This window comes from Mustela erminea, chromosome 7 (genome assembly GCF_009829155.1).
Source record: "Mustela erminea isolate mMusErm1 chromosome 7, mMusErm1.Pri, whole genome shotgun sequence".
In the NCBI taxonomy this organism is placed as follows: domain Eukaryota; kingdom Metazoa; phylum Chordata; class Mammalia; order Carnivora; family Mustelidae; genus Mustela; species Mustela erminea.
The window spans coordinates 7,831,277-8,119,634 of record NC_045620.1 but is presented as its reverse complement, the minus strand read 5'-3'; the positions used below and the strand labels follow the sequence as shown (position 1 = coordinate 8,119,634).

Below are 288,358 nucleotides of genomic sequence, written 5' to 3'. Positions count from 1 at the left end.
GTAACCTACAAATAGGATCCTGAGGCAGATTTTAAAATGTTTCCTAGGGACGCCTGGTTGGTTCAGACGGTTAAGTGTCTACTTTTGGCTCAGGTCATGATCGCAGGGTCCTGGGATGGAGCCCTGTGTCACCCCCTCTCTGTTCAGCCGGGAGCCTGGTTCTCCCTCTCCCTCTGCTGCTCCCCCTGCTTGTGCTCTCTCTTGCTCTCTCTCTGCCAAATAAATAAAATCTTAAAAACAAAAAAAAAGTTTCCTATAAGGGAGATGAGCTAGACAATAGGCAACGTTTGAATAAGACTATTGAATTAAAGAAGAGTCCTGTATCAATGCTTATCTCATGATTTGGTGATTATCTGCGATTATGTAAGAGAATGTTATTTTTAAACAAACAAACAAAAACATACACCTAACAAGGGGCCAAACAAAACAAAACAAACAAAAACCTGGGAATGTGGGAAGACAGCTAACTTTTGCTTGTCACCACATTTCCAGGAATTGTCCACAACTGGGAGCTCCTGTGATTTCACACAGATAATAATTTTAGAAGAGAAAGTGAACTCTTCGATTGTTGGGCTGACCCGCTCTGCTGGGCTGACCCGCTCTGCTGCTGGGCAAATTAATGAAGCACTTGCTTTGCACCTCCATTCCCTCGGCTACAACACTGGTTTAATCATAGCTCATCCCACCCCTGACCTTTGAACACCAGTGTGTGGATGCTGACGCCCCACACAGCCAAAAGTCCAAGAATACTTTTTTTTTTTTTTTTTTTGAGCTCCACACTGCCTAGTGTGGGGCTCGAACTCACAACCCTGAGATCTGTCACATGCTTTACCTACTGAGCCAGTCAGGCTCCCCATGAATAACTTTTGACTTCCACACAGTTTAACTACTAATAGGCTACTGTTGACCAGAAGCCTAATTGGTAACATCTGTTTTGTATGTTATATGGATTATGAACTGTATTTTTACTGTAAAGTAAGCTGGAGAAAAAATGTTAAGAAAATCATAAGGAAGAAAAAATACATTTATAGCACTGTGCTATATATATATATATATATTTATTTATTTATGTACATATATATGTATATATATATTTTTCTTTCTTTCCATGTATAAGTGGACCTGCACAGTTCAAACCTGTGTTACTGAAGGGTCAGCTGTGGTTGTCACAAGGATTCAAGGAGAAATGCACACAGAGCGTTCCACTAGCACCCGGCTCAAGGCAGTTATCAGAAGTGGTCTGATAGATGGTCATGATTTTAACGTTATTTCTAGAGCTTCCATTTTGATGAGTTGGCTTTTGTGTGTTTGGTAATAACCTAAAATAGCATGGCTTGCCTGCAAATCCATGGACCCGGAAGATGTTCGTGCGCTGTAGAAAACACAGTGTTGGGAAGTGGACTTAATTCTTACCAAGATAAACACCTTTATAATTACATGGAGGTTACGTTCTTTCCTGGTGGGAAAAGAATATATGAAAAGCATAATCAACTTGGGCTTGGGGGAATAAAGCTATATTGGTAATAGTGAGTAGCTATTGGTTTATGTGTGTAAGGGGAAGAGGGAGGGGGCACCTGGCTGGCTCAGTTGGTAGAGCCTAGGACTCTTGATCTTGGGCTGGTGAGTTCAAGCCCCACTGTGGGTGCAGAGCTTACTTACCCAGAAAAAAAGGGTGGGGGGAGGAAGATGTCCACAAACAGACACTTAATAGTAATGCACTAACAGCAGCCCTGGTGAATATAGCAGAGCCCAGCTTCCAGAACCTTCCACTGAAATGCTTCTTTTTTTTTTTTTTTTTTTTAAAGATTTTATTTATTTAACAGAGAGGGAGCGAGCACAGGCAGACAGAATGGCAGGCAGAGGCAGAGGGAGAAGCAGGCTCCCTGCCGAGCAAGGAGCCCGATGTGGGACTCGATCCTAGGACGCTGGGATCATGACCTGAGCCGAAGGCAGCCACTTAACCAACTGAGCCACCCAGGTGTCCCTTCCACTGAAATGCTTCCTGACGGGTGAGTCCTGCAGGTCCTGTAAGTTTCACAGCTTCAGCTAATTTTTCACAGTCTAGATTCTGGGGGTTGCTGCGAAAGGGAAAAGAGCATTACAAATGTAATTTCAGCCGTTACTCCTTGCCCTCTTTCTTTCAACCAGAAAGGCGGTAGCTGTTCAGAGGAGAAAACCAGGAAGGCTCTGTGGCCACCAGCATGAAGTAGAACAGGGACAGGCCTCCACAGCCCTCTGCCCAGAAGTGTCAACGTTTTCAGCCCTCTGCCCAGAAGTGTCAACGTTTTCGGCGGCTGGTAAGCAGTGAACACGTTTCCTGAACATCTACTTATCTACTTGCTAATGCACGCTGGTGTCATTTGAGGACAGGAGTATCACCATGTCCCTTTCTGCGCGGTGCACATCACTGCGGGAGCTGTCAACTATCCTTGAAGCAATTGGAGTATCAGATGATATGGAAAGGCACGCTCTGAGAGCGACAGATCAGGCCTCGGAGGGGCCGTGCAACAGGCCGGGGCTGATTGCAAAAGACTGAAAAGGTCAAAAGTGTCGGGAGAACTAACCAATGATATTATCAGCAGTGTCACTGCTGATCTGAACTTCAGATCCACCCGCCCTGCGTTAAAAGTCCCGGTGACCATCATTTGACAGGCCCTGCCACCTTGAGCGGGCTCTTTAGGGTTGGGAAGCCTTTGTTTTCTGATCTGCAAAATGGGGTGATAATGCATGTGCCGAAGAAGTGACAGAAGGATTAAAAGAGAAAATAAAGGACAACACCCTCGAGAAAGGACCGCCGCTTTTTCTATGATTACGGGTTATTTAGCAGTTTTGGAGAGAAGGCAGCATGTCACCATTCTCAGCAGAATTGAAGGCTGCCAGTGGGGACCCAGGAGGCCTTAAAGCATTTGCAAACCTGTGTTTGCTTTGCTGAGTTTTTAAACGTTTTTGGAATGAGGTAGGTTCACGTACACATTCAGACATTCCCTACATTCCCTAGAAAAACAGGAACAGCGGGCAACTTTGGGTTCCTATCCTCCCACACGGCCACCTCTGCTAAGTAACGAGGACTTGACTTGGGTCGGCAGGAACTTTGGTAGGATCCATTACCCCTCAGGATCTTCCCTGATTCTTTTGGCATTTGAGTTTCACTCTTTTTTTTTTTTTAAGATTTTATTTATTTGACAGAGAGAAAGAAATCACAAGTAGGCAGAGAGGCAGACAGAGAGAGAGAGAGAGGGGAGGAAGCAGGCTCTCTGTGGAGCGGAGAGCCAGATGTGGGGCTTGATCCCAGGACCCTGGGATCATGACCTAAGCCGAAGGCAGAGGCTTTAACCCACTGAGCCACCCAGGCGCCCCGTGAGTTTCAGACTCTTGAGTTAACTTCTTCCTATGCTACCTGCATTGAAGGGGATGGATGTTCACAGATGAAACTGGATGATTCGGCCATAAAGAAGAATGAAACCTGGTCCCTTGCAACGACATGTTAGGAGCTAGAGAGTATCACGTTAAGCGAAACAGTTAGCCAGAGAAAGACAAATGCCCCATGATCGCACCCCTATGCGGTATTTAGGAAACCAAACAAGCGAGCGAAGGGGGGAAAAAAGGGAGGCAAGCCAAGAAACAGACGTTTAACTTTAGGGAACACACTGATGGTCATCAGAGGAGAGGTGGGGGCGATGGGGGAAACGGGGAATGAGGACCAAGGGGGACACTTATCATGACCACAGGATGACGTAGGAAAGTGCTGAAACATTATATTGTACACCTGAAATGAGCTTAACAGTGTATGTTAACTAACTGGAATTAAAAAAAAAAACCAAAACCTTAAAAAAAACAACCCACAGAGGGTATCCACGGTAGAATCTGTGGCATCACTAGGATGGCGTTTTAGGGGGTGTTGCGGATTCTTCTGCAGCGTCCTGTGGGACACGGAACGGAGTTTTTCAAACTCCAGTTATGTATCAGAATCCCCTGGAGGCCTCATTAAAGTGCAGGTCGCTGGACCACCCCCAGAGTTTCAGATTCAGTAAGTCTGGGGTGGGGCTGAGATTCTGCATTTTTCTCAGGTTCTGGGGTGATGCCCATAGGGCCTAGGGCCGGACTGGGATCCACACTTGGACATCCACAGACTTATAAAATGGATATCTTTACTTTGCTTTCTTTGCAACAATGGTACTTGCTTGCTTTAAAATAAAATGCAGGGGCGCCTGGGTGGCTCAGTGGGTTAAAGCCTCTGACTTCAGCTCAGGTCATGATCCCAGGGTCCTGGGATCAAGGCCTGTGTCAGGCTCTCTGCTTGGTGGGGAGCCTGCTTCCCCCCTCTCTCTCTGCCTGCCTCTCTGCCCACTTGTGATCTCTGTCTGTCAAATAAATAAATAAAATCTTTAAATATAAAATAAAATAAAATAAAATACATACATTGCGGGAAGGATAGAGTAGAAAGTGACCATCTGTAGTTTTCCTACTAGGAAACTGCAGTCAGTAATTAATTTCTACCCTTCCAGAAGAATTAAGGAAAGAAGTTAATTTTTTAAAAAAAAGTCGCTGTTTGTTTCTTTACAAACCCATGTGTTGAAGCCATACCATATAGTTTAAGAGCAGTGAAGTTTTCTTTTTTTTTTCCCTCTCTCTCTCTCTCTCTTTTTTTTTTTTAGATTTTATTTGTTTGTTTGTCAGAGAAAGACAGAGCACAAGCAGGGGAAGCAGCAGGCAGAGGGAGAAGCAGACTCCATGCTGAGCAAGGAGACTGACATGGGACTTGATCCCAGGACCCTAAGATCCTGACCTGAGCCGAAGGCAGGGGCTTAAGCAACTGAGCCCCTTTATTTTATTTTATTTTAGCCCAGGCGCCCCTTTATTTTTCTTTTCTAGACTGGCCTGAGGCTATGACAAATGAAGCAGAAGCAGCACCTGATGGCCTGAGGAAGGTAAAATGAACACTGGGGTAGATGCAGGCCCATGGCGTTCCCCCGCTGTGCTCAGCGATGACCTAACTGCCGCAGCAGCTCAGCGTGCGAGCCTTTAGCAAGGCACGTGACTCGTGTAAGGTCACACCTTTAGTGCAGTGGAGTTGGGATTCGAACAGAGCAACCTTTGTGATCAACCACTACCCGTTCCTCTGCCTACCTTTCCTAGTTGACATTGACTGATTGTTCATTAGATGCCGGACGCTTGCTGAGCGTTGGGGACTTGAAGATCTCCGGGATGTAAACCTCAGTGGGGTCCCAGCTCCCTGTTCTTGTGGTCACAGATTGTCCCCATGGACTGTTTCCCCAGGGAAAGGCGTGCACAGACACACACACACACACACACACACACCATTTGGGGCACGATTTCCGGGGTTTCACAGTCATACCCCATACTTACACTTACTTATGAGTCTGTCTCCTTACCTCCCAATGAGGGACCTTCGATCTTGTGAAATAATGCCCGAGTTTTGCCCCCATGGTGGTGTGACTGTGCGTGAGACTGAGCTGAGGCATGGTTTAGTGTCTTATAAACTATTTGAATGAACATTCCGGCTCAGCCCTCCATCTCTAGTATACGGAGTTATTAGACACGGGGCTGGCGTGTGTGCTGGCGTGTGGGGGGCAGGTGCCTGGGCCCTTGCCCTCAGAAGGCTCCACATTTGATGCTCTGCTGTTGCTGTCTTTTGAGATTCCTCATAATTTCTGAACACCGGTCCCTGTAAATGATGGAGTTGGTCCTTCTTAGATGCCGTGGCAACCACAGGAGACCCTTGCAAATACGTAATTACTGGGCCGATTCGTGTCCATCTCACTGTTAAAGTGACCCAGGAGTGATGGGTTCTAGCTTGACCCCCACTTCACAGGTAAAGGAAACATTCTGCACACGCACTCAGGCCTTCAAACGGCTGGCTTTTAGCCATTAGTGGGCCTCCTTGGTGAGTGATGAATCTAGAATTTTGCCTATTTGTATAAATTCCCCATCTATTTTAAACACACAAAAAGTTGAGTCTCTGGGGACCTGGCCCAGCTGTACCGATATTTTCTTTCTGAAAACACCGAGCTGTTGTCTCACGTATTCTGGTATTCTCGCGCGGAGGCATTTTGATCTTGGTTGAGCTCCCAGGTCACGGGCAGAGTCCAGCTCCTAATGATCATGGGTCTGATGGGATCCCCCCAGATGGGGCTGCGTCCGCGGGGAGCTCCCCAGCTTCCTCAGGATGGCGGTGGTGTGGCTGGGGGTGCGGGGAGGAGGGCGCGGCCTGTGGTTTCTCACAGCTGGAAGCAGGTGGCCTGTGGGTGAGGCCACGGTCGCTGCGTTCTGGGCTCCGGAGTGCTTCTCCTTCACGGCCAGCCCTGTGAGGAAGCTGGCCCTGCAGGCCACAAGTCAGAAACTCCGATTCCACCTTCAAAGCTCTTTGACCCAAGCCACTTCACTGCCCGGGGATCTGCGCGCTGCCGAATGGCAAGGATTTAAGAACAAAATGGATTGCTAACTCAAAAGAGAACTGAAAGTTTTCTATTTATGTACTTAAAAAAAAAAAATCTGGTACCGTTAAATGCTAAAATACTACATTTTCCAATTAGTCTTCTCTAATAAAATACTTCTCACCTTTCTCTGTGCCAAATGGCCTCCTGTTCCCATAACTATTTGATTTAGGAGGAAAGGAGTTTTTTGAAACTATATTATTGTATTATTAGAATTAAAATTAAATTTGTTGTTTCTTGCTATATTGCCTATGGCGCTTTTGACCTTTCTCATTTTACCGGTTGGTGTGGTTTTTTTTCCTTTCCGTGGGAAAACCCTGTGGCCTGCCTTGCTTCTTCCTTCTTTCCTCCCTCTCTCCCTCCCTCTTTCTCTTTTATTCATTTTTAAAAGATTTTACTTATTTATTTGACAGACAGAGATCACAAGTAGGCAGAGAGGCAGGCAGAGAGTGGGGGGGGGGAAGCAGGCTCCCTGCTGAGCAGAGAGTCGGATGCGGGACTCGATCCCAGGACGCTGGGATCATGACCTGAGCCAAAGGCAGAAGCTTTAACCCACTGAGCCACCCAGGCGCCCCTCTCTTTCCCTTTTAAAATAAATCCAACTAGCTTCTCATTTTTGTGTGTTATGAGTTGCTCCATAATTTCAGGCATGAGCTGGCTTCCTCCCACGAGTAACTCATTAATAATAATAATAATAATAATAATAAACTGTACTTAAAAATACATCTCTTAGGGGCGCCTGGCTGGCTCAGGCCGTTAGACCATGTGACTCTTGATCTCAGGGGTCGTGAGTTTAAGCTTCATGTTGGGCACAGAGCTTACCTGCTTCCCTCTCTCTCTCTGCCTGCCTCTCTGACTACTTGTGATTTCTCTCTGTCAAATAAATAAATAAAATCTTAAAAAAAAAGTATATATATATTATATACATAACATATATATAGTAATTGAGTTTGATTGCATTAAATATAACTTGCCAACTGGAAGTTGAAAGAAATTCCCAAGTATGTTTTTAAACACCCAAGTACTAGATTCTGTGACTGGCACTGCGATCATTGAGCCAATGAAAACACAGGCTGAAAAACGATTCTCTCATTCTGAACATGTATTGAGGTCCTGTGCTAAGAACTTTATTATTTAAAAATATATATATACATATTTATATATATAAATATATATATTTATATATTATATAAATAATATAATAATATATAAATTATATAAATTATTAATAATATAAAATTATATATTATATATTTATATATATATTATATATATGTGTGTGTGTGTGTATGTATATGTGTATGTATATATATATATATATATATATATATATATATATATATGCCTGATATGGGGCTTCACATCACAACCCGGAGATCAAGAGTCAAATGCTATAGGGACTGGGGCGCCTGGGTGGCTCAGTGGGTTAAAGCCGCTGCCTTCGGCTCAGGTCATGATCCCAGGGTCCTGGGATCAAGCCCACGTCTGGCTCTCAGCTCATCAGGGAGCCTGCTTCCCTTCCTCTCTCTCTGCCTGCCTCTCTGCCTACTTGTGATCTCTGTCTGTAAATAAATAAATAAAATCTTAAAAAAAAAAATGCTGTAGGGGTTGAGCCAGCCAGGCGCCCCCTATGCTAAGAACTTTAAATGGATTATTTTTTAATCCTCATAATCATCTAAGGAGATGATATTATCATCCTTATATTATCCGTGAGAAAAACCCAGAGAGGTTATATACCTTGTCCAAGGTCACACAGCTATGAAATGGTGGTGTTGGATACAAAGGCAGATCAGTCTGACTGGTGGCTCCCTTATTAACTCATGTGCTCTGCTTGATGATTAAAATTCTTTTTAAAAGTGCACCTGGGTGGCTCAGTGGGTTAAAGCCGCTGCGTTTGGCTCAGGTCATGATCCTAGGGTTCTGGGATCAAGTCTCATATTGGGCACTCTGCTCAGCAGGGAGCCTGCTTCCCTCTCTCTCTCTGCCTGCCTCTCGGCCTACTTGTGATCTCTCTCTCTGTCAAGTAAATAAATAAAATCCTAAAAAAAAAATTCTTTTAAAAAGTTGACACATTTAATAATTAGAAAATCAATTTAATTTTTATGTTTTAAAAGACTTAATTTTTAAAAAAGATTTATTTGTTTGACAGATGGAGATCACAAGTAGGCAGAGAGGCAGAAAGAGAGGGGGAAGCAGGCTCCCCGTCAAGCAGAGAGCCCGATGCGGGGCTCAATCCCAGGACCCTGAGACCATGACCTGAGCCAAAGGCAGAAGCTTAACACACGGAGCCACCCAGGCACCCAAGACTTAATTTTTTTAGGGCAGTTTTATGTTCACAGCAGAATTGAGTGGAAGGTTCAGAGATCTCCCATATACCTCGGACCGTGCACCGTCTTGCCCACCACCAACATCCCACACCAGCTTGGTACATTTGTTACAACTGACAAACCTATGTGGGTACATCATTGTTACCCAGTGTCCATCTCACACTGGGGCTCGCTTTTGGTGCTGTATGTGCTATGGGTTTGGACAGATCTGTAATAATGTGTGACTACCATTACAGTATCACGCAGGGTATTTTCACTGCCCTACAAATCCTCTGTGCTCTGCCTCCCCGCCCTCCTACCGCATATGTTTTTTTTAATAAAATATATATATATTTTAAGTCCTAGATTTCTGGCTTCTAAAATTTTATACTTGTTGAAATTGAATAAAGAAATGAACTTTTAAGAAGTACTTGAAGATGAAATTCAGAATGAAGAGATTAAGGAAGAAAAAAGTGGAGAAGGAAAGTCCTGGAAGTGAGCTTGTGTAGATGTCTTTAGTTAACCGCAGGTCATTTCTGAAATTAAGTAGCTTCTAAACAGGGTACAAAAGGTCTTCAATAAAAACAAGGTTTGGGAAGTAGGAATTCACTGAAGGTTTTTAAACATAGATGTAGCATGATTCAGTTGGTATTTTAGGGAGAATCACTTAGGGATTTACTGTTGACTGTTTACATACTTATTATGTGCCAACCACATAGTAAAATAATTTGGGGAAATAATGATGAGTCAAAACAGGCATGATGTCTTTGGTAGGCAGCCTCTAAGATGGCCCCAGTGACCCCCAACTCCTGGTATTTGCACCCTTGGGTAAGGGCGGAACCCAGTGACTCAATTTTAATGACAGAATATGACAAAGGTGAGGGGATGTCATTCCAAAGATCAGTCACACAAAGACTGTGTCTTCCATCTTGCTCACCCTCTGTTGCTCTTTCTTGTGTTCCTGTTTGCTCTGAGGGAATTCAGACGCCATACTGTGCACTATGGAGAGGCCCACTTGGCAGGAACTGACAAGGTTTCCAACCAACAGCCAGAGAAGAACTGTGTCCCTCAGTCCAACAGCCTGTGGGGAATGAATCCTGTGAACACCCATAGCAATGGTCTGGAAAAGGGTCCTTCCCCAGTTGAGCCTTCGCAAGAGGCGGCATCCCCAGCCAACACTTTGCGTCTCGAACTAGATGCATCCGCGTAAGCTACATCTCGATTCCTGACTCACTGCAGTAACAACCATTTTTGATGCTACTATGTTTGGGGATGATTTGTTATTCAACAATGGGTTAGGAATACAGCCACTGTCCTCAGGGAACTTACAGCCTAGTGGGGGCAAAAGATGTCCATTAAATATGATACCAATTGGTGTGGTCTTGCAGCTGTGCCTGCTGCGGTGGGAGAGAGAGCTGCATGGACTTACAAGGCTGCACCATGGAGCAGCCTGACCTTGTGTCCGAGGGGCCAGTGATGGCTCTGCTGGGAAATGAGGGTGAAGCTGGGAATTGCAGCCACTTGGCGCTCTGGGATGGGAAGAGCAGTTTTGGCAGCAGGACGAAGCGCACGCAAATGTCTCATGAAAGGGGGAAGCCTGAAGGATACAGAGGGCTGGAAAGATACTTGAGGCTACATTCCCGGAAGCAGCTGGAAGAGGCGGCAGGGGCTAGATCCCACAGCATCTCATAGGTCAAGTTAAGGAGTCTGGTCTTTATTCTCCGCCCAAGAAGAAGGGTTCTAGCAAGGAAGCAGCATGCTCAGATTTTCAATTTTCAAAGTTCACTCATGCAGTGGAGTAGGGAGAGGGGATTGTACAAGGACCAGAGTGGGACCAGGAGCCCTGTTGGAGGCTCCTGCGATTATCCAGTTTTAGAAACTAGGTCGGATGCGTGCCAGTGAGGAGATGAAGACGGATGGACAGTCCTGAGACGTTCCTAGGTGGCAAGATTGGTAGGACTTGATGGTTCGGACAAGGAAGGGTGAGGAGGAAGAGATTGTCGAGGAGGAAGAAGTTGTCCAGGCTGACTCATAATGTTTTCAACACAGGACAGGTGGAAAGAAGGGAAGATATTCAATTATCTAGGTAAGAGGTTACAAAGATGCCAAGGCATTGACAGTAGGATGGGCACAAAGACCTCCAGGGGATCATAGAAAGAAAAAATCAATAGGCTTGAGTAACTGATTGGCTAGAGGGTGAAGGCCTTGTGGGAAAAGAAAGACTCTAGAAGGACAACAGCCCCAAGTGTTTTTGCTGCCTCTCTCTTGAATACGCAGAGTGTGATTATGAATACACACCACATGAAGCACCCCCAAGTCTGTCCATTTATGCAGAAGGGAGCAGGTCTGTGAATGGTTAGAGGAAACAGCATTAAAAGAGAATAATAAAGGTTTTCAGCATGACAAAGAATGATTATTAACGCCAAAGGAAAAAAAAATACTGTTTTAAAGGATCCATTAGACATGCTTTGGGACTTAAGTGCTGTCGTAGAAGCTGACCTGGATGCTTTGAGTGGTAGGAGACCCTGTTCCTATATGAACAGGGTTGCACTGATTCCTTTTTTTTTTTTTTCAAAGATTTTATTTATTTATTTGACAGAGAGAGATCACAAGTAGGCAGAGAGGCAGGCAGAGAGAGAGAGGGAAGCAGGCTCCCAGCTGAGCAGAGAGCCCGATGCAGGGCTTGATCCCAGGACCTTGAGATCATGACCTGAGCGAAGGCAGAGGCTTAAGCCACTGAGCCACCCAGGCGCCCCCGTTGCACTGATTCTTAAGTATAGAACCCTTAGTCCCAATGTATGTGAATGGAACTGAATGATTTTGATTTGGGGGGACTCATCTGAAGCAATGCAAACTGGATACAGGTCTATGTAGAGAGGATCAAAGAACATACAAACATACGTACACACACAGACACACATATTTAGTATATGATACACCAAATTTAATATAACATGTTATTACTATAATAGACAATATTATATATAAAGGACAGATATCTGTAATATTTTAAATGAATTATATTAATTTATAATTTAGCTCATTATTTAAAATGTATTTAAAATAAGAAGTAAAAATGTATTCAATTTTAATTTATGTATTGATATATTTATAAATGAAAGGTATAATATATGATATATGTAACATGTGTAATACATATGTGTATATGGATATAATATAGCCTCCCTTAATTCATAGCATTCAAATCTTTAGTAATTGTTCAAGCCATTTGACCTCTGCGAGCAGGTGAGTGACATACGCTGTGTCCTGGTGTCGGGTATCACGCCGTAGGACACTGTAGCTGATGAATAATGACATCCACTCACAAAAGCATTCGATCTGGTCAAGATAAAGAACTTACATTCATGCACAGATAAACTTAGGCATAAAGCCCTTCTGCATTTCAACCCCCCCCCCCCCTACATTGTTGTTCAAGCTGATTAGGCTCGTAAATAGTTGGGCGACTTTGACAGCAAATAAAGACCCTTCACCCTGTCCTTGGGACGAGAAAGACAACACAGAACGGGGCAGCAACTGCAATCATCTTCCAACTGTCCCCTTTGCTTCACTCTTGCTCCCACAGGCCATTCTCCACAAGGCGGTCAGGGTGCGTTTTTCAGAAAGTCAGTCACATCCTGAACTCTGTCTTCAAACTTTCTACAGTTGCTTCCCATCTGACTTGAAACAAAATCCTTACAACAGCCTTGGAACCTAGGTGAACAGGCCCCTGACTGCCTCTCTCTTTCCATCTCTTGCCTCGCTCATCCCTTGCTTATGACCAAACCACACCAGCTTTATTTCTATACCTGTACCATGTCAAATCTGGCCCTACCACAGGGCCTTTGCAATTGCTGTTCCCTCTTCTGGGAACACACTTTCCCTGGAGTGTCTCGTGGCTGGCTCCTCCTCCTCATTTGAGACTAGATCCAAACGGAACCTCAGCTGAAGGCTCTCCCCTCCTCCTCCAGCACTATCTACCATGATGCTGGATTATCATAGGAGCACTTTCATTATCACTTTCTGAAATTGTCTTATGTATTATATATCTTAATTATTGGTTATATTGTGTATGTATTCACTGGTTTTTGGCTTTCAGTTGGGTGCACCTCCATGAGACCAGTGTCCTTTTCAGTGTCCTTCAGTGCCATATCTCTGCATTCTTTTTTTTTTTTTTAAGATTTTATTTATTTATTTACAGACAGAGATCACAAGTAGGCAGAGAGGCAGGTGGGGGCGGGGAGCAGGCTCCCCGCTGAGCAGAGAACCTGACACGGGGCTCTATCCCAGGACCCTGAGATTATGACCTGAGCTGAAGGCAGAGGTCCAACCCACTGAAGCACACAGGCTCCCCCCAATCTTTTTTTTTTTGAAATGGATTCATTGAGTGGATTGGACTACGTCATTCTGAGTGCTTCAAGCCTAGTTTTGGGTGCACTGTGGGGACCATTCTCCTAGGTTTGAACATCTTCAAAGGAAGATGTTGGAACATCTTCAAATTCACTGCTACAGGCAGAATCCGCATCACACAAGCAGAGCTCCACGGTGACCGCCAACCTAGCTCATGAGTCAGTGGGCTTGGAGGGCCGGCAATTAGTTGCACACTCTAGTGAGCTGTAGTGTTGGTCATCCAACCCCTCCCAAGGCGTACGTCAGCTATTTTAAAAATAGTTCTATTGAGATATAATTCATGTCCTGTACAACTCACCTATTTAAAATACATATACAGTTTAATGGCTTTGAGTACATTCACAGAATTGTGCAACCGTCGCTGCTGTCTAGTTCCAGAACATTTCCATCATCCCCCAAAGAAACCTCTTATTCATTTTAGCATTCGCTTCCCATTTCCCCCAATCCCACCTCCTCTAATCCTAGGGACTCCCTAATCTACTTTTTGTTTCTACGGACTTGCCTTTTCTGCACATTTCATACAGACAAAGTTATACCATATGCGATGCTCTGTGACTGGCTTCTTTTTCCTAACATCGTATTCTCAAGGTCCATCCATTTCGTAGCATGTATTCACGCTCGATCCTTTTTTATTGCCAAATATTCTCTTTTGTTTGTCCATTCATTCATCTGCTGATGGACGTGAGGCTTATTTCCATTTTCTGACTTCATGCTTTCAGTTCTCTTGGGTATACACCCGGGAATGGAATTGCCAGGTCATATAGTAAACCCGATGCTTATCCTTTTGAGGAGTGGCCAGACCGTTTTCCAAAGTGACCGCACTGTTTCCTAATGGTGCCTGAGCTCTGGAGGGCCAGCGCACTCCGCCGGCAGCACAGTGCTTCCCGGAGCCAGACATCAGGCCTCTGCAGAATGCTGCCCAGGGCCCGTGAAGGAAGTGGGGATCCCCGCCAGACAAAAACCTGATTGTGGTCATGTGAATGGAGATTTGATGATATAACAAAGTGTTTCCCTGTTTGTGGTCTGGGAGAGGACTTTAGTGGTGCAGGGACAAGGCTTTAATCACACAGAGTCCCAAAGTGAGAACATAATACCCTTTTCATTGTCTGGTCCCTCCTTATGATTACTCAAAGAAGAAAGTCTCAGTGTGACGCTAATATGTCTTTAACACCTCTCTAACACTTGCAAATCTCCCTTTGGAAATGAGCGCAGGTCACTGGCTCATCAGAGCCTTTAGCAGGCAATGCCATATGGCTAGAATTTAGCCTATATATGCATGGGCCATATATGTATGTGTGTGTGTGTATATATAATACATTTGATTACCCTCTATTTATGGAACATGATACTGATTTTTGATTGACAGCAGTGATGCAGAGTTTCTTTTTAAAAGTTTATTTATTTATTTATTTATTTATTTATTTTTAAAAGATTTTATTTATTTATTTGTCAGAGAGAGAGCAAGAGCGAGCACAGGCAGAGTGGAAGGCAGAGTCAGAGGAAGAAGCAGGCTCCCCGCGGAGCAAGGAGCCCGATGTGGGACTCGATCCCAGGACGCCGGGATCATGACCCCAGCCGAAGGCAGCTGCTTAACCAACTAAGCCACCCAGGCGTCCCTTAAAAGTTTATTTAAAGTGGAAAAGTGTCTCTAAAAAATAAGCAATGGTAATAATTTTAGGTGGTCCATAAAGGAATTTATTTATTTTTTAAAAGTTATTTATTTATTTGACAGAGAGAAAGAGATCACAAGTAGGCAGAGAGGCAGGCAGAGAGAAAGGGGGAGCAGAGAGCCTGCTGTGGGGCTTGATCCCAGGACCCCAAGATCACAAACCGAGCTGAAGGCAGAGTCTTTAACACACTGAGCCACCCAGGCGCCCAGGAATTTAAAAAACAGTAAAAGCTCAGGGCACTTTGGTGGCTCAGCCAGTTAAGTGTTTACCTTTGGTTCAGGTCATGATCCCAGGGTCCTGGGTTCTCCCTCTGCCTTTGCTGATTTCCCTTTCTCAAATAAATAAATAAAATCTTCAAAAAAAAAAAAAAAAGTGGGGGGCGCCTGGGTGGCTCAGTGGGTTAAGCCTCTGCCTTGGCTCGGGTCATGATCCCAGAGTCCTGGGATCAAGCTCCACTTCAGGCTCTCTGCTCAGTGGGGAGCCTGCTTCCTCCTCTCTCTGCCTGCCTCTCTGCCTACTTGTGATCTCTCTCTGTCAAATAAATAAATAAAATCTTAGAAAATAATAATAATAAAATAAAAATTTAAAAAAAAGTAAAGGCTCTTAGCAGAATAATAACCAAGTTCTTTTCCCCCCTAACCTCTTTACTGTACGACAATCACAGTTTTAAGTTTTTTTTTAACACCGATGATTTTCGTTCACTATTGAGGAGATGGTGCACAGGTACGCTAAGCAACTTGCTCAGGGTCATACAGCCAGGAAGGGGCAGGGCTGTGATGGGTACTCAGGCAGTCAGGACTAAGGATGAATGCGGCTTGCGAATGACGGAAGTTTGCAAAGCCCAAGGTTAGGGATGCGTTTCGGAATGCCACCAGCTCACAGTGACCCTCAAACTGTCCTCTCCGCACCTCCTTGCACGGAGTGGGTCCCAGCCACGTGCTTGGACCCGGGGACCACGCTCCTCCAGCTACTGTCCACGGAGCAGGGGCAAGACTCGACTCAGACAGGGCTAGTCCAACTCTCCCCTGAGACTCTGGACCTAAGATCCCAAGGGATCTGGTCTCCACAGTGGCACTGAAATATGTCAGCCGGGGAGCCGGGGACACCTGTATTTTCTGCAGACCGTGGCCAGTCTAGGAAGAGAGAAGTGAAAGCACGCAGGGAGGCAGACAGGAGAGGTGGGGTCTCTGTCCCTATGCTGCCTCAGGTTGCACCCATGCCTTTCGTTATGGACTGATCGCCTGTTTTCTGTGATAAATGTCCCTTTTAACCTAAGCTAGCTAGCATGGGGTTCTGCCTTTTTTTTTTTAAAGAAAACAATTTTTATTTCATTTACTTTTTTATTAACTTTTAGGTAGGCTCCACACCCAGCACGGAGCCCAACGTGGGGCTCGAACTCTCCACCCTGAGATCGAGACATGAACGGAGAACAAACGTCCCAGGAGCTAGCCTTGTGCTCCTGAAAACAGGTTTTAACAAGAAATGCAGAGGCGCCTGGGCCGCTCAGTCCGTCAAGCATCTGCCCTAGATTGGGTTCGTGATCCAGGAGTCCCAGGATCCTGCATCAGGATCCCCGCACAGGGGGCCGTCTGCTCCTCCCTCTGCCCCTCCCCCTCACATGCTCTCTCCCTCTCACTCTCTTTCTCTCAAATAAATAAAATATTTGTTTATTTTTATTTTTATTTTTTAAATATTTTATTTATTTGACAGAGAGAGAATGAGAGGGCACAAGCAGGGGGAGCAGCAGAGGGACAGGGAGAAGCAGGCTCCCCACCGAGTAGGGAGCCCATTTTCGGCCTCTGTCCCAGGACCCCGGGATCATGACCCCAGCGGAAGGCAGACGCTTAACCCACTGAGCCACTCAGGTGCCCCAAATAAAAATCTTAAAAAAAATAAAAAAAGAAATAAAAAGAAATGCAAAGTAGGGGGGGCCAAAAGGAGGAGGGGGACCTCAAGATCTGCAGGAAGAGCTCTTCAGGACTGGGGTGAGTGTCCCTGGGAGTAGATAATTCATTCTTTTGTTGGTCCGTCCCAGTTAGAATATGGAGAGAGCAGCGTGATATGCCTGGAACTCAGCAACGCAGGGGCGAGTGTGAGAGCGAGGCCTCCAATCAGTAGCTTGTCGCCGGGTCGGTGAGACAGACCCTTGAAGATCACGCAGGCCCAGGCTTGGGCATCAGGAGCTTCCCCCCACCCAACCCCTGAAATGATCAAATCCCACCCTTTCTGCCCATGCGCCCTTCCCCTCCCATTTCTGTTTCTATTTTATCAATTTTTAGTTTGACTTCATCCTTTCCTGTCTTTCATTCTTTTTGAAATTATTTCGTTACTCTTTCCAAATTTTTTTTAAAAAGATTTAATTTATTTATTTGACAGACAGAGATCACAAGTAGGCAGAGAGGCAGGCAGAGAGAGAGAGAGAGGAGGAGGAGGAAGCAGGCTCCCTGCCCAGCAGAGAGCCCGATTCGGGACTCGATCCCAGGATCCTGAGATCATGACCTGAGCCGAAGGCAGAGGCTTAACCCACTGAGTCACCCAGGCGCCCTCTTTCCAAAATTTTTGAATTAAGATATTTATTACCAATCTTTTAAAATTTTACTTTATTTCCTACTAAAGGCGTCTTAAAGCTGTGCCTTTCCCTCCCCATGCTGCTTTGTCCTCATCCCACGGGTTTGCCTGTAGACCGCTCTGTTCCATTGTTCAGTTGCAGCTGGACCGTAATTTCTATTTTGACTTTTTCTTTAAGGGGAGAGTTCACCTGAAATACGGGTAGTCCTTGTATCTGCCTCGTAGAGGTGCTGCAGGGTCAACTGAAATGGTAGAAGTAAAATTTTTAGTACACCGCCCGGCAGGTAACAGGCACCCCGCGGCCCCTGACTAGCCGCACCCTCGCATCATGGGTGCGAATCTCCCTACCCTGCTGCCTTCTCCCTCATTTCCTGTGAACGTCTCGGCCAGAGGCAGTCTTCTGAACTGGAGGCCTAATCAAATACCTTTCAAAAAGAATAAAAGACAGGAATGGGTAAAGTCAAATGTAAAAATTGATAAAATAGAAACAAAAACTCGTTGTGGGGGGGGGGGATGGGACAGGAAGGGTGCGGTGGGACCATTTGACAGATGAGAAGTTGAAGGTCAAAAAAAGGTTAAATACGGGGCCCCTGGGTGGCTCAGTCGGTTAAGCCTCGGGCCCTTGATTTCGGTTGGGGCCACGATCTCAGGGTCCTGGAATGGAGCCTCACCTAGGGCTTCCCACTCGGTGGGGAGTGCGCTTGTCGGCCTCTGCCCCTCCCCCGCTCGTGCATGCTCGCTCTCTCTCTCTCTCTCTCTCTCTAAAATAAAGAATTAAACAACAACATAAAAAGGCTAAATAATGTGTCCAAACCTGACAGTTCTCAAGGGGCAGAAGAACTGACCCTGGGATCTGGATCTCGCTCGATTCCAGAGCCTGGTTTTCTTCCCTTCCGGCCCTTCTCCTCTGCTTCCCCCTTCCCTTCCTCTTCAGTTTCTTAAGATTTTTACTTTTTTTTTTTTTTTAAAGATTTTATTTATTCATTTGACACAGAGAGATCACAAGTAGGCAGAGAGGCAGGCAGAGAGAGAGAGGAGGAAGCAGGCTCCCCGCGGAGCAGAGAACCCGATGCGGGACTCGATCCCAGGACCCTGAGATCATGACCTGAGCTGAAGGCAGAAGCTTTAACCCACTGAGCCACCCAGGCGCCCATTAAGATTTTTACTTTTTAAATAACCTCTATACCAATGTGGGTCTCGAACCCACAATCCCAAGCTTGAAGTATAAGCGCTCTCAGATGCTGACCATTCCTCTTTGTCTGACAGAAAATGCCCACGATTTGGCCCTAGGTGGCCCCTTCCACCAGCCCTACTATGTGACATGAATGCTGAGGTCGGGGTCCTGGAGTGGGACTTTGTTCTGTTCAGCCGGCCTCACTGGGGGACACACTCAGAGGACACCCCAAAGGGCCACTGATGTTTCTGCACATAAAGGAGCAACCCTGGACAGTCAGTCACATCCTGAACTCAGAGGGTGACCATCTGGTTCCAACGCGTCCAGGACTTTCCCAGTTTTGGCATTAAAATTTTCCCGTCCTGGAAAACCCCTCAGTCCTGAGTGAGCTGGGATGGTTGGTCACCTTAACAGGTTGCCCCCAGTGCTTGGGAATTCCAGAACATTCTGACGGTAGTGTCCCGAGAGTCTGGCCGGTGGTCTTCAAGGGCAGACTAAGCACGAACATCTGCATACCCAAGGCACCTACTGCAAATCGTGCCTGTCCTGCCACCCCCCAACCCCAGCTGGCTAACGGAGCGTTTACTGGGATGTGGCCCAAGACTCTGCATTTCCCCCGGGGGGAGTTTTTATACACACTTAAGTTTGGAGGACCAAGGGGCTCCTGGGTGGCTCAGTGGGTTAAAGCCTCTGCCTTCAGCTTGGGTCATGATCTCAGGGTCCTGGGATCAAGCCCCTCACTGGGCTCTCTGCTCAGCGGGGAACCTGCTTTCTCCTCTCTCTCTGCCTGTCTCTCTGCCTACTTGTGATCTGTCAAATAAATAAATAAAATCTTAAAAAAAAAAAAAAAGTTTGGAGGACCAAGCTTCTTAAATTATAGAATTCCAGGCCTATTATGAAGACTATGATAGCAGCCACTGGGGTCACGGATGTGGGTGAGAAGGAGGGTGTAGCGAGAAACCGGGCTTCCAATGCAAAGAAGCACCTGACTTCCCACTTGACTCTGTGCAATAAAGCGAGCGCCCCATGCCTCAGTTTTCTTATGTATAAAATGGGAATAATTAAAGGATATAGTGCATGCAACTCCCCAGTAGCTGCGTGATAAATTTTCCTTCCCTCTTTTCCGACTGTGATTGAGAATCCCCATAAGAAATGCGCAGAAATGCGTATCTGCACCCATAGAAACGGCTTTTCAGACGATGTGCCCATTATGACCCCAACTTTAAAAATCTCCCAGAAAGTATCTTTCAGAACTTAGGGTCTGAAAAATAAAGTCTCTTCCTGACCTTCCACTGCCTTACTCCCGTTCTTGAATGTGTTCCGTTTCCTTCCAGATTTTTCCTCTTTATGGCTCCATTCCTAGAAATCTCAAATGCTGAAGATGTATTCATTTAAATGCAATCCTGGTGGGGGGGGGTCCTGGATGGCTTAGTTGGTTAACTGTCTGCCTTTGGTTTAGTTCATGATCCTGGGGTCCTGGGATCAAGCCTTGCATTGAACTCTCTGCCCGGTGGGGAGCCTGCTTCTCCCTCTCTCTGGCATTTCCTACCCCCACTTGTGCTCTCTGGCTATCTCTGCCTGTGATATAAAGAAATAAAATCTTTAAAATGAATAAATGAATGAATGAATAAATAAATAAATAAATGCAACCTTTGGCATGCCTAGATGACTCAGTCCATAGAGTGTGTAACTCTTGATCTTGGGGTCGTGAGTTCAAGACCCTTGTCTGGTGTAGAGCTTACTTTAAAAAAAGGTTTTTCTTTCTTTCTTTCTTTCTTTTTTTTAAAAGAAAATCTTAAACAAAAAAAAAAAAGCAACTCTAAGTCTTCTCCCATCCAAGTACTAACCAGGCCTGACCCTGCTTAGCTTCCGAGATCAGACGAGATCGGGCGCGTTCAGGGTGGTATGGCCGTAGACGCAACTCTAAGTCTTCTAGTCCTCTTTTTTTTTTTTTTTTTTTTTTAAAGATTTTACTTATTTATATGACAGAGAGAGACACAGCGAGAGAGGGAACACAAACAGGGGAAGTGGGAGACAGAGAAGCAGGCTTCCTGCAGAGCAGGGAGCCTAATGCCAGGCTCCATCCCTGGACCCTGGGATCATGACCTGAGCCGAAGGCAGATGCTTCAGTGACTGAGCCACCCAGGCGCCCCTTCTGTCCTCCTTCTAAGGGACTCAATATCTATTGAATTGTTCTTATTACATGCATATTATTGATTTTTCAAAACTTTTTATTTTGAAGTCATTATAGTATCATGGGAAGTTGCAAAGATAGCGGAGTCAGCTCCCACAGACCCTTCCTCCCTTTTCCCTTTGGTGACATCTTCCTTAACTAGAGGACTGTATCACAACCCGGCAATTGAGAGAGGCTCCGTAAGTGTGTGCGGAGGTCTGTGCCTACTCTGCTACGTGTATGACCACCACCACGGTTGAGGCTGGCACTGTTCCATCCCCAGGAAGATCTCATGCTTTCCTACCTTCATGCTGTCAGTTAGACTCACTCATCACCACGCTAACCCCCAGCAACCACTGACCGCTTCTCTGTCTTTATAATCTTGTCATTTTGAGAAGGTCACATACATGGGAACACACACAGGGGAGTGTGACCTTGTCAGGTTGGCTTTTTTTTTTTTTTGACTCAAGAGAATGTTCTTGAGATTGACCCCAGTTGTTGCGTGTATCAACAGTTCATTCCTTTTTCAGGGCGGAGTCATTTTCCATATATTCTTATATATAATATATCATATTATCAACATCCCACTATATTCATAGCAGTGTATTATGTAAGTCACCACAGAATCATTCTGAGCTAAAAGCAAAGCTATGATTAGGATATTTTACCAAAAAGCTAGTCTTGACTGTGTGCCAGGCAATGTCCCCGGACTGACTCATTGGACCTTCCAAACAGCTCTGGGAGCTGGTGGCCATTGCTTATCTCCTTTTGATAGAGAAGGAAAGGGAGGCCCAGAGAGGTTAAGACACTTGTTTGAGATCACAAAGTCAGGCAGTCTGGCCCAGAGACCAGGCTCTTGACCATGACCCCTACCTGCCTCACTGCTGTGCACTTGCGGCCTCGTCAACATGTTCCCCATCCTCCTACCTCCCCCCACTGCACGCCCAGTGGGACCTGCTTTCCTGGGAGTTCCCTGGGGCCGTGGCTTGCAAAGCAGATGTGAGTCAACATGTTCAATCCAAGTTGTAGGAGTCAGATTCCTTGGGCTTGCTTTCTTTTCTTTTCTTTCTTTCTTTCTTTAAGTAAGCAATCTCTGTACCCACTACCCTGAGATCAAGAGTCATATACCCTTCTGACTGAGCCACCCAGGCGCCTGTGGGCTTGCTTTCTTGACTAAAGAGCATGTCTGTGGATAGGGGACCAGACAGTAAATATCCAGATTTTAGTAGAAGTTTGAGATTCACAGAACCCTCGGTGAGTGGAAGCACCAAGCAGTGTGTCAATCTTACGGGCATCACCTGTGTTTTTACACAGAATTGTAGCAGATTCGATTTTTTTATAGTGTCTTTTTAAGAAAATGGATTTTATTATGATAAAATATACCTAACATGAGGTTAGTCACTCTAACCATTTTTTAAAAAAGATTTTATTTATTTATTTTTGAGAGAGAGGAGCACATGAGTTAGAGAACACAAGGAGAGGGCACAGAGGGCGAGGGAGAAGCAGACTCCCCACCGAGCAGGGAGCTCGCCACGGGGATCCATCCTAGAACCCCGGGGTCATGACCTGAGTTGAAGACAGACGCTTAACCAATTGAGCCTCCCAGGCGCCCCTCTTTAACCATTTCTGAGTGTACAATTCAGTTACATTAATTACATTAACAATGTTGTGCAACCATCACCCCTATTTCCAGAATTTTTCATTACCCTCAAGAGAAACTGTCCCCATTAAGCAATAATTCCCCATTCGTGCAGCTACTTTCTGTTTCTATGAATTTGACTACTCTGGCTACATTCCAGTAAGTGGAATCATACCATATTTGTCTGGTTTCTTTTACTTAGCTTAATGTTGATCCGTGTTGTAGCTCATGGGAGAACCTCATTCCTTTATTTATTTATTTTTAAAAGATTTTATTTATTTATTTGACAGACAGAGATCACAAGTAGGCAGAGAGGCAGGCAGAGAGAGGAGGAAGCAGGCTCCCCGCTGAGCAGGGAGCATGATGGGGGGCACGACCCCAGGACCTTAGGATCATGATCTGAGCCGAAGGCAGAGCCTTTAACCCACTGAGCCACCCAGGCGCCCCAAACCTCATTCCTTTTTAAGGCTGACTAGTATTCCATTGTATGCACACACTGCATTTTGTCTGTATATTCCTCTGTGGATGGAAACTTAGGTCTTTTTACCTCCCCACTGCCCCCTCCTTCTCTCTCCCCTCCTCCCTCTTTTTCAAATAAGCTCCACACCCGGCATGGAGCCCAGTGCAGGGCTTGCTTGAACTCCCGACTCTGAGATCAAGACCTGAGCTGAGAGCAGGAGTCAGACAATTAACCAACTGAACCACCCAGGCGCATTTACTTTCTTTCTTCTTCATTTTTTCTTTTTCTAAAATGCATTTTATTTTAATTTTTAAAATTTAATTTTATTTTTTCCGTGTTCCAGGTCCCATTTACTTTCTGATATTGTGAGTAATGCTCTAACACACAAGGGTGTACGAGTTTCTGTGTGAGTGCTTGCTTTCAGTTCTTTTGGGTTCCAGCTAGGAATAGAATTGCTGGTCATATGGTAATTCTATGTTTAACTTTTTGAGGAACCCCCCTGATTAAATTTTAAACAGAATATTTCCAAAAAGGAGGAGAAGTAGTAGACAAAGGAATAAAAAAAAAAAACCAACAAAAAAAAGCCAAACCACACCTAAACCTCAGAGCCCGGCTCAGGGGAGGTGTTTTGCACTGATTATGTTTTTCCCCTTCCTATCAAGCATTCCATCTCTAATTCTGCTGGTTCACATTCAGAAAGAGAGACTTAGAAAAATATAGCTTGGGGTTTTCTTTTAAGGCAAGCCTTTTCTTCAGAAGTCCTGATAAAATACAGTTTCTCTAGAACTTGAAACTGTGTTTGAAAACCATGCTCGATCCTCAAGCCAAAATAAGCTCTCGTTCTGAACATACCTTGGTTTTACTATGTGAGGACACACATGAGTGACCACACACAATTACATGCTAGACTAGTATGAGGCAAACTGTATTAATGCATTTCTTCTTCTCAAAGGTGTGTTCCCTTGAATTTTCAAACTTCCTGGCCAGATCACAGTGAGTAAGTCAACTTCCCCCATGCGACATCACTTTGTAAGTAGGCAAGGTGCTAATTATCTTAAATCTGCAACATTTGATTTCGCTGCCCGTATGTGACTTTTCTAAGACTGAAACTCAGTCACCAAGGTATAATCAATTGAGGATAAAATTCTTTAGGCAAGTTGAAATATTTCAGGAATCTTAAATATTCTATGTGCCGATAGGACGAAATACGCTTTCAAATCCATGGGTCCAGAGCATGTGGTAAACACAATTCCCCTGAAGAAGAAGAAGAAGAAAATCCAGCCTGTCTCTACATTGGGCACACTGCTGTATGTATGGTCTTCCATCGAAAGCTCCCCTAGATGAGTTCTGAGAAGCAATTTCTTATTTTTCTCTAAACCTTTCAGTTCCAGCCAGACTTTCCTACTGGTTGAATCAGTCTGCAGCAAGAATGCGCTTGCGTGATATTTAATCCCTTCCTCGGACCTCAGATAGGATTTCTTGCCAGAGCTAGAAGTTGCCTCTTTTACAAATTCCCCTTCCCAAGCAAGCTTTGATAACCCACATGTGGGGCCACTAAAGGCCCCGTCAGTGTATTTTTAAACCACGGAGAAGGGCTCCGCCTTCTATCATAAATTACAGTAACATCATTTCTAACCACAGAGGTGCAGTTCCTGTGAGCAGAAGCAAGTCTATTTCAGTGTCTTGGGGATAGCAGAAACTTTCTAATACAATTTAGAGCTATCAGCCCAGTGGCAGACTGGTAGAGGGCTCAGTGGGTCCGGGGGCGGGGTGGGGGGGCTCGTTTGCGTTTCCGAGTTGGAATGCACCCACCATGCACTCCTCCTCTCTCTGCCTGCCTCTCTGCCCCCTTGTGATCTCTCTATCAAATAAATAAATAAAATCCTTAAAAAAAATTATGATCTCTGTCAAATAAATAAATAAAAACTTTGTTTTAATTTATTTATTTGACAGATACATCACAAAGAGCCAGAGAGGCAGACAGAGAGAGAGAAGGGAGGAAGCAGGCTCCCTGCTGAGCAGAGAGCCCGATGTGGAGCTCCATCCAAGGACCCCGAGACCATGACCTGAGCCGAAGGCAGAGGCTTTGACCCACTGAGCCACCCAGGCACCCCAATAAATAAAATCTTTAAAACAAAACAAAACAAAACTGGGGTTTCACTATATCCTTTTTTCTTTTTTTTTAAGTTTTATTTATTTATTTTGACAGAGGGAGATCACAAGTAGGCAGAGAAGCAGACAGAGAGAGAGGAGGAAGCAGGCTCCCTGCTGAGCAGAAAGCCTGATGCGGGGCTCGATCCCAGGACCCTGGGATCATGACCTGAGCCGAAGGCAGAGGCTTTAACCCACTGAGCCACCCAGGCACCCCAATAAATAAAATCTTAAAAAAACAAAGCAAAACAAAACTGGGGTTTCACTATATCCTTATTCTGTCTCCGTACAAAATCCCAGAGGCTCTGTTAATCCTTTCCGAGGAACAGAATTTACTTAGATTGTTCCAAAGTTAATATTAAACCTCAACCACTGTTCTGATCCAGAGGATAAGCATTCTGAGAAATCAAATATTTTTTTGTATTAAAAAAAAAATGCCTCTCATTAGTGCCTCCCTTTTGTGGAGCTAATGCCATTTAAAAATAATTGTCCCATGTGCTTTAGGCCTTAGAGTTATTTTAACAAAATGTTCTTGTCATGTTGATGTCATTCTAATGACATGTTATTGGTGTTTTGGTTCTGGAAATGTGGATGTTTCCCAGGAAACTGACCAGTGGGAAGGAAGGTGGGTGGAAAGTGAAAGTATGTCAGAAATCGCCAGCTAAGGTTCTGGTTAATTCTCCTAACTTACGTTCCAGGATGACTCTATTTTCTAGGGAGGAAAAGCTTCCTAATTTCTGAGGACAAAAAAAGAAAAAAAAATCCCTTCTCTAAGATCTTCTGAGCTCCCTTAGCATCCTGTGCGAATCGCTGTGTGACATTTCTGTCGTGGTTTCCATGCAGATTTGGTGCTATTGATTTCTCTCCGTCTTCTGTTAGATCAGGCTCTGCATCCAAGAACTGGTTCTTTGTCTCCTTAACCCTCCCCAGCGCCCAGAAAAGCACCCGGCTTTGTTTGTGGAGTGAGGGACATGGATGATTTTTCTAAGTTAGTGATACCACTGGGCTTTCAAGATTGGGATGGACGCCTCTTTTTCAAGAATCCATCCTACACAACGGGGTCCACTTTAAACCCACTGCCATTATGGCTTGGCTTAGCGATGGTGCTGTTGAACTTTGCATAGAAGTGAAGGTTTTAGCAAGCACAGGGCTCTGTGCTGTGGGTTAAGGTGGGAGGCTGGTAGTGTGGGCAGAGAGCAAGGAGTGTGGGGCTGAATCACAGCCTAGTCACTCACCACTGAGAGAGGCACTTGATGGGTCTGAGCAATGGTTTGTTCATCTGGAAACTGGGATCCTATTTAATGTGATGGATTCGCGAATTAATCTAATTAATTAATTAATACAGATCAATGAATTAATCTGTAAAGATTAGATGAGATAATGTATGTAAAAGACTTCACAGCTGACTGGTCCAAAGTAAGCTTCACTTCCTAAATGTTCCTAGCTCCTCCTCCTCCTCCTCTTTTTGTTTCCAGCTAATTTTAAAAATTGTGGCAACATGTACATAACCTAAACCTTCCTATTTTAGCCATAGTAAGTGTATCGTTCAGTGACATTAAATACATTCCCTTTGTGCAACCATCAGGACCAGCTGTCTCCAAAGCTTTGTCATCCGTCCGCATTAAGCATGACTCCCCGCTCTCCCCAACCCCTGACGCCCGTCCCTCCATCCCTTGGCAATCACCATTCTGTTCTCGGTCTCTAAGAATTTGACTAGTCTAGGTACCTTGTGTAAGTGGGATCATATACGATCTGTTTATCCTTTTATGTCTGGCTTATTCTGGCTTATTTCCTTTAACATAATGTCTTTAAGGTCCATCCATACTATAGCCTGTGTCTGAATTTCATTCCTTTTTTTGGGGCTGCATAGTATTCCATCGCAGGTTTCCACCCCATTTTGTTATACGCTTATCTGTTGATGGACCTCTAGGGGGTTCGCACCGTTAGCTGGCACGAGGAGTGCTGCTGTGAACATGGGTGTGGCTGCATCTGTTCGAACCACTTCCCCCTTCGAAAGTGGGCTCTATTCTCACCCCAATATTGTTGGTATAGGTTCTGGGACAACGTCAAACCTCCTCCTTCCTCCTAGAGGTCTTCCCTGGTGCCCCCTCTTTAAAAGAGCCCGCCACTCCTGCTGCCACTCTTTCCAGCCCACTCCTTGTTTTTCTATTTCTCATAGGAGTTCTCACCAGCTGATATCTTAGATATCGATTTGTTGATTAACTGTCTCCAGGGACTGCTATGTAAATTTCAGGACAGCCCGGATGGGCCTTGGCTCTATTCCAGCTCTTAGAAGAGTGTCTGGCCTACAGTAGGTGCTCAATAAAAACATGTTGAATGACTTAGTGACAAATGTCTGCCTTAACCTCTGCCTGTCTAATACCACTGCACCTGGACCACAGCTGGAGCCCCAACCTAGTTTAAGAAACATACCTGTAAGACAGTTACAAAAGCCAGCAGCCTTATCCCCGAGTCTCCTGGACAAACACCAGTGTAGGTACATCTGTAGCCAGAGGCCTGAGCCAAGCTTTTGAGTTGCTGGACATTTTGAACAACCCAGGTGGAGAATCACTGAATCACCTCGCCCTTCCTAGGACTCGATCTGACACATGGCCTTGATGCCCCAGGTCTGGAGCAAGTTCTGACTCACACCTGCTAACAAAGGTGAGTCAGGCTTCAGTGAGGACAGCACAGGACACACGACAGTCTCCTTTCAAAACAAACCCACCTCCTCTGTTTGCTTCAAGTTGTTTTATGCAAAAACATTGTCTCGTGGTGCCCACTGGCTCAGCGGACTGCTGCAGCCCGCCAGATGGGTTCGTTGGGAGAACTTTTCTTTCTCCCTCTTTCTCTCTTTTCTTTCCTCTTCTTGTGGTTTCTCAAAGATCCCCACTTATGTCTAGACCCGCTATGGTGGCAGAGAGACAGCCCTGCCTCCTTCAGCATTTAGCAAAGCAGAAAGCCCCAGGGAGCAGGCTGGAAATGGGAAGTGCCCCCCGACCCTTCCCCTTGGGCACTACACTCAGCCTCTCACTTTTTTTTTTTTTAAGATCTTATTTATTTATTTGACAAAGAGAAACACAGCAAGAGAGGGAACACAAGCAGGGGGAGTGGGAGAGGGAGACGCAGGCTTTCCACAGAGCAGAGAGCCTGATGTGGGGCTGGATCCCAGGACCTTAGGACCATGACCTGAGTCGAAGGCAGACACTTAGCAACTGAGCCACCAAGTGCCCCCAACTTCTTACTTTGTCTGAGGTCGAAGGGGACAAAAATGAATGCCCTTTTCCAACTCACAGACCTATTATTTGGTTTCCTACTAGTTTGTGTATGTTAGAAATTAGCTATCCACTTGCTCCCCAACTAGCTGTGTAAACTTGGACAAGTTCCTAAACTCCTCTGGGCCTTAAGCGTCCTCATTTCTAGAATCAAGCAATCGGAGTGACAACAAATCACAGCAAAAACGAGTGGCATGAACAAGGGGAGGACACTGATGAGCTGGAAATCCACAGAACTCATTCTGGAAGGCTCTTTGCAGGAAATGGGTGGAGTCCCAGCTCCACTCTGACGTTTTCGGCTCCCAGATCCATCTGCAGAAATCCTGGAAACTGGGGTCCTAGCGGTGGGAAATAAGACAGTTTATCTCAAAGCAGGGGTTTCTCTCGGGGCATTTTGCCCTCGGGGCACGTGGAGGTGTCTGGAGATAGTCTGGTTGTCCTAGCTCAAGGGAGGGCTGCTAATGGCCTCTAGTGGGTAAAAGACAGGGACAGTGCTGACCCTCCCACGGTGCACAAGGCAGCTCCACAACGAAGGACAGCCCAGCCTCGAATGTCAGTAGGGCTGAGACTGAGAAGCGGTGCCCACTGGTGGGTCTGGCCCGAGTCGTCTGTAAATGCTCCTTTACTCTGGCGCGCCCACCCCTTCATTTCAACTTAGGGACTGGATTCCAGGCCAGGACTTCTGCCGTGACTCTTGTCCCAGCAGAGGTTCCCCGAAGCCCCTTCCACCGGGTGATTGTTGGTTAACCCACACGGATCCCTGGGCTTCGGCTGTGATTTCTGGATTTCATTCATTCATTCACTCAACAAGATTTCCTGAGCACCCCTCTGCCCCGATCCTGCTGTAGGTGAACAGGATAGGCAATGATGCCCTCGGCTCCCACGCCTTCCCCACATGGTGGTTTGAAGGACAGCAGAGGGGTCCCGCCAGCCGGCTCAGGGGTGTGGGCGAGCGAGCAAGGACTCGAACGCGGCACCACCACCGGGGACTCCCTCCGAACCACATCCCTGCGAGTTTGCGCCGGTGCTCCCAGGGCGGCCGCTGTGTGCGAGTGACCGAGCTCCGGAAAGCCCAGGGTTCCCGCTCAGACGGGAGACCCTGCCCTCGCGGCTGCTGGTGACGGAATGGGGGCTGGCAAGACCTGTGGGCTCCGAAGGCAACTTCTCAGGAGCAGGGGCAGGAGGTTCACGAGGCAAATCCTTGCAGTCTTGAACACGCCTTAGGCCTTCTGGTTGGCTCAGACACTGCTACTCCTGCTTCTTCCTCCTCGCTCTCTAATCCCACGTTGCCAAGGTCACCCTTGCTCACTTGACTTTCCCTTCCCTCCTCCTCGCGCCCCTCCCAACACCCGGTCTCTGTCCCCTGAGCAGAGATAAGCTTCCTTGAGCGGCATGTGGAGGTTCATTTCCTCAGAGGCCACTTGGAGCCATTGGTACCCCTCCCTCGCCAGACCTCTCCTCCCCCATCAAATGCACTTCCCGTTGGTTCCCGCCTCCCCGTGCCCCTCATCCCATCCGAGCCTGGCAAAAACTTCCTTGGCCAAACTTGCCCCCCACCCGCCTGAGGCTGTCATGGAACTCTCCAGAAGCCTAGCTGCTCATCACAAGGCAGCCTGGTAGGTTACTGGTAGGGGCTCTCCATTGTTTCAAAGCTTTGGACCTGCTACCCGATCTCCCTGAGCTTCGGTTTCCTCCTCTCTAAAATGTGCGAAATGATTGTCCCTGCCTCTCAGGGGCTTCACTTCTCTCCTGCGCTGGCTGCCCCGTGGGCTGTGGAGTCTGTCCCCAGATCTCTCTGCTCTCCGTGCTCACGTGAGCCACTTTATGGGACAGAGCAGTGTGCAAAATGGCCCCTGCACAGAGCTCCAGCATTTTCTTAGAACCAGAACCGCCTTCTGTGTGGTCCGTAGACAGGGCCGGTCTGCTGAATTTGATGAATTGGCTGTATGTCTTTGGAATCCAAGAAAAATGTTGGACGAGCGCTTTGTATGTCTCTGCTTTTTTGTTTCCCTTTTCTAGTATTCCGTGCCTGTAAATGATTGGAAAATAAAAAGAAAAGGGTCCTGATGCTTAGCTAGACCCGTTGGGTCTCGCCCTGTGTCACACTCCTCTCTGGCTTACCCCCCTCGGCCACCTTCTTCACGTCTAACCACAGGGAAACAGAGGTTTATATCCAATAAACAAAAAAGCAAGCAGACAAGACAAAATCTTTTGTAGATGGAGCCTCTGCTAGATTCTGTGACCTCAAGTGAGTTTCAAAGCTTGCGTTGGGTTGTGTTATTCCCACTTAATGGGGAAACTGAACCTGAGAGAGAAAGTAACTTGCCGTATTTCCACATTGTACTCTTGTGAGTAGACAACGAAGTAGGAGCCAGAAGCCCTTGTTTCAACACAAGTGCTCATGAACTGTGAGTTGGATGTAACACGTTCCCTCTCTGGGAACGTGTTTTGGTTTTCACACAAATGACAGGATTCTGGAGGGGGAGAAGAAAGCAGCGGAATACAGAGGTTGAAGTAAAAGAATCTGGATCTGGCCTGCTTCAGGCTAAACTCAGTGTTGCCGCTAAGTGGTTGTGACTTTGGACAAGCAGCTTAGCTTCTGGAATCCTCAGTATTATTATTTCTATTTCTTCTTCTTCTCCTCCTCCTCCTCCTCCTTCTTTTTTAGTATATATTTTAAAAGATTTTATTTATTCATTTTATTTTATTTTTAAAAAGACTTCATTTATTTATTTGACACGAGAGAGAGAGGCAGAGCGAGCGCACAAGCAGGGGGGAGTGGCAGGCAGAGAGAGAGAGAGAGAAGGAGAAGCAGGCTCGGTGCTGAATAGGGAGTCCAATACAGGGCTTGAGTCCAGGGATCATGACCTGAGCCTAAGGCAGACGCTTAACCGACTGAGCCACCCAGGCGCCCCTCTTTATTCATTGCAGAGAGAGAAAGAGAGAGCAGGGGAGCAGAAGGAGAGGTAGAGGAAGATTATCTCCAGCAGATTCTGCACTGAGCCCAGAGCCCGATGCAGAGCTCCATCCCAGGACCCTGAAACCATGACCTGAGCTGAAACCAAGAGTCAGTTGCTCAACGGACAGAGCCACCCAGGCGCCTCATGTAAGCCTCAGTACTTTCATCCATAATATGGAGTTAACGTAATCTCTGGCCACATGGGGCTGTTGGGGTGTTCCAATAATGCTTAGCATAGTGCTTTGCAAGTAGAAGGCACTCCATAAAATTTAGCTGCTGTCATCAGAAATCCTGCTCGGAACATCCAGGCGGGCGCTCCGCCAGAAGATGCTCTCGGTTCTGCTTGGTCTTGTGCCCAGACACCACGGAGCATCCCAGCCGCATCCAGACCCAGGCAGGTCCGACTCTTCCCATTGGCTGAGAATGGAGCCAATCATGAAACCAGAGCGCTCGACTGTCGCTGATTGGAGGAGACGAAGGAGCCACGAGGACCGGCGCTGGGCCTCTGGGTAGGATCGTGGGACAGAAGGAGGACAGTGGTAGCAAAGCCGGTGAAATCAGAGCAAAGTCTCTAGTTTAAGGACAAGTATTGCATCGTATCAGTGTCAGATTTCTTCATTTTCATAAATGAACTGTGGTTCTGTAACATGTGAATAATGGAGGAACTCGGCTAAAGGTGACACAGAAACTCTTGGGACCATGTATTCAGCTCTTTTGGAAATCTCAAATTATTTCTATATAAAAATATCCTGGGGAGGAGGTGGTCGGGGAGGGGAGAAAACAGTACAGTTTAGACTGTCTCCCATTCTCCTCCAAGATACGTTAACATTATAGTCGTGCACTTTATTTTGGGGGGTGTTATTTAAACCTTTAAGTACCCTACTTAATATATATATATGTATGTATCGATGAACTTGGTACCATGGCAAGTAGATATATATATATGTATGTATGTATACATATATATATATCTACTTGCCATGGTACCAAGTTCATCAGATGGAAAAAGTTGTTGAATCTCTTTCCATCCCTTGTCTCAAGTGACCCAGTTTCCTTCCCTGGAGAAAAGTTATCTTACAAGTTTCTCATGTATCTTTCCAGAATATGCAAGCAATCTGCGATGTGTGCTGTGCATGTTTGGTTTTGTTTTTATTCCACAGTGTACTTTGGGGATTGCTTCATACCCGTGAAGAACTTCCTCATTCTTTCTTTATTGCTACATAGTATTCCATTTAATTAATTTATGTAGCTGGTCTCCCCTGGATGAACACTTAGATAATCTTCTACTCCTCTGCTCTTACAAACAGTGCTGCAATAAATCAGCCCGTACATTATTTCACGTGCGTGGGAGGCCATCTGAAGAATAAATTCCTAGGGCTGTGCATATATCTCCGAGAACAGGAAAAGCAAAGCTCCGCCAAATTTTTCCCATTCAGGACTTGAGAGGTGAGAAAACATATTCCCGAGCGCCAGCATTTTGTTTTGGAAATGCCACGTTCAAGGCAAGGCTTATTTCTCCAGCACAACAGAGGCAAGAGGGCATGCTTCAAATAGCTAATCTGCCGATAATAACCTCCTGAAAGCAGAGAGGCAGACAATAGCACCAATAGTTTGCACACTTGAGAAATGACTTGAAGATAATTGGGGCTGGTAGCCATCTGCCTGGGTCTTTCTTTCAAGAGCCAACACATTTATTCCACCCGGGCACGAGGAGAGCCCCACATTGGCATCAGCAACGATCAGCACGCTCTGTGGTCATTCTACGGGGTCATTCTAGGAGGTGGTGGGTTTCCCTTACTGCCCTCTGAGCTGGCCTGGAAGAAAGCGTCTTCCTGACCCTTTTCCTCTGCCTGCCAATGGGAGAAGAAGGCTCGTTTTGCTTGCTAGTTAAAAAAAAAAAAAACAAACCTTAAAATCTTTTCTGTGGCTTGTGAAATCGAATTTTTCATTCCACTTGGAAAGAAAGACTTTATTTCATCAGCTCATGAGTGTTTTTTTTTTAATCAGTCCCAGCTGGGGGCAATTGTCTCTGCTGTTCACAAGTCCATCCTACAAAACCGAGAGTGGGGACTCTGCCGCCAAAAGATTTATTGATAATTAAGAAGTATAATGCGATTATAATACCTACTGTGTTTGGAGAATTTATTGCTTTACGTGTATTGCCACCCTTAATTCTACAACAACCTTGTGAGATAAAGCTGTTATTATGGACCTGTTCTAGAAAGAAAAAACTGAGGTCTGCAGAGATTAAATTACGTCCAAGTTTTTGCAGCAGGGAAGTAGCAGAGAATCTGGACCTCTGTGCAAAACAAATGCTCTGGAACATAGCATCGCTGTGATTTTCAACCAGGGGTGATTTTGCCTCCCAGGGGACACTTGACAATGTCTGGAGACATATTTGGTTGTCACAACAGAGTGGGGAGTGCTGTTAGCATCTAGCGAGGAGAGGCCAAGGGGTGCTGCTGCATATCCTACAGTGTGCAGGACAGATCCCCAGAGTAAAGAATTTTCCAGACCCAGATGTCAAAAATGCCACATTTGAGAAATCTTGTGATATACGGACAAGTAGTCCCATCCAAGGCATTTCAGATGTATGTTTATATCCTGTATTTTTTCTGGGATCCATATAGTCAAATTAAATGCAGTATGATTAACGTTGTGAGAATTTGAACTCTACATCATGTTTTTCTTTGAAAAATTAAAAATAAGCATTTAAAATAATGTTATATAAGATATTAAAAATGTCTGACCTCAAAATTTGATGTATTGTGAGTTTCCTCTCAAATTGGTCAAGAAACACAATTTTGGAGCTAACAAGTTGAGTGGACTATAAAGTGTTTATGGTATGGCCCCACGACAATGCTGGTAAACAATGAAGAGAAACGTTTTGAATTATGAGATTTATTCAGTTGCAAATCCCTGGCAAAAAATACACAGGCCCTGCGTGGATAACTGAATGGAAGTGGCAGGCAGATTTTTATGTGGCTATAGGCACATAAATATTTTTGATTTATATCAATCTATATGGATTTGCTATAAACTATCCTTTAACCAATACCCTAGGCTCGTGCATAATTCTTCACAAATTATTCCTCAGATAATTTGCACTTATCAAACTTGTAATTATCTCAACAAATACGAAGTTGTCTTTGAATGAGGCTATTTCCATAGCATACAAAGCTGGATAATTTTAGATTGTTCCTGTGTGTGAGTCTCCCGGAACGTCTGTGGGCATCTGGAGGCGAAAAGTATGTTTATTCTTTAGTGAAATGATTGCCTTTGTCGTGAGAGATGCTGGAAGACAGGATGGAATGGCCCAGACCTTGCAGCAGATGTCAGTGGAAATGCCTCTTCAATCTCAGATGTTCCTTGAATGCTCTTTGTTAATGGGAGCTTCAGCAGGGACGGTGAGGCGACACTGCCATCATGACCGCGGACCGCTTCGTGGCTCCCCTCGTATATCTGGGCCTATTCTCATCTCAGCCAATGAGTCACAGCGAGGAACAATGCGTTTTTCCAAAGATAGAGACGAAAACAGGGATCGGCAAACTTTTTCTGGAAAGGGCAAGATATTAACTTAACTATTTTAGGCTCGGAGGGGCAGATGGCCTCTGTTGGAATTACTAAGCCCTGTCTTTGTTGTGTGAAAGCAGCCATAGACAGATCCATGAATGAGCGTGGCTGTTTTCCAATAAAGCTTTATTTACAAAGGCAAGCCGCGGGCCTTGTTCATCACACCGTGGAGTAAAGCGTAAATATATAAAGATATAGATAGGAAGAGATAGAAACGGATACTTGGATTGTGGCAGAGAATGTTAATGGCCTCTTTACCATCAATTTCCCCTTCTTCTTTAAGGACAGAGCCTCCGTGCTGTGGAGGCCAGTAATGCCTCCAGAGATGCGTCTCTATGTCCTCATCGCTCTTTCCACTTAAAGGCGACTCTTGAAGTGAAAGCAGAAAACACAGATGAGCTGTCTGGGAAGGCTCTGTCAAGAGACCTCATCTAGCCAGTAGGTGATATTTTGCCTTCCATTTTTCTCTTTTTTCCTGCTTGGAACATGGGAATGATCACTGGAACTCAAGTGGCCATTTTGTGACTTAGAGGCCAAGTCCATGAACAGGTCAGAAACCTCATCTATCTACCTACCTACCTACCTACCCTCCTCTCACCTTCTTCCTTCCTTCCTTCCTCTCTCCCAGTAATCTCTACACCCGGTATGGGGCTCGAACTTACGGCCCTGAGATGAAAAGCCACATGCTCTACGTACTGAGCCAGCCAGGAAACCCGGAAAACTCATCCCTTTACATCCTTGAGCCAAATAAGCTCATGGTAACTGACCCCTGGACTTCTTGTTATATAGAGGAAACAACCCTTATAAGCTTAAGCCACCGGTTAAGTCAGATCTCTTCTTGTTGCATAACCAAACTTCGGCTACATGTAGATAAGGATAACCGGCGTAGGGGGTCCGGGTGGCTCAGTCGTTAAGCCTCTGCCTTCAGCTCAGGTCATGATCCCAGGGTCCTGGGATCAAGTCCCACATCAGGCTCCCTCTGCTGCTCCCCCTGCTTGTGTGCTCTTTCTCTTCTCTCTGTCAAATAATTAAATAAAATATTTTAAAAAATGAAAAAAATGAAAAATAAAAAAATTTTTTTAAGACAGGGATAACAGACATACAAGTCAGCTTACAAATACTAGAAGTAACAGTAAGTTAAAGCTATTAACTATAAAGGGTCAGGATTTATTTATTTGTTTATTTGTTTCTAATGTCCTCCAAGAAATAGACATTTATAAAACATTTTCCTTTACCAATAACAGAGTAGAATTTAAAAAAATCCCATCTTATGTTCTTGTCTCACACAAAGAAAAAAGTAACTATGTGAGGTGATGATTATGTTAATTAATTTGTGATAATCATCTCACCGTGTACACATTTAGGAAATCCAGTTGCACATCTTAAATACATACAAGTTTTATTTGTCTATACCTCAATAAAGCTGAAAAAAATCCTGATTATGTGTCACCAAATATTCTAGCTTTTTTTTTTTAAGTACTATCACTATTTTTATTATTTTTTAAATTAACATGTTACATACTGTTTGTCTCAGGGGTGCAGGTCTGTGATTCATCGGTCTTACACAATTCACAGCGCTCACCACCGCACACCCCCCCCCAGTGTCCATCACCAGCCGCCCCGTCCCTCCCACCAGCCCTCGGCTCCAGCAGCCCTCAGTTTGTTTCCTGAGATTAAGAGTCTCTTAAGGTTTGTCTCCCTCCCTGGTTTCGTTTTGTTTCATTTTTTCCTCTCTTCCCCTATGATCCTCTGCCTTGTTTCTCAGATTCCGCATGTCAGTGAGATCATACGATCATTGTCTTTCTCTGGTTGACTTACTTTGCTTTGCATGATACCGAAGAGGCAGGCTTTTTGACTGAAGACTGAGTCTATCAGATCTGGTGGCCAATCCTGCCTCCGGTATTGACCTTGGATAATTACCCTCTTAATGCCTCTGTTTCCTTTTCTGCAAAACAGGAATAATATGACATGGTGTACAGTATGATTGGAAGACCACAGATAAATGCATACATATGTACGTACATAGTGCCCCCTCAAAGAGTCTAATATCATTGTTTCGGTTACCATTAATTGTTGGTCTGGTGAGTGGCCATTCATTTCTGTGAAAGAAGGATGTAGTTGAGACCAGTGATGACATTTCTTCTCCACCACTGACTTCTTGGGCCTCCCCGCCATTACCAGAACAATACATGGAAATCCACCCACAGTCTCCGGGTTTTTAGAAGTTATTATATGTCTGACAGAGTGCTAGGTTCTGGGAGTTCCAAGATGAATAAGACGGTTCCTATCTTCAGTGAGCAACAACCACCTGCAAAACAATTAAACACACACAAAAAAGAAAGTGTTGGGTGGATGTTGGAAATGCGATGGGGTGTGGTGGGGAGACGCAGGGGGTTTGGTTCTCCTCTGTTGGCTGCAAAGGCTCTGCGGATGTAGAGGAACTGGGATCTAAGACAGGAATAACAGAGAGGGTGGTTTTTAAAATATTATCTGTTATTCATAGCCAAAAATAAAAAGAGGAAGAATCTGAAAATCAGTGGTATATTAAATATTGCTCCTTTTCCCCTTCGATCTACTCTTCCATCTTGTCCTTCCTGCTCTATGGTGGCCCTTTCTGGACTCTACTGACAGATTCCCCTGCTCCGGTTTCCACTTGGGTTTGGCCGGTGGAAGGCCCTTGCAGGAGACTGGGGTGGGGGGGCAGTGAAGTTAGGGGGGCAGCGAGGTCCGGTGGTGGTGGGGCGGGTTGTTTCCCCAGCTCCCTGCCTGCCCCCTGTCGTCTGCTTCCCAAACGGAAGGTCACAGCTGTGATTCGGGGGCTTTCTCCCTCGATGACTTTCTTCAGATTCTGGCAACCACACCCGACTTCGCGTCTCCTACCCTGGGGGACAGCTACAGTTGCCAGGATTTTGCTAGCCTCCGAGCGTTTTCCACTCCGGATTTCTTTCTCTGAACGATCCTCGCCCTTGAAGTCCTCCCTTAGACACCTGTCCTATTTCCGGAGGGTCTCTGGTTTTTGCTCCGATCCTGACCCGAGCACCCGGTTGCCAACAAGAGCAAGATCTGAATGGAGAGCGAGCAAGCCCAGGGCGAGAGAGAAGAGCGGGGCCTGTGGCGCTCAGGAGGGCGCCTGGAGTGGCGGGTGCTTCTTGGCTCTGGTGCCTCAGGCCACTGAGATGGCCTTCGGGTTGCCAGAACTTCTGACCCGTGGGTGAAGCTAAAAATACACATTTTAAAAGAAGGAATTGCCCCCCTTTATAAAACCCTCTGGGCCAAAGAAAATATTTGAAAATGACCTGTGGCTGCCGCCACCGCCCTAAGCGCGACAGCCCCCACGGTCAGGGGCACGTGTCCCACCGAGAGTGTGTGAATGATGGCTGCCTCTCGCAGGCTTGCGGGAGTTCTACTTGCAGTAGCTCCTTCGATGCGAGGTTCCCCGAGGCTCTGCTCTTCTCCTTACAGAGATGAGGACGCTGTGCCGACTTTCCGAGAAGTGAAATGAGTCCACGGAGGGCGCACCCAGCTAAGAAGCCGTGAGGAGGTTTTGGAGCCCGAGTGCCTCACCTGAGGCTCACCCGTTTCTTCTCCTTCTTCGTCTTCCCCTCCTCCTCGCCCTCCTTCGATCGATTTATTTATTAATAGATTATTTCTAAAAAATTTTAAGTAATCTCTATGCCCAATGTGAGGCTTGAACTCATGACCCCAAGATCAAGCCTGGCACTTCGGTCCCATCTTCTTCTTGATTATCTGTATCTGGGTCACCTTGAGGGAGGCACTGGGCCTCAGCCTTTCTTATATCTTTCTATCTGTGTCTGAATTAACCAGTTTTTTAAAGATTTATTTATGGGGGCACCTGGGTGGCTCAGTGGGTTAAAGTCTCTGCCTTCGGCTCCGGTCATGGTTTCAGGGTCCTGGGATCGAGCCCCGCATCGGGTTCTCTCTTGGCCTCTCTGCCTACTTGTGATCTCTGTCTGTCAAATAAATAAATAAATAAAATAAATAAATAAAATCTTAAAAAAAAAATATTTATTTATTATTTATTTGAAGGAGAGAGTGCGTGCGAGTTGGGGGGAGGGGCAGGAGGCGAGAATGTCGAACGGGGCTCGATCTCATGACCCTGAGATCATGACCCAAGCTGAAGTCAAGAGTTGGCCTCTTCACCAACTGAGCCACCCAGGTTTATTTGTGTGTGTGTGTGTGTGTGTGTCTGTGCTGTGCTATAGCATCTGTAGGAAACTAATGGAAAAGCTATTGTAGAATTTTGGTCTTTGTCCCAAGAGCAACTGGGGGGCATGGCAAGAATTTAAGCAAGATGGCGAAGGCACTGGTCACGTCTCTCTGGCCACAGTAGGAAGGATGGGGGCGGCAGGAAAGGAGGCAAGAGTGCCTGCCCGGAGACTAGTTAGGTGCCTGAAGGCTGCTCGTTAAGAGGTGGCAGTGAGGCTAGTTAGGTGGCTCAGAGGGATCGGAGGCTGCAGGGAAACTAGTTAGGAGCCTGATGTGGTTTCCCAGGGGAGAAATGACAGTAGCTTGGCTTAGGGTTTGAGGGTTAAAGATAAAGCCACATGAATGGAGTTCGAATCACTTCTGATGAGTGAGGGAGGCATACCAACAGTGGCTCTGAGAGCTCTGGTTTGCTCACCTGGGTGGACGGTAGTGCCAGTGACCAGGCAGGCGAACCCCGAGGAGGGATCCCACTCAACCCAGGGTCTGAACAGTCACCAGGCTGAGACTCAACATAGTCCAACAAACACACACACAACAAAGCCCTTGTTATTTATATCAACAGGATTGAAATAAGCACATCTGTCATGTTTTTGCCTTCTACAAAATATTATTTCTGGGGGGTCAAGTACAAATCAGCAAAGGGAGACTGACCTTTTTCTTATGAACGACTGCTTGGTAACCCATTGAATGGATGTAGCTGAATTTATTAAACCAATCTCCTATTGATGTATTTGTTTCCAGGTTTTTTTTTTGTTTTTAAGGAGGTTAAAGACTTATTTTTATTTTTATTCATTTATTTGTTTGACACACACACACACAGAAAACACAAGCAGGCAGAGCAGTAGGCACAGGGACAGGGAGAGGGAGAAGCAGGCTCGCTATGAGCAGGGAGCCCATTGCAGGCCTTGATCCCAGGACCCTGGGATCATGACCTCCGCTGAAGAGATGCTTAACTGACTGAGCCACTTAGGAGCCCCTGTTTCCAGGTTTTATTTATTTATTTATTTATTTGATAGAGAGAGAGAGAGATCACAAGTAGGCAGAGAGGCAGGCAGAGAGAGGAGGAAGCAGGCTCCCCGCTGAGCAGAGAGTCCGATGCGGGGCTCGATCCCAGGACCCTGGGATCATGACTTGAGCTGAAGGCAGAGGCTTTAAGCCCCGGAGCCACCCAGGTGCCACCTGTTTCCAGGTTTTCAATGATTTGATTGCAGGTTTTTCACATTTTTCTTAAACTTGACCCACTAAGAGAATTATGTGCATTTTTACATTGGAATCTGCTATACAAACACACACACACACACACATACACACTTACACACCAAAAAGTTTGACCAATGTTTACCCTTCCTGCGTGTTACACATCCTATCTTACCTTATCCTATCCTATCCAGAAAGTGTTATCTGGGATTCATAAATTGCTCTCACCAGCTGCTGATAGGTCACAACCTGCAGTTTGAAAAATAGATACTTTCAATGCCTGTTTATAAATAAATGGGCAATTTATTTATTAACTCTTAATAATACTTTATTAATACTTTATTTATTAAGAAAATACTTATACGGGGTGTCTGGGTGGTTCAGTGGGTTAAAGCCTCTGCCTTCAGCTCATGTCATGATCCCAGGGTCCTGAGATCGAGCCCCGCGTTGGGCTCTCTGCTCAACGGGAAGCCTGTTTCCCCCTCTCCCTCTGCCTGCCTCTCTGCCTACTTGTGATCTCTGCCTGTCAAATAAATAAATAAAACCTTTTAAAAAAAAGAAAAATAAAATACTTTTATTCTGTATTGTTTGAACATTTGATGAAGAATAAGTTATTAGGTCTTTACGAAGTCCCGATGGGATAGGAGTATTTATTCTGCCCATTTTCCAGATATGAAAACTGAGGCATGGAGAGGTTAAACCAGTGCCGAGGGCTACAAGCTTGTATGGCAGAGAGTTTCAAACCTAGGAGATCTGACTGCGTTTATTCTCTTACCCATCAGTTCACATAGTCTTAGGAATTGATGTGAGACCAACCAGTTATTTAGAAATGTCTGTTTCTAAATAGCCTTATTCAGGGTATATTCCTCTACAAGATGTTTAAATAGGACATGACAAGTGGATGCTGTTATTCAATTCTTTGCTGACTATAGAAGCCAGACAAAGACTCCCCAAATTTACCAGTCTCCTCCAGAAACTCAGCATCAGTCACACACACACACACACACCCCTCAAACCCCCAAGCACTCAACCCCAAATGTAATAACAAAACAGAGGTACTTCTTCTTCTTATTCAGAGGCAGTAGGGAGTGTTGCCATTATTTATTGATTTCCCCCCAAAGTTATCAAGTTCTAAAGCCTAATTATTGGTGTAATAGTTAGCCGAGATGTTTGGAGAATTGTAAGCCCCTTTAGCTAATGCATGGCATATGTCGGAGGGATTCAGCTAATTCACATATCTGTCTGCACTATTAATAGAGAAGGTTACATGCCAATTATCCAGGCTTCAATCAGCCTGTTTGGATACAATAGAGGCAGTGTTCACACACTTGATGTGCCACATTCCTTCTAGACATCAGAAGCAGCTGGTCCAGATAAAGACCACTGGGGTTTCGATATTTAGGAACCACGTCCACGGAAGAGCTGGAATTGAGACTTGATCGCCTCATCTTGACCGAAGGTTATCTTTAAGTTGGATTCTTTTGAAAAATGCCAAGTGGGTTTGCAGTTCACTGGTCTTTGAACGTTTCCTGCTCAGACTTGTTGGGTGGGTGGGTGGGTGTGGATGCTGAGGACGAAGAGAGAGACAAAGGCACGTTGAGCTGAAACGAGAAAGGAGAGAATCGTAAGAACGGGGAATGGATTCCAGCAAAATAAGGAACCTGCCCATATTCTTGAGTCCAGTTTTAGAATCAAACAGGCTAAGGTATTTTTCCCTCTAGGATTTTGACCTTGTGTGTTGAAAAAACACACGTGTCTCTGTGTGTGTATATGTACATTTCACCTCTATTTTTCTTCCCCTCTTTCGTTTATTGTTATTATTTTTTTCCTCTGCTCCAGAAACTGGATTGGAAGTGCTGCATTCGCATCAGAAAATGCCGCTTCCGGTGGTATTTTTAACCAGGAACAGAAGCAGAAGTGTCTGGAATCACCCGAGAAAGTCCCAGCTCTCCAGAGAGCTGTTCTCGAATTTTGCTGGCACAGAGCATTGGATCAGTGATCAGGGAGTTAAAATGGCAGCTGTTGGGGGCTCGAGGGGGGAGGGAAGGCAGATACCTGAGACTCACCAGCCATTTTTCCGATCCCTCCGCTTCTCTCGGCATCTCAGATCGCAGTATGAAATCAGAGCTGCTGCCCACTTGCCTCAGGTCACACAGCCCCACACTGGCACAAACGTAAACAAACAGTCCACAGCAGCCAGCCCCAGGTCTGCCTCCCAGGCTCTAGGGTCGCCCTTCCTGACATGACCCAAATACAGCAGCAGACCGCCATACCTTAAAAAAAAAAAAAAATTACCAACAGCATAGACAACAGGCAGATACGAAACGCCAGCCTTGTTGTGTGAGCGATTGCGCTTCAGTGTGTATTTTTTCCCACCCTCTCAGATGAAAATACAGTAATTAACTCCGTGCAGAAGGGGGAGGGGGAGGGAGGGAGGAAGCTCTTTTTTTTTTTTTTTTTTTTATTTCCCCAGACTTGAAAAGAAATTCTGGCAGATAATTTGGCTGAACATGAAAAGACAGAGGCTGCTTAGAGCCGCCCAAAGAAAGTGCTAGGTTGGTGAGGCTCTGCGGGCTGAGTTGGTTATGTCACGGCGTGAAAAGCAGACATTTATCTGTTCCCATGGAGATGCGTTTTCTACTAGTCAATCAGACACTGAGGAGGTCAGACAATAGCCCGCGGATCCTTTTTGAATCCTGAGAGACCGTCAACTCTCCCTTTAACATTCCGCCTAAATTGAAAGGAGTCTGAAGGATGCCTCACCTAAACGAGTGACCTAAATGATGACACCTGAATGACGACACCTGCAGACGCAACCGCTGTCATTTCAAGGGATCCAAAATAAGAAGAAACTCCATCTGTCAGTGAGGAAGACAGGGGAAGGACAGATCGCCCCCTCCCCCCCTTCCAACTTCAAATCAGAGATTGTCCGGTCACCATCCTCATTGGCAAAAACTGGGCTTCCAAACATAACCCCTCCCTCCTCAATAAAATAATTCTCAAGATCATCAACCAAATGCTGAGAATTAACAAATAACCGTTGGAGAGGGAGCAGGGGCACTTCCAACAGAACTTCGGGGAAGCAAGAAAATGCTGCCCCAGAGACAGAACTCCCCTGAAATGCTGGAAGATTACATTGTAAACTTCGCTCCTGGCATTCCCTTTGCCAGAAAAGTGCCCTTGCAGAAATGATTCAGGCTGCTGTTTGACTGTATGTGTTTGTTATCAATCCCGGAAGACAGATCATGCTCCCTTGCAAAATATGTTTATTTCAGGTGGTAAATTGCAGGGTAAATGCCTGGAAACTGGGACTCCCATAAAGACTTTCTCAACAATTTTCTTTCCAGTGTGTCTCTTCCTACATCATTTTTGCTCATGCCTAAGGCAGAAGAAAATGTTAACAGAGGTCTTCCTAGAGCTAATTGAGGAGGGAGAGGGTATTTCCAGGGGCTCACACTGGAGACAGCCTATCTAATATGACTTACACAGAAGCCTGTTGGCAGGATGGCAGCATAACTGCAAACAGCAGACAGCCAAAGTCAGGATTTTTGTCATCAAGGAACTTCATTCTTGTTAATGAAGTCATTCAAGTGCAGCTCAACTGCGCAAGGCAGGAGAGTAAATAGAAGTATGAGACCTGCGTCTACTGAGTCAGGCCTCTTGCTCGACTCTGCACTGCCATGTCCCAGAAGGCAGAGACTCCTGCTTCTCCAGGCACACTGGCTGGAACAAAGACGCCAACAGCATACCTCGGAAAGCAATTTGGAGCAGTCTTAGCAAATAGCGTTTAGGGGGAAGAGAAAAACCTCCTGCGTATCTAATAATGTATAATATCCTATTTGTGTGTGTGTGTGTGTGTGTGTGTGTGTTTAAAGATTTTATTTATTTATTTGACAGATGGAGATCACACAGAAGCAGGCAGAGAGAGAGAGGAGGAAGCAGGCTCCCTGCTAAGCAGAGAGCCCGATGCAGGGCTCGATCCCAGGACCCTGGGATCATGACCTGAGCTGAAGGCAGAGGCTTTAACCCACTGAGCCACCCAGGTGCCCCTAATATCCTATTTGTTAAGGAGGCAAAAGGCAGAAATTTACCTTGAACATTCTTGGGCGTTTCATTTCCCTGAAAAGACATGGCCCACGTTTCTCATGCAGGTGGGTCAATATTTGACCATTTTCTTCTCTTATTTTCCCATTTTAGCTTTTTTCTTTTCCTTCTTCTTCTTCTTCTTCTTCTTTTTTTAAAGGAAGCTCTATGCCCAATATGGGACTTGGACTCACGACCCTGAGATCAAGAGTTGAATGTTCCATTGACGGAGCCAGCCAGGGGACCCTCATCATAGTTTTCAAAATTTTTAATAGAAACCACACATAATCCCTCTAAAAGGCTCAAACAAAACCAGGTAGAAGGGTCCAAAGTTCCTCCTTCTCTTTATTCACCTCCACTAGCTCATGAGCTTACTAGAGACAGCCAATAAGTACTTTTAATAGTGTGACACATATCCTTGCTGACATTAATATGGAAGTGTGCATATATATATGTATATATATATATATAGAGAGAGAGAATGTGTGTGTATGTATACATAAACTCTTCGCTTTAAATATACCACCAGAATCATATTTGTAGACACTTGTACAACTTTCTTTTTTCACTTAAAGTAACTCTCGTGGGCAATTTTCTATAATGACATGCAGTTTAAAAAAATGAGCTACACATTTTGGGGAGAATGTCATACACGCTTCTGGTTAGGGGGAGATTCAAATCAGAGGGTTTGTGGGGCAGGGCATATCTCCCCCCTCCCCCACAGACAATTAGTAGTAAGTTTTCAGTGTATCATTCCAGAAACAGTCTACGCATAGATCAGCATGTCTGTATATCGAACACACCTTTCTTTGTCTTTACCTTGCATTTTTCACTCAGATCATTTGGAGAGCATTTCGAGTTAGAAATAATGGGCTTTTAAATGGCGGCATAGTATTTCTTCGAAGGATGTTCCTTGCTGTATTTTATTTGTCCCCTCAATGGACTTGGTGTGGATTTCAGCCTTTGCTTCTGCAAACAGGGATGTAATAAACACCCAGTCTAATGCACACCCTGTGATTCTTTGCTTAAACACACTCACCGCTCCCTGAAAGCAGGAGCTTGACTCCACACCTGTCCTTAAATTGCCTTAATCAGAAGGAGAATTGATAGAATTAAGTTTTTTTTAAATGAGGGTTTAAAACAGAGAATTAATAACCCATTAAAAATCTACTATGAACACGTGCCCTTTCCTGTAGTTTTTAATCTCCCCTGCAGCTTGAGAGAGAGAGGCTCCTGAGAAAGGAAAAAAAAAAGTCCGATTTCCCGTTCACACCCCCCTTCCAACCCCACCCAAGGGGCCAGCTTTGCCAAGGTCATTGCGGTAGCGTGGCATGCCTGTGTTAGAAACGCCTGCTGTATATTGTGTAACTCTGTCCCATCTACTCTTTTCGCCGTGGGTTCGGAGAAGGATCGCAGCTCACTTTTATAATTTAGGTGCAGCTTCCTGTTCTTTTTTGTGTGCAAGAGTGAAGCCTTGGGGATTTAGAACAAAGTGTGTCCTTGGAAAGAAGTGGGTGGGATTTTGTGAGCCCAGTAGGTTGGGGAGGGAACGCCCCTCCCAGGGGAGGAGTCTGATTTCATTATACAGTTGGAAACCTGGTGAAATCCTGTATACAACCGAATCTTTTTGCTCAGGCCGTGAGGTCTTTCTGTTCTTTGTCTTGCAGTGTGTACAGCAAATTTCTGTTACGCCTGGGAAGAAGGAAATTTGAGTTAAAGAGGAAGGCAGCTCCCTGCGCCTTGTAACAAGCAAGCTAATTGAAACATTTAATTCAGGAAGAGATGCGACAAGGCCAAAATGAAAGAGGAACCAGGCCTGCCAAGGTTCGGAGCAGGAAAACCAAAGAAGTTACCATCCCCACGTTAAAAATTACATGGGGCCCGGGAAATAGAGCGCCTGCTGTATTTGTCATTGAGATTCACAATCTTGTTTGCTGTTTATCGGGAGGCTCACGGAGCTCTCCTGCTGGTTAGAAAAAAGGAGGCGAGGTCCAGGAAGAAATGCTAGTAATAAGAAAGGGAGGGATTAGAAGCCCCAGAGAGAAAGGGAGGTGTAAATAATATGTGGGCATTTGACAATCAGCACAAAAGAAACGAGAGACAAAGCCAAATGCCTGATGCCAGAGATCCTAAAAACTCAAGTGGGTAACAGTGCAGGGAACATGTCCCAAAGCAAAAAGGAAAACAAAATCCCAGAAGATCTTTTTCCTTTGTGATGATGTAGTCGAATGGAGTAAATAAATGTTGGGTTTGCCATGGTGCTCCCGCAAGCTAGGCTGTGCGCGAGGAAACTAGCTTCAGAGGCACTTCCCAGGACAGCCTGAGCCTTAGGACAAGGTGGGGTGAAGTCAGAGACCAGAGTCTTCCACCAGAAAGGAGATGAGCCTGGGACAGAAGGAGGACTTGGTAGGGGTAGAATTCTCGTTCTCCCCATGAGCCCAATCTGTCTGGGTCACCTACGTCCTTCTGCTCCTCTTTCCCCCGCCCAGGACTCTCCCTTGAGTGGATTTGCAAGGCATTTTTAACCAAAAGCTAAGGAGGGTGAAGTTAAACTCCCCAGACAGCGGCCTCCTCTTCCTGAGGCTGCCTGGTGGGGTTGAGTGTGACCCTTCCTAACTGCATGACTTCTTTACCGTAAGAGGAGAGAATAATACTACTAATGAGAAGTAAGATTTGTAGAATTCTTAGAGGGAATAAGTTACACACTGATCCCTGTTATCCTCATGAGGTAGCCTAGTTACGATGTCCATTTTGCAAATGAATGGAGAATGGGCCAACCCCCCAACTAGGAAATGGTAGAGGCAGAATATAATTCTTTATGGACCCTTGGCAATTACAGTCTGATGACTGAACCCAGTTCAATGCCTGTTTTTGTAAATAAAGTTTTATTGGGACACAGTCATGCTCATTTGGTTTATTATCATCTGTGACTGTTCTTGAGCAACAATGGCAAAGACACTATGCCCTGCAAAGCCTGAAACATTTACTACCAATTCCTTTACATGAAAAATGTGGAGATCCCTGCTCTAGATTACCCAAGCCAGTGCACTTAACCCCATGTTTCCTTCTGCTCCCAAAGTGCCTTTTTATTTTTTCATTTTATTTTTTTAAAGATTTTTATTTATTTATTTGAGAGAGAAAGCACAGAGGGAGAGGGACAAGCAGACTCCCACCTGAGCAGGGAACCTGCTGCAAGGGCTCCATCCCAGGACTCTAGATCAAGACCAGAGCGGAAGGAAGACGCTTAACCTACTGAGCCACCCAGGTACCCGTTTTTATTTATTTTTTTAATGTGATGGCAAACAGGAAAGAGAACCAAAAATATCGGAAGCAGTAACAGTCACTGGAGAACGGAATCTGCTGTTAAGGGCCCCAGAATATTAAAAACAAACTTTTCTTCCTTTATCCCTTCTTTTGTCTCCAAATTTGAAATTTTTAAATTCTAAATTTAAAATGGTCCAAAAAGCCTTCCTTGCCTTATCAGCTTTAACAAAACTTCCTATAAATAAACTTATCTAAAGGGGCGCCTGGGTGGCTCAGTGGGTTAAAGCCTCTGCCTTCGGCTCAGGTCATGATCCCAGGGTCCTGGGATCAAGCCCCGCATCGGGCTCTCTGCTCAGCAGGGAGCCTGCTTCCTCCTCTCTCTCTCTCTGCCTGTCTCTCTGCCTACTTGTCATCTCTGTCAAATAAATAAATAAAAAATCTTAAAAAAAAAAAAAAAGACCTAAATTTCTGGGTGCCTGGGTGGCTCAGTGGGTTAAAGCCTCTGCCTTCGGCTCAGGTCATGATCTCAGGGTCCTGGTATCGAGCCCTGCATCGGGCTCTCTGCTAAGCAGGGAGCCTGCTTCCTCCTCTCTCTGCCTGCCTCTCTGCCTACTTGTGATCTGTCTCTGTCAAATAAATAAATAAAATTAAAAAAAAAAAACCTAAATTTCTAGGGTAATTTCCAAAATAATGAAGAAATGGAATACAGCCTTTTAGGAGACATACATCCCCCCCACCCCCCGGCATTGTTATTTCCAAAGCTGCAAGTTGAGTAAGAAGTGAATGTAAGAGGCTATCATTTTGATAGTAATATCCATACTCTGGGGGCACCTGGGTGGCTCAGTGGGTTAAAGCCTCTGCCTTCAGCTCAGGTGATGATCTCAGGGTCCTGGGATCGAGCCCCACATCGGGCTCTCTGCTCAGCGGGGAGCCTGCTTCCTCCTCTCTCTGCCTGCCGCTCTGCCTACTTGTGATCTCTGTCTGTCAAATAATTAAATAAAAAATCTTAAAAAAAAAAATCCATACTCTGGCCATGCGGAGCTTTGGATATAAATGTAGAGATTCTGTAACCAAAGGAGAATGATCACTCAAGCATTGGTGGTTATTTTCTCTTCTTTCCTACTAACAAAAGTTGGAGATCTTGGAAATTGACTCATGTTGCCATATGAGCTAAGATTTTAGGTGACTCGGTTTCTCAAAGGTTTCTTCAGTGCCCACATGACAGGCACTGTGGACTGAAGAGTTCTGACTACAAGACCAAGATAACTCTACAAGGAAGGCATTATTATTTTATTTTCTCCGTAAGAACCAAGAGATCCTGGGGCATCAGGTGTCCCAGCTGATATGTGATGGAATGACCTCAAAGTCCTGACCCCAAAATTCCACACTCTTTCCCCTCTAAGAGGAGGAGGTCTGGTCACTGGTTATCCATCCTTGCTTTCAATGAATTCTTTTTTAAAATTTTATTTTATTTTATTATTTATTTGAGAGAGAGAGAGAGAGAGAGAGCACAAGCAGGGGGAGCAGCAGAGGGAGAGAGAGAAGCAGACTCCCCACTGGGCAGGAAGCTCAGTGACCCGGGGCTCTCTCCCAGGACCCTAGGATCTTGACCTGAGCCAAAGGCAGACACTTAACTGACTGAGCCACCCAGGTGCCCCAAGAGAGGCTAAATCTTTGGTGACACTCTTAGTCATTCTGTGCAGTGTTCTAACTCCTGACCTCCAGATTTCATGTTTGGGAGACCATAGTTTGTCTCTTTTTGCAGGCTATTGCATTACTTGGTACTGGATTGATCCCATGTGATACAAACCTTATATCTGAAACTAGTGTCCTTATTTTCCATTAAGAACTTCCCCAAAGTTCAGGGAAATAAAAGGATTTGTCTAAGGTGTGTGCATCAAACCAAGTTTGCCAGTGACGTCCCTTGTTCCACTACCCTCCACGCTAACATATAAACTCTTGGCGTTTGGGGCTCAGTTTATCTATGTTAAAATTCTGTAACCGAAGGAGAACGGACCCTAAGGGCAAATGGGTTATTTCTTCTTCTCTCCTACCAGAACCTGTGTTTAGTTTGGGCAGCAATGCACCCAGCTCTAACGGATGAAGGATATTTGGTTTAAGCGAATCATAAATCTTCTCCTTTGTGGGAAGTTTAACCCCCTCCATCATTCGATTCCAAGCTGGGTCTGGGTGGTGCGTGAGAGTCTGCATTTCTATCAAGCTCTCGGGTGAAGCCGATGCTTTTATTCCATAGAACACACTTGGACTAACATTATTCTATACCAGAGGTTGAAAAACACGTTCTTTTCTTATTTTTTTTTTAAGATTTTTATTTATTTATTTGACAGACAGAGATCACAGGGAGCATGATGGGAGGCTCGATCCCAGGACCTTAGGATCATGACCTGAGCCGAAGGCAGAGCCTTTAACCCACTGAGCCACCTGGCGCCCCTGAAAAACACTTTCTATAAAGGGCCAGATAACAAATAATTTAGCTTTTGTGGGCCATGCAGTTCCTGTGGCAATCAATTACTCAAGTTGCTATTTCAGTGGCATGGAAGAAGCCACAGAAAACACATAGATAAGTGGGCGGGACGGTACTCTCATAAAACTTTATTTACAAAACCAGGTGGAGGGCCAGATTTAACCTGTGGGCCATAGTCTGCTGATGCCTGCTGTAGGCTAATCATGGTTCATCTCCTGGTCCTGGACCTATCTTCTCTGGATGAACTACTGACTAAAAGCTGAACCAGTAGGGATTCTGGTAGGCAGGCAGGCCCGGGTAGGGGATGGGGGACCAGGCAAACTGTTGTAATCTAAGCCAGGTCGACATGGAACCATTCTTAGGTTATTTATGGCAGATGTAGGCACTCCCCCAAAGCCTAGCTATAACTTATCATAAAATCTAATCTGCCCAAATTTCTGCTCTTATAGGCAAACATTCATTAGCAAAGCAGGCACAAAACAGCTTATAAAGCCTATTCTGGAAGCTTGATATTCTTTCTGGGGCTCTGGTCACACCCTGAGTGAAAGGTTCACTCACAGCAGGTGTAACAATATTTCCAAAAGCGGGATTCCATGCTTTCTGGTCGGCATGACGTGGTCAGAAATCCTAACAAGTGGCTGGACATGGGACCAGTCAGAGAAGGAGTGGCGAGGGGTGTAGGTCCAGGACGGATTGCTGTATCCTATAATGCAGTCTAGTCAACTCCCATGTCTTGAATACCTTTAATTTTACCAAGGCAAACCCGTTTCTAAGGTCGTCAGGCTAGTTATCATCCACCACCAGTCTCACTAGTAAAACCCCCATTTCTGAATTGCAAGAAGCATGTGTCATAGCTGTTGCCGGAGTGTGGTCCTTCCTGCGGTGTGTTGGTTGGCTAGCTATCCCCCAACAGTGCATTCTCCATCACCCGTTAGCTAACCACCTCCTGCTGAGTTTCCACTAACTGAACTGCGCGCGGATGGCTTCTCGCACTGATCATATTGAAGTATTTTCAAGGACAGACTCTGTAATGAGAGGTAATCACCTGTGTCTGCTCCAGGGTGTTTGCACGAAGCGAGATGATATATTTAAAATTGTTTCGTTCAGTGAGCTGTCAGCCCTCTGACTTCCTGTGCTTAGGTAAGTTTCTAACTCCATGCGACAGAGGCACAGGCCGGAAAATGCGCACTGATGGAGGAGAAAACGTATCCTAGGCCCTGCTCTCAGCGAACCTGGGTGTTGTCTCCTAGCTGTGTGAACCTGGGTAAGTACTAATGCTCTCCAGCTACGCCGCCCCTGGGGAGACTAGGGCGCTCCTGGTTTTGCTCTCTGGAGGCAAAAAAACCTCGAGGCATCTGCAAAATGGGCACAATGGAGCTCATGGCAAGTAAGGAGGCCAGGCAGGTGAAACAGCCCAGCATCCATGCATCGTGAGATCTCAGTAAATTATCTGCTGTGACGCGCATTCTGATTTTCAGGCAAGATCCGGAGCTGACGTCCTTTTTCCTAAAAGACCGAGGGGGAGCCCGGGAGAGCAGTATCCCCGGGCAGCACGGCCCGCACTGATGGTAATATTCCCGGCTCTGGGTGAATCTTTTTTTTTTTTTTTTAAGATTTTATTTATTTATTTGACAGAGATCACAAGTAGGCAGAGAGGCAGGCAGAGAGAGAGAGGGAAGCAGGCTCCCTGCTGAGCAGAGAGCCCGATGCGGGACTCGATTCCAGGACCCTGAGATCATGACCTGAGCCGAAGGCAGCGGCTTAACCCACTGAGCCACCCAGGTGCCCCTGGGTGAATCTTTTTTTTTTTTTTTTTTTTTTTTTTAAGATTTTATTTATTTATCTGACAGAGAGAGATCACAAGTAGGCAGAGAGGCAGGCAGAGAGAGAGGAGGAAGCTGGCTCCCTGCTGAGCCACCCAGGTGTCCCAAATCTTTGATCTTAGGCTTCTCTAGGAAGTTAAGAACACCCATCAGAGGTTCAATTTTTACACTTAGATGAGAACATTGGAAAACTATGTAACTGTGGTCTTTGGACAGTGGAGACTGACTTAAATTGACTTGCTCTTCTGTGTCCAGCAGAGAAAGTTCTGAGATGAGGTGTCCTTACTAGGTATAGCATGTCTATCCCTAGTCATGTCATCCACCACCTGAACTACTTCCTAAATCTGGAGAGTAACTCTCCTTGGAGAGCCCGCCTTTCACCGCAGAAATGGAAAATGGAGAAAATTGATTTTCAGTGCCCCTTGCAGCGAAGGTGTGGACCTTGGCCGGACTAGCCAATCAGAGGCAACTGCCCCAGACTCTGGCTTGGAACCTACTCATGCACGAGCAGGAGGGACTCTGTGGGGTCCACTCTAGCGACATGCGATGCTAGCATCCTGTGACCACTGGTGGCCCTGACTGTGGTTCTAATAGCAGAACCCCACATCCAGAACCAGTGTTGGTATTAGGTCCGGTGTGGACAGCAGGGTTCCCACCAGGCAGACTTTTTCTGTCAAGGGCCAGATTGCTTTGTTAGGCTTTGCTAGGCAAGAGGCAGCTACCAAGGTGATTACACAGATACTTACACAAGCATTTAAGAAGGTAAAACCATGATACCTGGGTGGCTCAATGGGTTGAGCCTCTGCCTTTAGCTCAGGTCATGATCTCAGGGTTCTGTGATCGAGCCCCGAATTGGGCTCTCTGCTCAGTGGGGAGCCTGCTTCTCTGCCTACTTGTGATCTCTTTCTCTGTGTCAAATAAATAAATGAAATCTTTAAATAAATAAATAAATAAATAAAAAGGTAAAAACTATCTGTAGCTCACGGGCCCTTAGAATAACATGGCAGTGTGGTTCAGCCCATGCCGGTAGTTTGCTGGTCCCTGGTCTGGAACCCTGGGGTGACACTGGTGCTGTTTTTCACAAGACCATCTTAGTGTGACTCTGGATGTCATTCTGGGCTGCATCGTTTCTCCCTCAGAATCTGCGGGAGGAGCCAACCTTGTATTAAGCCTGGCCAAGAGACAAAACACTCTTTCCCGTCTTACCCACCCCCCCATTCTTGCACCTGTTAAGGTGTGTTTTCCAGGGACTGTATGATGTGTGAAATTCAATGACCCCGAGAGACACTTTGTAGAAAGCTGAACACTAAAGGCATTTGTAAGAACGTAAAACCAAAAGCCCAAACCGAAGTGATCTACTCACTAACTCACTCAACTTGGCGGGGGTGGGGTGGGGGGGTGGGTGAGTGGGTTATTTTTCATATTTTTAAATGGATTAAAAAAACGAACATTTCAAAAATTTCTCAGACGTAATTTTGAGTAGGTAAATATAGACAGGTCTAACTTTGATAAATAAAAGCTCTTTGGGGTCATCAGTAATTTAAAAAAAAAATTTTTTTTAACTTCTTTTTTTTAAAGTAGGCTCCACGCCCAATGTGGGGCTGGAACTCAGGACCCTGAGATCAAGAATCACACACTCCACTGACTGAGCCGACCAGGCACTTCTCATCAGTAATTTTGAAGGGTGTTCAGGGGTCCTGAGACCAAAACATTTGAGAACTGTTGGCTTTGGGCAACATCATGCCTCTTTTCCTGGAGATTTCACTGGAGGGAGACTATTTCCTCTTATTTCTCACAAAGCAAGAAAAAAAAATTATGGTTAAGAGTGCAGGCTTGGGATTCTGAAAGGTTGAGTATAAAACTTGACTCCAGAATATGCAAAATAGGAGATTTGAGATCAGGGATTTAAACTCCTGGAGGCTCAGTTTCCTTATCTGTGAAATGGGGATCATGAGACCCACCTTTTAGGGGAGTTATAAAGATTAAAGCAATCCTCACTGACTGGGAACTCTGTTCTATGGAAGGAAGCGGTAGACCAGACCAGCACCTCGGAGACTTGAAGGTACACACGGATTGCCTGCAGATCTTGCTAAATGCACATTGTATTTCCTTTTATTATCTATCCCAATCAGATTGGACATTTATTAGTTGATGAGTTGGTTGTCTCCTGCCCTCCAATGCAAGCACTGTGAAGAGTTAGTCATGTCTGTCTTGATCAGGGCTCATAAACTACAGTGTGTGGGTTGAATTTGGCCTCTTGTTCCTTTTTGTAAATAAAGTTTTATTGGAACACAAACATGTTCATTCTTTCATGTATTGTCCACGGCTGCTTCTGGTCTACTGCAGCAGAGTTCCGTTGTGATAGAGATCAAATAGTCCACAAAATGAAGATATTGACCCTTTTTAGTAAGCACGTGCTGACCTTGCTGGGGTTATCGCTCAGCTGCCCTGGTGCAGAGTCGAGCCACAGTGGGTGCCCAGCAGATACTTCCTGAGCATTTCTCAGGTACATTTTTATAGGTGTTGTCCCATTTAATCCTCCTTACCACTCCCTAAAGGAGATGCATTCAGGATCCACGAACCGGGAATTCCAAAAGACATCCTTTTAAAAAATACTTTGGCAGCAAAATGATCTGATAAGATTTGAATGATGTGAGGGTCTTAATTGTCTGTCTTTATCTCATGAATCCAACTGTCCTGTGTTTCTCTGCAGGCACACAGATGAGGCCGATTCCGGGGTGCTGTCCCGGGGCCCCGCTGAAGATCCTGTGCAACACAGCAGAAGCACCAGATCACGTTTTTTAAAAATCTGAGCATTCTGAATTCCTAACCTTATCCGGTTCTAAGGATTTGGGTAAGAGATTTGCACATGTATTTTTCCTTCCTTTGCAGCTGTGGAATATGGAAACATGGAGACTAAGTCGGATGACCAGTGCCCGGCAGAGCCCGGCTTTGAATCCAGGAATCTGATCCCTGGGGAGGCTCTTTTAAAAGAGGGGCTGGTGCTTGTTGCGTGGATGAATGAAGGAGTAAATGAAGCTGAGTGGGCCTGGTTCCATCCCCTGGGCTGGTTTACTTGCTGCCCGGTGAGATCCCTGCCTCTCCTGGGCAGAACATCTTTGCTGCTGCTGGAAATGTGCATGCAAAACACACGTGCACGCACACACGCACACACGCACAGACACACGCAACTCAGAGAGGAGCTGTATGCTATTATATTTCCTGGAGCCTTATGGCTGCCCGTTGTTTTCAGCAATCTCATCTTTATGAATCAGGTGACAAAACCCACTAGTAACCAGGCAGGGGAAAGAAAACAGATGCTTTTCCAGGCAGGCGGGGTGGAGCTCAGCAGTTTGTCATTGTGGTTAAACCTCTGGCTCGATCAGGGCACAGCACCTTGTAAAAATTATTACTGTTTTCTGGCTCAGGGGGCTGCGCTAAGTCCCAAGAACGCGAAGCCACGGCTAACAGGAAAAGTATAATTTGTCTGTTGGGTACTCAGACTGGAACAGGTCAGCGGAGTATAGTAAGGCTCTTTCCAAAGCGTGAAAGCATTATTTCCTCCAGGCAAGAGAGGAAGTGAGCCTTCTCTCGTGGGCTTGAAAGCTTCCTTGACAAGATGTTAAGAGGCCTCGAGAAGGCAGTGGAAAATTAACGTGGTTCTAAGCGAGCAAGAGTGTCTTCAGAAAGGCTTGGAGGCGTGAGATGGGCTCCGCAGGTTCACAAAGGCTGATGTTTAAAACACAGTTGTAGACAGGTGACGACTCTATGGTTTCCTAAAAAAAAAAAAAGAAAGAAAAGAAAAGGCATGAATCTGCATGTGTGTGTGTGTGTGTAAAATATAGACATTTGTATTTGTGTAAAAATATAGAAAAAAAGTAAGGAGGATACGTTCACCATTAACACAGGAAGTAGAGGAGAAACACGCGGGGCTGGGGCAGGAGCACATGACACACAGAGAGAGCTGGGCCACTTTCCATTTTCAGTCACAGAGGCGGCAGCATTCTGCCTATGCTTGTATCATCGAAACAAGGCAAAACCCAAATAAAATTAACTTGCAGAAGCAAACCCCCGCCCCCCGCAAGGAATCAGCTTTATAATAAACAGAAAGCTCCTTTCCTTCTAAGGATACCACGGGCACAAAGGACTTCCTGGCTTGGGCATTCCTTAGTTAAATCACGTTTGGAACCCTGACAGAACTTCACCTTGTCCCCAAACGGTGGATTTCTGTCAACGGTTATTGAAACTTCGCTGTTGAACAAAAGGGAAATGAATGCCGCCCTCTTCTTCTCTCTCATACTCTGCTTAAAGTTATTAAGCTGCTTCTTCTTCTTCTTTTTTTTTTTTTTTGAGAAATAGGAAGCATCCCAAATGGTGGTTTTTTAAATTTATCTTTCAAAATACACATCCCACTAGCTTAAGGTATCAAATGAAACCCTTGACTATTAAAAAGAAAATCACATCTCCTTCTTTCGAGACGAAGACAGGGAGGCGACAGATCTGGGAGAGTCCTTTAGGTCGGGCACAAAATAGTCGATCTTTTGTTTTTGTTTTTTCAAAATATTTTATTTATTTGAGAGAGAGAGAGAGACGGAGAGCACAAGCAGGGAGAAGCAGGCTCCCCGCCAAGCAGAGAGCCTGACACGGGGACCTGATCCCACGATCGGATCCCTGGACCCGATTCCAGGACCCTGGGGATCATGGCCTGAGCCAAAGGCAGACAGATACACAACTGAGTGAGCCACTCAGGCACCCCAGGCCCTTTGTCAATCTAGTGTAAAGCAACCTGATTGCTTTCTTACTTTCAGATTATCTTTTAGTAGACGTTTCATTGGATTGTTACTTTTGTTGAATTTATTCCTTATCAGTCTGTTAGATAGGAGGTGGGAGGTGTGTCCGGAGCCTGGGAATGGAGAGGATGGAGGTGTGGAGGAATACTGCCATCTGTGTTTGCACAGACACCAGGAATTCAACAAAACGTGGCTGCTGGCGAGCTTTTCCAGCTACAAGTCCGAGAGCAGGAGAGACGCAGGCTTAATTACTGGACATTTCATCGTAGCGCCCAAACAGTAAACGACCAGCATCTTGATTAGGATTTGTGGGGATGACACATTATTTTTTCAAGGTGAGGATTTATAACTTTACTGGAGAAACCACTGGTTGGTATAAGTTTGTCACTCTCCCCGAGGCGGTCAGATTTACAGCAAAGTCCTAGAAAAGTTTCTTCGTACCCCCTCCCCCCTTTTGGGAATCTGTGTCTATCAAAGGAGAGTCTTAGAAGAAATCTTGTCTTTATTCAGGAGATAAAGAATAGGTCCTTTGACATGATCCCAATGCTAGATTGTGGTGGTGTCCTTTTCCAAGCATTATTATCATAATATTTTTTATTAGATCCTCATAGCAACCTAGAGGCGGACAGAAGCAGCAATCTTCACGTGACGGAGGAGCAAGGAGCATACAGGTTAACCCGCGCATGGAAACAATTAGCTAGGGAGCAGTTAGGATTCCCAGTCTCTTTTGCCCAATGCTTTCAGTGAAGGCAGGCATAGTTTTTATCAAGTTTTAATGTGGGTGGAGTTCAAGGCATCTCTGGGGTTCCTCTTATGCTAAAGGTTGTGGAAAAATCCCTAGAGCACAATAAAATCCAAAGAAGAGGTTTACTTAAGCATGATTCACCCTAAAATACTACTTCAGACTTTGGGGAAGGGACTCATTTTACCTTTGTCATCAGGGACACACCAAGGAGCGTTTGCAAGCCCCACCGGCAACTTGTCTATTTATACCTTGTTTATTACCGCGGTGACTGTACAGCGCTTGATCTTTGAGGACCACACGAGATTGCCGTGAGTGGGTGGGGACAGGATTCTGCAAGACAGAGTTAATAATCCTAGACAATCGCAGGCTCTCTTTTACTCAAGGGGTGTGTCCCTTCGTTTACAGAAAGGAAGACTGAATCACAGAATGGAAAACAACGATGACACAGCGGGTCTGGAGCAGAGCAGGTAACAAACGAGTGGGATTTCCCGGCTTCGCCTTTACACTGCATTGTCTGAAAGGTAGACTTTGATCCCAAACTTGAGTCCTTTTGCATTACAACAGTGACTCAAAAGGCAGGAGCTGAAGGTCTCCTGGGATGATCTGCATGGTTTTTGCTTAAGAGAAAACAAGTAAAAGCGACCCAGTTCTAATGCGCAATGTGCAAGTCAGAAATTTAGGGAGGGAGGAAGGGAGGGCCAGTAGGCTTCACGTCTGTACAAAAATAACGTGAAATCAACGAGGATAACATTTATAGTGAAGAATAATCATGGCTGGGGCACCTGGGTGGCCCTGTGGGTTAAAGCCTCTGCCTTCAACTCCAGGTCATGATCCCAGGGTCCTGGGATCGAGTCCCACATCGGGTTCTCTGCTCAGCAGGGAGCCTGCTTCCTCCCCTCTCTCTCTGCCTGCCTCTCTGCCTACTTGTGATCTCTGCCTGTCAGATAAAATAAATAAAATCTTTAAAAATAAATAATTATGGCTTACGGATGGCTGTGTGTCCGGTGCTGTTTCTGGTGCTTCGCAAGGACTATCTCATTAAACGCTCACATCAACCGGATAAGGTGGATGCTAGGGGCCTGGTAATGAAGAGAAACCTCAGTCCTGGCCTCATCTTTGCCTTGAAGATATTTAGGAACATATGTTTTGGCATCTATGACTCCATTTTAGTTGGCCAGGCCCAAACCAGTCCATCTGGTACCTTTGTGCTCATTAGAAAAAGGTGCTCCTGGGCACCTGGATGGCTCAGTGGGTTAAAGCCTTTGCCTTTGGCTTGGGCCATGATCCCAGGGTCCTGGGATGGAGCCCCCGCATCAGGCTCTCTGCTCAGCGGGGAGTCTCCTCCTCCCACCACCCTTCTGCCTCTCTGCCTAATTGTTATCTGTCGAATAAATAAATAAAATCTTTAAAAAAAAAAAAAAACGGTGCTCCCTCCAGGCAGGTGCTGCATCTTTAAGTTGAAGGCTGGATGGGACTTCTTTGAGGGGGGCGGGGAGCACCCCCCGCAGGGCATGTGGAGGAACTCAGCGGAAACTCACCTTTCTGCGCTAGGTGTCCTTGTGTAGGGCCAAGCCTCATGCTCGCAGTAGGGCCCTGACTCCTGCACACACTAGTTTTGAGACTATGAGCAGCCTCCTCAGTGTCTTGGAATCTGTTTCTTCATTTAAAAATCCAGATGAAGGGGCGCCTGGGTGGCTCAGTGGGTTGAGCCGCTGCCTTCTGCTCAGGTCATGATCTCAGGGTCCTGGGATCGAGTCCCGCATTGGGCTCTCTGCTCAGCGGGGAGCCTGCTTTCCCCTCTCTCTCTGCCTGCCTCTCTGCCTACTTGTGATCTCTCTCTGTCAAATAAATAAATAAAATCTTTAAAAAAAAAATCCAGATGAAAAAAAAATCAGGATGATGCTGGGGCATCTGGGTAGCTCAGTCAGTTAGGCGTCTGCCTTGGGCTCCGGTCATGATCTCAGGGCCCTGAGATTGAGTCCTACGGGCTAGCCCTGCTCAGTGGGGAGCCCGCTTCTCTCCCTCCCTCTCCCTGCTTGTGCTCTCTCTGTCAAATAAATTAAAAAAAAATCTTTAAAAAAATAATAAAAACCAGAATGATGCTGTTATCCTCAGACAGAGGCTAGTGGTGAGGATTCACAGTGAATTTCCCTGGCATATCAGAAGCACTCAGCAGGCAGAATCAAACAGGAGATAGTTCAATTTCACCTCCCATTGGATCATAAACTCCTTGGAGGCAGGAGGCAGATGTTTAGAGACTCATTTTGAAATATCGTGGGCAGGACATTTCATAGGAAAGCCACTGTGTTTTATAAGAAATAGATCATGTCTTCAGTTCTTACCACCAAAGGTGTTGGTGCTTGAATCACGTGTACAATTAAGCTGTCTTCTCAATGGACTGTCTTCCTGGGATTGCTGTCTTGAATGCGCCATGTTGAAATAAAGGGAGTCAATGACTCTAAATTTAGGAACTGCCTTCAGAATGCCTTTCAGGGAGTTCGAACGGACTCACAGATTTTATGTGTGATATATGTGTGAGTGTGGGGGATCCGATGGCCCATATGTGCATCCCAGAGCTGATCCTTAAAAGCTGTGTGACTTTGGACACGTTCCTTAGCCACGCTCTGTGTGAGCTTCCTCTTCAGTGAAATGGGGATAATAATGGTCTTTTCAGAGACTTGTGAAGTGTAAATGAGAAAAATTCATATGAGATGTGTCAAATCATCCATGGCAGATACTAAGTGCTCATAAAATGTTGGCTGGCAGGGCACCTGGCTGGCTCAGTTGGAAGAGCATGTGACTTTTGATCTGGGGGCCATGAGTTCGAGCCCCATGCTGGGTGTAGAGATGGCTTAAAAAAAAATTAAAATGTTAGCTGGCTTAAGTGATGGTGGTTATTAAATAGAATGTAGATCGAAGGCAGCACAGGCATTTTTTGATTTTTCTTAAATTCTCTGACATTCAACCTCAGGAAACCTTCTCAATAAATGCACGCTGTGAACAACTGTATTGTCTTGCCCGCCATCTTAGAGGATGCAATAGGTTTCCTCAGCCACTCACTGATTATAAAGGTTAGTTCCAGACTCGCATGTGAGTTTCTGTTACGAGGAAAAAGATCAAGGGCAGAGGGTCAGCGGGCATCTTCCATCACTTAATTGCCAGGACCAGGGTTCCTGGAGGCTCAGAAGTCATGGATGGACATTCCTTGTTTCTCTTAGCTTTCGGCTCTGGCTTTTTTTCTCTGTGGATGGGTCAAATGCCAAAGTCTCATCTGAATTTGGAAGGTTGTTGAACTTGGAAGTTTATTGAAAGCCAGCAAAGGGCTTTCTCTCTCTCTCTCTCTGCTTATTTGGTAAGTTAATGCATGAATCCTGCAGCTCTACTCTATACTCTTGTATGTTGAGAAGGACATTTCCCCCTGAGCTGTGCTGAATGGACTGGATTAGATTATGAGTTTGCCTCATATGAATGCCCAGGCTCCTCTATGTACCAGATTCCCCTGGTTTTCTTTTCTTTTCTTTTTTTTTAAAGATTTTATTTATTTGATAGAGAGAGATCACAAGTAGGTAGAGAGGCAGGCAGAGAGAGAGAGAAAGAGAGAGAGGAGGAAGCAGGCTCCCTGCTGAGCAGAGAGAGCCCGACGCGGTACTCCATCCCAGGACCTAGAGATCATGACCTGAACGAAAGGCAGAGGCTTAACCCACTGAGCCACAGCAGGTGCCCTTCCCCTGGTTTTCTAACCGCAAGCTATCTTGGTTGTGTGTGGCAAGGGCTATCAAATGATGAGTCAACCAATAGGATTGTTTGTCCCTTCACGTAATAAAAAGTCCTCGATTCCAGGCAGCGACCAAGGGCTTAAACTCCTTCTGTCTTCCTGGTCTACCATCCTTTGCACATGGCGGTCATCTCCATGATCTTGTGATGGCTGCTCCATCGCAAGAATGAGGACATAGGGGACGCCTGGGTGGCTCAGTGGGTTAAAGCCTCTGCACTTGGCTCAGGTCATGATCCCAGGGTCCTGGGATGGAGCCCCGCATCAGGCTCTCTGCTCAGCAAGAAGCCTGTTTCCTCCTCTCTCTCTCTGCCTGCCGCTCTGCCTACTTGTGATTTCTGTCTGTCAAATTAATAAATAAAATCTTTAAACAAACAAACAAACAAAAGAATGGGGACATAGTCCACCTGAAAAGAAGAGGAGGAGGTAACAGACACGCATGCTAGCAGAGGGAATTAGGAATATTGAGTTTTGTTTTGTTTTGTTTTTTTAGTTGGGCTTAATGGCATCTTGAATAATTCTAGAATTCTATTAATAAGAAAGAAGGGAAAGGATATTTGTCAAACAATTAGCAATGTCTACCAATTGCCACCTGACTATTCCCCTCTCCCTAACAGGTATCTTTCCTCTTTACGGGCCATATGCTTCAGAGGACATTCGTATCAGCTCCAGGAGGTGGGCTCGAATTGGCTTAAACTATTTGGAATGATCCATTTCCTCTTAGCAATGACTAATTTATGTCTTGATGTGGGACATCACTTTGGGCAATGAGATTTGAAGGAAAGGGTACCAAGGAGTTTAGGGGAAAAGTTCTTTCTTCCTAAAGAGAGACTTAAGGGGTGCCTGGGTGGCTCAGTGGGTTAAAGCCTCTGCTTTCAGCTCAGGTCATGATCCCAGGGTCCTGGGATCAAGCCCCGCATCGGGCTCTCTGCTCAGCAGGGAGCCTGCTTCCTCCTCTCTCTCTGCCTGCCTCTCTGCCCACTTGTCATCTCTGTCAAATAAATAAATAAAATCTTTAAAAAAAAAAAAAAAGAGAGAGAGAGACTCAAGAAACCGAAGAGCTCTTTTTCGGCCACTGGATATAGTTGTGTGAGCATGTGATGGCTGGAACCCAGCAATGATACTGCACACGTGAAGGGAGCTAAGGTGGTAGGACAGGGCCGTGTGCTGGGGTTGACATAACGCAAAGATGGTAAAAAACCATGTCATTCGGGAGGCCACTGAGCTGCCGAATTAGCTGAAACTTTTCTTTCAGACTTTTTTTTTTTTTTTTTTTTTTTTAATGTGAGATGATAACATGCCTTATTATTTAGCTACTATGGGCTGGGTTTTCTGCTACTTGCACCCTACGGGATTTTAACCAATACTTTTGTCTGTGACCGCCAGTAGAACGGGTCAATATTGTTTTGTGTGAATGTACCTTTCAACACTAGAAATAACCATCTCTGACTTCATCTCCTCTGGCTCCCTCCTCACTCGCCCAGGAGCACTGTTGCTGTAGGCACCCGCCTTGTGCTACTGCCTCTACCGCCGATGCTTTCCTCCCAGTGAGCCATTTAGGTGCACCCACCACTTGACTCTGTCTCTACTCAAACATCAGCTCATCAGAAAGGCTTCTCTTACTCCGCATCTAAAGCACAGCTCGCCCCCCCCCACCACGTCCTCCCGCTGCTTTTCTTCTTTCCTTCTTGCCTTCCTTCCTTCCTTCCTTCTTTTTAGATTTTAATTTATTAGAGAGAGAAAGAGAGAGAGTAAGCACAAGTGGGGGTAGAGGCAGAGAGAGGAGGAAGCAGGCTCCGTGCTGAGCAGAGAGCGTGATGCGGGGCTCGATCCTGGGATCAGGACCCTGGGATCATGACCTGAGCCAAAGGCAGATGCTTAACTGACTGAGCCACCCAGACACCCCCTTTCTTCTTTATATTTAAATTTTTATTAATTTTTTTTTTTTAAAGAATCTCTACACCCAGAGTGGGTCTCAAACCCTCAACCCCGAGATCAAGTGTCGGATGCCCCATTGACTTAGCCAACCAGACGCCCCTCTTTACTTCTTGACTGCGTCACTGTAGCACGTAAGGCCATGAGAGCAACAGCATTTTTGCTCTTGTCGACCCCTGGAGCCAGTTCTTCATGCAGCGTCTGGTACACAGTGGTTGCACGCGTGCGCGCGCTCTCTCTCCATATAATGAATATATGGATTCTGGTGATCCAGTGCAGAAGTTGGCTCAAGTGCACCTGACTTTGAACTCTGGCCTGCCCCTTGCTAGCTGTGTGGACCTGCTCAAGGCTTCCATGGAGCCTCCACTTCTGCATCAGTCAAGAATTTTCCCCAAAATCTATCTCGGGGCACCTGGCTGGCTCAGTCTGAGAAGACCTGCGACCCTTGATCTCCGGGTTGTGAGTTCGAGCCCCACGCTGGGTGTCGTGATTACTTAAAAATAAAAATCTAAAAAAAAAAAACAAACCTGATCTCATCCACTTGTTAGGGACAAGCTGTAATGAACGTGCAGCGCCGAGGGTGTCCTGTGGGGCCTGCACCTCAGTGGGGCAGCGAGATTGGGCCCTCCTTAAAGGCGGTGGCCCTGCCCCCAGGAGCCACTGGCCTTGCTTTTCCCAAGGTGACTGGACGTGAGACCTGAAATATTTCATCAGGCGAAAGGTGGGAGAACTGTGAAAAATATAAAAAAACCAAATGTCTCAGCACCGCTGTCTGCCCAGGTCAGTGGTAAGAAAGTGAGAACATTCTGCATAAACAGATGTTATTAAAGACGGTGTGTGCCCGAGTGTGGGGTCACGGGCCATCTGCCACAGCAAATCCTCCCACATTCCTCCGAAGAAAGGCATTATTTCTCCTCCTTCCCAAGGCCCACTGGCATAAATACTGCTAACAGCAATAGTGGGAAAGGATTATCCCACTTTGCTATTTTTAGTTTCCCCTTGAAGTCTTACGCTTCACATCTTAAGTTTGTTTTCAAAGTTCCCTTCCAACTCAAATAAACCCAGGTTCAGAAACGAAGGGATGCAGGTTACTACTTTCCGATTCTCCAGGGAGCAGCAGCGAAGCCAGCTTCCCGAGGAACGTTGGGCGAGAGCGCTGGCTGCGGTTCGCTTCTCCAGGGCGGGAGCCCTCGCCTGACACAGTGGCTCAGAGTCCTCCCACCTCTCAAGATGACCCATTAAATCATCACCTTCCAGGACTTTCTACTCAGAATCTGTAAAACCTTTCTGTTTAGATTATCCCAGGCCCCGCTGGAAAGTCTCACCGCCATACTTGGTGAAAGAAAATACACCATTTTGCTTCATTTCATACAGCAAATAGTTACAGGGTACCTATTGCATGCCAGGTACCGCGTCCCAGGGTCCCAGCTCTTGTGACACTTATTTTCGGGTAGGAAGGCTAATAAAGCTCTTCACAAGGAAAAAAAAAATCTATAAATCAATACTGAACTGAAGAGAATACTGTTATATTCATTATAATTACAATTACTAAAATAATTGTATTTATTGATACATGAAACCTCGATGTAATACGGATTACATGGCAGACGGGATCCTAAACTCTGCATGGATCAACTCACCTTTAAGCTTCCTTATTTTACAAATAAAGAAACAAACAAACAAAAAATCAAAGTGTTACGTATCTTTTAAAAGTTCTAGAGGCAGTTAAGTGGCCAGCGGGACTTGAAGGTCAGCCTGAATCCAGCCATATGAATTTTAGAGTGCGTTCCCGAGGATCTGTAGGAGCAAGTGGCAAGTGGCCAAGATGAAGACAGGACCTGCCATGTGCCACGAGGAAGGTCGGCTGCGCGATGGTGGGGAGTGTGACTGGTGGGTGCGCAGGGGACCGGCGCAGACCTGAGGGATAAGAAGGGGTCAGCGGTCTGACGAAAGCCCTGCAGGGGAGAGATGCGGTAGCAGGTGCACACGCCTGAGCAGAAGGAAGGCGAGGGGCACATTTCAGGGGCGGGGACGAGGCCCACGTGACCAGGGGGTGTGGTCAAGGCAAGCCTTGTTGGTGGGGGTGCGGGGTGGGGGTGGGGGTGGGGGACCAGGTAGGCAAGGGGCTCTGATTCAAATACTATTCAAGAAAGAAAATTGCTCAATAACTCACCTTGCTCAGGTGTTGTGACCTTTCCTGGTGGCTGGCGTTCGTCACAGAGCACAAGGAGACTCAGAAAACTTGTTTCGCATCATCCCTTGTGGTTGAAAACCTTGTCCGCATGTTTGAATCTTGCCTTTCTGAGTAAGTATCTGAGCATCACCGAGTCCCTCTGGAGTGTCTGTTGGTCTGACCTGGGCTGTCGCACTGGACCCAGTGACCTAAGTTTAGCTCCAATGGACTTGTAACAATTTGAGCAACACTTACACTAACCTCAAGACTTCCCTTGAAGGGGTATTTCCTTGGTTGTGGTTTAAAAACAAAATCTGAATATTACGTTATTTTCCTGCAGTTTGCATGATTTCTAAAAATGGGGCACAGGGGCCAAAAATAGGAGGAAAAGGAAGTGGGTTCTTGCAGTCACTTTCCAGTGAATTAAGATTTTACTGTCCTCTGTGAATGTCTTTATGGACTTACGGCTCTGGCAGGTAGATGATAGACTTGCGTTCCAGAAAAATAAATAGCCTAGCCGGTGATCAATATTTTGTGACAAAAGATTATGCTCTGACATTACTTGGAGTTGATGTAACTTGTTCGTAGTCTGAGTAGAACAACTGGAAAATGTTGGCTGTCGTGATGGCCCATTTTGATGGCTCCTCGGTGGGTCATACTTGGATATTTTCACAGAACGTTCATTAGGAAGAAAACGAAGAGTTCAGGCAGCCTGAGTTAGAATCCCCAAATTCCCAATTCCTTGATATGTGACCTTGGGAAAGTTACTTAACCTCTCTGAGCCTCAATTTCCTCATCCACAAAATTGGATGTAAAAACACCACTTATTTTGCAGGGTTGTACTGGTTAAATTATGTAAAGCACTGGTCGTGTGACTGGCTCAGGCGGCAGAGCACATAACTCTTGATCTTGGTGTTGAGTTCAAGCCCCAGGTCGGGCATAGAGCTTACTGAAACAAAAAAATAACCTGCTGCAAAGAAGTTAGTTTGGAGCGTGTATAAGGTCTCAGTAAACATTTCTATGTGTTCTTTTTCCATCACACCCTTTCCAGCCCTTTCCAGTCTGTGGCTCTAGCTTGCGATCCGGAGCACATCTCAGCATGACCTCGGGAGGGAAGAGAGAGGTTTCATCAAGGTCCACAGTGTCCCAGAAGGAGAAGCTCTTGCAGAGAATTGGCCCCTTACCAAAGGGGCTTTACCCTATGGCAGGGTTTCCATGGACACTCTGGGACAGATGATCCACTGTTGTGGGGTGTCCTGTGTGCTGGGGGGTGTTTAACAGCATCCCTGGTCCCTACCTACTAGATGCCTGTGGCATCCCCCGTCCCCACAATTATGACAACTGATGATGTCACCGGGCTTTGTTAAACGTCCCCTGGGGACAAACTGCATGGTATATTTTAGCTTTATTGTTTAAAAAAAAATCATTACATTATATACTCTTATTGTTGGGGAGAGAGATGAAAAGGGAAAAAGGCAGAAAGAAAGGCAGGAGGAAAGGAAGGAAGAAGGAAGGAACTGTACACAGACGGACGAAACGAAACCAGAACAAATTAGAACAAAACCCTCCCACCAATCACTATAAAAGTTGTATTAAATATCCTTAGAAACTAGTTTTCCTCTCCTTGAATTTATAGATCAAAAAACTTGGGACCCAACCGTAGCACAGATACAAAGAGCAGAAATGATGGGCTTGAATCTCCGTGCCACCCCCAGTGAGCTGTGGGACAGCAGCCCAGGTGCTTCACACCCCGAAGCCTCAGTTTCTTCATCTGTAAATGGGAGTTATCATAGTACCTAACTCAGCATAGTGCTCGAAACACTCCTTTATTGTGTCTCTTAAAATTTGCAAAAATAGGTCTAACACATGCCACTTAGGTGCTTTCCACAAATTAAGTCAAGTACTGATCACATAGCAATAGGAAACAACTATTGTTTTGTTCCCACTTTATAGATAATGAACCTTGACCCTGAAGCGTAGAGAGCACCCTAACCCTAACCCTAACCCTAACCCAGCGAGGAGGTGCAAAACCAGACAGAGACCAGGGCGGCTAACTCGCTCAACTCTGCTGCCCTCCTGCCATCCTGCTTCCTCAATATTACTCAGAATTAGAAAATCTTCCCTCCAGAACAGAAGAAGTCTCATTTTTCTCCATCTCCAGGATCCTCTTGACTTGGAATAATCAGGAATCTTAGGGCTTTCCTCCAAGGGCATTGCCAAGGTCAGTTGTTGTCACCTGTTGAAAACAGGCCATTCTGGAAATCCAAAGAAATATCCCCCATTGAAAGACGCAGCAAGAGTTTGGAGATGGCTGTACTCTGTGATTTGCGGCCGTGTCTTTAATAACCTAATCCTGGAATGACATCGTGGCACTGCTGTGTACTCTGTAGATCACACAGAACAGTCCCCGGAAGACCGGAGGGGATCTCACAGGGATATGGAGATCATGAGCTCGGGGTCCATCTCAGAGGCTGGTTGGCACACTAACATACATTGTAGAAAACCTTTAAAAAGTTTTTATTTTATTTATTTTTTATTTTTTATTATTTTTTTAAGATTTTATTTATTTATTTGTCAGAGAGAGAGCGAGCACAGGCAGAGTGGCAGGCAGAGTCAGAGGGAGAGGCAGGCTCCCTGCGGGGCAAGGAGCCCGATGTAGGACTCGATCCCAGGACGCTGGGATCATGACCTGAGCCGAAGGCAGCTGCTTAACCAACTGAGCCACCCAGGTGTCCCTAAAAAGTTTTTATTTTAATTCCATTTAGTTAAAATACAGTATTACAGTAACCTTTTGTTTTAATTGGAGAATAATTGACACAATATTGTGTTAGTTTCTGGTGTATAACAGTGATTCAATACTCACATACATTATGAAATAATTACTCCAATAAGTCTAGTTACCATTTGTCACCATACAACTTGTTACAATCTTATGGACTATATTCCTTATGCTGCGTATTATATCCCCCGTATTTTATACCTGAAAGATTGTATCTCTTAATCTCCCACCCACTCCCCTCTGGCAACGATCAGTTTGTTCTCTGTATCCATGAGTCTGTTTCTGTTTTGTTTATTTCTTTGTTGTGCCTTTTTAGATTCCACATAGAAGTGAAATCATATGGCACTTACCTTTTTTTGGACTTATTTGCTTAGCATAATAGCCTCTAGTTACATCTAGGTTGGCACAAATGACAAGATCTCATTCTTTTTTAAGGCTGACTAATATTCCATTGTATATATATGTCTATACACCACATCTTTTTTTTTTTTTTTTCCAAAGAGTTTGTTCATTTATTTGACAGAGATCACAGTAGGCAGAGAGGCAGGCAGAGAGTGGGGAGGGGGAGCAGGCCCCTGCTGAGCAGAGAGACCCATGTGGGGCTCGATCCCAGGACCCTGGGATCATGACCTGAGCTGAAGGCAGAGGCTTAACCCACTGAGCCACCCAGGCGCTCTTACACCACATCTTCTTTATCTGTTCATTTATTGATGGACACTTGGGTTAGCGTTCATATCTTGACTGTAATAATACTACAATGATTGTAGGGATGCAAATGGCTTTTCAAATCAGTGTTTTCATTGTAGAAAGCGTTATTATTATTTTTAAAAGATTTTATTTATTAGGGTTCCTGGGTGGCTCAGTTGGTTAAGTGTCTGCCTTCGGCTCAGGTCCTGATCTCAGGGTCCTGGGATCGAGGCCTGCATCAGGCTCCCTGCTCGGCGGGAAGCCTGCTTCTCCCTTTCCCACTCCCCCTGCTTGTGTTTCCTCTCTTACTGTGTCTCTCTCTGTCAAATAAATAAATAAAAATCTTTAAAAAAAAAAAAGATTAAAAAAAAGTTTTTATTTGTTTGTCAGAGAGAGAGACAGAGCACAAGCATGGGGAGTGTCAGGCAGAGGGAGAGGGAGAAGCACGCTCCCTGCCGAGCGGGGTGCTGGATGTGGGACTCCATCCCAGGACTCTGGCATCATGACCTGAGCTGAAGGCAGAAGCATAACCGACTGAGCCACCCAGGCGTCCTGAAAACTTAAAAAAAAATTTTTTTTTTAATTTATCCATTTGAGGGCACCTGGGTGGCTCAGTGGGTTAAGCCACTGCCTTCGGCTCAGGTCATGATCTCAGGGTCCTGGGATCGAGTCCCGCATCGGGCTCTCTGCTCAGCAGGGAGCCTGCTTCCTCCTCTCTCTCTCTCTGCCTGCCTCTCTGCCTACTTGTGATGTATCTCTGTCAAATAAAAAAAATAAATAAACTTAAAAAAAATAAATTTATCCATTTGAGAGAGAGCAGGGGCTGGTGGGGGCAGCAGGGGCCTAGGGAGAGGGAGAGGACCAAGCAGACGCCATGCTGAGCTGGGAGCCCAACCTGGGACTTGATCCCAGGGCCCTGAGATCATGACTGGAGCTAAAATCAGATGCTGAACTGACTGAGCCATTCAGGTGCCCCTTATTGTAGAAAACTTTTAGAAGAATATAGACATTGACTAGAAAGTCTGTTCTTATGAAAGATTCAGCCTCACATTGTAGATAATTAGTTCACTTGGAAAGAACTAATGCTCTTGGGAAATATTACAAACCCCTTTCATGTAAAAGATAAGAAACAGAACATACGAGGTCAGTCTCTATTTGAATTTCGATTTTAAAAAGTGAATTAGCTAGAAACCTCAAGTTTCCTGAACAGATATCAGATATGTGGTTCTAAAGTTTCATATGTGTAATATAAGAACATGGTAAATGAATAAATATTAGTATACCCAAATCCTTTAAAAGTACATGTTTGGGGGCACCTGGGTGGCTCAGTTGATTAAGCATCTGCCTTGGGCTCAGGTCATGATCCCAGGGTCCTGAGAGCGAGCCCCACCACACAGGCTCCCTGCTCAGTGGGGAGCCTGCTTCTTCTTCTTCCTCTGCCCCCTCCCCCTCTTTGTGCTCCGTCTCAAAGAAATAAATAAAATCTTAAAAAAAAGAGAAAAGTGCATTTTGGTCAACCTTTGAGATTCTTTTAGTGTGTCCAGAGTTAGAGATTAGTTGTGCCCCTGCTGATAGGATGACATAATTTTTTTTTATTACACTTAATTTTTTATAAAGCAGTATTTGCTACAAGGCCTAACATGCTCTTGGCTCCTATGTGGTTATGTGATGTAATCTCACCCACCCACCACTGTCTAGCTGTAGTAGGAGACTTTCTGATTCTCAAACACAGGCCTTTTCCTACCTCCGGACCTTTGCACCGACCGTCCTTCTGCCTGGAAACTAGTTCTGCAGAGAACCCATCAGTGCTGGGGCCTCCTTGAATTTCTGTACACTTGTAAGGGAGGCTGTCTTCTAGCCCCTTCTTGTTCATTACCTGCCTTTGTTCTCCGTAGCACTCACCACAATCTGATTTATCTTTATCTTTAAATTGTTTCTTGTCCATCTGCCCTGAAAAACACAATCTCCTTGTGGAACATGGTTCTCCATCCATCATGTCTCAGTATCTTGCATACAGTAGGTGCTAAATAAATAGTCTCTGAATTTACAAATAGGTGACCAACATTTGGTGGCAATCACCTTTGATTTATAGGCAGCTGAATTTTGCTTATTTCCGGTTGCCAAGGGTTGCTTCTCTTTGGGATGACAAGGCTAGAGCATTTGTTGTCCTGTGCACCGGGAGTGTGAAGCTGGAATGTCAGGTGACACCAGAGAAAGAGTCAGTCATAACAGCTCCTTAAACACAGAAACATATTAAACATTCTGGGAATCAGTAGCTGCCTCCTAGAGAATTCCGTCCTTAACCATGACAAGTTGGGGTTTACAGTCAAAGTCCACTTAGCAAATGTTTATTCTACGACGTGCTTTTCTTTTGTTTCCTGTAAGTATAGCTTCGTGCCCTGCCAGGATTTGAGGTCACAGAAACACGAGGAGGCTATTAACATATCAATGGAGGGATCTCTTTGGAATCTAGAATTTGGAATAATATTTGCATCTCAAGCTCAGAAGCCGCCCAGGCAAGCCTGCTTATTGATTGCCTTTAATTTCCCCTTAAAACAGTGTCTGTTTCTGAATAAAAGATTAATACAGGAGGGCTCCGTTTGTCGCGTGATTTATACTCAACTGCTGCCTCCTTTCCATTCAGAAGCCAGTTGCGTACATGTCCCCACCCCTGAGACGTCTGCATTCAGTTCCTCAAGAAAAATAGCTTCTGGTCACCAAAGCCTGCAGCTTAATTGAATTTGTCTTTGTCCACTTAATCTTCACGCTCACAAAAAGTAGGGTGGGTGGGATTTATCCAGAAAAAACCATACCTGAAAAACACAACCGATCGCTAGGAGACCAGGCGGAAGAAAGAGATAGAAAATGCACTTTAAATAAAAAATGAAACTCGGGGATGTCATTTAGAATGTCTGTGCTACACTTCTCTTTGCTTTAGGCATTACCAGATACTCTGGTATCATCCCAGTATAAACACAGCGATGTAGGAAGTAAACCACTGTGCTGGCTTACAGCAGAGCTACCATTTCTGTCTTGGCTGCGATTTCTATTGGGGAAGAAAAAAAGTATGAAAGAAAAGTGGAGATTTCTGTTTTGTATGAAGTTCCAAAACCTCTTTCTGTAAATGAACGGATGTTAATAATAATAAACATCACTAAGAGCAAATAATTATCAAACCATTTTTTTAAAACCATTGGACTAAATGCTCTCTACTCTTTATCTCATTTAGTATTGGTTCCAACCCTGTAAGGTGGTCCTATTAATATTCCCATACAGACAAAGCTTGGAGAAATTCAGGAAGCTGCCCATCTGCAGAGTGGCAGAGCCAGATTTTGAAGCTGGGTGCATTTGATTCAAAAATCTAAGACTACAATCCCATTGGGAGAAGGGCATGCGGACAGGTGTGCCTCCCAGTCCATTTATTTCCTCAAAATGGTGGACGGAGGAAAGATGAGCTTTCCAGGTAGGCAGCCAGTTAGGACCAGGTGTCTTGAGCTTTGAATCCTAGGTCTGTCTCCTGCTAACTTAGACTTAACCACTAGGCAACACCATGTCCCATGGCCGAGTAGGACTCCTGGAGGCAGTTTCTTCTAATGTGTTGGCTTTGGTCATGCTACATGGTCACTTTCAGGGTGGGTGGCATTTGATGCCACAGAGATGTATGGAGTGGAGAGGAAGGTGGGTCAATGAGAATCAACACGACAGAGACTTGGAACAGAACACCTTCTGACCCCAGCTGACAAGAATTACATCCCAGGGACTGATATAAAAGGAATGACAGTCCCAAGCTGTCACTCACTGAGAAGTTCACTATTTTGTTCTTATTTTAGATAAACCTGATGATACCCAAGGTTGGAGCCGAGTGTGTGAGAGGTGGCCCTTGCTTCTTAAGTCGCCCTCTTCGATGGGGAACTTGGAGAATAGTTTGTGATCTAGTGATCACAGAGGAGCTTGAATCAAGTCTCTGGTAGAAAGAATGAGATTGTATTTGGGAAGGTAAAAAGTGACTGCGCCTGCTTTCTGGTTTGGGATCATGATTTCTACATCCCTAAGTTCGTGCCTCTCCATACTTCCCATTCGCCTTTCCAATGATTGCTTCATTGACTCAACCAACCAAACATACGAAACCCCAAAAAGTAAAACGAGAGACATTGGTGAAGCATCGATATGTGTCCCCTGTGTTAACAGGTACTGGGCCTAAGACAGTAAGGGAGACAAAGTTGTTACAGATAATTAACACTGAACAAATAATTCTGCAAATAACAGTTTAACTACCATTTTGATACTTGGTATCAAAAGAAATGTATCCGGAATGCAATGAGACTATTCACAGCTGCTCCTAAACTATCGAATGTCTTGTCCACCTGTGATTCCTTTTCTACTCACTTTCCCACAGCATGTTGGCTAAATTTTCTAGGCTCACAGTTCAGCCATAGGGTTTCAGATCCTGTGTTACACTCAGTGGCTGTGTGATCTTGGAAAAGTTACGGAACCCTTCCGAGCCTTAGATTCCTGAGCAGTAGAAGGAAAATAACAGAAGTACAGTGTTATCTTTTTTTTTTTTTTAAGATTTTATTTATTTATTTGACCGACAGAGATCACAAGTAAGCAGAGAGGCAGGCAGGGAGAGAGGGGGAGAAAGCAGGCTCCCTGCTGTGCAGAGAGCTGGATTCGGGGCTTGATCCCAGGACCCTGGAATCATGACCTGAGCTGAAGGCAGAGGTTAAACCCACTGAGCCACCCAGGCGCCCCACCACAGTGTTATCATCATAACCAAATGAGATGATTGAAGTAAAGCACTCAGCTTTGCAGGCACACCGAAGGTCTTCGGGTAAGCCTTGTTGTTATTAGTCTCTGAACGCCATAAGCATGTTCTTTTGTCCTCCATGCTGAAAGGCACCGATCCTTGGCTCAAGATGTGACGAGGAGGGTGATTTGGAGAGTGACTTACAAGGGTCCGAAGCCTAGAGGCTGCTCAAAAGCTGTGTGTCCTTGGGCAAGTCAGATGGCCTCTCTGGGCTCCATTTCCTTCATGGATAAGGGAAAGTCATAAATCTACTCAAGAATTAGAGTTAATGCACATAAAACATTTAGCTCGGTAAATGGCAACTGCTCTTATTAGTATTACTGATTATTACTGTTAGACACTGTACAAAGCATAATAATGCCTAATTATGCTTTTTAATCCCACCATTTTGGGGGTGCTTATCCACCAGTTTACAAAATGAGATTCTGAAAGTCTTTCTCCATAGAGTGAATTGTCTTTCTCTCCAGTGTCTTTCCTGAGAGCTCTTAATTTGGTGAGTAAATTTACAAGAGGGGTGGTAGATAAGGGATTTTTGTCCTTAAAACACTTCTTTAATCTCTACAGTTGCCATGGAATTTGTGTCATTTTTGCTTGGGCGATCAGATTACGTTTCATAAACAATATCCCCTGTGTTTAAAAATCTTTAAACGGCCACTTGTAAGCAGCTTGACGCGGACTACAGTTAATGCCTTGTTTGACTTGGATCTTCCTTTGTCCGTGGGGCTGACGGTCAACTGTTTATGCCAGCCTCAGATGCCTAACTAGAGACCCATGTTTTCCAGAAGATTCTTATTTGAAATAGTTCCTTCATTTTCGGTGCATCAACTGTCTCTTGCAGCTTTCCAGAAATGGGTGTTCTTGCTGCCTTTTTTAGATTTCTTATTTTTCCCGGAGCTCAGCCTCAGTGTTCTTTACCCCAAACTTTCCAAGTCAAAATTGCCAGCTCATTCTGACCCTTGGCCACCCTGGGGCAACCGGGGGGAGCTGGGTCACTTGGGTTGCACTTGTCAGTTTAGTTTTAACTACGTTTTAATTTTTAGATTGAAGGATTAAAACGCCTTTTGTTTCTTAGAGTTCCTGACTATAGGCAGTTCCCATATGTGATTCACTTGACCAGTGCTATCCAGTTCATTCTGTTCTCCTCTCCACAGTGTTCTGGCAGGTTCTATCTCCAAAACCGTATCCCAGACCCTTCCACGAGGGTCCCCACCGGCTTCCCAGCCCTGCTAGCCTCTCATCTTGAAGCCCATCTAGCTGCTTTGGGTCTCGTTCACCCATTGCTCACAGGGCAACCCTAATGACTTAAAAACACGCAGCTGGTCATGCCAGCTCCATGGTTAAAACCTTTCCACGGGGGGCCCCTGGGTGACTCAGTTGGTTAAGGGTCTGCCTTCAGCTCAGGTCATGATCCCGGGGTCCTGGGATGGAGCCCCACATCGGGCTCCCTGCTCAGTGAGTAGTCTGCTTCTCCCTCTCCCTCTGCCCATCCCGGCTCCCCACCCCGTACTCATGCTCTCTCTCACTCGGTCTCTTTCTCTAATAAATAAATAAATAAAACTTTAAAAACAAACAAACAGCCTTTCCATGGATCCTCATTGAATTTCAGGCAAAAATAAAAATTTCTGGGGCACCCAGGTAGCTAGCTCAGTGTGTTAAGCCTCTGCCTTCAGCTCAGGTCATGATCTCAGGGTCCTGGGATCGAGCCCCGCATTGGGCTCTCTGCTCAGCAGGGAGCCTTCTTCCCCGCGCCCCCCCCCCCCCCCCCCGCCTGCCTCTCTGCCTACTTGTGATCTCTCTCTCTGTCAAATAAATACATAAAAATCTTTAAAAAAATAAAATAAAATTTCTCTGCAGGAGGTCTGGCCCTGGTTCGTCCCAGCACATTGACGTCCCCCACCCGTGTTCACTCTCTGAGCTGCGCTCCCCTTCTTTCTCTTTCTTGAACAAGCCAAGCTTGTCCTGGCCTCAGGGCCTTTGCCCTTGCTTTCCTTTGAGGCTCAAGAGCTCTTCTCCCAGGCCGAGTTTGCCTGGCTCCTTGGTAACTGTTAGTGCTCAGGAAAACTGTTTTGTCCTTGGAGAGACTTCCCGGCACCCCTTGACCCAGCTCAAACAGCTGCCTGGGTCATTGTGTCCCGGAGCACTGAGCCACATCTGGCATTGTCTTTTATTTGTATATTCTAAGTGTGTTCTCTCTTTTTCCTTCTAGAACAGGGCGGAGCGAGCGCTCTCAGCCTCAGCACTACTGACATTGCGCCCAGGCCAAGTTTTTGGTGTAGAGACCCTCCGGTGCCTTGTCTTGGGTGTTCCGCAGTGTCCCTGCCCAGCACCGCTAGATGCCGGTTGCATTTCCCCCGTCCTCCCTAACTGGTGACAGCTTAGAACATCTCCAGACATTGCCAAATGTCTCCGGGGTGGAGGCGGGGAGCAAAACTGGTCCCTGTTGAGAAGCGCAGTCTAGAAACTAAAGTCTGAAACAAAACACCAAACAGTGCCTGGCATCTACACCGGGGATCAACTGCTTACCAGTTGTAGCAATGAGTGATCAGCCCCGTGTAGACGGTGCTGTCATCCCCACGGTCCAGAGCTCCCCAGGCCCTGGAACTGACGGCACCTGCTGGGCAACGCCTCCAGCAGGTGCTCGATCTGGACGCCACCCAAGGCCATCTGAGGTCTAAGTTCAAGCTCTTCACTTTGGGCCACGTGAATATGCAGCCAGTGTGATGAGAATGATTTCTAGGGCTTTCCTCATTGGACACCTGTATGTGCTGCCATCCACGGTTCCAACTCGCACCACATTCCAGGCAGGACGGACCAGCCTAAACACACTATATAGCTAATTTCAATTACTCTTTGCCTAGTGCGGAGAAATAAAAATAGTATTTTTACGTCTAGTAACTACACCCTCTTAGAGAGAATTGTTATTATTGCACACCTCTTGTGAGCGCTTTAAAAAATTCAAGCTTTTGCATAGTTAACACATTCATATGGTTTGAAAAGAAAACAGTGTGGAAAGGTCACCATCGGTCATCACGGCATCCATGGATCCCTTTCGGTGAGTTTCCTGGGTGTCTTTTCAGAATTGTCTTGTTTTGTTCTTTTTTAAAAAATATTTTATTTTATTATTATTATTATTTTAAGATTTTATTTATTTGAGAGAGAGAGAAAGCACACAAGTTGGGGGAGGGGTGGTGGGAGAGGGAGAAGTACCCCACCCCCAGCAAGGAGCGAGACACGGGGCTTGACCCCAGGACCCCAAGATCATGACCTGAGCTGAAGGTAGATGCTTAACCGACTGAGCCACCCAGGTGCCCCGATTTTATTTTATTTTTAAAAATAATCCCTCCACCCAACATGGGGCTCAGACTCACCACCCCGAGGTCAAGACTGGCACGCTCCACTGATGGGACCAGCCGGGTGCCCCGGAGTTGTTCTGGACGTAACCCACACACACATGTTCCCGTTGGCTCTTCTGTCCTTTTCTGGAGGCGAACTCCGCGCGCCGTCTCTCTTCCCCGACGTCTTGCGTCTTTCACTTAGCTTTTCCCGGTATCTTCCTGCAGTAGTGCAAACAGAACTTCTCCCGTCTTTTTTGTAATAGCCAAAGAATATCCCGCCTAGGATCACACTCAGGTTTATTTAACACGTTCTCTGTTGCTGGGCATTTGGGTTGTTTCTTTCTTGTGTGTTATCCACAGCGCTGACACGCACAGCCTGTGTCCATTCTCTTCCTGAACCCGTCTGAGAGAGAGAAACCCTCATTTCATACAGAAGGGCTGGGGGCAAAAGGACAATGTTCTTGACAGATACCCTGATGGCTTCTCTGAGTAGAAGAGTGCAGCCGTCCAGGCCCGGCATCGTGGGCTGGAGGGAGAGGACAAATCGGTGAGGATGCATTAGCGCCACCGAGGGAGAAGCAGGTGGAATTTCGAGGTGGGTCGAAGTCTCATGAACCTGGAGAGCGAGATACAGAGGTCCAGGATGGGAGGGAGAGAGCTGGGGTGGTGGGAGGCAGGTTCACGACGACCAGAGATATCTAGTGAGCGAACTCAGGGGCAGAGATGGGGGGGGGGTCCTCAGGAACAACCTCCGCTTCCTCTAGATACTTGATGAATTTGGGCTTCATTCCACTGTCTTGGCGGGGGGGTGGGGGGCGGATATCTAGAGTGTCTGCACAGTTGGAGAAATTGGGAGCACCGGTTGGGACGGATGACATGAATGAGGTAGGTTCTATTTGTAGTCCCATTTCCCAGATGAGAAAGGTCAAGTCCAGAAAAGTTGGGCGGACCCCACAGTTGCGTAGCTACCAAACAGTGGAGCTCAGCTGGGTGCTGAGAGCTGTCCGGTGTTACCTCCTGTTCTTTTTAAGCGCTCTGCCGTGTCATATCTGTTAAAGCCTGTTGGGCAACAAACACACACATTTTATGTTCGCATTAAAAACAATAATAAACCCAGTACAAGATATCCAAGCTTCTGTTATTTGCACCCGTGTCTTCCTCTGTTATTAGAACTAGCGCATTTTTACTGTTGATATTTTCTGTTTCTAAAGGTTAAAGCGTCCCGCCACACAGTTTGCCTGGAAACTGTTTACACTGAGAAACGGAAGGTTAAGCAGGCCACCAGCTGGTGTGGTAGGCTTTCCTGCCAAGTGCCCAGTGAGTAGTGCAAGGCTGTGCACGTCCTGTTAGCAAGAGGAGGCATCTCTGGCCACACTGGGCTTCTCCAGACCAGCATTCGGGACCTGCTTTGCTCTCCTCCGCTTGCTCGAGCTTCTCTTAGGGCTCTAGTCGATTTCTTCCACCTGCTCTTCAAAATTGCAGGTGACTCTTCCCCCGGTTACCCTGGTGTTTACAGCCCCTTCACCTGACCGTGGGACAGCTGTTATGCTGGAATCAGTCTGCTCCACTCTGCTTCCTGGGCCATTTCCTTGCATGTGCTTGCATGCTAATTTCCAGTGGAACACTTTCTCTCTCTCTTTTTTTTCAATGCATGGGCCTCAGGACTCAGGCTCAGTACGGCACTTAGGTGTGCCTGACGGAATGGTAAAACGCTCTGGCCAGAGGGAAAGAACACAACCACCAGGAAGCTGAGATCGTATGCGAGGCTCAGAGCATGAGAAATAGGAGGTGTGTGTGTTGCTATGAATTTATTTGGGCATTTGTGACAAACGGTATTAAAACAAGTAGCCCCATGAGGAATTACTGCTGTATTCCTCATGCTGCAGCATTACACAAATTAGTGACTTTAAAAAAAAAATAGTTTATTTTTTTATTTATTTGTCAGAATGAGAGAGAGAGAGAACACAAGCTGGCAGAGACAGAGAGAGAAGCAGGCTCTCCGCTGAGCACGGAGCCCGATGTAGGACTCGATTCCAGGACCCTGGGGTCATGACCCGAACCAAAGGCAGCTGCTCAACCGACTGAGCCATATAGGCTTCCCCAGATTAGTGAATCTTGATGTATTTTGAAAGTTGTCAGTCTTGCTGGCTCTGGCCATGATCTACACTAGGCAGTAACTCCAGGTCCTTCAGTGAGATAATTTTTTTTTTAAAGATTTTATTTATTTATTTATTTGACAGAGATCACAAGAAGGCAGAGAGAGAGAGAGTGAGCGAGCAGGCTCCCCGCTGAGCAGAGAGCCCGATGTGGGGCTCGATCCCAGGACCCTGAGATCATGACCTGAGCCGAAGGCAGAGGCTTAACTCACTGAGCCACCCAGGTGCCCCTCAGTGAGATAGATTAACCTATCAAGTCAGAAGGCAAGATGGTTGAGAATGGGCTGGCAATCTGTGAACCACGGGCTGAAAACCATCTATGTCCAGTATTGCAACTTAAAAGGCATGTTTGAGCTGCATATTGGAGCAGGATTTTGCCATTCGGGTGGGGAAGGCAGAGCCTTCTAAAATGGGTTGGCGAACTACAGTTTGAGGGCCAAATCAGACATACTGCCGGTTTTTATAAATAAAGTTTTATTTGAATGCAGGCATGCCCATTTGTTAATGGATTGTCTACAGTTGCTTTTGCTCTATAAAGGCAGAGACTGTATGGTCCCCAAAGCCTAAAATATTTACTGTCTGGCCTTTTACAGAAAAAAAATTATCCTGCCTACTCCTGGTGCTGGGATTAAACGCTTGGGCTATGAATCAACAGCCTGCATTCAAATCTCAGCTCTAGCACTTTTTTTCTGGGTAACCTTGGTTACATACCTATAAAACGGGAATATGAATATTTCTGGGCTGCGGGGTTCTTATGAGTCATCTTAATGAAAGCCTTCCAGAGGTCTTCCCATATTCTTGATGCCCTAGATTATTTATAATCGTGCTAGATCTTTTCTGTTGTTATAAAAATTAAACATCAAAAATATTTGAGGAATTTGGGCAGCCTCCCTTCCTGTTCCAGGAATAAAAGATCCTGGACTATTTGCAGCATTTTTTCAGTATATTTGATGTGGATTAATGGAGTTGTGGCATCTTAGGAAGGGTCCACTGGTGTGTCTTTGCTGCATGTGGGATATCATTTTGGTTAGAGACTAAAAAATTCTGGTATACAGGTAAACTCTCTAGGAGACAAAAAATTGGGATGATAGGATCAAGCTTCACTATGGTCTCTATAGAGTCAGATCAAGGATTAGAGGAATTAATAAGAGAATATTTTCCAGGGATTGATGTGGATTCTGGCATCAATTATTTAAGTCTGGGAATGGGGAGACTTGGCCAGACAGCGGTTCCTGGGAAGTAGATCTGGGGCTTCTAGCTGGCCACAAGCTCAATTTGAGCCAGATGTATACAGCTGCCAAGGACACCATCTTAGCCTGCATTTACAGAGCCAGTGTATGCGTCGTGGATTCAAGGAAGGTAAAGCAAGAAAACCATTTTAAATGAGCTCGACAGGCATGTCCGGAGCAGGAAGGTAAGTTATGGAGACAAATCACACATTTGAATGGAGGTGTTGCCAAAGTTGCGTAGGCTGAGGGGGCGTGGGGGGTAGTCAGGTTGTTGAGTCATCTGGGAACTGTCAGAATGAGGAATGCCTGCAAGTTCTAGATGGTTCCCAGGAAAAGAGATGACCACAAGGGAAGAGACAGCTTTTCCAAAGCTCTAAGGCCGTCTTACTATCTCGTGTGTGTGTGTGTGTGTGTGTGTGTGTGTTTCCAAGCCTTAGGGAAATCAATGTGAGGTACTCATTTTTGAGTGTATCATCTCGGCTCACAGTTTCCCCACCCCTCCCCCGTGCCCCCCACTCCACAGTTGCCAGGGAGGCGGCTTCCCGGAAGCCATATTTGTTCCTCACCACCCGGCCTTCCTGTTGACAGCTGATGGGCCGAGGGATGGATGGCTGCTGGAGGCCAGGACAATCGGATTGTCTCCCTGGGGAATGTGAGATCTGCCCTGAGGCACAGTCAGTCTGCGTCTCCAGAGAACTCGATCTGTGATGTGGAAATCTGGGGCCTGTGAGCAGCCATTTGCCCTCATGCAATGGAGTAGCTAAGAAAATCAACTGACAGAGAGAAAAGAATGAGGCAGAGATGCCGAGAAGCAGAGGTCTTGCCTGGATGGCCGAATTTTTTTTCGGCCTCCCATTTCGTGGTTTCGGTTCTTCTAAAGCCTGACTGCCTTCCTGGACCTGGGCTCATGGGTTATCTTTATATCCTGGTGATAATTCCCCCTTTTTGCTTATGCTAGGTCAATCGGGTTTCTGCATTTGTAACTAAAAGTGTTTTTTTTTTGTTTTTTTTAATAAATTTTTTAAAAAAGATTTTTATTTATTTATTTGACAGAGAGAGAGAGAGGAGAGAGAGAGTGCCAGTGAGCACACAAGCAGGGGAAGCTACAGCCAGGGGGAGAGAGAGAAGCAGACTCCCCGCTGAGTAGGGTGCCGGATGCGGGGCTCCATCCCAGGATCCTGGGATCATGACCTGAGCTGAAGGCAGACGCTTCACCGACTGAGCCACCCAGGCGCCCCTGTAAATAAAAGTATCTTAAGTCTTTCAGAGGGCAGCAGAGAGTAGCTCAGTGTATGGGCGACATAATGGTAGATCTTGTCCAACCGCTTAAAGAGTAGCCTTGGGAAGGGAAGAATATGTCTGTTTCTGGGATCATTCAGATGGAAACCGAACGGCCCAATAACCGGGAGCCACTGGAAGCTGAACTGGGTTGGACTTGGGTTTCAGAAGGACTTGGCATGGACTCTGGGTCCTGCACTTTCGAGCTGTGGGACATGAGGGCAACCTTCTCCCCCTTTACCGCGCCTCCTTCTGGACGATGGGGAGAACAGGCGTATCTTCGAGAACGGTGACGATGTGTCAGTTTCCGATGGCTGCTGTAAGAACCTGCCCCCAAATTAGCGGCTTAAAACAGAACAGATTTATTCTTTTATGGTTCTGGAGGTCAGAAGTCCAACATGGGCTTTCCTGGGTGAAGGCCAAGGTGTTGGCAGGGCGGTGTCCCTCTGGAGGCTCTGGAGGAAAACCCACTTCCTTGGCTTTTCCTGCGTCTAGAGGCCATGTGCATTCCTTGACTTGTGGCCCCTCTCTCCGCCTGCAGAGCGCCCCTCTTCAACCCCTCTTCTGTCTCACGCCTGCTCTGACACTGACCTCCCGCCTCCCTCTTTCACTGACAAGGACCCCATGATTACCCTGGACCCGCCTGGATCATCAAAGGTAATCTCTCCCTGGAACTCCCTGGAACCCAGTCTCGTCGGCAGCATCACGGTGGCTGCACCAGGTACCCCATTCGCAGGTTCCAGGGATTAGGATGTGACCATCTTTAGGGAGCCACTTTCCAACTTCCTCCACCTAACAGCACAAAAAGCTAACCTTTATTGAAAGCTGTCTGTGCCTCAGGTCCAGGGCTACGCACTTTCAGGCAAGTGATTCTGTTGACGGGTCCCCACAGCTCCGAAAGATAGACTCAGAAAGGTAAAATCATCCGCCCTGAGGCAGGCAGCTAGGAGCAGTGATGCCAAGAACCAGGCAGGACTCATTGTCTCCCTCCAGAGCCCTCTCTCTCACCCCCCGGTGAGGAATGGCAAACCCACGGGTCTTACTGCAGCCGAGCAGAGTCTGTGGTAAGCCAGAGAGGACTGGGGCGATCTTACAGGGATGGTGGCTCCGTAGACCCAGCCCATAGGCACGGGTTTTTCAACAGATGGCAGACGTTGGGATTATTCATGTGAAATGCCCCCATTTTGAAATGCTGGAAACCAATTCAAATATTTATTTATTTGTTTATTTATTAAGATTTGATTTATTTATTTGACAGAGAGTGAGAGATCACAAATAGGCAACTCGAGAGGGGGAAGCAGGCTCCCTGCTGAGCAGAGAGTCCCTGCAGGACTCGATCCCAGGACCCTGAGATTATGACCTGAGCTGAAGGCAGAGGCTTCACCCCACTGAGCCACTCAGGTGCCCCCAATTCAAATATTTTAAAAAAGAACCTTTATGCAACCACATAATATAGCCTGATGGGTTCATCTTGCTTTACACTACCAATTTAAACTATGATACTATACTCTTCTTCTTAACATTTGAAGATACGTGACTCATCCTCATGGCAAACGGTTATTTGGGATTTATTATATACCTGGCATGATGCTACCTGCTTTACTGTCCTATCTTATTCACTAGTATGTTCTTGGTTAAGAATTGAACTCCCTAGCTGGGAAATTATTTTTATTTTTTTATAGGATTTTTCTTGGCGAGTGTAAGACTCCTGTGAAGGGTAAAGAGTAGAGGCAAGGTTGATCTTGGTATCCAAACCTGGCTCCGGCATTTAAGTCACTGTGTGATGGTGGGCTGGTGAATGCAGCTGTCCAAGGCTACCTCTTCGTCTCTAGAGTTTGTTCATAGTTTTCTGGTAAGGTTTCTGTGATGCCATGATCGTAACTAGAAGCGCTTTCCACAGCACCATACAAATATTACTTACCATTCATAGATAATTCGCCCAACGAGCATAATCAGCAGGTCAACCCAGAGACTGTGGCCTCTCTTGTAAATAAAAGCTTGAGATTGGATGCCAATTTTCAGCTGGAAAGAGTCTCACATCGGGTCTCGGGGCTGTAGAGGAGCCTGACTTCACCGTTCCAACTGCCTCAGAGCCAAGATGGACACTTGCTGACTGGGAGCAGCTATGGTTCTACCTTGGAGTCATGGGCATTACCTTCTTGAGTTCCTAAGTCATTGTCAAGATCAGCTTTCTACGCTGGAGGCAAATCCAAAATGGCAGCGAAGGCTGGGTCTCAGGGCTTCGGGGTGCTACTGTAGATCCGTCTCTAGTCAGATGGGCTTAGGACTCCTTTGAGACTCCATTTCTCATCTGGCAAATGGGGCACATTGGATGAGTTCAGGCAATCGACAATCTATTCTGTTACTTTTAAAAAATGGGCTAAGTAGACACAAGGTAATTCCTTACCAATGTATCTTAGGACTTTTTGTATTTTCTTTTAGATTTTATTTATTTATTTGACAGAGAGTGAGTGAGAGAGAGAGAGAGAGAGAGAGAGAACACAAGCAGGGGGAACAGCAGGCAGAGGGAGAGGAAGAAGCAGGCTCCCCGAAGAGCAGGAAGCCTGACTCAGGGCTTGATCCCAAGACCCCGAGATCATGACCTAAGCTGAAAGCAGAAGCTTAACGGCTGAGCTACCCAGGTGCCCCTTTCTGTATTTTCTTACGTGGTTTCTGTTTTGGAGAATAGAATGGTGGTTATCAGGGGCTGGCGGGAGGCAGCAGTGACAGGACAGGAGAGATGCTCTCTGAGGATGCAAACTTGCAACTACTAGAGAAATGAATCCTGGAGGTCTATTGCACAGCGCAGTGATTACAGACAACAACACTGTTATAAACATCAAACTTCCTAGGAGGCTAGGTCTTCATTATTCCCACCACAAAGGAGCCATGGTAATTTTGGGGGGGTAATAGAGGTGTTAGCTAACGCTACAATGGCAATCATGCATGCAATGTATACATTTATCAAGTCAAAATGTTGCACACTGTAAAGTTATACTAGGTTCTATGTCAGATACATTTCCATTTTAGAAAAGGTTTGTGTTTTTTTAAAAGATTTTATTTATTTATTTGAAAGAGATCGAGAGCATGACCAGGGGCAGGGGCAGAGGGACAAGAAGACTCCCCAGTGAGCAGGAAGCCCGACACCACACGGGGCTCGATCTCAGGACCCTGAGGTCATGAGCCGAAGTCAGATGCTTAACCGACTGATCCTCCCTAGCGCCCTCCAAAAACAGTTTCTGATTCAAAGGTATCTGGACGCCAGAAAAAAATACGAACAAAACTTTCATAATATTTGTATCTTAAGAATTAAAAGTTTAAGCCTAAGAGTTAAAACAGGTGAAAATGAAGTTTCCCTTCCTCTCTTGGTCACGGTCTCCTTGTTCCCATCTTCAGAGGAGACCACGGTTACTGGTTCCTAGTCTGTTCTTCCAGAGATGTTCTAGGCCAATGGTTCCAAACCAGCAGACGATGTTGACTCTGGGGGGCAATTTTGACTCTGGGGGCGTTTGGCGGAATCTGGAGACATTTCTGTTTGTCACAGCTGAGGGAGGGGTGCCCCTGGCCTCTGGTGGGTAGAAGCCAGAGATCTTACAACAGTGCAGGACCACTCCCCGTAGCAGAGAATTGTCTGGCCCCAAACACCACCAGTGCTGAGATTCAGGATTCTTGCTGTATGTGTATTAGCAAATACAAGCGACACACACAGACACCTGCACATACATGCCCTTGCCATGTACAAACTGTGGATAAGACCATACACTTGACTTTGTCTTGTCTTTGTCCCTTTGCTCTGGAGATTGTTCTGTACCTGCCCATATAGATCCTTACAAACTACAGAATATCCTGCTGGATAGATGGGTCATTCATTTCCTCAGTCCCCTACTGAGACACATTTACATTGTTTCCAGCTTCTGCAAATGAACAATATTGCTATAGTAATGTAGAGACTTACTGAATCGTTTTCTTATATGCCTGGAACTAATATAACACTGTATGTTAATTATGCTTCAATAAAAATTGCTGTGATTATTCCTTTTTTCAAAAAAAAGATTTTATTTATTTATTTGAGAGAGAGAGAGAGAAGGAGTAGGGGGCAGGGGGATGGGTAGAGTCAGAGGGAGAAGAAGTCTCACCACTGAGCAGGGAGCCCAATGACTTGGGGCTCAATCCCAGGACCCTGAGATCATAACCCAAGTTGGCAGTAGACGCTGAACCGACTGAGCCACCCAGGTGTCCCTCTGATTATTCTTGTTCACAAATGCTCATATACTCATGTATACTTGTCTGATAATTCCTCCAAGTGATATAACCGGGTCAAATAGCACATGGCTTTAAAATGCTGCTAGGATGGGGCACCTGGGTGGCTCAGTGGGTTAAAGCCTCTGCCTTGGGCTCAGGTCATGAACCCAGGGTCCTGGGATCGAGCCCCTCATAGAGCTCTCTGCTCCGCAGGGAGCCTGCTTCCTCCTCTCTCTGCCTGCCTCTCTGCCTATTTGTGATCTCTGTCTGTCAGATAAATAAAATTTAAAAAAAAAATAAATAAAAAAAATAAAATGCTTCTAGGTGTTACCAAAGGTCCTCCCAAAACACTAATTTACATTCTCACCTATAAGGAGAGACTGCAGCTTGCTGACACCTTTCCCAACAGAATATGGTCCTTCTGTCCTTTAGCTGATCTAAATTCAAGTAATTACATACACTTTGAAAAATATATCTTATTTTTAAGTGATCTCTACATTCAACGTGGGGCTCGAACTCACAACCCAGAGCTTAAGAGTCGCACGCTCTTCCAACAGAGCCGGCCGGGCACCCCGGTAATTACATACTTTGAACCGAGTGTAATTTCCAACCATTCATTTTTCAACAAATATTTGTTCTTTGTGTCAGACACTGGGGAGGGGTCAGGAAGGGGAGAATAAATCCTGGGGTCACCCTACTCTCAGTGCACAAGTGACAAGCCAAGACACAGTTTATAGCACAGGACAATCAATTCTGTGAATTAGGCTGGCACAGAAAGACACTTCTGCCAGCCTTTTGTTTCCCTGTGGGCCCTGGGTGTGTCCAAGCTCCTAATTTGTCAAAAAAGGGGGGCCTGGAAAATAGATTTTTATGCGACAGCTCCTCATTTTGAAATGCTGGCAAGAAATTCAAATAATTTAAAACCATTGTGAGGGTCGAAGAAACCAGATCTGAAGGATGGGTCCAGCCAAAGCCCTGACAGCGTTCACCTCTCGCGGTCACTGCTGTTTGTTGCTGCTTCTCGAGGAGTCGAATGAATGCCAAACCTCCTGCCGCAGACAAGGGGGCTGTGCGGTATGTTTGCAAGCAGCCTTATTTTATAGGGAGAAATCTTCAGACGTGGAATTGCTCAGGAAAATAAAATAAAAGGTTTCAAGGCATTCGGTACACACGGCCAAGCTGGTTCCCAGAAAATGATGCTAATTTACATTTCTCTCCTCAGTAACAAGAGCGTTTTCCTCTGTACCCTTGCCAGCACTGGGTATTAACAATGAGGACTTTCTTCTGCCAGTTTTACGGTTAAAAATATTCTCATTGTTAGATTACTTTATTATTTATGATATTCTCTGTTGAAATGAAAATACTGACGTTACCAGGGGCTGGCAAATATGTTGAGCTGAAACACTCATACGCCATCGGTAGGAACGCAAAATGGAAAATAGTTTGTCAGTTTCTTAAAACGTCGAACATACACCCAATCTATGATCCAGCCAGTCCACGCTTAGAGAAGAGAAAGTATCCGTCGATAAGGAGGCTTGTGTACAAATGTTTATAGTGACTATAATTGCAGTAGCCCCAAACTGAAAATAACCCACATGTCCATCAACAGGTGAATGGGTTAGGCAACTATGGTCGAGCCACACAATGCCATCCTGCCCGGCAAGAAAAAGGAATGATCAGATGGTACATGTGATAATAAGGATGAATCTCAAAATTGTTACGCTGAAAGGTGCCAGACCAAAAAAAAAAAAAAAAAAGGTATATATCGTTTGATTCCACCTATATAAAATTCTAGAACGTAAACACTAATCTGCAGTGACAGAAAGCAGATTTGGTTGTCTGATGATAGGGGGTCGGGAGGAGAGGAAGGGGAAGGATTATAAAAAAAACTTTCGAGGATGAATGATATGCTCACTAAATTAATTGGGGGTGATGGTTTCACAGGTATATACATAGGACAGAAAATAGCAAGTTATACCTTTTCAATAAGCACAGTGTATTGCAAGTCAAGTATATACCACTAAGCCTTTTTAAAAAATCCCACCGATATTACAACAGAGGCTCCTGGCTGGCTCAATCAGTAGATCATGTGACGCTCGGTCTCAGAGCTGTGAGTTCAAGCCCCATACTGGGCACAGAGTTTATGTTAAAAAAAAAAATTACAACATTCTTGTTCTTACTTGAATTACTACTATCGTTGCTGTTGGTTACTAAGCAGGAATACCGAGTATGGTCAGGCTGGCTGTGAACAACCCCATTCTGGGGGAGCAGCCCACGTAGACTAGAGTGCAAGCACCGCCTCCCCCACCTGGAGGCCCGTGATGGATGTAGCTGCATTCCTTGACCGGCCGCCTCTACTTCTCTGTATGGGTGTTGCCTTTTAAAAAAAATCACCTATGAGCTCTCTTTACATATTAAGGCTATTAAATGAGTGTCTGTCAGACGAGTTGCAAAGAAGATGTTCTCCAGCTTCACAATTTGGAGCTGAGTTTTGATGCTGGCAAGCCAGTGACATTTACTTCTTATCTGATAAATGATTTCTTGGCAAAGGCTGCCCGGTGAATTCCTTCGTTGGCACCTATGATCACTGCTTCAGCACTTGTTGTTTTAGAAACAGGTTTGTCCAGCAACTTGTGTTTGTCATCTTCCTGGTGATTTCTTTGATCGAGGTGCTGTTGGCGTTCAGGTCAGATGCATGAGATTTTGATGGACGTTTGGAGCGACTCACCAAAACATCGCCTCTTCATAAAATCATGGCTGGGAGTGCCTCTCCTTTTTTTTTTTTTTTTTTAAGATTTTGTTTATTTATTTGCAAAAGAGAGAGAGGGAGCAAGAGTGCACAAACAGGGGGGAGCAGGAGGCAGAGGGAGAGGCAGGCTCCCCGCTGAGCAAGGAGCCCCACATGGGACTCGATCTTAGAACTGTGGGATCATGACCTGAGCTGAAGGTAGATGCTTAACTGACTGAGCCACCCAGCTGTCCCATTCCTTTCCTTTTTTCTCCTTCTTCTCTTCCTTTTATTTCAGTTACGGAGGAGGCCAGCATTTACTGAGGGCTCACCCCCCCTCCCCCATGCCTGTCCCTGCCCTGGGACTCAGAGCTTAGGAGTCTCCCACATTGAATCCTTGTAGCTCTGGGAGTTAGATACAGTTGGCTCCATTTTTTCAGAGAAGAGAACGAACTTTCCGAAGAAGAGGAAACAAAATCTGATCCAGGATCACAGAGGGAGTAGGTGAAGAAACGGAGTTTTGACTCCTATTGGTCAGACTTCAAAACTCAAACCGCCTCCCGCTCATCACCTGGGTTTCAGTGAGTTGCCTACGAGCTTGACTTTCTTTGTCTTCAGAAAGGTAAAAAGACGTAAAGAAGGTCAAGAGGTAAAGATGCGCTTCGTCCCTTAACCCTGGTTACAAACCCGAGATTTTGCGCACAGTGGGCCGTGAGATCTGCGGGACTGAGCGGGAAACATAACGGTTGGTGTGGGCTGGGCTGAGGGGGCGGGGAGAGGAGGTGCTTCTCAAACGTGTTCACTTCGGTTCCACCCACCAACATATAATGGATCAAAAAGTGATAGGACAATAGGCTCATTTTGTCACACGCTCCTTCAACAGTCAGATCATACACGATAACGAGAGAGCGGGGTTTCTCAACATCGGCACTGTTGACCTTCTGGCAGCTCAGAGGCTGCCGGGGCTGGGGTGGGGGGCTGGCTGTCCTCTGCCTCCTAAGAGGTTCAGCAGCATTCCTGGTCTCTACCCACTGGACAGCCCTGTTGTGACAACCAGCTATGTCTGCAGACATTGCCAAATCTCCCCTGGGGAGGGAACACCACCCCCACCCCTCCCCAGTTAAGAATCACTAGTCTATGATTAATAAAAGCTTACCAATGTCTTCCAGAGCTCCAAAGAAATATCTTTAGATTACAAGGCCAGTAAAAACATGCTGGAACATTTATTCCTCTCTCTTATTTTCCCACTAGCAGAACTTCCTAGTGGAAGCTTAATGTTTGGGGAGCACACTTAGAAGTCTCGGGAAATGTTTACTTAAACATTATTACTTATTATTATTACTTATCCCTGATTAAAAGAAAACATTTTTATCATCCTTCCTTCATTGCAAGTGATACTTACTGAACTCAGAACATTTGCCCATCTCAGTGCTAAGTCCCTCAATGCCTGTGATCTCATTTGAATACTCACAGCTTTTTACATTGGGCATAGACATCACCCCCATTTGCTTGAGGAGGACACAGAGATTCAAGAAGGTTACGTAACTTGTCCAGGGTCACTCAGAAAGACCCCAGTTTGTGTTAGCCTGGCGTTCCTTCTCCATACTGATTTCCAAAATTAATGTCCCTTCAAAGCAGGGCATTAAAACATCTAAAAACAAAAGGAAGAAAATAAAATCATGGCTAATATTACCATTTAGCAACTACCAGTGTTGACATTTTGTTATGAATTATGCAGTCTTTTTAAAAACATGGGTACTCTAGAAAAAACGAGACATGCTTTTCTCTCGACAGTTGGGAAAACTTTTCCATTATGATGTTCGTTATTGTTCATTAGCATGTGAAAGGACTAGATCACATTTTAGTGGGGGAACTTTTTGCTTTAGATTTGTTTATTTATTTCAGAGAGAGAGAGAGATGGGGGAGGGGCAGAGAGCGGGAGAGAGAATCTTAAGCAGGTTCTGCACTGAGCACAGAGCCCGGTATGGGGCTTGATATCACGACCCTGAGATCATCACCCTGAGGTCATGACTGGAACTGAAACCAAGAGACAGATGCTTACCTGACTGTGCCACCAGGTGCCCTTCTGGTGGAGAACTTTTAAACAGTCTCCCATTGTTAGAATTTCTGGATGTATTTTTTCTCCCTCCCCCCTCTCTCTCTCCCCACCTCTCTCCTTGCTTTCTTCCCGCTGCCCTCTTCCTTCCTCTTCTGTGTTATTTACTCAAGATAAATTCCTAGCAGGTGAACGCTGGAGTAGTAATTATCATATTTTTAAGTCTGATACAAGCTGTCAAACTGCATTCCCACCAAAGGGTGTATCGATTTATGTTCTACCTGTGTTGTATGGATGGATATATTTGTTTCTTCCAAGAAACTCAGGGCTTTTAACTTAACACACATCTATCTTGCCCATATAACAGAGGAAATCATAGTTGGATTTTATTTACATTTCTTTGCAGACTAGTGAGTTTGAAATTTGTTTATGAAACATATGAGAAATGTACACGCTTCAAAGGAAGCAGTCAGGCCCCAGTGGTGAGAGACAGAGTTCCGAAATATGAGGCCTATTCAGACCGATTTCAAGGAAAAAAAAAAAAATCCTGTAGACTCAGGATGTTAACATCTATATTTAATTCTACAACATACATGCCCGGCAACCTCAGAGAACTTACATTTCTAGTTCTTAAAAAAACCCAAAGATCAAAGCGAGTTTACGAATCAATACAAACAAAACCCTGAAGACTGTTCAACCCAAATTAGCAGCAGTGATTTAATATGGTGGATGGAAAGCTGCGAGGAAGTCCCATCTCGCAATCCCTGTAGGCAGGACTGACTCTGCGGAGCCTGGCTCAGCCCGCCCACCACTTTTCTCCCTCGGAACCAGAGAGAAACAAAGGCTTCCTGGGGCGCAAATCCTTCCTGGACACGTTCAGCCTGCCTCTCTTTTCTTCCCATTCAACCCACAAATAAAGCCATATAACTCGGGGCCAGTCATTGTAGACCCAAGAGTCGGAGGGAGCAGGATGCTCTGTTAGAATACAGAGAGATTATTTTTAGATTGTTTGTAAAAGAGAGCAGAACATGTAAACTATCTCCTTAGAGGCGACTCCAAAACCTCACTTTGCGAAACACTGAAAGCATCCAGAGGGAGCACCGGACACGCTGGGAGCAAGTCGGAGCCACGGTTCTCTTGTGTGTGAAATGGAGCAAACAGCCGCTCCGTCACGGGATTGGAGAGAATGGAGCAGAAATAATGCACACGGGCTGCTCAAAAACACACCAGCTATTATTAAAGCATGTTCTCAGGGCCTCGGTTGGTTTCCAAGGGATTTTAAAATAACTTAGACCATGTTATCTTTACAGAAAAAAAAAAATGTTGCATTCTGCAACAGGATGATGAGTTACAAATGGGGGGGGAAGCCCCAAAGCAAAGATCCACAATCCATGATCCCAGCTTTGCCCCTTGAGCCACTCTTGGTGGTTCTCCGACAGAATGCTTCGTTTCCGCTGGTCGCATTGAATCTGAGCTCAGAAGTACTCTTGGTCTCCCTGAGCAAAGACCTGGACGCATTCTGAGCGATTCTCTAATTATTGGCTCTTCGGCAGCATAAACACCAGGAACCTGATTCACAACTTTCTGTGTGAGGTCTGAGTCCTGCAGAAGCCTCCCTGTGGATCTTTCCTCTTCTTCCTGCCATCTGACTCCGGGACTCCGGGATGGCATCTAAGCCTCCTCCTGCCAGCAACCTCCCGGGAAAAGAGAGCGGGTCTCCCTCGACTCAAATCCCCATAACCCCGGTTAGCGGTTAGCTGCAGTGAACTTAGAAGCACATTTTGTTGATGTTTCCTGTGTGTCTCTTGAAAATGTAAATGAATTATCCTTCTTTCTGTTACAGCCAGATCAGGTGAGGACACGATGGAGGAAGCTTATGGCTTCTCCCCCAGCAAGAATGCTTCTTCAATGCCGTGACTCAGGGAACATCACGTTTACAGTGAAACCCTGTCAGTTCTTCCAAACCTCTTTTCAAAAACCTTTGGGAGCTTGGCTTTACTATTAATTATTACTATGATTATTATTATTATTAATTGGGGTCCAATTTGCCTACAGTGAATTGCAAGGATTTCAAGTACAGTTTTATGAGTTTCAACAAATGTCTGCAACCTTAGAACCACCTCCCTAATCGGTATAGAACCTTCCATCCCTCCTGTATGCTCCTTTATGCCTCTTTCCAGCAATAACACGCCCATCCCTGTGGTTTTGATTTCTATTCCCAGAGCTCAGGTGTACCAATTCCAGATCTTCATAGAAATGGGACCAGACAGGGATGCCTGGGTGGCTCAGCGGGTTAAAGTCCCTGCCTTCGGCTCAGGTTGTGATCTCAGGGTCCTGGGATCGAGCCCCTCATCAGGCACTCTGCTCAGCGAGGGGTCTGCTTCCCCCCATCTCTCTGCCTGCCTCTGCCTGCTTGTGATCTCTCTCTGTCAAATAAATAAACAAGAATCTTAAAAAAAAAAAAAAAAAAAAAAAAAATGGGACCAGACAAAATGTGTATACTCTTGTGTCTGGCTTCTTTCAATATTATCATGTTTTTGAGATTCATTCATTCATTCATTCTAAGTTCATTTTAAAACTATTTCTGGGTCATGGATGTACAGGGCTTTGTTTCTCCATTCACTGTTGGAAGACTTTTATAATTTCTTTTCTAGTGTTTGTCTATGGTGAATACAGCTGGAGTGGATGCATCCGTGTGACTCTTCCTGGAGGGCGTGTCTATTTATTTTCCTTGGGGAAATATGTGGGAAGGAATTGCTGGGTCATAGGGCAGGTGTGAGTTCTGTGTATGTATCAGGAACTGCCACCTGTTTTCCAATTTGGAACTCACTTGGTTTTGAGATTCCTGATCAAATTGTGTGTCTCATTATCTGTTCTCTAATCAGGCATAGCTTGCTTTTTTTTTTTCTTTGTCTGGGTAGAGCAATTGCAAAGAAACAGGTGCATCTCTTCGCCCCTCCCTATATCCACACCCTTGGCAATATCATTTTGGTAGTGCCTTCCTTTAAGAGCTCGAGTCTAGGGTGCCTGGGTGGCTCAGTGGGTTAAGCCGCTGCCTTCGGCTCAGGTCATGATCTCAGGGTCCTGGGATTGAGTCCCATATCGGGCTCTCTGCTCAGCAGGGAGCCTGCCTCCCTCTCTCTCTCTCTCTGCCTGCCTCTCTGCCTACTTGTGATCTCTGTCTGTCAAATAAATAAATAAAATCTTTAAAAAAAAAAAAAAAAAGAGCTCGAGTCTATCTCCCACTCCTTGAATATCAGTCAGGTTCGTTGGTTGGACCCACACAGTGCAGTGGAAATCGCAGTCTTCCAGAAAGTGGAGGAGGCTTCATCCGTGGAAGTCTGCTACTGCCACATGCACAAGCGTGGGACAGCCCGCTGCAGGATGAGGGGTGCACGGAATGGGCTCAGCTGTCCCAGCTGAAGCAGTCGTGGACGACCTACTCTGCAGCCAACAGATGTCCTAGCAGCAGAGAGAGCCCGCTCTCCACTCAACCCCTGGGTGACTACGAAAGCACAAGTGAGTTCGATTTTGGAGAGAAGAACCCTTTGGCTCAACCCATAGATCCATAAACAATAATAATCATTTATTGTTTTCAGACATTGCATTTCAGGGTGATACATCACATAGCCAATTCCCAACTGACACATTTCTTTCTTTCTCTCTTTCTTTCTCTCTTTCTTTCTTTCTTTCTTTCTTTCTTTCTTTTCTTTCTTTTTTTTTAATGCCCAGAGCTTTTCTTTTCTTTTTTCTTTTTTTTTATAATTTAAAAATTTTTTAATAAACATATAATGTATTATTAGCCCCAGGAGTACAGGTCTGTGAATCGCCAGGTTTACACACTTCACAGCACTCCCCATAGCACATACCCTCCCCAGTATCCATAACTCCACCACCCTCTCCCTATCCCCCTCCCCTCTGGCAGCCCTCAGTTTGTTTTGTGAGATTAAGAGTCTCATGGGGCACCTGGGTGGCTCAGTGGGTTAAGCCGCTGCCTTTGGCTCAGGTCATGATCTCGGGGTCCTGGGATCGAGTCCCGCATCAGGCTCTCTGCTCAGCAGGGAGCCTGCTTCCTCCTCTCTCTCTCTCTACCTGCCTCTCTGCCTACTTGTGATCTCTGTCTGTCAAATAAATAAATAAATAAATCTTTAAAAAAAAAAAAGGGTCTCTTATGGTTTGTCTCCCTCCTGATCCCATCTTGTTTCATTTATTCCTTTCCTACCCCCCAAACTGCCCACGTTGCCTCTCCACTTCCTAATATCAGGGAGAGCATATGATAGTTGTCTTTCTCTGATTGACTTATTTCGCTAAGCCTAATACCCTCTAATTCCATCCACGTTGTCGCAAATGGCAAGATTTCATTTCTTTTGATGGCTGCATAGTATTCCTATATATATATATACCACATCTCTTTATCCATTCATCTGGTGATGGACATCTAGGTTCTTTCCATAGTTTGGCTATTGTGGACATTGCTGCTGTAAACATTCGGGTGCATGTGCCCCTTTGGATCACTAGGTTTGTATCTTTAGGGTAAATACTCAGTAGTGCAATTGCTGGGTCGTAGGATAATTCTATTTTCAACTTTTTGAGGAACCTCCGTGCCATTTTCCAGAGTGGTTGCACCAGCCTGCATTCTCACCAACCCAACTGACACATTTCTATTAGGACAGGTCTTCACCTCTTCCTTTCCGATTTACTACCCATGGGAACTCAGTCCATTTAGCTAACATTATTGAACCTTAAGCTACCTCATCTGTGAAATGGGAATTGGAATGCTTATTTCACACAACAGTTTTGGAGATTAGATGAGTAACTGAAAGGAAAACACAATGTTGCGTCGGTGATAGTAAGTACTCAATAAATTCTTGCCACAGTAATAACAATGGTTAAAAAAAAAAAAACAACCCACCATGTGCTCTTTTTTTTTTTTTTTTGCCTCCGCTCATTTTCTCGTAGCAGAATCATCTACGGCTTTAGTAATAGAAGTGTCTGGACATTCCCAAGATTTGTCCTTCTAGGTGGGGATATGAATGCTTTTTTTTTTTTTTTTTTTTTCCACCAGTCAGTTCGTGGTCAGATGATAGAATTAAGCTCTTCATTTTCATTGATGGAGAAAAGTATAATGGAAAATGCACAATTATAAATTCTCAAGTACTTTTGCAGGTTTGTATTTTGGGAAATTATAATAGCATTGCCAATGTAGTTTAGTTAAAAGCTGGTGGCATACAAGATACAAGCTACATTTAATTTGTTGGCAGATACTATTTTGCATGTACACGAAATCATAGGCTCTTCGTAATAATCTCCTATCTTTGCAAATTCACCAACTTCTACCATCTCTGGGGCCTATGGCCCAAAGTTTGGTAACCACTGATCAAGGTCAACAGTGGTCTATATACAAGGCCCTGTGTGGACCAGCCTTTCCTCGAGCTTGCTTAATTCTGGCTCTTAAACGCCTCCAAATTCATCTATTACCACTCTCTTACTCATTTTTCTCCCTCCGCGCTAGGCTTCTCGCTGTTTCTTAACCGTGAAAAGGTTCTTAGCTCTTTTGCTGTTGCTTCTGCCTGGAAAGATTGTTTCTCGGGTCTTTACATAGCCACCGCACGCTTCCATTCAGAGTGCTGCTCAAATAGAATATTAATTACCTCCTTCTCTGAAGAGACCGTCCTCCGCCCTCCTTCTGCCCCACCACTCTCGTATTTCCTCTGGCTGTGTTCTGTTTTGTTTTGTTTTAAAGATTTTATTTATTTTTTTTGACAGACAGAGAGAGAGATCACAAGTAGACAGAGAGGCAGCCAGAGAGAGAAAGGGGGAAGCAGGTTCCCCGCTGAGCAGAGAGCCCGAGGCGGGACTCGATCCCAGGACCCTGAGATCATGACCTGAGTGAAGGCAGAGGCTTAACCCACTGAGCCACCCAGGTGCCCCATCTGGCTGTGTTTTTTTTTTTCATGCACTTTTCCAGTGTTATTTCAGTGGCTTTTTTTTTTTTTTTTTTTAATAGTAAGCTCAACACCCAATGCAGGACTTGAACTCAGGACCCCGAGATCAAGAGTTGCAGGCTCCACCCACTTAGCCAACTGGAGCGCTCTCAGTGGCTTTTTTACTGGCCTTTGTCTTGATTGTTTGATGCTGCTACATTGTAAGCCTCATTAGAAAAGGCAACCTCTGAGCAATGACCAACATTGTATTCGGCAGTTAGTAAATTTTATTTTAATGAATAAATCTTATTTTCACAGATGAGGATCCTGATACCCAGAGAACCAGAGGACGGACAAAGTCACACGGCCCGTTAGGGATTAAAATCTAAGTTTCTAAGTCAGAAATGGTGATGCTTGTTCTTGCTCTCACCCAGCCTCATCCAACCCAAACGGATAAGGTTCCAGTTTGGATGCGAGGAAAACAGCAATTTTAATAGTTTAAATGTGATAGGAAATTATTGTTATTATTTTCTCATAGAGAAGCTTAAAGGTAAGCAGTTGTTGTTGTTATCACAGTAAGAACGACATCGAATTTAGTGGCTTAGGGACGCCTGGGTGGCTCAGTGGGTTAAGCATCTGCCTTCAACTCAGGTCATGATCCCGGGGTCCTGGGACGGAGCCCCGCATCGGGCTCCCTGCTCAGCGGGACGCCTGCTTCCCTCTCTCCCGCTCTCCCTGCTTGTGTTCCCTCTTTCGCTGTGTCTGTCAAATAAATAAATAAAATCTTAAAAAAAAAAGTTAGTGGCTTTAAAGAATAACTTATTTCCATCCTGATTCTAGGGCTTGACGAGGCTCAACTGGGCAGCTGTGGTCCTCCTCATGCTGGCTGGGCTTTAGCCGCTGACCATGACATTGGGAGGAGATGCGAACTGACACGATCACATCGTATTTTCCACCATCCACGTAAGTAATCTCGGGAGCATGATATAGGAAAATCATCAGAAAGTGATGAATTTTGAGTATTTATTTCTTTGTTTGAAGTTGCAATTGTGGTAAATATATATGAAAATGATCATTTTAGTGGTTAAAAATATACAAGTCAGTGGCTTTAAGTACATTTATTGTGTCACATAGCCATCGCCACTATTTCCAAAATTCTCTTCATCATCCCAAAAGAAACTCTGTACACATCAGACAGGAACCCCTGTTTCTTCCTCCCTCCCCCCAGTCCCTGCGAACCCTGATTTTTTCTGTCTCTATGAATTTGCCTATCCTAGGTGCCTCGTAAAAATGGCATCACACATGTGTTCTTTCCTGTTTGGCTGATTTCACTTAGCATATCCTTGGTGTTTCATGTCACGTATTTAACTCTAAGTTTGTCAAATTTAATTTTTTAAAGGTTGTTCTCATCCCACTTGAGAAATCCCAGAAAATTTAACAATCACCCCTCACGAACGGGCAGACCAAACGGTGGGGGGGGTGGGTAGCCACAAGGATGCACGGCAATTTCCTGAGCTCTGAGGGCCCTGTAGCTGTGTATGATGTTTTCATTTCTTCCAGAAGGTACTGACTAGCCCATGGGCTGTGCCAGGCGTTCTTCAGGGCACAGGGGGCAAGGGCTGCTGATTAAAACCAAGCACCTGCTTCTTTTATAAATAAATGGAGAAATCAAGCAAACAATTTACTTGTTTAACTAAATGTATTCATATAGACTATAATATCAGGTAGTGAAAATGCTGTTGGGAAAAAAAGTACAGCGGAGTCAAGGGATAGACATTGGTAGGCGGAGAAGCTCTTTCCGGTGGTGTGATAGGGAAGGCCTTTCTGAGGAGAAGCCATTGGCACAGAGGCTGGGCAGGATCAGGATGTCTCTGGGGAAGAGAATCCCAGGCAGAGAGAACAGGAAGCGCAAAGTCCAGAGCAGGAGGAAGCTGGGTGTGCAAGGAACAGCAGGAAGGCCACTGCCTGAGGCGAAGGGAAGGGACAGACGGAGGCGGGACAGAGGATTAAGTTGGAGCATGCCCGGATTAGGAAAGACATCAGAAGCCGTGATAAGGACTTTGGATTTCATTTTAAGTGGGATGGGAGTCACTGGAGGGGTGACTTTATGTTCCTTCTCTTAATCCTTATAATAAAATATTATCTCACTTAGTCCTTATCATAATAGCGCGGCAGTGCACACCCGCTGGGACAGGAGGCTCCCTCGCTCGTGTGTGTTTCTCTTGGGCTGTTCAGCAACACGAATGCCAATCAAAGCACTTTTCTGCTAAGAAGCTCAAAGTCCTCTTTGAAGAATCCAGTTGCGATAAATGGGTCCTCTGTTCTGTGTCCATGTTTGGTTTTCAAGCCTAGTCGTCACTGGAGTAGGATCTCAAGTCACCAATGAGCCACTTTGATTCTGCCAAAAGCACTGAGGCTTCCAGGTCCAAAAGAACTGGCATAGTCGTATAAAAATAGCAGCTATTGTCTTCAGAGTGTCAGTTACATGCCACGCTTGGCTCTACGTCACTGATGTCACTGACGCAGCAAAACATTCCTCGGGAATGAATGAGTCACAGGAACAAAGGACACAACTAGGGAATATAGTCAAGCTTATTGTAACAGTGTTACATGGTGACCAGCAGTAGCTGCATCTGTGGTGAGCACAGAGTATCACTGGGTCACTGAATCACTAGGTTGCATGCCTGAAACTAACGTAACATTATTGTGTGTCAACTGTATTTAAATTTAAAGAAAATTCCTGGGAGGTGGCTGCCATTAGACTCATTTCCCAGATGAGGGCACTTGGGCTCAGAGTAGTTAAGGAACCTGTCTACAGTCACACAGCCTGTAAGAAGCAGACACAGCAATCGATTCTGAATGTCTGACTCCAAATCCTGGCTCTTCATCTGGACGGCCTCTTTCTGGTGGGGAGATCTTTGATCTGAATCTCCTTGAGGCCTTGAGCTCATTGGTTTCTCCACGGGAATCCTTAAGCTGGGGTCTGTGGGCCCTCCCAGGCATTCTTGGATAGAATTCACCATAAACACATACGCACACACATACGCAATAACCTGAACCATGTCATTTGTCTCACTTGGAAGGTAGGCAAAGCACATAGTATTAGCAGTACTTGAAACTTTGTCACCAGTGGAAGCCAGATGATTTCATATCATATCAGTGTTATAGATAATATCTTTGATAGTTATTGCTGTTTTTAAATTACAGTCTAAATTAGACTTCCTACTGGGTCTTGTCATTTAGTGTGTTAATAAAAAAGCACATATATTACGATATCACTCATTTGTTAAATTTTTTTGATAACTACATTTTAATATAATTGGTTTTCTTTGCAAGCCTATACATTCTTTATATATATCAAAACAATTCTGAGAAGGGGGTCACAGGCATTCCTAGACTCCCAACAGGGTTTGTGGTACATAAAAAGATTGAGCTCTTGTAAAGAGCTATGAAGCAGGCCATTTATTTAATAAATGATTCACTCTTTGGGCACAAAATTTTATGTAATTTCTCTACAGTATCGACAAAACTTGCACATGTAAAAGGCTGAGAATGCCATCGTGTAAATATCTCATTCAGTTATTCATTCCTTAAACAAACAATATTTGGGCACGTACTGTGTACCAGGCCCTACCAACGGCATGGGAGACAGGGTAGACCAGAATTCTGCTTTCACGGAACTGACATTATAAAGGGTCAAGAACAATAGAACAATAATCACATGTATAATTAGCTCACACAAGTGTGATGGGGCCTGTGGCAGAAAGCATGGAGAATTCCCTGACCAAGTAGTTCTTGGCTGAGATCCGAAGGAAGGTGGGTAGGTGCTAAGTAGGCAACAAAGAGGTCGGAAACCCAGGCTCCAGCTGTGCTCAGCCGGGCTGTGCATATAAGCTGATGAGGATGGACTGCCAAATTTTCAGGAATTTTGTAAGCCGGTTGTTCAACATGCCCATTATTGAAAATTAAGTTCTACAAACTTACAATTAAATTATATACAAAACAAAGGAAATAGATACATCTAGCACAGCTCTCGAAGTAGGAACAGGGGGGTCTGCTGTATTCTTAGGCCGTGCAAAGATAGTTGTACTCGAATGGTATTTCTAACCAACGGTTGCTTGGACACTACTCATTTTTCCAGCAAAAAATCCCTACCAGTACACCTGAAGAGCTTATCTCCCACCCTGGCAGGTGAGCTCCTGCTGAGGGTCCTTCAAATACTAACTTGTGCGAATTCCAGGCAACGCGCACACACACTCCTTCCCACGGCACCTGTTTATTCGCAAACACTTTTACAATATACGACCACAGAGATAAGATCGCCATGTGTGACCATGGCCATTTGATCCCTGATCTCATGCAGCTTCACTCTTTCTCCCGGCCAGTACTGGACGAAGAAGAGGGGGGTGTATCTCAGGGACGCCTCATCAAAGTGTTCTGTACCTTTGACACTAGTGTCACACTAAGTGAGGTGAGACATTCCCATCACAAGAGGTAGGCAGGAACCAGACTCAGCGTGGAAACGCAGGTTCCTTCCAGAGCTTACGCCTGCTGGTGAAATAACCTTGACCCCAAGACGCCTTCATTTAAACCTTTTCTCTCCTCCCCTGCCCTGCTTTATGGGAACTCATGAAAGGTAGTCTAGGCACATGTTTACCATGTGACTCAAATGCCTACAATTTTCCTTTTTGTGCTTTTATTTGCAAATTGATGGCCACTTAGCGTAGCAGTCGCAGAAGGTACCATCTTGGAAATCACCTGCCTATGGCATGAACCCTCTGTGTCCTGAAGCCTTACCCAGGATCTGGCACGTCCCAGCTCCTGCATCCCACCCGCCGTGAAGCCAGCCAGGGCCATCACTGCCTCCACTGCAGCTTGTTTCCTGGAGGTCAAAACATAGATGTCCAAGATGGGCAGTGTCCATCTTGGTGGACACTGGTGAAAAAGAAGGTGAAAAAAATTTTCTAAGAGTGAGCCCAGGGGTGCCTGGGTGGTTTGGCGGGTTGGGCCTCTGCCTTTATGATCCTGGGGTCCTCGGATCGAGCCCTGAACTGGGGGGGTGACTCTGCTCTGCAGGGGTCTGCTTCCCCCTTTCTCTCTGCCTGCCTCTGCCTGCTTATGATCTCTCTCTGTCAAAAAGAAAAAAAAAAAAAAAAAGAATGAGTCCAGTGGACCAGGTATGACCAGGAGGGAACAGTGGGACCCGGGTCCCAGGGTGCTGCTCAGGTCTAGCTGTGGGTTGCCATGTGGGACCAGAGCCCAGCGTAGCCAGAGCTCCTGATTTTTTTAAGCGAACTGGAAATCTAGGGTCCCTGGGTGGCTCAGTGGGTTAAGCCTCTGCCTTCAGCTCAGGTCATGATCCCAGGTTCCTGGGATCAAGCCCCATGTCGCGCTCTCTGCTAGGCGGGGAGCCTGCCTCCCCCTCTCTCTCTGCCTGCCCCTCTGTCTACTTGTGATCTCTGTCTGTCAAATAAATAAATAAAAACTCTAAAGAGAGAGAGAGAACCGGAAATCTGGATTTGGGGGACAGATTTCTATCTTTCAGTGCTGCAACTGTTCTAGATTATAAAAAAGACCCCAGAATGGACCAGGTGAGTCCGGCCCACAGACCACCAGTCACAGCCCAAGCTAGAGGTGGAACCCTCCCGAGTCTGCAGAGCTGTCTTTCCATCCCCAAGCCCCCAGCACTCAGCACAGAACCCGCCCAAGGAGGAACCTAGGAAATGCTTACTGAATGAGTCTGCAAACAAATGGATCAGCCAAGATATTAACATTCTTTCCAACCTATAACCACCATCTCAATCTCCCTGCTTTCCCTTGGGTGCATGAATAAAACTGTGTACTTGCCCAGGGACTAAGCAGTTGGGTATTTGTACAATAGTGAGCCCAGCAATGTGGCATGGAACCTCTCCTCATATGGGTCACTGTACTGCTGCCTTACTTCCTATAACTACTCCAAGAGGTGGGTCCGATTAGCAGCTCCGTTGTTTAAAGGAAGAAACATCTGTAAAGCTTCAAGAGATCAAGACACCTGCCTAAAGCCATACATAGGTTGGCAAGCATTCCATTGCCCTCAGGGCAGAAGCCAAAGTCTGTGAAGGCCTACAGGTGTCCCCTTCCTTTCCATTGCCCTAGAGCTGCTTCACTGGCATCCTCAGATAGCACAAACACCTGCGGGTCTCAGGGCCTTTGCACCGACTCTGCAGGGGATGTTCTCCTCTAAGATCTTCATAGAGAGTCACACTGAGATCTCTCCAGGACCCCCTGCCTATTTAAAATCACAACTTCTCCTCACTTTCCTATTTCTCTTCCTTGCTTGCTTTATTTTTCTCCGTTTTATCATCTTCTAACATTCTGTATAATTTGGTTTTTCATTTTCTGTTTTTATCACTCTAAGGTTCAACTCTATGAGGACCTTTTTCTCCTGTTTGTCTCTCTGCCATGTGTCTAGTTCTAGAACTGTGCCTGGCTTAGAGGAGGCCTCAGGAAATATTTGTCGGATGAGTAAACGCTGGGGTTTGAGCACAGGTGTTGACGGATGATTTAAAAACTTGTTTCCTTAACCACCATCCCTTGGGGACTAAAGTTGGGGCACCGTGGCCCACGCCTCTTATATCCTCTGGACTGACTTGCGGGTCCTAGCACTGCAAGCACTCCTCACCGACTTCATGTCCTAATGACAGAGAAGCTCTCAAAGTCAAGACTGTAACCTCTGACTTGAACTTGAAACCCAACTCTCCACGCCAAGAAGCCAAAGATACAGATTCAACGTCGCTTTATATAATTTTGAGTAGAAAGAAATCAGAAACGTAAACAAAGGGGCTCCTAGTGTTAACTGCTTTTTAAGATTCAGCTCCTAGCGGCTCCTTAATTAGAAGCACAGTTGCTAGGTGTAGCTCCTAGAGCCTGTGTTCAAATCCTGACTGTGCATTGGCTTTGGGAAGTTTGTGCCCTTGGGGGAATTAATTAACTCCCGCGAGCCTCAGTCTGCCCCTCTGTCCAATGGGGATAATAATATCACATTTCAGTCAATCAAAGAAGTCACTGAAATGCAACATTATTTTGTGAACCACTAAGAAAGAAAAAAATTGTGACCAATTATAAGGAGCCCATTGATTCTAAGAGTTATGTGGACTTTAGGAACGTTCTGAGCGGCCAGATAAAACAGAGGACATCCAATTACGTTTGAATTGCAGATAAAAAAAATAAATGTTTTAGGATTAGTTTATCCCACTTGGGACCCACGACTTTGAGCACATCTATACTAAACAATTGTGCACCATTGCCATTTAATCAGAGTCTCGTATTTTTGTTTGCCAACTCTAGTTACAAAGCCAAAAATATATACCGGAGACTCCGTGAAATAAGGTAGTGTGGGGCTCCTTGGGAGGTTCGGGTGAAGGAATTAATGGAGGCAAAGCCTCAGATCACGGCCTGGCACCTCGTAGGCACTCAGCAAAGGGTAGAGGTTGTGGTAGGATAGCGTAAATCAGCGGGGCGGCCTCATTCCCACCATCCGCAGCCCCTGGGGGGCTTGTCCTTCCATCCCCAAAGCGAGTGCCGGTCTTCTCATCCTGAAAGACCCAATCGTATCTATTCCTTCACTAGAGATCCCCCCTTTTTACTCGATGAGTAGGGAAACCCCCTCTTTAGAAAATTAAACGAATGGAGAGTTCCTACTTTCTTTTTCACTCCTTTCTGGACTGATTCATCCATGACTGGAATCCTTTGAAAGCAGAAGGAGGGGGCCAGCGCGCTCCAAACCTTCTCTGAAGTCTGGAAAGCGAGCCCTCACCGATGAGCCCCTGCATGGGCGGCTCTGGGCAGTGAGCCGGGGCCTCCACCCATCCGGAAGCCTGCGAGCATCCACCTCTGAGAGCTCAGGTGTCCGCTGCCAATTACATTTCCATCCTACTTGTGAAACCGCTGCTTCATTAGCCTAATTGCAGGACGGCAGGCAGTGGCGGCAGGCGGCCCGGAAGGGGTCTTAACCCTGTGCCTCCCAGCGCATCCTCTCTGCCTCGTTGTTGTTCCCCGGTGGTGGTCTGTTCTGAGTCTGTCCTTTGCAAAACAACAGCAACAATAATGTAATAATAATGGCGATATGGACTCGGAGCCAACAATGTTCAACAGGACAAAGTGTGAAGGTGAGACCCAGCCGTTGTCTGAACACTTTCCACCCGCACCCCAGCTTCCCTGCCTGGAAGACACAATTGCCCACAGCATCTCCTGAACACAGACGGGTTCTACAGATCAACGACTGCCATGACGTCGGTAAGCGCAGCACACATGCAGAGGGGGATGGATTCAAATTTTCCATGTGTAGCATCAAGTTAGAAGATGCGGTCTCCCTTCCCTGGATACTTAGTTTTTCTGAATAATAATAAACGATGCCAGTTGAGTGCCGTTATTCGAAGCACACTGCATGTTTTACGTAGACATACTCATCCGTAACTGTCCGCTCCATGTGTTTTGCACAAATGGAATTACACAGTACACACAACGTAGGTGACCTGCGTTTGGGGCCGAACCCATGACCCGGCGGCCTTTACTTTCTACCCAGAAGAGCCGACTCCTTCCTTTTCATAAGGCTGCCTCATAGCCAAGTAGGAGGGACACATCATCATTGATTTCACAAAGCATTTAGGTTACTTCCAGATTTGTGCCATAAAGCAAACAACGTGCAAAGAAGCAAAAGAAACATGGAAACACCCTTGAATTTGTGAAAAGGCAGCTGGAGGCAGGGGCCAGAGTCTGGCTCTCACCAATCAGAAGGCAGCTGGCGGTCGGTGGGGGTGGGAGCAGGGTCCCGAGGGTCCCCTGTGAAGCCCGGGTTAACCCTTTAGTTGCCGATCCCTGGGACCCTCTGGAAGGTTCTGGGGAGAGGCCAAGGATTGACCAGCTTGGGGAAGCAACTGTTGGCCTACTGGTGTGGAAACCTTCCTACATTTTAAGCATCATTATGGTCCTTCTGGTCGTCCCTGTTGAATTTTGGTTCTATTTGAGTATATCCGCCGATTTCTAATTCTGGATTTCCTGGGTCAAATGGTATGAATTCTTTTCATTTCAACGGGTCTATTATCAAACTTTTCTTTGGAACCTTTTCTTTGGTGGGGAATAATAATAATAATAATAATAATGATGATGGATGAGAGTTAAGTGCCAGCTAAGGGCTTCCTACATCTCACAGCGCACAATCCTCCCCCAAGCGCTGTAGGGCCGGTACCTTCAGGGGAAACTGAGACTCCGAGGCAGGGCTGGGATGCAAACCTGTTCCCAGGGTGCCCAGCAGCGTCTATTGACTTTCTAAATCCCAATGGGGCATGACAAGTTAAAAGTGAGTTCACATTACACACACACACACACACACACACTCTGAGGTAGATGGAGACAAGAAGGTGGGATGGAGCCCAGGTTGACAAAAAGACAAAAGTACGAGATAAATGTCAGTCACTTTTAATGCAAACTTGTGGAATAAGGGAGGGGACGTCCGACGACCGGGACATGGACTTGACCTTCCTGAGCCTCAGGTTCTCCATCAGTTTATGGGAATAATAATCCAACAGCAGAGCTTTTGAGCCAAGTTAAGGTACCACATAGGAGGGCACCTGGGTGGCTCAGTGGGTTAAGCCGCTGCCTTCGGCTCAGGTCATGATCTCAGGGTCCTGGGATTGAGTCCCGCATCGGGCTCTCTGCTCAGCAGGGAGCCTGCTTCCTCCTCTCTCTCTGCCTACTTGTCATCTCTCTCTGTCAAATAAATAAATAAAATCTTAAAAAAAAAAAAAAAAAAGGTACCACATAGGAAACGCCATTGGCCTCACAGGCTGACCTGGGGGCGTTCTTAGGTCTGTGTGCAACTCCATGGACCCCCTTAAACTTCTGAGAACATGATGTCATAAAACCGTAATAGAGGAGGCAGACTGTCCTAGAGGAGCCTACCATTCCTCCCAACAATGCCCAATTCCAGCTCCCAATCCCACTAAGAATAGTCCAGATATTTTCCCCCCAATTCTATAAAAAATTCGTGTTTATTCTAAAAGAATCAGAAAATATAATTAAGTTTTAAAAAGACAAAAATAAACAACGGATAGCACTCTACTGTGAACATTTGGCATTTATGTTGACAGACATTTATATTTATATATTTAAAAAGACCCAAATATCCTACCGCAATGTACACACCGCTGAGCTGCGACTGCGTCCCCCAGTCTGTTCCCCGTACCGCAGCCTATGTGGCCTTCCTGGGACCCAGAGGGGACACTTCTGTGCTTTGGATGAAAGCCTCTTGGTGGCTTTCGCTGCCCTCCCTCTCTGTGCTCCTTAACTGAAAGACAAGATCCGCTTCTTCTGCCTGGTCCTTTCTCCCCGCCCTGGCCTGTGAACCACATGAAGGCAGCCAGCCACGTCTTGTGACCCCAACTCTACCGTTAATAGCTAACGTAGGTGCCTGGCACAGATGAGCTCTGTTCACACTTGCCGAAGTCCTGGGCAAACCTGTGTGACTTTCACTGAATGGAGCACCCAAAGGCAGCACGCCTGTGCCTCCGTGTTCCATGAGAAGGTTCGGGGCACGTGAGCGAGGGACTGAACTGAGAACGTGTTCCTTTCCTAAATCGTGGCCCATGTGCTTTATAAGCTCTCCCAAGAGTTGTGCAAATACCCAATAGTTTTATCACTCACTCTGCATCGTGAGTGCTGGCTCTACCACTGGAGTTCTTGCCAAAAAAGATCTAGGGCAACAGGAATAACATTCCTGATTAATATTGCGCCTGGCTTCACCATATGGTACCCAGATCCTCGAAGTCCTTCACCCGGTGGCTGGTGCACAGAAACCGAAGTTTCGAACAACTCGTGCTGCACCCAGATTTTTTTTCTGGTGCTCTCATCACCGCTTGGTCTTGTTAGGTGCGCAAACAGGTAGCTTGCTCCGGTTTTCAAGTATTTGATGTGCTGTGGGATACTTAAATGGGTGCCCACGGTCTCATAGGCAAACCACATGGGGAAAGCCTTGGGGGAGCGGAGGCGGGCTCCTGCAGGATGTGTGAAAGTGTGGGGGTGAGAACGAGCAAAGGCATCTGAGCGGATGTGCACTCATCCCTAAACGAGGGGATCCAAGGGCTTTCCTGGCTTGGGACCATCCTCAGCATCTTCCATGGGTGTCCGTGGTGTTTCCCTCTTTGTCTGTGTGAATGAGCCAGTGCGCTGGGGTGTCCAACCCCCTCCAGAGGGACCGAAGCAGGGTCAGGAAGAAGCAGATGTGAGAACTCAGATCTAGAAAAGAAAATTCATACTGTGCTCCTCACCCAGAGATAACTGCTGACAATATAGCGATGCAGTGTCTTCAGAATTGTTCTCGGGGCTGTGTGTACACAGGATTTCCCCCGCGTCCTAGTCAAATACATTATGAGCAACTTTTCGTGCCACAAAATACACTTCTACTACTCCCGCTTTTAGGGCTATGTCCTATTCTCTTTTGTGGTGGGACGATAATGCGTTATTCCTCCAACGTGAAATATTTATGTTGTTTTCCATTTGCCACCAGCGTGGCTTTTAAAAACACCCACTTACAGGGATGCCTGGCTGGCTTAGTCGGCAGAACATGTGACTCTCGGTCTCGAGGTTGTGAGTTCGAGGCCCATGTTGGGTGTAGATTACTTAAAATAAATACATAAGAAAAAAATAAAGTCATTTTAAAAAGTAGATTTAAAAAAAAAAAGATTTATTTATTTATTTATCTATTTATTTATTTGACAGACAGAGATCACAAGTAGGCAGAGAGGCAGGCAGAGAGAGAGGGGGAAGCAGGCTCCCAGTTGAGCAGAGAGCCGGATGCGGGGCTCAATCCCAGGACCCTGGGATCATGACCTCAGCCGAAGGCAGAGGCTTAACCCACTGAGCCAACCAGGCACCCCTAAAAAGTAGATTACTAAGAGAACCATGCGTACGTTATTTAAATTTTTTATTATGCATGAAAACCTTTGGAAATGCGTCTATATCATGAGGGTATATAGATCCATAGATTTTCACACACTGAACAAGCCTGAGTAACCAACTACCAGATAGAGACCTCAAATAGTTGAGCACCCTGGAAACTTGTGTGTACCGCCCTATCGTCCATGTGTAAATTTCTGCTTGGTTTTGTTTGGTTTGGTTGAGTTTGGTGGTCATCGGAGGTGCAGAGGTGCGTTTTTTTTTCCTTCCTTTCTTTTTCAGCCTTTGCAGACAGCATCCTGCCTCCAGCCTCGGGAGAGCGCGCTCTCTTTACTTGTCAGTTGCTGGTAAAAGTGGCTGTGGGCAGATAAGGAGGGCTGTTGATACAAATGGAAGAAGACAAAAATCTAACAAACAAGAAGCCGTTTAGAGCCGCTGATGAGATGCAGTGGGAAGCCACGAACTTGACCAAGAATGTTGCCCTTCTCACCTCTGAGTATGGACCTCCGTGGGAAAACTCCCCCTGGCATTATCCTGTCCTGCAGTTCGCAATCAATCGAACACTCCTTTCATCTTCCTTCTTCATTCATTCCATCCAGCAAATATTTTGATTGATTTCCTACTACAGTGTAGAGACTGTTGTGGGTGCTGGGGAGATATATATATATATATAGGAAGATTCCAAATTAATAAAGCCCTTGTCCTCGGGGACAAACAAATGAATAAGAAAAACATATTGCACGTTGGGTGGGTATGGTGTCCCCTAGAGCACTGGAGTATTTGGAGGGGAGGAGGCTGCTAGCGAGGACAGGAGAAAGGCCCCTGTTTCTAAGGGCCATCAGAGAGGCTCCCTAGAAGGAAACCTTTAGACAGTGGTGTGTAGCGCCTGTGAAGAGCATCCCCGAAGAGGCCCCAGCTGCGGGGCGTGTTCTAAGAACGGGAATGAGACTCAAGTGTTTGGAGTCAGGCGGTCCAGAGGAGCCAGAGGGAGAGCCTGGAGATGGGGTTAAACAGGCAGCAGGTGAGTATGTGTGAGTGTGTGTGTGTGTGTGTGTGTTGGGGGGAGGGGCAGACCATGTGTGTGTGTGTGTGTGTGTGTGTGTGTGTGTGTTGAAGAGGTAGAGGCAGACCGTGGAGAGCCTTCTAGGTTGTTGTAGGGATTTCGTATCTACCCTGAGGGAAAGGATGAGCCGAGGGAGGGCTGAGAGCACAAGATTTCCATGACCTGGTTTAGATCACAAAATCTCACCGAGTCCTATTGAGGTATTTCTGGGAGGGAAGACCAGAATCAGGAAAAGCAGTCTGGAGGCTAGTCTAACCATCCAGGTGACAGAAGATGCTTTTTTTCCCTTTCAGTTATTTGTCGTTTAGCAAGCCATCCCCAGACTTGTGGTTTAAAACATCGATGGATTCTTATTTCTCATGGTTCTCTGGGCCTCCTGGGCTAGTCTCCTGCCCCTCGGGCAACGGCTGGGTCATATTTTCCTCCATTTTCTGCATGCCTACTAATTTTTTTTCTTATTGTTTGCCAGATGTGCATTTTACTTTGCTGCAGGATGTTTTCATGTTTCTGTGGATATTCTCGAGCTTTGTTCTTCATATGCTCAAGCTCTGTTCAGTGCTGCTACGGATGAGAAGCCTTCTCCACTGGTGTCCTGCTCAAGTCACGAGGCTCCGTGAGGCTGTGAGTTCAGTTATCCAGAAAAGGTCTGATCCTCTCAGGTCTTGCTTTTAAGATTAGTTAGGCGGGACCAGAGCTGCACTTCGCATCTAGTTGTCATGTGTCCCACCACAGAGGCAAGACCCCTCCAAGGGCCCTGCGTAGCCCGAGGTTGTATAGTCTGACCATGTGAGGTTGTCCATGCTGACTGTGTAAGGTTGTCCATGTTGACTCTGTGAGGTTGTCCATGCTGACTATGTGAGGTTGTCTAGTCTGACCGTGTGAGGTGGTCCTGGCTGACTGTTTGAGGTTGTCTGGGCTGACTATGTGAGGTTGCCTAGTCTGACTGTATGAGGTTGTCCATGCTGACTATGTGAGGTTGTCTAGTCTGACCATGTGAGGTTGTCCAGGCTGACCATGTGAGGTTGTCCACGCTGACTATGTGAGCACCAGTGCTGTTGGCTGAAATCCAGCCATGGTTCTTTCTGCAGCCTCAGGAAGTTTCTTCTGGTGTGTGTGCCATGAGTACTCAGCTGAAGGCCTCAGGTGGGTCCTTTGCGGACCTCTGGAGTTCTCTCTGGGCATTCTCTCCTGTACCATGCTGGTGGCTCCAGGCTCCAGGCCTCTCTGTAACACCTCTTCCACCCAAGAGAGTCTGTTCTGCTCTTGCTGGATTTCCCTCTCCACATGCTGTGTGTGAGAGGTCTCTTAGCCATCCCATTGGCGGTTCCTTGCAATGCTGTCTGGAAGAGTTTTCTTACAACACCCAGACTTCTGATGTTCCAGATGAGTCAAACACTCAGAGACATCTCCTGTGGAATGTAATGTTGCCTACCACGTGATTACCTTGACACTTGGGAATCTGACATTGGGATTAAACTGGCATCTATAACTCCTTATTTCAAGTGTTAGGTCTTGGATTTGGTTGTGAGCTTTGTCTCTTCCTTGTTCAGCTAAAGGAAACAGTAGATGGGTGATCCTGGTAGGTAGTCCTTTATTTTAATAAGACATGGGAGAGATTTTTACTTTTGGCCAAGGGGCCACAGCTCTCTTTGTTACTAATAGGAAGTAGTGGAATTGGCAAATGATACGCTTTTAGAACTATTAGGACATATTGTAATGATACCACCCTTACTCACCAGCTTCTGTACTAGCCAAGACCCTTGCTTGGAAGTTGTAGAAGTCCAACTCAGACTAGCGTAAGCAACCCTCTTTAAACAAGTCCCCCTACAGAAATGGAATTGATAGGCTTAGCTCAAAAACTTCAGAGGTAGGGAGGTAGGGAGGTAAGGCTTCATTCAAACAATGTCTCCACCTCAGTTCTGTTGTCTCTCCCTGTCTTTATTACCAGCTTGGCAACACTGAGTTTTTGTTGGCCTTCTTGTTTTAATTTCATAAAGGAATAGAGAACACTTTTTCCAATACCTCTGGCTAAAAGTCCTGTGTGGAGGGGTCCCCCACCTGGCCAGGCTTAGGTCCCGTGCCCACCCTTGGTGTTGGGTTGAGAGGTCGGGCCTGCAGGACATGGTACTTGAGCAAGACTCCCATGGAACAAAGTTTCTCATCCTTGGCAACACTGATACACTGGGCCTTGCATGTCTTTGTTGTGGGGGCTGTCCTGTGCACAGTGGAAGATTAGCAGTACCCCTTGCCTCTACCTACTAGATGCTGGGACCATTCCCCCTCCACCCCTTGTGATGGCTCAAAATGCTTCCAGATGTTCCCAAATGTCCTCTGGAGGGCAAGGTTAGCGCTGTGGGAAAACCTTCTATGGCGGGAGAGTGGTTTTCTATAGGAAGAGATGCTGACTAGGCATATAGGTCTACAACCCATCCCAAGGTGTTTCCTGAGAGCAGTAGGAGGTGGAGCTACCATAGAGATCTGTGACTGTACCACGAACCACTACAGTGGTTACAATGCAGTATGGTGCCATAACTCTCACAGATTAATTTTGGGAAGGGGTTCATAAAGACTGGGGGACCCCTGGGACAATATGAGGTGTATACAATGTCAGAGCAGAACCAGAAGAAATAGAAACCCTCTGGTGTCATGATGAGACCTGTAAGCTAAGTCTAAAAGAGCAAGATTTATTTGGGCTCACTCTTATGCTAGGTGTGGGATCTTCCTTTAATTATTTAATCTTTTTTATCTTTGGCTTCCTCCAATATGAAAGATGGTTAATGATATCAGAAAAACCGATCAATAATGTAGGTCAGAGCCCTGGGTAAACTGTCAGTGTCAGGCAAAGGGGAGGTAGGACCTCACCATACCCTTCAATTAATTCAATATGGAAGCTCTTTGGGCGATTTCCGATTGTTGGGGATAGTCCATCCAGATGTGATTTCTGGGTTTTTTCTTCTGTAACTCTGAAGCATCATAATGTTATTTCATTTCCTTCTTTCCTTCTTTTCTTCCTTCTCTCCTCCTTCTTTTTCCTCTTGTTCTCTTTCTCTCTCTCTCTTTTCAGTTTGTTGGTTAAAGTAAAGATGTCAGTGTTACAAGAAAGAGGATAGTTATTTTTATTTTCTAGTATATTCCAAGAGGCAAAGAAATTGCTCACCTGGTTAATTACTAATCTCTTCTGTTTCTGGTGAGAGAAAGAAAGGAAGGAAGGAAGAAAGAAAGGCAGAAACATTTCCAGTTCATGGAGCTAGCTGTGGGTGAGAGTCCTAGAAATGATACTATCCTTATGAAGGCAGACATTATGTCCCAACACTGCATGGTGGGTATGTTCTCAGCTTTCTGGCTCTATTCCACCTTGGTAATAACCCAACCGGTTAATTCTGTGGGATTTAAGCTTCTGGTCTTTGTCTGAACACATCAGAAATTGCCAGAAAACGTTTGAACAAATCGTGGAGCCCAGTTGTAGTCAAGGGTAGACTATATCCCAGAAACAAACAAATGACCTAATCCCATGTCAGATGTAGGGGCTAAATGATTCATCTCTTAAAAGACACTTAACAGTCAGTGTTTACTTCCCAAGTGAAAGAGAGAAAATTTGCTTCTTGATTTAAACCAGTTGTAGAAAAATTTCGGAGTGTCACCTTTTGGAGCAAACATTGTTTGACTTTTGGATTAGATTCATGATTTATTATGCAAGACCCTCCTTGGAGTTTTCGGTTAAGAATTCTGTGTTTGTTCCTTTTCTGTTGTAGAGACAGGCTTTTCCTGGGTGACATCTCCTGGGATCGCTATCACTGGATTGTTGTTCATATTCTTGTTTCAAATAGAACAGTTGCTGAAATGAACACATACATTTCTCAGCCAGTAAAATATCTCCTAAAAGGTGCTTTCTTCTCAGCAGGAAGCTCTGGATATTTCTGGGAAAATTCAGCATTTTTGAAGTTGGAGACCACACTAATACTCATCGCGATTTACATGTGAATAGTACAAACTACAGGAAATCAGAGAGAGATTGAGAGAGGGAGAGAAAGAGAGAGAGGGAGGAAAATTTTATTATGTGCTTGGCGAGGAGTCTCTGAATGTTTACAGTCTGGGAACGGATACAGCAGAAGTCTTTCTGCTGCAGTTAGGGAGGGCCCACATTCCCTCCCACTCCCCACCCCCATCTACAGCCTGGGAGTCAAAATAACACTCTTCCTACACTTATTAGGTTTTCCCCCCTCGGCATATTTCTACAGCTGGAAATTAAGGAAGCACGGAAGCTGAAGGATGGCTTCCAAGCTGGGCATATTCCTAGGGTCGTCTCTACCTCTTCTAACAGTTTCTGTTTTGTTTTGTCCTAAGGTCCCATTTCCGTCCTAAAAAATTTGGCTACGCCTTCTTCTCTGAATGTTTGTTTCTGGGTCCTTTACTGATATTGCCATTGTCATGACCCGAGGGCTGAGGACCCCAGAGCCAATCCTCTGTGTGGGGACCTCTGCAGACGCATGAATTGGGAGTCAGTGTGTGTGGAATGGGGGACAGGAAGGAGTCCCTTCTGCTTCTTGAAATACATCCTCGAGCATACATGGCTGTCCACCCACGGAGCGTGGAGCTGGCCATTCCGACTGCTTTTTGGTTTTGAGATGACAACAAACAGACATAATAACCCGAATCATTCCTCTTATTCAACACTATCTGAGAACTCTGGCCACAGCCTTATTTTTATAAAAGCATAACATATTAGTAACTAGAACAAAATTCTTTCCCAGGGCTCCCTTAGGTAATGCCTCCCTAAATAATGTCTCATAGGCATGAGTCAGTCTCAGGAGCTGACCATTAAGCCACTGGCCACCCTTGAATTTTTTTTTTTTTTTTTTTTTTTTTAAGAATCTCTGGGAATAACTGGAAATAATTTTAGAGAATAAAGGAAATGCTCTTTGTCCTTCCTTTTCTTCTCTTTCAGGGGATAAGAAGAGACAGAGTCTTTGATTCAAGTACGGCCAAGATCTAGGAATAAAACAAATACAGTAGAATTCTTTCCTAAGTGGTAGACACGGCCCCGTTTCCCACAGCTTAGGGATCTGGTCTACATCAAGGTTTTAGTGTGTGGGCTTTGTGTCAACAACACAGTGTGATCTGCAGTGTACCTAGGGCTCCCTAGATATGAAAGCAAAAGCACTGAAATGATTTATTGTATTGAATTTGAATTTACTAATTACAGCCCTTGAATCGTGTACAAAATCTCATTGTTCTACTATCAAACATTGTGTGCATTGTCAAGTTTAATTAAAATGCCGTGACCCCGTGGCAACTGTCTCTGATGGAATCCCCCACCTAATAAACAGCTCTCTGACTGAGCACACCTGACATTTTAAGGGCTTCCCGATGATCAAAGTTCAACTACATTTTATCGTTTCAACAGCTCCCCTGCTTCAATTTTTGTTTACTTTCATTTCCCCGGGGCAGAACTCTCTAATCTGGGCTTAAGTTTTTATACTCGACTTTGGAGAGGTGCTCAAGTTACCCTGTTCCAGCAAGAGCGATGTTCTTACTACGGGAGATGTGTAAAGAGTCTCCGCTCATTTTTAAGCAGAATCGCCACGATGGTGCATTTATCCTGTAGATCCAGGAAACACAATTATTGTTCGGAACTGGACTAGACCCCGAGGGACAAGGAGCTCTGCTGTGTTCCCGCCCCAGACCCCCACCACTGGACATGGGTTTTATCAGAATTAAATAAAAATGGATGATATGGTTCCAAATGGCTGCGGGGAAGGGAAAATCTATTTGCAAGATCTTTATGACTTGTGCCTAAATAAGATTGTTCTCTGATCATTTGCTGACTGTTTATAGGAGAAAACCATTATTCCTGGCTCCTAAGTCCAGAAGATGATCACACAAGGAAGTACAATGTATTTCAACCGTTTTTACTCCCACGGTTTCCCTATGAGTGCTCAGGCAATATGTTGGCCCACAGGGAAATGAAGGAACAAGCTCTAAGCAGTTTTTTTTAGAAATCAAGATTTATCTACTTCTTAGGATAATCAAATTTTACTTCCGCAGAAAGACCTCCCATGAACAACTTCTGTGAAACCCTGCCAGGGGCCCCTCCCATCTCTCCCCACTTTCTTGCCCTGCTTTGTTTTCCTTCAAAGCATTCATCAATAAGAGGTATTATGTTGATACAGAGGTCTTTATCTACTAGCATAGAAACTTCTAGAACAGCACCACCCAGTAGAAATACAATGCAAGCCACATGTGAAATGAAACGTTTTTTGGGAACCCCATCAAAAAGGTAAAAAGAAACAAATGAAGTTAATTATCATAGTATGTTTCTTTAAACCCTATGTGGCATTATCACATCAATGTCAGATCACTATGAAATGATTGTGAGTTTTCTTTTTTCTTTAAAAGATTTTATTTATTCATTTGCCGGAGACAGAGATTGAGCACAAGCAGAGGGAGCAACAGGCAAAGTGAGAAGGAGAAGCAGGCTTCCCGCTGAGCAGGGAGCCCAACGTGGGACTCGATCCCAGGACCCTGGGATCATGACCTGAGCTGTAGGCAGCCATTTAACCAACAGAGCCACCCAGGCGTCCCTATAAAATGATTGTTAATGAGATAGTTTTATAATCATTTTTCAGACCAAGTCTTCAAAATCTGGTGTCTCTTTTACACTCACAGCGCATCTCAATCTGATGAACCCCCTTTCAGGTTCTCTGTGGCCACGTCAGTCTTTTGCCTGACATATTGGAAAGTGTAGCTCTAGGATATAATCTCCAGGCAATTAGTGACTTTGTTATATTGGCTAAGCACATGCAAAGTACACAGTGAATAGCCAATGAAATAGTAAATGAATATTAAAATGATAAAGACCACCACTACTTACCCCAAGGTTTGTATATTAGATGCTTGCGACATGCTGCAGTGTCTTTGTTTTCTCTTTTTCCCAGCATTTTCCTCTTGCCTACTTCTTTAAGAATGCCTAAATGCAAAAAAGGTCACCTTGGACTTTTATTCTACTGCCGCACTAATTTTGCTGGGAAAAGTCAGTACGGGATCCCATGGTGACTCCGCCCACACGCCCCTCCAAATGGACTCGTTCAAGTCCCATCTCTAGTTGGTGTTGCTCCTCTTAGTTTTATGTTCTCTCCTTTAAATCAGTTCTTGCGCGGCCTAATGAGCAATGGTTCATACCATTTTTTAAAAAGATCACACATCCCTTGCTTAACTGACTGAGCCGCCCAGGAGCCCCTCAGTGATGCCTTTCTTAAAGAAAAGTCTGGAAAAAAAAAAAGAAAAGTCCGAAAAATGAACTTCAACTTGTTGTCTTTTGATTTTTAAAATTAGCTCCATTTTGGAGGAGGGAGGTGTTGGAAGGAGCCCAGCAGCGGGGTTGACTGAGTAGGGCTCCTTCGCTACAAGCTGCTTGTCTTCTTCCTGGAGTTTACACACCAGGGGTGGGCGGGAATGAGGCTGGACTTCTGAGTCCAAGAATTTTTTCCAGGAGCTCCTTATTGAATGTTTTTCTCACTTCCTCGTGGGCTGCGTGCTGCCGCCATCACTCCAAGTTACTCCTTCCTCCTGCCTTCCTGCCTCCCCCTCCTCTTTCCCGCGCCGGTCTTCACTCTTGTAAAACTGAACCAAGCACTGTGTCAGGCATGGGGACACATGGGTGAAAAGCCAGACACCCATGGCCTTCATCTTCGAAATCCAGCTTGAAGAAGCTGTTGGCATCGAAGTCAACAGGTAAGTCAACAGCAAGCCGCAACCGTTCTGCGGAAGGTCCCAGAGGTCAGAAAGCGACCGGGGTGCCGACTTGCTGGCTGGCCCCGCTCTGCAGCTGGAGGGAAGGCCAAGGGCGCCAGGTGCAGCTGCTTGAGGAAGTAAAAGTCTCATTTCTTTCCGGCTGAGAGGCCTGAGCGAGCACAGCTGCCCCCAGCCCTACACGTCCAGCCTGGGTCTGGAGCCCCATTTCTTTCTCGTTCTGAGGAGGGTAGCGTTTTCCCAGGCTGCACACCCCTGTGGCTGGGTGGCTGTGGTACTTCCTTTAGCAATTGGCCCAGAATTTGCAAAACACATTTCTAGACATATGCATACACCTTTACAATGGATACGAGTTTACTTTCAAATGACACTGTGCCTTGTCACAGATAGGGACCGTTGACCTTGAACAACACAGGTTTGAACTGTTACGCATTTTTTGATCAACAGAGTACAGTACTGCAAACGTATTTTCCTGATGATTTTCTTAATAAATCGCTTCTCTCTAGCATACTTTATTGTAACAAAGCAGCATATAATGCACAGAAGATACAAAATATGTGCTAACTGACTGTGTGTTATTGGCAAGGCCTGTGGTTAACAGCGGGCTATTAATAGTTATATTTTGGGTGAATCAGAAATAGTTAAGTTTTGGAGGTGTCTCGCTGAATGGGCTGGAGTCTTGACCCTCATGTTGTTCAAGGGTCAACTGTGCTAACAAAACCCTCATTCCTGTGTCATTGCTGCCTTTTCCCTTACGCATAAGCATACATATGTGCACACAAGAATATGTAATTGAATACATTGTTGCGATTATTATTTTTTTAAGATTTTATTTATTTATTTTGACAGACAAAGACCACAAGTAGGCAGAGAGGCAGGCAGAGAGAGAGAGGGAAATAGGCTCCCCGCTGAGCAGAGAGCCTGATGTGGGGCTCGATCCCAGGACCCTGAGACTATAACCTGAGCTGAAGGCAGAGGCTTTAACCAACTGAGCCACCTAGGCGCCCCTATTGTTGCGATTATTATTTTGAGTACGCTGTCATCTGTGAGATCACTGAAGAATTAAAAAAAATCAATTTTTATTTTACTTTCACTGTTTCCATCTCTGGTGCTCTGCTTTTCTTTATACAGATTCCAGCTTCTCACTTGTATTATTTTCCTTCTCTGTAAAGGACTTTTTTTCCAGTTTTATTGAGGTATACAGACTAATGATTTGACTTTCATATGTTATGAATTGATGACAGTAAGTTTGTTAACCTCCATCATTTCATCTAACACCAAAATAAAGGGAAGAAGAAATTTTTTTTCTTCCGATGAGAACTCTTCGCATCTACTCTCTTAACAATGTTCGAACTCGAATACCCCACACGGCTGCTAACGACGGACGTCCTGCTGTCCTCACATCCCTAAGCACCTGTTTATCGTGTAATCACAAGTTTGTGCCTTTTGCCCACCTTCATCCAAAGTGGAAGAGTATCTTCTAACATTTCTTTTTTAAAAAGATTTTCTTTATTTGAGGGAGAACAAGGAAGAGAGAGAGAGAGAGTGTGTGTGTGTGTGCGCACGAGAAGGGGGAGCAGCAGAGGGAGAGGGAGAAGCAGACTCTCTCCTGAGCTGGGAGCCCAAGGCGGGACTCGATCCCAGGATCCTGGGATCACGACCTGAGCCAAAGGAAGATGTTTACTCGACTGAGCCACCCAGGTGTCCTCTTTTAATATTTCTTGCAAGGCAGATCTATTGGTAACAAATCCTCTCAATTTTGTTTGATGACTTTAAAAAAATTTTTTTTTAATTTCTCCTTCCCCTTGGAAGGAAATCTACTTCATTCTACTCTGCTCTGTGCGTGCTTGGCTTCTGAGGAGTCAGATGTTGGTTTTCTTTTTTTTTTTTTTTTTTTTTTAGGGTTTTTGTTTGTTTTTTTTTTTTTTAAAGGTTTTATTTATTTATTTGACAGAGAGAGATCACAAGTAGGCAGAGAGGCAGGCAGAGAGAGAGGGGGAAGCAGGCTCACCGCTGAGCAGAGAGCCCGATGTGGCGCTCAATCCCAGGACGCTGGGATCATGACCTGAGCTGAAGGCAGAGGCTTTAACCCACTGAGCCACCCAGGTGCCCCGAGTCAGATGTTGTTAACCTCTTTGCCCCCCTGTATGAAAGGGGTTTTCCCTCTGACTTCTTTCGGGATTTTCTCTTCCTATTGGACTTTCTTCAATTTAAAGAGGATATGCCTAGAGGTAGTTTTGGGGGCGGGGCGGGGGCAGGGACGTTCCTTTCTGCCTCCTCCACCTGAGCTTTCTGGATCTGTGGTTCGGTGTCTGGCATCAGCCGGGGACATTCGGAGTCATTATTGCTTCCAAGTCCCCTCTGTGCCTTTCTTTCTTCTCCTCTGATGGTCCCACTCTGTGTGTTACACCTTTTTTGATTGTTCCACAGTCCTTGGATATTCTGTTCTGCTTCTCCACCCCCCCAAGTCTTTTTTCTCCTTGCTTTCCAGTTTTCATGGTTTCTGTGGAAAATACCATCAAACTCAGAAATCCTGTCCTCTCCAGTCTACTAGTAAGCCAGCCGGTCAGAAGCATTCTTCCTTCCTGTGACACGGTTTTATCACGAGCATTTCTTCCTGGTTCTTTGGAAGTCCCATCTCTCTGCTCCCACTGCCCACCTGTTCCCACACGCTGTCTACTTTATTCATTAGAGCTCTTAGCATCTTAATTACAGTTTTAAATTCCTGCTCTGATCATCCCGACAGCCCTGCCAGGTCTGAGTGTGGTTCTGAGGCTTGATCTGTTTCTCTAAACTTTTTTTTTGTTTCTGTTTCCTTTTTATATATGCCTTGTACTTTATTTGTTTTATTATTATTTTTTTTACTGACATAATGTGACAAGTAGAAGGAACTGCTATAATTAGGCCTTTAGTGATGTGGATGGAGGTGGGGGGAGTGTCCTTGACTCCTGGGGTCAGGTCTCAGCCCGGTGGTGAGCCTGTGTCTCTCTGTGAACTTCACTACAGCCCCTCCCCGTGGCTGGCCCAGGACGGCTAGAAGGGGCTGGAGTTGGTGTCTTCCTTCCCCGACAACAGCGCTGATAAAAGACCAGCACATTGGGCCCTGGCTAACGAGCTTCCCTGAGGGCAGGCCTCCTGCAGAAGAACAGGACCACGCTCTGGGGTATTTCAGACTTGTTCCTTTTCCCTTCCCCTTCCGGAAGCACAAGGGGGACTTTTCTCTGATATTCTCTGGGAGAAGCTCTTGGAGGTGAAACTTGCAGATGTGTCCCTTCCGACTGGAACCCCTGGAGGTTTTGATTTTCTGTCCAAACCCCACCTGTGGCCACTCACCGGTTTCAGTAGAGGTTTCCCCACACGGGGCACCATCCCCCACCCCCCAAAAAAGTGAGGCTCTAGCAGGTGGTGATTTTCTCTAGCTGCATCTGTCCCTCCAGGTCTGGAGGCGGTGGTTCCCAGCGGCCTCAATTCTCTTGCAGATCTGAGAGGAGCTGTTAACGCCTCAGCTCCTTCAGCTTTCCCCTTGTTGGCAGGACCGAGGGGCGACTTCTAAGCCTCTGGGTGCTTCACCAGAAACCGGAAGTCTGCCTGCCAGTCCGAAGAACCAAAAAAAGTGATTGACTGAAAATGTCAAGTAGAAAAAGAATTATTGGGGGGAGGGCATTTATTGGGTTAGAAATGGAAGTTTGGGGCTTTTGCTGGAGGTTTCAAAGGTGCCTGAAAGAGAAAGTTTTGACGGGTATACGGGCCACATGTGGGAAAATGGTGTTACTGAAGAGCCCGTGGGCCAGCAGAAGGCGAACTGAATTCTGCTTTTGCAGTACCCGGTTGCGTGTCCAGAGCTGTCACTTCATTTCTGTGGGATCCCCTTTCTTACCCAGAAGCTGGGAATGGGACACTTACCAGAAGCTGGGATGGAGAGAGGAGACATTCGTATAAAGCGTGGAGAGGAAGACACATTGTGCACGTGATAGAGAACCAACGCTAGACTTCATCGTAGAAGTACGTTTTTTCCTTCCTCAAGTACGAAGAGAAACTGAAAGAATGTGCACTGAATTCTAGAAGAACACAGGAAGCTGCTCAAGGTTAATACCATGTACATTGGGCTGGAGAACATTATGCGGAAAGCACATTGGGGCAACCTAGAAAAAGCGATTCATGAGTCGGGAAACCTCTGGCAAAGTGTAAGAGGGTGAGCTCTTCTTCTTGGAGCCTTGTCTGTACTGGGAGGTTTCTCCCTTGAGAGAATCATTTTATTTTATTATTATTATTTTTAAAGACTTTTTATTTATTTGACAGAGAGATCGCAAGTAGGCAGAGAGGCAGGGGGAAGCAGGCTCCCCGCTGAGCAGAGAGCCCGATGCGGGGCTCAATCCCAGGACCCTGAGATCATGACCCGAGCCGAAGGCAGAGGCTTAACCCACTGAGCCACCCAGGCGCCCCGAGAGAATCATTTTATAATATAGGAATTGAGAAGGAAGAGAGAAACATCTTTTTTTTTTTTTTAAAGATTTTCTTTATTTATTTGACAGACAGAGATCACGAACAGGCAGAGAAGCAGGCAGAGAGAGAGGAGGAAGCAGACTCCCTGCTGAGCAGAGAGCCCGATGCGGGGCTTGATTCCAGGACCCTGAGACCATGACCTAAGCTGAAGGCAGAGGCTTTAACCCACTGAGCCACCCAGGTGCCCCAGGAAGAGAGAAACATCTTACTAAAAGCAGTAAATGACTGGATAGAAAGCTGCTGCTTCTTTTTTTTTTTTTTTTTTTAAGGTCAGCTCTGTGCCCAGCATGGTGCTTGAACTCACAGTCTCGAGATCAAGAGTCACATGCTCTACTGATGGACCCAGCCAGGTGCCCTCTCTTTTTTGGGGGTGCCAAATCTTAATCCATTGTCAGACGCACCACTAAAAAAAGTCTGGTACTGCGCAGCACCATCGTCTGGTGGCTGGGAGAATGACCTTGTGTAAAACACGTCGACGCCCCCTCCCTCTTTGAAAATGTCCATCTCTGTTTCCTCCCCACTCTGAGGGAAGTGAGATGCTGAAATTAAGCCCCGGCTTCTCATTGTGGTTAGCAACACGCACTTGGAGCCGGTCTGCCCTGGATGTGCAGTCTGGGCCGGCCACTCCTTCTCCTCGCGGGACCGGGGGTGAGTGAACGGGCATCCCTGGGTCTCCATCGTCTCCCATGTGAAATGGCAGGTGTTGCAAAAATAGGACATTGGTCATCCCCGAAACGACTCGATCTCGGCACCTGAACAAAGCGTAGTTGTCGTAATTTCTAGAGAAGAGGTGGTTGAGGAGGTTTTCAAAGCCCGAATGCTTCTCTGGACACAGTCACTAAGAAAGACTGTGTTGAAATCGAAGAGACAATTCAGAACAAGTTTCAAGAAGCTGGGAAAATAGGGAATTTGGGACGATCAAGAGTAATCCTGCCACCTGGAAAAGAAGGCAACACCCTCCTGTGGTTTTGGATTTCCTAGAATCACTTCTGCATCCGGGCTTTAAGTGGATGAAGATGGAAAGAGATTGAGGAAGAGCCAATAAAAGGGCAAACGTATTCCACTTCCAGAAGGAGTCAGGAGCTATGCTGCTTCTCTGACTGTGGGTAAACCGAGACCAGCCTGCAAGGGAGACCTGCTGCCATCAATGCCTATGAAGCTCTTACAGCAGTAACAGGCACCAACGGAGCCCAACCCCACACTGTGCTGCTGTCGCTGCTTTGGTCATCACCCCCACAGCCACTTGAGAACTTCCCTCAAGGGGGCCAACCTGGCTCTTGGGGGAAGGGGGCACAAAATCTCACTCCTGTTATAAAGCACACGTGTATGTCACAATACATTCACAGATACGTAGTAGATCAGTGGTATTATCTCCTGGGGGGTAGTTCGAGAACTTTATACAAAGTCTGCAAAGTCTACAAGGCTTCCTTAAGCGGGTACAAGGCAGAAGCATGCTGATAACCCTGGCTGACACTGGCTTAACCGGGTGGGAGGAACATGGAACATGGAACATGGGAGCGGGGTAGGTCCCCGATGTAAGAATAAAAATGGAGGGACCTCAGAAGGTGGGAAGGTGGTGGGAGGTAGACTTTGTGTGTGCAGCAAGCCTGATAAACGAAGTAGAAATGTCCCCTGAAGAAGGAACATAACCCTGATTGCTTCCTCTTCTTCCCGGTTTGGAAGGCTGCCTTGCATAGGGAGAACAGAACAAAGTTCTTGAGCATTCTGGATCTGCCATTCATTCGCTGTGTGGTCTTGGGAAAGCGGCTGACCTCTCTGAGCCTCATCTATCACCCGAGGCTAGCAATGTGAGCGTCTGTGTCAATTACTTGAGGAGTAGCAGGCGTTTGGTAAATGCGAAGTCATTTTCACACTGTCCTCCTGGTCGAATAGTGGGGCCGATGAACTAGCAGTGGCTCAAATTTTCAGCAAGAGAAATTCATTCCTTTGAGAGGAACTTCTATCCCTTGACATTTTATTCAAAGTTTAGTTCTTCTCTTTTCTGTCTAGCCTTCTCTTCCAAAACACTGGCTCTTAATTTTCTTTTGAAACTTCTGATGACACACGCACTGAGGATGCGTTCTGTGCCCAGCATTGCACGCACATTATTTTATTTAAACCTGAGAACAGCTCTGTGAAGTCTTGTACTGGGTATTCACCAGTTTTTAAAAAGTTTTAGCCATTTTCACAATCATGGGGGGGAGGCTCTTGTGGAGACTGAAGATACTGGAAATTCTTCTCATTTGCTTGTCACGAGTATCTATTCCTTTATTCGTGTCTGTTCAAATCTTTCGCCCATTTAAAAATATTGGGTGGTTTTGGGGGGCCTGGCTGGCTCAGTTGGTAGAGCATGCAAATCATGGGGTTGTGAGTTCGAGCCCCAGGATGTGTGTAGAGTTTACTTTAAAAATACTGGGTGATTTGTTTCCTTATTACTGAATTTTGGAGGTTTTAAAACTTACATTCTGGATGCAAATATGTGAATTGTGAGGTATATGATTTGCCAATACTTTTCATTTGCTATGTGACTTGCTTTTTTTTTTTCCTGTTAATAGTGTCTTTCTCAGAGGACAAGTTTTAAATTGGATGACGTCTGGTATATTAAAATTTTCCTCTTTAGATGGAGGTTTCAGCGTTGTAGTTAATGTTATTAAATACCGTGAGCCGATCAAAATGCCTCTGTGGTCCACATTCGCCCCTCGGGTCCAAACTTGGGGGGATTTTTAGACTAGCAGGAAGCTCAGGGGCTGTGAAATCCCCCAAATCATACCTTTTGGGTCTCCCACAGCGGGGACTATGATGGATCGATCGGCATTTGTGCGAAATCCATGTTCCCTAAAGTTGCTCCTTACCTGGGATCGCATGCCACAGGGATACGAAAGCAGGCTCCTTTTGGGGAGACACGGGGCTTTGGCAAAGCTTTCTGAGAAGGGCTTATAGTCTCAGACCTTTCCCACCTCCCAGGGATGAGAGCCGGATGTAGTCAGCCTCTTCTCCCAGCCTCCTCTGGCTTCCTCCCCATCCTCCCCTCCTGTGAGTTTCCCCAGTAAGTGTCTTGTATGTCTTTTCCCAGCTTGGCGTCTGCAAGTCTGCTCATCAAATAAATAATCCAGTACTGGGGATCCCTTGCTTCAGGAATCCACCGGCTCTCCCGCCGGGCCTGGCAGGTGATGCAAATGAGTAAAGTGCTTCAGGTGAGGACTGAGAGGAATGGAAACCCCGTGCCCCATCTCACGTGGACAGCGTCTGTCTCATTCTGATTGCGGCCAAATTGGAATGCGAGCCCGGGGTTGTACATCATTAGATTTTAAAGGAGAGAAAACGGCAGAAAAGTTACAATCCCTAATTCAGTCTGCTCATTTGGCAGAAGAAGGAATCAAGGCAGGAAAAAGAAGTGCCTTTCCTCAGGGCACCTATGTCTGAGGTGGTAGAAGGTGGCCAGAATCAGGAGATGCCAGATTCGCTTCTAGCTCTTTCCTTTTTTCCTCTCTCCTCATTATTGGGTGTTGCTGTGGGTCTGTATTAGTTATCTATTTCTGTGAAACAAATTATCCACGCACAAGAAATACAGCAACTCATTGCACGACACTCAGTTTCTGTGGGTCAGAATCTGGACCCTGCATTCCAGGTGTGAGTTCAGGGTCTCATCTGAAGGCTCAGCGGGGGCGTCCAAGCTCATGCAGCTCTCGGTAAGATGTGGCTCCTCAAGAGTTGCTGGATGGAGGATTTCAGCTCTTTTCTTGCTGTTGGTCAGAGACCACGGGCATTTCCTTGCCCCTGGGCTTTCCAGCATGGTGACTGGCTTCATCAGAATGGGAGAACTGAGAAGGCAGTTGAGACAGTCTGCTAGCAAGATGGAGGTCACGGTCTTTGACACCTAACCGTGGAATTGACTTCCCCCTCACAGTATTCCATGTGTTAAGAAGTCAGTCGGCCAGCCCCCACTTGAAGGGAGAGCATTACCCAGAGATATGGATGCCAGGAGGTGGGGACCGCTGGGAGCCGTTGTCTGCCATTGTTTCTAACGTCTTTCTTGAAAAATGGAAAGTCCCCGATTATGTTTGCCTTTCTTCTCTAAACCGGGAAACTAGTCTAGAGCGGAGAGGTCAGGGATCCACCTCAAAATGAAAATAAGTGCTCGTGTAACTGGAGAAAAACGATTGAGAAGGGAGAACCAGATTGATGGGAACAAGAAGGAAAGAAGTGCCAGGGGTCGGGTGAGGCAAGAGGAAGCTGCGAGCCAGGGCAGCACCCTGCTGCCCTCACTGTGTTCTCTTCCCATTGGTACCTTGCCATGGGCAGGCAAGACTGACCTAGATTGCGTTTAGCAAAATTCAGGACATTGCTTTTGCAGAAAGGATTTGCTGTCTGGATAACCATATATTTTTTTCTTCTAGTAGGAGGAGTGTCCATAATTGTTGAGAAATACCCAGATTTAAACAAAGAAACTGTCTCCTTTGCATACAGGAAGTGTAGAACAGTGACGAAAGCGAGAACCTGGAATATTCTCCGAGGCCCAGCCTCACAGCCCGCCTGCAGTCCAGCGCCTTCGCCCCACTGGGTCCTCAGAACAAGTGGGAGGTTGGTATTATACTCATTTTACAGAGTAAGAAACGGAGACTCCCAGAGATTATGAGACTTGCCCAACGTCACATCCAGGCGGGGCTGGAACAGAAATGGACCCCTGTTTATTTCACTCCAGTATCCTTCCGCCAGAGCATTTCCCAAACTTTATACCTTCATGTCTAAACCATCCTAACCGCTGCCATACCCCGGATCACTTACTCTATTCTCACATACAGACACATTTTACTACTCGCTCTCCCTGACAGTCAATGGTCCAGGCTCCAGCCCGTGGCAGAGCTGAGCTCAATCCCGAGCCTACCCTGAGCTGGGTCATTCTGCACCAACGACTGAACCTCTCTGAACTGTAAAATGGGGTGCCTGGGCTCACCTTGTTGGGTGACAGAGGCACCAAGTGAGATCCTGGGACTAAATCACGAGGCACATGGTAAGTGCCCCGTCAATATTTTGTAGAAGGGACCCTCAAGGAATGGGCTCTAGTTTTATTATCGCCTCTCAGATATGTATCCATGCTTCGCACATTTCCAACAATATCGTCAATATCAAGGAATTCCTTAGTACTGTCCATGACCTCCCCTAAATCTGCAATTAAATATTTGTTAAAACTGGAATGTAGATTTAATGTCCTGTGGTTTAAGACAATATCGAATGGCCTTGTTATTCTGGATAAAATCAGGGAAGCTAGATAAATACATTTGCTATAGTTTTTTTCTTCTTCTTTTTACTTGTGGAAACCATGATGACATAGCATCATGATGAAGATATAGATCCAGGCATTCATAAAATATGGTTTTAATTTCTGTGTGCTCCATTCATTGGCTTAGTGACCTTGGTTCTCCACTTAAATTTCATTGAGTCAGTTGGGATTGCTCTTAACTTGTAAGTAGCAACGGCCAACAATAACCCAACAGAGACTTCAATGAACAGGCTGTTTTTTTTTCTCTCACTTAAAAAGAGATCCAGAGGCAGGCGGGCAGTTACTATAATGCTTCAAGGGCTTTAGAATGCCAGAGCTACGCAGCTCTCTCCGTCTTCCTCCTTCTTCTTTTTAAGATTTTACTTATTTGAGACAGACAGACAGAGAGAGAGCTCCAGAGAGAATGCATGGAGTTGGGGGAGGGACAAAGGAGGAGGGAGAAGCAGACCCCCCACTGAGCAGGGAGCCTGATGCAGGGCTCAATCCCAGGACCCAGAGATCATGGCCAAAGGCAGACGCTTAACCGGCTGAGCCACCCGAGGGGGTCCCCATCTCAACCCTACTTGATGCTTGCAGGGTGTATAACCCACAGCACTCTCCAGTCAGGAAATGAAGACAGTAGAACCAGGGACATCTTTTCCTTCCTAAGACACAAAACTTCCTGAGACCCCGATCTCCTGCCTTTGCTGTACTGGCTTGAATTGTGTCATATTGCTGTGTTGCAAGGGAGCCTGGGGAAGGCTGTAGCATGGTTATGGGGCAGAGGCAGGGACCGGTGTGAGAATTTAATGAGATAATACACTTATCTGGGAGAGGGAAACTTGATTTCAGAGTCCTGCGGTGAGTAAGTATCAGACACAGGGCAAAAACTTGCTTTTTTCTACCAGACTGGAAGCTCCACGAGGGGAAGGTTGTTCCATTTTTCTTGTTTATTGTTCTAGCTTGATGCCTGGAACATGGATAAACACGTGGGGCCACTCAGTAAATATTTGATAAGTGAATGAACAGTTAATGATAATTTGATGTGTTTCTTTAGCTTACCATCATTCACCATTGTCTCAAAAAACATTTATTCAATGGCTATTAAATGAACCTCAGAACATAAGAGACCTAAAGCCAGGACTTTTGTCAGTGTATTATTGATTGCCCGCTGTGTAACAAATTGCCCCAAAATGTAGCAACTTCACAACTTCACAACTTTCTTATCTCATCCAGTGTCTGAGGTCAAGAATCACTGGTAACAGTTTGAACGGATGGTTCTGGCACGGGGCCTCTTACAAGCAGTGAAGATGTTGGCCGAAACTGCCAACATCTCAAGGCTCGACTAAATACAGTTGGATTATCTCCTTTTAAGAAGGTGCACATGCGTGGCTATGGGCCGGAGGCCTTCATTCCTCACAGTGTGGGCTTTTCCATAATGCGCTGGAACGCTCTCAGAACACAGCAGCTGGCTTCCAGAAGGAATGAGAGGGAAACAGCAATGTATTTTATGACTGGCCTTAAATACCACGTAATGTCACTTGCACAATATTCCACTCCCCAGAAACAAGTCACCAGGTTCAGCCTACACTCAAAGCGAAAGGAAACAGCCTCTGCCTTTTGAAACAAGGGAGTGGCAATGAACTCACGGCTTTCAGGGACATATTTTAAAACCACGGCTGTCTGTTCTGTTCAGTGCTCTGTTTCTAGCATCAAGATATGCTTGGCGCATACAGTAGGTGCTTACTCAGAGCTGGTTCCAGGATTGCAGGCTTTGCAGTTTGGGGGCTTTCCTTAATAAAAGGAATACAAAGTTAGTTATAAAAGTTAATACTTAATTTGCATAAAGGACAATATTACAAATGACAACATTTTTTGAGCTGAAAAATACTATTATTATTATTGTCAATTTGGAATGTTTCTTCTAGCTTCTCTACTCATCTCTAGTTGGGTGATATAAATTTTTAGAGTTACTAGGTCCAATTTGAGGAAACATCTGTTAATTTTCTTTCATATATGCCCTCTTTAAGATTTCAGGACAATACAAGCTTTCTTGGGTAGGGATGAGGCTCAAATACTCCTTGAATGACTGTACTGTTTGTGGTTGCTTTCCTTTGTAAAGATGGAACATGCATTGTTTGTTACTGTTGTCAATGCAGTATTTTAGCAAGCCCGTGGGTCCCTCCCTCCCCCACCGCTGCCATGATCATGTATCATTTACTCCTCTATGTTAATTTTATGTCAATGTGACTAGATCGTTGGGTACTCAGATATTTGGTTAAACTTTATTTCTGGGTGTGTCTGAGAGGGTGTTTCCAGATGAAATTTGAATCCACAGATTCAGGAAAGCACCTTGCCTTTCCCCAGTGTGGCCGGGCATCATCTAATCCTCGGAGGGCCTGAATAGAACAGAAAGGCAGAGGAAGGCAGAATTTGGCCCTCCCTGCCTGACTGCTGGAGCTGGGACCTCAGTCTTTTCCTGCTCCTCATGCTCCTGGGACGCAGGCCTCTGAGCTCAGGCTGAATCACACCAGCTCTCCCGGATCTCCAGCTTGTAGATGACAATCAGGAGACCTCACAGCCTCCCCAGTTGTGTGAACCAGATTCCTTATAATAAATACATAAACAAATATTCTACTGTTTCTGTTTCGCTGGAGAATCCTCCTACAACAATGAAATAACCCAAAAGCTTGTCATTACTTTTACTGAAAACCATCTCTTGTTCTTACCAGGATGACCTATGTTCGTTTTTGGCAGACAACTCACCAGAGTTCCAAGGTCAAGTTGCATCAAATATCATCATATTTCCATGATATTCCATAATAGTTCCAACCGGAACCGTTGGAAATACACTAAATAGAAACATCCTGTGTGTCTTCCCACACATACTTACTGCTTGTAGAACTGACATGAGGAAATTCAGATGTCAATGTCACATAAACACTAATTGGAATACAACCATTCTCCTCTGTTTACTTAACGTGTACAGTTTTTTTGCACCATAACGTCATAGTTGAGTAACTATGGCCTATAACGCCTAAAATAATTACTATTAAGCACTTCACAAAAACTCCGTTGACTAACCCCTGTCCCATGGCAATGAGTAAGAGACACACTTGACTTTCAACTTCATTAAAGCATTGGCCATTTGTCAGTCCCTAATACACACCACACTGTGTATTGCCTCGGAACAACCTCCCTGCTGTCCTTTCTCAATAAATTCCCCATCAACAAGAACTAGACATGTCTTACCATGGTGGGTAAGCGTGAGGGCTCTGAAATCAGAGAGCCTCGGTTTGAATCCCAGATATGTAACTTACAAGTCGTGGAAGCATGGAGAAGTCATTTACCCTCTTGGGTCCTCATTTTTCTTATCTGTCATTTGGAGATAACCACAGTAACTGTGACATTAAGCATTGAGGGTTAAATAAACTGATGTAGGTAAAGCGCTAAGAACAATGCTTGGCCGATGGTGAGCACTGGACTGGATACTGCCTCTCCAAGGTCTAGTACCGATGAGCTCCGTGAGCATCTCTATAACAAGGGAACCATTTCTTTGGACGAAGCATTTGTGAAATAAAGGCTTTATCTAGTGCTGAATAAATAAATGAGTGCCTTATACCTCTTTTGTTCTTCAACCACATGATGCTTTATTTAAACATTATGGGCCTCAAATTTTAGTTAGTGCATGAAAGGTTATAATTGACCTCGATTTACATAACAAAGTCAAATCAGGAAGGCAAGTGTTTGAAGGATCTTTTAAAATTAAATTTGCTCCTCACCCCCAACCCCTGCAATTTAGTAACTGTATTGGTATGTCCATAGTCAGATTAAGACCTGGAAGTATGGGCGCCTGGGTGGCTCAGTGGGTTAAAGCCTCTGCCTTCGGCTCAAGTCATGATCCCAGGGTCCTGGGATTGAGCCTCACATCAGGCTCTCTGCTCAGCAGGGAGCCTGCTTCCTCCTCTCTGTCTCTCTGTCTCTCTCTCTCTCTCTCTCGGCCTGCCTCTCTGCCTACTTGTGATCTCTGTCTGGCAAGTAAATAAATAAATAAATCTTTAAAAAAAAAAGAAAGACCTGTAAGTATTATGGGGCCTACATCAGTCCACTATTGCCACAATAATACCATGTAACAAATGATTCCTGAACTCAGTGGTTTAAAACAGTAATTCCTTAATCCCACAAAAACATCTCTGCAAGTTGGTTGGTGTTCAGATGATCTAGACTGCGCTGGACTGGGCTTTCAATTGTGGGTCACAACCAGATCTGCCCCAGGCGTTTTTCAGCCTCCTTGGTGGAATAGACCTACACTCCTCATGGCAATGCTGGAAGTGCAAAAGGCCGTGATCCACCACACGAATGCACTGCCTGCTCGGCTGGAAGCAAGCTTGCTAACAGCCTATTGGCCAACAAAATCACATGGCCGAGTCCAAGGTCAGTGGTGCAGGGAAGTATATTCTAGCCAAAGCAGGAGTGGGGGAGGAGTATTTTCTGAACAATAATCCATATTCTCTCAGGACCTGCCCCCACATGAAAATTAACATAAAAAAAGTCAAACTAGAATAAAAAACTGAGTTGAGTTTCTCAGTGACAAAAGCATGCGTATGTTGAAATTTAAAATGACTTTTCTGAATTATCCGGTTGTCTCTTCCGGAGGACAAGGAAGGATTGTGGTGGTTGGTGGCCTTGCTTTTCTGGACTTGTAAGTGTGTGTTGAGTCTGCACACTGGGCAGTCCCGCGTCGATGACAGTTCCTCCTTGTGTCCCAGCGCCCGGCACACAGTAGGCATTTGACAAAGCTTGCGAAAAGCAATTGTAGAATTCTATAAATGTATAGCGATTGCATCAGTGCAAGGTGGCTCTATTTGCTCGAGATAGTGTCAGGTACGTTGTAAGTATTACATGTTCTACGGCAAACTTCTAAAAGACTTACGGGGTGTGAATATACACACAACTTCCAACAATGACCCGCATATTGTGGAAGTGTCCAAGCCAGTTGCTGCCTCCGGTTTTCTGTCTGTTTACCCTGCCGTGCAAATGAAATGACATTCTCATCTGATGTTGCTCAAGGGAAAATGGATGTCTCAAAAACCATCACCGGTAATGAATATGAGAAAAAATGCGAATGAAAGCCGGCTTTCAAAACCTCACATTTCCCTTTCATCCACTGTTTATTCAATAATTACACAGTTAGTTACAACTTGCACAAATGATTTTATATACCTATTACTCTATAAATATCTACAGTGTCTGTGTATTTATAGATAAAGAGGGAGGAGACGATCATGATTGAGCAAACATGTTCTGACAGCAGAGTAACTTTGCAAATATCTGTAAAGTTCAGGTTCTGCCAAGGCTAGTTTTTCCTGACCCAGGAGAATTCACATAGTGTTACGAATTTTAATCATCATAACTACCTTTCACTGAGAACTTAACACACACCGCACATTGAGTGAAGTGAGATCTCTCTCTCTCTCTCTTTCTCTCAGTATGTATTTTTTCTGACCTATGTAAGAGTACTGTCATGGTAAAACGAACCCCCATTTTACAGAAGGGAACACAGAGGCTCAGTAAATATTGTGAGCCTGTATTTGAGCTCCACCATGCTTGACTAGAAATTAGGGCTGTGTTGAGAGTTGACTATCCCAAGCGGCGTCTGGGTGGCCCCATTGGTTAAGTGTCTGCCTTTGGCTCAGGTCTCGAGCCTTTGGCTCACTCCCAGGATCGAGCTCAAGTCCAGCCCCACGTCCAGGCCCCTGTCGGATTCCCTGCTCGGCAGGGAGTCTGCTTCTCCCTCCCTATCCCCCAGCTTATTCTCTCTCTCTCTCCCTCTCACTCAAATAAATAAAATCTTAAAAAAAAAATGTTGACTACCCACCTCTGTACACAGAAGGCGACCTGGGGACAACTGAGGTAGGCATACTGATATCCATGGAGCTGTCCCATTGTCTTTATCTCTTGCACCAGAATTAACGTAACCGAACGCCCCATTTGGGAAGCCACCTCAGGGCCACTCTGCAAAGATTTGTTGGTGCATCTCTACTCTGTTTTCCTTCAGTTATTTAGCGCAAAGCTTCTTCTTATTAGATAACCAGTACAGGCGTGGTATCACGTCTGGATTATCAGGGACCTCTGGTTTGAAAATGTTCCCTCCCGGAGCCGTCAGTGAAACCTAGAGATGAAATCTTAAAGCTTGTGATAAAGCTTCAAATGGCCTCCACTCAGAGAAGGGATTAATTATGTGTGATTTTTCAAGCAGTATCTGTAGATTCAACAGATAAGTTGTCTCCTTTCTGTCTGGCCCATGCCTTGGGCTGGCACCTTTATTGAATCACGACTGTTAGCTTTCCCTGGCCCTGAATGTGGGCACCAGGAGCCTCATTCAGGTTTAGCCATTGTCCATGCAAAGCTCATTATTGCTCTCCTGGTTGAAATTTGAAGGGAAGAACAACAATTAGGGAGTTATGTGCTGTGAAGGGAGCAATTGGGTTGGAAAGGCTCAAAAAAAGGAAAAAAAAAAAAAAACAGCCTTAAAAGAAACTTCCAGGAAATTTCTGATTTTTTTTTTTTTTATAACAAAAGAAGTTTAGGAGGATCTTTGTTTAAAACAAAAAACAAAACAAAACAAAACAAAAAACCCATGAGGGTTTCTGCCTTGTCAGTTAAGAGCAATCTTTCAAAGGCATCCAAAAAGAAAAAGTTGGCTCTGCTTTCGGAGTTGCTAGTCGGAGAACAAAAGAAGCAAGGGAAAGTTTGACTTGACTTCCTCTGCAATTTGTTTATATCATCAGAGCAGAAAGAATCTCGGGGCTCGGGCCGGGCTCAGTGGGCCACTTCCTGAATGAAGAGAGAGAGAGAACTCCTGTCCAGTTCACTGAAATGTGCGGCGATCGGCAGAAATCCCGGCCGACTGGAGGAGCCCAGAGGGCAAAGGAAGAACATTTCTCAATTCAGCTGCAGTCTGACAAGAGACCTGCAAAGTCCTGACTCAGTGTTACCAAATCCTCCCCCAGCCCCTTCTGGCGAACACCTGGAGGACTGCCCGGAGGAGGTGTAGCTTCTGCTGGCTGGTTGCTGGGAGTCTGCTCATCCAAGACTGTGTGTGTCCATCTCTCTGATTCAGGGCCCGCTGAGGAACAGCCCTCAAATGACAAATATTGACTGGAAAATAATGTCCAAATCAGACATAACTGAAAGGCTAAGGATCTGTTTACTTCTCCCAGTAGTAGTTGGCTGAAACAGCCAAACCAGTTAAACAAGCTTTTTTTTTCCTCCTGGTCAGGTATGTACTGACTCACTGGCAACAAACTTCAGAAATTTGAGCAGAGAGAGGTTTTCTCTCTCTCTAGGTTCTCCTGGGCACAATGCCTGTAGCCCCTCCTCCGTCCCCCCTTACCGAAAAAGGCTCGAGTCTTTGATTATGGCTGTTAATTTCCTGTCACTTGCCTTGGTAGGCTGGAGGGAGGCCCGAGGATTTAGACAGAAAACACCACATTGGGCTCCCCACGAACTCTTCCCCTGTGTGGCTCTCCAGCCCCTTTCAGAACTTGATATTCGGGGGAGGTTGGCCATCGCTGGCCTGTTACAGAGAAATCTGAAGCCAGCGGGTAAAAGGCTAAGAAAGGGATAAATACGGTTAAGTGGTGAATGCTTTTGGCCGAGTACCCTTCCTGGAGACAGACCTCGTTGGTCTTTGGAGCAGAGGAGGGGCCTGCAAAACACGCAGACAGAACCCAGGGCGACGGGGACCTAGAAGGGAGGGACGGGGTGACCCGACACAGGGGGGGTTTCCTGATCCCCGAAAGGTGGATGGCGCAGGTGTCCGTGAGGCTGAAGGTAGTGACCGGGAATGATGGACACGCAGTGATTTCAAAGCTCACCACTTCTTACTGGCAGTTTTGTTTTGTTTTTCAAGTGTGGAGGGCAGGTTTCCATCAATTCTCTCGTCTAATTCTTGTTTCCTGCCAACCGGCCGCTGTTGGGTGTTTTCGAGAAAAATCCTGGGTTATCATTATAGAATTTCAAAAACCCCCGTGTTCAATTAGCCTGCTTCTGAATCCCTTCTGGTGGTTGGTTAAATATGGGCCCAAAGGGCTTTTTTTGTAAGTGGAGCTGATCTTGGGGTGAGAAACCTTAAGCTTCGGAGCGTAAAGAAACTGAAAAATAATGTGTTAATGGCGCCATTTCTGGAAGACTTGAAGATTGCCTTCTTTCAGTCTGTTCTGCTCTATTCTATTTCAGAGACCTATGAACGTTTCCAAGTGCCAAGGGGCTATTATATTCAAAGGACACTTGGATATTCTTTATGAAGGTTGCCTTGCACTTGTGTAGAATGTTTACAAGGTTAATCAGTACGCTTTCTCATCACTCTACATGTTAAATGGCTCCAAATTGCTCCCACGTTTATTTGAGAGTCATTGAAAGTGCCTGAATGGAGCCGGGATATTCTTTGTTTCCCTTTGATTTGGAAACAAAAGACTCAGGAAAAAAAGTTTACTTTGCTGCTGAATGCTGTATGCAGATGAACCTATTGTCAGTTGAATGAAACCAAGGATCTGAAGACTTTTTTTCCAAGAGGCTTAGAGCAGGAGGAGTCCTCTGGTAGTTACAGCCCATGTTTGAATTTGCCTCCATTTTTCACTTTGTGGTCCTGTGCTTGGGTTTCACGTGGGCGTAAGTCCCACCCCAAGGGCTTCAGGGATAATGGAGCGTAATCAGTGGAAGGGAATCAGCATCAACTATGACAAAAGTCGCTGTGTTGCTTCCGAAGTGGGACATACCGTGTGGACATCAGAAGACAGTGGTGCCCTCCATCCATTCATTGTCTCACCTTTTGGTCTTTTCCAATTTCTGGAGATCCGAGCCTCTTATCATCAGCACATTGACATTTTGGGCTGGATCCTTCTCTGTCCCAAGGGGGCTGTCCTGGGTATCATCCCCGGCCCCAACCCCGTAGCCACCAGCAGCACCATCAAGCAAAAATGTCTCCCAACACCGCCAAGTGTCCCCGGGAAGGGGTGGGGGGGGCCTGGATCCCCTGTGGTTGAGAACCAGTGTTCTCGAACAGCCTACCCACAGAAACCTGGTTTGAAGAGAGAGGAGAACATTAACTTCATGCTCAGCCTGTTATAGGAACAATGACTGGAGACAGAGTAGCTATTTCCATCAGAATTCAGGGTTAGAACTGAACATCTGAGCAGGAAAGGGGAAAGAGAATAGATCAAAGGACTCGGAGAGAACGTAAAGCCAGCCCCTCTGACAGGCGAAGACCAAGCGGGAGGAGCCTTCCAAGGTGGGCCATCAGACGGGCCATCAGACAGGCCATCAGACGGGCTTGCCCTCGCCATCATCACCATCATGATGTTTTGTGATTTTTCTTTAAGTAGCACCTGGTTTCATCCGTCTGTCGCATTTCCCCTCCTACTGGCAAACATCTTAGAGTAGGATGAAAACAACATGCCCCAGAATCCTTGTCCTTATGGCCCGGAAGTAATAGTTACTAATTTAACTTCTGTGGATAAAAATGGACGTGTACCACAATAAAAAACCCCACGGGTATTTCATGAGACACTGTTAAGACAATAGATAGAAAATGTATTTCAAAAACTATGAATGGGGCACCTGGGTGGCTCAGTGGGTTAAAGCCTCTGCCTTCGGCTCAGGTCATGATCTCAGGGTCCTGGGATCAAGCCCTGCGTCGGGCTCTCTTCTCAGCGGGGAGCCTGCTTCCCCCTCTCTCTCTGCCTGCCTCTCTGCCTACTTGTGATCTCTGTCAAATAAATAAATTAAATCTTAAAAAACAAACCAAAACCAACAACTATGAATAGATATGGTTTTAGGAAGTATAAAAACATATTGAAATACGGGGTGCCTGGGTGGCTCAGTTGGTTATGTGTCTGCCTCCGGCTCAGGTCCTGATCTCAAGGTCCTCCGTCATCGGGAGTCTGCTTCTCCCTCTCCCTCTGCCCCTCGCACTGCTCGTGCTCACTTGCATTCTCTCTCTTTCAAATAAAATCTTTTAAAAAAAGTATTGAAATATAAAGAAATGCTTACGTTTATTTTTTATTATTTTTTACGATTTTGTTTTTAAGTAATCTCTACACCAAAGTCAGGGTTTGAACTCACGACCCCAAGGTCAAGAGCCCACATGTTCTTCAGAATAAAGCTCTGTTTCTATGGTCGTTATACTTCACATTGATCCTTTTTTATTAAATATCTCAAAAAGAAATGTAATGCCCAGAATGGTATATTGAGTTCTATATAGACAAAGATAATAAAACTATCAGCGTTCACTTTTTACTTTTTTTTTTTTTTTTAAGATTTTATTCATTTATTTGAAGAGACAGAGCAAGAGAGGAAACACAAGCAGGGGGAGTGGGAGAGGGAGAAGCAGACTCCCTGTGGAGCAGGGAGCCTCATGCAGGGCTCGATCCCAGGACCGCGGGATCATGACCTGAGCCCAAGGCAGATGCTTAACAACTGAGCCACCCAGGCACCCCTAATTTTTACTTTTTAAAAAATAAATTTTAAATTATGAGATGTTTGGAACACTACTGACAAATGGGCAGGATAGCATACCCGATGCGTGCTCACAGCTAAACTGTGCTGGACTCCAGACTCCCAGTTGAGGGCGTTTACTGGTCCGCCGGGCAGAGCGCATTCCTCCCTCCTTCGCCTCCGTGGCTCATCCTTGCTTCACCTCACCCAGGTCACTGCGGACGTGTCTCCCGGCCCTTCTCTATGCTGAGTGCAACCACGAAATGTATTCCATAAATAACCAGAAAGCACGGTCCGTCTCCGTCGGTCCCTCTGCACCCAACTCTGCTTTACCTTCTCTTTGTGACACTTGTATTATTATATACTTATATACAATGTATACTACATACTTGATTTGTTTGTTTCGTGTCTGTTTCCTCCAACTGGAATGTATGCTTTGTTTTATCTACAATACCTGGTACCCAGTAGGCGCTCAATAACGATGTGCTGAATGAAAGTGTTATTGACTAGGCAAAATTTGTGGGCACGCGTGGGCCGGTAACGACTTGGTGTGGGTTGCTGCATTCTTGCACTCTTGTTAGTGACCTTTGTCTGCTCAAGTACAATAATATTCTATTTAATATTTAATTGGGTTAGCCTGGCAAGTTAAATATGCTAAGCAGTTAATCTTTTATTCATTTTAAAGAACAGGTTTCGCATTTGAATAGAGAACAGTCTAATGAAGAAAATCAAATCAGACCTAAGTCTATCGGTAAGAGGAGACCCACTGATATTTATACAAGCAAAGAGTAATAAAAATGCATGCATATAGTTCCAGACTTCAAATTTTATAGACACGTAGAGCTTAAAAAGACATCCCTCTATCTACTTTCCTGGTTCCTATCACAAAAAGAAACACTTGTAACTGATTTCTCATGGATTATTCCCCAAAAGTTTTCTATGCCTGTAGGCATAAATTTACTAGCAAAATCTACAGTCTATTCAAATTTTTTTGAACGCATCTATGTACACACACACTGGGAGAGTTTCTCCCACAGCCCTTGTGCAGTTTGTACTTAGATATTTATTTGCTTGACTATATGTTGAACGTCTGTCTCTCCTCCACCTCCCTCTACCTGACTGTCCACTATTACAGTCCCCAGCGCCTGGAGCCCAGCAGGCCGTAGTGCTTATTGGCTGAGTGGGTGGTTGAACTGGGATGCACTTTTCTGACAGCAGCCACTGCATTTTTATTAATGTACTTTGACAGAAACAGAATTTTTTACCATTAGTGAAGCTCTTTAAGATGCATATTTGGGGCACGTGTGTGGCTCAGTGGGTTAAGCCTCCGCCTTCGGCTCAGGTCATGATCCCAGGGTCCTGAGATTGAGCCCCGCATCGGGCTATCTCCTGGGCAGGGAGCCTGCTTCCTCCTCTCTCTCTCTGCCTGCCTCTCTGCCTACTTGTGATCTCTCTCTCTCTGTCAAATAAGTAAAAATCTTAAAAAAAAAAAGTGTGTGTTTAATAAATCTTAAAAAAAAATGTGTGTTTAATGAATATTTATAGTTTTTTTTTTTTTTTTAGAAGAACTGATTGCGTTCTATGGAGTCTTCACATTAATGATCTCGTGCGAGCCTCGGGGATATCTCCTGAAGTGGTTATTTTGTTTATTTTAATTTTATTTTACTTTACCTCTTTACTTTCTTTATTAAAATTCAATTAATTAGCATATAATTTATTAATGGTTTCAGAGGTAGAGCTCCGTGCTCCATCAGTCTCATAGAACACCCAGAGCTCATCACTTCACGTGACCTCCTTCATGCCCGTCACCAGGTGCCCCATTCCTCTGCCACCGACCCCTTCAGCAACAACCCCCCAGTGTGTTTCCTACGATTAAGAGCGCTTACGGTTTGCCTCCCTCTCTGCTTTTGTCTTGTGCTAGTTTTTCCTCTCTGAAGTGGTTATTTTCATTCCTCTTCTTCAAATGAGGAAACAGAGACTCTGAGAAGTCAGAGCCAAACTTTGGGTTACCCTTTTAATACCAGGACCAAGTTCTAGGCCTCTGTGCCCTTTTCAGATTCTTCCTAACCGTCTTCCTCTTTACCAACCCCCAAAGTCCTAATGTTATGACTGTTTTCGTCTGGCTCTAAACACCGCGTCCTTCTGTGTCATTTGCCACACAGACCCCTTTCTGTGTCTCAAGCCCAGCAGATCCGGGGAAGAGCAGAAAGCTCTACAAAACAAGAAAAAACCCCAAACAAACAGAAAACACTTCCACCAGGAAAGACACTTCTTGATAGGGCAGAAGCTCGTCAACACGCTTCGAAGAATCAGGCCTGAGCCTCAGACTCAAAACCTAGAAAGCAGGTTGTAAACGACCTAAGAAAGAAAACCACCTGGGATGTGTGTGTGTGTGTGTGTGTGTGTGTGTGTGTGTGTAAATGTGGCCACCGAGTCCAAGGCACAGGGTGTGGGAGACTCAAAGGTTATTCTTTAACATGGAGAAAACCTGTGTGCAGGGCCCAGGAAGTGAAAACAGTTCTCTAGGGACTGGGGGGGTCTCCAGAGGAGTAAAAACAGATAAAGATAAAGATAAGCCTTTTGTTCTGCAAGTGTGAGTGCGTCTTGCTAGGGTGGCTCTCCCACCTGTCTGTGCGTCCGTCTGTCTGTCCGTGGAGTCCTAAGAGCAGCCTCGGTCCTTCTGCCGGTTCTGGTGGTGTACGGAGAATTATTTCCAAACGCAATAATCGCTGCAAGAGTGAGTCGGAGGGAGGGAGGTGGGGGGAGAGAGAGAGACAGAGAGACAGAGAGACAGAGAAGAAATTAGTTTTCAGGTCCGAACGGTGTTGGCTGTTTTCACAGCAACCTGAAAACAGCACGGCGACAAGTAGAAGCTGAAGGCAAGGCCTTAAGAAGAACCACCTGCTGGGGTTGGGCGGGAAAATAAACCCCACGGGGCATGGCGCCAGGGCTGGCGGGAGTGGGGATCCCCGCTGGCCCCTGTCCTGTGGTTTGCCGGCCCGGCCCGGCCCGGCCCGACTCACAGAGGTCAGGAAGAGGAGTCCGGACGGGAGGAGATGACCACACTCCACGTTCGTGCCTCGCCCTGAAAAGAAGGAGAAGACGAACAAGCCAACTTCAGAATCACACACAACTAAGGGAAGCCTTAAGGACAAAAAAAGTCTCAGGCAGTCTAAAAGAAGACACACAGGAGGAATTTCTCTGCGAACCACATGAGCAAATGCCCCATCCTCACCTCTGATTATTGTCTTGTAATCGTAGGCTTAAAACTGCCCGTAAAACACATCTACCGTTGTGCCCGGTGAGGACGCTGGTCACCGTGGGAGGGGACGGTGACAAGCAGGGGCACGAAGACCTTCAGGGGAGCCGAGGACCTGGTACATCACTTTGGGAAACCCATCACGCTGGATACTTCCCTCGTGCCCACTGTTTTGTGTGTGATATTTTACTCACGTTTAAAAATAAAGCCAGTGGGGCGCCTGGGTGGCTCAGTGGGTTAAAGCCTCTGCCTTCGGCTCAGGTCATGATCTCAGGCTCCTGGGATCGAGCCCCGCATCGGGCTCTCTGCTCAGCGGGGAGCCTGCTTCCCCCCCCCCCCCCTCTCTGCAGGCCTCTCTGCCTCCTTGCGATCGCTCTCTCTGTCAAATAAATAAATAAAATCCTTTAAAAATAAAATGAAATAAAAGTAAAGCCAGTGCCATCTCCCTGTTTCTACCTCCTTGTCAGTGTCACACTCCTGGTGACCAAGGCGGACTTGGCTTCTCCTCCTGCCGTCCTGTCTCTTCTCTCCCGAGCCCTGGCGGCCTGGGTCCAGCTCCTCACACCAACGTCAGCATCACCCCGGATTCTACTTCGCCCAGTCTGTGTGTCTTATTGACTTAGGTCCCTCACCCGTCCCAGATCTCTCTGATTTCTTCCCTTTCCGCCCACCTTTCCCAGCCAGTGCTAGAGGTTGCGGGCCGACCACCAGAGACCCACGGCTGCTTTCCGGCTTTTACACTTGTGTGTGTGTGTGTGTCTCACGTGAACCCACACTCCAAAGTTACTCTTTTAAAAATGGGAAACCAGGGGGCGCCTGGGTGGCTCAGTGGGTTAAAGCCTCTGCCTTTGGCTCAGGTCATGATCCCAGGGTCCTGGGATCGAGCCCCGCATCGGGCTCTCTGCTCAGCAGGGAGCCTGCTTCCTCCTCTCTCTGCCTGCCTCTCTGCCTACTTGTGATCTCCCTCTGTCAAATTAAAAAAAAAAAAAAAGTGGAAATCAGGCGACACTGTTCTTCCTCCTGAAAGCCGCCCACTGGCTTCCCATCGCGGTGCAGGCAGACCCAGGCTGGGAGGAAGGAAAGCTTCTGGAGCCAGACCGGGAAGCCCCTGCCACTCCCCTTCATGCCTCCTCTTCTCCCTCGGGCTCACTCTGTCCCAGCCACCCTGGCCTTCATTCTGCTCCTCAAACTCTCTAAGCCCCTTCCTTCCCGGGGTCCCCCGTCGTGGGTCTTAGCGCTACGTCATCTCCTCACAAAGGCCACCCCCGATCCCCGATGACTCGGAGCCACTCACCACCATCGCCTTCCGTTCATGGCACCCGTTGCTCTTTAATACACCACGTTATGCCTTGGCTTGGTTGTGCCTTGGTCTCTCCCTCACCAGGACGAAGGGGGCGAGGGCTGTGTCTGTCTTGTCGACCTCTCTACTCAGATGTGTGGAAACACATTCATACGTCCCGTGTCAAAACTTGGTTCCCGGGGCGCCTGGGTGGCTCAGTGGGTTAAGCCGCTGCCTTCGGCTCAGGTCACCATCTCAGTGTCCTGGGATCGAGTCCCGCATCGGGCTCTCTGCTCAGCAGGGAGCCTGCTTCCCCCCTCTGTCTCTGCCTGCCTCTCTGCCTACTTGTGATCTCTCTCTGTGTCAGATAAAATAAATAAAATCTTTAAAAAAAAAAAAAAAACTTGGTTCCCGAACTTCCCGCTGCCCAGCACCCCGCTGGCCCCCAGGCTGCTTTGTCAAAGTCTCCCCCCTCTGCTCAGGGAGACTCCAGTCCTTGGGTCGCTCAGGCCAAAACTGCCGCATTCACCCCCGGCTCCCCCTTTCTCCCTCACATTCCCCATTAAAGCCATCAACATCTCCTGGTGGCTGTGCCCTTGAAGAGACTGAAGTGACTCATGGCCACGTACGTCCTTTCTCTGCCGGGGTCCAGCCAGCGTCCCCCTACATGTCCCTGTGCTGTTTTCCATGTAGCTCCAGAGCGGGATTATTTGAAACTAATCCTAAATGCCACCCACCCCTCTTTCCGGAACTCCCCAGTGACTCCCCACCTCAGAGCCAATCTCAAGTCCTACCCCCTCCCCCCGACCACCCCCCAGGCCCGCGCCCCCCCCCCCGGCCCCCGCCCCCCCCCCCGCCCCCGCCCCCACCTGCTGTTCTTCACCTTGCGCGTTCCACTCCGGCCACACCAGCCACCGACGTGCCCCTGTAGGTTCCCCGCACCTGCTGCTCTCTTTCCGGAATGATCCCCTCTCCCAGATGCCCCACGCTGTGTTCCCTCCCTGCTCAGGGAGGCCTTCCCAACATCTCGCTCTAAAATTCTGTGCCCTCCGCCCCCACCCCTACCCGCCGGCCCCAGCCCTCCTCTCTCTCCTCCCTACTCATTCTCGAAAGCTCTTAGGTCTCCTCCAGGTACATATTCACGGATGACCCCCTCCCACGACAGTGTAAGCTCCGTGAGGGTGGGGCTTGCCCCCCTTTCTGTCATGGCTGTGTCCTCACTGCCCCTGTCATTGCCCGGCAGATTGTAAACATGTACAGATTCTTAGTTAATTAGTAGCGAATTGAACTAATGAATGTGGTCATCATCGGGTAGCATGTGCTAAGGACTGAAGTCCTTGTTGGGTGAATGTTAATTAATAGCAATTTACCAAAGCCATTAAATGAAAAAAGATAGCGTTGCTGTTGTGGGTCTGGAACCAATCTACCCTGTTCTACAGATGTGAACAGACAAGAGCGCTGCCCCCTGGAACTGTGGTCTACTGGGGGAAAGCCACTGATGCAACAATCACAGAAACATCTCGTCACAAACTTGGTGCTGGTGGGAAGGAAATGGAGACAACACTCTGAGAGTATAGCTCCATTACAGAGAACTGGGAGGGCTTCTCGGAGGAGGTGACATTTGAGCTGACATAAGAAGGTTGAGGTGTACCGGGAAAAGGGGGGACAGGGGTGTTGGGGCAAACATTAGCAACAGAAAAAACTTCAGTGCAAAGGCCTTGAGCCCCCGAGTGTGAATTAATTACTTACATCTTCCTGTTTCCAAGATCCTAGAGAGCCTGAGTATTTGGTTTCTGATATTTACTATTAAGTTCCTAGTTAGCAGCTGACAGAATGTGGGTGATGATTTTGATTCTTTTCCTGATGGAGATGGGAAACATCTCCAAATTCAAGATCCTCATGAAATCTTGGAGACCTTAGAATTTACGCAGTTTGTGGTTGGATTTTTACATCAACCTTGTTTTCTTCTCTAATCCTTTGACACTGGCTGGTCACTTGAAATTTAGAACTCGCCCTGGGTTGCGGATGGTTTCCTGGAAGACAGCTGGTCGAACGTCCCCCTGTGTCTCTCTGGAATAAACATCCTCTTTGGAGAAAGGCTTTCTTTAGTGCCTTCCTGTTCAGCATCCTTTTTGCAATTTGCATTCCTGTTTTGTATGACTTCTCAGAAGAAATCTCGAAGAATAATCATTAAAATAACAGCCAAAGGTTAGTATGTACTTCACCACGTGGCCAGCCCTGGGAGCTAGGTGCTATTATTCCCCTATCTTCACAGATGAGGACCGGGGCTTGGGAGGTTAGGTAACATGTCCCACATCAGTCAATAACAAACAAGTGCAGAGCTGGGTTTTACATCCAGGACGGGCTGACTCAAGAGCCCGTGCTCCTAATCAGTGAGCCACAGGGGCTCCTTGACCCTAAATTTCAAAGTCTCCTCTTAACCTCAATTTCCCCAAGGCATTGAACACAAAGTTCTCATTCCTGCAGCCCATGTGTTGGCTGTCGTGATGGTATTTTCTCTTGCAAAGGCAACCAAGGATGGCTGACTTGTGCTGAAAAAAATTTAATGGGCTGGTGTTGAGAAACTCATGGAGAGGGAATTGAGAACTAAGAAGGAAAAGAGAGAGAGAGAGAGAGGGAGAGAGAGGGAGAGAGAGCTAAAGCAATCCCCTGCGTCTACGGAGCAAAAGTGCTCAAGGACTCGCTCTTCGGTGGGTGGGTCGGGGGTGGTGTTGCAATGTGTTTTCTGCTCCCAGGGAAGAGTCACCATTCTCGCATCTAGACTTTGATGATTAATCTTGACCATGGACTCATCTCTTGGCCATGGGGAGGGCAGGGTGCCTGACGGACAGTTCCATTGCAGTGGCTCACAATAAAGCAGCCAATCCCCCAAAAGAAAACAAGGATGTTACAACGGAAGGAATGGAAAAGGGATGTCAGGCTCTTCAAAAACCACCGACACTTCTCTACCTTCTTCTTATTCAGTCTCCTGGGGAAAGGCTGGAAGTGAGAAGTCCCTTTGCCATGGCCTTTTGCTCCCACCTTCAATGGCTCATCCTTACTTAAAGGGTACATGGCCAAGTGCTGGGTACATGGCCAAGGGCCAGGCACAGAGTAGGTGCTTAGCAAGTAAACATGGGACACACCAATGGAAAAGAGAAAACACGTCCCCAGTGCTGAATTATTACTCCCCCTTATAAACTAGACATTATACCTCACTCAAAGAAGCCCCCCTGTGTTGGGCTCTTTGAGGGGGTCCCAAAGATGACACCTTCCCTGTCGGAGTTCTTAACCAACTGAGAAATAAGACAAATGGATAAGCAAGCTGTCTTAGTCCATTGCAGCTGCTGTAGCAAAAATCCCATAGACTGGGTGGCTTATACACCACGGAAATTTCCTTCTCTTGGTTCTGGAGACGGGCCGTGGGAGGCCAGGTGCCTGCCCTGTCTGGAGAGGGCCCCTCCCAGCTGGCTGACTTCTCAGAGTGTCCTCACCTGACAGGAGGGCAAGGGAGGTCTCTGGGTCTCTTTTTTCTTTTCTTCTCTTTTCTTTTTAAAGATTTTATTTATTTATCTCTTGAGAGAGAGAGAGAGAGAGCACGTGCACATGTGCACAGGGGGAGGGGCAGAGCGAGAAGCCGGTTCTTCACGGAGCAGGGATCCCCATGCAGGACTCGATCCCAGGACTGTGGGATCACGGCCAGAGCCGAAGGCAGATGCTCAACCAACTGAACCACTCAGGCGTCCCTCTGGGTGTCTTTCGTAAGGACATTAATTCCATTCATGGGGAGTCCATCTTTGGGACCGTCATGCCTTCCCAAAGTCCTCACCTCCTAATACAACAAAATGGGGACTGGGTTTCAACATATGATTGGGGAGGATATAGTCGATAGCACAGAAGGGAACCAAAAAGTCACCTTTTATGGTTAATAGGTCCTGCTATCTCTAGGCCAGAGGCTTTCCAATACTGACCCCAGTACGAATGGGTCCCTCCAGTTTTAGAACTGGAGAACGTGAGCTTCAAGGACAACCCCCTCCTCGATAAGGACACAGGAGCAGAGGACAGCCCTCTTCTTCTCCAATTCTCCTGCCAGATAAATCACTCGGCCTCCCCTGGAGTGGAGACTTAAAAGGCAGAGAAAGGCCAGGGGTTTCGGGAGTTGAGTGCCCCCCTCGTGGAAACATCATATCAAAACACCTGGTTTGGAAAAACAGAACATTTTGTCAAAAGACTGTGCAAGTTCTCTTAAAATAGAAATGTTACAAGCCCCTAAGAGGTCATAATTACTATTATCATCGACTTGGTGACAGCCAAAGGCCAGTTGCCTGATGCCGGGACCAAGCTGACTGCCAGGCCAGGGAAACTGTGGCCTGACGGTGGAGTCCAACACTCCTGAGGTCGAACTTCTACTCTGCCTCTTAGCAGCTGTGGAAACCGAGGCTCGTCATGCCTCTGGACCTTGTTTCTGCAACTATAAAACAAGGATGACCATAGACCCCATTGCACAGGTTTTTTGGTACAGATCCTTGCTATAATGCATTTTGAACATACAGACTTGCATCTTGCATCTCGTAGGCTCCTAATAAATGTTACCTAATGCCGTTCTTATTGTGACTTTTGTCATTGGCAGTGATGGTTAGGGTTCTTGTGCAGCAGTGAGGTACAGAGCTCTGTCTGTTTGCTCATGTGCAGTAGAAGGGCCCCTGGGAGAGAAGTCTGGAGGCCCAAGTTCAAATCCAAGTTCTGGTACTTTCTAGCTGCACGATAATTGTCAAAGTAATGAAACTTTTCTGAATCTCAGTTTCCTCATCAGTTACGGGTGACAAAGAATAATAGAAAAGCTTAATTTGAACTTGAAACGTGTGTTTTCCTCTTCTTTCCTCTCGGAACATCCCTTCTGTCCTCTCTTCATCAGGTTCAGCCAGGGATCTTGGTTCAAAGGCTGCTCCTACAAGGAGTCATCTCTGACCGCTCTGCACGTATCCATTTGCTCCACAAATTTTGACAGGCAGTGACCCCATCTGCCAGACTCTGTTCTAGAGTCGGAGTGATGAATCAGCAAAATGTGGTCTTGGGCTTTCTAGAGTCGGGGAAACGTCTTGGGACTCCTCTGTATTGTGTTCCCCTGCGGCGCTCCCTCTTCCCATTCGGATCTACTCTTGGTGGTGGCCATACTCCACAGAATCCAGACCTAGACACACACACACACACACACACACACACACGCACGCATGCACACCGTCTCTCTAGACGAGGGAGCTGTAAATCCCCTTGTTGGATTCTAGCTGATAGAACATTGCATTTCTCCAACACGATGCTCCTGGCTGCAGGCTTCCTGTCCACCCCAGTGTGAGATTCTGCAGAGGCATTGCCAAGCTTCTTTCTCGGAGCTCTCTCCAGGTGATGGTGGTGTTGGAAGGAGCACCGAGGGTCTGCATCTAGGAAGGGGTGCGGATGAGAGAGGGGACTGGCCCCAGGTGGATTTGTGCAGAAAACGAAACCAGACCAACCACAAGTGGGTAGGACACGTCCTTTCCCACTGTTTCCGTCTGGGAACCCCTTGGAACTCTTCCCTATGAAGGAGCTTGGAGCACCAAGCTTGGAAGACATGGATCTGGGCACCCCCACACTGCCACTTAGCCCTGCTTACTGACTCTTAGTGTGGCCTTGGGTGAGTGACTGACTCTTATAAGGCCTTGGGCCTTCCTTTTGCCCCGTCTTTGAAAAAGGGATGATGGGATTTATTTCCTATGATTATCATGAACATGAACAGAGATGACATAAGAGAATCGCTTAGTCTCATGGTTGCACAAATATGAGCTGCTATTCTATTAGGATGCATTGCCACTGTCCTTATAGAGGAAAAAGACCAATGTGGTTCAATAAAAATATGTAACCGGTAAAATCTATGGGCTGAAATGTTCCTTCTGCCCCTCCCCACCCTCCGCTGACTCCTGCTCATACTGGCTGGAATGTCATCTCCAAAGAGAAGCCTGCCCTTTGAAGCAGTTCTTCTCAACATTGGCTGCCTGGTGGAAGCAGCTGGGTAACTCTTATGGCTACTGATGCCTTGTCCAACCCTCAGAGGTTCCAATGCTGCCTGGACCTGGGGGTTCAAACGTGCTCCCCAGGAAACTCCAGTGCTCAGCCGAGGCTGAGAACCACTGGTCTTTGAGGCATGTGTAGGGTGGTAATTCAAAGTACAGACCCTATAGCCAGACCACTGGGGTTCGAATCCTGGTTCTGTAATTCGCTAGCAAGGTGATTTGGGGCAAGCTGTCAAAACTCTTAGTGTCTCAGTTTTCTCATCTATAAAATGGGTATGATGCTAATACAAGACCCTACCTCACAGTGCCATAAGGATTAAACAAATTAGTATGTGATGTCCGGCAGACTCATAGTAAGACCTTTCGTTAAAATTCCTTTTTAAGTTTTTTAAAAGATATTTTTATTTTGGTAAAATATATATAACATAAAATTTTACCATTTTAACAATTATTGAGCATACGATTCAGTGGCATTCAGTATATTTCCAATGTTGTGCATTGGAACTATCAGCTGTTTCCAAAACTTTGTCGTCTCAAGCACCTGTACCCATTAAATAACTGCCCATTCCTTCCTCCTCTGAGTGTCTGGTAATTTCTACTACGCTGTCTCTAGGAGTTTGCCCGTTCTGGGTCCTTCATATAAGTGGAATCGTATAATATTTGTCCTTTTGTATTTGGCCTATTTCACTTAGCATAATGTTTTCAGGGTTCGTCCAGGTAGTAGCGTGAATCAGTTTCATTCTTTCTCCTTTTTATGCCTGAATACTATTCCAGTATGTGGATAGTCATCTGCTGATGGACATTTGGTTTGTGTCCATCTCCGGGCTCTTGTGAATAGTGCTGCTGCTGGCATTCATGTACCTGCATCTGAGTCCCGGCTTTCAATCCCTTGGGCCGATGCCTAGAGCGGGAACTGCTGAGTCATATGTTAATCCTATATTTAACTTTCTACCGTTTTCCACAAGAGGCTACATCATTTTACATTCCAATAGCAGTGGACACACATTTCAATTTCTCAACATCTTCACGAACACTTGTTTCCTTTTCTTTCTTTTCTATTCTTCTTCTTCTTCTTTTTTTTTTTAATAATAGCCATCCTAATGGGTGTGAAGTGGTATTTCATTGTGGTTTAGCTATAATTCCTTTTAATCCCATCCAAAGTAGATTATCTACTGCCTCTCACTCACTCTCCCACAGAACGCGGATCTTTACTTTCATGCTGTTATCACAGTGTGTCCTTCTGTTTGTTGAACGCTTGCCTTGCTGAGTGGCCAAGGACTTGGCAAACTCTGGCTTGAGGCTGTAGGTCAGATCCGGCTGCTGTCTGTTTTTGTATGGCCCAAAAGCTAAAGATGATTTGTTACATTTTTTAACTGGTTTAAGAAATCAGAAGAATACTGTCCCGTGAAATGTGGAAATCATATGAAATTCAGGCTTCGCTGTGTGTGAATGCCGCCATTGGCGCCCAGCCTTGGTGTCTACATATTGTCTGTGGTTGCTTTTGCACCATAAAGGCAAAGTTAAGAGGTTGCATCAGGAGCTCTGTGTTCTGTAAAGCCGAAAATATTCACTACCTAGCCTGTTTCTATGTAAAGAAAAGATTTGCCAACTGCTGAACTACAGCCTGAGCGTAAGAACACTCACCCTACTCTCTCTACAACACTGGCCATGAACGTGGTCTATATGGTCTACAACACGTGGTCCATTCTTCCACAGCGACTCCAGACACAAAAATAAATTTGAGATGGAACAGAGAACTGACTGTAAAAGCTGGAACTGGGAATCTTCTAGAAAACCTGGAAGGATATTTTTGTAAACTCAGCTTAGACAAAGGTTTCTTAGGACCCAAAAAGTACTAAGCATAAAATGAGAAAACTGGACAATATTAACATTTTACAGTTCTGCTCATCCAAAGATACCGCTATGAAAATGGACAAGCCACAGATTGGGGAAAAAAAAAAATGCCATCCATACATGTGATAAAGAAGTAGGCAGAATACACAAAGAACCCCTCAAATAATAAAAATATAAACACAGGGATGCCTGGGTGGCTCAGTCGGTTAAGCATCTGCTTTCGGTTCAGGTCAGGATCCCAGGGTCCCGAGATTGAGTTCCACATTGGGCTCCTTGCTCGGCGGAGAGCCTGCTTCTCCCTCTCCCACTCCCCCTGCTTGTGAGTGCTCTCTCTCTCTAACAAATAAATAAAATCTCTTTAAAAAATACAATGCCCCCCCCATAAACACACACTTTTTTTTTTAAATGGGCAAAAAACTCAGTTCACAAAAGATGTAAAAACGGCCAATGAGTACATGAAAAGGTGTTTGACATCATTAGTCAACAGGGAAATTCAATTTAAAACCAACAAAAACAATTTCCCACACCTGAGAAGAGACAAGAAAAAGAAGAAAGGGTCAATATCGGTACTGGGGGAGCAGCCCCAGACTTTACTGTGGTTCAGTTCTGTAATTCCCGAAGGGGAGAATTCTACTTTAGGTATTCCCCAGGAGGAATGAAAACAAAAGTCCATACAAAGGCTTACACATGCATACAGCGCCTTTATTCATAACAGCCACAAACTGGAAACAACCCAAAGGGCATTAACAACAAAAAAGATTTTTTAAAATTAGGTAAATCCATATGATGGAATACTATTCAGTAATAAAATGAAATGAACGACAGATAGACCCAATGTGGGTGGATCTCAGAGTTACACAAAGTGGCAGAAAGCAGACCCAAACGAGCACATGCTGTCTGGGGCCATTTAGATGAAACTGTAGGGGAAAAAAAAAAAATCAATCTAATCTATCAAGACTGGAAGCAGATCAGGACTTGCCTCATGGGCAGGATGGAGGGGGGTGCTTGGTATTGCCTAGAACAAGGCAGGGGAGCTTTTGGAATAATGAAACTATTCCCTAATTTGTTTTGGGTGGATGGTAATTACAGGGGTGCCTCTCATTGCCAAAACTCAGAACTAAACGCTTAAGATCATTGTATTGTATGTAGATGATGCTGCCATTTAAATAAGGAGAGAGGAACAGAAGAAAAGTGGGAAGAGACCCCTTTGTAGATGCCCGGGTGCTGGGAGTCAGCCTCGCCTGCCCTCCCAGAGCCCAGTCCGATTTGCAAAGGAACAGGAGAAACCACGGTGCCCTGATGTCTGTGAGTTAGAAATGCCCCGACGACTCATTTCCTGTTTTAACCAGAGCTCTCCCCTGAAGGAAGTAACAACAATCATTCCTCCTCTGAGCCCTGAAGCTTGGAGTCCAGAAAGCCATTTCCCGGCTGCACAAAATGACAGCACCGTCCACTCAGCGGGGAACGGCTTCCACCTGCTCTCCGTGGAAGCCCCTGGGGCCTCGGATCTGCCACTGGTCTGTCTGACCGGCCGGAAGCCCGCTCCCTCCAGCATGCTGTGTAGACCCCTGGAGTGAGCACAGGGGTCCCCGCAAAAGGGGGAGGTGGAGAAGCAGAGGCAGAGGTGTCTCTAGTTTTATTCTCTAGAGGGCAAGTGAGGGAAAGCTGTCTCCACGAGGCAAGTTAAGACCCTTGAATTCCTTTGATTCCGAGGCCAGGGTCAGAATGTGCTTGCTCTGGGAGTTTCCGAGGCTGCGGTATGGCACGTTATCTCCAAATGAGTGTCTTAAACAGTAACAACTTACCTTCCAGTGCTGGAGGTCAGGTGTCCAACCCAGGCCCCAACGGGCCAAAACCAAGGTGTCGGTAGGGCTGCGTTCCTTCTGGAGGTTCCAGGGGAGAATCCATTGCTGGGCTTTTCCAGTTCAGAGGCTGCCTCCTTCTTTGGCTCGAGGCCCTCTTCCCCATCTTACTGCCCTTGGAGCTCCTTGTGTCTTTTTTTTTCTACAGTCACGACCAACCCCCACCCCCCGCCTGCTCTCCTGACCTCTCTCCCCCTTCGAAGAACCCTTACCACGACATGGAGCCCACCTGGATAACCCAGGATCATCTCCCTCTTTAAAATCAGCTGAGAACAAGCTTAGTTCCTTACTCTCAATGCCCCTTGGCGTTCCGGGTCACCGATGCCCAGGCTCTCTGGTTAGGAGAGCAACCGCCTCAAGGGAGCCATTATGCTGCCATCGCCTCTCCCCGAGGTCCCAGCCCAACAGTAACTCACAACGTCCTCACCTTGTAAAATGGACCTGGACTGATAGTTTGGTTCTGAGATTTACAAGGTCTATGGATAATGATGCTGACCACATGTGGTCCACACATGGAGAAAATGCCAGAAAGCAGGCACAGGGGACACACGGTCTCACTTGATCCTTCTAGCACCCCGAAGGAGTAGGCTGATATCCTTATCCCCTTTCTAGAGGGGAAACAGACCTGGGCAGTATAAATAATATGAGGATTAAAGAGAACATCTGTCCAATGCTGAGCCCATAAGAGAACCCCAACCACGGAACTTTTATAAGTAGCTCAAAGATGGTCTTGTTGCCTCTTTATGCCTCTCCTGTTCTTTCCTTCCTTCCTTCCTTCCTTCCATCCATCTATCCACCCATCCATCCATCCATCCACCCACCCACCCATCCATCTATCCATCCATCCATCCATCCACCCACCCACCCATCCATCTATCCATCCATCCATCCATCCATCCATCTATCCATCCATCCATCTATCCATCCATCCATCCATGGCATCTTTTAAAGTGGATGCAATCTGGTGTAATAGTGAAGATCTAGGCTTAACATTTAGGCTATCTGGGTTCAACTTGTAGTTTTAGCTGCTTCTGCGTGGGCCCTTGTCACCTGTATAAACCTTTCCCATTGGTAAAAATCGACACGGAATTATATCTACCATACCAAGCTATTGGGAGCATCCATCAATCAGGGATGCACACCACACAAGGTAAACTCTCATGACTGAGCCACTCCTGAGAGTCCATTACTGAAGCAGGTGGTGCCAGTGGGGAAAGTATGACCTTTGTTCACGAGGATCTCTCTCTCTCTCTCACACACACACACACACACACACCCCAGTAAATGATACAAAGTGGGAAATTAGGAAGGATTCCAAACTGGAGCCTGAGACAGTAGATAACATGGTTCTAATTCATGATTAGGAAATCCATGAAGGACGAGGTCAGCGTGTACTCAGAGAAAGGCAGGGCTCAGTAATAAAGAGCGCAGGGGTGAATCACTCATCCCATCACTGCCTGCAGCCCTGGAAGAGGCCCTCGGCGTCCTGCGGGGCTATTTCAGTCACCAGATGTGGTCTAGCATAGCACGTCTCCCACAGAGCTGTCCACATATGAACTTTGCCATTTGCACCACATCTGGCCCTGGCTGGTCTAGTATTCCCTTCGTGTTTTTCTTTAAAGCAATCCACTACTTATACTTAACCACGTTTATATAAAATGGAAACTTTGTGTCACTGTGTTAATGGAAAACTGATTTGCTGGCCAGGGATAGAAAGAAACTAAGAATGGATACATTGACTATTAAAAGTAATACATGATTTGTCCATACACCTCTTCCTGCTATTCTGTATCCTTCCTGTGGTTGGCATCAAATACTTCAGGAGACGTCATTCTCATGGAAGAAATGGAGGATTCTGCAGGTTTGGATGCTTGATGCCTAAGCTCTCAGCTTCGCCGTTTCTGACCATTGAGATGGGCTGCTCATAAAAAAGTCAGCATGATTGAGAAATGCCTGAGCCCAGCAGGGTATACAGAAGCTCATTTAATTCCCACGAAGTTCCCATAATGATGTATTGTTATTGAGGTTGTATCTATGAGGAAACCAAGTCACAGAGAGAGGAAGTGACTTTGCCCAGTTACCCGTCCCCTGGAATGTGAGCCCGAGCTCATCTGAGTCCAAACCCTGGACTGGGGCACAAAACTGTGCACAACTCTGTGGGCTAGCCTCCATCCATGGGGCGGAGAACAATCAAAATAGCAAATGCTTAAGAAGATGCACTGGGGGAAAGGAGGGGAGGATATTTACTTGGCACTTAGCATGGACCAGACTCCCTCCAAACACTCTTTCTGTGTTAATTCATCTCCTCTTCACAGCTGACTTGTGATGGAGGTCTTATTACGGTTCCCATTTTACAAATGAGAATGTTGAGGCACAGAACCTTTGATTAACTTGGAACTGGTAAGTGGTGAAGCTGGATTGGAACCCAACGGGTCTGGCTGCGGAGCCTGCGTCTGCACAACCGATAAAGGCATCGGACAGATGGCGTGGCGGTTTATGTCATCACCTGTGACGGTTTCCCCACTGCAACTGAACACTGCCCAATCGGCCCCAGGTCTTATCTAGCCCCTGCCAAGCCACACCTTGCTTTATTTCCTCTTTGAGATGGAATTCAGATGACTGTCACCTTCTATGAAATTAACCTCATTTCCGCAAGGTGCTGATTCATTCAGTCCCCTAACTGATATCTTGGAAGCATCATCGATGCCCGCTCTATGCCAGGAGCTGGGCCATGAGTCCAGAAACAAGAAAGCGGTCATGTGTGATGCTCAGATGGGCTCAGCCACGCAGACCTGGGACCAACATCCATGGCCAGCGTGCTCCAGCCGTGGGACCTTTGGTATAAAATCTTCTGAGAATCTGTTTCCTCATCTGTAAAATAAGATTAATACAACTGCACATAACTTCTTTTTTCTCCATCATTAACTTTGTGGAGAGAATTTTTTGGGTGAGGGTTTAGGTAAGAATACCTCCTTAATTCATTTCATTCTGTTGAGTAGAGGGTGTTGTGATCATTTTCATATGTTTCTGTTTGTTTGCTGATTGTAAAAGTAACCCAGGCTCGAAATCTTATGTCTCAAAGCTTAAGGGCCAGATGCGTTTTGCAAGCCAGATTTTTTTTTTTTTCAGATTTTAGAAGTGTTTTATTTATACTGAATATAAAATTAACCATTTAATACTTCAGAGAGTTGCATGAATATTCTCAACATCTGAGATCATTAAGAGCCTCCCATACACCCAGAGGAGTCCAGATTTACCATCAAGTAAGCCTTGTGGATTCTGAAATTGCAGGTGAGGGATTATGAATGAGACCTGCACATGGTATAGTAGAAAATTTGGAAAAACACAGTCAAGTACTAAAAATAATCATGCTTATAAAAGATAACTACTGAAATTTCCATGTACCCTTTTTTAAAAAAATTAATTTATTTATTTTAGAGCGAGAGAGAGAAAACACGCAGGGAAAGGGAGATGGAGCAGAGGGAAAGGGAGAGAGAAAGCAGAATTTTCCCGCACTGAGTTCAAAGCCCGACCCAGAGCTGGATCTCAAGACCTCAAGATCACGACCTGAGCCGAAATCAAGAGTTAAAAGTTTAACCAACCGAGCCATCTAGGGGCCCTTCCACGGATCTTTTCTAATTTATTGAATTATTCAAGAATATTATCAAACACCTATTAGATGCTCCCGGCTAATGGTTCTCAGTTAGAGGTGATTTTGTCACCCAAGGGACATTTGGCAGTAACTGGAGACATTTTGGTCATAACTGGGGAGTGGGCGGGGGGAGGAGCACCACTGGCTTCTTTTGAGGAGAAGTCCTCCCTAGAAGTCCTCCCTAGCGGAGGACCCCACAACAGAGAATGCCCCAAGCCCAAATGTCAATAGGGCCATGACTGAGAAACCTTGGTCCAGGTTCTGGGCATAGAGCAATAAACAAAACAATAAAAAAATTAGTGTTTACTCTGCATTTCTAAAATATATACGCACAAGCAGATATATGTGTTTTAAAAATGTGGTATTTTTCACTATATAGCTTTTTTACTTAAAATTGCTTCATAAACAGTTTGCGATATTATCAAAAATTCTTCAAACACATGAGTATTATGCCTGAAATACATTTTTGAGAAAGAGGTAAACATTTTTTTTAGCTATTTCTTTCTTTCTTTTTTTTTTTTTTTTTAAAGATTTACTTATTTATCAGAGGGGAGCGGCAGGCAGAGGGAGAAGGAAAAGCAGGCTCCCCACTGAACAAGGAACCAGTTGTGGGGCTTGATCCCAGGACCCCGGGATCATGACCTGAGCAGAAGGCACACACTTAACCGACTGAGCCACCCAGGTGTCCCTAGCCATTCCTTTCTATTAAAGTAGATTTCCCCCCATTTTTTCCTGTTATTTAAAAAAATACCATGATGGATAGCCTTACATCCACATGTCTGATTATTCCATTAGATTCTAAGGCTTGGGGTTCATTCTAGAGGCAAGGAGATTGAATCAAAGGGGTACACACTTAAAAGTCAGCTTTGACGTACATGGTGAAATTTCTTTGCAGAAAGGTTGTCCCAGTCGTACTTGGTGTAAGCGTTTACATTTAAAAGTCAGGCGTCTTAAGGTGTTGAATAACAGAGCTAGTTCAAGCTAGCAATAACACTTCTAGAAAATTCTGTAACTGGAAGAGGCCTTCAGAAAGTGGAGAATATAGTTGATTGGGTTCAACTTCTACTTGCTATTTGAGCATGAGTGGATCAGACGTACTTCCTCTCAGTCCCATGGTACTCGTTGTATTTTAATCATCCCAGAATGCAAACAGATTGGATACCGTTCAAAGACTGAATGGCAAAACATAATTAAGAAGTGACTGACTTATGGGAAAAGGTGAAAAGAGCTCAGGGTCTGAAAGCCATGCTGTAGAAACCCCTGGAAGGTGGGGGTGGGGGTGGGGAATCACCATTTCCAAGCATGGACATTCAGTAAGTAAAAGGGGAGGAGAGGGACTTCTGGCGAGGGGCAGGGCTTCACAGGGTAATGAGATCTACTTGAACAATGCGAATTCCACAGTGAAATCTCCAGAGGAAACTTCCCTGTGATTCTCAAGAAGAATAATCTGTCAAGGAAATGATAGAATTCCTTTACAAGAGTTAGTAGGTAAACCAGCAAGGGAATGCCGGCCCATCAGATAATGGGATTTTGTTCTCCGGAGGGTGTTGCATGAGAACTTAGCAGAACCGGTAAGATTGTCCCTTCCTCAGGAGGTGAATGAGTGCACACAGCGCCTGCTGTAAGTCGCAGTTGAGTGGAGAACCTGGATTTGAAGGGAAGAAGACTCACATTTTTATCCGAGACTGAACACCAGCCCAGCACCAACAAAAAGCTCATTTTTTTTTTTTCCTGTGAAGAGACAAATCATAAATGTTTTTGGCTGTGTGGCCCTACAGGCTGCGCCAACTGCTGAGCTCTGCCTTTGTTGGCCAAAAGTAGTCATTCACAGTGCGTAAATAAAGGGCACAGCTGTGTTTCAATAAAACTTTATTTACAAAACCAGACAGTGCTCAGGGATTGTGACTTGCTGACTCCTGAAGCAGCGTTAAGAAATAGGAGATGTGGGTTCGAACCCCCTACAGGCCGTGTAACCCCAGGCAAGTTAATTGACTTTTTCCAACACCGCTTTTCCTGACCCTGAAAAGCAGTTAATTGGAGTATGTACCTTATGAATTTGTTCTCAGAATACAATAGAACAATGCCTGAATAACATTGAGTGTGGGCCTAGGCACACAGAAGTTTTGTAATCAGCGCAGGAGAAGAAAAAATAATTATGCTAAGGTCTTTATCCTCTGGTATTTATGTTTGTGTAAATGTTTCCTCCAAAAGCCACCATCTCCTGAAGTTCATTTTATTTATTTATTCAGATTTTATTTATTAATTCGTCAGAGAGAAAGAAAGAGAGAGCACAAGCAGGGGGAGAAGCAGAGGCAGAGGGAGAAGCAGGCTTCCCCAGTGGGCAGGGAGCACAATGAGGGCCTCGATCTCGGGACCCGGGAATCTTGAGCTGAGCCGAAGGCAGACGCTTGACGGACGGAGCCACCCAGGCGCCTCCATTCATTTCATTTAATACGTGTCCCAGTCGCCTACACACATGGTGGGTGATTGTCCTGTGGGATCCCAGTGCCCGTGCCGTGGCACCTCGTGGGGGACTGTCTTGTAGGGTCTCTCAGAGCAGGAGTGGGGACGAGGATTGGGGGTCCATGAACCAGCCAGGGAAAGCAGCCAGGAGAAGGGGAGCGGGGGAAATAGGGCAGGGAGGATGCTATGTGGAGCTTTTTCTTCAGCGGAGTCCAGCTTTGGCCTGACCCCACGGGGAGCCCTGGAACATATATGGTACCACAGCGTCAGCCTTACCTGTAGGCCAAGGGGCCGGCCTTGCACACTCGGGACAGTGGGTTACTGACTGTCCTCATGAAGGGTGAGGAGCTCAGGTTACGCAGAAGTCTCTGTGTTCTGAGGTCATGCCCTAAGCCACCCAGGAAGCCTCGCTGACTTATAGAATGAGGGAGGAGGGCAGGGCCAAGCTGGCTACGTCATCATCCGTCACTCTAGGGACAAAGTGTTTAGCTTAGAGGCTGAGCCCAGGAATGGCGAGGACCTTGGCGGTGATGTTCTCATTCTGTAGGCGCAGGAAATGGCTGCTTTCCCGGTGACCTGTGGCATTTCCTTCGCCCAGAGGAGTGATTGGCCTCATGCAGATGCCCCAGCGCTGGGCTTGGCACGGTGGCCCTAACGTCACAGTTAGCACCTGCCGGGGGTTTTGGCCTCTTGTGGGAGTGGCGTCCGATTCTGGCTCTGCCACTTGACTCATGAGACCCTGAGCCGATGACTCAGCCGCCCTCAGCTTTTAGTTTCCTCATCTATAAAATGGGAGTGGGACTGTGTCTTAATTCAGAGGGGTTTTGTGAGGATTAGAGTTAATGTTTATAAAATACTTAGTACAAATTAATGTTTACTACAGGGTAACTTTTTTTTTTTTTTAATTTTCTTTTTCACGTTGTTGTGGTGGTGTTATTTTGTTTGTTTCATTTTTGTTTCTGGTTTTTTGGTTTTTGTTTTTCAAGAAGCAGCGTGTTCTGGTGGGCTCCCTGTCCAGTGTGTGACTTTGGATTTTTGCCATATCTGTTACCACCTGTCCTATTACGCATATAATATACATGAACTGTCTCTTAAAAAAATAAAAACCCTTGAAACACTATACACTTATACAGAAGACCCGTGTGACAATGTTTCGGGTGAACTAGTGCCTAGCACGCATCAGGTTTGCCGTAAATGAGACCTATTTACACCATTAACACTGACATTGAACGGCTGCTAGTTCTGTATCCTACCCGAGAACTTGCATTAACCCGTTTCATTCCTTCCTTTTAGAATCAACTTTTTGGCATTCCCTCCGCTGAATGAGGTCACATCTTTGCTCCTGTGTGAGCTCATGGCGTGTTCCTATAGTGGTTTTCTTGGCTAGGAATTTCATGCATAATATCAGGGGATTTTTCCCCCCCTTTTAAATATCTCAGGCTCTGACAGATTACAAGGAAGTGGTTACTCAGAGCGGAGCGCTCACGACTGATTACAGGGAGCAGTGGAAATCCCCCTTCCTTGCCTAAAATAACTGGACCTGGAACGCGACAATATAAGCTTTGTCCAGGCTTGAAACAATATCCTTTCCAAGTGGATTTTGTACGGAAATACTCACCAGTCTACGGTGGTAGTTCTCACTGACGGGCTAGAAAAAGGTTAGTCATTCGGTGTTCCATAGCTAAAAGGGCCATTGTTAGTAGCGATGAGTCCCCGAGGAGTGAAATTCAAGTAAGTGGACATGGTCATATTGGATTCACCCGCCTTCTCCCTGCCCTCATCTCATTTGATCTCTTTACTCTCGCAAAAATCTAATTCCAGACATAGACGCGCTCTCCATTTATTCAATTACTTTTATTGCAAGTCTGTTGGTGACAACCTTCCCCGGGACACTCCCAGGCAGATTCTGGGGAAACGAGAGAAGGAAATACCCGGGTCCTGATGGCAGAGCAGAGCTCAGAGCGGCGGAGTCAGGACGAATGTCTGTGAGTTCAAATTCCACAGCGATTTTGAAGCCGTGCCTTGCGTTGGGTCAGAAAGCCCGTAACTAGAAGGAGGGCAGGGGTCCAGCCTGCGTCTGACTCAGGGTGAAGAGATGTGGGATTTGCTTTGGAGGAACAGCCTAACTTTGCAAGGCTATTCTGACTCTTGGAGATTTAAAAAAAAAAAAGACTGGGCAAGATCTTGAGAAATGCTTCACTGTCTGCTTTTTGGAAGTTGTATGTGTTATTGCTTACAAAAATTCATTTGAGGCTAAAAGGAAAAGGGGGCAAGAATCAAAATGGGAAGCCATAAAAAACTTTTTTTTTTTGGTAAGTTCCAAGAAATTTTGTTATTGCTGGTCATATTAGCCAGTGTTAAGATTTTTCTCCAGGCCTGAACTCGTGGCCTGTGATTTATGGAGACGGAGAACCCATGTCAGGGCAGATTTCCTTCTAAAGGAAGAAAGGGGGCAGAGTGTAAAGGCCATTTGGGCTCCCTGTTCCTGGCTGAGGTCTCTATAGGTCGACACTGTCCACGCAACTCAGGGAGGGTCCCCCTCCCACAGGCTGGGGGGTGGGGCTGGGGAGGGAGGGGGCCGGAATGTGGATTTACCCCTTCCACCACGTGAGGCCCAGCGACTGGGGTGGTGGTGGTGGGGGTGACTTTGGAGCTCACTCAAGACTTTTCTCTTTTTGCCTCTCCTCTCAATTTTTCTCACCAGTGTCTCATTTGCACATTGAATTTACATGACACCCAACTCGGCAGTCCCAGGCGTGGCCAGGGGTAATAACAGGAGAGAGAGAAAAACAATCATGTTGGCGATGCTGGCAATGCGTGTCAGTTCTCCGAGGAGCTTGAGCTGGGAGGGCATGCCCGCTCCTTCCTTAGGAGGGAGAACCCTCTGATTCCCTAGTGCGGAAACATGGTCTACAAATTCATGGTTTTTTCAGGGTGCGTAAATGTACACCAACTAGTGTACCTGGTGTTCAAAGTAATAGTCATCGCTGTGTTCCAGAATGACCTGACACGAATGCCTAGGGGAACGTAGAGAAGAGCTGTCTCGGCAGCCTGGTTTATAATCCTAGAATGCGCTCTAGGTTGCGTATGGACCCCAAGCATAGTCAGTGGCATTCGTACCTGGGACTTTTGTTAGGACCAAAGGGAAAAACAGTGTTTGTGTGTATGTGTGTTTCCTTTGGCCTCAGAGTCCGTGACATTCCTCTCCGCCTGAAGCTACAGACGACAGCTTCACTGTACTCACATGGAGAGAGCGTACCTGGAAATAATGCCAACATAAAGGGAAAGAAAGCCAAGAAATGGAGAACGGTGTGCTCCTGCTAACTGCATTACACCCCGGATCCAGCTATGCCTGAAGTCAGCAGTAAATTTGGATGCTTCGATTACATAAGATGATAATTTCCTTTGTAATTCTTCTTCTTCTTTTTTTTTTTTTTTAAGATTTTATTTATTTCATAGAGAGAGAGATCACAAGTAGGCAGAGAGGCAGGCAGAGAGAGAGGGGGAAGCAGGCTCCCTGCTGAGCAGAGAGCTCCATGCAGGGCTTGATCCCAGGATCCTGAGACCATGACCTGAGCCGAAGACAGAGCGTGTTAACCCACTGAGCCACCCAGGTGCCCCCCTTTGTAATTCTTAAACCAAGTTGAGTTATGTCGCTGTCACTTGCCACACAGGTAGTCTTGGCTATGACGTCAACCCTCTTCCGATGTGAACTCTAAGTAGACAGGTAAATACTCATCTTGGTTAATGACCACACTTTGCAGGAGAAAAATCCTCTAATCCAAGACTCAAGTGCTTCCTCTCATCTATGCTCAAGGGTAGACTTTGATTTTAAGGAATCGGTCTGCTTCAGCGGTTGGTGCTTTTTCCAAGGGGAAGCAAAATCTATTCTAATTGCTATTGAAGAATCATTTATGGCATAATTTGGGATCAGTCCATGCTACCAAATATTGGTATCTGTGATGAGTTCAAAGCATTTCTTTAATCATTAGTTTTTATACAGAAGTGGAAACCCACCCTCTCCCTCTGAGTCACTGGTTGGCTAATAGTTCTTCCCCTCCCTTTGAGATGGCTCCTGGCTTGCATGTTAAGTTTATGACAAGCACCTACTCCCAGACCTCTGTCCTTAATGAGCCTCTGTGTAAGGCTCGGGCGTGGGGGCTGTGGCCCCGGAGTCCCATGACCTCAGTATCCCCAGGTACCCCTTTCTCGTGGCTGCCCATTGAGTGAGCGGGGATTTCGCCATCAGGGGCAGAAGCCTGGAACTTGTTTTGCTCGTAGCGATAATGCTCCTTGCCAAGTCACCCCCAGGACAGCGTGCAACTGGGGACAGAGCTGAGTCGCCTAGAGATGCAAAAGGAAAATTTTGTAAGCTCGTTGCACAACCCTTTCCTCCTGTTAGAGCTTGTGCCTTACAAGACTCTCCCTCTCTCGGTCTTCCAGAGAGCTGCGTGCCCGCAGGCAGGAGGCAGGTTGGGGATCTATCTGGAAGAATGCAGACACTAAACAGGGAGAGGGCCCAGGACCGCACAGAAGCAGAGAGAGGCCCGGGTGGTGCCTAGTTGATGAGGCTTCTGGCATCTCAGGAAATAAAAATGAAGAATTGCCAAAAAAGAGGGTTACCGAAAAGGGTGGGATTTTTTTTCAGCATTTGCATTGAATGAAATGAGATCTTGAAAACACACACACACACACACACACACACACACATTACCGGTCACTGTAATGATATCACACTTTATACAGGATTGTAAGATTTAAAAGGCATATATAATCTATATATATAAAATCTATAAATAGATCTGATCTGTGGATGGGACTGCCGGCCTGTGATCTTCTTAGAGACGGCATCAGAAGGGCAGCACAAGGATTAGGCCTCCCACTGCCAGCCTCACTGCATGGCATTAAAATTAATTTAAAAAAATGATTAAGTTGTGTCTTGTGTCTCTCACCTTCTTAGACCTGGGAGTGAAGGTCATAGAACCATTACTTGACATTCAATGCCGGCTCTGTGGCTTTGCTGGGACCCGCTGTGGGGCCTTGGGGAAGTCACTTTACCTCTCTGGATTTTCCCATCTATAAAAATGCAAGTGTTGGATGATGACCTTGCAAGTTCCTCCTAAAACTGCATGATTATACCAGTTCCATGTGGACAGTCTCTGTCCTCGCAGTATAGTGGTGGGCACCGAAGAAAATAGCAAAAATGACTCCACCCAGATCTCTGTCGTTTCGTAAAGGGAGCTTACATACTCTGTGGGGCTGGGTAGTGGACGGAAACAGGGAGTGGGAAGTGCACGTGCGTGTGTGTGTTGACAGAGAAAATGACAAGTATACAATGCTATGGTGAACGCCCTAAAGAATGACGGAGCGATGAAAAGGGAGAGCGAGTGGACTGGAAGACTCTGGACACTAACAGAGGATGTGTGCAGAGGTCGGTCGGGGGCTCAGGGGCAGAAGGGCCCAGTGGAAACAGGAACTGACCCCCTGGTGGGTCAAGACTAAGAGAAGGGAGAGACCAGGAAGGAGAGAATACCAACCAATGACCAGAAGTGCCATCAGCCAGGTCTAGATTTGAATCCAGACTCAAACCACTTACCAGCTGGGGGACCTCACGTCCTCCGGCCAGTGTGATCCTTAGCCTCCTCGTCCGGAGCGGGGGAGGGGCATAAGAAGCTCTGCCCTGTGGAGTGAAATGGAATAATGTCTCCAAAAGGCCCAGCCCAGAACCTGCCCCACTGCTAAGCGCCTCACCCGTCATTAGCACAGGGCTTGCTCATACCGTCGGAGCACCTGCCCAGTGCTGCTTCCTGTGGGTGACTTCCTCTCTCACCTGCTCCAGACAAGCCCAGGAGGCAGGCACTAGTATGATGCCATTTGATGGAGGAAGAGGCTGAGAAAAGGCATCAAGCCAAGGTATGAAGGTTAGTCATCATTACTTGTCCCCTGGTAACACCGGAGGGGATTACGCCGAGCGAGCCCTGTAACAGGGAAGTCAGCATCGACAGGCAACCGTAGTGAGGCTGGGGCTTACTTGGTGGTGCAAAGAGAAGAAATACCACCTTTGACAAAAGTGCATCCTGTTTCATCCAACACGCAGTGTATTGTATGGGCGTGTAATTGACATACAACGCAATCGACCAACGGGTCTTGTTTTGAATTCTGACAAATACATATACAGCCTTGCAACCATTACCAAAACCATGACAATTACTGATTGGCTTTGTCTCTGTAATTCTGCCCTGCCTAGAATTTCACATAAATGGAATTGTATCCTTCCTTCACTGAACGTGTTTTTGAGATTCACCCACATTCTTGAGCCTATTAGTAACCCCTTCCCTTACACTGCTGAGTAATATTCCATCACAGGAATGGACCACAAGTTGTTTATTTGCTTACCAGTTGATAAACATTTGGGTTACTTCTAGCTTTTGGCTTTCATGAACACAGCTGACATGAATGACTGAACACAAGATATTGTGTAGACGTGTGTTTTAATTCTCCTGGGTAACGCCTCCGAGGTCCATTGCTGGGTTGTATGCTGCGTGTTTCACTTGGTAAGACACCAGATTGTTTGACCAAGTGGCTACACCATTTTGCGATCCCACCAGCATTGCACGAAAGTTCCAATTGCTCCACATCCTCACCAGCAGCTGGTATTATCAATTTTTAAAGTTTTAGCCATCTTAGTGGGTGTGTGGTAATAATTCATCGTGGTTTTACTGGGCATTTCCCTCGTGGCTGACAATCCTGAGTACCCATGCGTGTCCTTATTTGATATTCTTATATCTTTCTTTGTGAAGTGGTCTGTTTAAGTATTTTGCCCATTTAAAAAAATTGTTTGTCTTCTTCTTACTGAGTCGTAAGGCGTTCTTTATATATTCTAGACACAAGTCTTCTATCAGGTATATGCTTTGCAAATATTTTGCCCATTTTTGACTTGCTTGTTCATTTTCTTAAGTGTCTTTTGAAAATTTAATGTTTTTAATTAAGAGAACTAATTTATCCATTTTTTTTCTTTCATGTGGATGATCTTGTATCTTAAATATTTGCCTACCCCAAAGTCACGAAGATTTTTTTGCCTGTGTTCCTCTAGGAGTCCTAGAGGTTTAGCTCTCTCATCTAGGTCTGTTAGCTCTATAGCCCATTTCAAATTAATATTTTAGGTCTACCGTGAGGAAATGGTCATGTTTCATTATTTTTGCATATGGATATCCAGTTGTTCCAGATCATTTGTGGAAAAGACGACCATTTTTCCATTAAATTAACTCGGTACCTGTTTACAAAATCAACTGATCATTTTTGTGTGGGTATATTCCTGGATGTTCCATTGACTATATGTCGATCTTTACAGCAATCACACCCTGTCCTGATTACTGTAGATCTGTGGAAAGTCTTGAACTCTGGTAGCTGAGGTCTTCCACCTTTTTTTTTTCAACACTCATTTATTGAGCACCAACTATGTTTCCAGTCCTGCTCATGTGTTCTGATTTGTTCAAGAAATAGTTCTGGAGCATTTATTAGGCGCCAGGCTTGGCTTTAGGTGCTGGGGTTCCGTACTGATAAAAATAGATACATTCCTCACTCTCGTGGAGTTTATAATCTATTGGGGGTTGAGGGTGAGGGAGTTTGAATGATAATCAGAAAAATACACATTTCATTTTTCAAATTCATCTATGCATACATATATATTAGTCAAATACATTGTGTGTGTGTGTGTGTGTGTGTGTGTGTGTGTGTGTGAGAGAGAGAGAGAGAGAGAGATCAGACAGCAACAAGTACCATCAACAAAAATAAAGCAAAGGAAGGAGGGGCGTAGGGAGGGGAGGCTGTCTGAGGACAAGAGTTGACCATAACCCCACAGCAGCGAGAACTTGAGCCAAACCACACATGCTCCTGGGGGCAGAAGGATAAAGACACGCCCAGAGCCTGAAACAGAGCGGGAAACGCTCACAGGAGGTTTCTGCATTCTGCAGAGAAGAAACAACTTAAGTTAAAAAAAAAAAAAAAATCCACTTCGTGGTCATTTCTATGAACAAAATAAATGGAATGAGCCAGACGACAGTTGAGTTGAGATTGAAACAAGGAGGGGCAGGCAGTGATGCGAGGCCCAGGACAACAGCTTTCAGGAGAGAGAGGAGTGGGAGTGAGTCGTTCCGAAGTCCGACAGATGAACAGACACTGAGTGTCTGCAGGGAAAAGCTTCCGTTCTGTTCTAAGGGGCACGGGACACCGGTGGGAAGCTTTCAGGTTGGCAGTGACAAGACCGATTTCTGTTTGGAGAGGGTTGTGACTTGGTGACCTGAGTCTTGTACATTTCTTCAGTCCTGCGAGTCCGTTGGGGTGTGGCTGTGCCGTCTGGTGGCTTCCTGGAAAGCCCCTAATCTGGCAGAATTCATGAAAGTGTTCAAGGATAGATGCACTTCACAGTGTGACTGTCGCATTGCCCCAGGTGCAGACAGGAACTCTTCATTTTATTAGAATGAAGAGTGAATTTTGACAGGCGCCCTGTGTGTGTGTGTGTGTGTGAGTGTGTGTGAGTGTGTGTGTGTGTGTGTGTGTGTGTTTGGAATTCTTAATCTTGATGAGTCATGAAGTATATTTCCACATTCGGTTCCTGTTTACTGTTTATATTCTCTCTCTGTCCCCAGCTTTCAAAACGTTTTTTATTTGAAAATAATTTCAAATGTACCCAAAAAACTGCAATATGGAATGGTATGAAGACCTACTTGCACACCCTTTACCAGATGTGCCTGCTAATGTTTAACCCCGTTTGCTTGATTGTCTGCGTGCTCTCTCCTCCTCTCCAGACACACATACACACAAGTACGAATAATTTATCTGCTTTCAGAATCCCCTCTGGTTGTTATACACATCATGGTCCTTGACACTCAAACACCCCAGGTTGAGTTCCTATTTGCTAAGCATGGAGACAGTCCCCTACCCACCCCAGGACAGTTAACTTCACACATTTATTCTGATGTACAACTGATCTTAGATCGAATTTATCATCCATATTCCCATTTTATCTGTTAACCTTACGATTTTTTTTTTTTTTTGACAGAGCAAGAGAGACACAAGTAGGCGGAGAGGCAGGCAGAGAAAGGGGGGGGGGGAGCAAGCTTCCTGCTGAGCAGAGAGGCCAATGTGGGGCTCGATCCCAGGACCCTGAGATCATGACCTGAGCTGAATGCAGAGGCTTAACCCACTGAGCCACCCAGGTGCCCCTTACGTGATTTTTTTTTTTTAAAGATTATTTATTTATTTATTTATTTGACAGAGAGAGATCACAAGTAGGCAGAGAGGCAGGCTGAAAGAGAGGGAAGCAGGCTCCCTGCCGTGCAGAGAGCCCGATGCGGGGCTCCATCCCAGGACCCTGGGATGATGACTTGAGCTGAAGGCAGAGGGTTTAACCCACTGAGCCACCCAGGCACCCCCCCGTTACATGATTTTTAATAGCATTCTCCCCTCTGGCATAGGTACAGTCCAGATGCAAGATTTGGGTTTGATTTTTATTTTATTTTATTAGCCTTCTTTAAACCTGGAACATTTCCACAGCTTTTCTGTGTCTTTTTGGTGACATTAGCGTTTTTGAAGAGAAGACCCCCCCCCATCCCCTGTGCCTTGCCCCGTTATAATAGAATGTTCCTCATTTTGTGTTTGTCTAATGGTTCCTCGTGGTTAGGTACAGGCTACGCATTCCGGACTTGCAATGTGGGGCCTACGGGGATGTCATCTACTTCTTCTTAGTTTATCTCCTCCGGAGGCAAACGGTGTCTCTCTGTCTGTCACTAGGGACGTTAAATACCCCCAGCCTTTTATCCAGTGTTTGTGAGTGACATGGGAGTGGGAGGGAAGAAGAAAGTTTAAAAAACAAGGAGGCTTATGACTCAGCGCTAGTTAAGTTCCTGTGTCATCTGTGTCGCTGATTTAACCACCCAGAGCAAGGTTTTGTGTAATCACGAGGGGTGAGCACGCGCGTGCACACACATGTAAATACACACATGAACATGCCTAAGCTGAGTTCTTGCTTTGCCTTTTTTTTTTTTTTTTTAGCTGACCGACAAAACTCTGTTGTCAGCCCACGGAGCACTGGGAGAAATAATGGGGAGACATTTTGAAATTCTGAATTAAGGCTTCACCTATAATTATGGCTTCTTAATTCTTTGGCGTTTAAAAGATTCGGTGCTATGGTGAGGACGATCGTGGGTACCAGCCAAGCATACGCATTCGCTTAAAGTAGTGGTTTTCAGCCGTGGCACTTCATTAAATTCTCCTGGGTGCACTTACCACCCACTGCTGCTTGGACCCTGCCCCAGATCCACTGAATCAGAATCCCGAGGGCAGGGTTCAGGGATGGAAGGATTTTTCAAGCTCTGTAGGAGTTTTTAGTGTCCTATCAAGGTGAAGAACTACGAGCTTGAAGGTCCAACGCCAGTGCTTTGGTGATCCCCAGTCTTTGATTTTTGGTTAAGTGCTCCCTTAAATAGCCAAAGGACATCGAGCGCTCACCCACATCAGGGACAGTCACAGACTCCGTGCTCATCGCGTTCATTTTCTCTTCCACAGGTGAAAAGCTCCCTGGCTTTCCTTTGGCTAACTACCATCCCCACTTCGAGCTCCGTTGGTTGTGGGGGTGGACCCTGAATCCTGACTTCAGGAATGGCCACTGATTTCTAGGCTTGGCAAATCGGATCGATTCACAAATTGTCCTAGTTGGTCTGATGGGGCTGGAGTGAGACTTTTGCTGGAATTATTGATAAGGAAGTGTTTTAGTTCTGCTGGTGTGTAAAAGTGAGAAATTGTAAATGTGAAGTCACCAGGGACCGCTATAGAACAAGAACCCACCCAAGAGTGAAGAAGTGAAGCCAACACAGAAAAAAGCAGGAAGAGACCACCCTGGTGGGTATATGGCTCAGACCTCCCAGTCTGGATCAAGCCATGCCTGAAGCTATCAATCCTCATTCTTTAAGTTCTCTGCGCCAACAAATTCCTATTTTGCTTAAGTCAGTTTGAGGTTTAACAAGCAGGTAAGAAAAATCTCGGCTATAAAGACCCGGTAACTTGCCCTGAGAGTGAAAATTATCAGAGACAAGAAAGCCTTATAGAAGGAGAGCTCAGATCCTGGTTCTCCAGCCTGGGACAGTGGGATGTCCCAATCACAGACTCCCCAGGCTCCAGCTTCCTCCTCAGTGGGGCAGAGGTGGGATAATGGGGTTGGCTCCACAGTGTTGCCTCAGGATTCAATGGCATAACTTGCCATGGTCCCCTGCACTGGATGCCGGTTGATGCCATTTTTAGAAGCCTGTGTAAAATTCGAGAAGACATTTGGGAAGTTGCTGGAGCAGGAGATAGGGGTTTCTCGAATGAAAACTGCCTCTTTTGGCCATTGCCTCATCCGCTCTGTTTGGGTCATGTGTGAGCAGGACATGGGCAGGAGGCTTGAGACCTTCCTGGCCAGGCCATTTTCTGGACTCTGTGTCCCCCACCCTTCTCCCGTCCCCCAATTTAGGCAGAAGCTTATTCTCCTTCATTGCTGTCCCTGTCACATTGCGCATACCCTCTGTCCTAGCCCTCCCCGACCTGTCCTGCTGTGGACCTAGAAGAATAGGGTGATGCATAATCCAATAGCTGGTGGCAGCTTGAGCCCTAACAATTGGCAGAGCTCCCTAAGAGGCCCTAATGTCCCAGTGGGGTCCTCTTCCTAGCCGCAATGATGTTCCAGAGAAAAAAGTATGAAACCATAAAATGGAAATACAGTTTTTGAAATGACACCCCACATTACAGGCTCCGATGAATTTATTTTCTTTGGAGATGCTCCTTTTCTTTCTTGGGGAGGTGAAGCCCTTCTCTGCTAGTGCCTCAATGGGGCGACCAGTCACAGGTGGAGAACCCCCACGCTGGCTTGTGCACCCAGCACGGCCAACACACCTGCCTCCTGGTCAGTTTAGTAACCCCGCAGGCGGGGGGCACTCCGAGACCCGTTTTCCAGATGAAGAAGTGGAGACTCTCTTAATCTTAATCTTCTTTCGAACTGTCCATCCGTCCATCCATCTATCATCTGTCCTTCTGTCCGCCCATCCATTTATCTATCATCGATATCCTGTCTGTATCTTTGTCTCTTACCCCTGACTTTGAACTTAGGTCTGTTGTGTTTTCTGTAGAGCGACCTTATTTATCACCCATCGCGACACTTTGGGGTGGGAAAGGAGGCACGGTTTGTATTTAGGCTTACCCTGGCCATGCCTGGGCACCCTGGGATGTGCGGGGTGGGGCGAGGGGCGGTGGTCGGGCATTTCTCCCCAGTCCTTGGCTCATCACAAGGGCCCCATAAAGGCGTGTGGAGTGTTTTATCAACGGTCTCAGAAGGGGTGGTAAGGAAAGCTCTCGAGTTTCATTCAACGAGAAACTGAGCTACGGAACAATGGCTACAAAAGTCACAGAGAGGAAGTCACAGGTGGGGGGGGGGCAACCCTCTCCCACAGGATTCCTGGGTTCAGGTGACACAAAGCTCCGCCAGCAAGCATCGGTGTGCAGAAGGTGAGCTCCAGGCCTCCTGGAGGGAGCTCGTGGCAGAGAAATAATGGAATAGTAGTAGCTGGTGTTCGCGGAACCCATGCCATGTGCCTTCTTCACGCCTTGTCTTACTCCTTAAGGAGCGTGCGGTGATTACAGAAAAGGAAGATAAATGCAGGTGCCCGGACGAACGGCCGCTGTGTCGCGGCCCCGGAGCTGAGAGCCCGCACGTGCTTGTCTGTTTCCCGAAAGGTACCGCGGAGTCTCGCAGGCGTTTGCCACTGAGACAGCCCTTCATAAAGTTTCCTGAAAATCTGAGGAAGAGCCATGAACACCCATTTAGGAATGCGCTTTTGGATCTCATAAGCCCTGTTCGGTGCACCAAGACGGGCAAAGGAAGTAACCCAAACCGGTACCTTGGCTCGGCCCCTCGCCCCTCGGATACACTCAAACGCATCCCGGATTCTGCGCAGGGAGGAGCTCGCGGCCCCGGGAGCCGGAGCGGGAACCGAACCAGCTGGGCCTTCAACCCCCTTCCGCAGGGGCAGGGACTGCGGCAGGAGGAGGAGGGGCAGCGAGGGGAGGAGGAGGAAGGGGAGGAGGAAGAAGGGGATGAATGGGAGGAGGGGGAGGGGGAGAAGGAGGAGGGGGCCGAGGGGGGGAGAAAGAGAGAAGGAAACAGAGTAAGAGAGAAACGGTGAGACAGGCATGGGGTGCCGACGGAGGGCGGGGGGGGGGGGGGCTGAGCCAGCGGCGGGAGAGCCCCCCGCTGCTCCCTGCAGACACCCCTGCGCAGCCACCACCATTTTGTGGCCTGGCAGGTGTTTGCGATGCAGGGCAGTGTCAGGGCCCCGCGAAGAGCAAGGCCCCGATCGGGGTGCTCCTCGGGGGGCGGCCCTCTAGCAGGGCAGGCCTGACCCGCTGGGCGGCACAGATCGTGTCGGACACAGTTTAGACCTCCCTTCTGGAGAGTTCTGCAAAATGGTGTCTGCCGTGTTGACACCGGCTGCGGCTGCGTCCCCAGCCCCCTGTCCGGGAGCCGGCGGATCCCTACCGAGCTGGCTGCACGCCCAGCGGCTCTGATCTCCCAGTTTGGACGACTTATCCTTAAGGTGACCTGTATGAGCTGGCACCTCGGATTGCTGCTCACCAAAAAAAAAAAAAAAAAAAAAAAATTAAATAAATAAATAAATAAAAATAAAGTCTCACTGGAAGAAGAAAAAATCCCTAATGATTGTGTAAATATTCCTCGCCCACAACATTAAGCTGCGGCGCCCTCTGCTGGGCGAGGCGGGCAGGGGCGCTCCGGACCGAGGGGAGCCGGCTCGGAGGGAAAGCCTTACCCTTTTCTGGACCCCTGGGCATCTTTCGGGGCACAGGGGCCAATCTGAACGCCTTCAGGCAGGAGAAATCAGAAACAAAACTGAAACTGCTTTCAAGTAAATCACTCGCTTCAGGAGAACTGACCCTTTCTTCTCCTGCACTCTCCCCACCTCCCCCTGGTGGATTTGACAGGTGGGAAGGAAAAAATAAAGAAAAAAGGCAGGGGGATTGCTGACACTGCCAGCTCTTTCAGCAAGACACAGGGTTCTGGATCTCCGAGAAGTCCTTGCAAGCACAGTGGCCAAGTTCATTGTCATTGTTCAATTTCCCTTTCCAGCCAGGTCCCTCTGGGTGTGAAAGAGGGAGCTATTCATGCTACATGTCATCCAGGAATGTTCCAGGCAAGTCCGGTGATCAGTTCAGTGCTGTCCACAAAAGAACTTTCCACAATGAAAAAATGTCGTAGAGGTCTGCTGTCCGATATGGTAACCACTAGGTTCGTGGGCTACTGAGCATCAGAGATGTGGCCAGTGCGAACGAAGAGATGAATTTGCAGCTTCTTTTAACCTTTGCTAATCTAAATTTAAGTTTAAATAGTTGCATGTATCTAGTGAATAGTGTGTTGGATAGCAGAGCTCCAGCTGTATTATTCCTAGGCCAAGACACCGGATGACAGCAGAAAAGGTCCTCAAGGCACAAGACTTGCTGAGAGAGACCCTCAATAAAAATTTCTTGAATAAATGAAAACTCAGTATTCAAGTCATTTGTGATTTCTGGAGCTATCTGGAGCGTATGAAGGAAACACAGATTATAGAAAAAAAAAATCCAGAATGTCCATGGGAGTGCATTCACACTCAGTCAATAAGAATTTGTTAGACAAATAAAAACTCAATAATCAAAAGTCCCTGAGCTCCGTCTCCACGGTGGCGAAAATTCAGACCACTCTTTGGAGTCTTCCGGGAACTTCAAGAAACACAGCTTCTCTGGGGAGAGCCAAGGCATGTGGCCTTGGGATCAGCTGTTGGGAAGATTATTTGCTACTTGCTTCCAGTGTTTTCCCAGTAGTGTCCTGAAAGCCAGCAAGTGTCTTCCTGGTCAGAAAAAGACCTCTTTCATTTGGGGTTTCACCGGCAACTTTTGAAATTTCTCCAGTTGTCTCCTGGTGCTATAGATTTGGAAAGAGACATTTTTCTTTCTAATTATAAGTGCCTGGGTGATGTCATTCAGTCCCCAAACACCCAGTGGGGCTGTGCTGAATACAGAGAGACAGTACGCTAACAAGTTATCTGGAGGTGTCAGGAAGAAATGAAGAAAAACAGTACAGTTTGGGGAAAGGTTTTCCAGCCTGCTTTCTGGTTTTAGCAACTGCAGTGGAAAAGATAAGATACATATGGCTTTTATAAGGAGGCAGCGGGATCTCCAGGGAACATGAGGTAGGAGAACAGAATCAGGCTGAAAACATTCACTCACCACATATTCACTGCGAAACAGATTACAGTATAGCAAAGGAAGCTCTTTAAGGAAGGGCTCCTACACGGACCGTTGGGGCAAAGATTCAACAGGCTCTGGGACAACTTGACTTCAGCTGGATGGTATTTGAATAATCTGCCAGAGCGAAAACAGATATAGAACACACTGTCACATTTAGCGTTGAAACTCTCGGTTTGACTGAGTAATGCTCGGCCATGCCCGGAGGTCAGGCCTACACTCACTCAGAAACAAGTGGGGAATTGAAGCAATTACGCCGAGATCCACAGACGTAGCTACTGGCCGGGGCTGCATCCCTGCTTTCGCCCGGAAACAGTAACGCTATTATGGGCCGTTTGCGACTTGCGGAGTTATCTTGAATTTATTAAGGAAAGGAGATTACAGAAAACTCCAGAATGTCAATGGGAGTGCTTTCAAGTTGAGTCACCCAGAGTGAAGTGGGAAATTGAGGGCCTCCCACCACCGAGAGGAACATCTTGCTTTCAGCCAAAGTGGAAATCTACATTTGGGTTTAAATTTTTCAGTTGGCTCAGTTCTCCATGATCACTGCTTATTATATGCACAGTTGATAAATTTCATGTTGAATTGCCTCTGGGCCAGGACACAAAAAATGGTAAAAGCACATAAAAAGTTTCAAGGTACTATGAATAAAGTAATATTATATACAGTTCTCTCTGAATCGGACCCTGCCTGTGATTTTTGGTGGGCTAGCCAGTGGGAGATATTGCCCACCCCCCGGCTGGTTCAAAATAGTTTTTTTTTTTTTTTTAAAGATTTTATTTATTTATTTGACAGACAGAAATCACAAGTAGGCAGAGAGGCAGACAGAGAGAGAGGGGGAAGCAGGCTCTCCACTGAGCAGAGAGCCCTATGCGGGGCTTGATCCCAGGACCCTGAGATCATGACCTGAGCTGAAAGCAGAGGCTTTAACCCACTGAGCCACCCAGGCGCCCCATGGTTCAAAATAGTTTTGAATGGAATATCGTTTACCTACCTGAAGGAGTAAACTTAATGCCAGCAGCTTAAATAAGATTATTTTTCCCATTCAGTATGACAGCCAGAGGTAGGTGGCTGCTGGTGTTGGTGTGGTATGGATTTTAAGGCCAAACTTTTTGGTCTTTTTCTAAGGGTCACGTGGCTTTTCAGGGAGCGGAAAAGAGATCACCTGAGTCTCCACCTCCCCTCACCTTTAAGGAGCTTCTTGGGAAGGTCACGTGATGGCTGACGGCATCTCATGGGCCAGACGCATGTTAAATGGCTAAGTCCGGGCACGGAAGAGTCTGGGAAATGTAGTTCTTGAAGCTGAGGTTTCTAAAGCCCTCCTCCCACCCCTCGCATTGAAGTCGGTAAAAAGAAGGGAGAACGCATGTGGGGTAGGCTTGACCGCTTCAAAGAATCTTAAAACAAAATGAACAAATTTAAAAAAATTGTTTTATCCAGTTTTACACAAATAATCCTAACTCCACAGTCTTTATAAAAGATTTTCGTTTATAATTACCACGTAGCAAAATGACGACCGTGCATATTATTAACTATGTACACCAAGAAAGGAAGTGAGTGAGTTCAGGGGTGTGTGTGTGTGTGTGTGTGTGTGTGCCTGTTCTCCGTGAGGGCAGGCAGCTTTCTTCCCGCACGATCGTCCACCCTGTTCTCCTGGGAGGTAAATGAATTAGGTGTGACTTTGTCCATCAGCAGCCCAGTCTTCCTCCATTAGAATCCGAGGCTGAGTGGGGAGACTCCTGAGAACTATAAAGAGCTTCAGGAGGAGTTTCTTAAACCTGAAACACACTGTCGAGGGCAAGTTCAACTTCATTAGTGATTTGAAGAGAGATTTATTGAGCTAAAGGGAAGCCCTCCCTGAACAGAGCGTGTCTATCTTGATTTAAGTAACTAAAGCCGTCACCCCATTGAGCGGCGGTTAGGTTCAGGTCTGAAACAATTTCTTGGTGAGTCAGCCGTTATTAGTGGTGGGAAAAAGAAAGCGGGTGACGGGCAGGGCTGAGAGGTGAGGCTGGGGGTGGGCAGAGGGGCCAGACATGCCAGGTCCGATGTGCCCATTAACAGTTGAATTTCAGCCTGTGCCTCGGGGGTCGCAAACTCCTTCCGGGACAGGTAGTACAGGGGTGCCTGAGGCTGGCTGAGGAAGTGGGAAGGGGACAAAGCTGTCCCCACCTCAACGGTCACTACTGGGCCCTGACCAGTTGCTTCCATGGGAGGCGGTGGACCCAGCTCTGCCAGCCAAGCCAGTCAGATCTTTCAGGAAAAGCCCAATATCTGAATATTGATATGAACCCGAATTTGATTCTGCTGGGTCACATTGCATGACGCTGGGGCAAGCAAGGGTGGGCAAAATGTGGCCGCAGTGGGCAACTTGGCTTTATGGGCATTATGGCCCCAGTAGGGTTGTCTGAGCAGAGAGGAGACCTCTTCCTCCTCCTCTCTTTCCATTAGCCATGCTGAGAATGTTCTAGAATGCAGAGGAGGGTTTGTGCAAAGGCAGGGGCAGGGGCAGGCAAGTGAAGGCAGGAGAGCTAGCTAGATGCTCTAGTCACAGCCGGGATGTGACTTGGCGAGTGTTGGAATTAAGGGAATGGCAGTGAGGACAGAGGGGTAGGCTAAATTCTGGAACAACTTCTCGGGCAGCCTCAGAGCATTTAGTAACTGAGTGGGTAAGGGACAGGCCCCAGACAGGAAAGAGGGTATTTGTGGAACAGAATGATTTTGCTAAAGGCAGAAGTTGCCATCTGGCATTTTGGCAGCAGAATGTGTCCCACAGGTATGTTTTGTGGGCCACACGGGCTTAAAATTTCTTTTATATTAATTTCCAGCTCATAGAAAATAAGAGCATTTACATACAAATCTAGATTTTTTATTCCTCTTGAAACAAAAATGAGATTATTCAACGTAGATTCCAATGACCCAACAACCACCGGCACCGGGCTGGGGTTGGGGCTGGTGGGGGCAGCTGCATAGACTCCCCCGTATTTATTTTACCTGCCTGGCACCTCTCAGTGTTTGAGTCTGTGACCCCTGAGAGAGGGAGCTGTGCAATTTGTACGAACACACGAGGTCACTCAGGGAGAGCGAGAGGTGATGCATGCCAGGCCACGAGCACATTTCAGGACAGCCTAGCAAACATCGAACATCGAACATCGCGAAGGGTATTTAGAAAACATAGACAGGGAGGACGAGGGTGCACAGGGAAGGAGAAGGGGGATACGGAACCGAAGAGGCATCTTGGCTACACAATGTCACTTAAGACCCTATAGTAGAGGGGCGCTTGGGTGGCTCAGCCTTCAGCTCAGGTCATGATCTCAGGGTCCTGAGATTGAGCCCCATGTTGGGCTCTCTGCTCAGTGAGGAGCCTGCTCTCCTTCCTCTCCCTCTGCCTGCTGCTTCCCCTTGCTCTCTCTCTCGCTCCCTCTCAAATAATTAAATAAAATCTTAAAAAAAAAAAAAAAAAAAAGAGCCTGTAGTAGAAGGCTTGAAACAGGCTGTTGCTGAAAGGTGTGCTGCCAACTTGGAGAGGTCATTTGTCAACACCTAGTCCTGTTGAAAGAGAAAGGGACACCCTCAATGGCCTGGGGGTTTAATTCCCTGTCCCAGGGACACAAAATTCCCACACAAACGCACAGAGAAATGGTAGAAGCTCCCGGTGGTGTCGCTGTTCGTTGTAGTGAAGAACCAGGAACAACTTCAGGGACCGTCAGTAAACTTGCAGGGAAATAAACCACCGTCCGTGCTGACCTGAGGAATAGTTAAAAAGATAAGATGCGTTAGAAAAACAATCCACAGTGTGTACTCACTCTCTCTGGGTCTGTGCATAGAAGCTAAATCTGAAGCCTCCGGCCACACTGACGTTACCAGATGTCCTTGTTGAAGGAAAAAGCTTCCAAGATCGGAGATAAGTACTTAAAGGGAATCTCCCTTTATCTTGAAGTTGTTAATTATTTTCACCAGAAACATGCATTTCTGTATCACTCACACAACTAAAAATTAGTTGAGAGCACAAGACAATGCTTATGGCATTTTGCAAGCACTGTCTTTGCAGAGCAGTAGAAGTGGAAAAAATGGCAACATCTTGAGTAGTAACTGGGGGGGGTGGTGGTGGTACAGGGGCAGAAAGTGCCATAGAGGGCTGCAGAAAGGCTCGGGTCGGGGAAAGAAGCAAGTGGACGTTTTGTTGGTTCGCGTTTATCTGGGATGACCAAAAATCTTGATAAAAGGACATTTTTGGCTTCTCCTTCTGGGGCCTGGCCACTACAGGAGAGCATGGTGTTTACTTCTGAGCAAAGATCACACCTGGAATTTGAGTCTTGACTTTTCTCATGTAGAAAAGTCTAGAAGGATTTTGATGGGAAATTAAAATGGTTTCATTGTGTAGGATCACAATACCTATATAAAGGCAAAATATTCATAAGGGGATAAAGTTGCTTGAAATAGGATACAAAAGAATGTCCATTCGATTAAATGTTATAGTCATCAGTAGGGGCAGACTATTAGGTAGTCATTAAAAATCGTGTTTTCTGGGCATCTGGGTGGCTCAGTCCGGTAAGTGTCTGCCTTTGGCTCAGGTCATGATCTTGCCATCCTGGGTTTGAGCCCCCCGTCAGGCTCCCTGCTCAGCAGGGGGAATCTGCTTCTGCCTCTCCCTCTGTGATCTCTTTCGCTCTCACTCTCTTTAAAAAAATAGATAATATCTTTTTAAAAAGATCATATTTTCTATGTTTTTAATTTTTAAAACATTGGGCAATGCTGGTCATGCAAAGTTTGATTTAAAAAATGCATGCTGGGGCGCCTGGGTGGCTCAGTGGGTTAAAGCTTCTGCCTTCGGCTCAAGTCATGATCCCAGGGTCCTGGGATCGAGCCCCGCATCGGGCTCTCTGCTCAGCGGGGAGCCTGCTTCCTCCTCTCTCTCTGCCTACCTCTCTGCCTACTTGTGATCTCTGTCTGTCAAATAAATAAATAAATCTTTAAAAAAATAAAAATAAAAATAAAAATAAAAAATGCATGCTACAGAACTTTCTGTGCAGTCAGTCGCCCTTACAAAACTAAGGATATAGGCATAAGGCAAAAAGAAGGAAAACATTCAGTTGTCAACAGTGCTCTTCTCCAGGTGAAGGAGAAGTGGGTGATTTTACTTTTTGTGCATTTCTGTGGATGGGACCATTTTCTTCCCCAAAACACGGTTGCTTGCCTAATTCCCCAAAGGAACTGCTTTTAAAACTGTGGTTTGAAAATCAGTGAAAGGGAAGAGAGCCAAGGCAGGATTCCTGTTTGGCAAGGGATCAGGCAAGCAGGCCCTAAGCAGGCTTTTGGAGACATTTTTTTCCCCTTTTACCCAAATGTCAAATGTCAGGCTTCCACATAGTGTGAGAGGACCTACAACGATCAACTTCCCCAACGCGGGACGACAAATGTCAACTCCTCCCCGCTCCCAACCAAAGGCCTGTTGTGTGTTCTTAACCCTCAAAGAGAAAACCCAGAGCTCAGTGGGCTGGGATGCGAGCTGGCAACCGAAGGCTGACCCTGAGCCAGTTCTGTGAAGAGAGAAGGCCAGTCCTCTCCCTCACGCTGGGCCCCCTCATGTCCCCCAACATGGCAGGAAGCAGCAGGGCCCCATGATGAATCCTGCAAACACCGCACATCTGATACACCCCTATGCAATCCCTGCTCTCTCTGAACAGCTCTGTGGCTTCCGGAAAATTCTATAACTTCTTTGTACTTCAGCTTTCTCCCGTGTGGGAAGGGGATGAAGATTCCCCACCTCAGTGGGTTCCTCTGTAGATGCACTGGAACTCGGGGCGACCGTGTAGCCATCCCTGAGTCGGTGGTTTTATTCTCAGGGTTATCTGATTGTATGTTCTTCTCACGCTACCTTAGGGCCCTAATTCAGGGGATGGAGTCAAAAAAGGCCAGTTTGGGGAGAAAGACCCTCTTGTTAACCCTCTGGTGTTTCTGTGACAATCCCAGACTGGCCTCCATTTGGAGGCAATGAGCTCATTGGTGAAGCGCCATTGCCTTCAGGTGTGTCCCCGCCGCCTTTCAGACGCGGGCCTGGAGGTCACATAGATGAGATCATCCAGTCATGTTTCCTTCAAGTAAGTCCTGCAAACAGCCATTTCTCACCTCCTCTCCGGCAACCGCGCTGACTGAAGCTGACATCTTCTTTCCGGAAGCCGTGGCAATGGCCTGCTCCACAGTTCTCTGCATTCATTCTTACCATTTCCAGTGAACTTTGGGAACAACCAAAATAAGAAGAACCAATCTGGAGAGAGGACTGGTACTCGTAGAGCTAGCGGCTTTGGAGGCTGGAACCCTGGGGTCTGAAGCCTGCCCTGGTCAGTTAGTTACTGACTTACGTACCAGCCAAGGTAGCAGAGCTGCTTTCACACCACGGCTGCCTGGAGACCCCATGAAGGACCCCACAGAGGACCACCAGCTTGCAGTGGCCCATCGCTGCCCTGAGACGGGAGCCCCCGTGGCTGTCTTCTGCCTTATGAGGTAAGTGCCTCTGAGTCAAATTGAGGGTTGCGATTCTACCTACCCCTCCCCATCACGCTTCCCCAGCACAAGGAGGGAGACATTTGTCACCCAACATGCCATCTGATGCTGGAGTTGCTGCTTCAGGAGACATGTGCCTACCTGAAAATCTTTCTATGCCACTTTCTAGAGCCAATTTTTGGATGCACCAGTGGTCCAATGAGATTTCTTCTGACGTATATCCACAAAGGGTGATTTTTTTTTACTATTATTTGACAAAAACGTCCAAATATTCATATCTTCTATTGATGTGCTGGCAGAGTTGTGGGTTTTGTATCTTTTTTTTTTTTTTTTTTTTTTTTGGAAAGAGTGAAAAGTGGTGCTTCAAAATGGTAACAGGATCACCACAAGATTTCATCATCTCAAGGAACTCATTTTATTACCACTGAAACTTATGGAAGGAATCCCATTTTGGTTTCATCTTTGGGGGCTCCTTTCTTAGTTAACTCAAAGGGTGAGTTTGGAATGTTCAACTCGGTATTCTGTGATTCTCTGAAGACATTTTTACCAAAAAAGGCAAAATGCTATCTAGAGAGCTGTACACTGGGGTGATGTCTGAAGAGTGTGGTCTGCAGTAATTCTCCAAACAGGACAGCAAAAGAGAAGTGGCTTATCCAGCACGTGCCCATCGAGGGGATGAGAGTTCCAGGAGCCATAAAGATTGCAATTGTCCAGTTTATGAAAAAACTTAAAAGAATGTATATGATATAATTACAATCATCATCTTATGTACTAAATTAGGTATGCAAAGCATAAAACAAAGTAGTTGGCTTTGACTTGAACAGTCAGACAATCTGTATCCAATATTGATCATCTGCTGTAAGCCAGACACTTTCAAAACAATGACATAATCAGGGCGCCTGGGTGGCTCAGTGGGTTTAAAGCCTCTGCCTTCAGCTCAGGTTGTGATCTCAGGGTCCTGGGATCGAGCCCCACATCGGGCTCTCTGCTCGCCAGGGAGTCTGCTTCCTCATCTCAATCTCTCTGCCTGCCTCTCTGCCTACTTGTGATCTCTGTATGTCAAATAAATAAATAAAAATATTTTTTAAAATGACATAATCAATATAAAAAAATATTTGAAGCTACCATGATTGAGCCGAGGAGATGGGATTATGACAGACTCTTTCGCTATTATTCTCTCCTAACATTTTTTTAAAATGCTGTGATTTCATAATTTCAGAAAAGGAAAGGAATATTTGAAACAGCAGAATGACAAAGTTGCAAATGCTAATTTTGTGAGCTTAATCCTAAGCACTGCTCTGAGCAGGCTGTGAATAGTATCTGTTTTACCTCTGTAATGATGTATTATCAGTAACATCACTCCCACTTTACAGTAAAGAAATTGAGACACGATGTTTCATATCCGGTCCAATGTCTTGAAGCTAATTGGAAGGAGAACTGAGTGCCAGAATGTTCTTAATTACTACTTCAAATATATCACACGAGGGTACGTAATGCAATTATGTGTGGGATTTCCCAAAGTATATTCTTGATACTTGGCTTTTGGGGAGAGTGCCTCCTCACCTATACCGGAGTGTTCTCTGCTTTTCTTGTTTATCTCTTTCCCAGACCCAGACTCACAGATGATACTCAATCAGCAGATGCATAAACCAATTCATCTCTGATAAGAGAGGTTAGGAATTGGGCTGTCCACTTCATTTCTCAGAAGCGTCTGTCAACCTCGTGGGATTTTTATGGAGTTTTTTTCTGTTCGTCTGACATTCCAAACTGAAACAGATGATGCCAGCCCAGTTCCTAAGAGAAGCAAACACTTAAACTGAGAAGACAGTGATAAAAACAGGAAATAACTTCACCCTGGGAATATTCCAGAAACCAAGTTTGAATAATTCCTTCATGTTCAGTTGAATACAGGTTGACTCCCAGGTTGACTCACTCATGTAAATACTCCTGACTATGTTATGACTGTTAAACACACACACACACACACACACACACACACACACACACACCCTTATCTTTCCAAAATGCTAACTATGCAGCATGAATCAGTCACTCTGGACGTTAGAGCACTGGGTTCTTCATCATCAACCTTGACTCCTCTCTTGTCATCCTCACATCCAGTCCAGCAGCAAACCCTACCCCTGCCACCCACCTTCTAAATTTGAGACCTACTCTAGAGGCCAGCCCATGTCCACTTGGGTAAATGTTCCATGTACACTTGAAAAAGAATACATATTCTGTAGTCATCAGTTGCTTTGTTCTGTAAGTGTCAGTTAAGTGTGTTAAATAGTATTGGTCAAAATCTTTCTATTCCTACTGATTTATTGTTGTTGGCTTGTCCGTTAGTTACTGATAGAAGAATGTCAAAGCCCACCACTATGATTGTGAATTTCTCTATTTCTCCTTTTAGATCTGGTGGTTTCTGCCTTATACACATCGAAGCTGTATTAGCAAGTGTTTCTAGACTTAGAATTGTTCTATCTTTCAGTGGGACTGACCCTTTTCAGTATAAAATTCATTTTCTTTATTGTGCTGCTCTCATCTTAAAATCAACTTCATCTGATAGTAGAGTAACTAGTCAACTCTCTTTTGATTACTGTATGCATACAGTATCTTTTCCCATCTTTTATTTTCATCCTGTCTGTATGCTCATATTTAAAGATTATCTCTTGGAAGCAGAAAATATGTGGGTTTTGTTTTGTTTTGTTTGTTCATTTAGTATGACAATCTCTTTTCATGTGAACATTTAGCTCATTTACATTTAATGTAATTATTAACACATTGCTAACACAATACTAATGCATTACTAGCTGTTTCTTTCAGTTCCATCTGTTGTGAGTTCCATTTTCTTTATTATGAACTTTTACATTAATGACATCTTTTTAAGGTCATTCTCCTCTCTATTAGCTTGTTACTTGTATATTTTCTTTTGTTGTTATCTTGCAGATTCCAGGGATGATCTTTGTCTTATTGTAGTTTAATAAAATTCCTGCTTTTAACACTTCTCTGGCAATGCAAGAAAATTAGGACCTGTTTAATTCCCTTTTCCTACTGCAAATATCAATTCTAGTTATATTTTAAACCTGGCAAGACATGATTATTATCTTTTAATGTAGTCAGTATTCATTTAGATTTGTCAACAATTTCTTCTGTTGCTGCTCTTCATCCTTTCTTAAAATTTTAGTTTTCTTCTGAGATTATCTTCTTTTTTTCCTAAAGGACTTTCCTTTGTCTTTCTTTTAGGTAAAGTCTGCTGGTAATGTATTCACTCAGTTTTTGTCTGAAAATATGTTTATTTCATCTTAAATTTTGATGGATATTTTTACTAGGTGTAGGATTATAGGTTGGTAGTTATTTTCTTTCAGCTCTTAATTTTTTTTAGAGGGTTTTATCTTTTGCCTTCCATCAGTTCTGCTGAAAAGTCAACTGCCAGTCTCCTTGTTGTTTTCCGTTGAAGCGGAGCATGTGTCTCCGTTTTTGGATGCCTTCGTACCATTTCTTTCTTTTTTTTTTTTTTTTGGTCTAGCTTTTGTAGTTGTTCTAATAGGTGAAATGGTCTGCGACTAACTATCTGGACATTTTTCCAGAAAGAAATTTTACATACTAAATGGCTATGGCCTTCCCCAGATAATGCTAAAGATAGCCGCTGGAGCTGGAGGGAATGAGAGGTGATCTAGGGAGAGAGAAGCTAATATAGAAGGAGTAATTCTACTTAAGAGGAGTGGACCCCAGAAGATTAGTAGGAGTCTGGGAGCAAAGGACATTTATAGGGGACAGAATGGTACTTTCTGAGAATAAATGGCCCCAGAGCCTGAGAGAGTATAATATCTAATATTACATTTTATATTTTTCTTTATTATGTTGTACTTCCCTGAAGTAATTGAGATTTAGAGAGTTTAATCAACATGTCTAATCGCAGGCAGCTAGGACACTACTGAGATCTGAACCCATGCCAGCAGACTCCAGAGCTCATGGGCTTTTAACCACTCAACTACACTAAAGACCAGAGACTTCCAAACTCTTCTGACTATAAACCATAATAAGAAACATATCATGAGTCTATATGCACATATTCATAATAAAAACTAAGGTTTCACTAATTCATATGATGCATGTTACCTGTAACACATCGTGAACTACCCTCTCCTCTCCTATCTTACTCTTTCCCGTTCCGTCCTACTCTGCGCCATTCCATTTCATCCTTTCCTGTTCTGTTTCCTGGATTAATGCTAATGGGTTGGTCTTCCATTCCGGATAAAAATCACTGCTGAAGACAATGACTTTTACCTTAAGGATTAATAAAGCACACAGCTCTGATTTGCTGGGGAAAGTTCCAAGAGAGAGAAAGAAGCACAAAGAAGCCACCTACATTATCGTTCCAGAGATTTTAACAGTAGAACAACTTTGGGGGTCATCCGTTTCAAATTCTCTGGTAGGCATCCTCCCATAGGTTTGTTAACTTGCAGCTGGCATTGAGCAAGCGGGATGGTATTTTGCCTGTTTGGGAACCCATCTTAGTCCTTTCTACACAGCACAGGGCAGAACAGGCGCTCAGCAAATGTTTGTTGCCGCAGTCAAATAAAGGGTCATGGGGGATGCATCTCAGAGTTTTCTCTGCTCTCATGTTCCCTATTCATCCCTGAATGAAGAGGCCTATGACATCTCACGCTGGGTCAGAGTCAACAGTAAAAGAATCTCCTAGAAAGATCACTTCCCCCAACTTGCTGTCTTAGTCTGCTGTGGCACCAAGAGATTAAAGAAACATTCCCACCCCCCTACCCCCTCCAGAATTTCCTGTCCTGTCTTGTGGTTGATTTAAAATATTTCAACTCCCACCTCCCCCTTTCTCACCATTTCTTCTTCATGGCTAAAGAGGTTATACATTGGCAAAGGAAATGATTAAGCAAATCCAAAGACCTTGGCCAGGGACTTGATTTTTCAAGGGCCTCGTTTTGGAGAGCTGAAGAAATCTGTGTGAGGAAGGGTTTGCACATACGTTTTTAGCCTTAGTCAGGACTGGTGCATAATTTCCTGTTTTTATATCCTCAAAACTGCTAAGCTCCTTGTGAACAACTGGCCAGCACAGATAGGGAGGGGGGTGTGGGGGTTGCGGGGAGAGGGCTGGGGAGGGGAGGACAGAGCTATTCCTCCTTCAGTTCTGGCACAACTTCAGTGAAAGTGGAAAGTTTTGGGGTTTTTTTTTGTTTTGTTTTGTTTTTTTAAGGCAATGAAATAGAGACTAGAGGCAGATTCTAGGCATTGAAGTCAAGCCTTTGAGTGGTAAAGAGGGGAAGAAACAAGTTTGAGCAGGAATTTTAATGGGCTGCCAGGTACTCAAAGGAGCCGTTGAATCTCAAGATGTCCCGTTGAGCACGAGCATGTTGTAGGCACTCATGCACCAGGCACAGTGCTAACTGCTTTGCGTGGAATATATCGTTAGACCCGCCTTGCAACGCCGCGTGGAAGATTCCCTTGTCATCCTCCATTGTATGGACACCACAGTGACGTTGAAGAAGTTAGGTGACTTCATGTGGCTGGGACCATCACATACATGTTCATTTGTCTAATTCCAGGATTGGCTTGGGGCCCTGACAACGTTGCTTTCTGATGTTAGTTTTCTCTCTAAGCCAGGCTTTAGGTTGTGCTGGGGCATTTATTTGCCCATTGGTTTTTAGTGTTCCCCTTCAAATTTCATTTCCCAGGTTCCATTGCCAACTGGCTTTGGGTTAGGTTCAGACAGCAGGGGGCGCTGCCACCAAGCTGTTTTTCCTATACTCGCCCATCAGCAGAGAGGTAGTGCTTCCCCACTCTGGACCCCAGGCCCCCTCTGGACCCCAGCTACCCTCCGGCAGCCTCGCCCAGCCCCATGTGGTGCTCCACTTTCCACACGGTGTCCAGCTCCCCTGGCACTGGGAACAGGACCTCTTTTTGTCTGTCTGGCCCCGTTGGTATTACAGTTTCCTTCCGTGTCCGGTCTCTTGGGTGGTCTCCTCGTCAGGTGCCTGCTTTTTTACCTCACCCAGCACCTATGAATTCCCCTCTATTAAACTAGTTGGCACAAGGACCCTAAGTGAGATACAGATGTTTGTGCCGTAGACACAGACCCTGAGGCGAGACCTTGGTTGCAGGTAGTTTGTTTGGGACGTGATCCCAGGAAGCACAAAGGAGGGAGACTGTGTTCATGAGAAAGTCACTACTGCGGGCAGCTAGGATTCAGTCGCGCCGGGGACCGTGTGGGAGCATTTAGAAGACACCTCAAAGTCGTCCCTCTGAGGGGTGGGGGAGCTGAGATACTTATCTACCATCTCCTCGTTGGTTGAAGGTTGTCCCTAGGGGCGTCAAATTTTAGGCATTTCCAGAACACCCTACACGTGGGCTGAATGAGTTCTCACAGCCCCTGGAGAAAGCCACTGAGAAGAAAAGCCAATAGTGGAGGGATCTTTGAGGTGGGAGCTCTCAGTGCTGTATGTGACCTCTGGAGTGAGCTGAAGAGAAATGACATGGGGCATCCACAGCATCCGCTACGGTGGCCAACTGGTTAATATATATATTTTTAAAGATTTTATTTATTTATTTGTCAGAGAGAGGGGGAGCGCACAAGCAGGGGGAGTGGCAGGCAGGGGGAGAAGCAGGCTCCCGCTGAGCAAGGAGCCCGATGTGGGACTCGATCCCAGGACCCCAGGATCATGACCTGAGGTGAAGGCAGTCGCCCAACAGACTGAGCCACCCAGGAGTCCCCAAACTGGTTAATATTATAAGATAGAACCGAGGAAAACCAAAGGCATACTCGAGTGTATTCCCCAGAAACTTCACTTTAGAATGAGATGGACATCAAGGAAAATCAACATTTTCTTTTTCTTCTCTCTTCCTTCTTTCCTTTTTTCTTGGATGAGCCAGTCAGCTAACTGGTTGCCAGAATGGAAAGGGCCTGGCACACAGTTTAATCCTAAAGACTGGGTGGCCCTTGAGCCCATGAAAGTGAAGACATGTGTTCCACCTCGGGCAGATGTCCGTGTCCTCAGCCCTTACCACTTGGCAGGCACTGTCCTTAAAAGCTATAAATGCTTTGTCGCGTTTACTCTTCTCAGCAACTCTCTGAATTCAGTTCTGCTATTATTCCCATTCTGCAGAGGAACAAATTAAGGCTTTCTACGTGAAATATCTTGCTCACGATCTCCCAGCCTTGGGTCATAGGTGTGGATCGTCTGGGTGGATCAGGGGCCAGAGTCCAAACCTACATTTATGACACTTGGAAATGGGCATTTAAACATTCTCGTAGGGACCAGTGCCAGTTAGAGGTTTAATCTGAGTGGGTATTTCTTATACCTTTAAAAGAGGCTTAAGAAGAAAATGATTATACTTTGTATTGCCTACGAGATAGTTCAGCTCACTCAATGAGTATTAGTTGAATTGAGTTTATGTTAGATCTTACCTGAGACCAAAATACAGATGGGACTCTGCCACCCTCCGGCTCAGATCTTTTTTTCCCTACTTCCCAGGAGAAGTTCTAACTTCTTACTGTGAGCTCCTTACTTCATGTCCTTGACGATCTGGTCTGCGCCTCCTCTCCAGCCTCCACCATCTTGTTTGTCCCCCCCAGAGCCTCCCTCTGACCATGTGGAACAACTTGCCATTCTCTCGGTAGACCCTGGGCTTTGGCGCTTCCTATTCTGCTGGGAACGACTTTGGCCAGGTCTTCATCATTCCTTAGGAGTTAGCTCAACTGTCACCACCTCCAATGGCCAGCCTTCATCCCCTGTAGTCTTGCAGCAGTGCCTTCCTCTGAGTTCCACGACACCCTACATTCACTTATCATACGTTATATTATTATTGTCCTTTTGCCTGCCTGTCTTTGCCACAGGCAAGAAAACATGCCAGTAAGAGCTTAGGTTAGGTTTCAGCCTTGGCTCTAACATGTGTGCCCTTGAACAACATTGCTTCTCCTCTCTGAACCTTAATTTCCTCATCTGTAAAATGGGCAGTAAGCAAGGTAATTTACGTGGCGCACAATGACTGGCTTGTAGTAAGTCCAGGGCTGGCTATGTATCTTCAGGGCTGGTCTTCTTCAACGGATCATCAGGGGAGTGATAGCTCTACCTAGACCAGTGCTTTTCAAATTGTCTGCCTCAGAACTGCCTGGAGGGTTTGCTGAAACACACATTACTGGGCTCCACCTTGAGTTTTTGATCCAGTGGGTCTGGAGTCGGGCTTGGGAATTCTCATGTCTAATTAGTTCTCAGGCGATGCCAAGGCTGATTGGCCACACCCTGAGAACCACTAGGCGAGGCAACTGGAGGGGGGGTGGATGTCTGATTAAAGTGGCTGACCACTTGGTGCTGAGATAAACTCATACTAGAGCATAAGGCAACCCCTCACCAGTGGATGTGGCCACAGAATTTCTACTAATACAACCATTCAGCCAAGATTTGTTGAGCATCTACTGTGTCCAGACATTGTGCTAAATATTCATGACAGAGCAGCGAGGGACACAGACAAGAAAGTCCCCGACGTTGATGAGCTCGCAGTCTAAGGGCCCTGTTTTGGAGGGGGTGGGGGGGTGCTTCCACAGCTGGTCTGAGGAACTACTAACTTTAAAGACACTGATGTCAAAAATTGCCTTGCTATTTATTGCATCATTGTAGTTGCCTCTAAATAATTGATTTTGCCAAAAGGATAAATCAAAACTGATTATGGTAATCCCATAATCCCCTTGTCCGGAACTGTAGCCTTGTACTGGCACTGATCTTAGGTGAAGTCAGCCCACGGAACAGGGCAGGGGAGAGTCTGGAGAATCAGAGCCAGGCTGTGATATAACATCTGTTCAATGACATGATAAATCTCTCTATAGTTATTACGATTTTAACTAGCCAATTGAAGTAGGAGTTTTCTGCTATGGTGCTGAAGTTTCCCTATGACATAATAGCTCTCCTTTACAAAGAGCTTATGATGTGCCAGCCACTGGCTCCAGGAAGTAGGCACAATTACTGTCCCATTGTTTAGGAGGAAACTGAGAGCAACGTTAAGTCCCTTGCCTGCAAGTTGGGTGCAGAGACGTGAAAGGTAAGGCTATGTTATGGAGCATGAAGAGCCGGTGAGGGGAACATAAATCAATGCTTGGCCATGACACCAACCTAAATAGTTTACAATCACGCTGTCCTTCCTTAAGCTTCTTCCAACCCTAAGCTGCTAAGAATGGAAGAACCAACCAACTGGACTTTGTCTTGGTCTGACCAACTGGGAATCATGGAAGGCAGTTGACTTGCCCAGGCTGGCCCCCTCTTGTTCTAGTTCTCCTCATTAAATTTGACTGCTTTCTAGAAGACAATCAACAAACACATTCTTAAGAGCTTTTTTGGCCCAACCTCCCGGTTAGGGAGTGAGGGAATAGGGCTTGGCTGGAGATGATAGTTGCACCCTAGGTCCTAGAACTCCCCCATGTGGCCAGATTTCAACAAAACATCCTCCAAGGAGAGTCCATCCCTTAAGCCATGAGCTCCTTCAATGGCAACCATTGCCAGAAAAGCAGCTGGGGGCCATTTTGTCAAGAACTGCTCCTTTGGAGAGAGAGAGAGAAGACATAGAGGTGCGTGCGTCCCTGTGCCCTCGTAATAAAATACAACAAAGGTGGCAATTAAGTTCAGTTAGAGGTACACAGCTTTGAATTAGACGACGTATTCAGAAAGTGTTCTATAAATTGCTAAGGGCAAGAATGTGAGGCATATTATAGTTATCTTTACATCTGTGAAATCCGCACCCGATGTCTGCTTTGGCCAATTAAAGGGCCAGGGGAGGGGGATACTAAAGTGAGCAGCTTTCTGGGGCGGGGGGTGGGGGGGGGCAGAGAGCCGTGAGGGTTAAGCTCTCCAGAACACCAATTTATGCATAGGGCTAGATCCCTACTGGCTTTCAGGCCTGCACTAAGATCTGAATTACAAATTTACAGAATTTGCTGCTCAGTAAGTAATTTCTTTTCTCCCTAATGGAGCCCGTAATTTCCAGTGGGCCAGGGGCACCGTGTGTTCAGTGATGGAGTGCGGAAGATCTAGACTGTGGAGGAGCCTCATTTCTACTCACGGTGCAACGGCCTTTTAAGAAGGCTTCAAAAGGGAGCTTGGGAGGCTGGTTAAAACCAGCCCTTACCTTCCTTACCATTCTGCAAAGCCCGTGTCCTCTGCCTGCCGACTTGGGTGAGTCGATCTCTGAAATTGTTTTCCTTTCCAAAATGTTCTTTACAGCAGGAAGGCTAGTTGATTTTCTTGTTTAGGGTTTAAGATCCACATGGGAGTGTTTGACATAAGAAATGACATTTGTCAGGCCCGGGTTGTGGAAATGAGCTCCCTTCTGGGGAGGCGCGGGGGTGGGGGGGTGGGTGGGCAGGCACTGTGCGAAGGAACTAACAGGCCATAAATTCCAGGCTCTTGGAGTCTCATTTAATGGGGCCCCCTTGCATCTGGACCGTTTGCAAACAAATAAGGGCAGTCCAGCTCAAGAGTGTGTGTGTGTGTGTGTGTGTGTGTGTGTGTGTGTGTGTGTGTCGAAACCCCAGATAATTTGCTTAAAGGGCAGGGGGATGCAACCAAAGCCGAAGAACTTAACTTTCTTTCTCCTGTTCCCTTCCATTTGGGCATTTCTGGAGGTATGCCTCCCCTTCCCTAGACGATGAATTCGCGAGGGACCTCACGGGCTGCTGAGTACAAGCGTGCTTTTGAATGGATGCTTTTATGGATATCAGTCCAAAAGTCACCATCCACGGGAACTGGAAAGCAGCGTTTTGTTTTTGTTTTGTTTTTGCTTCTCCCCCCAGGGGCGGCCGGATCAGCTCAAAAGCTCAATTCTTGGAAGGGCCACTTCTTCTTGACACTGGAGAAGACACCCTTCCCTGTGCACCTAAAAATAAAAAATAAATGCATAAATGAGTTTGTAAGTTTTTAACAAGGCCCCCGGGCCCCCTCCCGTAGGCCATAATTCCCTTTCAGCGGCAAGGCCTGCTTCGTGTTTCCGTGTACTCGGCCTTGCCATCCAAGTGGACTTTCTGGGCTCCATATTTGGAGGAACTTCAGTCCCTGGAGGAACTCCCCTGGAGGCTTTTGAGACTCAAGAGCTTTGCAGAGCTCACTTGGGGGAGTTTCTGTTCGCTTTTTTTTTTTTTTTTTTAACAGGGGTTCAGCGGGAGGCATGGAAATTAGTATTGACTGTAAATGCATCAGGAATGAGCTCCCAGCTAAAACAAAACAAAACAAAATCAAACAAACAACAAACCCTCAAAACTTGAAGATGAGGGTTTATCATGGTTCTGAGGCTACAGCTAGCTTTCCAGTCCCCCAGATAAGTCATTGTCTGAGTCTGCTCTGGCTTAAGTTTTCTTGCCTTTAAAAACAGCAACAACAACTATGACAACCCCAAGCAATTTCATTAAAAGCTTGCTCTCTTTTTTGGCCAGGGCACTATGGAACCGTTACAGAAAGTGTTGGCTGTGCAGAGAGGTTCTCAGCAAAGAACATCATTGAAAATATTTTTAAAAATATCCCCCCCCCCCCCCCGCCGCCCCCGGGGAGTTGGGGGATGGGAGGGCTTCTTCTGCCTTTAGTGACTCAGTCCTTCCTGGAGGCGTTTCTCATCAGGGCCAAAAGCCCCTGTGCCCAGTGAGGTGAAACTTGCAAATGAAACTGTCACCTTTCTCAATGGACTAGTATGGCCCAGAGCTCACCAAAGGTCACACAAGGCGACCCCCCCTGGTGCTCGGGGACAAAGGAATAAGCAGCTGCCTGGTTTTCTTGAATCAGCCCATGCTCCCTGATGGTGCTGGTGGAGGAAAGTCACCCTGCCAGTAAGGGCTTCCCCAAAGGATTTTTTTCCTGATGCATGCCAAGTTAAGCATTCAGACCAGAAGTGGCATGAAGTCATTCTCAGCTGAGTGAGCCACAGACACTGATCTCCAAGGTTTGAGCAGCAGGTCTGAAGAAGCTAAGGAAATGGCCTCTGATCTTTATCTGAAACCTAGCCTTGGGCCATCCAAGCTGGGAGCGCTAGCAGACCCCCGCCGCAACGGCCCCCCCACATCTGGTTTTTCAGGGATACCATCGTTTTCCTGAACACCTTTTCCAAATGTCTTTTTTTTTCTTTTGCCAAAGCCATGGTTTTATTTACTTAATGCGAAAACTTGTCAGAAGACCGTATTCAATGTTTACGTCAGATCATTGTCTGATGGATTTTTACAAGCTAGCGTGTATCTGCGGATCTATTTGTGTGCGTATGCATGTGAATGTGCATTCATTTATTCTTGTATGTAATATGTTGAGTATGGATGTGGACATACATTCTCCACTTCTGTATGTAAAGTACATTTATATGTATGGACTGTTCCCTACCTCGATGCAAACACATTATCTGCATATCATGTGCCTATCTATAGTGGACATGGCCCAGGCACACAGCCTCTAGCTTCCCACTTCCCAGCGCAGTGGGAGCACCTTGCCTGTGGCACCCCTTCCCAGGGTGTGCGGGAACTCAGCAGCGAGGGTACAAGGGCTGGCTCCCCTTGGCTCAAGGTCGAACCGAGTGGAAGGTGCAAGTCATGCTCCAGCGCCACCTAGGGGCTCAGGATGAAACTCAACTCCAGCTGAGGCCGATCCTCCTCCAGCAACCTCCCTGCCCTGTGGGTGGCTTCCTCTCTCCACCCGAAGTCCTCCTCCGGGTTATCACAGACTCTGGAATCCCTGCCTCAGGCTCTGCCCTAGGCAGCCTGGGCTCAGGCGGTGCTTTTATATAAGTGCCCGTGTATCTATGCAAATATATGTGCACCCATTTCTATGGGCACGTGCCCATACACACGGAAATCTAGGAGCATCTGGGAGGCAGGACAAGATGGAGGAAGGCGACTGTTGTTACTCTGTGGACAAGAAAGTCCAGTTTTGTCTCAGAGAGTACAAGAGCCCTGCTTTAAAAGTTGAAAATTAAAAGATGCTTTAGATGTAAATGTATTTTTTTTATTAAATCAGAAAAAAAAAAGATACAGTATACATGGTATCAGTCAATCATATGCTACTTTGAATTACATTTTAATAGACTCACGGTCCTATTTACTCCTCTGTACACGTATTAAGAAAACCTCGGGTATTTGAATAATCTTCCAGAAATTTTTATTAACTGGGGTTATGGGGAGGGTTTTATCAGAAAACATCCTGAGAACATTAGGAAATTACAGACAGACTTGAGATAAGTGTCAGACAGAACAGATGAAGCAAGCCCCTCCGCCATCTGAGAAGCATTAATAATGTGAGATCGCAGAGACCGAATCTTTGTTAGGGCTACGGGATGCAGGATTAAAATGGAGACCTCAGTGCCCCCTTGTGTTGCAAAGTAGACTTGCAACTTCATTCACTCAAGTTCTGCTTTCTTTTTTTTGTTTGTTTTGTTTCTTTTTTTGAAGTTGTAATCCTTGCCCTCCTCACTGAGTTTCAAAAAGCAACTGTTTCCCCCAATCATTTCAAACCCTCTGCGGTCAATCTTTCCCTTTCTCATCAATAACTTTCAAGGACCCTATTCGACAAGCAACGCCTATTCATTCCTTTTTCATTCCCCGCACATTCCATTCCAGGAAATTGGCAACCCCCGCCCCCGCCCCCGAGCCCATGCTGTCCCTCCCAGAAATGTGAACTTAAACGGATTTCTGTCTCTCCTCTTTGAGTGTAGAGGATGAGCGTGTATTTCCTACAAAGCTTAATTCCTTCCAGCCGGCATTCTTCTTCTGCAACTTACTTGCCCCTGCCATTTCACGTAACTTACTCGGAATGCCTTCCTCCGCCCGCTCCACCCCTGCCTGGCAACCATCAAGTCTCCCGACCTGACTGGTTCACCGGCTAAACCATCCTGACGACTCCTTCCGGGAAAAGATTGGACCAGAGACGTAAATAATACACCTCAATATACAACAGCTCAGGCTTAATTTGTAGGCAGAATTTCATTGGATGGCCTTTAAAAGAGAACTATGTACACGGAGTGGGCTAGGGGAGGAAATGGAGTAGGGAGCAGACTTCTCGCTGGCAGGACAACTTGGTGGGAACTGTAGTGATTTGTTTACTTGGATTTGCCAACCGGTCCGATGGATACGGGGTCTGTTTGCACTTGGGCGTCCGACATCCGCTTTGGTCCCTGGAGAAAAATATAAAGAAGTTGCACCCTAATGAAAGTCTGAAATATCGCGAGCGGTGACCGCCATTTATCTCGCACTTACTCCGTGCCAGGTCTTATGTTAAACAAACAGACCCTTTTGCATGAGTGAGGGATGACAGAAAGGTCTCCCACCAGATGTGGGATGCAATGCCCAGTTCGATCGCTTTCCGGCTCTGTGACAACTTGGAGGAATGACTTAACTCTTTGAACTCAGTTTCTTCATCTTTCCAGTGGGGGAGATACAACTTATCTCAGAGGTCTGCTCCAAGGTAAAGCGAGTCCTCCTTCTGGCCCCCATGAGGCATGGATTTTGGCGATCAGAGGTATTGAGGTCACCTCCGTCCTGCCTATGGTCTCAGGACAGCCCTTCGCCAGGCCAAGCTCACCCTCGTCTGGTCCTCTCGCCAGCCCAGTGAGACAGGCAGTGATGATTAGCCCAGTTGTACAGATGTGCAACAGGCTCTAAGAGAAGTCAGGACCGGCTTATGGAGCATAGGACGGGCCCTCCTGACTCGGAATCAGAACCTCAGAGCACCTGCTCTCCAGGCTCCAGCCTGGGTCTTGTCCACTCTTTCCAAGCCCTGCCTCAGGTCAGCCTGTGCCCAGTGGACAGGGCCAAAGGTGACAGGCAGGGGAATAAAGAATAGGCCCTATCTTCTTTCTGATCTCCGTTCCTCTGTAAAACGGACTCCTAGCACCACTTGAGCGCGTCAGGGATCCGCGGCAGTGGGGCAGATGAGGGCACCATCGAGTGGGTGATTCTTGGGCAAAAGTGGGGGTGGGGAAAATACTCCTTCTCCAGTCAGAGCCCATGCTGATCAAATAGCTGTTTCCATAGACACACGTATGTGTCTGTCCATACACACATGCACATACACACGAGACGTTCTGACATTTCCTTTCTCAACCGAGTCCCTCTGCTCAAAAGCCAAATGCTTGCAAACAGTGGCCCTTGATGAGTTCTAAAGGTTTCCTTCCAGTTTTTTTCAGACGCAGCACGACATGCCAAGGAGGCTGCCCCCATTAGAATCCAGGCAGCAGGACGAGGAAGGAGCGGAAAAGGAAGGAGCCGAGCAGAGAGGACTGCTCCTGGGGGGCCAAGAGGAAGCAGGGCTGGGCAGGCAGTGAATCTGGGAACCCACTGGGGCAGATGGCCTTGGGCAGGGAGAAAGGGAGGCGGCATGCGGACAGGGAGGATGAGCTGCAGGGGGAGGAGTCCCACATGGGCTTAGGTGACAGCACTGCGGGCCGATGTCCCAACTGGGGACAACTGCTGGGGGTCAGGCTCCCGTCCAAACGCAAGGTCCCGGAGTATTTGCCGGGGAAATGGTAGCGAGTACTACGGAATTCCTGCTTCATGTCAGGTACTGGACCCCTGAGGACACACATTCACTCGATTCCCCAGGAACCCTAGAGTGGTTGCTGTCTTTATCACCTCAACTTTGCACAGGGGCAACCTGAGGCTCCGAGGGATGAAATGACTAACCCAAGGTCCCACAGCTAGGAAGTGGTAGGTCCAGGACTCCAGGGAAGCTGCCCAAATTCACAGCACAGGCTCCTGGGCACTGCTCTGTTCTTTTCACTGCCCTAGGTGCTATGTGGTCACCTCTGGCTTCTTAGCTCTGGCCCCACTGACACTCTGGGCTCCCCTACCCCCATCTATCAAAGGTCACTGATACCCACAGATATTCAGGGACAGGGACAATCAGGAATGCCCCATTGGTTCAGGGCAGTTTATCTCATGTACCTGCCCCATGACTATCACACTGAAGGTTAACTACAGCGCCATGGCTGTTCTGTGCACTGTGGGACATTTATCAACATCCCTGGTCTCTACCCACAATGTCTCCACAGCACCTACTCCCCGTAGTGACCCTCAGAATGGTCTCTGGACATTGCTGAGTGTCTCCTGCAGAGAAAATCACAGGTTCAGAACTACTGGATGAGAGACACCCTGTTAGCTCCAGGGATTTCGTGGGTAAAGAGATACACAGAGAACATTCCATGAGCCTCTGACCAAAAAATTAAATAAAACAAATAAAATAAAACCCAGAAAACAACAAAAAACCGCCATGAAAGCAGGGAACTCACTGGGCCCATGAGCTCAGCATCTTCCCAGAACAGCGCCCTCCCCCCGCGGTACACACCCCAGACACTGTGGTTTGGCAGGGAATGGTTCGACCAGAACTTTGGGCAAAAAAAAAAAAAAAAAAATGCACAGTCAGTTTGGAACTGTCTAGAAAAGGATTAACACTCCTCTCCAAGGAATTAGAGCAGAGAATGGGGACAAATTTTCCAACAAAACCACTCAAAGTATGATCAGTCTTTTAGGCTTCCTCTCCCCCCTCGCCGCCTTGATGGTCGGTCTCTGGTCTTCATCATCTCTTAAAACCCAGGGAGGGCTTAAAACCTAGAGCCTTGGGAGTGGGAGAGGGGCTCTGTACCAATGCTTCCCATTTCCAAACAGCCTCAAACCATGACTTCAAGCACGGTCTTACCCTGAGGTTCCATACCTGTCCTCAGACACACCGAGCAGACGGACTACGAAGACATTCATCCATAAAACAGACACGGAGCCCGAGAGTCTGCATTGCTAACAGGTTCCCATAGATGCTGTTTGGAGACCAACCTTGGGCTCAGGGGAACCATCATACTCCCCCGCCTCCATCCATCAGAGTCACTAATACCTACAGGTGTTCAGCGACTGGGGCAATCAGGAACCGATCAATTGCTTCACAGTCGCTTGCTTCCTGTTCCTGCCCCAGCTCCATCACGGCCTGCAGCTAACCCCAGCTAACCCCAGCCCCGTGGCGACTGTCCCTGTGACTTCCTTGTCCTGCGCTATGGGCTCAAGCCACCTCCCCCGGGGCCTAGGTATGACTTGACCTGTTTCTCCATATTGGAGACTTGACCTCCTTGCTTAAGTTTTGATTAATGACCTTCAGACTCTCCTTATTTGCCAGGATCAATATTATCCTAAATATAAGAAGACATTTCCTACTGCCGTATTTCACTCCCCTGCTCCTTCCTTCATTCAACAGACTCTGCTTTGCTGTCTGTTATGCTCCAGCCCCCGCACTGGGGAGGACAGCTCGGCTGCTCATGAGAGCGACCTTGGTTGCGGCTCTCCCAAAGCCGCCAGTCCAGGGGAGGAGACAGAGAAGAACCACATAGACACACACACACACACACACACACACACACACACACATACACACACTAACCCGGAGGTTAATTAATCGTTGAATGTTTGGGCTCCCCTCACCCTGGACCAGGCCTCTCTGGAAGGCAGGAGCAAACTATTAGTCACCTCTGTATACCCACCACCCAAGGTCACGTTCAGAGCAGCTTCCTGATTTAAACACTTCAAGGCTCCCTTTGGCCACAGACGAACACGGATGTTCCCCATCAACACCCGTTCCTGCCACCTTGCCTCTGTCCTCCTGCACTCTCTTCCCGCTGGATGATTTCACTTCTGTGCTGTCTCTCCATCGCTGGGACACACTCGGCCTTCAAGCCTCCCCTTGCCTCCTCCTCCACAGGCTCATTTGAGGCCTCACCTTGGACGTGATCTCTGCGGAGAAGCTTTCCCCCGACACTCCTTTCAACCCCCCTGGGGGCTCCCGCACACCTGTCTTCTGCCTCCCCACTCTTGGTCCACTCAGTATCCCCGCCCCCAGCTATCTGCTCCTGAGACCCCGCCCCCCGCCACTGGTGAGTTCTCTGCCCACGCTGCTCTCTGAGCCTAGCCCAGCACCTGCCAGACAGCCCGAGCTCCATCAGTATTTCCTTGACCAAGATCTAGGCCAGTCCCACCTTGAAGGTGGGAACCACATTCTTGGCCCAAGAGCCTAGAAAGAAGAGACCAACAATCTACCTACCAGGCCCTTAAAGAAGCCTCCGAGGGACTGTCGCCGCTTCTCCTGCCTCTTGTGGGGCTTGTCCCCATTCTGCAGCGAGTTCGCCTCACCCACGGCCGGTTCCGCACACTGGGCCGGTTCTTTGGCTTCCTGCTTGTGGCTCTTCTGCTTGTTCCCCTCAGTCGCCATCTTCTTGTCCTTGGAGGAACCCTCTTTGCTCTTCTGGCCTGCTCCCGCCGGCTCTGGCTCTGGGGGTGTTACGGCCTTCCCTGGTGAGTCCGAGGTCTGCGGCAAAGTCAAACAAAATGTGTGTTTAGGGGCTGGAAGACCATGCTCGATAGCAGGGGACTAAGTATGTCAGAACAGAGGTGTTCAAATGTTGGATGGGGTCTGCCTTCATGAGTCTTGGATGGAATGAAAAAAAAAATAAGAAAAAGGTGCAAATACTTACGATGGTTCAAGGTCCCAGTAGGAGACATTTATATGTTTATCTAATAATTTATCTATTTATGTTTTCCTACTCAACATTCTTCTCCTTCTTCTGGGACTAGAACTTGGGTTTTCCTTGGAGAATCACACTTTTCTCTCCTTTATTCACCGTGGGTTCAGACAAATTAATTCCTCTCCTGGACAAAAGCACAGGACTCAGACCTGGCTGGTCAGAGCTGTGCACGTGATCAGGCTGCTGTGATCGGTTCAGGCTGGCTTGATGCAGATAAAAACTGAGCTAATGCCAGAACCTTGCTAAACCACCCAAGAGAGATCTGTCCACCCTCCATTAGATTCCGAACCGTGAAGATAAAAGCCTGGAGCTTCCAGAGCCAGCACCATTTTTAGGAAAAACCTGCTTGAAAAGGAAGACACTAGAGAGAAAAGCAGAGCTGAGAGATGAAGAGAGAGAGAGAAGGAGAAAGAACCCAGATGCTGATAGCCTCACATATGCCCCTGGATCTAGCTGTTTCTGAAGCCCTTTTGTGCTTAAGCCAGCTTTGAGACGGTTTCTCCCGCTTAACAACCACATGTGATTCTTTTCCTGGGGATGCTTAGTCTTTTTTCATGGTTATGTCTACCTTAGTTTCTGGTGTGAAGCTCTTCTTTTGTCTATAAAACAGTGGTGAGAGAACATAAGTGTTTTAAGTTTTGAATGCACATCTTTCATGCTGAAGAGAGATTTTTGCAATCCTACCTGGTTCCTACAATTTGGAAGGATGAAGCTATACAATCCAAAATTCTAGAAAATTCTAGGTAAATTACAGATAACAAAATCTGTAAAAGCCTTTCCCCCATAATTTATTTGAACTGAAATTACGGTAGGGGCCAGACAGATGAAATAAAAACATGACCAAGGCCAGGGGTAAAAAATAATCACAAAGAGACTTATTTCCCCAGTTGGGAAAGCAATGTAAGACATATGTCCCTAGTGTAAGAAAAACACCAGTTCAAGCAATTCTGGCTTTGATGTTGGGGAGAAAATTGGAGTGGTGGGGAGAATTGTGGCGAATTTTCACCTGCCCTGTCCAAAGGGGTAACAGCTGCTCAGAGCCAGCCAAGACCCTGTGTAGGATTACAACCCCAGGGCTGTCCAGTCGTCTATTTTTCACATAGGAACTGGAAAATAGCCACACCAGTAGCCCCATGGGCCACATTTGACCCACCGAATATATGTTTATAAGTTCTGATTTGTAAAAGTGATAGATTGTTCCTGAGTGAAAAAGTTCCTCGGATAAAGTTGCAGTCTGATGGAGAAAACAATACACAAAGAACTATCATTTCTCATCAGTATCAATATAACCCTTAGAAATAAGCAAGAAGACAGAAGATTCCCCAGTCCAGAGTATCCTGAGGGCAGAATTCCTTGGAGGAAGAAAACATCCGAAACCGAGTCACCCCAAGAAGCTGTCCTGCCATGGCCTGCTGAATATTTCCATCAGACCCTGGCTGCCAAAGTTGTAGCAAATGCGAAATAAGATATAGAAGCCCAAATCCTACAGAGAGCGGAGAGCGGATATCCCTGTACAGTGAGACAGAAATCCCCACCATGATGCTCGTCAGAAAGACCACAGGCCATTTGAACACCCTGTTGACTGTTCTTTTTTTGCATAGAAGATGGTAAGATCCAGTTATTTGTTAAGGGCTTTTTGTTTGTGGTCAAAAGAGCAGGGCGCGGCTCTGGTTCCATCACATCCTTGCTGTATGACCTGGAATAAGTCATTTGCTCTCTCAGCTTCCTCGTCTGTGTGGACGCAACAAAGACATCGTACCTCATGGTGGTCTGAGGATAAAAGTAGTCAATCACGGAAAGCCTGTATCACATGGTTTCTGGCCCATGGGAAAGGCCAAACATCGGGGGGCCCGCCTTCTTGTTGGGTCTGGGAGAGGGGGGGGTTCCACGACACACAACTTAACTTTAAAAACACAAAGTCTCAGGCAAACTGGGAAGAGTTGGTCATCCTGACCCAACATTGTCCACAGCGAATCTTCCTGACAGATTCTTTCTGTGTGGAGCTGAGAGCCAGGTACAGACAAAGGGCTCAGGAAATACTTGTTAAATCGAGTGTCCCTGTGCCTCTCTAACCTTATCTTTTATCCCTTTCCGCTCTGCTCCTTCTGCTCTAGACACATGGCCTCCCCTTCTTCCACGAACAAGCTTATTCTCAAAAAAGGGGGCTTCACATTCACTGTTAACTTCTCAGTGTGCTCAGAGGCTTTGACAGGATTGCTGCTTTTTTGTGTCAAGTCTCAGCTCCGAAGTTGCCTCCTTGGAGACTCAGTCCCTGGTTAGACGGTCTAAAGAAGCCCGACTCCTCTCTGACAAAACACTGCTGTGTTTTCTTTATGTTTGCCTTAATCTTGGGGATTTCTTGGCTCACTTGAGAGTGTTCCACCCGCCTCCCTCTGCTGGAGGGGGAGCTCCGGAGAACAAAACTCTTCTGTCTTCTGTGGCTTCATTCCCAGCACCTCATCTGACACATAGTAAGTCTCCACCAAAATGGGCTGAATGAATGGCCAGCAACTCGCCTTCCAGATGTTTCTACACTATTTTCCTCAGCAAATCACTGTGAGGTGGGAAGGGAGAAGTGCCCACACATCAATAGCTTTCACAGGACATTGATTTTTTTTTTTTTCCCCAGGAGGAGAGCTTTCAATGGATCAGCTCCATTTACCACAGGGTTACGCCATGCTATTAGGCTTAAATGTTCTTCTTAATGGCTTAGAAACTAACTTCTGAGAATAACAGAAGGCTGGTTCCTTATATTCAAAGTAAGCTAAGAATCTAAAACTGTGTGATGATTGTTTTATCACGAAACGTAGATGATTTAAAAATATTTGCTTGGGATCTGACTCTGTCTCAGAATTTATAACAAAAATTATTCTCATCCAAATCGTCTGAGTGTGTCCTCCCCTAGAACCCAGTGATGCTGGCAGAAAGCTGGAGGACAAGGTCATGGGAACATCCCGTTTGATTCAGACCTTGGAAGCCTACCTTAGACCAGGAGGTGCCCGAGGCTGCTTCTCCTGGAATCATCAAACCAAGATTTTTATAACCCTGAGGGGGTGAATTGGAAAGGAACAGAGACTGTCTCTTCCCACGCCCCAAAATGAAACTAAACATTTATCATATCTCCAAGATCACCCATCTCAAGTCTGGATCCAGGGCTCTCTAATGGATACTCAGAACACTCCTCAGTAAGTGTAAATGGAATGAAGTTTCTAGCTCACTCAGATTTTCACGGACTTCACTTCCATTTCAGAATCGCCAAGGTGACTGGCAACCCTGTTCCACATTCAGATCCCAGACAAGATGTACGATGATATTTGGATGTTTCGTAATGAATAAAGTAAATTTATCTTATTTTCAAGGTAGTGAACTTCAGGATTTTGGGTTCAGAAGTGGTCGAGAGAATGGGTTGGGGGGGGCGAGCATAGTCAGAAGTTGAAAAAGAAAAACAAAAATAATTTGAGTGTAGCAAAAAGCAACATATTCCCTGTTGAAATATATGGTCTAATTCAATTAATATAGAAATAGAAATATAATAAATTATTTATAGTCATTGCTGTCCATTTGTGTGCTATGAACAATACACTAGTGTGGTAATTTCCTATCAGTAGCTTAACAGTAATAGTAACAAACTAATAGCCACCTCTATGGCTTCCTGTGTTGAAGCCCCAACCCGCAGTGTGAAAGTATTTGGAGTAAGAAAGTAACTAGGGTTAACTGAGGTCATAGGTTGGGGTCCTCATCCAATAGGATTAGTGTCCTTATAAGAGCCGCCATGGGAAGACATAACAGAAAGCAGCTGTAGGAAAGCCAGGAAGAGAGCTCTCCTTGCCAGAAACCACGCTAGCATCCTGATCTTGGATTTTTCATAGAAAACTGTGAGAAAATACATTTCTGTTGTTAAACCATTGAGTCTGTTGGTCGTTTGTACGGCAGCCCGTGTGGCTTCCATAGCAACTAACATTTACTGGGTCTGCAGTACTAGGACTGTTCCAGGGGCTTTACATGTGTTGACACGTAAAGAAGGACAATGCCACGAAGCAGTACTTTTCCTTGCTCCATTGTAGAGATGAGGAAACTGAGGCATAGAGAGATTTGGTCAGCTGTTTTTAATCACACAGATAAAAAGGAGCGGAGCCAGGGTTCGAACACAGATGGTCTGAGCCTGCCACTCATGTTCTTAACCTGTTCTCTGTATTGCAAACATCAGTAGAAGAATATTTGAGGACACTTTTGTGAAGCTATATTTCTAAGTTAAGAAAGCAAGCGGGTTATAAAATGGGGTGTTGAGCATGAGACGATCCCATTAAAAAAATGATTTGTGTCATTATAACAATGTCATAGCTAGGTTTCTTTAGAATGGAGAAAATAATGGAAAAAACCCCATGGGATCCCATATATTTCACCCCCCCCTTTTTTTTTTCTCAAGAAAGAGCTCCTACTGTATGCCAGACACTATGCAATGTGATAGAAAAATCAAAGAGCCTCCTCCCTTGCTCCACAGATGCCCCAGACACGGAAAGGAAGGGGTAAAGGAAGCATAATTAATAGACAAATGACTTGTTACAATGTGTGATCAATTCCACAAAGTAAAAGAACAAGAGGCACTGATGATGGACAGAAGTAGAACATCTACTTCTTGGAGGAGGTGACCTTTAGCCCAAGACCTGAAGGACAGGAAGGGATCTGCCAGGTGGAGAAGAGGGAAAAACATTTGTTAAATATGAAAGAGCCAGGAAACTCAAGCGTGTTCATGCATATATCTGCAGAGCCCAAGATAGTGCCTAGCATACAGCAGGTGCTTAACCTAGAGATGGTAAATGATTGTCTGTGGCTGAGAATTGCATTGGCAACTAAGCCGGAAAGAAGGGAGAACATGCAAGCCCAACCCCCCACCGAGCAGATCTCACAGGTCACTTACTTGATGGCTCGAGTCCTTCCCATTTACTTCTTCTGAGTGGGGGACCCCTCCGTCCCCTTTCACTGACTAAAATAACAAACAGACAATGGCCTTTCAGCTACCATGAGCACAGCAACATGGAGAACGCACAGGGAGTTCTGAAATGGATGACCTCAGTCATTCATGATTGAGATTCAGGGTCGAGACAAATGGAAGACCAGCTAGAAACACATTACTCACGAGATACACAATTTCCATGTGGTTTGTAACCAGAGTCCGATTATAGTCAAGTGTTGGCTTCCCCACATAACAACAACAATGGAACTCTTAAACCCTGGGAGAAGGTAATCCTGGGATAAGGAAACGGTGACCAAAATGCCAATGTTGGAACCAGGAGGTGGTGGGACGTGTTGAATGAATGAACAGTTAAACCATCGGTAGACTTCCATTGGTAACGTTGAAGGTGGTGGATGTTTCCTTGTATTTTTTTTCTCCTCACAGAGAGGTGGGGTTTACTGAATATCCTATTTTTTTCCTTTTTAGTGACTGCTATGGCCCATGGTATCAGGATAGTGCTGCGTGGGTTGAATTCACAGCTTTGGCTCCTGAAAGCATACGCTCAACAAAGGGTTCTCAAATTGTGATCCCAGGGCCACAGCCTCAGCATCACTTGGGATTTTGTTAGAAATACCATTTCTTGAGAACCACGCCAGATCTACTGAATCAGAAACTCTCAGGGGCGGGTGGGGAGCGGGGCTGAGCAACAAGCCCTCCAGGTGATTCTGAAGCATACCTGAGTTTAAGCATCACTTTTTAAAGCTAACTGGCATAGACAAATGCAGACCAATACTGGGGTCTGCTGTCTCAACTGTCAATTCAATAATGCTCTCTGCCCAATGTTTGATAAAGTACCTGAGAAATTTGGTAATGAATTGTCCAGTTCTTAGCAACAATGTTGCCTCGGGTTTAATTCCCACATATTTGGTCATTGTTCATTATCTCCTGCACAGGGAGTGTAGGAAACAGGGGGTAAGCAATGGGAGGCAAAAGGAAGACTTCAGCTCCCATTGTTATGATCTTAGCTGTTCTGCCAACAGATGGCAAGAAACTCTAACACCTGCATTGAGAACAGGTAAAAACATCAAGGCACTCAAATAATTTTTGACTGATTAATATTATATGTCTCTGTAACCTGAGGTATGGTACTCATATTAGTAAAGACAATAAAAATTATTATTCATGAAAGCTAACTTTTAGTGGAGTGCTTACTAAGGGTCAGGCAGTGTGTTCAATGAGATAATAACCCTCCCTACCTAGTTCAGTTAGTCATCATGCAGAGGCTTAAGATGGAAGAATAATTTTATTTGCCTCATTTTACAGGCAGGGAAATGGAAACTCAGCGAAACCAGCATGCGTCATGGAACTAGCAGGTTAGGGAGTCCGGATCTGATACCGAGCAATGATTTCATATTCCATACTCTTAACTGCCTCCACATACTGTCCCTCCAAGGTAGGAGGCACCATTCAATGAACACATTTTTTTTTTTATAGGGGTGCATGTGAACACATTTTTTTTTAATTGAGCATCTAATACAAAGCCCCTGATTAGGAAAGATAATAAAGGCTTGGATAAGCTGGAGGTTCGTATATCTCAAATAGGGAAGTTTGTGGAACATGCCCTTCCTCAGAGGTCAACCAGGCTCATCCTTAAATATTACTTGGTGCTGCTAAGGTTGAGAAGTCTTGATGAGGACTGTCAACAGTTTAAGGCAATATGACAATTTCTAGATCTTGTCCTACCTCCGAAACAACCTTCACAGAGCTTGGCAGAACCTTGATACATGCTTCTTGAATGGTTAGCAATGGAAGAAATCTTTCTTCAGCCTGAACCCCCTGGTGTCTGGAAGTTCCATGTGCTTTTCTTAGGGACATCACGGTCATGGGCTTCACCAAGGTGTTCAGCCCAGAGGCAAAATGGATAGGTTTGTCCTCTACATACACTTTAGATCCATTTAGATGGAAAATGTTTTTTTTCTTCCTCTGGGTCTTCTGCATTGTTCTACATGGGCCAGTTTTGCTTGAGAACATTTAGAAAAAGAAATTGACTCTCTTGGTTATTATTTCTCTCCCTGTAACCAGCTCTGACAGCCTCTCATTGCGTCCAAAGGGTTTTGCCATTTGCCAGTTCTCTGGCCTCCAGAATTCAGGCCATCAGTAAGAGCCTTTCCTACCCAAACACATTTCCTAGTGTCCTTTAGACTATGGTGTCACATCCTCACTAGCTGGCCTTCGGGTAGTGCTGAGGGGCAAAACCAGCCAAACAAACATACAAAATGGTTTTTTGAGCTAAACCTGAATGGAGATCAAGGGGCATGCATGGCTCCTGGGGCCACCTTCCTGTCCGAGAGAGAGAGAGAGATTTTTAACTTCCCTTTAGTGGTTTCAATTTGATATCCGTTAGGTCCTCTGCCAGTTGAAGGTTGCAATCTGTTTTCTTCCCCTCCCTGTCTTTTCGAGCCCTTGGAGGAGAATTTGGATTGAATCAGAAGGCTTTCTTGGCAGCAGTGATCTAGGTTAGTATCCTGAAAACAGCCCCTCCGGCTGTCAGGGAGATCAATGCAAAGAAGTTCAACTTCCTCTTCTTTAAAAAAGAGACTCTCTCAAGCTTTTCTAGGATTTTCCTCTGTTATTCATTTTGAGGCACAAAAAGCTGTATATATGCAAAGATAACTGCATGCTGAGTTTAGAGTAAGGGTCTTATGAAGTCCCTCCCTGCCTTCCCCTCTTTGTTTTCTATCACTCTCTCGTGTGTCCTCTTTCAGAGACCAAGTCAAATAGTTCATGTTGGGCTTTGTATTCAAAGGACCATAACCACAGAAGCTCATTTTCTCCAGCTGTCAAAAATCAAGTTCCTGTTTAAAGGAACCCAGATTTTTTCCCAGGGACTACCTAATACCCTAAAGAATAATTTGAAGGCTACCAAGGAAGGAACTTCAGAGGTTTTCTAGTTCAATACTGAGCAAATTTCTTCCAGGGGCTTATTTTTATTCATGAGAGCAAAAGGTGAAGCATCTCAGGGCATCCAGCCGGCAGTGTTGGGTTGGAATCTGGTTGTGACATCTAAGCTTTGCATGTTTATAAAGCCATTTTTATTTCTTTATTGTGTCACGCATTCCGATAGCTTGACACTCTGAGGAGCATTTGAACCCTCTCCAACATGTATCACTTAGATATTCAAAGTTCTAGTGGAAATGTTGGGTGGGCATTCTCATTCCCTTGAGAGGAGTGTAAGCATATTTTTGGTGGAGATCTAATCCAACCAAAGTTGTGATTTAAAAGAAGAATTGGGAAGATACTCTCAATTATCTTTTTTTCTTCCTCTGGGTCTTCTGCATTATTCTACATGGGCCAGCCTTGCTTGAGAACATTTAGAAAAAAAAGTGCAGGACTGACTAGGTCAGCCTCATGGTTACACAAATCCAAGGAAATGAACCTGCTAGAAATTTCCAGAATCAACAAAGGCTATGGGTCCAACCTTCGTGTTTTACCAAGATGCCCAACTGAAACAGAACTGGACCGTCAGACAAAACGACACAGTCAAGGCAAATCTCATTTTAGTGACAAGTAAATTCAGAAAACATCTCTCCCAGCTTTACGTAAGTCATGTGTTAATTCTCCTCTCTCTTGCCTCGTTGTAATTTCAGGGACTTGAGCTGAGCACCGGAAACACTACCAGGAGAATCACAAAAATGGAGTTTGGGCTATTCTACCTCCACGTACCCTCAAGGAAAACCAGCTGCCGGGAGCCCAGAAAGGCACAGTCATGTCTAAGTACAGGCGTGAGCTTTAACAGCAAAACGCACCAGAGTCTGAGTGATGGTGCTGCCATTTACCAGCTCTGTGACCTGAGCGGTCACTTCAGTACCCTGAGTCTTCATGCCCTCTCTGCACGGTGGGGGCAGGGATGTGTTGTTGGGGTTTTTAGGCTAATAAATGAGCTAAGGCATGCACTAGGCTAGCACGGTGCTGGCCAGGCCACTGGCACGTGATACATAAACACTAGCTATTATCATCATTACTGTAATTATTAACTGAGAGTGCCAAGTGACCACAGAATCCCCTGCCAGGGTAGAAAGGAAAGCAAGCTGCTCTGGAGACAGGAATTGCCCAAAGAAATGTGATTTTCAGAAACCTGAAGAGCAACTCTGTGTTCATAGTCAGGTCTCGGGGCAGAACAGGAGATCGAGAACTTGAGCTAGAAGATCCCTGTTCTTGTTTTTTTCTTTTACGATCACCATAACAAACCATCCTCCCTTTTCCTCCAGATGGCACATTTCAATCGGTTTTATTAGATTCATAGATTGAAGGTAAGCAACGGAAGACTGTGATTTCCTGGCCCTATCCTCATTCGGATCTTATATTAAAGCTCACAGTCCTTCTCTGTGCCTGAGAACATTATTCCAACAAAAAGCTTCTTACAAAATGAATGGTCTAAGGAAAGAGACAGGAGGAGGATTAAATGAAACAGTAGGCAACAATGATTCAGAGGAGGAAAGCACTTTGTAAGTACAGGGTGTTATTAATATTGACAAATTATAAACCTATATCTGTATTTCTATCTACCACCGTATGGTTTCATCTGCCTACCTGGTTTGTGGGCACATGAATAGAGTTCTCCACCTACTCACCTGATAAAAATACACTAGCACTTCAAATATCCAATTTCTTGACATACACTTGAATTAATACATATAAGAATCTTTTTCTATTTAGGGCATGACAGATGCCTTAGCAACTCCTTGCAATTATTTTGAAGATCTATAGAAGCCCATAGCATTTTTGTGAAGTGGTAGATCTATGTGTGTCCGATGCCGTATGAGGACGTAGGGACTCTATTTTTTCCTAAAATATACTTATTTTTCCTGAAAGGAGATTATTTGCAAAATGATAGTCTTTCCACTTCTATTTTTTAACGAGAGGTTAGTTTCTGGAAAGAAAAAAATCTCTTTGGAAATAAATTGGGCAATGCATTTATTATTTTTTTTAAATATGCAACCGTGAGTCATATTGCCATGGGACAGCAAAATATGTTTTCTGAGAGAAATTTAAGAGAGACCAAGGTAAAGAGGTAGGAAATCAATGCTGATGAATGGAGATATTGATCACAAAACAAGGTTAATGCATTTGCAGTTGAGTTTCCTCTTCAATTAAATCGATTATTTTGAAAAGAACTATATTTTGCTAACAATATCTAAAATCAATTTGGAACGTTCACTTATTTGGCTCAAAAAATAAAAAAGGAAAAGCTCAGTGATGAGTCGGATGTTGTCTCGAGTTTCAAGCCCTGAGAGGAGGATTTGGTTTGGTTTGATCTTCTCCCGCATAAATCCAGACTTTAAATTCTTTTGGAAGTCATGATATGTGAACTCAAAGTGTTTCCTGAAGACAAATGCTGGAGCCAACTCCAGGAATGTGCACTGTGGGAATATTAGCACATGTGCGTAAAGGTAGGTGTGCAAGAATGTTCGTCAGGTTCGTGAGTGAAGGACCTGAGATCATGTGCTTGGGACCCATGGTGTGTGCTCACTGCATATGGCCTAGAGTTAAAAGTAAACATGTTTTCCTCACTGGGTTTTATTTTCTGTGAAGACAGGGCCACATCTACTTATTGTTATATCCCAATGTATGGGATACAATGGGTACTCAGTAATCATTTGTTGAAAGAATGACCAAATGAAGTGCAACGAGTTGGAAACAAATCCAGTTTCCATCAATCCCAGTATGATAAATCCAGAGGATGTGATTCCATGATTGTTATAAAGAATGGGGTGGGTCATATCAGGGATACACCACCAAATACCCACAGGGATAGGGCCAGTGACATAAACAAGTGAGCTGGGTGTGGTAACACGGAGTCGTGGGATCAGTGATGAAATGGAAGACCCACGTTTTCTGTGTATTTGAACTATTCACAATGGTAATATATTGTTATAACGAAAACAAAACAGACTGCAAGACAAGAATCACTACGGTATCTGGAATTTTTAGGGAAAATCCCCTAAATCATGGGAGTTTAGAGTTTGAACATTAATTGAGGGCAATCATGGTCAAGCTCCCAGGCGTAACCCTTTCTACAGATGGTACATAATTAGAACGATGGCCCTTGTAGACCGGATGCTACGAACGCACTGAGGATTGCTCCAGGAAGATGTGCCCCCTTGCACCTCCATCCCTGTCCTATGGAGATTCAATCATAAAGGACTCTTTGGTTTCCAACTCATTCCCCTATCTGTTCAGAGGAACCCGTTTCTATTGCTAGAAAATATCCCCCAGAGGCCTCTAAAGGATAGCTCTGGAGGGTGAACTGGAGTAATCTGGGACCTCATTAGAATTCAAGGATTTGAATTGAAAGGATACAGTGGGTGGTTTAGACTTCGTTCGTGCTTTATTTGGAGGCTCTTACATTCTCTTGTCTTTAAGCGAAGAAGTCTCAGGTTGGTTATTTGGAAGAGAAAGTCGTACTATTTGCTGAGGAGGGGGGTGGTGCTCTCAGCTCCACCCAGGAATGGGGAAGTTGGATCACTCTCACTGTCATGACGAGCTATTTGGGGATGCCGTTTGTAATGTAGTTGGGTTGCCAGAAAGAGGCCAAATGTTCTTTTCTTTCCTGACATTGTGTAAAAATTGGTTGAAAAATCTCAGATCTTGATCCCCATTTTCGGTGCCGAAACGCAGAGTTAATGACCAGGAGCATAGATGGGGACCCAGCCATGCAGGCTGCTCACTACTGACTCTACACTTCCTACTCCCCGAGAGTCCGATGACAAAAGAAAATGATTCCTGTTGACAGTTTCTAGGAGAGTCATTTCTTATATGCCTCAGCTCCCACTGGCAAGGGTTTTATGTTATGTTATGCTGTGTGGTGGACTAGAAAGAATTTCTTACTGGGCAGAGCCTGTGAAACCGGAGGGCTGCTTTCTCAAAGGATTAAATTCCCAAATACTCCTGAAGATAATGGTGCCCTATAATGAAAGTCTTGTTTTTCATTAAAAGAGAATTAAACCGATGACCTTTTGCATGGGCTTTTGCTTTTTGTCTTCCAACCACGTTGGGTTTTGTTGCATTATATTATTTAAGTTCTTGGATGCTTTGTTATTTAATGTACATGACACTTCAGAGACACCAAAAAACATCTGCCCACATTCTTTCCATTTTATGCAAGCTAAAAGCATGACAAATTCACCAAGTTATACGTGTCCACGATTAGAAAATTATGTTGTCACTTTATAATTGGAATTATTTTTAGATCGGCTTTGTCCAAGTTTGTGTCACTCACACATCACTTCCAGAATTTTTCCAACATCAATATATATAACTTGGCCTATTTCTTACCTAGTCCTTTAAACAATGCCTTATGTTCTTTATGTAAATAAATGTATTCTCAAAGGAAACTGCATGTCATTACCATAATGAGAAAAACAATATCATTTGCCATACACAGAAGGAAACTTTAAAAATAAATTAAATTGAAAGCGAGCAATATTAACTTCTGCGTGGATGCTGCTTGTGCCAAAGCTCAGGACCTAAGATCAGCTCTTTCCTTGTTAAAAAGGAAGTTAGCAGGAGTTAAGGAAAGATTAAGGAGCATTAGCAATAAACTGAGTCAGGAGGAGGAAAGGGAATTATCTCGCCGCACAGGACTGATGACCCGTGCATCCCTCTACCCCCTACAGTTACGTCTCACCCCACCTGAGACAGGTCCTTCACTCTCAGAAGCTGATCTGGGGATTCCAGCTTTCCCTGCTGGGAGCAGGGGGCTTACCATTTGTCTGAGAAACGTCATCAGGAGGGTTCTTGGTGGTTTGCGTTCTTCTCTTTTGAGTCTTACGTCTGTGGGCTCGGGGGTGGCATCTTCTCCTTCGTTGAGATCCACTGTTTGTAAGGTTGAGTCTACTTCCTCGGACTTTACAACCTCTACTGGTGATTCACACACCACCTGGATTATTTTGCCAGGTAATAAGACAGTGAAAAGAAAAACACACACGTTCCCCAAAACAGGCTTTGTAAAGTAGGGGGAGTCCTGGTGGCCCCCGTGTCCACGTGCTACAGGTGTGACCCAATGATCATTTCTACCCAGGCACATCTTTGAGAAGGATGCAAAGTGTGTTTTCAAACAGCCAATTTCTGAACAAAATGCCAAATATGCTGACTTGGAAGTAGCAAAAATCGTGCTCCGCAAGGTACAAGGCTGAAAGAGGAAGTCCTTCCGAGGGACAGCAGGCTCCGCCCATTTCCATTCCAGGAGCCCCGCCTCTTTGGCCTGCCATCAAGGCGACTTACCCCAGGCCTGTATAAAAATCAGGAGTCGGTATTTCCTTAAAGGTCCAGCCTTAGAGTCGGTGACAAGGACACCTTCTGCTGCATGCAACTGGGAAGACCTGTCCTCTTTGTGGAAAAGATAGCGTGAAGTCCACGCTGAATTTCACAGACGGGACCTCCTCCTTGACCTACTTCCCACCTCACCCCAGGGCCGGTCATTTGCCTTTGTCTCTTAATTGAAGTTCAGAAGAAAATGGCACTTGGCAAGAAAACCATGGCGAAGTTCCTGACGGCCCCCAGCAACGTACCTGGTGAGCTTAGAACCCGCTAAAGGTCTGTGGGGGAGAAGGGATGGCCAGTAATGGGGGGTTTGGGTGGAAGGGTCCAATTCACCTGCACTCTGATTTCGAATTCTGTTCTTTTGCATTGCCTCCCTCCATTTGTGCTGTGCCCCAGTCACATCTGGACCATTTCCTGCTTTGCATTGATCCCTGCAACAGATTTAATTGGCCTGGAGAAGGCTCCAAAATTTGTTTCCTCAGACAGGGGCTGGCAAACGACTGCCAAATCTGTCCCAGAGACTGTTTCAGCACAACCCCGAGCACAGAATGGATTTTACATTTCTTTTTTTTTAAAGGGCTGCAAAATGGTTTTAAAAGATGAAAGACAGGCAACGGAGACAACATGTGGCCTGTTAAGTCTGAAACATTTACTACCCAGCTCTTTGGATGATAGGTTTGTCATCCTCTGCCTCAGAGGAAGGCACTCTAGAGCCAAAGGCATCTTTGCATTTGTCTTTGCTGGTGCCGGACCCCCCAGCTTCCTCTGCATCTCGTTCTTGCCATCAGGGAGTGGGGGAAGGGAGCTTAGGTATTTCCAGAAACACCTGTAGGCCTGTGGAGAAATTATTTTCCTTTCCTTCATGCAGAATATGCCATTGGCTTGCACATGATCCCAGTGATCAAAATCGAGAAGGACCCTTGATTTCTGTATTGTCAAGCAAAGCAGGAAGGTGCCCATTAACAAATCAATGTAAAGGAGCACCCCGAAATATGGCAACTAAATCACAGCCATCTCTCCCCACCTTCCATTTTATAACCTATTGACAGGACTTCTAGCACCTTCCCTTTGAAGATAAAGACCTAGGTTGGGGAGTCATTCACTCAAAAGTCTGAAGGCGGCGAAGAAGGCATGTAAGATCAGCGGAGACTGACCAGAAGACCCAAAGGAGTGGTAGCAGCTACAGTGGACAAGTGGAGTTGTCCCATCTAAAGAAGAAAAACACTGGGCCACAGGTGTTTGTGGGAGGGCTTCTCCTGCTGTGGGCTGCCAGGCTCTGACCCAGCCCATCTTGGGAAACCAGGCTGAGACTGAAGCCAGGTGACATACTGGGGACTGGTGGTCAGACACGGTCATGGATTCCCACATGTGGGCCTGATTCAGTTCAGTTGCATTTCTGAAAAAAGGTTTCTGCCCCCAGAATCCAGGGGTCAGCCTGAAATGCAGGCAAATCTGACATAGAGTTCATGAGAGCAGCCTGCGGCTCCAGCCTGCCTGGCCCTGTGTCTCTACTCCAGCCCTTACGGAGGCTCTAGACCAAGGTCTCTACTCAACATCTCTGTACCTGGGTGTTCTCAATTCTCGATCCAGACAGTGTACACATCAGAAGGTTGTTTGCAGAATTAAATCAGGCAGTGCACATAAAGTTCTTAGAACAGTGTCTGGCCCATAACAATGACTCAGTTAATACTAGTGTTGTTAATTGTGCTATTATGAGAGTTGTTTTTTCCCATGGGCCTGAATTATGAGGAATTACCCTACATGAGCATGCCCACTTTTTAGAGATGATATTAATAACTACCTCTTACCACAGACCTCATGCAAGGTATTTTTAATATATTATCTCAGGGAATAGTTACTGAATTATTAAAGAGTTCAGAGTAATTAACATTATCCCTATTCTAGAGACGAAGAATCTGAATGATTGAATGACTTGGCCTAAGTCATAGCACAGATAAGTAGCCATTTCTGGGAGGATGGGGTTGTGTATCAGTAACTGAATACTTAATAGTGACTTTACTAGTAATGATATAGAACAACCAGTTTGAGAGTAGGAAGTTCTAGGATTGGTTCAATGGCTCCACAATGTCCTTAAGAACCCGGGCTCCTTCTATCCTTTGGCTCTGGGAATGATGGGCTTTCATCCTTTTATTTGTTATCTCATGGATATAAAATAGCTGCCACGGTTCCAGGCACCACATCCTCAACCTAATGTCTTAAAAAAGGAAGGTTGGCCATAGCAAAAGGTTTGTTTCCAATGAAATTCTGTAATTTGATTTCCTACCTCAGCATACATCTCACAGGCCAGAAGCGGTCACATCCTTACTCCCAAATTATTGTTGAAAAAAATGGGATATTTACTTTAGACTAATCATGATACTTTGGGGGGTGTGGTAGTTGCCAACCTTGCCTAAGATCAAGGGAAGAAGGATGGAGAAATAGAGAATAGCCCTTAGGTAGGTAAATGGCCAGAGTCTGACTCATTGAATCTAGGTTCAGAATTATTCTGTCTTTGAAGCAGCAGGTTCCTTTTTTGTATGCAAGAGCCTGGAGGGAAAATTATACAATAAAATGATCAGGTTGTGTGACAGTAACTCCATCAATCAATTTTTTGATTGTCAATGGTTTTCTTGCTGGTCTTTTAAAAATCTGAGTGGTGTCAACTCATAAATCCTAGCCAGAGCCCACTCCTCAAAACACAACTATTTCAGTAGAAAAAGAAAAAGAAAAGGAAAAAAAAAAAGCCTGGTGTTGGGGGGACTTCTAGAGACACCCATTAACTTTGAAGTCAGGCCAAGAAATTGGCTTTCAGCAGCCAAGGAAAATCCACTGATTTCCAGTGTGGAAATCCAGAAGTATTTGAGCTGAGTTAGGAGCTGATTTGCATATACAGACACAGAATTTGATTTTTATTTGGATAGTTTTCTGACATCCTTCCAGGCTAGGCTTTTGGAAAAAGTCACTTCCTATTTAAAATATAGAACTATATCTGCACATTTTAATTTTGGGTATGATGGATATAACGAAAATCAGATTTGTGCTATCCTTTAGAATCAAATCCCCCTGGCTTGATTTCAGGAGGGGATATTATACATTGAGTGAAGATGGCTAGTATGTTTAACACAGACAATACATTAGAGCAAAAGTTTTCACTTTCTTTTGCCTCAAATATTGTACCATATTTGCTCTTGGAATTTGGATTATACAGTTTTCACTGGAACTGTGAGTTCTGAAAACCAATTTATAGCAAAATAGATTTCCTCCACCTACACTGCCCCCATAACACATAATATTGATATTAACAGTTTTCACTTTGGAATCTTTAAAAGACGCTGTCTGATTTGATTTAGAACGTGATTATTTGATTACAAAGACCTAGGAAAGATTTTATTTTTCAATCTAGTCACTGTTCTCCCTCATTCTCTTCATGGACTCCCAGTTGTGTGCTGGGGGAACAACCCTCCTTAACCTTAAGCCCACGTGACAGGAAAAAGTTGTTTGAGCAGATCTAAGCCAATCCACATGGTCAAGCTCCTTGGCCATATGGAGTTTGGGTATGGGGGTTTGCCGCAGAAGGTATTACTTTCCCAATTTTTCACTCTGGCTTCCTATAAAGGGATCATACATCTGGGCCCACTGCTGGGTGACTTGTTCGGTGAATGTAACATGAGCAGACAAGCCGTAAAGTGGGACTGAGTGGAAGCTCTCCGAGCCATCTCATGGTTCTCCCCAGCCCTCTCCTCTCTCTTGTCACAACAATTGCACATCCTTGTTGAAGGGGATGTTTTTCTCAGTCTAGATCTCGGCAGGAAGGAGCCACTTGGATCAACCAGAGCCAGCCTATGGCTGCCTTATAGCGTGAGTGAGAAAAAGAAGGATCTTTGCTGTTGAAAGCCAATGCGGCGTGGGACCTGGACGTTACCACAACACAGCCTGATAAGAGAGGACTCGTAGAGCCTGGGAACCCATGTAAGTCTGGGAAAGAGAACTGACTCCAGGCCGGCAGAGTTTCCACTGGCCCAGTCTCTCCCTTACTCTGGACTGTGTGCTGGGGTGTGAGAAGTAATGTAGCCAGGCCAGGAAGGCTGAGTCACAAGGAAGTCCTACATCAAGACTGATTTGAAAGCAATGCTACTTCCCAGTGAGGAGTGCCAATAAATTAAAACAAATCTAGGTTGGGCTGTTTCCTTTCACTGGCAACTGTGAGGTTACTTACTGAGGTAAACAACAGAAGTACCTTTTTCCTTCAACGTGTAGGTCATTGGTAAGGAAAGATTTTTCCCTCCATGCGTTAGAACATTAACTTAATTAAGCAATGGCCAAAATGTCAGCAGAATGATTCAGTAGTTGTTGTAGGAGGTCTTATTTCTGATAGCACCAAAAGCACATGCTAGAAAAAACACTACACTTCTGTGGGTCTCCAAAGCCTTGCTTTTCTCTTCGTGAAAAACTTTGAGAAATGTGGAAGTCACTCTGTCTTTTTTGCTTTTGCATTGGATGATAGATGGGTTATAGAAACTGATGGTAGAGAAATTAAAAAATAAGGAAACCCAACCATATTTTAGCCAGAGGTGCTAGTTAAAGGACTCTTATAATATGATTACTAACACCTAATGTCTTGCTTGGAGGTTTAGAGTACTATGCATTGTTTTATTCATTAATGCGATCTCTCTTATTTGGGAGGAGGAAATTAAGCTAATTATTTGACACATGCCTTGACTCCATGTGGGCACTGAGTCAGCTGACAGATGTGTAATTTCACAAAATTATATATATATATAATATTATATATGTAATATATAATTATATATGTGTGTGTATGTATATGTGTGTGTGTGTATGTGTGTGTATATACATATATATATAAAATCACTGATTGCTGGGAAGCACTTAATCATCTTGTTACAACTCCTATGCCTTAACAGTGACCGCAGGGACGGCAGACTCTTCCTGCCAAAGGCCCTGTCCCCATTACTCTGCTCTGCCACTGAGGCAGAAAAGCAGCCGTAGGTGATATGCAAATGAATGAGTATGGCTGTGTTCTAATAAAACTTTATTCATAAACACTGAAATGTAACATTTGTGTGGTTTTTTTTAAAAACAGATATTCTTATTTATTTATTTATTTATTTATTTGCTGACTTATTTATTTATTTTGAAAGAGTGAGAGTGCATGAGCATGGAAGGGGTGGGGAGGTAAGAGGGTGAGGGAGAGAGAGAGAATCCTAAGCAGATTCCACGCCCTGCATGGAGCCCGATGTGGGGCTCCGTCTCACTACCCTGAGGTCATGACCTCAGTTGACATTAAGAGTCAGGACACTTAGCTGACTGAGCCACCCCAGGTGTCCCAAATTTGCGTAATTTTCATATGCCCTGCAATACCATTCTTCTTTAAATTTTTTTCATCATTCAAAATGTAAATACCATTTTTAGCTCGTGGGCCACGGGGACACGGACAATGGGCTGGAATTGGCATGTGAGCTGCCGTGTGCTGTGCCCTAAATGAATTCTTCATGTTTCAGGCACTGAGGTATGCATGTTACATGCCTTGTTCATTTAATTCTCATGAGAACCCTAAGGGGTAGGTAATATTGTGGCCATTTAAGAGAGGAGTAAACTGAGGTCGCAGAAGTGGCACAGCCTGGGATGATGGGCCCAGAATCAGCACTTTTAGCCTCATGCCCTCCAACAAACAGGCTCCTATACAATGAAACGTTGGAGCTTCCAAACAGAAAGGTCACTGGTAGGGCTAAGTACTTTAAAGCCATCTTGAGGGATGCCTGGGTGGCTCAGTGGGTTAAGCCGCTGCCTTCGGCTCAGGTCATGATCTCAGGGTCCTGGGATCGAGTCCCGCATCGGGCTCTCTGCTCAGCAGGGAGCCTGCTTCCTCCTCTCTCTCTCTGCCTGCCTCTCTGCCTACTTGTAATCTCTCTCTGTCAAATAAATAAATAAATCTTTAAAAAAAAAAAAAAGCCATCTTGAGAACGCTTCTTTATTGAGAAAATACTTTGAGAAATACTTGAGAAAATACTCTGCTTTCTTTGGTATCTTTATCAGCTTTTTGTTCTCTTTTGGCATCAGTAATTATAACTCTGGTTCACATTTATGTTTCTGTCCTGAACGTCACATTAGAAAAGGAGATACTTCCTCTTTGTCTGTCAAAGGTGACCTCTACATGCTAGCATGCGAGCTGCGAGGTGTTCCTCATCAGGCAACTGCCCACAAACATCCAAGAACAAGTTTCTCTTCAGAAAACCCAGAACCTCCAAGCTACCTGATGTTTCAGACTTCACCAGAAGCTTTTAAATTTAAAGTTCATGGGAAAAAGACTCAGAGTTGCTGCTTACTGGTTGCTGAAATAGGCTTTGACTCTGTAGAAAAGAGCTGGTAAATTCATGAGAATTTTCGGGAATTATGAAGACCTGAGCTTTCCTGAGCTATTGAGTTTGAGTCAAAAGAGAGGGGGAGGGGGAAGGAAGGAAGGCCAGGAAAGAGAGGAAGGAAAGGAAGGAAGAAGGAAAGGCAGGTGGGTAAGTGGGGGGGGGGGGGTAAGGGGGCGGGGAGGAGGGAGGGAAAGAAAACACTTACAACAACAAAAAAGCAGATCTGAAAGATCTTTCTCCTAACAAGAATTATAACACAGCCATTCTGATTTTCATTCCACATCACAGGCAACACTTCTGGAATGTCCTTGGATACTCAACATCGGTTCAAGGCCAGCAATTAAATAAAAATGAAAACACAAGCCCTGTCCAAGGCTAGCAAACGAGAGACACCTAGAAAGAGCCAAACATATTTTACTTTGGCTAAATGATCACGATCAGTTTCTCTCTTAAGGAGCTGTGAACTCACTTGTCCCCGCTCACAAAATTTTCCAAAAAGACTGCACTTCTTTCAGAACCAGAACTGCTGACTCAGGAGGACAACTGATTCATCTCCCTGCAAGATGTTTTGGAAAACGATTTTTGATGTGCCTCTACCAAGCCATCCCCTTCCAATGTGAACACACGGTCTTGAAAGTTTGGACGGTGAGGCTCAACCTACATCTGTCAGGTGTAGATCCAAGAGGGCAGCTCTCCTGCCCAAGACCGACAGTCTCAACACGGAGCTCGGCAAGATGCTCTCATGCTTGACGCCACGACCTGCCCTGGGTACCACCCACAGTTAGTAGAGAATCTGGGTTGCCATGGAAATAGAGGTGAATGAGTAGTCAAGATGGAGGAGCCCAGCGTGCAGCATCCTTGCCCCTTAAGGATGTGTGAGTGTGTTCTTATGTTTGGTAGACTCTTTCAGCCTTTAAATGAGAACAAATGGTAAAGACTCTTGCTCTGATTTTGTGTTTCGTTTGCATGGATTCAAGAGGTGTTACAAATCTTCACCCAGCGTCATTCCCCATTGGCCCCTGATCACGTGAAGGGATGAAAGAGTCTACGGCAGACGGGAGACATTGGCGCATGCAAGAACACGGGCCCCAGAGCTGGAATGCCCCATGCATGGTCCAGCATGCAGAAGATGAGCACGGAATGGTTCTGCCATTTAACGCATCACTTACATTCTCCTCTGCACCTGCGGGGACTGAGTCCTCTTTAACTGACTAAAGGGGAGATAAAAACAAAAGAGTCAGAATGTTACCCCCCAAAAAAAGGAGAGTTAGTTGGGCTCGCAGGTCTCCAGTGCCATTCTTGGCCATGGAATTTCATACACATACCTGGTTCCAAAATGAACTTGAAGGAGGCTTATGGGAAAGTAAACGGTACAGCAAGATAATATAAATAGTTCTGTATTTTTTAACATGCAACGAAGGGAAAATAAATGCCCACATGCAGCCCAGGACACGAACGGAGTGAGGAGAAGGGGCTGCTACAGAAAACACAAACCACAGTCTGGGCAGTGGGTCAGCGAAGTGTTTGCCCTAACATTCTCTAGTTGCTGAGAAAAAGAGGGAAAAGGATCGATCACGCAGGCCACCGTCACTGGTAGGTAAAAGCGAATGAGCTGCTCAGGAAAATTCTGGCAGAAAGTCCAGAGAAGTCCATCTGTGGTACTCATAGAGCAAATAGGCATCCAGGTCACGAGCTGGGTCTTCAGCCTTATCCCAACCACAGCACAGTGGCCTGCATCAGAAGCTGCTTCCTACATCAGCCGTCCATATGGGTCAATGTCATCATGACCAAGATCAATCTGGTTAAAACCCTCCTCTGGAGGCCCAGAGAGCTGGGGGTCCAATACACCCAACTTCAAACACTGTTCCTCCCTACAGTAATCCTGGCATTCACAGTCCTGCCTCAGATTAGGAGAGCAATTGGCCCATTGCTATCAAAGGTCAACGCCACCGCCATCACATCAGTCTGCTGAGCTTCAACCTTGGAGCTCATCGTTGTGGTTGTTCTTAAATCTGGTGGGGGAGGGGTGGTGTTTATAGACCACTTTGAGACTCAACTCATTTGACAGATCTGGACTCTCATCCCAGAAAAATAAACACAAACAAAATATTTTGCAAATAATTTTAGGGTGTCCATAGACCATCTCTTGGATTCCAGTCTAGGAGCTCTTTTTTATATTCATTCTGTTCCAAGCCCTGTGTTTGTTTTCACCTTTAAAACATACAGAAGGAGGGAAGAAAGGAATCAACATTCACGGCTTGTATACCCGTAGAGACATTGTATATGCAGGTGCTTCGTAGACCTCCTCTCACTGAAAGTGGCCCAAAGCGGTAAGGATGGTGATCCTTGTTTACGTAGGGAGAAATGGAGATACAGAGAGCTAAAGTCCCTTGTTCAGGGTGCTGCAGCCAGAAAGTGGTGGAGATGGTTCTGAGAGCCAAGATTTCCCCCTGCTGTGATGATTTCAAGGGTCAGAAACACACCTTTTAATAATAGTGTGAGCTTCTCTCTCCACGACCAGACTTGCTTTCTCTCTAGATGAGATTTGCAGCTTGGACCATTCATCAGCAGTATCTCCGTTGAACTCATTCTCTGAGCCAAGTCTGGATCTCACATGTCATGTGTTCCAGCACCCAGCGTGGTTTCCACGCTCAACCCACAATGACAAACGAAGGCCTCGGGCTGCTTCTGCCTTTTCTCCTATGTTTCCCAGCTAGTAGAAAGCCTACAAGCAGAGGAGGAGAGGCACCCGGGAGCAGTCTGACAGGTCCTGGGTGATAGATAAGCTCTCAGATAGAAGGCAGAGGATCGATGGTTCCACATAGGAAATATGCCCGGGAAGGAAATCTCAGAGACTAGAATGAAACTTGCACAGCTCACTTCAAAGGAGACCAGAGAGGACTGTCAAGTGCAAGCCCCACCTCAGCAGACCGAAAGGTGTTTATTGGGTTCTCAAATCTCCAGCCAGAAGAACCTACTCAGGCGTGAGGTTAATCAGGAAACACCGAGACAGCAGGATTCCCATTCAAATCTCAAAACCAGAAACTTCTGATCTTCTTTGGTGCACCGGCCACCTGGCTGTTCCCCGCTCAGTCTACAAACTGTCCAGCCTCATTCGTGATAACAACAGAAAACCCAGTTTGAAACTGAAGGGTCCCGTCTGGGCATCTATATTGCTGAGAATGAGGACCCCAGCAGAGCCCCTGAAATGCACCAGTCTCAACTTGCACAGCCAGTGTTCCCGTCCTTTGAAGAGCACACTCAAAAAAGAATGTTTCTTTAAAATACTGTCACATGGTAGCACTTAAGCCAACAGACATCCTGTTGCTCGTGGGTCTTCTGGAAGCATCATTTGATCATGTGACAGCTGTTCTGCATTCACTGATTTCACAGTGGCCCTAAGACCTTTCCTCAAGCCTAAACATTTCAGCCCGCCTTTCAAGTGCTTCCAGAATGGTCCGGCCATATGACAGACTTTCTTAACCAGGATTCTCAGGGATTTCTAAGATCAAATATAGGAATCTGTACTTGAAACAGATGATTCGGGAAGAGTTTTTAAGTTCTCTTAAGTCTGTTTTGCCCTACACTGACTGCTGCCTTTTTTCAGACACGCATAGCCTTGTGTAACTTGCTCCCCACACATGAACACTGGATTCCAACATCCTTGTCCTGAAACGGGGCTCGTCACTTCGCATTCATTTTTCCACTCCATCCTCCCAGCTGTCACAAAAGGTGGCTGTCACTGTCCACTTCCCAAGCTGAGGAACACAAGGCTTGGGGGATTTAACTGACCTGATCACAACCAAATAGCCAGGGGCTGTCAGAGCTGAGAGCGGATGGCGTGTCTCTTGGGCTTCTGCATGCCCGCTGTTTCCCACAGCATCACGTGTGTCCTCCAAGGGAAAGCAGGCAAGACACTACTATGAAGACAGTCCAGACGTATCATTTACAAGTTGTGGGCGCGCCCATGCACGCATACACACCTGCACGTACAGGCGTGTGTATCTCCCCTGTTCCTTCCAACAGGCTTCAGGTGTTTCGATAGTGGGATAAGTGAGTCTCAGACTCGGTTTTGTACCTCGGGTGCTGTTGGCGCCAGACGCCACACATGGATATTTAGATCCAAACCCGCAACTGTTCACACCTAAAGAAACGATAAAACTGTTCGCTGAGCACGTACTACGTCTGAGGGTCTCTTGTTACAGTTAGTGGACTGGCATAACAACGCGGCGGGAGAAACGGGTCCCTAGTTACACAAAAGAAAACAGAGGCTTCCGGGGGTTCCGAAATTTGTCCGAGGCTATGCAGTCTGATCTTTCTGATTCTGTCTGCTATGCAAGACCTGCCGCATACCAGAATTTTCTGAGATCATCTGTTTCAACCCTTTCTTTCAACAGATGAAGAAAAAGGAACTCAGTCAGGTTGAGTAACTTTTGTGAGGCCACAGAGCAAACGGTACTCCCAAAGAACCCAGAACAATAAGGGACATGTAGGTGGTCTAGGTACCCGGATTTTAAACACTTTAAGGCAAATATACCATCATTTAAAATTAATTTTCTCAAAGGTTACTTGTGTTATTTTTGTTTTATAATAAGAACGACTTCAGCCGTCAAGACAATAAATGACTATAACTTATCATTTCCCATCCATAGCACATTAGGGGGGACATTTTGTTTCTGATGTTCACACTGTAGATGTATACACATCAAAGTCCGTTTGTTTCAAAGCTTCCCAGTCAAAAGAGGAGAAGAAAGCGAGCTTGGGTCAGTGGAAAAATCAAAATTTTCTAGCATTTTCCTTTTTCTTCCCCAAATTTTTACAACAGTGATTTTATAACCAAAGCGTATCTAATTTAAGGAAAAGAAAACGAAGGTCTTTTGTTTTCCACTAGCACGTGAATCCCCCCCTCCCCAAGAGTGTAAGCTACAGAAGGGCAGCGATCTGGTCACTGCTCTTTCTTCCACGCATTAGCACAAAGCATTTGGCGCCAAAAAAAAACCGCACACAAAGGAGACTGAAAATATTCTTGTACAAGTGAATCATCCCTATCTTACTTCCACAGAGAGCGGTTCTTTCTGATTGGGTGGGAGAAGGAAAAGCAAGATTTACGAGTGATTTGGGTTTTCGCTTCTCTTCATTATTTTTATCATTGATTAAAGAAATAAAGCCAGATAACAGTGAAAAAGAAAAAAAAATACAGCGCGACTGAACTCTATGAAATCAGTCCATTAGGGGAAGAATGTCAGGGTTCTTGTCTTTTTTTTCTCCATGGAAATAGCTTGAATTTCAAAGAGGAACGAATACGTGCCTTATAGACCCCAAAGATAAGGGCAAATGCGGTATTTGAGGCTGAGTGGCTTAGAAGCTTCCCCAGACTGGAGGGCATGGAGAAATGAAGACATGACCCCTGTGAGCAGTCAGGGTGGCCGCACTGCCCAGCACAAAGGAGACGAGTGACAAAGGTCGGAAGGCCCATCCGTTGGCCACTTTCTGTACAGTGTTAGGGGTTTTGCAGGAATGATTTCATCGACTCTTCATTGCTAGGATGAGGTGCTATTATTACCTATATTTTACAAATGAGGAAATCGAGGCAGTTCTTCAAGGCTCACTGTCCAACGCCCAATTTTTAAACCTTCCCTAAGCGTTCCTCGAACTTGAGTCATTTGCCAGCCTCTGATAAGGTTTTGGCCACGTTCCGTGTACCATCTGTGGCCGCTACGGGTACACTGCTCTGATTTCACGGCTGGAGGGACAGCCCTCGACCCCCAACTCTCGGCTTCTGCTACAGAGTGAGTGCTGAGACCACGCCTCTGCTGTCTGCTCCAAGGCAACGACCGAGCACGGCAGGGTACTGGGCCCTTCTTACACAACACGGGGCCCCTGTGGCCAAGCTCTGCTCTGGGATTCGCCATTGGCCCAGCACCACCCCGAGTCTGTGGCTTTCCCAAACTTCTCCTTCTTCCTTCCCTGTCTCCCTTCTGCCGTGTCAGCCCCCTGCCGCGGTCTGAGGCCTCTCTCTACCTCCTCCTGTCCCTCCCCCTTATCCTTCAGGGTGTTTTCCTCCAATAAATCTATTGCACATCAATTCTGTCCCGTGTCCCTCCTCGGAGGATCCGAATTTATGATACACACTAAAGATCAGTAACATTATTCCTTTTAATTGGATTACTTCTTAAACTATTCCTTTTAATTGGATTACTTTTTAAACTAAATATAGACTCACCTTGGGCAAAATATATATTAAGTCTTGAGTTTAATGAGCTTTAGCTCAGTTTTTCTCAAGCATTTTAAATATATATAATTTTTAAAATAAATGATGTTTGAATGTGGGTTGCCTAGTCATCTTCCTGGCTGCCAATATGCACACATGATTCACTTGGGAAATTTCCCCTACATTATATTGCTGATAGAAAGTTTTTAAAAATAAGTAATTGGTGGTTGGGAGGGAAAGAGGATTAGGACAGAATGCCAAATGACATCACCCAAGGTTTTCATTAAGTACTGGAGGTTGTGTTTTGGGCAGAGCCCAGAAGGAAGATCTCTGTACGACAGAAAGCCAACAGAAAAGGCTTCCAGAAATCCAGCTGGATTCTGGACCAAAGAATAAAGTGAACACTGTAGCAGTGTCTATATTTCTGGCCTGCCTTGCACTGTGTGCTAAGTGGCATGGGTGTTTTGATGAAATTCCTAATTTGATTTGTTTTTCAGCTCTATGACTTATATTCCCCTCTCTCACCCACGACGTCTTGCTCATCTTTTGGCCACATTTAAAAGAGGCAAGAGTCTGAACATGTGCGGCAGCTGGGGTGTCTCAGCCATGATGATCAAGGGCTAGTTCGCAGGCGGACCCAGTCCCAACACCGCACTGCGCTCCCTTGTGAGCCGCCAGAATTCTAGAGGGAAGGAAATGAGACACTGTTTTGAGTGCTCCTATCACAGAGCGCGGTGTGTGCCCGCCCTGGTGGTGAATGGTAGACACCTCCGTTTTCCAAAAGCAGAGTGAGCTTTAGTGGTTCATAATGACTGATTCTATCTTGCTGGGGGAAAGAGAGAGGCGCCCAGAGGTGGTTCAGCTCGCTGGTGGGGACAGTGGTCAGAGGAATCCAGGAGAAAGCCAGAGGAAAGCCATGTTGGAAAGAAAATGAAATCACGAAATACCACAACTGTCTGTCATGGACCGAAGACACTCCAAGAATGAAAAAAATCGAACTTGTTTATTTCCTTGTCTTTCCCATGAAACACATGCTTCTCACACCCTAGACACTCATTCTTCCCAGGAGTAAATTACAAGGTTTCAGCTCAATGGCTAGTTGAGTCATTTGGGGGGGGAAAAAAAAAAACAAACTCTGTACTTGGTGAGCCCACAGGTGACCCCAAATGAAATAATTTCTCCAGTCACCCTAGCCCCAACTATACTTCACAAATCTTGAAAATGGGACTTACCTTTTTCCAGAATAGTTTGCCCAGAGGCAGAGAGCTGGGTCCCCCCTTTTCCTTGGCAGTTTCCTTTGCAGTATCGGTGGATGGAGGGTTCTTAGCTGCCCCTCTGGTCTCCTGGGAGATAAAGTTTGCTTTGTCTGACTTGACATCAGATGAAGTGGTAGGTGACTTTTCAGCACCCTAGAGAGTTAAAAAAAAATTAAAATGACCTCTGGATTTCAAAAGTGTGAGATCTCTTTTTTAATAAGCCCAGGCTGGGATTACATGTTAATTTTCTTTATCATTTTCTGTCCTTGCAAAGATTCTATATGAACGCGGATTTGTGTTAAAATTTTGGGAAAAGTCAAGATAGTTTCCTTTTGCAAAAGAATACATTACGTTATATAAGTCATTAGGAATCAAGGTGCTGGTAAGAGGCATTTTCCTGTGAGAAAGTTAGTTTATACTGAGGCCACTGGTCTTCAAATGGTTTTGATGATGTTCCCATCAGTGAAAACAGTTTGAATATGTACCTCCAATATGTGTGCATTTGCTTATGTTATACATATACTATTTGATGAATTCAATTGTGAAGTTGAAAGAGGTTAAAATAAATGTAAGGGACATTGTCTCCAACTTTTAACTTTGATTTAATAATCACAATCAAAGATACCAGTGCCAGGCACTGTTCTAAATGACTGAATGTTCTAACAGTAGTTCTATGAGGAAGGAACTGATTATTACGTTCATTTTACAGAGAAGGAAATTTTGGTCCCAGATGGTTAAAAAACTTTCCCACAACTACACTAATAAGGGGTCAGAGTTGACATCAAAATCCGGGGACTCTGACATCCAAACCCAAGCTCTTACCCCTCCTCTATACTACACCACCTCCAACAAACCAAAGTCCCCCACTCCTTGTGCTACTGAGCCCATCCAGGGAGAAAATATCTAAAAAAGTTTCAACTGGGAAGGTGATAATGACAAAAAGGCTGACACTCATCAGTTTCATTGGGAAATGGGCCATCCTCTTTGCGCTGGGAAAATACCCAGAGACTCTTAAAAAACATTGCAAAGAGATAACTGTATTATATATAGAATAATATAACTGTAATATATTAGTGTAATTGTTTGTCAAATATGTATCTTCCTGCCCAGATCATGAGCTTTGAGGGTAAAAGCCATTGCCTTGGACGCCATTACATCCGTAGCTCCCATCAGGCCCAGGGTGTGCCACAAAATAAGTATTAAATAAATAACTAAATAATTGTATGGAAAGGACCAGAGAGAAATGCCTACACAGGATCCTGCCATGTTGTTGCTGCCCGCCCTCCCCCTCCTTAGTGGGCTCTGGAGCCACAGACCACCTGCAGACTTTTCTCCCTGCCACCCAGCTCTCCACTTCCCAAAGAAGTGCCCCAGGTGCAGTTCTGCCAGCTGAATATTAATACTCTCTGTCTGCACTGTGGAAGAGATCACAAAAACTTGGTATCTTCTGGAGTCAATCTCATGGATAGTGTTGCCTGATTTAGCCAATACTCTCAATAATAAGAAGATAAGATAACCCTGATAATTTGAATTTCAGATCAATGAAGAATAATTTTGAAGTGTAAGAGTAAATATCCCTAGGATTTCCTGGGACATATTTATATTTATACTAAAAAATTATTTGCTGTTTATCTGAAATCTGAATTTAAGGGAATGTCTGTATTTTAACTGGCAACATTACCCATGAAATTCTAACATACTAGATTTGGAGATGGCGTATCAAATGACCTTACCTTCTTCCCTAGTAAGTGTTTATCTTGTTTCACACTTGGGCGTGGGAGAGGGGAGCGGTTAGTTAGAGGTAAACACGACACGAGGAGTGGAAATCAATGAATGTGGGGCAGAGCTCAGGGATCACACAAGCCACCTACTAATATTTTAGAAGCCCTACAGAGAGGGTGGGTAACAAGAAAACCTGAGTGGGGAAATGAGCATTTTTGGGTATGGCCGGGAAAATAAATAAATAAATAAATAAATAATCTTAAAACAATGCCTTGCCTTGTGTGCATGTTGTCATGTTCAGTGTTTGAAGAACATGTGAAAAAGTTTGATTCTGAAGCATAGCATGTGATTAAGCCAAGAGAAAAAGATCCAAATTCAGCAAAGAAAAGCTGATACTCTATTTATAACAAGAAGCTTATTTCACTTATTAATTCCAGGACTCCCTATTCTTTTATACTAAGAAAAAAAATTTTTAAAGAAAACTTTCTTTTCATAGGAAGAAAAATGAAGATAAAGAGACGGGAATCTAGGAGTTGATCCCAATGGGTCCTCATTGTATTTTTTTTCTTCTTGAATTGCAAAACCAGAAGATGATGTTTTTATCCCTGAATTTGCTTGGATTTCCTCTTTTCTTTCCTAGGTTACAATGAAATTGAGAAGGAGCCGCACACCTCCTCTAACCATGCAACTGTCTGTCTGGTCCGTGTTAATGGCCCTGTTTTCCTATCTTTTTGGATGACAGAATCATAAAGTGAAGAAAAAGGAGGTAAAAGCCAAGAAGCGCTAGCAAACTGCTGCACACCTGAGAACATCTGGGAATTATCTCCTTACTTTACATAAAAAGGCAAAACCTTGCAGTCCAGAAAGGGGCATCTCTTCTCCTTCCCAGTATTTCCCCTGAATCCTAACTTTGCCCAAAATGCAACTCAGTGCCAGAATGTGAAGCCAATATCTGGGGAGAACTTAAGAATACAGAACATGGGGGCGCCTGCGTGGCTCAGAGTTGAGCCTTTGCCTTCGGCTCAGGTCATGATCTCAGGGTCCTGGGATGGAGTCCCCCATCGGGCTCTCTGCTCAGCCGGGAGCCTGCTTCCTCCTCTCTCTCTGCCTACTTGTGATCTCTGCCTGTCAAATAAATAAATAAATAAATAAATAAATAAATCTTAAAAAAATAAAAGAATACAGAAATTGGCTGGTCCCCTTTTTGTGGAGGAAAGTGATTCTGGAGGCATGAAACTTAGCTGTGCATAAGATGAATGCCACCGGAAATGCAGGTACAAAAGGGAAGGTCGTACACTGTAAACTTGCAAGACCACCCCCCACCCCCAACTTGCAGAAGCTCCAAGTGCATTTCTCTGCATGAGGTCCATGACACACTTACATGACACTGTTACCGAATGGTCTCCCACGTACAGTAGCACCACGTTTTAACCCCAACCATGCCCTCAAGGCAATCTCTATCCCTCCACCCCTGCTGTCTTTACAAAACAAAATCAGCCTGTATGGAAATTCAAGAGTGGCTTCATAACACAGTTTGCTTATGCAACTATAGATTCAGCCAGGAGATCTTTCTATGGAGTTTTTACTTGCCTACACAATCCTGGGGCTGTAACATCCTGCTGGGGAAGGTTGTTTCCCCCCCCCCCCCCCCTTAAGTTCATTCAACTTAGTGGAGAATGGTGGATATTTTAAACAAATGTCCAAGGATGCTGGCCCAATTCAAGGATCTTAACTGCTGGTTTCAGACAAACCTTGGTGTCTTCTTCGCCATTCAAAGAGAGAAAACTCCACAGCTGACTTCTATGTTGTCCTCACTTCCCAAGGGCATGGGGATAGAAACTGCTCTGCCTTCATTCATTGTTTTCTTGTGCTTGGGTTTTTTTTCTGGGATCAGTATGAGCTTAGTTAAGACTGAGAATGAGTGGAACAGACCACAGAAAGATAAGATGGTTTTCTTGAGGTTAGAAGCGTATTTCCCAAAGTGTAGGAAGCATACCATTGGTGGGATCACATACAACTTTAGGTTGTGCTGAGATAAAACATTTAAAAAAAAAACCATTAAAATGGAGAAAATACATTCTCCCCCCAATTCTCATGTAATCTTTTTAAGAACACTCAGGGGGAAAAGCTTAGTCTGGTCTTGGTACATCTTTAACATTTTTCTATTGCTGGCAAATTGCATTTTAATAAGGCTAGAAAGGCATTAGATTTGGAGCTTGACACAAACAAGGTAGCTAGAATACAATTTTTTTTTTTTGTGAGCCATATTCATGGTTAACTCTTTATGCAAAATGACTCGAGTTTTCCACATATCCGGTAATATAAAGTTTTCTTAAAATAGGAAATGAGTCCTTTTTAATATAAAAAGATCAACCAAATAATACTACATCTGACAAAAATGATGAAGATGGTATGCATGCTTCAGACATTTGAGAAACACTGAGTTAGAAGGATAATTTCAGAACCCTGGTCCACACTAGGAAGAAACTAGTCAGATGTTTATGAATAATTACGGAGACTTAAAAGAATCATTGAAATTTGATTGACACCATTTTTAATTCCCATGCATGATCCCAATCACACCAGGCTGTCTTCCCCAAAGTAGAGCTGGAGGGACCCAGCACAGCCACGTGTACATATGGTGAAGACCAGGGTTCTTCTTCTTCTTTTTAAATTTTTTTTTTCCTTTCTAATTTAACAAGATACAGACCTTATGCCTAAAGAATTTTCTAAATGCGAATCCTAGCCGGGGGCTATGCAGGTGCTTTTTCCTGGCGCCTTTAGCTTGGTTCTCACAGGTCTTCTGTCCTGGTTGGCCATCACAGACACTTTCTGCTTTGGATGCCTTTTGGGCAACAGCAGTCACAGCTTAGAACTTTGTTTTTAAACAAAAATCCTTCTTTATTTCCCTGTCGTTTTTAAGTGCATTGAAACACTTTCACAATTAACTGCCACTTTCACAATCACCCCATCCCCCAACCATAACGTTCACATCACGTGAATGTTTATCTTTTTTAAACTTTCAAAGACAATTTACTACCTGGTAGATTCCCAGACCATTTCCAGTACATGATTTTCAACAGGGCAGCCTATTTAAATGACCCAGATTAACGCAAGTCTATTTGCTAAAGACAAAGACAGGACGTTAAGCTTGATCCGTATGATATAAAATATTCAGATAAAAAAAGATAATTCTGCCCCTACTTGATAGTTTTAAAGATCTAAATACTCTTGTCACACGGGAAAGGAAAAGATACATGAAAACAATTTATTTTTGCATCCTGGAGTCAAAGCAAACACTGTCAACAGTGGCTTCCTTTCTCCAACCCATCTTTTATTCAGTATTAGAAACTTCAGGGAAGCTGTATCATCTGCAAAAATTTCAACTGACTTCTAGATGGACAGATCTCCCAGGCAAGAGAAGCGTCTACTGTGCGCCAGTCCGCTGGGCCAAAGTCGGGGGAGACTGGAGCTGAAACAGCCCAGCCACAACCATTCAGAATTGTCGACTCAAGTTACAAATGGTGGGGGATTTTGCATGGAGCATGGAGTGTGTTCAAAATGGTCTGGGCCAGGGGCACCTGGGTGGCTCAGTGGGTTAAGCCTCTGTCTTCGGCTCAGGTCATGATCTCAGGGTCCTGGGATCAAGCCCACATCGGGCTCTCTGCTCAGCGGGGAGCCTGCTTCCCCCTCTCTCTGTGCCTGCCTCTCTGCCTACCTGTGATCTCTCTCTCTGTCAAATAAATCTTTAAAAATAAAAATTGTCTGGGCCAATGGGAAGATGGACAAACAGTGTATATGTTTCGAAAGCAAGAATCCAAGAACTTTGGTAGAAAGAATGTTAAAAATGCAGGTTTGTGGAAAGAGGTTGGTTTGTGTATTAGACAACCTACATTCACAAAACCCTCTTCTGAGACTCAGCTCCACTGGCAGTGACCCTGACCTCTCTGGGCAGGGTAGTGAGATCTTATCAGCTAGGTTCGTGCAGTTGGGACCACGTTCTGGGGGGTCGAGCGAGGAGTTTTGGTGCACGAACAGCTAAGAGAATGAACGCATCAGGTCACTTGGGAAGCCACACAACACACCCACATACCCCACTGTTTATAGCCTAGTGTGCTGACTGTGTGACTTCAAACAATGTAAGACACAGAATCAAAAGAGAAACATTTGGATCCAACTATTCATTGAACTTGACCCCAGCTGCCTTATAGCAAACGACTAATTTTATAGGAAAAAGCATGTAGATGAGTCAGATAAATTTTTTTTTTAAATGGAAGAAGGACATTCTAGAAGAAGCAATTGATACACTACAAATGTTATCATGGTGTCCAATACGTCTAGCAGTGATTATAGAAAAAGTGATCACCTACATTCGAACAGAGTTCCACAGTTTGCCAGGCATTGTCACACTTTCCTTCAAAGCTGGGGTTGGAGACAGAATTTATTGTCCCAACTTTACAGATGTTGGATTCACATAGGTTCGGGTCACGTCGGAGCTCAAACGCAGGTCTTAAGACAAATTCTAGGATCCTTTTTGCAACCTGGCCCCTTCAAATATTGGTAACAGATGTTTTGGGCTGGCCCGGCCATTTACTGGGTCCCGGCGTCTCTCAAAGCACCCTCAGTTATCAAAAGAAGGATGCAAGACATTTATCTGTCACCAAATTAAACTTTCCTCACGATTCCCGTGAAAGTTAAACCATGTGTTCCATTAGGGATAATCAGTTCTGTCAAGGGTAAAGGAAAACATCTCTAGAAAGTAGTTGTTCCAAATAAAATTTATTTTGAAGGGAATTGGTTGGATGTCTAGGATGACAGTGAAAAAATTCAGGCTCTCTAGGGCATCCTAACTCTAAACATTCCTTCCCTTGGCAAGCATCCAGTGGTGACTATTTGATTTCACCAACAATTGTTTTTGTGGAGGAGATTTATTTTTTCCAAATTACATGAAAAACATGGAACGTGTTTTTTAAAAGTCAAAAATAGAGCAGTTTACTTCTACTTTAAATTGTAATTCACCTCGTCCTCATTTCCAGTAGCTAATTTGTGCTATATTCCTATATTCCCTGGGTCTCGCCATGCACAATTAAAAAGACCAACATGATATGTGGTTGTTAGTATTTTGTTCTTATTTTATATAAGAAATTGGTGATTGTGTCATTATTTATCCAGAGTTAGCAAATATTTCAAGCTTTCCACTAAAATTTTCATAAAAATACCGCTGATACTAATGAAACACTTTAAAGACAATCTAACAGCACTATGACATTGCTGAACACATACACACACACAAACTTCAAGAAACCAAGCAGCAGACACAAATCTAAATCCAATTCCATGCACAAATCCAAACAGGAACACACTTCAAACTACCTACCGTGTCTTCCAGATCTTTTTTTGTTTCAGTTTTGCTAGGTGAAACCTTAAAAGTTTAAGAAAACCAAGTATTAAAAATCATAGCTATCTTTTTAGGGTGATTTGATTTCATAGAGACATTGTTTTTAGGGGGTTGCTGCTTTTCAATCTGCAGGTAACGAATGTAATGAGAAGTCCTTTTCAGTACAAAAGCGTTCTACCAAGTTTGGTAGACAGCCATGGACTTCTGGATAATTTCTAGATATAAGCAAGTTTTTTTTAAAAAGTCAGGTTTTATGATGAAATGCATCAGACCTTATACATTCACCAAGAGCTTGACCACCTTTTAAATTGTCTCCTGGAAGGCCAGAGACTTTCCATCACTTCTACCAATGATCCAAGCAAAGGCACAACACTTGGGTATTTGTGGCATGTTCTGTTGACTGGTTTTTACTTTTTTGAGGCTAGTCTTGGGCTTTGGAAAGAACCCAAACACACTTGGAGCTGTCCATTTGATTATGCATTCATTGATTCATTGATTCATTCAGCCCTTTCACAGGTCTGGCATGGATCAGGCCATGGCTGCCTTGAGGAGTCAGAGACAAGCAAGCGTTACAGGACATAGGCCCCTGCCTCTAGATAGGAATCGATTTCTCCAGTTTTATTTGCCATCTGAATGGCAAAACTGCTTTGATAGGTCAACAGCTCAAGGACCTTTTTCTTTATGTTTATGTTCAATGACCATAAGACATGGGACCACAGGAGAGTTGTATTGCAACATAACTCACATAGTTCAGGCACCTGCTGTTTACACCACAGTTCCCAGCTCTAAGGCCTCCATCACTGAAAGCTCCATGTGACCCAATTCCCTTGCAAAGCACGTCCCGTCCCTGTTCTCCAATGTTCCAGCCACACCATCATGATCCCCCCCACCCAGTACAATAGCAAATATATGTTATTCTCAGAATTAACACAACTTTGGAGCAATCGGATTGAGGAAAGAAGGGGCAGCAACCACTCACCAGAGTTTTAAGGAAGCTCATGATGGAATTATTATTCTCGGTTGTATTTGTGGTCTGGGGGTCCTCCTTTGTAGTCTCCAGTTCTTCCGGGTTCCTGGGGACAGAGCAGCTCCCGGTGGGGACCTCTTGTCCTTCTATCCCCTTGCTGTCCACTATGTCCTAGGTGTAAAGGAAGAGTTTTCCCCGTCGTCACTGGTTGAATGTGGACTCTCACAGTGATAATTTTTGCTTCGCACCCCTTTCTCCCTGACCCCCTAATTCCAGCCATACTTCTTCTGCCCACGGGTGTGCAGAACAATCAGAAGCTTATGAGAGTCCCTCTTCCTTCCCCTCCTCTGCTTTCTAACATATGCAGCATTTGCAGTCAGTTGGGGAGACATTGTTTGGAGCCAGAGGGTAACAAACATAGCAGTGCACGTTGCCTCCCGAACAAAACCCCTTTTCTCCCAATTCTACAAAGACATTGTGTATGATGCCAATATCTCTCAACTTTATGGTCACCTAGTTCTATGATCTGCACATTATCTCCAGAGATGCCTCCATCTGACTTCCCACAATCCCCAAGGTATGAATCGTATCAACTTTTTAAAAGTACTTTTTTTCTTTTCCTTTTTTTTTTTTTAAAGATTTTATTTATTTATTTCACAGAAAGAGATCACAAGTAGGCAGAGAAGCAGGCAGAGAGAGAGAAGGAAGCAGGCTCCCTGCTGAGCAGAGAGCCCGATGCAGGGCTCGGTCCCAGGACCCTGAGATCATGACCTGAGCCGAAGGCAGAGGCTTTAACCCACTGAGCCACCCAGGCGCCCCTTATTGACCCATTTTAAAGAGAGACAGAGAGAGCGCAAGCAAGGGGGAGGAGCAGAGGGAGAATCTCAAGTAGACAGCACACTCAGTGCGGCACCCGATGTGGGGCTGGATCTCACCACTCCATGATCATGACCTGAGCTGCAATCAAGAGTTGGATGGTCAACTGACTGAGCTGCCCAGATGTCCCTGAAAGTATGATGTTTTAAAATAATAACTCTGTTTTGGGGATCTGGGAGTTTATCGGTACGAGGGATACGATACAGGACCTGATTTTTTTCTTCTGGACCAGGCAGGAGGGGAGGAAGCATTCAAAACCTGTACTCTGTTCCACATCTCTATGCTCATGACCCTGGGCTAAGCCAGGTTACTTCAAACCCATCCATTCTTCACCGACGTCTTTCTGGGCCTTGCCGTCCACAGCATCTATGTATTCCCTCCTCTGAGTTTCCATACCCCTGCTCTCGACGCTCATTTGGCATGTGGGTTATAGTTACAAGACTAGCCTAATGCCAGAGGCCAGGCCAGAATTGTCTGCATTAAAAATGAGGCTTTTGTGGAAGGGCTATAAAAATACAAACACCCGTTTTGATGAATATTTGAAAAGGTAATAATGACACACGTATCCCTAGGGTTCCCTCAGCCCTAGCACTCTTTCCAAAGGGAGCGCTGCTTCTCATGAAATGTCTCATAAAGGTCTAGAACTTTGTAAAACTAAAAGCAGCTAAGAGACATGGCCTTAAAAATCTTGGTATGTTTTCTAGAAAATTCCAGGCAAAAACTGTTTGTGTTGGAGGAGATGCTCTTTTAATAAACAGAGAGTTTACCTCCCTTCAGCTCAGGTCATGATCTCAGGGTCCTGGGATCGAGCCCTGCATCGTGCTCTCTGCTCAGGGGGGAGTCTGCTTCTCCCTCTGCCTCTCCCTCTGCTTGTACTTTCTTTCTGTGTGTGTCAAAAAATAAATAAAATCTTAAAAAAAAAAACCAAGGCTTTTATATGAATTAAATTTTTTTTTTTAAATTCCAGGTATATTTCGGATCCACGATGTTAAGGGGGAAGGATGGCTGAAAATCCTGTTTACAGCCATTGAGGGCTGGTATACCCACAGGTGTGCGCACACGCAAAGTTACTGTTCCGGTGTGCTTTAGAAAGATATTCCCAGCATCAAACCTTCGGTACTATGGATATTTTTGCTTAGGTGAAGCTGAGTACAAAGAACATTTGAAATAAAATTTGAAATAATAAAAATATTACATAAATAACCAAACAGGTGTTTTGGAAGAGGAGCCATCAAGAAAGCAGTAACAGAATAAATCTCACTGAGAAATGCTGCACTGGGTCTGACTTACGGTGTGGCCTAGGACAAAGTCATCACTCGTTTCCCCATCTGCATTTAGTCGCTGTGGGGGGAACAGGGACTAGACCCAAACTGCAGAGAGACCACAGGTGTCAGCCTGGGCTCTGAGGCCACCTCCTGGAGCGGTTGGGGCAGTCAACGGGAGAGTCTATGTACAGGACCCAGGACAAGCCATAGCACCTGGTAGGCATCCAATGAATGCTCGCTATTCTACAAGGCCTCCCTCTGTGGCCAGTCTGTAGTGGACAAAGGCTGGGAGAGAGGACAGTCCCCTGAGTAAAAGACAAGTGAGTCCCTCTGGCCCATGGACGTCTACTTGGATGGTACATTAGAGCCATCTAGGCAGTGGTTAAGCCAATGCCCCTGCCCAGACCCTGCTCAGACCAATTGAATGAGACTTTCTGGAGGTCTACAGAGTCCTGGGGGGTTGCAGGATGCCCCGGGGCTGAGAACAACCGCAATCAAGGGAAGGGAAGACCTGAGGACGAAGCAGTGTTGCCCTTGGCCATGGAGCCCGTCACAGGGAGATGGGTGGAGGTGGGGGAGGGGTTTTAGCCAGAGATAAGAGCAAGAAAAATGTAGAGAAGATGAGGAAGGAAGAGGGCTGGGGAAGGTTTGGGGTGAGGTTATGTAGTTCAGCTACAGTGGAGGGGCTATGGCAGTCATGGTGGTTAGGGATATGCCGCCCTGAGGCGGACTGAGGACATGCAGAGCGCCCGCTTAAGGAGCAGGGGCTGTGGAAGTTTTCTGGGCTGGAGCAGCCTCGCTGTCCCTCACCACAAGGGTGGGGAGCAGGCAATGAGACGCAAGGGCTGCAGAAAGGAGAGGGTTCCCACAGGGAAATTTAAGGCAGAGAAGGCACATCTCCGCCCTGGAGGATGTCTGTGGTTGCCTACAATGCAACAAATGCGAAGAGTCAAGAGAGGACAATGGCACCAGAAGGCAAAAAGACTAGAACTCTCATCTCTCCATCCCCCCTCCCCAGAGGCGCACACCTGGGGGCAGAGGAGAAGTAGAAGGGAAAATCCTACCCCCTCCAGATGATAAGTCCAAGGTTGCATCACAGCTTGATTCCAGAAAAAACTGTGAAGATGTTAAAATGGATATGAGATGGAAGGCTTTTTTTTTTTTTTTTTAATTCTTTAAAGATTTTATTTATTTGTCAGGGAGAGAGAGTGCACACGAGTGAGCATAAGCAAGGGGAGCAGCAGGCAGAGGGAGAAGCAGGCTCTCCGCTGAGCAGGGAGCCCCATGTGGGACTTGATTCCAGGACCCTGGGGTCATGACCTGAGCCAAAGACAGATGCTCAGCCAACTGAGCCACCCAGCCACCCCAAGATGGAAGTTTTAAAATTGGACTGGACTTCTGAATCCCTAGAAGGTCTGGGATATGCCTGTGATAGCAAAAGAATTAGGAAAGAAACTATCAGGTGTCTACCAGGCACATGACATGGACCAAGTCACTGGGCATAGAGCAGGGACTGAGACGCACAGTGCCCTGTCCTCAGAGAGCTGACCTTCTAGCAGCGGAGCAAAGCAAAACCAAACAAAAATACAGATGAACCAATAAATGTAACTTATGCCTCAAGCAGAGACAATTGCAAGACAACAAACGAACACGAGGGAACAGAGGGTGGTTTGGTGCTGGGTGAAGTCCTCCAGGAACGGACGTCTGGGGGCGGGGGAGGAATCTTTTCTGGAAGGCCCCTGACGTCCAGGCTGGGTCAGCTGCTCTGAGGCCCTCTGGCCCCACAGCCCATGGGCTCCCAGTGTTCCTCACAGGGAGGGGAAGGGCCTGGTTCTAGGCCACGGCCAGCTCCCGGACGGGCGTTTCCTGTGGAGGGCAAGAGGCAATGATTATCTCTGTGATCCCAGGCTAGACACTCAGGGGACATTTATTGAACTTCCTGGAAATAAGTGGTGGTCCTTGGGGGACCGACAGGGAAATCCTGCCACAGTGGCTATCCTCCGAGGAAGCGGATAACGATTAGTACCTCTTTACCCAGGACAAAACACTCTGAATGGGGGATACATGGTTGGACAGGACTCCAGGAACAGAGGTGACCTCCAACTCCATCCTCTGTCCCATGGCATCATCTCCTGACATCCCTGAAGCCTGACTTCTGCCTCCCTGAGTTCCCAGGTGCAGCTGGGTCGCGAGTCTCGGCTAACGGGAGGGTGACCCCCTCCTGCCCAGTGCACAGAGGTTGTGGGTCTGCCGGGGGACCTCCCCCAGTGAGAGCTTTATGGACTTTCCATTGAAATCCTCACCTTGAACTTGAGCCTTTTCCTTGAACTGTTTTTTTTTTTTTTTTTCTTAGACTGACTTTTAAAGAGAACATGACTTCTGGTTCCAGAAAGATGGAGAATATGACGTTTCCTTATCCTCCCAGTAAGCACCATGGGAAGTCTCTGCTTTCTCTCTGCCAGGTGGAAAGGAGAAGACAGACCAGCTAGGAAATGAAGGAACCCTGGGGAGGGGAGGGCCCTGGGGTTTCTTCTTGCCTCATAGATCCTAGACTTGGAAATGGAGGAGCCAGCAACCTGCAAATAAGAGCAGCCACTGAGCAAAAAAGTGCCGACAAGGAGGCAGAAAAACTAGATCGCTCACGCATGGCTTGCTGGTGGGCAGCAATGGCACAGCCTATTTGGAAAAGGGTTTGCCAGTTTCTTGACAAACTAAATACACAACCACAATACAACCCAGCAATTGCAATATCCTGGGCCTTTTTTTTCCACCAGTGAAATGAAGACATATATTCACAGAAAAACCTATACATGAAAGTTTATAGCAACTTTGTTTGTAATAGCCCCAAACCAGAAACAACCAAATGTGTTTCAAGGGATGAATGGCTAGACAAAATGTGATCTCTCGGCAGCAGAGAATAGTGCTCAGCAATAAAAAAGGAAGGAAAGGAACAATTTGTATTGATAGACTTAATGACCTTGATGAACCTCCAGAAAATTCTGCTGGAGGAAAGAAGCCTGTCCAAAGAGTGTACAGACTGCGTGACTCCATTTATATGCCGTTGTTGAAAGGACCTAACTATTGAAACAGAGAGCAGATGGGGGTTGCCAGAAGTTGGGAAAGAGGGTGGAGCTGGGAGGGCAGTGGAGGTCCGGGCGGGGGGAGCAGCATGAGGCGGACATGTTCTCCACGGACCGTATCAATGTCAATATCCTGATTGTGATATTGTATCAGAGTTTTGCAAGATGTTACCCCTGAGGGATCCCGGATAAAGGGATTTTTTTGTATCATCTCTTACAACCACATGAGAATCTACAATAATTTCAAGATAAAATTTTTTTAAAAAATCATTTGAGGATAGTTCTGGAAGAGTAAGAATGAAGAATCAATGAAAAGCCCAACAATTCTGGAATACGTCAATAAATTTGTACATGGTATTTGCGTATGAGATTAGCCTCTAGGCTACATTAACCTACATTTCTACATGTAGGAATGAACACATTCCATGTGATGGGATATTCTGGAGCCATGAATTCTTTGAGGAAAAGTATAATGAGCAAAAAAGGTCAATAATGATAATCATGACCAACCTTTATATGTCAGGCCCTGCTAAACTAGTTAAAAAGGCCTCATGTAATTTTTTTTTTTTAAGATTTATTTACTTATTTATTTGTCAGGGAGAAAGAGAAAAGGTGGGGAGAGGGAAAGAAAGAGACCATGAACAAGGGGAGGGGTAGAGGGAGAAGCAGACTCCCCACTGAATAGGGAGCCCGGTGTGGGGCTTGACCCCAGGACCCCGGGATCATGACCTGAACCGAAGGCACATGCCTAACTGATTGAGCCACCCAGGTGTCCCAAAAGGCTTCATGTAATTCTTACAAGGATTTCATGAAGTATGTACTATATGCAGTTTTGGGGTTTTTTTTACTGATGAATAAATTGATGCATGAAAAGGATAGATAACTTGCATATGGCTGGAGAGTAGAACTAGAATTTGACTCCAGACCCAAATTATTTCCAAGGCAAAAAGCATGTACACTCCATGCTGCCTTACCCCCGCCAACTCCCTTTCTTCAGGTTTGCTCAAAACCAAGAGTTGTTCTATTTATTTCTCTTGTCTCTATTCTTCTTCCCTGCTATATGACACATATTATTCCAGGACATATAGGAATTTAGGGTATGATAAAGAGGACACCTCAAATCTATTCAAAGCGGAGGACTATTTCATACAGGGACCAGGTGGTCATCTGAAAGCAAATTAACTTGGTGTCCTAAGTCAATCCTATAGAAGAACAAAATCCAAATGGATAAAAACGCTAGAAGAAAACACGAGAAAAATATTTATATTTTATAATTTTGGATGGAGAAGACTTTTGTAACTGTGACTCAAAATCCGGACGCCATTAAAGGAAAGATTGAGAGAAAAAAATAAAAGTCCGAAAGTTTGGAAACGTTCCACTGGGAGGCTGGTTTGAGAACCAAGCAGTCTTGTTTACTGCTGTTTGGAATGTAAATTAGTTTAGTCCCGATTGAGGGCAATTTGGCATTATCTACCAAAATTTTTAAAAAAGAACGGACTCTTTTATCTAGACATTCTGCTTCTAAGCATTGACTCTAAACTTCAAGTCACACACGTGTGAAAAACCAAATTCATGAAGCTGTTTACTGTGGGGCACTGACAAATGTTGGGAAACCAGCCCAATGTCATTGTTTGTGTCCAGGTAAGCTAGATCTTGGAACACTCACACAATGAACAGTACACGAGTGTTAGAAATGAGGAACCTGTACAGATATTGAAATAGTGTTGTCTGAAAAAAAAGCATGGACTAGAACCGAGTGTATATTATGTCATCTTCTGTGTAAAAAAAAAAAAGGAATAAAAATTTATGCTTGCATTTGCTTATGTATGTCCAGAGAGATCCTGGGAGGATGCACTTAAAAATGCAACCGGTAATTATCTTCTGGGGATGGCATTGGTAGACAGGTAGACCATTTTTAGAATTTCTTAATTTGAGCCAGGTATTATCTAATTCCAAATTTTAAAAAATTCCCAGAGGGTGAAACTAAATACAGTTGGAAAGATGATGCCTTACATATTGAGTTCTTTGTAGAATGATCTTTGTTCCTAACTACAAATATGTCTTTGCTATTCTCATCAGGCCTCCAGATCATGCTCAGTGAACAGAAATTTTAGACTGAAGCAAAAACAATCCCCAGGAAATATCTGGAAACTTCTTTGATACAAACAGGTGTTCATGGTGTCAGCTTGTTTTCCATCTGTGTGGAAGAAGCCCATTTCCCCCCCTTGCTGTTGGCTTCAAAGGGCAAACAGACAGGGACACTAGTTAAGTGATCACAATTTGTCATGTTGAAAAATAATGCCGCCTTATCATAATTTGATTGTCTATAATAAAACCCATATGGAACTTCTGGCACCTTCCTTCAACTGTGAATTATCAACTGGATCTCGGCCTCTTCAAGCAATGTCTACGTTGTTAAAGTGAAAACACAAGGCATGAAAGCCTTGTCTGGAGCTATTAGTGATAAATGTCTCCCCCATCTAGGTTTCTTCACTGACGGTGTGTCCTGGGTTTCTGTTTGAATCATTGTACCGAGAATCAGCTCCTAGCTTACAGTTTAACACAAGAAAATTTGTCCGAAGAACACTGAATGGTACAGAAACCCATTACTCCATTCCTTTCCATCTGTTAGAAATTTGAGCCACATGCTGCCCGGGATAAAAGGGAAAGCTCTGTTTCCTCTCCCACTTGTGCCCCAGCGGCACAAAGGGCATCGTGTGCTAGGCAGCAATGATCTCCAGACTGTCTTCCTCTGAGAGTCCCATCACCTGCACGGAGCCATTGTCAGATTGAGGGAGAAAAATGGAATTTGTTTAATTCTTGAAGATAGAATTCATCTTCCCATTTGCCCAGAAGGGAAAGCAAATTAATAAACAAGAAAGGAACTCCAAAACCAAAGTCTACTAAAACTGTTCTGGGGGACCTTCAAAATTCCCTGCCTACATATGTTTCCTACGTTACATATAATACATTTACTTTGTTTTCCCACAAAGCTCAAAACCACCTAAGGAGAGTTGGTCACTGTAGCTCGTTTTTATTTTCCCCACTCTTCCCGCCCAAATTCATACCGGCTGATAAAAAGACATCCACGTTGTTTAAGCTCAGGGCAAAAATAAGGAAAGAACACAGCACCCAAGAAATGCCAGTTATGGAAGGCTTCAAAGACCACCCGTCCGCAGCCAAATTCCTCTTTCTCATCCCCTACTGGAGATTATTACACATCGGTTCCAAGTGTATTTAAAGATCCAGTGTTATTTCTGAACAGGGACTTGCCATCCTAGTTCTGGATTGCATAGTTCCAGAATCACAGTCAAGAAAAAAAGAACTCGTGGAAACTGTTATTAGCAGCCTGACGGCTGGCCACCAGGGATGCCGCAAGCCTTACAGCGCACTCTGCTGGAAGGACCTGGACATTACCCGGATTGCAGATGCCCTTTAACTCAGCCTGGCAGGGCCCTGTGATTGCTGCTTTTATAAAATGGGGAAAAAAAAAAAAAAAAAAAAAGGGATAAGCAAAGAAGAAAAACATAACCGGCACCCATTATTCCATTACTCCACTACTGAAAACGACTGCTATCAACAATGTGTAATTTTGGGGGTGCCTGGGTGGCTCAGTGGGTTAAAGCCTCTGCCTTTGGCTCCAGTCATGATCTCAGGGTCCTGGGATCGAGCCCCGCATTGGGCTCTCTGCTCAGCAGGGAGCCTGCTTCCCCCTCTCTCTGCCTGCCTCTCTGCCTACTTGTGATCTCTCCCTCTCTGTCAAATAAATAAATAAAATCTTTAAAAAAAAAAAAAAACATGTAATTTTTCATTCCACACCCCTCTCTGGGTTCCAAAAGAATGCGTATGTGTGGGCCAGCGGGCAGAAGAAGATTCTTCCCTACAAGGATCCTTCTTGTTTTGAACCCTGCTCTTGTCCTGTAACACTGTCCTCACAGGTCACTCCCTCCAGGTCTGTGTCATGCTGGCTTATGATGTCCGTTATAAGGGAGTCCTGTAATCAACAGAACGGCTACCTTATTGGACCGTTTTAATCTTCCCAACTTTCCTCTTACAGACATCGCTGGAATGAAAAAAAAAAAAAAAGCCTTGAAGATAAAATTTTGCCCATTTTCTCAATAAATTACTAGATGTCAAATGGCTTGTTCAAAAAGCACATATTCGAGACTGCTGACGTGCCATTGTTGAGACAAGCTTCCTAATTAAGAAATTACCAAAGACTTCAGAGGGCAATACAAATAACATAAAAACACTGCAACGTGAAACCTATCTTCTCTTTGTCTTCTGGCGTGTTTCCTAAGAGGGCAACCTAAGCTGCGTGACACAGATCTAAAAATGTTCTACTTACCCATTTTCCCTCCTGTTTTTGGAAGAGAGGCAACAGTGTTCATTTCATCTGCTTCTTCTAGTTGAAACAGACTGGTCTGGACCAGCTATCTGGTCTGACGCTCTTTACTGTAAATCGTAAGATCACCACCTGCTTTAACACTCTGCAGACCTAACCTCAGGGTATGAAGAACTCGTCTTGGAGCTCGGCACCTATACGAGGTAGGGCCTCATTAATCTATGGGGTTGACGGATGCAGAGATGTTGTATTTATAAGATTAAATAAAGCAGTTGTTCATTGTGGTCGGAGTTGGAAGCGGGGGAAAGGAATCTATCAAAGAAAGCAATTCACACTCGCTTCCTGCCAGTAAGGTTTCCCGTTTTCTCTCTCAGAGCTCCTCCACTTGCAGGGTAAGTGGATTTGTCAACCTGATTTCCAACAGCAAGTGAAAGGTGGGTAGAGAATTAACACTGAAATGTGCTTTTCTTGCCTCTTGGTTTTGTTTTATTTTTGCAGTAGTCAGTGTTTTGGGACGCCTTCTTCAAGCCCACTCTGTAGGATGTGAAATGGAAAAATACAGTTGCTGTGGGCAAAGAGCAGGTGGAGAGTGGTTCCTGGGGCAAGTCCCGATGGGCAAAAAGGATTTGTGGAAGACTCTTCTCTTCTAACATGTGCAAGCTCGAGAGTGATCACGGCCTTTCACATTTATTAGAGGGAAAATATCCAGTTTTTAAAAAAAGTACTTCAAAATATAAAAGCTAATGACCCATAGCCTAGAATATGTTTGTCATCTGTTTAACAAACACTTCTCAGTAGTGAGAAAACTGTTTTGCATGCTGCCAAAATTAGGCTGCAGACCTTCTAAGAATCGTTTGGCTTTGTACAGAAAAAGAAAAAAATAGTCCCATCCTTTTCCCTGAATTTGTAGGTTCGACCGAACTCCTTGGACCTGCCCCCTGCCCACTTAGTTATCTGCTACCTCTCCACTCTACTTTCTCCCTGATGATTTCATTCATAGCTCTTTCTATTTATTTATTTGTTCTTTCTCTTTTTAAAGATTTTATTTATTTATTTATTTGTTTGTTTGTTTAATTTGGACAGAGAGAGTGGGAGGAGGGGCAGAGGTAGGGAGAGAGGGAGAATTTCAAGCAGACTCTGTACTCCCCCCATGCGGGGCTCAAGTTCATGACCCTGAGATCATGACCTGAGCTGAAACCAAGAGTCAGATGCTTAACTGACTGAGCCACCCAGGCGCCCCTGTTTTTTTTTTTTTTTTTTCTTATTTATTGTTGCTTTCTTCATTGGAACGAAAGCTTTCATGAGGTACATCATTCTATCCCTAAAATCATTCCTGGCACAAAGAAAGTCCTCAGATGTCTCCCTCTGCCTGCCTCTCTGCCTACTTGTGATCTCTTTTTCTCTGCCAAATAAATAAATAAAATCTTTATAATACATGAGCACATTCAAGCCTCTTCTTTATTGTTCAACACCTGCCAGCAGATTAACTCTCAGGCTGGATTTGTAGTTTAGTAACCAGATGGTCCCCTAAGTAGCTTCAAATTGTGATAAATGTAGAAAAGATAAATGTTAGAAAATCTACTGTTTTATTTAGCATCATTATTATTGACTGCCTGTATCATCCTCTGACCTTACAATCCCACCTCAAGCAGGCAGTATCTTCCTTTTCTGGATAAAAACACAAGGTTTCGAAATGACTGAGTGTCCTGGGTTTTGGCAACTGATGAATCTTGATTATGGTTTTGCCATTAACTTAGCTGTGTGGTCTGGGGCAAGTAACTTAACTTCTCTGAGCTCTAGCTCCCTCATCTGTTAAATGGCAATAAAGGGGGGCCTGGGTGGCTCAGTGGGTTGGGCCTCTGCCTTCGGCTCAGGTCATGATCTCAGGGTCCTGGAATCGAGCCCCACATCACGCTCTCTGCTCAGCGGGGAGCCTGCTTCCCCGTCTCCCTCTGCCTGCCTCTCTGCCTACTTGTGATCTCTTTTTCTCTGCCAAATAAATAAATAAAATCTTTATAATACATGAGCACATTCAAGCCTCTTCTTTATTGTTCAACACCTGCCAGCAGATTAACTCTCAGGCTGGATTTGTAGTTTAGTAACCAGATGGTCCCCTAAGTAGCTTCAAATTGTGATAAATGTAGGAAGGAAGCAAAGTGGTCTGTGATGGAGATCTTTCACTTCACTCACAACCTTGCCGCAAAAAGGAATCACGCACGTGTTGAAGTGAAGGACCACTCCCAGGCTGCACTGTTGGGAACAAGGGAGGAGTGGGGGCCGGAGGAGTTAGAGAGAGAAGGCCCCATTCCAAGGGTCCGCCACAACTCACATGCTGTCCAGGATGAAACTTCCCACTTTCAAGAAACATCTGAAACCTGGAACTGTATTAGAATTTCATAAGTTTAAGATATTGTCAACTTTGTTCATTTTAAAACAGTATCCATCAATTAAAATATTAAAACACTGAAGTTCAAATAAAATCCATCTGTGGTTTGCTGCATCCTGCAAGAGGCCATTTTCCAACTCGGGTCTACATGCCTAGCTCAGCATTTCCAAGAACAGTCCCTCAGAAGCTATGCCCAACCGGTTAGGCAGCTAGTAGTTTTATGGGTAATTAAGTCTGAGAAATGCTCTGTTAAACAAAGCGAAGTAAATCTGTTCGCTGTAGGACTTCTCAGGCCCTAAGGAGGCTGAATCCATTGTGAATCTTCAGTAGAGAAGATAAGGCAAGTTTTATTTTCTGAAACATTTTGATGGTGAGCCCTGTTTCAAGGTGGATCTCGTTGGACTGATGTTCCACAGAATTAATGTCCCAAAGTATTAGCTTCAGACATTTCTTAAAAATATAAGATGTTTCAAAAGGTTTCAAATATTTCCTCTTATGGAACTTAACAGGCACAGGGGCTAAGCATGTGGGCACTGGTGATGAATTCCAGCTCTCTTGCTTTCTAGCCGTAGGACCTCATGAAAGTTACCTTCAACTGTCTGTGAGTTAGCAAATGCTCAGTAAATTAGGGCTGTTATTAGAGCCTTGCAGGGAGGAACTCATATTGGATAGCACCAAAGGGAAAGTAAACTCAAAATTTATTTTGCATATTCATTGCAAAACACCATTCACTTGATATTCAACCATGACAATTAACACCATAACATGCTAAAGACCGAATTAAAAATACCAAGGGGCACCTGGGTGGCTCAGTTAAGCATCTGACTCTTGGTTTCAGCTCAGGTCATGATCCTGGGGTCTTGAGATGGAGCCCTCCGTCGGGCTCTTCACTTGGCACGGAGTCTGCTTGCCCCTTTCTCTCTGCTCCACCCCCCATCCCCCGCCACGCATGCTCTCTCTTTATATACATCTTTCTAAATAAATTAATAAAACCTTTAAAAAATACCAAATAAATGATACAGGTATATGATTCGGCATACTTTACTTCACTGAAGGCATCTGTATCATGCATACATTATGAAGTCATTTTCTTTTTACAGTTGTGTTAAGCAGGGCTGATAGTGAGATAGCGAGAATACATTCCAAGGTCCTTTGCAAGGTCGTAGCATGATGTGTACCATCTTTATTCTCGTCAAGTTCATCTATCGAACATCACTGTATGCCAGGCAGTGTACCAGGCACTGGGAATACTTAGTTGCTTAAGACACAGCCACATCCCTCAAGATCACTGTCTCTGTATGTGAGAAGGTGATTATGGTAGAAGAAAACTTTTTGAACTTCATGTTGTGACCATTAGTAAATTAGAAAGTAATTCAGTGGGTCAAAACCAGCATTAAAAACATCAAACATGGGATGCCTGGGTGGCTCAGTGGGTTGGGCCTCTGCCTTCAGCTTGGGTCATGATGTTGGGGTCCTGGGATCGAGCCCCACATCGGGCTCTCTGCTTGAGCCTGCTTCCTCCTCTCTCTCTCTGCCTGCCTCGTTGCCTACTTGTGATCTCTCTCCCTCTGTTAAATAAATAAATAAAATCTTTAAAAAAATCAAACATGATAGAACAGAAAAGAATACAAAATACTAATGTGTGTTCCATGCTATGAAAACAGCAGTGTTCTGTGAATTCTTTGTTGCATTCATGGGCATGTCTACCAGATCAAGATGTAAAATCTATTTCTTACTGTGGGCCATAGTCAAATTAGACAGTTGTGCTGTGAGTAAGTTCAAGTAAATTACCATAGGAGTAGGGGATACTGGAACAGCCTCTGCAGTTTCATGTACTCGGTGATTTCCTGATATAAACTTGGATAAATAAAATATATCCTGTTTCCATCCATAACATACCATCTTTGCTAGCAGAGTCTGCTTTCTACCAAAGAAACTTGACAAGCCCTCCTTGGACCTTGACACAGATATGCAACTGAATTTACAACGGGAACTCTTAGGAAACTCCTCTTCCCTTTGAAAGGACACTATGACCATGGAGGTACCCTACTTGGAACTCTGTGGGCCACGTGGAAACCACAGGTGGCAGAACCTGTGAACCGCGCCAACAATTCATGGCAGGCCCTGGAGACTGACTTGTCCTGGAGTATGAAGATGTTGAACCAACGTAAACCCCCTAGCTCTAGAATTCTCACCATGCTCAAGAAATAATGCTTTCTCCTCATTAACTATGCCACTAGTGATTGGGTGGGTTTGTTTTTGTTTCTTTTTACTTGCAGCCAAAGGCACCCTAAATGATAAACTACCCAAACTCCATCATGCAGGAAGATCATTTTATCTAGTTTGGCATTCTTTATTTCTCACTTTCTGAGAACTTAGAAAATCTACTGTTTTATTTAGCATCATTATTATTGACTGCCTGTATCATCCTCTGACCTTACAATCCCACCTCAAGCAGGCAGTATCTTCCTTTTCTGGATAAAAACACAAGGTTTCGAAATGACTGAGTGTCCTGGGTTTTGGCAACTGATGAATCTTGATTATGGTTTTGCCATTAACTTAGCTGTGTGGTCTGGGGCAAGTAACTTAACTTCTCTGAGCTCTAGCTCCCTCATCTGTTAAATGGCAATAAAGGGGGGCCTGGGTGGCTCAGTGGGTTGGGCCTCTGCCTTCGGCTCAGGTCATGATCTCAGGGTCCTGGAATCGAGCCCCACATCACGCTCTCTGCTCAGCGGGGAGCCTGCTTCCCCGTCTCCCTCTGCCTGCCTCTCTGCCTACTTGTGATCTCTTTTTCTCTGCCAAATAAATAAATAAAATCTTTAATAAATAAATAAGTGGCAATAAAGACACCTGCCTTCTTGTGTTGTTAGAAGAATTCAAAGCAGATAAAATATGCAAAGTGCTTACTACAGAGCCTATGAATAATGAATTATTAAAAAGTGACACAATTATCATTATTTGAAGAATCTGGACTTGGCCCTGGATCCCTTGTACTCTTAACACTTGGACATCATCTCTCTGCTGCTGAAAACAGTTGATACCAAACATTTCTTAGTACTGAATCCATATAATTTACAAAAATTACAGTATCATAGCTAAAAACCTTGCTTACTTCATAATTTGCATAATTTAGAACAGTTTCCCTCCCTACTGACAAAGTCTTTTGGGTGGACAGTTCTCTTGACCTGTCGGAATGGCATGGCCTCGAGGCCATAAGGTAGACAAAACAAAATAAAAACACAGCTTATAATTCACTTGGTGCTCTAACATGGGAATTAGGTGATTTTTAAATTTTTTGAATTTTAACTTGTTACTTCCAATGTTGTACATCCTAACATTTAAAAACAATTAAATAACAATTTCCTCAAACAAATAATTCACTCTCACCTAGTCACAACCCTACTGCACAAATTTCAACAATTTGGTAAAAATATAATGTTGAGCATGGAAAGTATGGGCTTGGGGGATGGGCAAGTCTCTTTAGCTATGTAGGCTGGTGTCAGTGACTTGGTTTCCCTAAAGCTTGGATTTATTCCTCTGTAAAATGGTAAAGATTACAGGAATTCCTACTTAAGTTTTGATGTTTCGATAAGATGCGTCCTTCAAAGCGATTTTGTTACTGAATCTGACTTAACGTAGAGTATAAATAACAAATATTGGAGGATTCATGTCACCAGAAACCACCCAGCAGTTGGGACATCTGGTTCAGCCTCATGGAGAACTTGGCACTGGAAGGTGAAGTAAATTTTTGTTAAAGAGAGAGAGAAAGAGAGAGAAAGAGAGAGACAGGTGGAGAAAATGTGGGGAAGCAGGTGGCAATGCGCAGGTCACATGGGGAGAATTCTGACTGGGTACTTTTAAGGGAATAGTGGAAAATACAGTTGGAAACACAGAGAAAAGCTGGTGGAGACCCTTAAATGTCAGACTAAGGAACCATGGCTTGAGGCAAGGGCACTGAACTACTTTCTAAAGTAATTTTATAACTCCTGCCTCTTTTCTTTCTTTCCTTTAATCCAAATCAGGACTTTCTGACTTTGGTGGTATATCTTTCAAATTAGACCCAACTGTGCTATCTCAGTGAGCTCTGACTGAGGACTACAGAAGACCAGAGTAAAAAGACAAAAATATTGATTCATGTGGGAGGGGGGTGGAGGACCATGATACTAATAATAGCTAAATACCCTTTTTCTCAAAATGCTACATCTTGGTGCTAAGTTCCCTACATGGCTTATCTCTTTTAACTGTTGTGGCAAGTGTGAATAATGGGAAAATGTGCTCAGCACTATTGATATCCCCATTTTACAGAAGAAGAAACCGAGGTTCAGAAAGGTTTAGTCACTTGTCTGAGGTCACACAGCCAGTAGGCAGCAGAGGCCGAGTTGAAACCTTCAGCTACTTGACTACAATGCTTATGTTTTAATTCCCTACTTTTCAGAAATCCTGGTTCTTGAATTCCATTTCTACCACTAATGGCAGTGGCCGGGTGGGATTGCCATTTAGTGAGATGAGGAAGCCTGTGGAGGACACAGGTAGGCACGCTGTTGCTTGCTGTGAGGTGTGGGAGAGGAGCCCAGTGTTGCCCATGCTGGGCAGACCTTCCAATGGACATGTCGAGACTCAAGGACCCATGTCAAGAGGCGGCTGGATACTTAAGGCTCGACTTTCGGGGTGGGTCTAGGCTACAGACATGAATTTGGGACTTGTCAGTCGACAGCTGTATATTGAACCCTTAGGACAGGGGGGGTGTCTCTATGGAAGGAAGTGTCGTCAGAGAAGATGTCTAAGAATGAAAGTCTGGGGAACTCCGAAGTTTAGAGGATAAGATCCAGTAAAGGGGATTAAGGAACTGCGGGCAGTGTTGGGGGAGGGCCCAGGTGAGGAGCGGTGCCTGATGTGACTGGCAAGGCCAGTGCGACAGGACTGACACGCAAGGGGTTTGGCGGCCATGATGAGGGTTTGGGGAGGTGCGACGTCATGGCCACTTCGACATGAACAGTTTTTGTGGAGGATAAAAGCCTGAATGAAGTGAGTTCCAGAGAGAAAAGGACACAAGGAAGCAAACCCATGGAGTCTCTTTCTTAATATCTATAGCCAGAATGAATTTGAGGACTGGTGTCACTTCTCATCACATCCCTTTAACAAATCTCATCTCTTACTATTAAAATAATATGATCTTTGAAGGACTAGACTGTGATTTATCTTTTACATGCTTTGCCAAGGTTGGTATTTAAATAACATTTGGAGAATTTGGTTAAACTTTTAAAGAAAGGCATATTTCTTGTTTAAGTCTCCTGAATCTGTGGTAACAGGTTAACCACCGCGCCCCCCCCCCCCCCCCCGCCAACCACCACCTTTCAAAGACCCTTTTGGAATTATTGGTTGGCAACAGACATACAGTGTTTGGTTTCTTGGTTAATGGATAAAGATCAAATTCTCATTATAGGACTTTTTTTTTTTTTTTTTTGCAATGAATCTCTTAAATGCATATCTTATAACTCTGGTCCAATTGTTGAAGGGCTAGAAAATTTAAAAAAAAATCTCGTTGTCCCTGCCAACACGTTGGTTTGTGTGAATCACAGCTCAGTGAAACCTTTCAAGCATATAATTTATCTTTTCTTTGGCCTATGTAGTAAATGCTTCATTTGTTCATGAATTCTGGCCTTGTTTTAATTATGCTATGCTCTGAATGTAGTTTTATGAGGCACAAAAATAAGATTGTCATTCTGAAAACACAGAAGATTTGTGTGCTTCTCCCAGAATGAAATGGTGGCATCTTTCTCCCAATTCACAGCTCTGCAGGTTTGTGGTTGGAATTCCAATCCAGGAAGAAGCATGCAGTGAGTCTGGGGGGAAAGGTTTGTGTGGGTGGGAGGGAGGGGCAGCTGACACGGCTGAGCCCAGCGCATAGTCTACACTGAGAATCCGGAATCAGTACACTGATGGCCATTTATGCATAATGCGGGACTCCCACCAAGAAAGCCACGGATGGAGAAGTTTTGTTCGTGTTACTTTCTGAGAGCTCATTCCCTCATTATGCTCACGGAAGAATTGATTCCTCCCCCTCCCCCCACCCAATACAGACCATGCAGCCGGTGGTCGGATGAGACATCTCAATAATCAGAAGGCTGTTTTCAAAGCCTTTGCAGACAGATGGATTTGAGTTTCCGCACGTTCACAGACTGAAGGAGACATAAATGACTACCTCCTGGTTTTCCGTGTTTTATATGCGTATAGTGCAGTGTGGGCCCTCAATACTCAGATTCCAGTGATATGCCGCTAAAAACATGGGCATCTGTAGTGTGACAAAACCAAATGCAAACCTCACTGGTGAATCTGAGGGAGTCAACTCACTTTTTTTCAAAAGGGGGTAAGATTAAATTCGTGTGTCTTCTGGGAGGTCCCTGTGACTTTCAAATATCATCCACAGGCTAGACTCTACCAGACACTTGCCATGCTCCCAGCATAAGTCCCCATCTTCTGAATCAAATCTCATTTTGGAACTCATTCCACTCAAATTCAGGTGCTGGTCCTAAGAGCCTTTCATAAAAAAAAGCTGAGTGGATAGATTCCAACTCTAGAGTGTCCTGCAGTTTTCTTAGGCTAGGAATGGACTGGTTGCTTTGGACTTCTATAGTTAAAAACGTTCAAGGGTCAGGTATCAGATCCTAAACTGGTTTTCTTAATTAAGGTGGGGGGGATTTGGAGGAATCACTAGACACCTGCCCCAAGACAGGCAAAGCTCAGTCCTTCATCTGCTTCCCATAAATAATTCCATCTTTTCCTGACTCGGGCAATGGGTTGGCTTTGGATGCCCAAGTGAAGGGAACATGTCTTTATTCAAAGTCGTAACTTTCAAATGGCCTTAGGAACCAGGACCAATAATAGAACTCAAGAGTTTCTGCTCAGAGTCAAGCAGTAAATCGTTTCTCACATATTCATGAATATTGATGACTAGTTTCTAGCCCCAAGACAAGTAACTTTCCAGCTCCAGGTCTATACGTTTGCTGGAAGGTTCCCTGAGCCTGTGAGGCCAATTCTCTTTGTATCTGCAGCACTCAGCCTCCCCCACGGAGAGCACTTGGCGCCTCGCACAAGAATCTCAGGGGTTTTGTATCTCTTCTCTGGAAGGACCACAAAGTTCCCGAGGACAAGTGCTCTGTCACGGCGGTCCCTCTAGCCTTGTCACACCTGTAGCTGGCAGGGTCACACTCAGTAAGATGGGATGCCCAGATGCGTTTGAAGACCTACTTTGAGTTATGCAGAAAGCTCTTCAGTTGGCCCTGAGCTGGAGCATTCAGGAAGCGGCCATTTGAAGGATAGTTTTTTAAACTTTTGAAAGAGAGTCTGAAAATCAGTTCTTGGCATAGAAATTCACAGAAGCAGCAAGAATGCTGATAGTAAGAACCTGAACACACGCCTGACTGTCTTTCCCCAGTTCTAACCGTCCAGAATGTTGAACTGTTTCCTAACATTTAAAATATAATTCTCCGGGCGCCTGGGTGGCTCAGTGGGTTAAAGCCGCTGCCTTCGGCTCAGGTCATGATCTCAGGGTCCTGGGATCGAGCCCCACGCCGGGCTCTCTGCTCAGCAGGGAGCCTGCTTCCCCCTCTCTCTCTGCCTGCCTCTCTGCCTACTTGTGATCTCTGTCTGTCAAATAAACAAATAAATATTTTAAAAAAATAAAATGAAATATAATTCTCAACACCCTCCTGGGTACATTAAAACCTCAGACTAACTTGAGAGTCGCTTTCCTTAAGGAGGATGATATATGTAGTGTTTACTACAGAGCCTGGTATACCGTAAGTGCTCAATAAAAGACACCCAGTGCTATTAACAACAGGGCAGTGCAATCAGTTGTTATTTAGACAAATAAATTAGCAGCCATGATACAGAACCCTGTAATGAAAAACTGAGCCCAACTAATTTTTTCCTGCTTCTAACCTTACTACTGACTGCATTCCCAAATTTTGGAAAAATACTGTTATTTAAAAGCCCAATGACTAAAAAAACCAAGTACCTTAAAATACATTATAACAACTTTTATTTCCTTTTTCATTCAAGGAGTTCCTTTCTCAGCCCACATACAAACAAACTCTCTCAAGATAAAAAGCCAACGCTCTTTTTTAAGATCAAAAGAACCTGCCTTTCTTTGTGCAGGGGGGCAAAAAAGAAGGAGCGGATTCCGGACACCTCCTTAAAAAAAAAATCTAGTTTTTACAAAGATATGACTCCAGCTTGCTGGAAAATAATTAGTACATAAAAGAGCCTGCCCAGAGCTGTAAAAGCTCTTTATTTAAACCCACACTTTGGTGCAAAAGATAGTTAAAGATCAATCCAGGCTATTAAAAAGAAGAAATGAAATGTATTCCAACAAAAGCCTATAAACACACGGAATGGGGAACAACCTCCTGAGACCAGGCAGGGTAGTGAAGTCTTTCAGGGACCATTTTTATTCTGCTCCTGCCTTTCCCTGCAGACTCCATTGATCATAAGCGTCATCTGTCCTCCTCTACCTCTGATAAACGGAAGGACGAATTCATCTGTATGTAACTCGCCTCCTCTCTTCCTTTACGTGAAACAGATGTCACAGCTGTTACTGCTCTGCAAACAGATGTTTCCACCCACAGAAACATGGGGGACACTCCACCACAATGTGCTATTTGTTCTAGAGGGGTCGATGGCTTGAGACCTTGTCGGGGCCGCTTGGTGACTGTAGAGCGATGTAGGTGCCTTTGTCTCGGCCCCTCGGAGCCCCCCTCCCAGAGCTGGTGTTCACAAAGCGGATCGCCCCTGTCCAGCACTTACCCTTTCTGCAGGGACATCATCAGATGGCCTGGACAATCCGGAAACCTCCTGGGCTTGGTCTTGACGCTCTGCACCCTTGGCTTCCTGGCGGCTGTCGGCGGGTGCCTTTTCCCGTCCCTTGTCCAGTTTGAAGAGTTTGTCCAAGAAGCTGGAGTCCCTAGGCTTGGAGGGGGCCGCTCCTCCCAACTCAGGTGGGGCAGGCGCCGGTCCCCCAGCGGCAGAGAAGCCTCCGTCCCCGGCCGGGCTCTGGCCTTGGGTTTTATGTGGGTCGTGCCCCAGTGCAGCTGCCACCGGAAGTGCCACGATCTCACTTGGTTCTTTGTTTCCTGGAGCGTTACTGGAGCTGACATCAAGCTTCACTGATCCAGTGGATGAATCCGTGGCTTGGTCTCCAGTACGTCCTGGTACAGGCCGCGAGAGTGTCAAGAAAAAACGAGATTTAGCAGCTGGTGCCTCGAGTTTGGCCTCTTTCCCAAGCTTCTTTCCGTTGGCATCTGCAACAGCGCTGATCTCCATTGTCTTGGGGGAAGAAGTGGCCACATTATCCTCCTTGACACTTATTCCCAAGTCGACTGTAAACACAAACATAAACAGCGGTTATTCAACCCGGCGAGGAAATCCAAGGATGGATAATGGACTCCAGACGTTTGATACACAGAGGCCATGATGAAGCGGGGGCTCTGTGGCTGTCCACTCACTCTGCGAAGCAGAACTTGGTTATCTAGAACTCTGACCCTGCTCTTCTTGTGAGAGAGGAATGGGGGGGGGGTAGCGAGGAGGAGAGCCGGTTGGCTGAAGGCACACCCCAGGCACCGTACTAGTAACACTCGTGTTACTTCTCCGGTGGCAGGTTCGGAGGAATCTCACAAGTAAATCGTCATGATTTCACTGCAGAGGCAGCGTGGACTCTGGAGCTAGAACAAGGCTTCTCCGCCTCGGGACTATGGACGTTTGGGGCAGGATCATTCTTTGCTGTGCCTCAGCCCCTAGATTAGCCACGTCCCTGGCCTCAGCCCAGTAGATGTCAGTGCGCCCCCCCCATGCCCCTACATTGTGACAATCCAAAATGCCTCCAGACACTGCCCTATGTCCCCTGGGGTGGCAGGGGAGGGGGGAAAATCACTCACATGTGAGAACCACTGAGCTAAATTGTCTCTTTGAATCTGAGTTACTTAACCATCTTGTGCCTCAATTTTCTGGCAAAGTGAGGCAAATGGTAGAACTTACCTCCTAATTTTGTGATGCAGATTCCATGAGTTAAGGTTAGCTGTTATCATGACCCACAAGTGACGAAAGTGGCTGCCACAGGGCTTGGCCCCCGTCTGCACAGCTCCTGGGTGAGCTGCTAAGTCGCAGAGTCTGGTTATGGACAGATACCTGACCCCAGCCTTTGCGCTCTGTCTTACCATCTGGCCTATGTTAGCCTAGATTTTGGGGGTAGTGGGGGTAGATCCCATGTTGAAGGCTGGAAGGGCAAGCAAACGTCCACACAGGACGGCAAATTAGACCTCACTGGGGCATGGAGTCAGAAGCGTAGGGTAGGGTCCCGAGCTGCGTGAGCACGTGGGCGCCTCCTCCTCCTCTGGGGAGGGGCCGGCTTCCAGCCTCCAGCTGTTTCTGCTTTGACCTCTGCCTGGGTCTCATCGAACTGCTTTCCTTTCCCAGGTGCCTTTTATAAAGCAGGGCGATATTCAGGAAAAAAGGAGAGACCACGAATTTTGGAATGAAAGTTAAAGATCAAGATTCTCTGCTGATAAACTATGTGACCTTGGTCAAGTCACCAAAAATCTTTGAACCTCATTGTACAGAAGATGGGGATGATACTAGCTCCCTTGCAGCACTGCTGTGACGTTTCAGGGAGAGGACGTATGCGAAGACTCCGGCACGCTGCCTTTTCTGTAGTAGATGTTTGAGAATTGACAGATACCGCTTTTATTTTTTTGATTTTTTAAAATATTTTATTTATTTGTGTGTGAGAGAGAGGGAGCAGAGAGCGCGAGCCCAAGAGGTGGGGAGGGGCAGAGGGAGAGGGAGAGGGAGAAGTAGATTCCCTGCTGAGCAGAGAGCCAGACATGGGATTCGATCCGGCATCATGGCTTCACCGACTGTGTTGCCCCATAGCCAGTCACTTTTAAAATATGTTTACAGGAAGACAGAGAAACGGAAACGGACAGAAAAAGGGGGAGAATCTTTCGGTCTGCTCATATAGCTCACCAATACGTGTGAAACACACATACACACACGAGTACACACTTTTATTAGCAGTTGTTTTTGCCAAACTCTGGTAACTCTCAGTGTCTCGAGTCAGGAACAAACAAAAAGGAGAGACAGGAAAGGGAGAGCCGGACCCCTGTCCGGTGGTCATCACTGAGGAGCACAGAAGGGACGGTCCACAGGCCAGTGACAAGCAGCAGGGGTTCTTTACAATCTCAGATCCCAAGGGAATCCCCCCCCCCCGTCGGAGCATCGGGTATGCCCACCAGCTCTTCCTCCTCCTTCCCCCATGCTCCAGAATTCATGATCGTGGTAAACCTTGTACTCAGGGAGAGAAGGCGGGAAGGACAGCGGGAATACGGGACTTAGACGGATGTGTCAGGTGCCAAGTAAGCCAGTAGGCAGCTGAAGCATCACAGTGAATATAAATGAATCGTGGGGACAGTCCATGCCAGGAGAAGAGGAAACAGTTGACAAAAAGGCAGAGACTGAGATTCAAAACAAGGAAGGGCTTTTCAAAATGCCGAGAGCATCCGCCAATCTCTTTCTCTTTTGCCTCCCTTCCTTACTCTCCAGCCAGGAACCCAAAGAGCTAGTGGTAAGAGCGTTACACCCAGAGAGAAAGTCTTTGGGGGGGAAATAAAATCTTCCCAAGGACAGACTTTTAAAATCAAGGTTAAAATTGGCACCAATCATTATATTAGCTTCAGGTGTACAATGTAGTAATCATTCGATACTGGTATACACTATGAAGTGACTGCCACGGAAGGTCTGGTTACCATATGTCGCCCCTTCACCCAGCTGAACCCCCTCCCAGCCCTCTTGACTCCTCCGATGACCACCACTCTGCTCTCTGTACCTCTAAGTCTTGTTTCATTTGTTTTGCTTTTTACAGTCCACATACAGTGAAATCACATGGCATTGGTCTCTCTCTTGACTTATTTCACGTAACACAGTATCTTCAAGGTCCATCCACATTTTTGCAAATGGCAAGATTTTCTTCTTTTTTATGGCCAAGTAGTGTTCCAATATATCTCTATCTATCCATCCACACACATACATACACACACATATATATAGTCTTCCCCTTCCCCCTTCAGATTTTCACCAACACTTTTTATTTCCTGTTGGTTTTTTTTTTTTTTCAGTAGTCATTCTGACAGATGTGAGGTGATATCCTAGGGTGGTTTGCATTTGAATTTCCCTAATAATTAGTGATGCTGAACAACTTTTCATGTGCCTGTTGGCCATCTGTGTCTTCCTTGGAAAATGTCTATATACTTAGATTCTCTGTCCATTTTTAAATCAGATTTTTGTTGTTGTTGTTGCTATCGAGTTGGGTTCTTCATTACTTTTGGATATTAATCCCTTATTGAATAAATGATTTATAAATACTTTCTTCTATTCAGTGGGTTGCTTTTTCATTGTGCTAATGGTTTCCTTTGCTGTGCAGAAGCTTTTTAGTTTGGTGTAGTCTCTAGACGAACTTTTTTTTAAAGATTTTATTTCTTTATTTGACAGAGATCACAAGTAGGCAAAGAGGCAGGCAAAGAGAGAAGGGGAAGCAGGCTCCCCGCTGAGCAGAGAGCCTGATTCCGGGCTCGATTCCCAGACCCTGGGATCATGACCTGAGCTGAAGGCAGAGGCCTCAACCCACTGAGCCACCCAGGCGCCCCAGTTTTTTTTTTTTTAAGGGCCCAATATATTACTTGAATAAAGGATAAATTCTTTTCATCCAGGTATCTAGACTAGCCCTCAAATGCATTTAGAAATTACAACAGATGCAAACTTTACCTTTTGATGTTAGAGAATGGAGAAAGTATTTCTAATAACTTGTAAGAACTAGGACTTTCTAGATGGGACATTCCATAATAATGAAGGCCTGTCCTCCAAACTTGGGTGAGTGCATACTCAGGTCCAACACCCAGAGATTCTATTTCCTTTGCTAAAATGCTTACCTCCTACGTGGGCACATGATCTAAGCTAGACTAATTCTGTGGCTTTTGCTGAACCCATTAGAACAGAGTTACACTCTTTATGTTTGGGTTAGCCAATCAGTGGGAGTGCATCTGTAAGTGGTGGACTTGGCCATCACATTCACAGTGCCTGCCCAAGAACAAACTCAGATGAAAGCAGAGTCAAAAGACTGAGGGACACATAGCCAGTGACAGAATTTAAATGCCTGGATCCAGCTATGCCTGAAGCTGAAATTTACTATTATATGGCCAACAGATTTTTTTTTTTCATTTTTGCCAGTTTAAATTAAGTACATACTCAGTGATTTGGAGAGAATTTTATGGAATTGGCCAGTATCCATTTCACTTGTCAAGTAATAGCAAACAATCCTCTTCCTGGGAAGCTGTCTCCAGGCTCTTCAAGTCTGTCTAGGAGGCAGTTAGTATGGGAGGAAGGAGGGTAAAGAGAATGAAACAGGAGGAAATAAGTTAGTAGAAGCTAGATAGAAAAGCCACCAATGCTTTGCCTTCACAATAAAAGTGAAGGGAAAATATCCACTTCAGGAAACAGATTACAACTTTTGAGACCTTCAACAAACATTAGAAATGAGGTGTGTCCTAAAACATCGATTTAAATGGACACGTGTGCATACATGCACGCACATGCACACGCATACTCACACACATCCAATCTGTGAATGAATAGAAAGAAAACCCATTGGAGTTACAAGTTTTATAATCTTGCAAAGATGAATATTGTTTACACGCCTTCCTCATGTTATTACAGAAAGAATTTAAAAGTTCGTTCAGAATGATGGGAACCAAGCTTTCAGTTACTATGAACAATCTTGAGAGAAGTTCATCTTGAATCTGGTTGCAATAAAAAGCTTTCTCATAAAGCAGACACACAGACGACATAGCAAAGAGATTTTACTTTCCATGAAAAAAAAAATGTGTAAGAGTTTAAGGGAGATAAAAAGGAATCAAGTGAGAATGCAAAGGACAGCTCCCAAATACGTGAGAGCGTTGAAAATTTTGATCTTCTTAGTGCAGAAAATATATTTTGTATTATGTGTGTGGCTTTTTAAGAGAAAGTCGTCATAGGCAGACATGTGATTGAGAACTTATCGCCAGTGGCATTTTGGTGTCATTGTTAGAACCTCGGTTTGACTCTCGAATATGAAATACAGATGGTCCTTGACTTACAGTGCTGGGACTTGTGTTTTTTGGCCTTACAAAGTGCAAAAGTGATAATCATTCAGCAGAAACTGTATGAGGAATTCCGAATTTGGATCTTTTCCTGGGCCAGCGATATGCGGGTGACCCCCTCTAGTGATGCTGGGTCTTGGCAGCTCCCAGCAGGGTCGACAATAGGTACGCTGACAACCGTCTGTATCCTCACAGCCATTCTGTCTCTCCCTTTCAGTGCAACATTCAGTATATTTCATGAACCTGCAATTGTCAACACTTTATTACCAAATAGGCTTTGTGTTACATGATGTTGCCCAACTACAGGCTAGTGGAAGTGCTCTAGGCACGTTTAAGGTAGGCTAGGCTTCGTAGGTTATAGTAAATATATTTGTATTTTTGTATATTTTATATATTAAATATATGTATATGTATATATGTATAGTAAAAATATTTTCTTTCTTTTTTTAAAAGATTTTATTTGAGAGAAAGAGAGCGAGAAAGCAGAGGGAGAGGGAGAAGCAGACTTCCTGCTGAGCAGGGATCCTGACATGGGACTCAATCCCAGGACCCTGGGACCATGACCTGAGCTGAAGGCAGACAATGAACCTACTGAACCACCCAGATGCTCATAAATCCACTTCCAAAATACAATGGATTTATCAGGAAGTAGCCCCATCCCAAGTAGAGGAAGATCTGTCTGGGACCTGGCTGAATTATTTGATATCTCTATGCCTCAATTTTCTTATAAAATGAGCAAGAAAATAACAATGCCTTCTTCAAAGGATCATTATGAGGATCATATGAAATGTTTCCTACAAGGTGCTTACTGCTTGTGGGTATGTGGTGAGTTCTTGAGAAAAATTAGTGGGTTTTTTTGTTTTTGTTCTATCAATATATTATTACTATAATTACTATTTTATATCTCCAAACATAAATCACAAAGAAAAAAAATATTCTGATGGTTTAATCTACACATTTGAGTGCTCCGGAAAGACTTTTAAAAATAGTAATGATGTGAATTAATTTATCTTCAAAAATCTAAGAATCTGGGCCAGAAATGATTCAGGAATGTTTCCTACTCAAAGTTTCAGGTATTCTCAGTTAGAGCAAGCTGCCTCCTCAGAGTTCTACTACATATTTTAAACACACACACACACACACACACACACACACACAAAGTCTATTACAATATTTAGAAATTCTGAGGAAGGATTATCTTTTGGTTGTTTTTTTTTTTCCCCATGTGGCAAAGTTCAAATTTTCACTTAGTACAACTGCTCATTCACTGAATGTTTCCCACGTGCCAGGCATTATGGTAAATGCTGTCTGTAACAAGAAGCATTTTATTTATATATTACAGCAAATGTATACACTGGGTACTATCACCACTCCCATTTTACAGGTGGGAAAATTGAGGCTTGAGAAGGAAAGTCACCTTTCAGACATCAACCTGCTCTTAAGTGGTAGAGTCAGGATTAGAACCCATGTTTGCCTGACTCAAAAGCTCAAACCCTTGACATTTTGTCATAGAAGCAAGAACAGAAGAGAGGGAGAGAACAAAGCAGACAAAGTTTGGTTAACGGGGTTAGTGGATCTTCAAGAAACTATGCACAAGAGAGAAAAGAAGAAACAAACCATGTTTTCTCACATCTGGGAGACGATGGTGTGTGATTTTGTTTTGTTTTAAATAAAAGTTAGATCATGTCATTCATCTGCATAAAACTATCCAAAGATGGCTTCACTCCAATTAAAATCAAGCCAGAACTCTACCATGCCCAACATGGTAGAGCCTCAGCTCCGCCCAGGTTCCTCCTCTTAATACACCAACCTTATTCGCACCTGAAGCTCTCTGTACTAGCTGTTCTTCCCACCCCTCCCATCTTTCCATGGCTACCTTGTCGTCATTCAAGCCTCAGGTCAGGACTTCCCTGACCACCCTTTCTGAAGTCACCCTCCCACCTCCCACTCACCCCCATTTCTTCTTTGGGTTCAGCAGTGCCTTCCCTGCTCTCTGAAATGGTCTCATTAATTCATTTTGCTTCTCCTCCATCAGAAAGTAAGCCCAAGTAGACCGACACCTGGTCTGTCTTGATGACAGCTGTGTCCCCAGGGCCTCCAGTGGTTCTTGGCATGTAACAGGATTAAGTCAGGGAAAAGTAAGGCAGAAGTCCAGAGTCTGGGGCATAGCCAGTGCCCAGGGACACTGACTATAATAATGGTGAGAGTAGCAACCCTTGTAGTAACTGGTGATGGCAGAGGCGGTGTTCTTTCTTCTAACAATCCATTATCCAAATCCTCCTAGTCCTTAGGGTTACAGAGGGAAGCAGAGGCCACGATCATAATTTCATTTACAAAGGAAGTGTTTGCTTACAAAAGTTATTTCCCACTCAGACATCCCTTCCTGTGCCACACCGGCCTGTGTGTCAATATCCTGACCCATCCGGAGAAAGGACAAGTAGGGCGGAAATGTAATGCACATGATTTGCAAAGGGAATTGCAAACCTGGCAGAAGACGCAGGAGTTTGCTGAGTCATGGAAAGTACTGTTCAGATCACACACGTGGCTCTGTTCGAGTGAGAATCTGGCAGAGTTCAAAGAGTTCACGGAAGAAGACAGGAAGGTAGAAGGGAAACTAGATGATGACCCACTAAGCTCTTCAAAAGAGAATTTTATTTGAATATCAAAGGATTATAGTACGCCCTTGGGAAAACTGATGAAGACCTCAAAAAGTTTTACAAAAAAGACCCTTCTGAGGTCCTGCTGCAGGAGTCAAATGACACATCAAACAACTGTGGCTTTCTGTGTTATGCAAATGCATTTGTTGTTTTCTAGGTCTTGAAACAAGGATTCATGTGGCAGATACTTAGAGCATGGAGGAAGATGTTAGATTTGGAAATTTCACGGATTGATCAGATTTCATGCTTTTCATCTCAATATGAAATAGCCATGATGTCTTGGCCAAGAAATTCCAGCATAAATAAAAGAAAGGGGGCGTCTTAGAGCTGAAGGTTCTTGACTATCAGCTTGATACAACACATCTGCGCATCTAACGATGGAAATGCTGGGTTTTAATGTTGGGTTCCAACATCATGTGGCCAAAAGGTAATTGTTCACCCTCTCTCAAAAGTCAACAGTGATTTGCTAGTCACTGTGGGGTGAGACTCTATTAGTGGACCTCACCATTCCCACTCTCCTTTCCGCTCACAGATTTCCCATCACTCATGTGCTGCAGAAGTCTGGAACATACAAAGATAATTCAAGCACTAAGCCACCATTGCTCCAGTGGGAGCCAATAGTGTCACTCAAAGACACATTCAATGTTTGATTTTTTTCTCAACTTGATTATAATACACATTTAGCATCTGTTTACTACCCCCAAACAATTATCTCTTAATTCTTTTCTTTTTCTGGATGGATCTTCCACCTTCATGGCAAGATAACTCACATCTGTGACCCCGCATGGCTTGTCAAGCTTGGTTCACGTTCACACAGATACATACGAGCATCCCAGATACAGGTACACAAGGGTTGTGTTTGTGCTTTTTCGTTTTTACAAAAATTGGATCAGATTATATATATATTTTTATTGCTTTTATCTATCATTGTTATGGATCGAATGTTCATGACCCTACGAAGTTCATAACTACAAATCCTAACCCCGAGGCTGGTGGTATTAGGAGGTGGGGCCTTTGGGAGATTAGGACGTGAGGGTGCAACCCTGATGAATAGAATTAGTGCCCTTATAAAAGAGGCTCCAGAGAGCTCCCTTACTCCTTCCACTGCTTGAGGACCCAGTGAAAAGGTGGCCATCTATGAACCAGGAAGAAGTTTTTACTACACAACAAATCTGCCTCAGTCTGTAGTATTTTTGTTAAAGCCACCTGAATAAACTGGCAATCACAGTATTCCTCTCAGTCAATATGTCTGAATCGATCTTACTTTTTTTTAAGTAGTCTCCATGCTCTGCATGGAGCCCAAAGCGGGGCTTGAACTCACGATCCTGAGATCAAGACCTGAGCTGAGATCAGATGCTTAACTAGCTGAGCCACCCAGGTACCCCATCTTATTTTTTTAAATAACAGCATAATATTCCTTAGTATTCATATACCAAAAGATATTTAAGCCATTGCCTTAATCAATGACCATTCTGGTAGTTTCCAAGTAATTGTTTCCCTTTCTATTACAAACAATGCTGAGATAAACTTCTGTGTTTAAAAATCCTAAACTAGTGCTTTTTTTCTATGAAACAGAGGCACAGATGTGCAGCTGCGACACACAAATCGATGTGCACTTAATTTCTAAAAAGAGACGCTGCCAGATTTCTTTCCCAGAAAGGGCACTAGTGATGCGCATTCCTAGCAGCAGTGTGATAGTGTGGTTTTCTCCCACCCCCAAGGGCGGCGGGGATGGGAAACAGCAAGAACGCTGACCAGATACACAACATAAAAGACATCTTAAGTGGTAGAAACATATCAGGGGAGGTCACGTCTTATTCTCTCAGTGCCCTCTAAGGACAAGAACACCAAGGATAAGCCTTGGACATGTAGAGTGAGGCAGGTGGAATTCGTGCCCCATAGAACACTGCTGAAGAGTGACAATTATTAGTTTGGGACTCTGGGGACTAGGAGTAGCCAGCCAGGAAGCACTATGAGACAAGAGGCTCAGGGCAGAAGGACCGGGAAAAGCAGCCAAATCAAGAAGACATGATACTCTCCAGAGACGACACATGAATGCTCAGTGAGGACACAGAAAGATGCTCAACCTCATGGGCCATTAGGAAAAGGCCACCAAAACCACGACAGGGCACCGCTTCACACCCAGCAGGAGGGCCATGATGAGAAAGACCAACCATCAGCAGTGTTGGCGAGGATGCGGACCTATCAGAACCCTCCTATGTTAGGTGGTGGCGGGAAGGCAACACGGCGGAGATGCAGCTCCTCCTGCTGGATGACCCAGTAATTCCACTCCTGGATACACAGTCAAGCGAATGAAAACGCATGCCCAGGTGAGGATGTGTACACAAATGTTCACAGCAGCACTAGATATGAGAGCTGCAGGACTGGAAGCAGCCCAAACGTCCGGCAGTCAACGGATGAATGGATACCCAAGACCTGGCCTATCCAGGCGGTGGAGCTGTACTCAGCCACAGGAAAAAAATAAAGCATGGCGACACGCTGTGACACGGGTGAACTTGAAAACAAGGTGCTAAGTGAGAGATCCGGGTATAAAATACCACATTGCAGGATTCTAATTACATGACATATCCAGAAGGGGCGGACGTCTCTCCATAGAGACAGAAAGCGGATTAGTGGTGGCCAAGGGCTGGGGGTAGGGGCTGCAGGGAATGACTGAGCCTGCCCCCAAGTCTCAGGTTGGGGTGATGAAAACATTCTGGGCATAGTGGGGATGTGGTTTGTACTACCTCGTGAATATACTCAAAAGAACTGAACAGGAGACTTTAAAAGGATCAATTTTGTGGTGAGTGAGTTAGATGTGACTTTGGAAAAGGAAGACATTGTATAAATAAACATCCACCGGGGGGAGTGAGGTGGACCACCGAAGGAGAGCACGCAGTTAAGAGGAAAGGCACACAGCTGGCTTTTAAGCATGTGGAAGGATGCTCAACGTCACGAACGGTTAAATGTGGCCAAAGTTAGGAGAGCTACCTTCCCACCCTCCAAACTGGTGAAAAGGGAGGTACTGAGTAACCTAATAGGGAGGGAATAGAAGAACAGCCCCCATATATCGTTGGTGGCAGTGTATTTTGGCAATCTCTGGGGAGAGGAATTTAGTGATATATACCAAAATTTAAAAGTTCACAAGCCCCGTGAACTCTAATTTCTAATAATAGAATATCATCCTATAAATACAATTGCACTGAGTCACAAAGACACAGAACAGATACACGCTATTTGCTGGGCCACTGTACCCCTGAGAAAAGACTAGAAACCTATCGATAGGGGTCCAGTTAAATAAATTATCACATGCCCATCCTGTGAAAGGAGAAGTCTAGAATGGGACTTAAGGCTGACCCAAGGGACAGTTGGCCTATTTCCACTTAGCCTGGGCCAGGCTGGGCAGTGACAGTGGGGACTGTGACTAATGAGCCGGTGCCTGTGATGGAGGCTTCACCAGGCCGAGAGGGCCCTGCGTCCTGGAGTGACGGCACGCCCCGGGGGGCGTCTCCGTATTCCACAGTCTGACCCTCTGCTCAGCACACTTGGACCCCCCAACTTTTTAAGTCACCTGGAGATGATGTATCCCTCAGAGATCATTTTAAAAAGAGCTCATGAATGAAGCATATAGGTGACTTCAAAAGGGGACACAACCATTGGGGACCTCTTACCATGAGGTCCCTCCCTGGTGACAACATATACCGGAGTGCATTGTCAAGGGCAGGGGGCCTGGTGGGTCCAGAAACCAAGCAAGCAAACTGTTAGACTTAATTCGCTAAAGGTTTACTTGCTTCAAGCTGGGATCACCTAAAGGTGATGATCATTTTTTATTTAACGTTATTTTGTTGAGAAATGAAAAGTAGGGAGAGTAATTTTACATTACCAGAAGTGGGCAACTGTAAGATCTGCTGAAAGGGCCAGCATGGTGTTCATCCAGCACAATGTTTAGGGTTTTTTGTTTTGTTCTGAATTGGGAAATGTCATCTGAAAATTCTCACGTGGGGCTTTCATGGAAATAGCTGATTATCCGCTGGGGGGTTTTGGCAGGGCCTCTGGGCTCAGAGCTGAGAACCGGCTCTACATTGCAGCTTTTGCGCCTATGAATGGGGCCGGACTCTGCTTGAGTTTCCAGTCCTCTCGTTCTCAGAAACACGTGGCCTCTGAGGTCTTCTCTGCACAGAGCACATCTCACCCACTGATCTGCCGTTTTAATTGTTAAACTCCCAGAAATGTTTAGGGCAGCTTACCATTTCCTTGGTCTCCCTGATTTATTATTATTATTTTTTTTTTATTTTGGGGCAGGGCAAGTATTGGCAAATTCTTCCCAGTGTAGTAAGAGGATATGAAGAGAAGGTCTTTTGAAAAGTCTGCTGTAGGATTAGAACTGTAATGGAGGCCAGTTACGGTGTTTCATGATCTGGTTAAATGCACCCTGGGGAAGAAAAATGAAATAATGTGCAGCTGCCCCATGACCATCCTGTTTCTCTTTTTGCTGTTTGTCGTGCTTTCTCTGGGTCTCTCTTGGGCTCTCCTGGCCTCCCTCAGAGAGGGACAAGTTAATATCACTCATGCCCCTGAAACCATGTCGGATGTCTGCACGTGCTGAGCAGAAGATGGTGTCCAGGCTTCTTCTCAGTCCAGAGAGGTAAAGAACAAGTTGCATTTTACTCAACAGAAGCTGCTGGAAATCCGACTCTATGCACCCTAGAACAGAATGCTGTGCCCAGGCTGTCAGCCAGGGTAGGGACCAAAAAGTTCTGGAAGAATTTAAAAGAGAAATGCCAATGTTTTATTTTTGAAAAAAAAAAAAAAAGTGAATAAAGAATTTTCTGTGTGAGTGCCCTTCAACCATGGCTGAATATGAGTCGCTTTCAAAATACTAGTGCCCAGCGAAACCTGAAAAAAAGATTTCTGCCTGGGTCTTACCCACTAGAGCTTCTGATTTACTGATTCTAAGTAGGGTCTGGTAATGGGATTAAAAAAAAAATCCTCCCAGTGATTCTAATGTGGATTAAAAATTAGGCACCACCCCTATTTCCAGGAACAGACATCGTTGTAATGGGCATCTTTTATCGTTTCAGGCACCAAGTGAAGGGATTTGCAAGCATGATCTTATTTTCTCTTCATAACACCACGAGGTGGGGAAGTGGAGTCTCTTGTTTGAGCTCACAGAGCTGTGAAAAGGTGAAGGGAGGCGCCAGATCCAAGCAGTTCACCTAGATGTGCTCACTCCGGCCATACGTACTAGAGCACACCCCCCCCCCCAATCTGGAAAATACTATCTAAAATGCGAAGGATAGGGGCGCCTGGGTGGCTCAGTGGGTTAAAGCCTCTGCCTTCCGCTCAGGTTATGATTCCAGGGTCCTGGGATCGAGCCCCACATCGAGCTCTCAGCTCAGCGGGGAGCCTGCTTCCCCCTCTCTCTCTGCCTGCCTCTCTGCCTACTTATGATCTCTGTCTGTCAAATAAATAAATAAAATCTTAAAAAAAAATAAAATAAAATGCGAAGGATAAAAAGGTTGTGCAAGAGGTTCACTGCAATGTTGTTTGGAATGGAGAGAAAGAAAACCAGAAAAATGAATGCCCACCCTCTGCGGCACGGCTGCACGAAGGCTAACGCATCCACACCTTAAGACAGTCTGTGGCTGTCCAATAACAATGAATTACACGCTGTACCCGTTAGGCTGGAGGGAAGTACACGCTTGTGTAGCCCAGGGGTCTGTCCTGGGCTGGGCTGAATGGACATGTGGGGACGAGCTGGGCATTCCTCTCTTTCCTGTCACCGGGCTTCTTGGTGGGACCAGCAGGGCGGGCTCAGAGCACTCTGCTGACCCCGTGGTTAGCTGAGGCCAAAGCTAGGGCCGCAAGAGACAAAGGCAGAGCCTACGGGGCTCCTGAAGGCTTGGCCTTGGAATTCCTGTGTCATCCTTCCCACTCCGTATCAGGGGTTATGGAGGTCAGCCAGGATTCCATGCGAACCCACGGGAAGACCACAATGGGGAAACATGGATTATTTGGGGGGCGGGGGAGGAAGGGATGTGCCCATCTGGAGACCGTCTACCGTAAGAGTGTCGTAGGATAACTTTATCCAACAGAAATTCCCCCCTGGAGTGTTCGGTGAGAAAAAAAGCACTAAGGATCAGACTTCCCAGGGCACACCTGCCGGGGGGCGGAGGGGCAAGGAGCGTGGGGTCACCCGGGGGCGCCAGTTTTCGGAAGTCGCGGCCATGCACGGAGAGGCGGGACCGGGCGATGCTGCGGAAGGAGGAAGGCAAGTGTCCGCGTGGATGCGGCGTGGCGCAGGGCTTCAGGGGCACAGCTGAGCCCAGAGCTTGCGGGGTGAGAGGACACACGGCAAGGCTATGGGACCGGAGGGAAAAGGAATGTCTGGGAGTGAGCTCGACCCCCTTACCGCTTTTGAAAGACCCGAGCTGTAATTCTTCGAGACCGACGCTGGGCAGGCGCCGCGGACGGTCCCCCCAGGGGCCATTCCACCCCAGCGCGCCGTTCTCCGCTCGCTGAGGGGAGATGGGGGCGGTCCTGGCCTCCCCTGCGCCTTGGTGTGGCCACGTGACCTCGTCCTGGCCAATGAGATGAAGAGGATGCCTGCTAGCGCGCAAGGCCTTCTGGGAAAGAGCTCCCATTCTGTCCCAATCAAAGGGGGGAAGGGCGGAAAGTGGTGGCGCATGTTGGCCTTCCTCTTCCTGCTTCTGGGTCGCGTCACATGGGGACGTGGGGACGTTGGGCCCACATTCTCACATCTCGGGGAGCTCTGATTTTTGGTACTGGGGCTCCCATTGCACTTCGCCCAAGGGTCACTATTGGCAAATGCTTCTGTTCTCTTTATGTCAGCGCGTGGGCAGGGACAGGTGGCTCAAGTACGAATTTTCAGCCCCATAAAATGATTCCACTGATTTTATTTTTTTAAAGCAAAATTAGGCCATTCTTCTTTTGGGGAACAATTGACTAGGAACAGAAAGGGAAGCCATATATATATATATATATACATATATATATATAAAATATATATATATAATTTTTTTAAAGATTTTATTTACTTATTTCAGAAAGAGAAAGAGATCACAAGTAGGCAGAGAGACAGGCAGGCGAAGGGGGAAGCAGGCTCCCTGCCCAGCAGAGAGCCCTGCGCGGGGCTCCATCCCAGGACCCTGGGGCCATGACCTGAGCGGAAAGCAGAGGCTTAACCCACTGAGCCACCCAGGCGCCCCTGAGCTGTTTATATTTTAGAAACTTTGTATCTAGGTGAAGCAGAGACAGTCTCCTGTTTCTGGAAAATGCTGTGTTCTGGTCAATATAGCCTGCGTTAGTCTCTGCCATCCAACAGCGTTGAGGACTGAACGGTGGTTTTGTTTTTGTTTTTGTTTTTTTAGAGTGAGAACTAATGTCATAGATTTGATAGAAAGGAGTCACAGAAGGAGAAAATCAGGCATATTTATTTCTCCAAAGATCAGTGAGGTTCTAGGCATAAATACACAGGTGGGAAAGTCTCAGATGGTGGGAGGACATGACGGGGAAAGCTAGAGATGAAGGACAGGCAGCTCATCAGGCTCTCCGTCTAGTTTGCCTGTCTCCTGTATTTCAACCCATTTACTCTGTGCCAGCCACTGTTCTACACCTCCCACCAAAGCTAATATTATTATTACTCCCATTATTATTATTACTCCCAACACAGAGTCTTTGCCAAGGTTCCACAGCTGGTGGGTGGCAGAGCTGGGACCTCAGCCCAGGTCCATTAGATTCCAAAGTATGAGTGCACTCACACTGGTTTTCTATTGCTGCTATAGCAAATTGCCCCAGTTGTGGTGACTCAGAATAACACAAATATATTATCCTACGGTTCTGAAGGTCAGACATCGAAAATGCATCAGCTTCTGGAAACCCTAGAGGAATATCTCTCCTTTGCTCTTTACAGCTTGGAGGGGACCCCTGCGTTCCTTGGCTCAGGGTCCCCTCCTTCCTGTCAAGGCCAGCACTGCAAAATCTTCTCATCTGTCTCTCCTTCTGTGATATCTGCTTCTGTCCCTCTCTTCTCCCCAGGTTCCCCCTTAGAAGGTCCCTTGAGAGTACATTGGACCCACCTGGAGATAAAAATTATGCTAGAGATAATCCAGTGAACGTCAAACTGTAATGACAGCCTTTATGAGCATCAACATTAAATCCAAGCCAGCACAAGGAACTTTCTCCATGTGTTTACCACCTGCCAGGCACTCTTCTAAGTATTCCACATGTATCAACTCATTTCAGCCTCATGATGATCTTAGAAGCTTAGTTCTACCAGGAATGAATATTGTTCCCATTTTGCAAATGAAAGGACAGAGGCCCAGAAACTTCCAGAAGCTCACAGAACAGAGCCATAGTTCGAATCCCGCATCCTGGCTTCTTACCCTTCCTTCCTACTGCTATCCCTGCTTCTTAATAAGTCCCCCCAGGAAACGTTCCTGCAGGGTGATGAACTGTTGAATCGTCATAGGGAAAATATAGATAAAAAGAAGGAACACAGTCACCCAGAATCCCACTTACCTCTTTCTCTGGTGACTTTTCTCTATGGGCATATGTGTATGTATACCCCACCAGAGACGGACACAGATGTGCATCAAAAGATTTGGCCAGAGACTTCTGCCAAAAGAATCAAAAAAAGCCCGAAGAATCCTACTTTTATATCCTCTTAAAAACTGCATTGGATATTATAACTTAGTTAATAATCTGGGAAAAAAACAGCAAGATGGTAATAATAGGCTGCCTTCCTCATTAAATGGGATAATCACTCTGAAACGAGTTGCATAGGACTCAAGTTGTCAGTGAATGACAGGCAGAATTCTGACCTCAGAGGATTAATCTAAACTCTTTACAGATTCTCCAGCGGGTGCCAGATAAGTTGAAAGCAAGGCTGTGGGGGACTAGAGCTAAATGCAGGGAACCCATGACTCACCAAAATGCGATTCTCTGTTTCCCTTGTCATGCCTCGTTATTCAAACAGCGATATGCTATTCCAGACTGTCGTCCTGTTTTCCTGTAACCTGCTTCCCTCCTTTTAGGAATTCCTTCCATATATATATAATTTATTAATTGTGTGTGTGTGTATGTGTGTGTGTATATACATGTATATAGATATATCTATATAGATGTTGGGGAAAAAAGTAGAAAAGGAAGGCGAGACGGATCAAGGGAGGGAGACAGGAGGGACCTTTCTCAATTCCCACCCCTACGTTCTTTTGTTCTTCCTACACACTCCTTGCCCTTGTGCCCTATACTACAAATAGGGGAATGATCGTATAATTATGATAGAGAAAGAGGCATATTATATTCTCAATACCTCTCAATTTCCTGAGAACAAACATCTACAGTTTGTAAATTATATAAATGGCATGATTCTCATTTCAAAGCCTGTGCATCTCAATGGCCAGCTTTTACCCCATCATCAAAGGCTGCTGCTGTAAATACACCCATTTGGTGTACCTCAAATGTAAGTTTGACCCACAGGGTTTAAAGGGAGGAAAACTTGGGGCCTTTTCTCGTCCAGTGATTGCCAGTCCCGGCGGTGTGTCAGAATCCTCCAGAAGGCTCCCCACCCTAGCTTATTGTAGATAGAACCTATGGGAAGGGCCCTGCCATCTAAGCTATTAATAAACTCCTCAGGAATGATATTGTGATATAGAAAAGAAATACCTATTTGGTCTTCGTTCCCATTCCTGGCACAGGCTGCTTAAAACTTATCATATAAATGATAAGAGCCATGAAGACGTCTTTTGTTATTCATAACAAGCCAGCCCCTTTTAACTACCTCGGAGTTTATGTTAATGAGGTGACTTTGGAAAGCCCCTAAGGATGGGGGCCCAGGTTGCCAGGGGAACCAGGCTTGTGATTAGAGGGTTGGAACTTTCAGCCCCATCCCCCATCTCTGGGGAGGCAAGAGTGGCTGGATATTGAGTTCCATCACCGATGGCCAATGACTTAATCAATCATGCCTGTGTAATAGAGCATGCACAAAAATCCCTAGAGTACAGGGTTCAGAGAGCTGGCTGCAGGGACGGTGGGGTGCCAGGCTGGGCCATGGAAACTTGGTATCCACTTGCCCCCTCCACCCTCAGAAGCCCTCCTACATTGCCCTATGCCTCCCTTCCCTCTGGCTGTAGCTGAGTTGTGTCCTTTTATAATGAACTGGCCATCTAGTAAGTCAGCTGTTCTCCCGAGGTCTGTGAGCCATTCTAGCAAATGACTGAACCAGAGTGGGGCTCCTGGGATCTCTGATTTGTGCAGGTAAGCAGAGCACCCACCGCGTGTGTAAAAGCGGGAAGCAGTCTTCAGGGACTGAGGCTTCAGCCTGTGGGGGCTGATGTTACCTGTAGGTCGACAGAGTCAGAACTCCATTGAGATGGAGGACACCCAGAAGCATCACAGAATTGCTTGGTATGGAAAGCCCACACATTTGGTGTCCAGTGTGGTGTGTGTAGTAGAATGTAAAGAAAGGAGTTTTCCCCTAACATTAGGGTGTTCTAAAACCTCTAGAACCAATAATAGGACTCATTTCCTCATTGCTCAGAAGAAGAAACTGAAACCCAGAAACTTACATGCAAATGACAGCAACCGTAATCATAAAAGAATAATGACAGCTGATACATGGAGCACTTATTATATGGCAGGCACTGAAATAAGTGTTTTATTAAATCTGATACCTATGGGGTGCCTGGGTGGCTCAGTGGGTTAAAGCCTCTGCCTTCGGCTCAGGTCAGATCCCAGGGTCCTGGGATTGAGCCCCGCATTGGGCTCTCTGCTTGGTGGGGAGCCTGCTTCCTCCTCTCTCTCTCTCTCTCTCTGCCTACTTGTGATCTCTCTCTGTCAAATAAATAAATAAAATTTTTTTAAAAAAATCTGATACTTATGTTGTAGGCACTATTGTTATCCCACTTTACAGACAAGGAGAATGAGGTCCAGAGAGCTTAAGTAACTTGCTTAAGGACACACAGCTGGTAGGTGGAAAGCCAGCACGTGGATTCCAGAGTTACCCCTGACCACTTCTTCTTCTTATAGAAGTTTATATACATGTCCTCTGCAAAGTAGAACTTAGCCACTTTTGATGCACTGAATTTATAGTCTTCTAATGCAGGACAAAACGAAATAGATAAGAGTATCATCCCATTTTAAAACTGGCCTTGTGTAGGGAAGATTCTGTTTCCTTGTCTACTTCACCAGTTTCTGTGGAGTTCCTGAGTGCTGGGTAATGTGTAGATGTTTGATAGACAGGCTCCTTTAATTCTCTCGGGAGTTGTGTGAGCAGGGAGCCCGGCATGTGGCTCCATCCCAGACCCTGAGATCATGACCTTAGCAAAAGGCAGACGCTTAACCGCCTGAGCCACCCAGGCACCCCACAGAGCAGGGACTTTAACCTCAGTCTGTCCAACTCCAAATGCCAACCTCTTAGTGTTTCACTCTTTTGCTTTTGTCTTAACCTGCTGGAGATCTCACCGTCTTCCGGCGGTTACAACTCAGAAGCAACGGGTGCTGCTCAGAGTTGAACTATAACCCCCAGTGCCTGTGACTTCATTTGGAAACAGGGTCTTTGCCAATGACCACGTTAGGATGAGGTCAGTTAGGATGGACACCAACCCAATATGACTATGTCCTTATAGAAGGGACATGAGACACGCAGACAGACGTGCACAGAGAGGACAGCATCTGGAAGCCACAGAACACCTCCTGGGAGCTCGGACAGAGGCAAAGAACAGGTTCCTGCTTGCGATGCTCAGAAGAGCCCAGAAGGTGCTTTTCTCTCCTACCTACCCACTGCCCCACTGGCTCATGGTCTGTACCTTCACTTCTGTGTCTGTGGTTTTCCTTTTTAATACAGCTGAATATAGTCCAAAGAAAAGACCTGTGGCCTCCAGCACTGTGAGACAACACATTTCTGCTGTATAAGCCGCCCCATCTGTGACACTGTCCCAGTGGCCCCAGGACACTAACACTAACGTTTTCAAAATGAGCCCGTGGCTTCGAGCCTTGCGGTCTCTTTTCACCATACACGGGATCGGCAGACCCTTCCCCACCCCCCGAGGAGCAGCCCACTTCCCCAGCGTGGCACTGACCTTCGTCATAGCATGGAATGTCACAGGTCGATATCATCACCGGCGTCCCGTTTGGACCACACTCACACTCGGGCGCCCCCTGCAACAGAATATGCGGCAGTTCGTAGTCAGGTGTTTGGGGAAAACCAGAACTCAGGGAAGAACCTCAAGGCCACAGGGTACATCACCAAATTAAACGTAAAGGCTGTGTTTCTGGAAACTACCCAGCTTCCCATCATGCCTCAGGGAACTGAGGAAACCATTCATCTCAGGGAGCCCCACGAACACAGGCAGGATGGACCCCATGGCACAGTGAGACACCCCGCTGACAGGGACGCTCGTCTCATCAGTGGGGAGAGAGAATTGGACACGCCAGTCCCCGAGTCCTGGGAGGTTAACCACATGCCACCCTCCTGAAAACACGGCGTCATCCTCAGCCCAGCCCTTAGTCAACAAACTTGTCAAATACAGGAAGTTCACCGTGGCTTTCCTTCTGCTCCACACCCTCCCCCTCCCTCCTCACTGCTGGAACCTTTGTTCCAATTTCCTGCCCTGATTGTTTCTATTCTTGACATTTGCTGCAGAAATTTAAGAAGCATGCACATATATATATATATGCCGCGTATGTACGTATGTACATATTCACACAGAAAGAAAAATGTTCCAGAGAGAAAACGTCTGTTACATAATGCTATTTTAGTAACAAGGCCATCTAAATAATACCACCAATAGCTGACACTAATTGGATATTGATTATGTGCTAAGTACTCTGCACACCATGTCGTATTTTGTGAATAGCATCGGTAGGGTAGTATCTGTGAATAAACGCCCAGAGAGAAAACCACAGTCTGATGGCAGTCCTGAAGGCGGGAGCCTTGTGGGAGGAACACAGAAAGCTTTTCTTCTTTTTAGGTTTTTATAATGGTCTTAAGGGTTTAAAATAAGCCTGCGTTCTTGCATCTACCATTAACCCTCCCAAGAAATCACGACAAGGACTCTTCTAACCTGTGCGACTGTTTGGTCCTGAGCTCATGACCCACGTCCCCTTTGGGGCAGTCCTGGGTGTGTCAATTTGATTTCTTTGGCTCACATATTTTTTATTTTCAAGTCTTTGGGAATCAATTGCCGGTATTTAAAAAGCAGGAGAGTTCATGAACCCTGTTTTCCAACCGCTGATGACAAACCAGACTGGGAACATCTGGTTGGTTTCTGTCATCCAGAGCCCACCATTTGCCCATGGACCCTTGGTCTCCGGTCCCCCGAAGGTAACTGCCGCCCGCTTCCCTCCCTTCTGTCACTGCCCCCCGAAAAGCCCCCGGAGGCCAGAGGCTCCAAGATGAGGAGTCACTTGGGAGCTTGAGGGACTGCTGAAGCCCGAGCCACCCCACCCTCCAGGCTGCGTCTCTGTTGCGTCTCAGGTGGGACCAGGCAGCGGGAGTCTGTCTGCAAAGCTTCCCAGACGATGGACTCAGCACTCAGGCTGGACACCCACTCTGCAGGCACTGGAGTTTTGAGCCCATTTCTTCAAACCCAGCCTTCTATTCTGGGCAGGAATTCTCTATTGATACGGTCGATATTAGTTCATAGGTGGTTGTAAACCTCCTACGGGGGCTTCCATGATCACGGACGGGGCTCCCAGTCTTTAATGGAATGGATTGCAGAAGTGTAGGCTCTCGCAACTTGGTGGTAGGAGATCTAAGGAGCGGCGCTGGGGTGTCCCTGGCCTCAGCCCTCCATCGCAGCCTCCTAAAAGCGTTCCTAAACCTGTAGAACCCCCCGCCCGCTGCACTGAAGACGCCGCTGCCTGGCCTCACTGCCACGCTCATTCTGGTCTAACTGGTCTATGGTGCTACTCCGGCCAGGGATCCCGATGTGGAGCAGAGGCTGTGAGCTGCTGGCCCGAACCTGGGGTTTCCCATCCTCAGCACCACTGATGTTGGGGGCCAGATCATGCCCTGTTCTGGGGGCTGCCCTGTGCAGTGCTTAGCAGCATCTCTGGACTCTACCCGCTAGATCAGGAGCCCTGAGCTGTGACAATCCAGAATGTCTCCAGACACTGCCACGTGCCCCTGGTGGAGCGGGAAAGGTGGGGTGGGGGATGGCAGGCAAAGTCACCCACAGCGGAGAACCACCTGGTGGTCGGGACCAAACTGGCCCCATACACGCACCTGGGAGGTCCTTGAAGAGGCAGCTTGCATAGACTCCCAGCTTTGTAATTTGGGATTCGGGAAGTCTTAGGCGAGGCCTTGGAGCCTGCATCTTTAACAAGCTCCTGGATGGATGCTGGAGCTTTGACTACAACGGAGGAATCCCTGGGAACAGCAGCTCATCGTCAGTAATGTCTGTGTGATGAGCACCGAACAGGCCATTCACTCTGCGGTCACCCCCAAATCTAGCTGCTGGTCAGTCGCGAATGACCCCATGACCCTAACTACACTACCTTGTTAGCTTCTGCCTCCCGTTCGTTCTCTTGGTCTTCAGCTCTTTGCGGGACACTCATTTGGTTACCCATTGTTCCTGCAACGGAGAAAAAGGGAGAAAGAGAGGGAAGAATTAAAACAAGAATCTTATTCCTGCCTATGAAGCTAAGTGTCGGGAACAGGCCGGTTACTGTGGGTGTATGACCGCAAGCCCAAGTTAGCTCAATTGCTCCTATTTATTTTGGGGGATGAGGAAAGGTTTGGGACTCCTATATTCAGTAAAGTTTAAGTCCAATGCAAGCCCAGTTTTCAGCTGCTGGGAGGAAATCGTTTCCATCATGAAAAACATATTCAGTATAGATAACTTTTTTTTTTCTCTTTTAGCCCAGCACAGCTATCGTATCAAGGAAATGTTAGAAGGTAGATAATTAAAATAATATTTAATTAAAATAATAATATTTATAATTTTTAATTAAATAATTAAAATAATATTTATAATTTTTAGTATTCTCTGATTGTCCAACTAAAGACCCCTTGTTAAAACTCCTCGTGGCGCTGGCTTTTTGTTTGTTTGCTTTTGTTTTTCATAGCACTTAGAGGTACTTGTAATGATATATTTATAATTAAATATAGAGCTAAAGTGTGGTGGGTTGGTAATAAAGTCTGGTGGGTAGGTAGTAAGTCCATCGGCTAAGGCCATTTTTGATAGTTCACCTCAGCATGGTACAGTGTTTAGGAGCACAGAGCCTGGGCAAGACAACCTGGCCTTGACCCCTACCTCTGCTTCTCCTTGCTGTGTGTCTTTGCGCAAGTTAATGAGGCTCTCTGTGCCTCACAGGCCTGCTACACGGGCTCAGTGATGAATGCTTGTGGTAGTGTGGTAAGGAAAGTGGTAAGAACAACATCTGGCTCGGTATAAGTGATATCTAAGTGCTAGTTAAACCAAACACATAGGATTTCATGCAATGAGCCTAAGTAAATCCGTGATATAACAGGGGCCGGGCTAGGGGTAGGTAGGTAGGGTGGATGGTTCTGGGTTGAAGGAACAATGAGTCCAGACTGGGAAGGCAAAACAGAACATTTAGCTTCTGTGTCCCTTCCCCGATACGCTGTGAGCATCATGAGGCCGCGACTGTCTCTCTCGCTGCGGTTGGCTCTTCTGTTCTCAATGCGGCGTTTCCATTCATGAGGTCTAATGATCCGTTAGTGGTGGGAGGAGGGGGTAATCATTGATAGCTTACCCTACCCCCTCCCGCAGCTAGGCATGTGCCCACATCATTACTGAGCCTCTCGAGAGCCTTGTTTTAATAATAATGATCAAAGTCAACAATTACGTAGCACGTCCTCAGTCTCAGCACTGAGTCCCCAAGCACGCTCCCAGAGTCGGTTTCCTGAGCCCCACAGCACCCCTGTGAAACGGGTGTTGCCATCACCTCGTTCTAGATATGAGGAAGCTGAGGCCGAATCACTTTCCAAAGGTCATCCCCGTAGTGATGGCAGAGGCAAGATTCAAACAGGCTGCTTGGGCTCCTGATGCCTGGAATGTTCTGCCTATTACTACCTCCCTTTCGAGAGGAGGGAATTAGGTTCCCAAAACTCACCCAGGAGAGACATCCAGGAAATGCAGAGTGAGGGTTTGACCCAGAGGATGCCTGGTCTCAGAAGTAGGGCGCTTTCAGACATCCCAGAGACCTGCTGCCTTGAGACCTAAAAGTTTCTTTTTCACACACACAAATAATGTATGTTTGGGGAATGGCCAGACTCATCAGCTCTGGGAGCTTTCAGAATATAAACCAGCACTTTTGATTTCTGGTTGAAAGCCATCCATGCATCTCTAAGGACTCCCATGGAGTTCTGGCCCACAGGGTATGAGGTTTCATGCCCTCCTGATAGACACACTGTTATCGGAAACTTCAGAGGCCAAAACAGGGTTATAGGTCTCACGAAATGCTCTCTTGGGGGGATTTGATCGATAACAATATCTGAGCACCTGCTAACACATACAGGACTTTAGTGAATTTGCAAGGCTTCCTACTTACAAAATCCATGCCATGCGTAGTTACAAGAGACCACCACTTCCATCTATAAACGGGACACTGTGCACATCACATTGAATCCTCAAGACTGGGGTGGGTGAGCAACAGCTGTGGGCCAAACCCAGTCCACTGCCTACTTCAGTGTGGCCGGAGAGCTAAGAACAGGCTGTACGTTTAAAAATGGTTGGAAAAAAATCAGAGGAAGAACCACGGATTGCTACACAGGAAGCTACACACACGCACTCCAAATTTCCGTATCTATCCGTGGATTCTATCCGGAGACAGCCACGCCCACTCAATTCGCGTCTTGGCAACAGGGGGCTGCTTTCACGCCACAAAGGCAGAGTTGCATAGTCCCAGCAGAGATTACACAGTCTATAAAGCCTTTTCCAGAATGTTTATCAATCGCTGCTGGAGATCACTCTGAGTGATATAAACCTAGTTTGCAAAGAAAGGGGTTCAGGGAACTGAGAGACAAAGTGTTGGCGGTAGTTAGACTGACCAGGATTTGAACCCGCTGTGTATAAAAATTAAGATGACACCTCTAACAACTACAGGCACGACAAAATAGGAACAACAACAACAAAATTGGTGAGTGATTACCATGTGTTGAGCAGCTATTCAAAGGGCTTTACTTATAATAAACTTGTCGACTCCTTGCAGCAAACCAGTAAGGCAGTCGTATCATTATTCCGATTTTACGGACAAGGAAACTGAGGTCAGTGGGTGAGATGCCTTGACCAAAGCCATGCACAAGGATAGACACGCAGATTATGTCACCACCTGAGCCCAGCTTTTAACAAAATTACAAATGAGTCACCAAGGGGTTGGCAAATTTTTCAAGTTCTTCTTATTCAATGCAGATTCAGTCCAATCTGGGGGCCACTTGCACAAAATGTCTGAGGTCATGATGTGAGTAGGCAGGAGAATGTTTCCTCCCAAGGAGCTGGGGCTCCCTTTTCCTGATAGTGGCGCATTTGAAGTAAGCATTTGAAGCAGGCTCTTCGCAAATTCAGGGCCAAGTGGATGGAAAGAAGGACAGTGCGTTCGCCGTCTTTTGCAGAAAGAGAACCTGGGTTCAGATGATACTGCTTCCCACCCACAGTCACAGCACAGGTGTTGTCAAATTGTTCCGGCTCTTCCTTCACATTTTGTAAAGAGGATTTCCAGGGACAAACACAAAGGTTCCTGCCACCTATTGGCCATGGTCAGTAGCAGCAGAAATGAACACAGTCCGTCTCCAAGGCGGGGTCAGACTTTTGGGAGGGCAAGGGGAACAATTTCACATTTAGCAATTACGCCTTCTGTTAAAAGCTGGCTCGAGCATGGCAAGTCCTCCCCTGCCCTAAAGATAGAACAGCTAGGGGCGCCTGGGTGGCTCAGTGGGTTAAACCTCTGCCTTCAGCTCAGGTCATGATCCCAGGGTCCGGGATCAAGACCAGCATGGGGCTCTCTGCTCAGCGGGGAGCCTGCTTCTCCCTCTCCCACTCCCCCTGCTTGTGCTCCTTCTGTTCACCCTCTCTCTGTCAAATCAATCAATCGATACATCTTGGAAAAAAAAAAAAGATAGTACAGCTAATAAAACAATCATGATAATCACATCTGATGTGTAGGGAGAGCCAGCCCTGTGCCAGCCCAGTGCTGAACGCTCTAGGTAAAGAGCCACGTAGCACATAGGATAAGGATGGGAGTGACCCAGGGCAAGTTACTGAGGCTCGATGGGCCTCAGCTTCCTCTTCTGTAAAATGGGGATATCAGGGGTACCTGGGTGGCTCAGTCTCTCAAGCGTCTGCCTTCAGTTCAGGGTATGATCTTAGGGTTCTGGGATGAACCCCCAGCATTGGGCTTCCTGCTAAGCGGAGGGTCTGCTTCTCCCTCTGCTTCTACCCCTCCTCCCCACTTACATTCACTCTCTCTCTCTCAAATAAATAAAATCTTTAAAAAAATTTTAAAAATGGGGATGACACTAGGACTCACCTTAAGAGGTTGTTGCAAGAATTGAATGAGTTATTCTATGCGAGGTGTGGGGAAGACAGCGTGGCTCACTGTGGGTGCCGCGCCCGTGGAAGCCATGGTTACAGTTATCACCATTACATCCACGTGGATTTGCAGGCAGCTTCCCCCAAAGCTCCCTGATCGTGGGAATCAGCTAAGGAACCGGCACCACCTCTGATTCTCAACATTCTCTCACCAAAAAGTCGGGTTGGAGCCCTGGATCTGTATTTTTCGTAAAGGCACAGGGCAGTCTCATACTCAGGCACACACAGAGAGTACCATGATGGTGAGCGTCCGTCCAGGACGTCCTGGGAAAGAAGGTGTCCGGGGACACAGGACTTTCATGAGAAAACCGGGAAAGCACACCCCCCTCCCCCCCACCACCACGGGGAAAGTAGGATGAGCTGAGCTCCCTATAACCCAGCTCAAGGACTCTGGGAGGCGAGGCCTCTTTACCCACACTTAATGGATAGAAAAACTGAGGCTCAAGATGGTTCAGACAGCAATTCCTTTCTGGGCTGGGGTTTTCTCCGGTGTCCAACAAATGTGAAAAATTAATCAGATCAGGAGTTTTTCCATCAAGAAAGCTGTATTCATTCGAAAGAACCAGTTTTTATTTGGAAAACAAAACAAAACAAAACAAAAAAAACAACAAAAAAGGAAAAAAAAACAAAAACACATTTGAAGGTAACGCTCTTTCTTTCTTGAACCAGTGGTGTGAGTTGTTTTGTTTTTAATGACCTATTCTGACATTAAACACCAGCCAGGCCATATGGTGGGGCGTTTTGTTTTTGAAATTGGACTCATGTTGGAGCCCTTAGCATTTTGAGAACGTGGGGTCAGTCTTTGCGAGGGGTCGTTGGGATAGAAAGTCCTTTTAGTTCTCCACCTCTGCTGTGTCCTTGAGGCCACAATCAGTGGGTGCAGGAGACACAGGAGGGGTGGACTTAAATCCCTGTGCCCGGGCCCCAGCTGGACCCGATCCCTCAGATTTTCCAGGCTGGAGCCCGTGGCACCAGGACGTTTTCAAGATCTCCAAGTGATCTCTGTGACAGCCAGGGCCGCTGTTTTGGACACTTCGGGGTGCCAAAGCTTCCCCTGGGCCAGGGAGTCTCCCCCAGATGTTGCCTAACCTGACGCACAGAACACGGATTCTCAGATGGAGGAAGGGCCTCTGTCTTCGGGCCCCATAATCACCATCCGCTCAGGCATCTGAAACGCCCCCCAGTCTTGCCAGGGCCATCTTTGTGGTCCTTTGTGCTGTCAGCCTGCAAATGCTGGAGAGCCTGGGCCTCCAGCTGCCCTTCCCTGAGAATGGGTGTGCAGGGCACCGTGGCTCCAGCCAGCCCCACTCTTCCAAGCAAGGACCTTATTGCCCTCCAGGAGACATTTCTGAGGGTCACAACTCAGGGCCAGGGGGCTGCTGCTGGTGCCCAGGGAGCAGAGACCAGAGACGCTGCTGACCATCGTGCAGGACACAGGACAGCCCCAGCAGAGAATGATCTGCCCCCAAATGTGACCAGCGTGGAAGTCGAGGGATCTGGCTCTCGGGGCTGGACTTGGTAGTTTTCTCCTCGCGCTTACGGCCCAGTGTCCCCTAGTGACCTACGTTTCTGAGGAGCTGCTGGGGGTCTAGTCCCTGGGGGTGAAACAGAGTAGCCCTCTGTCCTGACTCACACCAGCTGTGGGCATAGCTTCGGCCCCCATTCTGTAGGAGTGAGGGGTGGAGGAAAGTTGGCAGCAGGTTCGTCCTCACCGCTCGCATGTGAAGATAGCCAGAGGGCAGTCCGCACCGTGTTTAGTCCCGCGGTTGGTTCACGTACAGCAGCGAAGGACTGACGATTAGCCATTATAACAGGGACCCCATCAAATGTGCTGTGCCTTCAGAATCATACTAGCTCGTATCTCTACAGCGCCCGCTCTCTGTGCTGGACCCTGCCCCGAGTGCGGTCTTATATGGGTGTATCACGTCCTCCCAAGAGCCCCACGAGGCACGCATTTATATTGTCCTATCTTACAGACGCCAAACCTGCTGCAGGAAGCCGACGCTCCTCGCCTAAGATTGTGCTACGGACTGACCTGCTTCTCCCTCCAGATTCGCATGGTGAAGCCCTAACTGCCACTGTGTCCGGAGACAGGGTCCCTAAGGAAGTCAGTAAGGTTAGAGGAGGTTAGCGGGGTGGGGCCCCGATCTCAGAGGATTAGCGTCTTTGGAAGAGGGGACACCGAGAGAGCTTGCTCATTCTCCGCCACGTGAGGCCGCAGCGAGAGGACAGCAGAGCGAGAGAGGCAGGAAAAGAGGCTCCACCAGGATCAGAGTCTGCCATGACCTTCATCATGGACTTCTGGCTTCCAGAGCTGTCAGAAAATACGTAGCTGTTGTTTAAGTCACCAAGCCTACGGTGTTTTTGTTACAACGGCACAAGCTGACGAATACAGGTTATCTGCCAGTAACTGGGTAACTCAGGCTTTAACCCTTGGCAGCCTGCTTCTGCAGCTCAAACTCTTAACTTTTTCCTTCTTACCGTCGACTGTGTCCTCTGCCATGTATGTTATGCTCTTATTTTATTAAATGTTTCTATGTAATGTGATACACTGTAGAATATAAAAATGGCATAGCTGTCTGTGTAATAAGAAATGAAAATCACACCCAGTCAAGGAGTGTGGTCTGATCTACAGTCAATGCACACTTGAGGAGGGATGCGCAACCGAAGGGTCATCAGCAATCTTTGGGCAAAGACTTAGCACAAGGGCTTGGCAGTAGTCAGGTGAGAAAACGTTAGTCCTTCCTGATGCTATTTATTTCTCTTACGAATGTTACGATCCCGTTAGCTCTGTGGTGTGTTCTCCGGGTGAATTAGTCAGCCTGGAAGGGGTCCTCGAACTCCTCCCCTCCTCTTTCACACAAGTGGTTGGTGTTTAGGTCACCTCCTTGCAGTGAGAACAGAGTCAACCCTAAACACGGGACAAGCTGCCCCGGAGAAAGCATTTCTGAAAGCTGCCTTCCAGCAAGGAGCTAAAGGACTGTCCAGTGGGAAGGGGAGGTTCTCAAACAGTGGTGACAGGATTAGTCACCAAGTAAGCAGAAACACCTTAGATCAACGCCATGGAATGTAGGCAAGCCGTGGGTCCTCCCCACCACCCAGCTGAGGTCCGTGCCAACAGAGCCATCTGGCGCACCCAGCAGAGCAAGCTCTCTGTCCCCCAACTCCAAAGGCAAGATCAAATGAGTAAAGAGACCAAACCTGCTCTGCCAGGTCCCATGACCCTGCCTCTCCTTGCGTTCCCCAGCACAGTGCTCGGAGCGGTAGACACTCTGAGGGTCTCCAACGTACAGTGGTACAGGTTGCCTCCTGCACAAGGGGGCACATGAGGACTGAAATCCATCCTTCGCTGTGCTCCCCAAGTCCTGTGCCATAGAATGGACCATGTAGGCCCAGGAGAAGAGGTCCCCTTATCAGAATCACATGGGGTGTTTCAGGAACGCTCGGTAGTTGGTATGTTGCTATGGGAACGCTCAAGTTATGTGCGTATAAATGGTGGATGTGCCTAGAAGACTTAGAGCTTACTCTCTTACTCTTCGTGTCACCAAGCGTCTTCCAGCTAATCGTGCAGTGGGTGGCATTATCTGAAGGCTCCCTCCGAGCCAGGCGGGGCCAGAGAGGCCCCCAGGTACGGAATGCAAGCAGCCATTCTCTTTCCAAGTGCACAATCCACACTTGGAAATGAGCGTCCCCTTCCCCAGCCCTGGATTTTGCCCTCCGGTGCCTTGCTTGCTTCATCCTAGTCCTGGCCCTGGGGCCAGCAACTTTACTTTCATTGTCTCCGTTTTTCCTTAGAGCACCCCATGGTTCCACCACTACGCAGATAAGGAAACTGAGGCACAGGGAGGCATTCCCGTCGCCTCCAGAGTGCACACCCGGCGAGGACAGGTGCAGGGCTGGTCCTGCTTTCTTTAATGGACGTTGGTGATTAAGTGTATAAACAAGAGTAACTCCCACCTCTTCCGCCTACCCCGCCCCAGATCAGAAAGCCCTAAGGAGGCAGAGCAGGGGTCGATCCTGGCTCCGGTGCGTCAGGCTGTCACATCCATAACTATTCCCAGTGCTGGGCAACGGTAAGGGATGCTGCCAACAGTGCAACCGTCAGCACGTGTCCCCCCAGCAGGACGGAGAAGACCGGCCAGGATGGGTCCCAACGGGCCGTTGGCTCTCCAGAAGCACAGGACTTCTTGGTAAAAAGACAACCAACCGTTCCCGAGTTCAGAAACCTGAAAAGAATTCTCCATGCCTGGGACTTGGCCTTGCATCTCTTACGCCCCCTTAAATAGAAAACGACTTTAGCACACTCCTCTCTTGGCTACTTTGGGGGCAGAGCAGGACAAATACACCCCAGGCCTGAAGCCAGCGGTGTCTCAGCAGCCCCCCCACCCCCACTGCCGTGGATGGTGGATGCATCAGGCACTTACCCCCTGTGCAAAATTTAAGGGGGAGCCGGAAAACTCAAGCCATCGAGACAAAGATTATATTTTTAACACAGCATTTAACACAGCATTTAACACAGCACACAAAAAACCACAGTAATGCTGTTACTGAACCTGTCTTTACTTAACCTGTTATTTTGTTCCTTGTGGATGTTTTGGCATTAATTTTATTTTTAAAATATTGCTTTAAAATATAATTTATCTTGGGGCACCTGGGTGGCTCAGTTGGTTAAGCATCCCATTATTGATTTCAGCTCCGGTCATGATCTCAGGGTGGTGAGATCGAGCCCTGTGTCAGGTTCCTGCTCAAGATTCTTTCTTCCTCTCTTTCTGCTCCTACTCCCCCCAAATATATATATATATAGTTTATCTGGATGACTGAGTTTCTTGGTGTCTCTTAAATTCTGCACACCCATGCGTGCCTCACTCCCTTCACTCGAATCCCAAATGGACCGCGTCTCAGCTCCATTCTGGGAAACCAGAGAGACCTGGAAGTTCTCCCCACTGGCCCTGCCTCCTCTCCCGAATTGTCAGGCAGAGGTGATGATGACAATAGAAACAAAAGCCAGCATTGATCAGTGCACAGTGTCTGCTTGGATCTCAACACTAGAGGAAAGGAAGCCCAGGGAGGAGGAGTAACCCGCCCCAGGACGCCCACCAGCCCGAGGCATCTGGCCCCAGACACCCACCCTCTCATCCCTTCGGTGCTTCAAGGCAGGAGGGAGTTTCAGAGGGCAATGCCTACTTCTGGAGTCCTGCCGCTGGGATTTGAACCCAGCACCCGCCTCGAAGGACGGCTTTGAATGTTAAATAAGACAATTGATGTAAAGAACCGGATTCACACAAGGAGTCCTTCTTCCCTTCTCCTCCACATCCTTAGACCATGCCCCTTGGCAGAGACTCAGAGTCAGCTTTCCTAGGAGGACTCTTGTCCTGACAATGGTCCTCAAATCCCATAGCACACCCCTTTGTCTGCTGATTTCTTACCCCAGGTCTTACACTGGAAATGGCTCTCCATCGTTCCAAGCAAACTGGAGCTTTTTCTGTTGCTTCACACCTGACACCACCTACGTGGCCATACAATCTTTCTATGACCCATTTGGTACGGCTATCTTTGGATCCATTTCACAGACGGCAAAACTGAGGCTCACACACACCCAAGGCCACACAGTCAATCAGTGGCAGAGCTGGGATTGAACCCAATCCTCGGATGCCTGGCGTCTAGATTTCGCTGCTGACCACAAACAAGCCTAATCTGGAAGCTGTTACCTGTCGAGCCCCTGGCGGGAGTGTCTGCAGTCCCCTGGAGTCCCCCGGAGCTGCTCCTGCTCAGGGTGCCTTGTCTCCAGCTGGTGCAGCCCAGAGCTAGGCAGGCAGCTGGGCCTGGCTCCCTGCCCTTTGGTTCCTCCTCCGGAGCCTGCCGGCTGAACACACAGAGCAGGGCAAACACTCGTCTGGGTGAGGCCCTCCTCCCCAGGGATCCTCCCACAGAAGCAGGTTCTCTTCCTGGCTGCAGGCGCTGTTCTCACCTCTCCAATCAGAACCCAGCACCTGACTTCTCCCGCACTAAGGCCTGCCTGGCACTCCAAGCATCCTGGCCAGGTCCCCCCCCCCCCCCCGCCCCACCCCCTGTACCTGCTCGGGTTGACCTGCGTTGCTGATTCCCTTCCCCGGTAACCACGGGCCATGGCCAGAGCTGGGAAAACACGTTCTGTAAGGTTTTGCAGTTCTGTCTGCCTTTTACCTTCATTTCTTCTAGAACACCATCTCCATTGCCCCGCCACCTCGTTGGAAGGAACGAGCATCTCACCCACTGCCCTGGCCCCAGGCACAGAAACATCCCTCCCAGCGGGCTTTGGACACGGGAAAGCAGGCAATCTAAGGGTGGCTTAATGTTCTGAAGACCGAGGATGGCATGGAAAAGGACATTCTTTTTCTCTGCAGGCTAGAAATTCAAGACAGCCTGCTGGATTTACTGAATTTTAGCAGGGATATTTATTAAACTGTTCACAAGGGCATATGTAATACAAGATGGGAGCATCAGTTAAAAATAGCAAAAGAGGGGCACCTGGGTGACTCAGTGGGTTAAACCACTGCCTTTGGCCTAGGTCATGATCCCAGGGTCCTAGGATCGAGCCCCTCATCGGGCTCTCTGCTCAGCAGGGAGCCTGCTTCTCCCTCTCTCTCTGCCTGCCTCTCTGCCTACTTGTGATCTTTCTCTATGTCAAATAAATAAGTAAAATCTTTAAAAAATATAAAAAATTAAAAAATAAAAAAAATTGCAGTGACATATTGGAAATTTAAAAAAATAACAAAAGAAGAGGGGCAGTAAGAGGGAGTACATCAATGTGTACATTCAAGATCAGAAATAAATATTCAGGTGGATTTACAGGCTTGCTGTGATGGCTTCACAGATGTGGCTTTGAGCTTCCTAACAGCCAATGCAAAAAGAGAAACATGGCAAATACTATTCAGTGTTCTTGGGAAAACACGCAGGAGAAAAGCGAACTAATAATTATTGTGGCTTTATTCATTAATGTGCTCACCCAAGCGCCCATTTCGATCAACTACTTGCTGAGCACCAGGCTATATATAGCCCTGGGCTTAAACTGGGGAGGAACCGTGTCCCCGCCCCGCTCTAGGCTCACTGCAATTGAACACAGAGTCCTACAAACAAACATAGAATTACAGAGTGTGATCCTCATCATGAAACAAAGCCAAGGCTGCAGAGAGAGAGAGAGAAACAGGGAGGGCCAGAGAAAGCCCCTTTCAGAGAGCAACATTTCAGGGACAGGCGAACTATTTAAACAGATAGTGAATTCACAATCGGACACCCCACAACGAAGGCAGTAAACTCAGTTCTAGCTCAGCGCTGGATCTTTAAGTCTGGGATGTAATAAACGCAATTATTAAGCATCTGCCACGCACGCACACGGGGCCAGCATCATCATCGAGGCAGCCTGCCCCAGGGGCTCATGAGCTTGGGTTCCGGGCCTGGGTTCAGATCGTGACTCTGATCGACGGGCTGTGTGA

The 288,358-nt window shown here is 45.8% G+C and overlaps 1 protein-coding gene and 5 long non-coding RNA genes across 14 annotated transcripts; 4 read left to right on the top strand and 2 right to left on the bottom strand.

The window, feature by feature from the left end:
- Positions 1-41,321: 41,321 nt before the first annotated feature.
- On the bottom strand, positions 41,322-42,639 carry LOC116594791. Its single transcript, XR_004287413.1, has 2 exons — positions 42,301-42,639; positions 41,322-41,835 (listed from the first exon to the last, which is right to left on the bottom strand). It is a non-coding gene; the product is annotated as an uncharacterized LOC116594791 (long non-coding RNA).
- Positions 42,640-78,224: 35,585 nt separating this feature from the next.
- Positions 78,225-87,574, top strand: LOC116594790. Of its 3 annotated transcripts, XR_004287411.1 has the most exons (5): positions 78,225-78,394; positions 78,575-78,700; positions 80,397-80,482; positions 82,117-82,232; positions 83,258-83,549. It is a non-coding gene; the product is annotated as an uncharacterized LOC116594790 (long non-coding RNA). The 3 variants fall into 3 exon arrangements; XR_004287412.1 differs by lacking the exons at positions 78,225-78,394; positions 78,575-78,700; positions 83,258-83,549 and adding an exon at positions 87,427-87,574 and having other exon boundaries at positions 80,030-80,482; XR_004287410.1 differs by lacking the exons at positions 78,225-78,394; positions 78,575-78,700 and having other exon boundaries at positions 80,030-80,482.
- A 71,900-nt stretch (positions 87,575-159,474) lies between these two features.
- Positions 159,475-161,332, top strand: LOC116596326. Its single transcript, XR_004288111.1, has 3 exons — positions 159,475-159,675; positions 159,766-159,929; positions 161,133-161,332. It is a non-coding gene; the product is annotated as an uncharacterized LOC116596326 (long non-coding RNA).
- Positions 161,333-179,364: 18,032 nt separating this feature from the next.
- LOC116594789 lies at positions 179,365-186,289 on the top strand. The gene is made up of 4 exons (XR_004287409.1): positions 179,365-179,772; positions 179,942-180,002; positions 181,146-181,258; positions 181,381-186,289. It is a non-coding gene; the product is annotated as an uncharacterized LOC116594789 (long non-coding RNA).
- A 167-nt stretch (positions 186,290-186,456) lies between these two features.
- On the top strand, positions 186,457-191,288 carry LOC116594788. Of its 3 annotated transcripts, none has more exons than XR_004287407.1 (3): positions 186,457-189,355; positions 189,772-189,959; positions 190,409-191,288. It is a non-coding gene; the product is annotated as an uncharacterized LOC116594788 (long non-coding RNA). The 3 variants fall into 3 exon arrangements; XR_004287408.1 differs by having other exon boundaries at positions 189,758-189,959; positions 190,429-191,288; XR_004287406.1 differs by having other exon boundaries at positions 189,758-189,959.
- Positions 191,289-193,118: 1,830 nt separating this feature from the next.
- BCAS1 (breast carcinoma amplified sequence 1) lies at positions 193,119-286,805 on the bottom strand. 5 transcript variants are annotated; one of them, XM_032350300.1, is made up of 13 exons: positions 286,595-286,805; positions 276,832-276,908; positions 274,413-274,491; positions 254,277-254,848; positions 233,532-233,690; positions 232,532-232,576; positions 229,865-229,999; positions 225,409-225,585; positions 219,135-219,176; positions 211,026-211,199; positions 203,225-203,290; positions 197,826-198,089; positions 193,119-193,923 (listed from the first exon to the last, which is right to left on the bottom strand). In XM_032350300.1, the coding sequence occupies exons 2-13, from the start codon at positions 276,901-276,903 to the stop codon at positions 193,849-193,851; spliced, it is 1,860 nt and encodes a 619-aa protein (XP_032206191.1). In that variant the 5' UTR covers positions 276,904-276,908; positions 286,595-286,805; the 3' UTR covers positions 193,119-193,848. The 5 variants fall into 5 exon arrangements, with proteins under 5 accessions (XP_032206191.1, XP_032206192.1, XP_032206193.1 ...); XM_032350301.1 differs by lacking the exon at positions 229,865-229,999; XM_032350302.1 differs by lacking the exons at positions 203,225-203,290; positions 229,865-229,999.
- Between the last annotated feature and the right edge of the window lie 1,553 nt (positions 286,806-288,358).

What these genes read in the sequence shown, in the direction of transcription:
- BCAS1 (XM_032350300.1), bottom strand. Translation starts at nt 276,903, where the DNA reads ATGGGTAACCAAATGAGTGTCCCGCAAAGAGCTGAAGACCAAGAGAAC. An exon ending in GCAAACTATTCTGGAAAAAG is followed by an intron (nt 219,177 to 225,408) that starts GTAAGTCCCATT and finishes TCTCCCCTTTAG; the next exon opens with TCAGTTAAAGAGGACTCAGT. An exon ending in GAGGCTTCTTTAAGGGCCTG is followed by an intron (nt 193,924 to 197,825) that starts GTAGGTAGATTG and finishes ATTTTTCTCCAG; the next exon opens with GGACCAAAGCGGATGTCGGA.